We start from the raw sequence: 255,165 nt of genomic DNA, 5'->3' as shown, positions 1-255,165 counted from the left end.
GCCTGGACAGGCGTGACCACGGCCGCAGCCACAAGGCGCACAACTTCATGCTCATCACCGAGGCGGTGGAGATCTGCAAGGTAAGACGGCTACAAGGTCTCTCCTGCTTGGAGCTCGATCCAAGATAGCAAAGCTCAGCAAGTATGTATGTGATTGGACTGCGATTCTGTAGTGCAGTGGTCATCGCGAAAGATCCCCGGTTCGAAACAAGGCGAAACCACTCCGGAGCTCTAGGGCGGGAGCGGCTAGGGAAACGGTTTACAGTTAGATCGGAGTTCAGTTCTGTGAACAATTTGTACGTTGCCTCAATGACCGTGTGGGATTGGTCCTGGTGCTCCAGCTTCTAGTCTCCACGTTCCAAAGACGTACCGGTTACGGTGAATGAGTTGTGTTGGCGCCGGAAGCGTGGCGACCCCTGCGAGACCGATAGGGACTGTGTTGGTGGTTGTCGCGAAAAGGCGCGTTTCACTGCATGTTTTGGTATAGATCTGACCAATAAAGTTCATCCGTAATCTTTATGATGGAGAAAGACAGACAGAAACGGGGAGAGAGAGAGAGAGAGAGAGAGAGAGAGAGAGAGAGAGAGAGAGAGAGAGAGAGAGAGAGAGAGAGAGAGAGAGAGAGAGAGAGAGAGAGAGAGAGAGAGAGAGAGAGAGAGAGAGAGAGAGAGAAAGAGAGACAATATAGAGTGAGAGAGGAAGATAAAGAGAGCGCGAGTGAGAGAGAGACCGGAGGGATGAATGGGTATAATTAAAGATAGAAAGATATAGAGAGAAAATGAGCAGGGGCGGGTGCAGACTGACATGGTCTTCTGAAACAGCGTAATAGGGGAGGTCATAACCGTAGCGCGGCCAGACTACGACCTTGACTATTGAATGCTAACGTTAACGTTAGTCTCCTGGCCTCACATTCCCCATTCCCCGGCTTCACTTTCAGCGACACAATCCCACGTAACAGGGATCGGTCAAACAGGGTTCGCGATGACCCTTCTCCCAGTTCCCAGAGAACGGCGTCGCAGGAACCAAAGGCATTGACGCTCAACGCGGACTCTCCCATTCCAGACCCTGAACCGTCCCGGAGCAGAACTCACACCGGCATTGCAGCGGTAACCCAGCACATCTGCGGGGCAGCGAACTCCATGGTTCACCAGAACACTAATAAGTCTTCCAGCCAGAACTCTGCGGGACATCCCGTGTCAAAGATCACAGGACATTACAGTCACAGAACAGGGCCTTCTATCCACCATGCTGTGCACTCTGAGAACAATCTAACTTCCTTACACATTTTCTTTCATCCCTGTATCTATTTCTAAAAAGTCTTAATTAGAGACATTTTAAGAATTTCTTAAATGGCCCTAATGTATTTTCCTCTACCACCGCCCTTGGCAGCGTGTTTCACCCACAACCCTGCGTAACATCATCCCTGGACTTCTCTCCAATCACTTTAAAATTATGAACCCCTCCTATTAGCCATTTCCGCCCTCGGCAAAAGTCGCTGGTTGTCCCAACGGCTGGGCCTCTTAACATTCTGTACACCTCTATCAAGCCACTTCTCATCCTCCTTCACCCCAGAGAGAAAAGCCCGCGCTCGCTCAACCGTTCCTCATAAGACATGCTCTCTAATCCAGACAGCGTCCTGATAAACCTCCTCTGCACCCTCTCTTCCATCCTGTTTCCATGCAAGGGGTCAGTGTGGACATGGTGGAGGATTACAGATACCTGGGGATACGAATTGACAATAAACTGGACTGGTCAAAGAACACTGAGGCTGTCTACAAGAAGGGTCAGAGCCGTCTCTACTTCCTCAGGAGACTGAGGTCCTTTAACATCTGCCGGACGATGCTGAGAATGTTCTACGAGGCTGTGATGGCCAGTGCTATCATGTTTGCTGTTGTATGCTGGGGCAGCAGGCTGAGGGTAGCAGACACCAACAGAATCAACAAACTCATTCGTAAGGACAGTGATGTTGTGGGGGTGGAACTGGACTCTCTGACGGTGGTGTCTGAAAAGAGGATGCTGTCTAAGTTGCATGCCATCTTGGAAAATGACTCCCATCCATCCATAATGTACTGGTTAGGCACAGGAGTACATTCAGCCAGAGACTCATTCCACCGAGATGTAACACTGAGCGTCATAGGAAGTCATTCCTGCCTGTGGCCATCAAACTTTACAACTCCTCCCTCGGAGTGTCAGACACCCTGAGCCAATAGGCTGGTCCTGGACTTATTTCCACTTGGCATGATTAACTTATTATTATTTAATTATTTATGGTTTTATATTGCTATATTTCTACACAATTCTTGGTCGGTGCGGCTGTAACGAAACCCAATTTCCCTCGGGATCAATAAAGTATGTCTGTCTGTCTGTCTGTCTTAAGCTTCCACATCCCTCCTATAACGAGACGACCAGAGCTGAACTATATTCCAAGTGTGGTCTAACCAGGGTTTTATAGAGCTGCAACATCACCTCATGGCTCTGGAACTCAATCCCCTCACTAACGAAGGTCAACGCATTGTACGGAGTCTTAGCCGCGGAGTCTTTGGTGGATCTGTAGACGTGGGCCCCAAGATCCTCCTGTTCCTCCACACCGCCAAGAATCCTGAGATTAACCCTTACTCTGTCTTCATGTTTAAAGTGAATCACTTCATTTTTTTCTGAATTGAACGCCATCTGCCAGCTCTGCATCCTATCACAATAGAAACCAAAGCCATCCATCACTATGTCGTCTTCACTTCAACCTGTAATTTTCCTGTTCATATTGTTTGCTCTGAACTAATGGAATTACTGACGATATTTCAGCTCATATCTATCCGACAGTGCAGAACCCTACACCTAACGGGAGGGCGGCATGATAGGGTAGTGGTTAGTGCGGCTCTCTGCAGAGCCAGCTGTAAGCGTGGGTACCAGTTCCCGCTGCTGTCTGTAGGCGGTTTGTATCTTCTCCCTGTGACCACGTGGTTCTCCTCCAGAGGCTCCGGTCTCCTCCCAATTCCGAAGCTTTGAAGGTTAGCGTTAGTGAGTTATGGCATGTTTTGTTGATGCTGGAAACGTGACTACACTGGCTGGTGGCCCAGCGCAATCAATCCTCGCTGATGCAAATGACGCATTGCACTGCATATTTTGTTGCACACGGGGCAAATAAAGCTCATCTTTATTTCTTCTTAACATTTTTGAGAACAAGCATCAGATTCGAAACTGGGTTTAGCTGTGTCTACCCCAGGATAGGACGTATTGAAACTAGAATGAAGTTTGCAGAAAAGGGTGCATAACACCACTAACTGGCAGTATATAACTTTAAAAGCATACCCAGCTCTGATTTTCAAAGCAAACAGCCCAGTGTAGACAGTGTGCTGAACAATTAAAGCTGTATGGGTGCCATCTATCTGACATGTGACAAGATAAAGCTTGCACTTTTTAAAACTCGGATTTGACTTCATGCGTTGATACCTCGATTTGGGATTTCCAGCATCTGCAGTTTTCGCTTGCTTGTGACTGAATAAACTTGGGAGTTTGGCTCCCCTTGAAAAATCAGAAGTAACAAGCCTGGGTGTTATCCTTTATTCACATTTGAATTTTAAATTCCACATGACCAGAGCAGCGTTACTACACTGAAGAAACATTTCAAAGGTACGTTTGTTTCTGTCTCATACTAATGCTGAAAACTAATTCACACCTTTACACAGAATAGATCAGATTACTGCAATGGACTTTTCCCTGACCTGTCAAAGCGATCTATCGACAAACATCAACTCATTCAGAATGCCACTGCTAGACTTTTAACCGAAACCAGAACGAGGGAACATATCACTCCCATCCTAACTACTCTGCTTTAGCTTCCTGTAAATTGTAGAATTGATTTTAAAGTTCTTTTACTCTCAATGATCTGGGACTGGGGTACATCACATCACTATCGTTTTATAATCCTGCTCGATTTCTCAGGTCTTAAATTTAAAACACTCTCCCTCAAAGTTTAATTGGTCGGTTAACTTTTTTAAACTATGCTCCTAAACAGTGGAATTCAACACCTGAAACAATAAGGGATGCAGACTCAGCTGACGCTTCTAAACGCCAGCCCAAAACCTGTATGTTTAAACTTACTTTTAACAAACCTGGCACGTATCCTTGTAAGTCGAACAAGTGCTACACCTGCCCCTAAACCTCCTTCCTCACTACCATTGAGGGCCCCAAAGTGTCCTTCCAGGTGAGGCGACACTTTACCTACGAGTCTGTTGGGTCATATAGGGGTGCTCCTGGTGTGGTCTCTTGTATATCGGTGAGACCTGACGTGGATTAGGAGACGGCTTCGCTGAGCATCTACACTCCGTCTGCCAGAACAAGTGGGATCTCCTAGGGGCCACCCATTTTAATTCCACTTCCCAGCGCCATTCCAATATATCTATCTCTCTTTCTTCATCAATCTTCTTATCACATATACAAGCGAGCGGAGAATTATCTCACATATATCAATAACAATACAAGCAGAAAGTGAAATAAACATTATCAAAATCATGCATAGTATTAATCTGATATAGAATGTATAATAAAGAAAAAGATAATTAATTCTCCTATTATCAATTCACAAAAAGAAAAAAAAAGACTTTTTGAGATTTTTATATGAAAATCCCCCACCGTTCTCTACAAACAAAAACGGAGATGTTTATCACCTTGAAAGTGAATTTCGATTCAGGCTGACACTCAGTGGCCACTTGACTATGTACAGGAGGTCTGTGGTTTTCTGATGCCCAACCACCTCAAGGTTTGACGTTTTGTGTGTACTGAGATGCGTTTCTGCACACCACTGTTGTAATGCGTGATTACTAGAGTTACTGTCGCCTTCCTGTCAGCTTGAACCAGTCTGGTCATTCTCCTCCAACCTCTCTCATTAACAGGGTGTTTTAACCACAGAACTGCCGCTCACTGGATGTTTTTTGTTTCTCTCACCTTTCTCTGTAATCTCCAGAGACTGTTATGTATGAAAATCCCCGAAAATCAGCAGATTGCGAGATATTCAAACCACCGCATCTGGCACCAACAATCATTCCACAGTCAAAGTCAGTTAGATCACATTTCTTCCCTACTCTGATGTTTGGTCTGAACAACAACTGAACCTCTTAACCATGTCTGCATGCTTTAATGCATTGAGTTGTGCCACATATTGGCTGATCATTAACGGGGGGGGGGGGGGGTATGTAATAGAGTGGCCGCTGAGCGTATTTATTACACGTCCATCAAAACACAATGAATTATGTCATTTGCACTGACAACACACGCAACCCGAGGATATACTGTGGGTTGAAAAAAGACCACTTCCACTGGCGGGAAGTCCAAGAACCCAGGGCCACAGATGGTGATTAACAAAAGACTGAGAAGTGAGCCAAGGGGGAAAGTTTGCAGAAAGTATTCATGTTGGAGGCTGAGAGGAAAACTGATGTGTTTTTTTAAAATTATGAAACATAGAAAGTGTAGGCAATCAGAATCTTCCTCCCAGGGTAAAAATGCCACACACCAGAGGGGCGAGTTCATTTTACACAGAGAGTGGTAGGTACCTGGAGTAAGTTAAAAAAAATTAGCTGATTTGTTGGTCACGTACACTGAAACTAACAGTGAAAAGTGTTGTTTGCGTCAATGACCAGACTGAGCTGGGGCAGCACACAAGTGTCGTCATGCCAAATTGCATGCCCAGAACTTATGTCCTTTGGAATATGGGAGGAAACCAGAGCACCCTGAGGAAACCCACACAGTCGAGGGGAAAATGTACAAACTCCGTACAGACAGCGACAGGAATTGAATCTCGGTTACTGGTGCTGTACAGTGATATGGTCACTGTGATGCCCAGGACTGGGGGGTGGGGGTAGTGGTGGAAGCAGTCAGTTTGATGGAGCTGAGAAGCATTAGACAGACTCCTAAATATGAAGGGAATGGAGGGATATGGATGACAGACAGGAGGAGATCATTCAGTGTAAATTGGCATCAGAAACAGCACAACTTCATGGGCCAAATGGCCTCTACCAAATAGCCTGTGCTCCCAATCCACATTAGCCAACTCCTCCCTCATCCCGTTGTAGTCTCCCTTGTTCAAGCAGAATACACTAGTTTTAGATCTAAATATTTCATCCTTCATCTGAATGTGAAAATCAATCATACAATGATCACTCTTTCCAAGAGGATCCCTGACTACAAGAGTTATTATCCCTGTCAACTCCATTCTCCTGTCTTGTCCCTGTAACCTTTGATACCCTGATGAATCAAGATCCTATCAACCTCTGGTTTAAATATACCCAATGACTTGGCCTCCACAACATCTGTGGCAATGACCTCCACAGATTCACCAGCCTCAGGTTAAAGAAATTCCTTCTCATCTCTGTTCTAAATGTACATCCCTCTATTCTGAGGCTGTGATCTCTGGGCCTAGTCTCACTATAGGAAACATCTTTTCTACATCCACTCTAACTATGCCTTTCAATATTTGATAGCTTTCAATGAACTCCTGTTCAGTCTCCTAAATTTCAGTGAGTACAGGCCCAGAGCCATTAAACGCTCCTCACATGTTAACCCTTTCATTCCTGGGATCATTCTCATGAACCTCCTCTCTGGACCCTCTCCAGTGCCAGCACATCATGTCTTAGACAAGGGGATTTGCCAGGTAATAGGAGAGGGCAGGAGCATGGGAACTAGCAGAATGTTGCTTTGCAGATTAAACAGGCCTAAAGCTCTGCTTTGTTGCCATGGTTGTGTGATTGTGAACTGTTAACCTGCCGCAGGAGAAGATGAGAGCCAACCTGCAGTCTCTGAACCAGAAGAAGACCTCAGTGCAGAACGTCCTCCTCAAGCAACAGCAGAGCATCTCAGATATCCAGGTAGGTCTATCTGGGGAGGGGGCCTGTTGGTGTCTGACTTTGGGAGGGTGAGTGTGCGCATGTTTGCGTGTGGTAGGTCTATCTGGGGAGGGGGCCTGTTGGTGTCTGACTTTGGGAGGGTGAGTGTGCGCATGTTTGTGTGTGGTAGGTCTATCTGGGGAGGGGGCCTGTTGGTGTCTGACTTTGGGAGGGTGAGTGTGCGCATGGTTGTGTGTGGGTAGGTCTATCTGGGGAGGGGGCCTGTTGGTGTCTGACTTTGGGAGGGTGAGTTCACGCACATTCACATGTGCGGGTAGGGGAGGGACGCTCCTGTGTGTAGGGCAGGAGGAGCGGATGGAGGAAGGTGGGAGGGCAAACAAGCCTGTGTTTCTGTGTGTATGTGTGGGTGTATGTGTGTGGGTCTGTGTGTGTATGTGTCTACATGTGTGTGTTTGTGTGTGTGTATGTGTGTGTGTGTCTGTCTGTCTATCCATTTTTGACTCTCGGATTAAATGAAATTACCATATAACCATATAACAATTACAGCACGGAAACAGGCCATCTTGGCCCTTCTAGTCCGTGCCGAACGCTTACTCTCACCTAGTCCCACTGGCCCGCACTCAGCCCATAATCCTCCATTCCTTTCCTGTCCATATACCTATCCAATTTTTTTTTAATATGACAAAATCGAACCTGCCTCTCCCACTTCTACTGGAAGCTCGTTCCACACAGCTACCACTCTCTGAGTAAAGAAGTTCCCCCTCATGTTACCCCTAAACTTTTGCCCCTTAACTAGCTGAATTACTAGCTGAACTGTCTCTCCCTGCCCTTCCGTTTCCATTCAGGAGCAGTCCAACAACCTACAGAAGCACATCACATCAGAATTTGCCAAACTGCGCACCATCCTGGACGAGAAGGAGCACGTGCTGGCCAAGGAACTGGCTGACCAGGAAGAGGACATCCTGAAGAAGATGGAAACCAACCTCCAGAACATCCAAGAGCACCTGAACGAGACGGAGGAGAAGTTGTCCAATGTCCAGTCGCAGCTGACCCAACAAGACCCCTTCATCCTGTTGAAGGTAAATTCAAGACTCATGAATATTGATTGCCACTCTTCAGTACACACAGGAGAACAAAGTAATTGTAACTCATGGAGAGAATCTGCAAATCGAGGTTTTGGAGGATGAGAAGTCAGAGTAAGAAGCCGGTGGGGAAGGGAGAGGAAATACAAGATAGCAGCTGATGGGTGAGACTGGGAGAGGGGGAAGAGGTGAAGTAAAGAGCTGGGAAACCGATTGGTGAAGGTGATACAGGGCTGGAGAAGGGGGAATCTGGTAGGAGAGGACAGAAAGGGAACAGGGAGAAGCACCAGAGGGAGGTGCTGGGCAGGTTCAGAGTTATGGTGAGACTAGGAAACAGGAATGGGGATTGGAGGTGGGGGGGGGGCAATTACCGTAAGTTCAAGAAATCGATGTTCGTGCCATCAGGTTGGAGGCTACCCAGACGGAATATATGGTGTTGCTCCTCCAGCCTGAGTGTGGCCTGGTCGCGGCAGTAGAGCAGGCCATGGACTGACATGTTGGAATGGGAATGGGAAGTAGAAGTGGAATGACTCTGGATCCGATTCAGCGATTAAAAAGTCACAATCAGCTTTGTCGTCAATCTGTTGGCGGTCGTCTGTCAGTCCGGGGCACGGTGTCTGGATGTTCCAGCTTGCGAGGCAGAGTTGGTGTCTTCCTAGTTTTAATCCTCCTGTGTCGTGCAGACTCACTGCTTGCTTGCCGAGGTGAACTCTGAGCCACATGCTCCCAGTGAGGCGGGACAGTACGTTACTGGCTGGGGGCTCCCTATCCAGTGAGGTGCAGTGATCCCTCCCACCATCAGAAGTGGCCCTTGGTGCTCGTTTCCTATGCCAGTCCGATGAACTTATAACCGGGAACAGCCACTTCACTTCCAGTGTTGTGCGGATACCATGCGATATCAATGGAGTGTCCTCTGCATTGTACCATGGGCCTGGGCGAGGGGATGTAGAGGTCGCAGGCTGCCCTGATGTCTAGACCCCCTCCCATTGATGATGGCAGAGTCCAACAGGAAGGAAGAACCAATATAGTTGGTGCCACCGCTGCTACAGGAGTTGCCTGAGGGTGAAGTAGTAAGCCATCGATCTTCCTCCATCCACTCCAGATGGAGAGATTTCTCTGGATTACTCCCTTAGCCTTTGCCTTTCCCAAGGCATAAAAACACAAGGAACAGAAATATAAACACAATCCTATAAATCCCTCACTGTTGGAGTGTGGCCATATGATTAGCTTACAGATGGATTGTACAGAAGTAAAGCGATTCTAGCTGCTTGGAGCATCTGAACATGAGATGACTCGACAGGAAATGATAAACTCACAAAGTGCCTCTTGGAAAGGGGAACTGTTTCAGGGTGAGTGATACCACAAACGTAGAGGGATGGAAGCCAACGATGATGGCCGGGGTATTCACGATGGAACGACATCAGGTCACATCCACAGAACCTCACTATCTTCCGATGAGAGATGATCCTTATCTGTCACAGGCACGTCAAAATGTACAGTGAAATGCGTCAGGACCAGCACAGTCTGAGGCAGCTCGCAAATGTCACCAACATAGCGTGCCATTACCGCTAACCTGTACGTCTTTGGGGAGTGAGACGAACCCGGGGGAGCAGCCAAACTCTACAGGTGGTGGCGGGAATTGAACTGTGGCTGCTGGCAGTACGATGGCGTTACGTAAACCGTCATGCTGACCCGATTATCAGGTACATTCTGCAAGGTGGAAGCTGTAAGACTATAAGACATAGGAACAGGATTAGGCCATTCAGCTCATTGGGTCTGCTCCATCGTGGCTGATCCCAGATCCCTCTCAACCCCACACACCTGCCATCTTGCCATATCCTTTGATGCCCTGACTGATCAGGAAACTATCAACTTCCGACTTAAATATACCCACGGACTTGACCCTCACCACAGTCTATGGCAGAGCATTCCACAGATTCATCACTCTCTGGCTAAAAAAATTCCTCTCTACCTCTGTTCTAAAATGTCGCCCCTAGTTCTGGATGCCCCCACCAGAGGAAACCTCCTCTCCACATCCACCCTATCTAGTCTAGCAATCTTCTAAATTCCATGTGCTAACCCCTTCATTCCTGGAATCATCCTCATGAACCTCCTCTGGACTCTCTCCGATGACAACACATCCTTTCTGAGACATGGAGCCCAAAACTGTTGATATTACTCCAAGTGCAGCCTGACTAGTGTCTTTTAATGCTTCAGCATTATCTCACAAAATGCTGGAGGAACTCAGCAGGCCAAGCAGCATCTATTGGAAAGAGTACTGTCGATGTTTTGGGCCGAGACGTTGACTGTTCTCTTTTCCACAGATGCTGCCTGGCCTGTTCAGTTCCTCCAACATTTAGTGTGTGTTGCTCGGATTTCCAGCATCTGAATTTGTCTTCATGTTTGCTCTCAGTATTACCTCCTTGTTTTTATATTCTATTCCCCCTGAAATAAATGCCAACATTGCATTTGCCTTCATTACCACAGACTCAATCTGTAAATTAACCTTCTGGGAGTCTTGCACAAGGACTCCCAAGTCCCTCCGTACATGTTTGTGCGTGGAAGGTCATGTTTGACAAATCTTATTGAATTTTTTGAAGAGGTTACGAGGAAAGTTGGCAAGGGTAAAGCAGTGGATATTGTCTATAAAGACTTCAGTAAGGCCTTTGACAAGGTTCCGCACGGGAGGTTAGTTAGGAAGGTTCAATCGTTAGGTATTAATATTGAAGTAGTAAAATGGATTCAACAGTGGCTGGATGGGAGATGCCAGAGTAGCTGTGTGGCACACAGACAAGTACAGAGAAGATTTACTAGAATGTTACCTGGGTTTCAGCACCTAAGTTACAGGGAAAGGTTGAACAAATTAGGTCTTTATTCTTTGGAGCATAGAAGGTTGAGGGGGGACTTGATAGAGGTATTTAAAATTATGAGGGAGACAGATAGAGTTGATGTGGATAGGCTTTTTCCATTGAGAGTAGTGGAGATTCAAACAAGAAGACATGAGTTGTGAGTTAGGGGTCAAAAGTTTAAGGGTAACATGAAGGCAATTTCTTTACTCAGAGAGTGGTAGCTGTGTGGAATGAGCTTCCAGAAGTGGTAGAGGCAGGTTCAGTATTGTCATTTAAAGTAAAATTGGATAGGTATATGGACAGGAAAGGAATGGAGGGTTATGGACTGAGTGCAGGTAGGTGGGACTAGGTGAGTGTAAGCGTTCGGCACGGACTAGAAGGGCTGAGATGGCCTGTTTCCGTGCTGTAATTGTTATATGGTTATATGTTTGAACCTTCTCCCAATTTAAATAATCATCTGCATTTTAGCAAAATGCATTATCATACATTTCCAAACTCTGTATTCCTCCTGCTTCTTTTTTGCCCATTCTTCCAATTCGTCTAAGTCCTGCTGCAATTGTATTGCTTCCTCTGAACTACCTGCCCCCCACCTATCTTCTGCAAACTTTGTCACAAAGCCATCAATTCCATTATCCAAATCAGTTGGAGCCCTGATTCAATACTCGCTCGATTACCAGACTCATAGTGCAAGGGACGGAGCTAAACTGAGAGCATAGTATTTGTTTCAAGCACCATCTCTGTGAAGGTGCTAGAACTGATGCAGTGGATCTGAGAATACTAATGGTTAACCCCATCCCTACCAGCAGCTCCTTCCAATTTACTTTGGCCAAACCCTCTGTCATACCACTGTAATGTCTCTTACTCCACTGAAATACTGCAACATCAGACTTTACTCTCTCCCTATCAGATTTCAAGTTGAACACAATTGTATTGTGATCACTTGTCCCTAAGGGTTCTTTTACCTTAAGCTCCCTAATCACCTTTGGATCATTACATAACACCCCTAGTAGGTTCAATGACAACCTACACTAAAACATAAGAACATAAGAAATAGGAGCAGGAGTTGGCCATCCGGCCCATCGAGCCTGCCCCACCATTCAATAAGATCATGGCTGATCTGTCTGTAAACTCAGCTCCATCTGCCTGCCTTTTCCCCCATAACCCTTAATTCCCCTACTATGTAAAAACCTATCAAACTGTATCTTAAATATATTTAGTGAAGAAGACTCAGCAGCTTCCCTGGGCAGAGAATTCCACAGATTAGCCATCTCGCAGGCATTCAACAAACTCACTCTCTTGAGATCCATTTCCAACCTCATTTTCCCAATCGACCAGCATGTTAAAATCTCCCATGACTATCATTAATTTGCCATTTGACTCGCCTTTTCTATCTCCTGTTGTAATCTGTGGTCCACCTCCCTGCAACTGTTGGGAGGCCTGTATATAACTGCCATCAGGGTCCTTTTACCCTTGCAGTTTCTTAACTCACCCCACAAGGATTCAACATCCTATGTCACATCCTTCTACTGATTTGATGCCATAGTTTACCAGAAGCAGCACACCACCCTCTCTGCCTATCTTCCTATCACTCCGATATAAGTGTAACCTTGGACATCCAGCTCCCAACTGCAACCGTCCTAGAGCCACGATTCAGTGATGGCCACAACATCCTACCTGACAATCTGTAATCGTGCAGCAAGAAGATCATCCACCTTACTCAGAGCAAGAAGGCTGCGAGTGAACTGCTGATTTTTCGGAGCGAATAGAGTCTTTTTTTACTACTCGGTTAAAGAGAGGCGAGACTGCGCAGGCGCGTGACGTCAGCCAGTAGAGCGTGAAAGGTTTAAAAAGGCAGCCACATCCAGCGGGCAGCATCAGAGTGGGGCAGCGGATTGAGAGGCAGCAGAGTGGTAGGGCTTGGCTCAACGGGCTTAGGTGGTAACGGGACGAGGCGGGGTAGGAAGCATCTGTGTGAGGCCAGCTTTCTGTGCTCAGTGTCAGCTGTGGGAAATCCTGGAGTCTCCCAGCCTCCCGGACGGCCACATCTGCACCAGGTGAGTCCAGCTGCAGCTCCTCAGGGACCGAGTTAGGGGACTGGAGATGCAGCTCGATGACCTTCACCTAGTCAAAGAGAGTGAGGAGGTGACAGAGAGGAGTTACAGGCAGGTGGTCACACCAGGGCCACAGGGGACAGACAAGTGGGTCACTGTCAGGAGAGGGAAGGGGAAGAGTCAGGTACTAGGGACTCCTAGTACTCACTAGACTCACTAGGGATGCCTCACGTCTTAATAAGCTGGTAAGGAAGGCGGGCTCTGTCGTGGGCAAAGTACTGGAGAGTTTAACATCGGTAGCTGAGCGAAGGGCGCTGAGTAGGCTACGGTCAATTATGGATAACTCTGAACATCCTCTACATAGCACCATCCAGAGACAGAGAAGCAGTTTCAGCGACAGGTTACTATCGATGCAATGCTCCTCAGACAGGATGAAGAGGTCAATACTCCCCAATGCCATTAGGCTTTACAATTCTACCGCCAGGACTTAAGAACTTTTTAAAAGCTATTATTAATGCTTTTTGAGATAGTGATTTAGATGCATATCATATTTTTTACTGAGTTAAGTATTGTATGTAATTAGTTTTGCTACAACAAGTGTATGGGACATTGGAAAAAAGTTGAATTTCCCCATGGGGATGAATAAAGTATCTATCTATCTATCTATCTATCTATCTATCTATCTATCTATCTATCTATCTATCTATCTATCTACCCCTGTGGCTGTACCCCTTGACAATAAGTACTCCTGTTTGAGTACTGTTGGGGTGGGGAAAGCCTACCTGGGGGAAGCGACAGTGGCCGTGCCTCTGGCACAGAGTCTGGCCCTGTGGCTCAGAAGGGTAGGGAAGGGAAGAGGAAGGCAGTAGTAATAGGGGACCTGATAGTTAAGGGGTCAGATAGGCGATTCTGTGGACGCAGTCAGGAGACCCAGATGGTAGCTTCCCTCCCTGGTGCCAGGGTTCGGGATGTTTCAGATCACGTCCAAGATATCCTGCAGTGGGAGGGAGAACAGCCAGAGGTCGTGGTACATATTGGTACCAATGACATAGGTAGGAAAAGGGAAGAGGTCCTGAAAAAAGACTACCGTGAGTTAGGAAGGAAGTTGAGAAGCAGGACCACAAAGTAGTGATCTCTGGATTACTGCCTGTGCCACACGATAGTGAGAATAGGAATAGGATGAGGTGGAGGATAAATGTGTGGCTGAGGGATTGGAGCAGGGGGCAGGGACTCAGATTTATGGATCATTGGGACCTCTTTTGGGGCAGGTGTGACCTTTATAAAAAGGATGAGTTGCACTTGAATCCCAGGGGGACCAATATTCTGGTGGGGAGTTTTGCTAAGGCTACTGGGGAGAGTTTAAACTAGAATTGTTGTGGGGTGGGAACAGAACTGAAAAGTCTGGGGAAGAGGAGGTTGGCTCACAAATAGAGGAAGCTTGTAGACAGTGCGAGAGGGAGGATAGGCAGGTGATAGAGAAGGGACGTACTCAGACCAAAGGTTTGAGATGTGTCTATTTTAACACAAGGAGTGTTGTGAACAAAGTGGATGAGCTTAGAGCGTGGATCAGTACTTAGAGATATGATGTGGTGGCCATTACAGAAACTAGGATGGCTCAGGGACAGGAATGGTTACTTCAAGTGCCGGGTTTTAGATGTTTCAGAAAAGACAGGGAGGGAGGCAAAAGAGGTGGGGGCGTTGATCAGAGACAGTGTCACAGCTGCAGAAAAGGTGGACACCATGGAGAGATTGTCTATGGAGTCTCTGTGGGTGGAGATTAGGAACAGGAAGGGGTCAATAACTTTACTGGGTGTTTTTTATAGGCTGCTCAATAGTAACAGGGATATCGAGGAGCAGATAGGGAAACAGATCCTGGAAAGGTGTAATAATAACAGAGTTGTCATGATGAGAGATTTTAATTTCCCAAATATCGATTGACATCTCCCTAGAACGAGTGTTTTAGATAGGGTGGAGTTTGTTAGGTGTGTTCAGGAAGGTTCCTTGACACAGTATGTAGATAAGCCTACAAGAGGAGAGACTGTACTTGATTTGGTATTGGGACATGAACCTGGTCAGGTGTCAGATCTCTCAGTGGGAGAGTATTTTGGAGATAGTAATCATAATTCTATTTCCTTCACTTTTCCAATATTTTCATTAGTTTCTACATAGAAGAATACAGAATACAAGAAAGTGTATATAAAAGGTCAGAAAAGATAAAAAGCTACCAGTTACATTATATCTGTTCATAATAACAATTACATTACCCCATATTCATATAAGTCAATCAATAGTTATATTAAACTATACTAATTTATTACAAAAGAAATAAGAGTCTAACCCCTACCAAGACCAAAGCTGATTACTAAGGAGAAAAGAAGGTAAATACCTTCTTATATAATAAAAATTAATAATAGCCAACATCTGAGTTTAAATAATAAATTGAAGGTTTTGAAAATACTTCAGAAAAGGTTCCTACAATGTTTGAAGTGTTGACAAGATTCAGAAATTGAACAACGAATCTTCTCTAAATCTAAACATAACATATTGTCGCATAACCATTGAGCATGAGTAGGAGGAAGAACATCTTTCCATTTAAACAAAAGCGCCCTCCTAGCTATAAGAGAGCTAAAGGCCAAAATATGTAAATCAGATGCCTTCAGCTTAATATCTTGTCCTGCAACAATACCGAATAGGGCCGTCAGAGGGTCAGGCTTAAAACTGACTTTAAAAAGTAAGGAAAAAGTTTGAAAAGCTTCCTTCCAATATTTTTCAAGATTCGGACAAGTCCAAAACATATGAATTAATGAGGCTTCTCCATTTTTACATCTGTCACAGTAGGGAGATATATCTGAATAAAAATGAGATAGCTTATCCTTAGTCATATGAACTCTACGTACCACCTTAAATTGTATGAGGGAATGACAAGCACATAGTGATGAAGTACTAACCAGTTTAAAAATTTCGTTCCAAGTTTCCTCAGATATTGATGTCTGTAAATCTTGTTCCCAGGGATTCTTAACGTTGTCTAAAGGAACATTCCTCGTCTCCAGTAACATACCATAAATCTTAGATGTTGAACCATTATGAAAAGGTGTCAGACTAAAAATTACTTCTAGTAAGTTCTTATCTGAGCTTATAGGGAATGTACATAATTGAAATCTTAAAAAGTCTCTAATTTGTAAATACCTAAAAAAGTGAGTTTTGGGTAAACTATATTTAGCCGACAATTGCTCAAATGAACAAAGGTTTCCTCCAACAAACAGATCCAAAAACATTTAATACCCAACCTGTCCCATTCCTTAAAAATTAAATCAGTCATGGAAGATTTAAAAAAATTAGAATAAATGGGGCTTGAAAGGGAAAATCTCAATAAACCAAAGCGTATTCTAAATTGTATCCAGATCCTCAGAGTATGTTTAACTATTAAATTATCAGTTAGTTTACTTACAGATAAAGGAAGTGAGGATCCAAGAAGAGAAATAATAGAAAATTTATTAACAGAGTTAGCTTCTAAAGAAACCCATACCAGACAATATACATGATTGAAATAATATAGCCAAAATGTAAGATATTGTATATTAACTTCCCAGTTATAAAACCTAAAATTAGGTAAGGCTAAACCTCCAGACATTTTAGATTTTTGAAGATGAACTTTATTTAAACAAGGACGTTTATTTTTCTATATATAAGAGGATAAAATAGAAGCAAGAGAGTCAAAAAAGGATTTAGGAATAAAAATGGGTAAAGCCTGAAAAAGATATATAAATTTAGGTAGAATATTCATTTTAATAGAATTAATTCATCCAATCAACGATATTGAAAGAGGTGACACATTTAAGGATATCCTTTTTACATGATTCAATTAAGTAAGGAAGTTTTCTTTAAACAAGTGTTTGTAATTCTTAGTAACTGTTACACCCAAATAAGTAAATGGATTCCTTACAACTTTAAAAGGGAGATTAGTATTAGTTGATACAAATTATTTAAAAAAAATAATTCACTCTCATGTAGATTCAATTTATATCCTGAAAACTGGCTAAAATGGGAGAGTAAAGAAAGTATGTAAGGTAACAAGATCTCAACATTAGAGATAAACAGCAATATATCATCTGTGTAAAGCAAAATTTTGTGAGTAATACCTCTGCTTAAAATACCACAGATATCATTAGATTCTCGAAAAGCAATGGCAAGAGGTTCTAAAGTTAGATCAAAGAGCAAAGGGCTCAATGGACAGCCTTGTTTATTTCCATGATAAAGTTTAAATAGTTTGGAATTTTGAAAATTAGTAACAACCTGGGCAGAAAGAGATAGCTAAAGTGATTTAATCCATTGAATAAAATTTGGTCCAAAATTAAATTTTTCTAAGATGTTAAATAAATAATTCCATTCAACCTGATCAAAGGCCTTCTCAGCATTTAAGGATATCACATATTCTGCTCTCCCTTGGGATGGGGAGTACATCACATTCAATACAGGCGTATATTAAAATGGGAGTGTTGGTTTTTAATAAAACCAGTCTGATCATCAGAAATAATAGAAGGTAGATTTTTTTTCAATCCTATGAGCCAGAGCTTTCAAAAGGATTTTAATATCAACATTGAGAAATGAAGTTGGCCTATATGAAGAGCATTCAGTTGGGTCCTTGTTCTTCTTTAGGATAAGTGAAATAGAGGCTTCACAGAAAGATTGAAGCAAGCTACCCAATTTTAAAGAATCCAAAAAGACTAAGTGTATCTGCAGTATGATTAATGAAGAAAAAACCTTATAAAATTCTCCAGAAAATCCATCTGGACCCGGAGCCTTCCCTGAGTATAATGAATGCATAGCCCTGGCAATTTCCTCATAAGAAATGGCTTGATCCATCTGTTTACAATTATCTGCTGAAAGTGCAGGGATGTTTAATTGATCTAGAAAATTATTCATTACAGTATTATCTTTAGGTGAATCAGAACTGTAAAATTTAGAATAGAATTCTCTAAAGGTGTCATTTATTTCAGAGTGATCAGTTTTCCTAACACCATTAGTTTTGCAAATGTCTTTAATTTATCATTTAGCTACAGAAGTTTTTAATTGGTTGGCCAATACTTTGCCCGATTTATGTCCACGAATGTAAAATTGAGTTTTATCTTTAAGAAGTTGAGTTTCAATTGGATGTACTAACAGAAGATCATATTTAGTTTTAACTTCAATACATCTTTAATATAAAACAGGATCTGGAGCTATAGCATATTTTGATCTAATTGTTTCAATTGATTAGCTAATTCAATTCTTTCTTTATTAGCTTTATTCTTAACACTTGCAGTATAAGAAATAATTTGTCCTCTAATATTGGCATTGAAAGTGTCCCATACAATAAGATTAGAAGTCTCGTCCTTTTTATTCTCTTCAAAAAATAAAATAATATGCCTCTCTAGAAATTTTAAAAATTCCTTATCAGATAACAAAGTTGTGTCAAAACATCAAATTCTGTTTGTTTGAGGAAAACCAGGGATATTTAAAAATAGAAATACAGGAGCATGATCTGAAACAGCAATCTCTTTACATTCACAGGATCAAACTGATGAAATCATTTGACTATCAATAAAAAATAATCAATCTTGGAATATGTTCTGCAAAATGTTCTGCAAAAATAAGTTAGATATGGCCTTTGTGGCTAAAGGGATCAGGGGGTATGGAGAGAAAGCAGGTACAGGGTTCTGAGTTGGATGATCAGCCATGATCATACTGAATGGCGGTGCAGGCTCGAAGGGCCGAATGGCCTACTCCTGCACCTATTTTCTATGTTTCTATGTGTGATGAACATGGGAAAAAAATGAATACTCCCAATCTAAAGGATGTAAGAAAAGCCAAATATCAACAATACCACATTTCAATAAAAAAGATTGAATAAACAAAGCTGATTTGTTAAGAGACGCTGGTTTAGAAGGTGATTTATCTAAGACTGGGTCTAACCAGCAGTTAAAATCTCCTCCCATCAAAAGAATAAAGGCTCAGATCTGATAGAAACGGAAAAAACACTCAAAGAATCCTGATCATCTACATTGGGGGCATGTACATTGGCAAATACTATTAATTTATTGCCTAGTTTTCCTGAAACTATAACAAAATGTTAGTATCAGACACTACTTTATATTGGACAAAGGAAAGTGTATTATCTATAAGATTCAAAACTCTATCTAGATTTGGCCTGAAAAGACGAATGAAAATAATGTTCATTCCAATGGCTAAAAAAAATATAGATTATCACATTTGTGTATGTGAGTTTCTTGTAAAAAAATAATAGGGACCTTAAATTTCCTAATAGAAGCAAAAATCTTATTATGTTTGACAGGGTGATTGAACCCTTTCATGTTAAAACTGAGAAAATTAATTGGTCCATTTTTAGAATAATTTAAAGGAAGGGTTAAAATGTAAGTTAAAGCCAATCCATAAACCTTGAGAAATGGTAACCAAGCAACAAATTGGCTCAAAACAATTCAAAAACAACTTCTGAGAAAAAAACCCATCCCTCTACCCACCTCCCAAAGAAAGAATATCGACCAATAGAAAGCTGATATCTCCAACTATGGGCAACCCCACAAAAAACCTGGTGATCGCTCCAATTAGTGTCAGGTTGTTTATATTCCAACCTAGACTAAATGATATCCAGACAAGAAATTCAATTCTCATATATCAAAAATACAGAATTAAAAAAATACAAAAGGAAATTGTTTACAAAGGTTTACCAAAAGTAAAAGTTACCATTATTCATACAGAAAGACACTAAACATTTAATCTTATATCTTCATGAAAAAAAACAAGATAAGCAGTTAGCTTTCAAATTTAAAAAAATCTTTATGTTTTAGCATTCCAACGAAACCGTTCGAAGGGTCCATCTTTAATGAGATTCTCAGTCAATCTAGGTAGCCAAGGGATGGCTTAACCCTTAATAAAAAAAACTTCAACAAAGCTTGTTTAAGCTTAGCACATTCCTACATAACCTCAAGCAAATAGTCTTCGAGAATCTTGATATTCCATCTTATAACGAATCGTGTCCTTCCGACAGGATTTGCGAATTAAAAGTTTCTCATTTAATCTTGTATTTCATGTAAGGACAGACTAAGCAGCTAGTCTTCGGATTTTAAAAACCTTTGTGCTTCAGCAACTGACCGAAACCATTCGAAAGAACCGTTTTTAAGTGTGATTCCGAGCTGAGCTGGATAATGAAGGGAGGGTTTCAAACCCATGTTAAAAAGCTTGGACGTAACTTCTTTGAACTTAGCACGTTCCTGCATAACCTCCGGTGGGCAGTCTTCCACAATTATAAACTTGCCGCCATGATAATCAATCAAGCCTCTTCGACGAGATTCACGTATTAACAAACCCTTTGTTTTAAATTCATGAAAGCAAATGATTACGGATCTTGGTTTATCTCTGTTAGGAGATCAAATCACCTGAACTGTGAACTTGATCAATCATAGGCAAAGACGCTAAAATTTCCGGAAATAATTCTTGCAGAAAGTTTGCAAAGAATTCCATAGGACCATTGCCTTTGATTAATTCTTCGAGACCCAGAATCCATAGGTTGTTCCTTCTACTTCTATTTTCTATGTTGATAATCTTCTGTCTTAACTTTTTGTTGGACTTCGAATGCTTTTCACAAAGTTTTTGAAGTTCATCCACTTCCGTTTCCAGAGATGACAACATTGCTTCATTATTTTTATGCATTTATTGTGTTCATTAAGTGTTTGCTGAATAGAATCCAATTTACCATCTATTTGTTTAAATTCAGAGTGGAATTGTTGAAACTTCCCAGAGGCTTCTTGTGTATGACTTTGCAGCAAATCCATAATAGATTCCAAAGAAGCAGGGGGATCATCCTTTTTAGTACCTCTGCCACCCCCTAATGTAGCCATAATGAAAAAATATCACACTTAAAATGGAGGTTGCAAGACAGGTTGGAAATAGTAAGATAATTAGAGTTGGAGCAACGGGAGATTGCTGCTACTCCATCAGCCACCACCAGGAAATCTCTATTTCCTTTACAATAGCATTGGAGAGAGATAGGAACAGACAAGTTAGAAAAACATTTAATTGGAGTAAGGGGAATTATGAGGCTATCAGGCAGGAAATTGGAGGCTTAAATTGGAAACAGATGTTCTCAGGGAAAAGTACAGAAGAAATGTGGCAAATATTCAGGGGATATTTCTGTGGAGTTCTGTATAGGCACGTTCCAATGAGACAGGGAAGTTATGGTAGGGTACAGGAACTGTGGTGTACAAAGGCTGTAATAAATCTAGTCAAGAAGAAAAGAAAAGCTTACAAAAGGTTCAGAGAACTAGGTAATGTTAGAGATCTAGAAGATAATAAGGCTACTAGGAAGGAGCTTTAGAAGGAAATTAGGAGAGCCAGAAGGAGCCATGAGAAGGCCTTGGCGGGCAGAATTAAGGAAAACCCCAAGGCATTCTACAAGTATGTGAAAAGCAAGAGGATAAGACATGAAAGAATAGGACTTATCAAATGTGACAGTGGGAAAGTGTGTATGGAACCGGAGGAAATAGCAGAGGTACTTAATGAATACTTTACTACAGTATTCACTATGGAAAAGGATCTTAGTGATTGTAGTGATGACTTGCAGCAGACTGAAAAGCTTGAGCATGTAGATATTAAGAAAGAGGATGTGCTGGAGCTTTTGGAAAGCATCAAGTTGGGTGAGTCACCAGGACCGAGTGAGATGTACCCCAGGCTACTGTGGGAGGTGAGGGAGGAGATTGCTGAGCTTCTGGAGATGATCTTTGCATCATCAATGGGGATGCGAGAGGTTCCCGAGGATTGGAATGTTGCAAATGTTGTTCCTTTATTCATGAAAGGAAGTAGAGATAGCCCAGGAAATTATAGACCAGTGAGTCTTACCAGTGGTTGTTAAGTTAATGGAGAATATCCTGAGAGGCAGGACTTATGAACATTTGGAGAGGTATAAAATGATTAGGAGCAGTCAGCATGGCTTTGTCAAAGGCAAGTCATGCCTTACGAGCCTGACTGAATTTTTTCAAGATGTGATTAAATGCATTGATGAAGGAAGAGCAGTAGATGTAGTGTACATGGATTTCAACAAGGCATTTGATAAGGTACCCCATGCAAGGCTTATTGAGAAAGTAAGGTGGTATGAGATCCAAGGGGGTATTGCTTTGTGGATTGAGAATTGGCTTGCCCACAAAAGGCAAAGAGTGGTTGTGGACGGGTCATATTCTGCAAATGGCAAGGCTCTTGGCAGTGTGGAGAGTCAGAGGGATCTTGGGGTCTGAGTCCATTTGACACTCAAAGCAGCTGCGCAGGTTGACTCTGTGGTTAAGAAGGTGTATGGTGTATTGGCCTTCATCAATCGTGGAAATGAATTTAGGAGCCGTGAGTTAATTTTGCAGCTATATAGGACCCTGGTCAGACCTCACCTGGAATACTGTGCTCAGTTCTGGTCACCTCACTACAGGAAGGATGTGGAAACTACAGTATAAAAAGGCAGTACAGGAGATTTACAAGGATGTTGCCTGGATTGGGGAGCATGACTTATGAGAATAGGTCGAGTGAACTCGGCCTTTTCTCCTTGGAGCGACGGAGGATGACAGGTGACCTGATAGAGGTGTACAAGATGATGAGAGGCATTGATCGTGTGGATAGTCAGAGGCTTTTTCCCAGGGCTGAAATGGTTGCCACAAGAGGACACAGGTTTAAGGTGCTGGGGAGTAGGTACAGAGGAGATGTCAGGGGTAAGTTTTTTACTCAGAGAGTGGTGAGTGCGTGGAATGGGCTGCTGGCAACGGTGGTGGAGGTGGATACGATAGGGTCTTTTAAGAGGCTTTTAGATAGGTACATGGAGCTTAGTAAAATAGAGGGCTATAGGTAAGCCTAGTAATTTCTAACGTAGGGAAATGTTTGGCACAACTTTGTGGGCCGAAGGGCCTGTATTGTGCTGTAGGTTTTCTGTTTCTATGAAGGGAACATTCACTGCGTGGCCACCCGCACAGTTTAGAGAGAACAGGGCCCAAATTGCTTGTCTGTCTGAGAGGAGTGTGGTTTTAATTTCATGTCTCAATATGAGTGCCCACAATGCTGTCATTTTCAGACACATCCTGCCTCCATTGAAAACCAACCCTCTGAAACTGTAACCTCGAAACTGCCCCCCTCCCACCTCCCACCTCACCTTGGTTCCCTTTGTCCTCACTTGGCTCAGCTCCATGCTCAGTGTATCCTCCCTCTCCAGCCCTCCCTCAACATGACTCTCCCTCAAACATGACACTCCCTCTCCAAACCCCCTCAACATGACACTCCCTCTCCGGCCCTCCCTCTGTGTGAGGCTCCCTCTCAGCCCCTCCCTCAGTGTGAGGCTTCCCCTCAGCCCCTCCCTCTGTGTGAGGCTCCCTCTCAGCCCCTCCCTCAGTGTGAGGCTCCCTCTCAGCCCCTCCCTCAGCGTGAGGCTCCCTCTCAGCCCCTCCTCTGCGTGAGGCTCCCTCTCAGCCCCTCCCTCAGTGTGATGCTCCCTCTCAGCCCCTCCCACAGCGAGGCTCCCCCTCAGCCCCTCTCTCAGCGTGAGGCTCCCTCTCAGCCCCTCCCTCAGTGTGATGCTCCCTCTCAGCCCCTCCCACAGTGTGAGGCTCCCTCTCAGCCCCTCCCACAGCGTGAGGTTCCCCCTCAGCCCCTCTCTCAGCCCCTCCCTCAGCCCCTCCCTCAGTGTGATGCTCCCTCTCAGCCCCTCCCACAGCGTGAGGCTCCCCCTCAGCCCCTCTCTCAGCGTGAGGCTCCCTCTCAGCCCCTCCCTCAGTGTGATGCTCCCTCTCAGCCCCTCCCACAGTGAGGCTCCCTCTCAGCCCCTCCCTCAGCGTGAGGCTCCCTCTCAGCCCCTCCCTCAGCGTGAGGCTCCCCCTCAGCCCCCCTCTCAGCGTGAGGCTCCCTCTCAGCCCCTCCCTCAGTGTGATGCTCCCTCTCAGCTCCTCCCTCAGTGTGATGCTCCCTCTCAGCCCCTCCCTCAGTGTGATGCTCCCTCTCAGCTCCTCCCACACTGTGATGCTCCCTCTCAGCCCCTCCCTCAGCGTGAGGCTCCTTCTCAGCCCCTCCCTCAGTGTGAGGCTCCCTCTCAGCCCCTCCCTCAGCCCCTCCCTCAGCGTGAGGCTCCCTCTCAGCCCCTCTCTCAGCCCCTCCCTCAGCCCCTCCCTCAGTGTGATGCTCCCCCTCAGCCCCTCTCTCAGCATGAGGCTCCCTCTCAGCCCCTCCCTCAGTGTGATGCTCCCTCTCAGCCCCCCTCTCAGCGTGAGGCTCCCTCTCAGCCCCTCAGTGTGATGCTCCCTCTCAGCCCCCCTCTCAGCGTGAGGCTCCCTCTCAGCCCCTCCCTCAGTGTGATGCTCCCTCTCAGCCCCCCTCTCAGCGTGAGGCTCCCTCTCAGCTCCTCCCACACTGTGATGCTCCCTCTCAGCCCCTCCCTCAGCGTGAGGCTCCTTCTCAGCCCCTCCCTCAGTGTGATGCTCCCACTCAGCCCCTCCCTTGGCATGACAGTCCCTCTAACACGCTCTCTGGTGTTCTGCCCAATGAGAGAGCTGGAGAGGGTCTGGAATATTTAACCCTCTAGGTGATGTGGGTATAAATCCAATTCCTAGTTTGGCAATTGGCCACAATGGAGCTTGTGAGTTTTGAACCCTTCTGTGCTAGGGGTGGAGGTGCTTCAGACAATCGCACTCACCCCACGCCATGCGTCCCCAGACTGCCCAACATTTCCCAACCGGCAGAAAAGAATCTGTCTTCGGAAATCCAACCTATTGTCTGTTCACTTTCAGGAAGACCCGGACAAAGGCAAGAGGTAGGCATCTCCACTCACCGAACTCTGCATGAATCTCTTATTCCACCCAAGTCCTCCAGTTCTAATGCATCGCATTTCCACCTTCAGTGACAGCAATTATCAGATGACAGTGGCCGAGGGCAAACTCCCTCTGGGGTCATTCAAAGGGCCGATCCAGTACAGAGTGTGGCGGGACATAATGGAGGTTATCAACCCAGGTAAGGCAATGTCTCCTTGCTCCAGGCCCAATAAACTCCAACACGGGACACTGCTGAGATGTCTACATCCATCCAGGGGTTAAAATCCAGCCAGGTGTTAAATTTATTGTGGGCATCATGGTAATGTAGTGATCAGTGCAACACTATTACACTTTGGGGTGTTCTGGGGTTTGGAGAAATGGTGGTGTAGTGATTAGCCTGACACTATCACAGCTCAGGATGTTTTGGGGTTAGGATTAATGGTAATGTAGTGATTAGCACAACACTATGACAACTCATGGTTTTCTGGGGTTTGGAGAAATGGTAACGTAGCACGACAGTATTACAGCTCAAGGTGTTCTCGGATTTGGAGTAACATAGTGATTACAGTAACACTATTACAGGTCAGGGTGTTCCCGGCTTTGGAGTAACGTAGTGATTACAGTAACACTATTACAGGTCAGGGTGTTCCCGGCTTTGGAGTAACGTAGTGATTACAGTAACACTATTACAGGTCAGGGTGTTCCCGGCTTTGGAGTACCATAGTGATTACAGTGACACGATTACAGCTCAGAGTGTTCCCAGCTTTGGAGTAACGTAGTGATTACAGTGACACTATTACTGCTCAGGGTATTCCTGGCTTTGGATTAATGTAGTGATTACAGTGACACGATTACAGCTCAGGGTGTTCCCAGCTTTGGAGTAATGTTGTGATTACAGTGACACTATTACAGGTCCAGGTGTTCCTGGCTTTGGATTAATGTAGTGATTACAGTGACACTATTACAGCTCAGGGTGTTTCTGGCTTTGGAGTAACGTAGTGATTACAGTGACATGATTACAGGTCAGGGTGTTCCCGACTTTGGACTAACGTAGTGATTACAGTGACACTATTGCAGCTCAGGGTATTCCTGGCTTTGGAGTAACGTAGTGATTACAGTGACATGATTACAGGTCAGGGTGTTCCCGACTTTGGACTAACGTAGTGATTACAGTGACACTATTGCAGCTCAGGGTATTCCTGGCTTTGGAGTAACGTAGTGATTACAGTGACATGATTACAGCTCAGGGTGTTCTGGGCTTTGGAGTGACGTAGTGATTACAGTGACACGATTACAGCTCAGGGTATTCCTGGCTTTGTAACGTAGTGATTACGGTAACACTATTACAGCTCAGGGTGTTCCCAGCTTTGGAGTAACATAGTGATTACAGTGACACGATTACAGCTCAGGGTGTTCCTGGCTTTGTAACGTATTGATTACAGTGACACTATTACAGGTCAGGGTGTTCCCGGCTTTGGAGTAACGTAGTGATTACAGTAACACTATTACAGGTCAGGGTGTTCCCGGCTTTGGAGTAACGTAGTGATTACAGTAACACTATTACAGGTCAGGGTGTTCCCGGCTTTGGAGTACCATAGTGATTACAGTGACACGATTACAGCTCAGAGTGTTCCCAGCTTTGGAGTAACGTAGTGATTACAGTGACACTATTACTGCTCAGGGTATTCCTGGCTTTGGATTAATGTAGTGATTACAGTGACACGATTACAGCTCAGGGTGTTCCCAGCTTTGGAGTAATGTTGTGATTACAGTGACACTATTACAGGTCCAGGTGTTCCTGGCTTTGGATTAATGTAGTGATTACAGTGACACTATTACAGCTCAGGGTGTTTCTGGCTTTGGAGTAACGTAGTGATTACAGTGACATGATTACAGGTCAGGGTGTTCCCGACTTTGGACTAACGTAGTGATTACAGTGACACTATTGCAGCTCAGGGTATTCCTGGCTTTGGAGTAACGTAGTGATTACAGTGACATGATTACAGCTCAGGGTGTTCTGGGCTTTGGAGTGACGTAGTGATTACAGTGACACGATTACAGCTCAGGGTATTCCTGGCTTTGTAACGTAGTGATTACGGTAACACTATTACAGCTCAGGGTGTTCCCAGCTTTGGAGTAACATAGTGATTACAGTGACACGATTACAGCTCAGGGTGTTCCTGGCTTTGTAACGTATTGATTACAGTGACACTATTACAGGTCAGGGTGTTCCCGGCTTTGGAGTAACGTAGTGATTACAGTAACACTATTACAGGTCAGGGTGTTCCCGGCTTTGGAGTAACGTAGTGATTACAGTAACACTATTACAGGTCAGGGTGTTCCCGGCTTTGGAGTACCATAGTGATTACAGTGACACGATTACAGCTCAGAGTGTTCCCAGCTTTGGAGTAACGTAGTGATTACAGTGACACTATTACTGCTCAGGGTATTCCTGGCTTTGGATTAATGTAGTGATTACAGTGACACGATTACAGCTCAGGGTGTTCCCAGCTTTGGAGTAATGTTGTGATTACAGTGACACTATTACAGGTCCAGGTGTTCCTGGCTTTGGATTAATGTAGTGATTACAGTGACACTATTACAGCTCAGGGTGTTTCTGGCTTTGGAGTAACGTAGTGATTACAGTGACATGATTACAGGTCAGGGTGTTCCCGACTTTGGACTAACGTAGTGATTACAGTGACACTATTGCAGCTCAGGGTATTCCTGGCTTTGGAGTAACGTAGTGATTACAGTGACATGATTACAGGTCAGGGTGTTCCCGACTTTGGACTAACGTAGTGATTACAGTGACACTATTGCAGCTCAGGGTATTCCTGGCTTTGGAGTAACGTAGTGATTACAGTGACATGATTACAGCTCAGGGTATTCCTGGCTTTGGAGTACCATAGTGATTACAGTGACACGATTACAGCTCAGGGTGTTCCCGGCTTTGGAGTACCATAGTGATTACAGTGACACGATTACAGCTCAGGGTGTTCTGGGCTTTGGAGTGACCTAGTGATTGCTTTGACTCTATTACAGCTCAGGGTGTTCCTGGCTTTGTAACGTATTGATTACAGTGACACAATTACAGGTCAGGGTGTTCCCGGCTTTGGAGTACCATAGTGATTACAGTGACACTATTACAGGTCAGGGTGTTCCCGGCTTTGGAGTACCATAGTGATTGCAGTGACACGATTACAGGTCAGGGTGTTCCCGGCTTTGGAGTAACGCAGTGATTATAGTGACACTATTACAGGTCAGGGTTACTGGGGTTTGGAATATCATTGCACCTCAGAGTGTTCTGGAGTTTGGAGTAATGGTAACATAGTGATTAGTGACACTATTAGTTTAGTGTGTTCCTGGGTTTGAAGTTAGCATGACATTATTACACTGAGGTTTTCCAGGATTTGGAGTAATGGTAACATAGTGAGTAGCAACACTATTACAGCTCAGGGTGTAATGAAGCTTAGAGTTCAAATCTGGCACCATCTGTAAGGAGTCTCTACATTCTCTCAGTAACCATGTGCATTTCCTCCTGTTATTCTGGTTTTCCCACACTGTCCAGAGACGTACCAGCCAGTCGGTCTTTCGTTATTATATGTTCTCCTGTGCTTAAGCTAGGTTTAAATCGGTACAGTGACCTGCTCCTCACTCTATTTCTAAAATAAACAGGAAGGATTAAATATCCCCAAATATTTCCAATTGCTTCATCAGTGTTACTTCCTCCATCTCAAAGCGTCTGCATATCCCCCAGTCACACACCTTTCTTCACCGCTGGGTCTACTTTCTGGACTTCCTTCCCCAACGGACTGGGTGGACCTCCATCAGAATGACTACAGAGTGTCAAGCCGGCATCTCGTTGCCAAGACACCAGAACCGCCAGCCAGATCCCGTAAGGCCATGAGATTTAGGAGTAGAATTGGGCCCTTTGGCCCATTGAGTCTGCTCCGCCAACATGGCTGATTTATTGTCCCCTCTCAAACCCCAATCTCCTGCCTTCTCCTTACGTTACATTTTCAAACTTGTATGCTTAATTTTATACAGGAAATTGAGGAACCATCATGCAAGTTTACCCTGTCAGTGGAACAGTGCGGGGCACAAGTTGAACTGCGACCATCTATTGTGCCCAGACCCAAGGGTTAACCGCATAAATACATAGTCAGTTGTGGTAAACACAAAGGTGACGGCACTGGAATTAGTGCATCGGGGGCACCTGGCTAGTGCACTCCTAATATATACTTCATGTAGAAGTGCATCTAAAGTTTTACAATGATACTGCAAAAGGCCGTTCGGTCCATTCTGTGTTGGCATTCTGATGGCACAGCCCCATTAATCCAGTTCACCCCACTCTGCCAGCGGCTCTGCTCCCTGTAGCTCTCAAAGTCCCCTCTGCACGCCGACAGATCAAACTCTGAAAACGAGGGTGCCTCCATTACTGGAGCTTTGTGATGTTGGATCGGGTGCCCCAGAGAGGCAATGGCCACAGGTGGGATTTCTCATACACAGTGATGCCGGTAATCTTCAGCCACACACACAGACACAAAATGCTGGAGGGACTCAGCAGGTCAGGCAGCAACTATGGAGGAGAACAAACAGTCAAGGTTTCTGGCTGAGACTCTTCATCAGGACAGGAAAGGCAGGCGTCCCATCCCATCTGGCAAAATAATCTGGGTAGTCTCCAGCCAGATGGTGTGAAGATCAAATGTTCTAACCTGTGGGGATTACTTCCCTCTGCCACCAGCCACCCACCTCCTTTCTGCCATTCTGGTGACCCTCTCATCCCTTCTCTTCTCCTTCCCATCCCTCATGACCCACCTAGCCTCTCCTTTCCTCCTCTAGGTCCACTCTTCTCCCCTATCAGATTTGGTCCTCTTCAGACATTTACCTTTTCTACCAGTCACCTTTCAGCATCTTACTTCGTCACCTCTTCCCCCCACACCTTCCCCCTCACCTGATCTCACCTATCACCTTATGCCCTCCCCCCACCTTCTTATCTGCCCCCTTCCTTTCCGGCCCTGGTGAAGTGTCTTAGCCCGAACCATCGACTGTTTATTAATTTCCTTAAATGTTGCCTGACTTGCCCAGGTCCATTATGCCGTTCTCCCTCATACTTTGTCAAAACAGATCATGATACTGAAGACCTTGATTAACATCCAGTTAATTTTCTTTTCTTTAAGGAACACCACTGCATCCTCTCCAGCCTCCCCATGTGACAGCTCCTTGATGTGAACCTCCCTTTCAGTTGTCTTGTTGTCACAGGGTCAACAGCGTAGTGATCAAACCTGGTGACTTGTGAAGGTTCAGCATTAGTTAGACCATCAGACGTAGGAGCAGAACTCAGACTTCTCACCATCAAGTCTGTCCACCAATCCATCGTAGCTGATTTATTACCCCCTCAACCCCACTTCTCCATGTAACCTTTGACACTGTAATCAAGAGCCTATCAACTTCCACTTTAAACATACCCTCCACGTGACTCGGCTTCCACAGTCGTCTGTGACAAGGAATTCCACAGATTCACAGCCTCCGGCTAAAGAAATTTCTCCTCGTCTCTGTTCTAAATTAACGTCCCTCTATTCTGAGGCTGTGGCCTCTGTTTATTGATAACAGAGTGTTATCAATAACACTAATCAACACTAATCAATAACAGCCTGTGTGTCTGATTAACGAGAAATTGAAGAGCACTCTGTGGACAGATAAAAGCTACTTTCTTCCCCCCTTTACAATACACACACAATGCTGCAAGCCAGGAAGATTCGATGGAGGGGACTGGACAGGTCCTGATGAAGGGTCTCAGCCTGAAATGTTTTCTCTTTATTCCCCTCCATAGATGCTGCCTGACCTGCTGAGTTCCTTCAGCATTTTGCATGTGTTGCTCTGGATTTCCAGAATGTGCAGCATCTCTTGTGTTTATTATTTTTTTCTTTGTTAAGTACATTAGGACATCCCGAACAGTGATTATATAAGTGCAAGCCTTTTTTGTTAAACCTTCCTGTCTCCGTTGGTGAAACTTTCCTGACAGGTCACACAAGGTGTATGTTCTTTGCAAAGTCCAAGCAAAACGGTTACCAGGTAAAGGAACTCTGGCAAAGGGTGAAACAAGCTGATCTTTAACGGGATCATCACAAAATGACTCTATAATCAGTTTGTTTTGAAGAAAGGCCAATTTTACAACCATCCCAATTCTCTTGCACTTTTTCTGGAGAATTAACTGTGGCAGAGAGAAGAGAAGGAGACTGGCAGAGTAGGGGGTGGCACCGGCTAAGAGAGCTGGCTAAGGTGGGTCCAGACGTGATGAAAATGGAATCGGTGTTGGCAATCTGATCAGACTTTTTCAAGGTCAGTACAGAATTGTTACAGCAATGATCTTGATGCACACTTCCCACTGTTTTGTGGTTCACTGCCCAGTCTGTGGAATAAAGGGAATTCCTTGAAAGTGTTTTCACAGATAGATAGGGTCGGAGAGACCTCTTCAAACATTGGCCTTCAAAATCAAAGTTTAGAGTACAAGATTAGAATGTTATGCTGAAGTTGTATAAGACATTGGTGAGGCCTATTTTGGAGTATTGTGTGCATTTCTGGTCAGGAAACTTATCAATAAGATTGAAAGAGTATAGAGAAAATTTACAAAGGTTTTGCTGGGACTTCAGGACCTGAATGATACGGAAAGGTTGAATAGGCTAGGACTTTATTCCATAGAGCGTAGGAGATTTGATAGAGGGTATAGATAGGGTGAATGTGAGCAGTTTTTTTACCACTGAGTTTGGGTGAGACTAGAACTAGAGGTCATAGGTTAAGAGTGAAAGGTGAAATATGGAAGGGGAACCTGGGGAGGAACTTTTCCACTCAGAGGGTGGTGTGAATGTAAAATGAGCTGCCAATGGAATTGGTGGATCTGTGTTCAATTAAAATAAGCTGGGATAAGTACACGGACTGGTGGGGTATGAAGGGCTAGATGGGACTGGGCAGAATACCAGTTCAGCATGGCCTGTTTCTGTGCTGTAACGTTCTAGGACCGTCTGTCTTCAGTCAGCAAGCACCCATGTACCAGTTACCATTGTCCAGGTCCAACTCACTGACAATCTTCTGCGTCTGATCCTTTCCCCAGCACCAGCCTCTCTGACTCTGGACCCGAGCACTGCCCACCCATTGCTCATCCTGTCCGACGACCGCACCAGCGTCAAGCTACTAGACAAGGCCCGCTCGACATCGGGTGGCTCGGAAGCACCCGACCGCGAGCTGAGCGTCCTGGGCGCCATGGGATTCTCGTCGGGGCGCCACTACTGGGAGGTGAACGTGGGCAACAAGACGGCGTGGGAACTGGGTGTGGTCAAAGAAGTTATTGGAAAGCGTCAGAGCAGGTCAGAGCAGGACACCGGATACTGGGTTCTGATCTTGAAGAATGGGAGTGAATATTGGCTTTCCACTGCAACGCCCACTCGCATTTCCGTCAACTCCAAACCCAAGAAGGTTGGGATATATCTGGACTATGAAGGTGGACAGTTGTCCTTCTACAACGCGAGCAACATGAATCCCCTCTTCACATTCGCTGACAATTTCACAGGCAAAGTGTATCCTTACTTCAGTCCTGGGACTAACGACGACAGGAAGAATTCCGATCCCCTAACTATCATTCAGTTCAAGAACCATTAACTGCCATTCACCAGGCACTGTTTAAATCATCGGCGTAGTTTTACCCGCTGGGGTTTCTGTGTGATAATCCCAAACCTAAAATCATTTAGTTTCTATGCTCTGGGCTCCAACACTTTTTTTTTTCTCCCCCAGCTCTCCCTTCTCCCTCCTGCCTCACGCTCGCTCTCTTGACACGAGAGGAGTCAGAAGTGTTTTGCTTGGCTCCCCTCCACCTGCAGTCATGCCTGCTGGTGAACCTGTGAGGCAGGGGTTCCTTCCCAACCTTTTTTGTGCCATGGAGCCCTAACTGAGGGGTCTGTGGACCACAGATTGGGAACCCTCTGCTCTGAGGGGTGGGAGTGTGGAGCCACGTGTAACCACTGTAAGTCCGGCCTCCAGTTCCCTTTAACCGGGGAGAGGTGGTGGCACGAACCCTGCCCACAGTGAAGCAGGTTCAGGGTGATCATGTGAAGGACTGCAGGTTGAGAGGCTCTTGTTTGAATGATAGAAGCACGATGGGCCGAATAGCCCACCTTGCAAGCACAGCAGAAATTTGAACTACAGACAAGAATAGCCTTTTCTGTGCTATAAATTGCTAATGTTGCTTAAACTCTGATCTGGTGACAAATCAGAATATAAATAAAATAATCAAAACATAGAAAGCCTACAGCACAATACAGGCCTTTCAGCCCACACAGCTGTGCCCAGCATGTCCATACCTTAGAAGTTACTGGGCTTACCCATAGCCTTCTATTTTTCTAAGCTCCATGTACCTATCCAAAAGTTTCTTAAAAGACCCTATTGTATCCGCCTTAAAAATCAACCTTGAAAAATCCCCCTATGTCTGGCAATAGGTTCAACTAAGACCTGGATTCCTTGAGCCTGTGTGAAATTTGAATCTCCACTTTTCCTGGTCTTTCATTTAAAAGTTAATGCACCATGACAGGTACTGGGTGAGATTCAGAACTCTACTCTCTAGTCATAAGACTGGAGACTCGATTGTGAGATGGAAAAAACAACTCACTCAGGTCTTCAAGAGAAGAGGGAAAACAGGGAGGACAAATCTGTGGCTTCCGACAGAGAACTAGTAGGAATGTTACTTGGAGAAGTTCAGTGGAAATGCTCCCTCTATAACCGTATAACCATATAACAATTACAGCACGGAAACAGGCCATCTCGGCCCTTCTAGTCCATGCCGACGCTTACTCTCACCTAGTCCCACTGACCCGCACTCAGCCCATAACCCTCCATTCCTTTCCTGTCCATATACCTATCCAATTTTTTTAAAATGACAATATCGAACCTGCCTCTACCACTTCTACTGGAAGCTCGTACCACACAGCTACCACTCTCTGAGTAAAGAAGTTCCCCCACGTGTCACCCCTAAACTTTTGCCCCTTAACTCTCAACTCATGTCCTCTTGTTTGAATCTCCCCTACTCTCAATGGAAAAAGCCTATCCACGTCAACTCTATCTATCCCCATCATAATTTTAAATACCTCTATCAAGTCCCCCCTCAACCTTCTACGCTCCAAAGAATAAAGACCTAATTTGTTCAACCTTTCTCTGTAACTTAGGTGCTGAAACCCAGGTAACATTCTAGTAAATCTCCTCTGTACTCTCTCTATTTTGTTGACATCTTTCCTATAATTCGGTGACCAGAACTATACACAATACTCCAAATACAGCCTTACCAATGCCTTGTACAATTTTAACATTAATCCCAACTCCTTTACTCAATGCTCTGATTTATAAAGGCCAGCATACCAAAAGCTTTCTTCACCACCCTATCCACATGAGATTCCACCTTCAGGGAACTATGCACCAGTTGTAACAAGACTAGACTTGTAACAAGTGTACAATTGCACAAATGGGTGACCCTGGGATGAAAAGCAGGAACAGGTTGAATACAGTGAGAAGACGTCACGGTAGTGCAGCAGTCAGCTCGAGATGTCAGAGTTCGGAGTTCAATTCCGGCATCCTCTGTAAGCAATCCTTCAGATCAGCCTCCTCCGGGTGGCCAGTTTTCTCCCACAGTCCGAAGATGTGCCTGTTGGTCGTTGTAGGTGACTAGGATGGGATAAAATGGGTGGGATGTTGGATGTGGCGGAAGTGCCTGTTCCACATTGTTTTGTTATGTGTCATGCGGTATCACCAAGGCGATCGAGGTCTTTCATGGCAGATTTTTAAACGGGTGTTTGTCATTGCCTTCTTCTGGGTGGGGTGTATTTCTAGTGTCACAGACTGAGAACAGGCCCTATAGCCCAGCTTCCATCAACACCGTTAGATCCCTGCGGCAGCTCGAAGCTCGAGGAAGATCTCTGTGGTCAGATCGAGGCGTGTCCAGTGGGTCATATTTGTTCTTACACATTCCATTATTCCATTTATTTGTTAGGACATAGAACATGGAACAGTACGGCACTGAAACAGGCCATTCAGCTAAGTTAGTAACCAAATGGACAACTAAACTAATCCTCTCTGCCGACACAATGTCCACAGCCTTCCATTTTCCTCACATTCATGTTCTTATCGAAACGTCTCCTTAAAAGCCTCTAATGTATCTGCCTCTGTCACCACCCCAGGCAGCACATTTCAGGTACCCACTACTCTCTTAAAAAAAACTTGCCCCTCACATCTCCTTTGAAATTACCCCCTCTCTCCGTCAATGCATGTCCTCTGGTATTTCAACCCTGGAAACAGAGAGTCCTGTCTACTTCATCTATATCTCTTATAATATTATAAACCTCTGTGAGATCTCCCCTCAGCCTTTGCGTTCTGTTATTCCAAACATCGTTGACCTTATATTCCACCCCCCCCCCCAACCCAATGCAACACCCACACTACCCGGACTGATCTCTGTTTGCCACTTGTGAGCCCAACCATCGATATTGGCTGTCCTCAGAGTGAACCACAGCTGAACCCCATTTCACCACTGTGGTGAACTACATATACCTGTCTGGACACACCCCTATCTTTTGCCTCCCGTCTCTGAGAGTTATTGATGGTGCACCAACCATGATGGTCTAAATTAAATCACTGTCCGGTGGTGTAGTGGCATCAGCACTGGACTTGGAAGCAATGGTCCCGAGTTCGAATCCGGCCGGCTCCTTGCAAACTTCCCATCCACGCTGGGTTGAGTGTCAAGCTAGCAACTCATCCTCATCTCGTAAAAGATAGCCAAAGGCTACGGAAATGGCACCAATGCCGATTCACCACAAGGCGCAAAAGGGAACAACAATTCTGAATTAAGGGAGCCTACACGTAACATTTAACAGTCCGTGTAAAGCACCGAGCCAGTGGAACCTCTCCCCTACACAGTTCATTCAGTCTGGCTTCGCATTTGCCACTTTCCTTTGGATCACAGGGACTCTTACTTTCTCACTTAATCTGTCCTAAATAAACATTCTTCATATGATTAAGCCAACTGGCCTCTCTGGCCATTCATTGTACATTTTCAAAAGATGCTAATGCAGTAAATAAGGATGCGTTCTTTAAAGTGAAGACATTTTCCCCATAAGCATCAATCTTCTAGTCCTCAGCACCATAGTTGGGACCAGAGAGATAATCGGAGTATCACTGTTGCAAGGTAACCATGGAGATCCTGAGCCAGGATTCCTAAGTGAACACTAAGGAGCCATTATCATCACTAGTGGATCTTCATCATCTCCACGAGACGATTATCATCACCAGTAGCTCTCCATCATCACCAATGGACATCTACCATCACCATCGGACATTTCTGATCACCAGTGGACCTTTATCATCACCAACAAACGTTTATCAACACCAATAGAACTTTATCATCACCAATGGACCTTCATCATCACGAGTGGACTTTCATCAGTGCTAATAGACATTTATCATCATCAACAGACCTTTATCATCACTAACAGACCTTTATCAACACCAATAGACATTTATCATCACCAATGGACCTTCATCATCACGAGTGGACTTTCATCAGCGCCAATAGACATTTATCATCATCAACAGACCTTTATCATCACCAACAGACATTTATCATCATCAATAGATATCTTATCATCACTAATGGACATTTATCATCGCCAGCCAACCTTTATCATCACCTGTGGACCCTTATCGTCACCAATGGACTCTTTTCTTTGTAATTTTCATGTCCTTCACAATGAAGTGAAAAATCTTTATTTTGTTGGCTTTCCCAAAATGTACTTTCTATTATTTATGACAATTGCCTCGTCCATTTTATGCAAAAATCCTCTGTCCACGGGGATTTATTGTGCATCTATCCTTTTTACCTCTCCCGTTGTGGTCATGACATCCAACTAGACTCCTAGCCCTTTTTATGCATGGAACAGTAACATTAAGCAAGGGGTCCATGGACCCCAGATTGGGAACCCCTTGGCAAGAGGGAGGGGAGAGTCTGGTGTGTGGAGGTTGGGGAGAAGGGGTTGTAGAGTCTAAATAAGTTTCTTAGGACTGTGACAACCCTGAACATTCATGAATGCTTGAAATTGAATGAATTTCCAAGTAGCTGCTTTGGTGGAATCTGAAATAGCCAGCCTTTAACTTAAAGGTATTTACTCCATCTAACTCTGCATTTTGAAGACCCTATCATGAAAATATCACTCCCCCCCGCAACTAACCATCCTGCCAAATGCCAGCTTCAGAAGTCAGAAACAGAGTCAGAATCAGGTTTAGTATCTCTGACAAATGTCATACAATTTGTTTACTGCATAAAATATACTAAGTTAAAATAGATACAGTATGTGAAATAAATAAGACGGAGAGCAAAATCATGATGTAGTGTTAATGGGTTCATTGTCCAATCAGAAATCAGATGGTGGAATGGAAGAAACTGCTCTTGAATCATTGACTGTGTCTTCAGGCTCCTGTACCTCCTCCTCCTTCATGGTTACAATGAGAAGAGGGCACGTTCTGGGTGGTGAGGGTTCTTAATGCTGGATGCCACGTTTTGGATGCTGTCTTTAGAGGATGTCCTCGATGGTGGGGAGGCTAGTGACCATGATAGAGCTGGCTGTTTAAAACCCTCCCACTGGCCATCTGCATGAACCCTCACACCACCTCAGCTGGCCTCTCCTGTCGGACTAACACCATCATCGTTGGCCATCTCAGGAAACATTTAAGGTAAATCCATTGGGAATCATACCTGATTAAGATATTGAATCTTATCCTTTGAAATAAAATCTATCTGTGGCTTCTGTCCATTGTCAATGAAGAGCTCCTACCTGTGATGTGGACGGCAATGAAGAGTACCCTACACAACTCAATAAAGGGGCCATTGTGGATAAGACATTATTTTTCATTGGGATAAAGAATATAACAGGGTGGATCCAGGAGCAATTTTAATCTATCTTGTTCTTTACACTGCTCTGTCCAAGCTGCGGGAGTGCGTGACCATGCAGCTACTGAAATGCTCCCGTGTACATAGCCTTTGTCGCTGCTTAGCTGGAATAAAGACAGATGAGAAAGAGTTTACGAAGCATGAAATATTTTCTTTCTGGTACTGTATTTCATTATACCCTTCAGTTAATAAATAAAATCAAAACTATTTGATGTTTCAGTTTTCATTCTGAATATTCATAGTATGCACTACTAAGGGAAAAAAAGTGCCGCACAGTTTTCATGCCGCGTAAAAATTTCCTGCTTAGTGCAATGGTTGGTCCGTGAAGCTGTAAAAGAAAGTTAGAGAGAATGTTGTTTGGGATACTGATAGGATGTCAAACTCCCTTGCGGCCATTGCTTCATTTTAAGAGGAAACCCATGCTCATTAAAAACGAATGCCTACACTTCGGGGTTCCAGAACAGAATATTTTGCCTAACAAACATGAGTATTCAAACATATTATCTTGGTATTTACGGTTAGAAAGATGGGTCTTTGCCGTAAGGATTAACATGGACATCAGGCGGATTTCCACAGGAAATACGTCTTCTGCACCCACGGGTTTATCTTATACTGAATAGCGAGGCACAGAACAAATTTAAAACGTAGAAATCTGGGATGTCATAACTAAAAAGATCGACATTATTAGCATGATGACAATAGTATGGCACTTAACAGTAATGGAATCATCTCTGTTTCTCACATTATATGACAAATGGATACTTTCATGGTCCAACTATCTGCTTGTGACTGTACTGAAAGCAATAAAAGATATTCTGCTGTAACATTATCAAATGTGATTAAACATTTGTCTGGAAGTTTTTCTTCCCTCTTTGTTTTCAGAAAAATCAAAGTCAATTCAGTAAGGTGGTGTCTGATTTAAAGTCACTTAAGTGTTTTCTGAGTCTGCGACTGAAAACAATACGTATTGAAATCTCCAGCAAACAAACAGAAAGTTAAGACCATAAGACAGGAACAGAATTAGGCCATTCAGCCCATTGAGTCTGCTCTGCCATTCATTCATGGCTGAAATACCATCCCCATCAAACCTATTCTTCTGCCTTCTGTCTGTAATATTTGATACCCTGACTAATCAAGAACCGATCAACCTCCACTTTAAATATACTGAAAGACTTGGTCTCCACAGCCGTCTGTGGCAATGACTTCCATACAATCACTACTTCTGCTAAAGAAATTCCTCCTCATCGCTATTCTCAATAGATGTCCCTCAATTCTGAGGCTGTGCTCTCCAGTCCTGGATTTCCCTACTATAGGAAACGTCCTCTCCAGATCCACTCTATCCAGGCCATTCAGTATTTGATAGTTTATACTAAGATTCTCCCTCATTCTTCTAAACCCCAACGAGTTCAGGCTAGAGCCTTAAGTGTTCCTCATATGTTAACCCTTCCAATCTCAGAATCATCAGAACCTTCTCTGGGCCCTCTCCAGAAAGAGCCACTAAGCCTCAACTGTCCAGAAAAGAATACCTTTAACATCACCACCAAATGAACAGAAGGTCTAGAATCATTAAACTGCAAAAGTCTTACGTACACTGAGTATTTAATGAGGTAAGGGATATCTATCTCAAGAACAAGAACAGTCAGGATGGGAAACAGTTTCTTTCCCAGGCCATTATGCTTCTAAACTCCAGCCACATCGGATTCAAGGTGTCACCAGATAACCAGTTCTGTACCTGACCATAGTTAATTTATGCACGTCACTTTGTTTCTTTATCCATAACTCATCTGTAGATTTTATCCTTGCTCTGCCAAGTTATTGTGTGTTATATCTATGTTATGTGTACTACTGATCTTTACACACTGGTCTGGAGAAACATTGTCTTGTTTGATGATATCCAGTACATGCATATAGTTAAATGACAATAAACTTGATATGACGACATCATTTCCTGCCAAAGTCACCTTATATACAGTTTATGAAGATACAGGAGCTCAAGACCCTGACCACCAAGTTCAGGAACAGTTATTACCCCTCATCCATCAGGCTCTTGAACTAAAGGAGAACCCCTGTGGTTATCCCCCTCAACAACAGGTATATCACTTCGGATACTGCAAAACGTACAACATGCTGGAGGAACTCAGCAGGTCGGGCAGCATCTATGGAAGCAAACAGTCAATGTTTCGGGCTGAGACCCTTCATCAGAACTGAAGAGGGAGGGGGCAGGGTCCCTATAAAGAAGGCGGGGGGAGGGTGGGAAGGAGAAGGCTGGTAGGTGCCAGGTGAAAAACCAATCAGAGGAAAGATCAAGGGGTGGGGGAGGAGAAGCAGGGAGGGGATAGGCAGGAAAGGTGAGGAAGGAATATAAGGGGAAAGCACTATAGGTAGTAGAAGGAGGCAGAACCATGAGAGAGGTGATAGGCAGCTGGAGGAGGAGGCAGAGTGAAACTGGGATGGGGGAAGGGAGAGGGAGGAAATTACAGGAAGTTGGAGAATTCGATGTTCATACCAAGGGGCTGGAGACTACCCAGACGGTATATGAGGTGTTTCTCCTCCAACCTGAGTTTGACCTCATCATGATGTATGAACATACCTAAATGGGAGTGTGAAGCAGAGTTGAAGTGGATGGCAACCGGGAGGTCCTGTCTGTTGTGGTGGATGGAGCGGAGGTGCTCGACGAAGTGGTCCCCCAATCTGCGTCGGGTCTCGTCAATGCAGAGGAGGCCACACAGGGAGCACCGGATGCAATAGATGAGCCCAACAGACTCACAAGTGAAGTGTTGCCTCACCTGGAAGGACTGTTTGGGGCCCTGAATGGTGGTAAGAGAGGAGGTGTAGGGATAGGTGTAGCACTTACGCTTGCAGGGATAAGTGCCAGGTGGGAGATCTGTGGGGAGGGACGTGTGGACCGGGCAGTCGCGGAGGGAACAATCCCTGCGAAAAGCAGAGAGGGGTAGAGAGGGAAAGATGTCCTTAGTGGTGGGGTCCTGTCGAAGGTGCAGAAGTTGTGGAGGATAATGTGCTGGATCTGGAGGCTGATGGGGTGGTAGGTGAGGATGAGGGGAACTCTGTCCCTGTTGTGGTGATGGGAGAATGGGGTAAGGGCTGAAGTGCGGGAAATGGAAGGGGAATGTGGGTGAGGGCATCATCGATGATGGCAGAAGGGAAACCATGATCCTTAAAGAAGGAGGACATTTGAGATGTCCTGGAATGGAAAGCCTCATCCTGGGAGCAGATACGGAGGAACTGGGAATAGAGAATAGCATTTATGCATTTGGTGGGGTGGGAAGAGGTATAGTCGAGGTAGTTATGAGAGTCAGTGGGTTTATAGAAGATGTCAGTGGACAGTCTGTCTCCAGAGATGGAGACTGAAAGATCTATTCAAAGCAATACCTACAACAAGCTGTAAGAACTCAGCAGGTTGGGGAGCATCCGTGAAAACAAGCAGTCAACATTTCGGGCTGAGGCCCTTCATCAGGACTGACCCCAGAATCTGCAGTGTACTTTGTGTTCACTTTGGATACTGTCCAGGGGGGTGGAGGTAACAGAAGAAAGTCAAACAACAACACACACAAAATGCTGGTGGAACACAGCAGGCCAGGCAGCATCTACAGGGAGAAGCACTGTCGACGATTCAGGCCGAGACCCTTCGTCAGGACTAGCCAAAAGGAAAAGCGGTTGGGTCTCTGGCACCGAGTCTGCCTCTGTGACTCAGAAGGGAAGAGGAGAGAAGAGGCACCATAGAACATTACAGCACAGTACAGGCCCTTCGGCCCTCCATGTTGTGCCGACCCATATAATCCTAAAAAAAAGTACTAAACCCACACTACCCCATAACCCTCCATTTCTCTTTCATCCATGTGCCTGTCCAAGAGGCTCTTAAATACCCCTAATGTTTTAGCCTCCACCACCATCCCTGGCAAGTCATTCCAGGCACTCACAACCCTCTGTGTAAAAAATTTACCCCTGATGTCTCCCCTAAACTTCCCTCCCTTAATTTTGTACATATGCCCTCTGGTGTTTGCTATTGGTGCTCTGGGAAACAGGTACTGACTATCCACCCTATCTATGCCTCTCATAATCTTGTAGACCTCTATCAAGTCCCCTCTCATTCTTCTACGCTCCAAAGAGAAAAGTCCCAGCTCTGCTAACCTTGCTTCATATGACTTGTTCTCCAATCCAGGCAACATCCTGGCAAATCTCCTCTGCACCCTCTCCATAGCTTCCACATCCTTACTATAATGAGGTGACCAGAATTGAACACAATACTCTAAGTGCAGTCTCACCAGAGATTTGTAGAGTTGCAACATGACCTCTCTACTCTTGAACTCAATCCCCCCGTTAATGAAGCCTAGCATCCCATAGGCCTTCTTAACTACCCTATCAACCTGCGCAGCGACCTTGACGGATGAACCCCAAGGTCCCTTTGTTCATCACACTCTTAAGTAACTGACCATTAATCCTGTACTCAGTCTTCTGGTTTGTCCTTCCAAAATGCATCACCTCAAACTCATCCGGATTGAAATCCATCTGCCATTTTTCTGCCCAACTCTGCAGCCTGTCTATATCCTCTTGTAACCTTCGACAACCTGCAGCTCCATCCACAACTCCTCCAATCTTCGTGTCTTCCATAAACTTACTCACCCATCCTTCCACCTCTACATCCAGGTCATTTATAAAAATCACAAATAGCAGGGGTCCCAGGACAGATCCCTGCAGCACTCCACTAGTCACTGACCTCCAGGGAGAATACTTTCCTTCCACAACTACCCTATGCTTTCTTCCTTTAAGCCAATTTTTTATCCAAACAGCCAAGGTTCCACTTATCCCATGCCTCATGACTTTCTGGATGAGTCTCATGAGGGACCTTGTCAAATGCTTTGCTAAAGTCCACGTAGACCACATCCACTGCCCTACCCTCATCAATTTCTTTTGTTACCTCTTCAAAAAACTCAATCAGGCTCGTGAGGCACGATCTTCCCTTCACAAAGCCATGTTGACTATCCATGAGTAGACTGTACTTTTCCAAATGCTCGTAGATCCTGTCCTTAAGAATCCTTTCCAGTAGTTTGCATACCACTGACGTAAGACTCACCAGTCTATAGTTCCCAGGTTTCTCCCTATTACCTTTTTTAAACAAGGGAACTACATTTGCCATTCTCCAATCCTCCGGCACTTCCCCTGTAGCCAAAGAGGATTCAAAGATCATAGCTAATGCTCCTGTGATCTCTTCTCTCAATTCCCACAACAACCTGGGGTATATCATATCCGGCCCTGGGGACTTATCAATCTTGACATTTTTAAGAAGATCCAGCTCTTCTTCTTCCATAATCTCCACATTGTCCAGCACACAGGCCTGCTCTACTTCGACCTCATCCTGATCAAGATCCTTTTCACTTATGAATACTGAAGCAAAATATTAATTTAGGACCTCCCCAACCTCTTCCGCCTCCAGGCATATGTTGCCCTCTTTATCTTTTAGCAGTCCCACCTTCGTTCTCGACATCCTCCTGTTCTTCACATATGCGTAGAACGCTTTGGGGTTCTCCTTAATCCTACTTGCCAAGGCCTTCTCATGTCCCCTTCGAGCCCTCCTAAGTCCTTTCTTTAGCTCCTTCCTGGCTACTCTATATTTCTCATGAGCCCCTCCTACTTCCTGCTTCTTATGTCTAACATATGCTTCCTTTTTCCTCTTGACGAGTTGCCTCACATGTTTCTCGTCAGCCACGGTTCCCTTTTCCTGCCATTTTTTCCTTGCCTCAGTGGGACAAACCTATCCTGAACCCAGCCCAAGTGGTCTCTAAACTTCTCCCACATTACTTCTGTACTTTCCCCTTTGAACATCTGTTTCCAATTTACTCTCGCTAGTTCCTGCCTCATCCCTTCAAAGTTAACCCTTCCCCAGTTAAGCACTTTACCATTTCGTCTGATTTTATCCCTTTCCGTAGCTCTGCTGAAGCTAAGGGAGTTGTGGTCACTCTCACCAAAATGCTCCCCCACCAAGAGGTCTGTCACCTGACCAGGTTCATTACCCAGATCTAGATCCAGTATAGCCTGTCCTCTCGTTGGCCGGCCCACATACTGTGTCAGGAATCCTTCTTGAACACACCTGACAAATTCAGCCCCATCTATCTCCCTTGCACTCAGGAGGTGTCAGTCAATATGAGGGAAGTTGAAATCACCCATAACTACTACCCTGTATTTCCTGCACCATTCTAAAATCTGCCTGCTTATCTGCTCCTCGGTGTCCCAAAGGCTAATTGGGGGCCTATAGACTACTCCCAGCATAGTAATTGATCCCTTCCTATTTCTGACTTCCACCCAGACTGACTCCGTGGACACTCCTTCTGCAGCATCCTCCCTTTCTATAGCCGTGGTACTGTCCCTGACCAGCAATGCCACTCCCCCCCCCCTTTTCTACCTCCCATCCTATTCCTTTTAAAACACCTGAACCCCAGGACCTGCATCATCCAATCCTGCCCTTCCTCCAACCAAGTTTCAGTAACGGCCACAACATTGTAGTTCCACATGCTAATCCATGCTCTTAAGTTCATCATCCTTGTTCCTAATACTCCTAGCATTGAAATAGACCTGCCTGCCAGGATATTGGTCCCCTGGGATTCAAGTGCAACCCATCCTTTTTTTACAGGTCATACCCACCCCAAAAGAGGTCCCAATGATCCACAAATCTGAATCCCTGCCGCCTGCTCCAATCCCTCAGCCAGACATTTATCCTCCACCTCATTCTATTCCTATTCTCACTGTCACGTGGCACAGGCAGTAATCCCGAGATTACTACCTTTGAGATCCTGCTTTTCAACTTCTAACTCCCTGTGGTCTTCTTTCAGGAAGACTCTTCCCTTTTCCTACCTATGTCATTGGTACCAATATGTACCATGACCTCCGGCTGTTCTCCCTCCCACCGCAGGATATCTTGGACGCAATCCGAAACATCCCAGATCCTGGCACCTGGGAGGCAAACAACCATCCGTTTCTTTCCTGCATCCACAGAATCGACTGTCTGACCCCCTACTATAGAGTCCCCTATCACTACTGCCTTCCTCTTCCTTTCCCTACCCTTCTGAGCCACAGGGCCAGACTCTGTGCCAGAGGCACGACCACTGTCGCTTCCCCCAGTTAGGCTGCCCCCCCCCAACAGTACTCAAACAGGAGTACTTATTGTCAAGGGGTAGAACCACTGGGGTACTCTCTAGTACCTGATTTTTCCACTTCCCTCTCCTGACTGTGACCCATTTCTCTGTTCCCCGTGGCCCCGGAGTGACCTCTTGTCTGTAACTCCTCTCTATCAACTCCTCACTCTCCCTGACCAGACGAAGGTCATCGAGCTGCAGCTCCAGTTCCCTAACACGGTCACTTAGGAGTTGCATCTCGATGCACCGGGTGCAGATGTGGCCATCCGGGATGCCGGGAGACTCCAGGGCCTCCCACATCCGACACCGACCACAGAAAACTGGCCTCACACACATACTACCTCCTTTTGCAATCAATAACTGCCTCACCTCGTCCCGTTACCACCGAAGCCCATTGAGCCAAAGCCCTTTCACTCCACTGCCCACTGGTTATGGCTGCCTTCCTTTTAAACTGCTCGCGCTCAATTGGCTGATGTCACGCGCCTGCGCAATCTGGCCTCTCTCTTCCTCTGGGAACTCAAAATGTCTTCTTGCTGGAAATCCTTAGGTGCTCTCCCGCTGCCTTCTTGTTCCGAATCAAAAACTGTGGCACACTGTGGTGATAGGGGATTCGCTAGTTAGGGGAACAGACAGGAGGTTCTGTGGAAGAGAATGAGATTCCTGGATGGAATGTTGCCTCCTGGGTGCCAGGGTCTGGGATGTCTTGCACTGCGTCCTCAGCATTTTCTAGTGGGAGGGCGAATCGCCAGAAGTCATGGTCCATATAGTTACCAATGACATGGGTAGGATGAATGACGAGGTTCTGCAAAAGGAATTCAGGGAGTTAGGTGCTAAATTAAAGGGCAGGACCACCAGGGTTGTGATCTCAGCATTGCTACCCATGCCACATGCTAGTGAGGTCAGAATTAGGAAGATTACACAGTTTAATACGTGACTAAGGAGTTGGTGTAGGAGGGAGGGCATAAGATTTTCAGATTGTTGGGTTCTCTTCCAGGGAAGGTGGGACAGTTTGCATGTGAACTGGAGGGGACCAGTATCCTGGCGGGAAGGTTTGTTGATGCTGCAGCATGGGGTTTAAACTAGAGTTGCAGAAGGATGGGAACCAGACTGCCAGAACAGTTAGTCAAGGGGTTGTGGAGGCAGATGCTGATAGGACCTCAGACAAAGTCAGGAATCAAAAGGTTGAGCATGGTGACTAGTGTCCTGAGTTGCACATATTTCAATGAAAAAAGTATCATAGGACTGGGACAGACATACTGCTGAGGGATTTGACAGGGGAGAGTTTGTGAGTGTGGTCTGGAATGGTTTCACAAGCAACGTGTAGATGCCCGACTAGAGAAGGGGTCACACTCGACCTCCTCTCAGGAAATGAGTCTGGGCAATTGTGTGATGTGTCAGTGTGGGGGGGGGGGGGGGTTGGGATTGGTGACCATCATTCTGTTAGATATAAAATAGTTAGGAATAGTTAGTCTTGGAAAGGTAGCTTCCATTATTAAAGACCCCCAGCACCCAGGGCATGCCCTTTTCTCATCAGGTAGGAGGTACAGAAGCCTGAAGGCACACACTCAGCAATTCAGGAACAGCTTCTTCCCCTCTGCCATCCGATTCCTAAGTGGACATTGAATCTTTGGACACTACCTCACTTTTTTAAAATATACAGTCTTTCTGTTTTGCACATTTTTAATAATCTATTCAATATATATAATTGATTTACTTGTTTATTTATTGTTGTTTTATTTTATTGTTTTTTCTCTCTCTGCTAGATTACGTACTGCATTGAACTGCTGCTGCTAAGTTAACAAATTTCACGTCCCATGCCGGTGATAATAAACCTGATTCTGATTCTGAAATACTTGTGGGCTCATCCTGAATTGGAGCAAGGGAAGATGTTAATAATAATAATGACTTATTTATAGATACTTTTCATACAGACGATGTAGTTCAAAGTGGTTTACAATGGGGTAAAAGTACAAACATGAAAATAAAAGACAAAGATGTTAGTTAAAAGCTAAGTTAAATAAATAGGTTTTGAGCTGGCGTTTATAACTGTCACTATCCGCATCCCTTATCGTTCTAGATATTGAATTCCACAGTTTAGGATCATTGTTCAGAGAAGTGCTGGGATAAAAGGCCAGAGTGGGGAAAAGAAGAGGAAAGGGGGAGGGAACATTATCGGAAAGAGAAATCAATGTTAAAGCCAACGAGTGGGAGGCTACCAGGACAGAATATGAGGTGTTGACCTCCATCCTGAGAGTGAATGAAGAGAAGGCCGTGGACCGACATGACAATGGGGATTGGAATTAAAATGGTCGGCCACCGGGACCCGGGCGCAGCTCGGCAGTATTATGAGCATGTCGCGAGCTACAGCAATACCCATATCCATTTTTTGTTGACAGCGCTTCTCTCTATAGATGCTGCCTGGCCTGCTGTGTTCCGCCAGCGCTTTGTGTGTGGCGCTTTGCTCCATTTGTTGTTGGGCCATGTTGCCCGTCAGGGACAATATTGTAGCCGTTGCCTGTTCAATCGCGTTCGTGTGTGTCTGTTTTGACCGAACTGCTTTCCTGAGCGCTTGCCAGGAAAGATCCTGCACTGCGGTTGACACAAGGACATCCGTTAAACAAAGTATTTCTTTATCTGTTCTCAGAATATTTAAACTTGAAAGAGCATTCCGATCCTTGCGAGGAGCTGTACAGAACGTTCACTCTCTTCACGGTGACGATGCAACTTTGTCGCCGCGTTGCCGGTACAGAGGAACTGGCCCTGAATTGTTACATTGTCAATTGAACCTTGAGGTTCGGAGCGTCGGGTTAAGAGGAAACAAAATATCTGTATGTATCCCGTCAGTAGATCTATTCTCAAAACAAAATGTCCTGTGCGCTCGGAACACACGCAACATTTCTCAATTCTTTGTCGCGGCTCCGTGTTCGCCTGCATCTACCGAAGGATGTGGTCACCGTGGAACTTCTGGTGACTTTACACTGGACGTCCGGACCCTCGGAGATACCCGTCATCTTCCAGACCCGGCCACTGTCGCGTCTCTCCCCCAACCCCAACGGAGATCGCCAGGGAGTCAGGTTCATAAACAAGTCAACCGTTCGGCCCCTCGAGTTCGTTGCATCTTTCATCGGGATGAGGACTGACTGACCCAAACCTCAGCCCCATCCTCCTACCCTCCAATCCAATGGACCCCGGGGGCAGACATCTGCAAAAGATTCTCCGTAACACCATAGAGGAGAATTAGCCCATTTGGACCTTCGAGCCTCCTCCGCCGTTCCAACATGTCTGATTTATCCACCCCCCCCCTCCCCACGTCATTCTCCTGCCTTCTGCCCGAAACCGTTCACAGCCTAACTAATCCAGAATAAATATAACCAATGACTTGGGCTCCGCTGACGTCTGTGGCAATGAATTCCACAGACTTACCAGGCGCTGGCTAAAGAAATCCTGCCTCATTTTTGTTCTAAATGTACGCCCTTCTATTCTGAGGCCGTGCACGGTCCCGATATAGGAAACATCTGCTCCACACCCACTCTATCTGGGCCTCTCAATATTTGATAAGTGCCAATGAGACGCCCCCCCCCCCCCCCCACACACACACACCTTATTCTTCCAAACGCCAGCGAGTACAGAACTGGAGCGATTAAGCGCGCCTCTTATATTAACACCCCCCCCCCCCAACACACAAATTCCACCCCATTCCATTTCAAAGGGACAACCCCCTTGTGGTGAAAATGTTCCTTCCCCCCCCCCCCACCCACACACCTTATCATAGATCCACACGTGGACAAGGAACCTCTCCATATTTACTCTGTCCATTTGCTGCCGTGAATCTCCCACAGGACAGTGGGGCTGTGGGGTAATAATTCAGCCATGAGGGACTTGATGGGCCGAATGATCTAATGTCACTGCTCTCTGTGTGAAAGAAAACCTAAATCTGACATCCCCCGATAATCTCCTCCAAGCACCAAGGCACGAGTGTTCAAGGCAGGGTACATTTTTGCAGGTATATCCGAAAATTGCAACGCAGAAACAGGCCCTTCGGCCCAACGATTTTGGTCTGACCATCAAATCACTCTGCAGTCTGCTCACCCCACCCAACCCCACCCACACTCTACGGACAATTCATAGCGGTCAATTAACGGGTCAGCCGCACGTCTTTGGGATGTGGGAGGAAACCAAGCTCGGGGATGAAATCCACAAGCGGGACCGTGCAAGTTCCACACGCTCTGGTGATCGGAACCCGAGATGCTGCTGCAACTCTACCAGGTGAATCGTTGTGCCAGCTCAGCTGGGCACCTTGCAACTCTTCCAGGTGAATCGTTGTGCCAGCTCAGCTGGGCACCTTGCAACTCTACCAGGTGAATCGTTGTGCCAGCTCAGCTGGGCACCTTGCAACTCTTCCAGGTGAATCGTTGTGCCAGCTCAGCTGGGCACCTTGCAACTCTACCAGGTGAATCATTATACCAGCTCAGCTGGGCACCTTGCAACTCTACCAGGTGAATCATTATACCAGCTCAGCTGGGCACCTTGCAACTCTACCAGGTGAATCATTATACCAGCTCAGCTGGGCACCTTGCAACTCTACCAGGTGAATCATTATACCAGCTCAGCTGGGCACCTTGCAACTCTACCAGGTGAATCATTATACCAGCTCAGCTGGGCACCTTGCAACTCTACCAGGTGAATCATTATACCAGCTCAGCTGGGCACCTTGCAACTCTACCAGGTGAATCATTATACCAGCTCAGCTGGGCACCTTGCAACTCTACCAGGTGAATCGTTGTGCCAGCTCAGCTGGGCACCTTGCAACTCTACCAGGTGAATCGTTGTGCCAGCTCAGCTGGGCACCTTGCAACTCTTCCAGGTGAATCGTTGTGCCAGCTCAGCTGGGCACCTTGCAACTCTACCAGGTGAATCATTATACCAGCTCAGCTGGGCACCTTGCAACTCTACCAGGTGAATCATTATACCAGTTTAGCAGGGCACCTTGCAACACTACCAGGTGAATCATTATACCAGTTTAGCAGGGCACCTTGCAACACTACCAGGTGAATCATTCTACCAGTTTAGCTGGGCACCTTGCAACTCTACCAGGTGAATCATTATACCAGTTTAGCAGGGCACCTTGCAACACTACCAGGTGAATCATTCTACCAGTTTAGCTGGGCACCTTGCAACTCTACCAGCTGAATCATTCTACCAGTTTAGCTGGGCACCTTGCAACTCTACCAGGTGAATCATTATACCAGTTTAGCTGGGCACCTTGCAAGTCTACCAGGTGAATCATTATACCAGTTTAGCAGGGCACCTTGCAACTCTACCAGGTGAATCATTATACCAGTTTAGCAGGGCACCTTGCAACACTACCAAGTGAATCATTATACCAGTTTAGCAGGGCACCTTGCAACACTACCAGGTGAATCATTATACCAGCTCAGCTGGGCACCTTGCAAGTCTACCAGGTGAATCATTATACCAGTTTAGCAGGGCACCTTGCAACACTACCAGGTGAATCATTCTACCAGTTTAGCTGGGCACCTTGCAACTCTACCAGGTGAATCATTATACCAGTTTAGCAGGGCACCTTGCAACACTACCAGGTGAATCATTCTACCAGTTTAGCTGGGCACCTTGCAACTCTACCAGCTGAATCATTCTACCAGTTTAGCTGGGCACCTTGCAACTCTACCAGGTGAATCATTATACCAGTTTAGCTGGGCACCTTGCAAGTCTACCAGGTGAATCATTAGACCAGTTTAGCTGGGCACCTTGCAACTCTACCAGGTGAATCATTATACCAGTTTAGCTGGGCACCTTGCAAGTCTACCAGGTGAATCATTATACCAGTTTAGCAGGGCACCTTGCAACACTACCAGCTGAATCGTTGTGCCAGCTCAGCTGGGCACCTTGCAACACTACCAGGTGAATCATTATACCAGTTTAGCTGGGCACCTTGCAACTCTACCAGGTGAATCATTATACCAGTTTAGCAGGGCACCTTGCAACACTACCAGCTGAATCGTTGTGCCAGCTCAGCTGGGCACCTTGCAACACTACCAAGTGAATCATTATACCAGTTTAGCAGGGCACCTTGCAACACTACCAGGTGAATCATTATACCAGCTCAGCTGGGCACCTTGCAACTCTACCAGGTGAATCATTATACCAGTTTAGCAGGGCACCTTGCAACACTACCAGGTGAATCATTATACCAGTTTAGCAGGGCACCTTGCAACACTACCAGGTGAATCATTCTACCAGTTTAGCTGGGCACCTTGCAAGTCTACCAGGTGAATCATTATACCAGTTTAGCAGGGCACCTTGCAACACTACCAGCTGAATCATTCTACCAGTTTAGCTGGGCACCTTGCAAGTCTACCAGGTGAATCATTATACCAGTTTAGCTGGGCACCTTGCAACTCTACCAGGTGAATCATTATACCAGTTTAGCTGGGCACCTTGCAAGTCTACCAGGTGAATCATTATACCAGTTTAGCAGGGCACCTTGCAACACTACCAGCTGAATCGTTGTGCCAGCTCAGCTGGGCACCTTGCAACACTACCAGGTGAATCATTATACCAGTTTAGCAGGGCACCTTGCAACACTACCAGGTGAATCATTATACCAGTTTAGCTGGGCACCTTGCAACTCTACCAGGTGAATCATTCTACCAGTTTAGCTGGGCACCTTGCAACTCTACCAGGTGAATCATTGTGCCAGTTTAGCTGGGCACCTTGCAACTCTACCAGGTGAATCATTCTACCAGTTTAGCTGGGCACCTTGCAACTCTACCAGGTGAATCATTATACCAGTTTAGCAGGGCACCTTCCAACTCTACCAGGTGAATCATTCTACCAGTTTAGCTGGGCACCTTGCAACTCTACCAGGTTTGTGCCAGCTCAGCTGGGCACCGTGCAACACTACCAGGTGAATCGTTGTGCCAGCTCAGCTGGGCACCGTGCAACACTACCAGGTGAATCATTATACCAGCTCAGCTGGGCACCTTGCAACTCTACCAGGTGAATCATTATACCAGTTTAGCAGGGCACCTTGCAACTCTACCAGGTTTGTGCCAGCTCAGCTGGGCACCGTGCAACACTACCAGGTGAATCGTTGTGCCAGCTCAGCTGGGCACCGTGCAACACTACCAGGTGAATCGTTGTGCCAGCTCAGCTGGGCACCGTGCAACTCTACCAGGTGAATCGTTGTGCCAGCTCAGCTGGGCACCTTGTAACTCTACCAGGTGAATCGTTGTGCCAGCTCAGCTGGGCACCTTGCAACTCTACCAGGTGAATCATTATACCAGTTTAGCTGGGCACCTTGCAACTCTACCAGGTGAATGGTTGTGCCTGCTCAGCTGGGCACCTTGCAACTCTACCAGGTGAATCATTATACCAGCTCAGCTGGGCACCTTGCAACTCTACCAGGTGAATCATAATACCAGTTTAGCTGGGCACCTTGCAACTCTACCAGGTGAATCATTATACCAGTTTAGCTGGGCACCTTGCAACTCTGCCAGGTGAATCATTATACCAGTTTAGCTGGGCACCTTGCAACTCTGCCAGGTGAATCATTATACCAGTTTAGCAGGGTACCTTGCAACTCTACCAGGTTTGTGCCAGCTCAGCTGGGCACCGTGCAACACTACCAGGTGAATCGTTGTGCCAGCTCAGCTGGGCACCTTGCAACTCTACCAGGTGAATCGTTGTGCCAGCTCAGCTGGGCACCTTGCAACTCTACCAGGTGAATCTTTGTGCCAGCTCAGCTGGGCACCTTGCAACTCTACCAGGTGAATCATAATACCAGTTTAGCTGGGCACCTTGCAACTCTACCAGGTGAATCATTATACCAGTTTAGCTGGGCACCTTGCAACTCTACCAGGTGAATCATTATACCAGTTTAGCTGGGCACCTTGCAACTCTACCAGGTTTGTGTCAGCTCAGCTGGGCACCTTGTAACTCTACCAGGTGAATCATTATACCAGTTTAGCTGGGCACCTTGCAGCTGGACAATACATCTGGCCTTGGTTGCATCACTCACACAAACCGTTAAGTAAATAATGGAAGCCTCCACGCCCCCCCCCCCATTACCTTTACAAGCAGAAACAAAATCAGTCTATAGCACCACACCACAGGAACAGAATTAGGCCATTCGGGTCATCGGGTCTGCTCTGCCATTCCAATATGGCTGATTGATTATCCCCACTCTCCTGCCTTCTCCCTTTGACACCCTGACTAATTAAGAAACTATCACACTCCACATTAAATACTCCCAATAACTTGACCTCCACAGCCGTCAGTGGCACTGAAATGCACAGATTCACAACACTATGGCTAAAGAAATTCCTCCTCACTAGACATTCCTCTGTTGTGAGGCTCTACCCCACCCTGTCCTAGACTCCCCCACTATAGGAAACATCCTCTCCACATCCACTCTATCTGTGTCCTCAAGTCCAAGACTCCCCCACTATAGGAAACATCCTCTCCACATCCACTCTATCTATGCCCTCTGGTCCTAGACTCCCCCACTATAGGAAACATCCTCTCCACATCCACTCTATCTGTGTCCTCTGGTCCTAGACCCCACCACAATAGGAAACATCCTCTCCACATCCACTCTATCTGTGTCCTCTGGTCCTAGACTCCCCCACTATAGGAAACATCCTCTCCACATCCACTCTGTGCAGACCTTCCAATATTTGATGGGTTTCCGTTAGATCCCCCCATTCTCCTAAATACCAGACACCGACATAGAACCATAGAACACTACAGCACAGTACAGGCCCTTCAGCCCTCCATGTTGTGCCGACCCATATAATCCTTAAAAAGTACTAAACCCACACTACCCCATAACCCTTTATTTTTCTTTCATCCATGTGCCTGTCCAAGAGGCTCTTAAATACCCCTAATGTTTTAGCCTCCACCACCATCCCTGGCAAGTCATTCCAGGCACTCACAACCCTCTGTGTAAAAAACTTACCCCTGATGTCTCCCCTAAATTTCCCTCCCTTAATTTTGTACATATATCGTAAAGTATGTTGTTTTGTAGCAGCAGTACAGCCCAGTGCATAAAGTAAGCTATAAATTATATTAAAATAAATATTTTAAAATTCAGTAAGTTATGCAAAAAGAGAGCAAAGTATGAGGAAGAGTTGTCCATTGATAAACCCGATGACAGAGGGGAAGAAGCTGTCCCTAAAACGTCGAGTGGGCATTTTTAGGTTTCTGCACATTGAGAAGAGGGCATGTCCTGGGTGACGGGGGCCTTAATGATGGATGCTGCCTTTCTGAGGCATTACCTTTTGAAGAAATGGAGCCTCGTGCCCATGATGGAGCTGGCTGAGTTCACCAGCCTCTGTGCCATTTTCCCACTCTGTGCAGTGGCCCCTCTGTCGACGATTATGATGGATAAGACCATTAGACATAGGTGCAGGTTTAGGCCATTCAGCCCATCGAGTCCTCTGCCATTCTATGATAGCTGATGCAACCAGTTAAAATGCTCTCCATTGTACATTTGGAGAAATTCGTAACAATGAAATACAGCCACTGTCATGTCCTCTTTGTAATTCCAATGTAACTGGCTTGATCTCCCACAACCAAGGTTTGAACCAATTCAATCCCCAGTTCTGAATGAAGCCAATGGCTTTGACAGTGAGCAGCCACCATGAGTGGTTGTTTTGCTCCAAGTTCCCGGTTGATATCTAGTCAGATATTAGAACTGTGCTGGTTGGTTTCTGGTGATCTTCATGCCACCCATCTGATGTTGCATCGAGGAGGCAATTATGCATCCTCTATAAGCAGTTTACTGTGAATCACTTCAGCATCAGGGTCCAACAGGCTGGGTGAATGTTGGGGAGGGGTGTGTGTGTGTGTGTGTGTGTGTGTGTGTGTGTGTGTGTGTGTGTGTGTGTGTGTGTGTGTGTGTGTGTGTGTGTGTGTGTGTGTGTGTGTGTGTGTGTGTGTGTGTGAGAGTGAGAGAGAGAGAGAGGACAGAGAGGCAGAGACAGAGTGGGAGATAGAAAAAGTAAGAGTGATAGAGATAGGGGGAGATATAGTGAAAGAGAGAGACTGAGACAGTGAGAGATCGATAGTAAGAGACAGAGAGAGGAGAGATACACAAATAGAGAGAGAGGTGTATGGAGGGATATGGTCCAGGTGCAGATCAGTGGAACTAGGCAGAAAAATGGTTCGGCACAGTCAAGAAGGGCCAAAGGGCCTGTTTCTTTGATGTAATGTTCTATGGTTCTATATAGAGATAGAGATAGATAGTGATAGAGAAATACAAAATAGAGAGAGCAATAGAGAGATAATGAGGGAAACAGAAAGAGAGTGATAAAGTGGTAGAGAGAGAGATACAGAGATCAAGGCAGACAGCTAAAGAGAGAGAGATAGAGATAGTAAGACATCATGATAGAGATAGATGGATAAATAGATTGATTGATTGATAAATGTAGTGACATAGACTAACCCTCTCATTGTCCCTTGCAACACTAAAATGCTGGAGGAATTCGATAGGTCTGACAGGGAAAGAGTAAACAGACAATGTTTTGGGCTGGGACCATTCAGCAGTCCTGGTTTCTAATTTTTAAAAAAAAAAATTTCTCCCCCTCTCTCGAAGTTTTCACATTTTATTGTTTTACAACATTGAATCAAAGAAGATTTAGTTTGGCTTTCTTGACACTGATCAACTGAAAAAAAACTCTTTCATGTCAAAGTGAAAGATCTCTACAAAGTGATCTAAATTAATTACAAACATAAAACACAAAATAATTGATTGCATAAGTATTCACCTCCTTTAATATGACACACCAAATCATCACCGGTGCAGCCAATTGGGTTTAGAATTCACATAATTAGTCAAATGGGGATCACCTGTGTGCAGTCAAGGTGTTTCAATTGATTGGAGTAAAAATACACCTGTATCTGGAAGCTCCAACTACTGGAGAGTCAATATCCTGGCAAAAACTACACCATGACAATAAAATAACACTCCAAGCAACTCCACAAAAAAAGGCACAAGTCAGGAGATGGATACAAGAAAATTTCCAAGTCACTGGATATTACCTGGAGTACAGTGAAGTCAATCATCAAGAAATGGAAAGAATATGGCACAGCTATAAATCTACCTAGAGCAGGCCGTCCTCAAAAACTGAGTGACCGTGCAAGAAGGGGTCTAGCGAGGGAGGATACCAAGAGACCTTTGACAACTCTGGAGGCTGAGATGGGAGAGACTGCACGTACAACAACTGTTGCCCGGGTGCTTCACCGGTCGCAGCTTTATGGGAGAGTGGCAAAGAGAAAGCCACTGTTGAAAACAACCCACACGAAATCTCAGCTCGAGTTTGCCAGAAGTCTGAATTCAGCTGGAAGAAGGTTCTCTGGTCTAATGGAACCAAAATTGAGTTTTGGCCATCAGACTAAACACCATGTTTGGTGTAAGCCAAATACCGCACATCATCAAAAACATCCCATCACTACCGTGAAGCATGGTGGTGGCTGCATCTTGCTGTGGGGACGCTTCACTGCAGCAGGCCCTGGAAGAGTTGTGAAGGTAGAGGGTAAAATGAATGCAGCAAAATACAGGGAGATCCTGGAGGAAAACCTGATGCAGTCTGCAAGAGAACTGTGACTTGGGAGGAGATTTGTTTTCCAGCAAGACAATGACCCTAAGCATAAAGCTAAAGCTACACAGGAATGGCTTAAAAACAAGAAAGTTAACGTCCTGGAGTGGCCAAGTCAGAGTCCAGACCTCTATCCAATTGCGAATTTGTGGCCGGACTTGAAAAGGCTGTTCATTCACAATCCCTATGCAATCTGACAGAGCTTGAGCAGTTCTGTGACGAAGAATGGGGAAAGATTGCAGTGTCCAGATGTGCAAAGCTGATAGAGACCTGTCCACACAGACTCAAGGCTGTAATTGCTGCAAAGGTGAATCTACTAAATATTAATTTGAAGGGGGTGAATACTCAGTAATCAATTATTATGTGTTTAATAATTGTAATTAATTTACACCAATTTGTACAAAAAAACCTTTCATATGAAGGAATGAAATGCTCCCACACACGTAGCCTTTGTTGTGGTGCAGCTGGAAGTTTCTTTTATATCATGTTTTATTAAAATGCCGTGTAAAGATACCCTGCTCAGAGCAAAGGCTGTGTTACTCTGGATTTCCAGCACCTGCAGAGTCTCTTGTGTTTTTAACTTTTCGCAATAATAAACCAATTCCGATTCCAAGTTCACTGAGATAAACAGGGAGCAAGTATTGTATGGCAGTAACGCCGATTTCGAAGCTGGTGAACACCCCGTCTGAATCTTTGGGGGAGCTCTGCCGCCTGGGCGGAGAGCGACGAGCGCGGAGTTTCCCAGTACCACCCGGAGTCCGTGGCAATAAAACACAACAACGCTAAGCAGAAATATGATACTTATAATGTTTCAATCGTAGCAATTTTATTTTATATAATGTTCCTTGATAAATTTTACACACTCCAGTCACAGGAGAAATATAAGGGGTTCCAAACGCCGACTGTTCACTAACAATCCAGCGCTCCCGCCCCCTCATCGTACTTTATCACTTCCTGTCACCTTATGTACAGACGCTCCTGTGCCTAGCGTCTCTTTATGGACATACAACTAGTCCGAGTACATAAGCGCTCTTGTGTGTTTATATTCATTGCGTTTTTTATTATTATTATTCTGTTCTTTATTTTGTGTGCCTTTTGTGCTGCCTCGGATCCGGAGTCACAACTATTGTGCTCTCATTTACGCTTGTGCACTAGAAATGACAGTATTAACCTTGGATTTTGAACGATGCCGCGGAAACATTTCAACAAACCAGCTGCTGCTGAATACACGATTTTCTCGAGCCAAACTTGCGCCATAAAACTGTAAATTAAGAAAATAAAACTTGACTTTGAACATTTTTGAGTGACTTCTCCCAATGGCTCGGGGATTACGGGTTTGGTTACCGAACTAAGCCGACTACACCAAAATAACGTGCGACTAGTCTAGGGCGGGTAGCCCAGAGCAACTCGCGATTGTTGGGCGGAGACCACTTGCACTGACGCCGCGCAATACCTATTGTGTATCAAACGTCTCAATGTGCATTCTTGTTTGTTTACAGCAGGGTTCCCAACCTTTTTTATGCCACTATTAATCGAGGGGGCCGAGAACCCCAGGTTGGGTTACAGATACAGCGCGGAAAGGCGCTTCCAACGAGCCGCACCACCCAGATATTTAACCCTGGCCTAATCACAGGAAAAATTACAATGACCAATTAACCCACTAACAGGTACGTCTTTGGACTGACCGAGGAAACGGGAGCGCCCGGAGGAAGCCTACACGTTCAGAGGGCACCGGAACTGAACTCCGGAACGCCCGCGCTGTGGTCGTTTCACGAGAACTGTTAAAGGGTGGCGTGTGTCGCCCTCAAGGCCAGCGTTTGTCACTTGTCCTTAAATGCCCTTCAACACGGTGACGGCCGGCTCCCTTGTTCACGCACTGACTCAGGCGCAGGTTTGCGACTTCGGCCCATGACGGCAGCACTTTTCCACAGGGAGCTGTGGTCTGAGAGCTGCCGAAATCAACTGATCGCAGTTACAGCTAGCTTCACACACAACAGTGCGGGTCTCTCTGCCAAAAATGTCGTGTCGGCATTTTAAACTACTCTAAATCCAAACTTACTCTTCCCTCCCACATTGCCCTCCATTCTTCTATCATCCATGTGTCTAAATGTTTTAAATGCCCCTAATGTATCTGCCTCTGCCGCCACCCCTACCCGCGAGTCCAACGCACTCAACAAAAGGCTCCTCTGACATCCCCCCCCCCCCCCCCCCCCCATAATCTCCTTAAAATTACGTCCTTTGAACTTGCAATTTCCGCCCCGGGAAAAAGGCTCTGGCTGTCCATTCGATTTATGCCATATCATCTTGTACATCTCCAACAAGCCACCTCGCCTCCTCCTTCACTCCAGAGAAAAGCTCGAGCTCGCTCAGACGTGTTCGCTAATCCACCATCATCCTATCCCAGGAGAGGGCAATTCATGAAGTCTTGGTTAAAAACGGCAACAGCCCCAGTAAGTTCTACACAACGCGGCTGGTGCCAGTGAAAGGGTCTCTGTCTGCACAATTACAAGATTGTCATTCACCTACACCAGGTTTATGGTTTGTAATAGAGCGCTGGATTGGAACTGAACAGATGTCCGACTCCGGCCAGCCCTTCAGCTTCTCTAGCGCGCACAATTACACTCATTTCCACACGTCGCACCTTCATCACGCGCTCCTGTACGTCGGCCCCACCCACTGACGCAAACACGCGTGTGCTCACACACACACACTAACATCTCACACATAACGGCAACTACAAAAGACAAATATCAGCAGCTGGTATAAAACACACCTCAGGTCGGGCAGCATCTGTGGAGAGAGACAGAGTTAACACGTAGGGTCGATGCACGTTTCCAACTGCCGAAGAGAGGTGGAGGTTACAGAGGAGAGGGTGGAGACTGAGAGAGAACGGGGGACAGAAACAGTTGTGAAGCCGGCCCAGAGGGGATGGGGGGGTGGTGGAGTCCCTGTGAAAGGTGGTGACTGGCTTCGTTTTATTCATCGTGACATTTGACTGGGAGGACTTTTAGCGGTTCCGAATTTTCCCCGTCGTCATTAATGCCCGGGCTGAAGTAAGGAACAAGCCTGTCAGAAAAGGTGTCGGTGAAGGTGTACAGGTGAGTCATATTGTCCACGTTGTAAAAGGACACCTGTCCGGCATCATAGTCCAGGTAGACGCCAATGGCCTTGGGTTTCACAGTTACATTCAGCCGTGATCTCGGCACCGTCGTCGCTTTGTATTCGCTACCGTTTCGGAGCCAGACAATCCAGTAGCCGGCGTCCGGCGTGGCCGTGGTGTGCCCTTTCCGGCCGATGGTTTCCTTGACCACTCCTACGTCCCACTCGGTCTTTCCGCCCACCTGCACCTCCCAGTAGTGCCTGCCGGCCGAGAAGGCCTCCGATCCCAGGACGCACACGCAGGTGTCGAACCTCTCGGGGTTGTCGAGAACGTCCTGCTTCACGTCGCTGTAAGACACGACCGTCAGATCATCGGACAGCAGGAGGCGAGGGTGCGCCGTGCGGGGGTTCAGCGTCAGATAGGCCGGCACTGACAGAGGGCAAAACAAAAGGCAAAAATCAGAGTGCTCTCCTTCCACCAGCCGCTTTGATTAACTTACCGACTGCTCTGTATAGCTACGTGTTCAGTTAACAAGTTTATTTTCATTTGACTCAGGGATACCGCACGGAACAGTCCCTTCCGGCCCAATGAGCCCTACCGCCCAGCGATTCCCCAGTGTAACCCTACCCAATCACAGGACAATTGTCAATGGTGCCGCTGGACTGTGGGAGGACGAACAAACTCCTCACAGGCAGCGGCGGCAATTGAACCCGAGTCACCTGTACTGTAAAGCGTTGTGCTAACCACTGTGCCCCCTATCCTAATAATAGGGCAATTCACAGTGACAAATTAACCCACTAACCAGTATGTCTTTGGACTGTGGGAGGAAACCCACACGCTGGCGTGAAGCACGGGTTAACTCTTAATGGAGATGGCCAGAATTCAGCTGTAAACTCTGCATGTATACCGCGACGTTACACGGATCCTCCCTATCTGTTCTTCTACATCAGACTGTATCAAAATGTAACTTATTACGTTTTATTTTATTTCCAAATCCTCGAGATAATAGAGTGGCCACGGTGGTTATTAATTTTGGGATCTACCTGTCAAGGGGCAAGTCCATCATTTAGCGCACTGTTCCCTCTCAGAAGCGCGGCAGGGCAGTGACTGAATCGCTTCCACACACATAACCTTTGATCCTGCACGGCTGGAGTTTCCTTTTGTAAGTTAATATAATTTTCAGATTATCCTTATATAATTTTGCGATCTATGTTAATGTGATTGTAAAATAGCCTGTGATTAATATCATCTATAAACTTTTTAAATGATAAATGGACAACCTTTCCTTTGAAACATTTTAAGTTTCAATGTATTTACATTGCCAGTGTTTCAGGTTACCAGACTGTTACAAATTGTAACAACAAACACAGAATGGAAGTTGGTAGCTCATTGTTACTAAACCGCCAACCGCTGAACGCCGACCCTGTCTACTGTTGTTGTTGTACCACTCCGTTGTGTTGACGTTGTTTTGAGTTGTGGTTTGTGTTTGTTTGATGTGCATATTGCTGAAATAAACATTTAAAGTGCTGTGCATTTTTCAGGCCATTAAAAAATTCCCCAATGGTTGGAACCTGCAGCTGTAAATAAAAATTAGAGGGACCAGTGATGAAGAGGTACACGTGTCACCTTTGGCCCTAGTAAACCCTGTATCCCCCTCCCACCCCCACCCTGTCCCCAGCACTCACTGTTCATAACTGGTGGAGCAGTCTGCTGGTCGCAGATGATGTGGGGCTGATGTAAATGAGAGGGAATGTTTGATAATGAGGCTCAAGGTACACGTCAACTTTTGTAGTGAACTCTGCACCCTCGGCTGGCACCTACTGCCCCTGCCAGGGGAGCCCTCTGCTGGGCACAGACCAGATAACGTGGGGGTGACAAGATTGTCCTGGGACCAGGCTGATCCCAGAGTGACTGCATTTTCATCAGAGGTGAAAACTCTACCCACCCAAACAAGGCAACTGGATGGGACTGAACCTTCTCCCACACTCTGCCTTCATACGTGAGAGGAGTGTTCAACTGACGATGATACAACGAGCCCCCTGTCTTACTCACAGGTAGAGAACTGGGTGAAATTATTACAGCACGAGGCTGACCCTTCTCACCCAGTGAGTCAGGGCAGGCAAGAGGCTTAACACCAAGTAATTCAAAACACCAGACGCAAGGAAGGAAGCTTCTGACGGTGACCTGGGGGTTGGCCCGTTAATTGATTACTGTGAATTGCCCATAGGGTGTGGGTGGGGTGGGATGGAGGTAGAATCTGGAAAGGGGAGGGGGAGAGGTGAGAAGATGCAGAGCATAAAAGTAAATATAGGACTGGGTGATTGGGTGGCCAGACCAGACTCATTGGGCCGAAAGGCCTGTTTCTGCATTGCAATTCTAGGATACTCCTGCAAAAGCGTACCCTGCCTTGAATTTGCTGACATGAGGGGGCATAACTTTAAGATCGGGGGGGGGGTACAGGGGGAATGTCAGAGGTAGGGTCTTTTATACAGAGAGTGGCAAGTACGTTGAATGTGCTGCCAAAGGCAGAGGCATTAGGGACATTTAAGAAACTCCTAGATAGGCACAAGGATGATTGGGAAATAGAGGGCTATATACCCACACCCGCACTACACACAAAACGCTGCAGGAACTCAGCAGGTCAGGCAACATCTATGGAAATGAATAAACTGCTGACATTTCAGGCCAAACTCCTTCAGGGCTGGAGAGGAAGGCGGGGTGCAATGCCAGAATAAAAAGGTGGGGGGAGGGGGCAGAGGACAAGCTAGAAGGTGATAGGTGAAGGGCTGGAATCAGAGCTCCTCAGTGGGAGGCAAGGGTTAGATGGAGCTTCGACAGTTAAATGGTTGGCACAACATTGTGGGCGGAAAGCCTATACTGTTCCGTTCTGTCCAATGTACACACTGAAGAGAGGGGGGTATCAATGTTTGCCTGGCCTTTGGTGGGGGTCTGTAGCCGAGTGCCAGTGCCCCCAACTCTGCCACCCAGAGCAGAGTTCCTTCAGTGCCTGGAAAGAAGAAGAGACGGGTTAAAGTCTTGGTTAGAGACAGGATATTTGAAGATAAATGAACGTCTCTGAGGATGAACAAAACCCAAATGAGATGCTTGGAGGCAGGGTTCACAGATCACGTGGCCGAGTGATGGCTGGGAAAATCCCAAGAGTAGCAAGGAGTAAACCCAACAGGAATGGAAAGCTGTGACGTGACGAGCTGCTGATTCGTTCAGAACCAGAATCAGGTTTAATATCACTGGCATATGGCAGCTCCCACTCCTGCCCTTCATTGGCTCCTGACACGTGACACTGTCCTGTCCAATCCCCACAGCAATTTGCAGAACTCTTCACCATTGACCATTGCTCTTTGGTCCTGGCTGAAAAGCTCTGTTACGGAGCTGGACACAGGTGGTGATGGTGGGAACGTGTTACGGAGCTGGACACAGGTGGTGATGGTGGGAACGTGTTACGGAGCTGGACACAGGTGGTGATGGTGGGAACGTGTTACGGAGCTGGACACAGGTGGTGATGGTGGGAACGTGGGGGTCGACACTGCATTCCACAACTCGCCTCCTCACGGTGCACTGTTTTCACCTTGGGAAAAAATCAAAAGCGGCATCTTTCTCCCCAACAGTATCCAAAGACCATAGGATACAGGAGCAGAAGTAGGCCATTTGGCCCATCGAGTCTGTTCTGCTATTCAATCATGGACTGATCCAATTCTTCCAGTCATCCCCACTCCCCTGCCTTCTCCCCATACCCTTTGATGCCCCCGTCTAATCAAGAACCTATCTATTTCTGCCTCAAATGCACCCAATGACTTGGCCTCCACAGCCACTCATGGCAACAAATTCCAGATTTACCACCCTCTGACTAAAGTAATTTCTCAGCATCTCTGTTCTAAATGGACGTCCTTCAATCTTGCCCTCTTGTCCTAGACTCCCCTACCATGGAAAATAACTGTGCCATATCTAATCTGTTCAGGTCTTTTAACATTTGGAATGTTTCTATGAGATCCCCCTCATTCTCCGGAACTCCAGGGAATACAGACGAAGAGTTGCCAGACGTTCCTCATACAGTAACCCTTTCATTTCTGGAATCACTCTCGTGAATCTTCTCTGAACCCTCTCCAATGTCAGTATAACCTTTTTAAAATAAGGAGCCCAAAAGTGCACAAGTGGTCTCACGAGTGCCTTATAGAGCTTCAACATCCCATCCCTGCTCTTACATTCTAGAAACGAATGCCAACATTGCATTCCCCTTCTTCACAACCGACTCAACCTGGAGGTTAACCTTTAGGGTATCCTGCACAAGGACTCCCAAGTCCCTCTGCATCTTTGCATTTTGAGTTCTCTCGCCATCTAAATAATAGTCTGTCCATTTATCTCTTCCACCAAAGTGCATGACCATACACTTTCCAACATTGTATTTCATTTGTCACTTCCTTGCCCATTCACCTAAACTAGCTAGGTCTCTCTGCAGGCTCTCTTTCCTCAACACTACCCACTCCTCCACCTTTCTTGGCATCATTGGCAAACTTAGCCACAAATCCTCTAATCCCATAGTCCAAATCATTGGCAGACATCGTAAAAAGCAACGGTCCTAACAGCAACCCCTGTGGAAATCCACTGGTAATGGGCAGCCAGCCAGAATAGGATCCCTTTATTCCCACACTCTGTTTTCTGCAGACCAGCCAATGCCCCACCCACTCTAGTAACTTCCCTGTAATTCAATGGGATCTTATCTTGCTAAGCAGCCTCATTTACGGCACCTTGTCAAAGGCCTTCTGAAAATCCAAATACACCATGTCTACTGCATCTCCTTTGTCTACCCTGCTTGTAATTTCCTCCAAGGAATTGCAGTAAGTTTGTCAGGTAGGATTTTCCTTTCAGGAAACCATGCTGGCTTTACATATCTTGTCATGTGCGTCCAGGCACTCCGTAATCTCATCCCTAACAATCAATTCCAACAACTTCCCAACCACTGATGTCAAGCTAACAGGTCTATAGTTTCCTTTCTGCTTCCTCCCACCCTTCTTAAATAGCGGAGTAAGATTTGCAATTTTCCAGAATCCATCAATCCTTGAAAGATCATCGTTAATGCCTCCGCAATCTCTCCAGCTACTTCCTGCAGAACTCAAAGCTGCATCCGATCAGGTCCAGGAGATTTATCCACCATCAGACAATTAAGCTTCCTGAGCACCTTCTCAGTTGTAACTTTCACTGCTCAAACTTCATTTCCCTGACACTCTTGAATGTCCGGTATACAGCAGATGTCTTCCACTGTGAAGACTGATGCAAAATACGCATTCAGTTCCTCTGCCATCTCTGTGTCTCTCATTACAATATCTCCAGCATCATTTTCTATTGGTCCTATATCATCCCTCGACTCTCTTTTACCCTTTATGTCCTTAAAAATGCTTTTAGTTTCTTCTTTGACATTTGTCACCAGCTTCCTTTCATAATTCATCTTTTCCTTCCGAGTGACCTTCCTAGTTTCCTTCTGGAAGTAGGAACAAACTGAACAAATTGAATTCCTCCGGGGCACTGCTCCAATTCCACCCACCCCCCAACCCCACTGCCCATGTAGACCTCTAGGCATTATCCCTCCTTGGAATGTTTTAATTTTAATTCCTGTCCTCATTCCTGTTCCGACATGTTGGTCCACATCCTTTTCTTCTACCACAATGAGGACACCTTCAGGGTTGAGGTGCGACGCTTTGTATTCTGTCTGGGTATCTCCAACCTGATGGCATGAGTACTGATTTCTCCTTTTACCCTCCACTTTCCCTCTTCTTCTATTGCCTCTTACCTCTTCTCACATGTCAAGCACCTCCCCCTAGTGCCCCTCCTCCTTCCCTTTCTCCTATAGTCCACTCTCTTCTCCTATCGGATTCCTTCCTCTCCAGCCCTTTACCTTTCTCACCCAGCTGGCTTCACCTATCACCTTCTAACTTGTACTCCTCCCCTCCCCCACCCATTTTTAAATTCTGGGATCTTCCCCTTTCCTTTCCAGTCCCAGTGAAGGTCTTGACCTGAAACATTGACTGTTAATTCATCTCCACAGATGATGCCTGACCTGCAGAGTTCCTCCAGCATTGTGTGTGTGTGTTGTCCTTGTCTATTGTCTCGTTCTTCGTGGATGTTACATCTTTGCTCGATTTCAACTTCCCAAAGCTCACAACTTCACAGGTAAAAAAACATATATATAGGTTATCACTTCCTTCATCTTTCTCCCCTTCCTATAACAGAACACTACGTGTTCTTAGAACGGTAGCAGAGAACGGGACAGTACAGATCCTTTGGAACACACTGGCGTGCCAACATGTTAAACTACTTTAAGATCAATCTAACCTTTTTCTCTTCCATTTTTCTATCATCCATGTGCCTGAAAGTCCCTACCTCTGATATCCCCTCTATACTTTCCTCCAGTCACTTAAAATTATTTCCCCTTGTATTAGCCATTTCCACTCTAGGATAAAAAGACTAACTGCCCACACAATCAATGCCTCTTACCATCTTGTACACCTCTATCATGTCATCTTTCATCCTCCTTCACTCCAAAGAGAAAAGCCCTGGCTCACCCAACCTTTCTTCATACGTCCACTTTCTCACCCCTTGCCCGTTCTGCAGTTTAAAACTATTTGTTTCCTTGGTTTCTTTGCTTCTCCAGCACTGTAGGTAAAGTTCATCTTAATTTGATGAATGGGTATCAAACTGAAAGGATAACTCTGTTTCCCGACCCAAGTGGTTCTGGCATCTCTGATTTATTTTTGGGAGTGGCATGATAACAGTGAGGTTAGTACAACGCTTTACAGTACCAGCAACTTGGGTGCAATTCCCGCCGCTGTCTGTAAGGCTGTTCTCCCCGTGACCACGTGGGTTTGCTCCCACATCCCATGGACGTACCGGTTAGTCGGTGAACTGGTCACTTTGGTCTACTTGGATGGAGCAGAGCTCACTAAGCCAGAAGGGCTGTTACCGTGCTGTATCTCTAAATTAAATACAACAAAAATATTTGAACTGACATAGTATCTAAACAGGCCCTTTGGCCCATCTACTCTGTGCTGGACTATTAAAACTACCTAGTCCCATTGACCTGCTTCCGGCCCACAGCCCTCCATACCCCTCCTGTCCATCTAATTTTTTCTTAAATGGTGAAATGGAACCCCCCGTCCACCACTTCCTCTGGCAGCTTGTTCCACACTCTCAGCACCCTCTGATCCCCTTAAGAAGTTTCCCCTCAGGATCCCTTAAGTGTTTCACTTTTTGTGTAGTTGTCATACCTCAGGGGAAAGAGCCTGCCTGCTGTTACCCTATCTATACCCTGAATTTTGTATCCCTTAATCAAATCTCCCCTCAATTTTCTATGTTCCAGGGAATAAAGCCCTAAACTGTTCAATATTTCCTTATAACTCAGGTCCTCAAGTCTTGGCAACATCCTTGTAAGTTTTCTCTGAACTCTTTCAATCTTTCTTGCATCTTTCCTGCAGGTAGTTGACTAAAATTTCACAATATGCTCCAGATTAGGACTCACCAGTGCCTTAACCATCCTCAAAATATTATTCCATCTTATACAACTTCAACATAAAATCATCTTCTAGAAGACATCATTTCTTCATCGCCACTGTGCCCAGATCCTGAACTCGCTCTCCTGTAACAACTTTCTGATCAGAAGAGCAGCAGCTCTCTGCCATCTCTCAAGGATGCGCGATAAACGCTGGCATTGGCACAGATGGCTCCCACCGTAAGTCATGAGAAGTCAAGTTTCCAGCTTCTCTTGAAGTTATGGTGCTGGTGGGTGGGCAGCATGGGCTGTTTGTCCCATTCCCGTCAGGGAGGAGGCTACGTAGCGTCCAGGACCACCAAACTCAAAAACAGTCACTTTCTCAAAGCAGTAAGGCTAATGAACACCCCCACCCAATAACCCATCTCTCCACACCCCCAAACACCACTACTTTATCATTTCCTGTCAGATTCGCCTCATGTACAGACGATCAATCAATGTGTACAATCTATCTTATGTATTTACATTCATTGTGTCTTTTTATTGTGTTCTTTATCTTATTGTGGATTTTCTGGTGTTGCACCATATTCGGAGTAACAATTATTTCATTCTTGTGTACCGGAACTGACATTGAACGATCTGGAATGTTGATTAGGCTAGGGTTAGAACAGGTGGGTTGCTGGACGGTGCAGCTTGTTAGGCCGAAGGGCTGTTCTGCACCGAGTCACAAAATAAATAAAATGGTTCCTGAGCACAATCCGTGTTGAAGACTTGCTGCACTGGTTAATCTAATGGATACAAAAACTTCCTTACCGGGATTAATAACATCTATAACTTGTTTCCAAACTCTATATTGCACAGGTCCTTGGAATAAACTGACGGGCAGGTTTTCTTCCATTACCGTTGGCTGGTAACTGTCTTCAGTACTGGTGTGAATACAAGATAGGTGAGATTAGCGGATGAAGTGCTCCCATCTGTCACTTAATTTTTGCCTGTCCAGTTTCAGCGGAGAAAATGCCATACCTTTCGACATCCAGAGGAGCCTCCTGGAGGGAAAATAAAACTGGGATTTAGTGGTGGTGAAGAAAGGCACAGCCTTTTATTTTTTTAATTGTTTATTTTATTACTTGTACAAGGCATTGGTAAGGCTGAATTTGGAGTATTGTGTACAGTTCTGGTCACCGAATTATAGGAAAGATATCAACAAAATAGAGAGAGTACAGAGGAGATTTACTAGAATGTTACCTGGGTTTCAGCACCTAAGTTACAGAGAAAGGTTGAACAAGTTAGGTCTTTATTCTTTGGAGCGTAGAAGGTTGAGGGGGGACTTGATAGAGGTATTTAAAATAATGAGGGGGATAGATCGAGTTGACGTGGATAGGCTTTTTCCATTGAGAGTAGGGGAGATTCAAACAAGAGGACATGATTTGAGAGTTAAGGGGTAAAAGTTTAGGGGTAACACGAGGGGGAACTTTCTTTACTCAGAGAGTGGTAACTGTGTGGAATGAACTTCCAGTAGAAGTGGTAGAGGCAGGTTGGGTATTGTCATTTAAAGTAAAATTGGATAGGTATATGGACAGGAAAGGAATGGAGGGTTATAGGCTGAGTGCAGGCCAGTGGGACTAGGTGAGTGTGAGCATCAGCACGGACTAGAAGGGCCGAGATGGCCCGTTTCCGTGCTGTAATTGTTATATGGTTATATGGTTTTGTAAAACCAAAAGACAAGGGAGCAGAATTAGGCCATTCAGCCCATCGGTCTGCTCCACCACTCTATCATGACTGATTTATTATCCCTCTCAACCCCATTCCCCCACCTTTGACTCTCTGACTAATCAAGAACCTACCAACCTCCACTTTAAATATACCCAATGACTTATCCTCCAAAACTGTCCGTGGCAGGGAATTCCACAGATCCACTACTGTCTGGCTGAAGAAATTCCTCATCTCTGTTCCAAATAGATGACCCTCTGTTCTGAGTCTGTGCCCTCTGGTCCTAGATTTCCCCATTATTGGAAACATCATATCTACAGCCACTCTATTCAAGTTTGTTTATGTCATTTCCAGTACACAAGTGTAACAGAGAACGAAATAGTTGTTATTCTGGATCCAACACAGCACAAGAAACACAATAAGATGAGGAAAATAATGAAAAAAAACATGTTAAGTATAAGTACATAAGTTAGCTTGATTGCATGTCCATAAAGTGACACGAGGCACAGGAGTGTCTGTGCAAAAGGTGACTAACAAGAAATGATATAGTAGTGGTGGTTGGGGGTGTGGAGGGGTGGGTTAGTGGGTGCAGGTGTTGATCAGCCTCACTGCTTGGGGAAAGCAAACGTGTTTGGGTCTGGTGGTCCTGGTGTGGATGTTACGTAGCCTCCTCCCTGATGGGAGTGGGACAAACAGTCCATGAGCAGGGTGGGTGGGATCCTTCATGATGTTACTGGCACCTTTCTCTATATCTGTCCTTGATGGTGGGTAGGCTGGTTCTGGTGATGCATTGGGCAATTTAGACTACCCATTGTCAAGCCCTCCTGTCTGCTGCAGTGCCATTTCCATTGATACAGTGATGCAGCTTGTCAGGGTGCTCTATACTGCACATCTGTAGAATGACCATAAGATATAAGGGCAGAATCAGGCCATTTGGCCCATCAAGTCTGCTCCACCATTTCATCATGGTCGATCAAATTTTCCTCTCAGTCCCAATCTCCCCATATCCTTTCATGTGCTGACCAGTCAAGAATCTACCGAGCTCTACCTTAAATATACATAAAGACTTGGTCTCCACATCCGCCTGGGGCAAAGAATTCCACAGATTCACCACTCTCTGGCTAAAGAAATTCCTCCTCATCTCCATTCTGAATAGACACCCCTCTATTCGGAGGCTGTGTCCTTTGGGCCCCCTTCTCCACATCCACTCTATCAAGACCTTTCACCGTTCGATAGTTTTCAATGAGGTTACCGCACTAGGCCCAGAGCCATCAAACGTTCTTCACATGACAGGCTATTCACTCCTGGATTGATTCTGGTGACACTGGTATAGATGTGTAAAGCTCAGCTCTCCTCGGAAAGTAGAGAGTCTCAAGATGGCGCTCATGGAGTAAACCGCATCTAGGCTTTGCTCCAAACCTTTTACGTTATTTTTAACCTACAAACACCCCTTAAACTTATTTTAAAGGGGTCTAAACATATAGAATTTTTCTTTTTAAACTATTTGAATTATTCTCAACTTGCTGAAATGTCTAAAGCAAAAGAACCGAAACAGACGAAAGAACCGTTAACTTTAGAAGTAGTTGTGAAGTTTATAGAAGCTAAATTTGAAGATCTGGAGAGAAAATTACTTGGAAGATTTTCACAGTATGATGAACGTTTGAAATCACTCGAAGAAAAGTTCCTGACCCTTTCACGGGAATCAAAAGAACAACAAGCAAGCATTTTGGTTCTTGAAGAAGCCGCTCGTAAGAAGGATCATATAATCGAAAAAATACAAGAAGAGCAAACTTCGACGATCCAACAGATGGATCGTTATAAAGTTAAAATTACTGATTTGGAAAATCGTTCTCGAAGACAAAATCTTCGGTTAATTGGGATCCCGGAAAAATTTGAAAGCGGTGATCTGACCGTTTTCTTCTCTAAATTTCTAGTGGATGTCCTGGGCGCAGAGGTCCTGAATAATCCCCTGATAATCGATCGGGCACATCGGGTGTCCAGATTTCAGGCAGATTCAAGTCTGAAACCGCGACACATAATTCTTAGAATCCATTATCCTCATATCAAAGAACGTCTGATTCGTGCAGCTCGTAAAAAAGGTATGATAACCTATCAAAACTTCAATTTTCGCATTCTGGAGGACTATAGCCCGGAGGTATTACGGGCTAGGCTGGCTTTTAGATCGGTTATGTCGAATTTTCACCAGAAAGGCTACAAGCAAGCGTTGCTGTTTCCAGCACACCTGAGAGTCACCCTTCAAGATGGATCTTTTCGGCTGTTTAAATCGCCAGCGGATGCTCAAGGTTTCCTGGAACAATGACATTTGATCGGGCTGACCAATGTAATTTAGCCTATAGATTTGGATCTGTTATAGATTGACGTTTGGGGTTTTTTTTTGATACGGTTCACATGTATTTCTTACATACGGTTAAAGCTCTCTTTTTTTTACTGGGCTTACTCTGATTTTATATTTTTTTATATTATTAATCTATTAGCGTTGAAAATGACCTATTAGGGTTATTTTTTTCTTTTTTGTTTTTCTTTTTTTTAAATCGATATACGCTCTTTTTTTACACTTTTAACATTTGAATATTAAGATTGGGAAAAAATAAAATGGCGTTTCTTCTTCCCGACAGACTCCAGTGTTTGCAGTGTTTGATGTGTTTGAAAGTTTTAAACTTTCATTTATTGTTTTAATTTTTTTAACCCTTTTGTTTATATACATTTATAACATTAATTTTATATTTTAACTTTTGCTATATCAACCCTTTTTTATAATGTGGGTTGTTTGTATTTTTTTAACTTTGTTACGTTTGAGTTGCCGTCTTGAGACAAGGGGGTAATTTTAGTATTAGATCGCTCGCTTGCCTCTGTTTGGCTTTTTTCCTGGGGTTTTGAGGGTGGTGGGAGGGGGATTTTTCTTTTTTTTGCTTGCTTTTTGCTTAGTTTTATTTCATGGGCTTATATGAAACTACAAAAATGGCTGCAGTGCTGTGACTTCCGGTTTCCCTTTGAACTTACTTCCCTCTTCCGGGTTCATGAGTTCACTTTTCTTTCAAACCTATATGTTAACTGTAATATATATTGTCAATATGGATAAGACTATTAACTTTGTTTCTTGGAATACTAATGGTTTAAATCATCCGATCAAACGGAAAAAAGTATTCAAAGTATTCCATAGAATGAATGCTAATGTTATTTTTGTACAAGAGACTCATGTAAGGAAGGTGGATAGTCAGCAGTTGTTTGGGTTTTGGAAGGGCCAACAGTATCACTCAAATTCGCAAGCCAAAGTGAGAGGTGTTTCTATTTTTATAGACTCATCAACTGCTTTTATACATCATGAAACAATTTCAGATCCGCAAGGTAGATTTTTGCTTATTACTGGTTTACTTTTTAATCAAAAAGTTGTTTTAGTTAATGTTTATGCTCCAAATACTGACTGTCCTGAATTTTTTAAATGCTTATTTACATCCTTTCCTAATCTGAATCAATATAGATTGATAATGGGCGGGGATTTTAATTGTTGTCTAAACCCTTTGATGGATAGATCCAAGCCCACTCAAACTTTTCCGAACAAATCGGCTTCTCTTATTAATTCTTTTATGATTGATTCAGCTATTTGTGAAATTTGGCGTTTTCTACACCCTAATGACAAAGAGTTCTCATACTTTTCCCATGTGCATCATAATTACTCAAGAATTGATTACTTTTTCATTGATCAGCATTTACTTATAGGTGTTATGGATTGTAAATATGACTCTATTGCTATATCTGATCATGCACCTTTGAAGTTATCTATTAAGGTGACGGATTCATATATTAGTTCTAAAGGTTGGAGGTTTAATCCTGTTTTTCTGCAGGACTCTGACTTTGTTAACTTTATTAAACAGCAAATTGATTTGTTTTTCTCAATAAATTCTACAGCAGACATCTCTAGTGGAATTTTGTGGGATACTTTTAAGGCATATATTCGTGGACAGATTATTTCATATTCTGCCGGAGTTAGGAAACGAACTAATTCTAAAATATTAACATTAGTTGATAAAATTAAGGCAATTGACAAGATCTACTCATTGACCCCTAGTAAAGAACTTTATAAAGAAAGGGTGGAACTTCAAATGGAGCATAGTTTATTATTAACCTCCTCGATTGAAAGTCAGTTAATTAAATCGAAAGCTCAATTTTATACATATGGAGATAAGTCTGGTAAACTACTAGCTAACCAATTGAAAATTGTTTCGGATAAGCGACAAATTACTAAGATTCGCAAACAAGATGGTACTTTGACGATTGATCATAAAGAGATAAATAAAGCCTTCCAAGATTTTTATAATTCTTTATATCAATCAGAATGTACTAAAGACTCTTCTATAATGAGTGAATTCTTAAGGAAATTGAATATTCCAAAAGTAACTGTTGAGGATAGTGTATTTTTGGACACACCTATTACGGAGTCTGAAATAGAAAAGGCTATTTTCTCAATGAACTCGGGTAAAGCTTCGGGTCCAGATGGTTTTTCTACAGAATTTTTAAAATCCTTTTCTTCTATACTTTCTCCTTGGCTTTGTAAAATTTTTAAAGATGCATTAAGTATAGGTAAACTACCACAATCTTTTTATAAAGCTTTTATTTCCTTAATTCTTAAAAAAGATAAAGACCCCACTGAATGTGCATCCTATCGGCCTATATCTTTGCTGAATACGGATTTTAAGATTTTTAGTAAAATTTTGGCTATTAGATTAGAAAATATATTGCTTTGGATTATTTCTGAGGATCAGACTGGATTTATTAAAAATCACTATTCATCTTTTAACATTAGAAAATTAATTAATATTGTTTATACCTCTTCATCTAAAATCCCAGAATGTGTCATTTCCTTAGATGCCGAAAAAGCATTTGATAGAGTCGAATGGTCATATTTATTTAATACTTTGCAACATTTTAATTTTAGTTCAAAATTTATATCATGGATTAAATTAATATATCAGAAACCTTTAGCTTCGGTCTTCACTAATAATCAAAGATCCCCTTTTTTTCAGTTATCTCGGGGCACAAGGCAAGGTTGTCCTTTAAGCCCTTTATTATTTGACATTGCTTTGGAACCCTTGGCTATAGCTATTCGTGAATCACCCAATATTTTAGGTATTACCCGTGGGGAGACGATGTATAAGGTATCATTATATGCGGATGATTTGTTATTATATATATCTGACCCTGAAAGATCTATTCCTGCTATTTCTTCTTTGCTTGCTCAATTTAGTAATTTTTCTGGATATAAATTGAATTTTAATAAGAGTGAACTTTTTCCATTAAATATGCATACTTCAATTTATAATCAGGTACCATATAGAATTGTTACAGACTATTTTACTTATTTAGGTATTAAAATTACTAAAAAACATAAAGATTTATTTAAAACTAATTTTTTGCCTTTAATAGATCAAATTAAGCAACTTGCTAATAGGTGGTCCCCACTATCTTTGTCTTTGGTAGGTAGAATTAATGCCATTAAGATGATGATACTACCTAAATTTCTATATCTATTTCAAACATTACCAATTTTTATTCCTAAATCTTTTTTTGATATAGTTGATTCTAAAATATCTTCGTATTTGTGGCAGAACAAAAATCCTAGGCTAGGTAAAAAATATTTACAGAAGCCTAAGAAGGAGGGCGGTTTGGCTCTACCAAACTTAAGATTTTACTATTGGGCAGTTAATATACGGTATTTGATATTTTGGACACAAGAATCGACCACAGTTGCTGGCCCACAATGGGTAAATTTGGAATGTAAATCTGTGCAAGATTGCTCATTGATCTCAATCTTAGGATCTTCACTTCCTTTTTCGTTATTCAAAATGAATAAACAGATAACTAATCCTATAGTCAAGTATACATTACGAATCTGGTTTCAATTTCGTAAATTTTTTGGTTTGAATAAGTTTATGCTGTCAAGTCCTATAATATCTAACTACTTTTTCCGACCGTCATCTATAGATCAAGCTTTTCTTTTATGGAAAACAAAAGGTATAACATGTTTTCGTGATCTGTTTTTGGATGATAACATTATGTCCTTTGAACAGTTATCTAATAAATATAATTTATCTAAAACCCATTTTTTTAGATATCTACAAGTTAGAAATTTTTTATATAATGAACTAAAGTCTTTTTCGAAAGAATGTCCATTGGACATTACAGAAAGAATTTTAGCTCTTAATCCTTGTCAAAAGGGCTTAGTAGCTATCATTTATAATATGATTATGAATGTACAACCAGATATATCAGAAAAAATTAAGAAGGAATGGCAGGAAGAATTGCATTGCCCTATATCTACTGAGCAATGGGAAAATTTTTTATCATTGGTAAACTCATCCTCTATCTGTGCTAAACATGCCCTAATACAATTTAAGGTTGTACATAGAGCTCACATGTCTAAAGATAAACTTGCTCGATTTTATTCTTATGTTAATCCAACCTGTGATAGATGTCATTCTGATATTGCTTCGTTGACTCATATGTTTTGGTCTTGTCCTTGTTTACAAAACTATTGGAAAGATATTTTTAATATTATTTCAAGAGTCTTAAATATTAATCTCCAACCACATCCTTTTACCGCAATTTTTGGTCTACCAATGATAGATAATAAGCGTTTATCCACTTCATCCCAACGAATGATTGCATTTGTTACACTAATGGCTAGAAGATCTATTTTACTGAATTGGAAAGAAATTAACCCTCCAACTGTATTTCAGTGGTTTTCTCAAACTATTTCCTGTTTGAGTTTAGAAAAAATTAGAAGTGTGGTTTTTGACTCTTCAGTTAAATTTGAGGAAACTTGGAGACCATTTATTCAACATTTTCATATGAATTAAATGGTCTGATCCTGAACCTTATTGTTACTATCCTGAATTGTGTGGATGGAGGTTGGGAGTCATTGGCACTGCTGTATGTATTTAACATTTTGCGATTGCCCATGTTGGTTAGTTTTTTTTTTAGTTTATTTTTAGTTGTTGTTTTTTTTTGGGGGGGGTTTCTTTTTTTTTCTTAATTCCTTTACATTATACTATGAGTTTGAGAGACTCTATGTATTGATTAATACATATTTGATTGTTAATTAATCTATTATGTACTCTCAAATGTTTTGTACTAATATTTTTCTTATGTTTTTCTTAAAAAATTAATAAAAAGATTTGAAAAGAAAGAAAGAAAGAAAGAAAAGAAAGGAAAGTAGAGGTGTTGTATCAAACAGCTGCGTTTGCGTTGAGCTGGTCACACACTTTACAAAGCGGGTTACGGGAGGTTAGAATGCAGACACAGTGTCACCGCACGGAACAACCCCAGCGAGCAGCACCGGCCAGCAACCCAGCCATTTAGTACTGGCCTAATCACAGGACAATTTACAATGACCAGTTAACCTACTGACCAGTATACCTTTGGCCTGTCGGAGGGAGGCCATGCAGTGTAAGAGGAGGACACCCGAATCGAACCCCGAACCCTGATACCCCAAGCTGTAAAAGGGTCATGCTAACTATTGTAGTTACCCTTAAGAAGCTACCGTGCCACTTGCGTTTTTATAGAGCCGTTCACACCATTGACAAAGTGACTGATGGGAAATGAGGGACCACACTGCTGGGATGCCATCGGCTTAAGGAGAGGAAACGCCACATCACCCAGCGTTAGTAACGTTGATTAAGCTATATATTTTGATCAGTGCCGACTGCCTGCCTCTCCATCTCAAAGTATCTTACAACAGCAACCGCTCGACAGGGAATCGCCGATGGTGTGGCATCCCCCTCCACACCCCCCGGCACTGCCCATCTGCAGCGCGGCGCCCCCTCGGCACCGCCTAGTGAACTTCAGCCTAGATCTTTTGCTTCTTGCAATACCCGCTCAGAGCTCTGCCACCCTGAAACATACGGACCCCAGAATTACTTTGTCTATTGAAATGTTAACCAAACATTTTTGACAACCAGACGTCCTAAGGAAGAGGCTACCATTGATTCAATCATTGAACGTTTCAACGCTGTACAAGCCGTACGGCCTACAATAATATGCTAACCTTTTAACCTACTCTAAAATTAATCTTCCCTGCTCTATTTTTCTATCATCCTATCTTAAGCGTCTCTTAAATGTCCCCAATGTATCTGCCTCTACCATTATCCCAGGCAGCGCGTTACAAGTACTCGCCACTCTCTGTGTATAGAGAGAATTGTGACACCCCGTACTCCAATCTATGCCTCAATCAAGTCACCTAATATCCTCCTCATCTCCAAAGAGAACAACCCGAGCTCACTCATCTTTCCTTCCTAAGACACGGTCTCTAACCCAGGCAGACTCCTGGTAATTGTTGGCGGCCGATTCTCCCCACACTGCGTACGTCATGTAAACGTCGGCATGTCTCGGCCCTCACTGTCCATTTGTAGAGCTGCCCACAAATTACTCTGCGAGCATACACCACCGGCGCGGCGAGAGGCTAACCTTCAGCATGCTGTAGACATCCTGGTGTTCCAGCCGCTTCTGTGTGCTCGTCAGCACCTGCTGTGTGCGGTTCAGGTGATCCCGGATCTTGTGGAGGTTCGCCTCCATCCTGGTGAGGATGTCACCCTCTTGCGCCGTGAGGTCGTTGAAGAGGTATTGCTGCTTCTCGTCCAGAGCGCTGCGCATTTTGGAAAACTCACTGGTGATGTTGCTGTGCAGTTTATTCGACAAGTCCTGTGGGGAGGGAAACAAGAGTCTGTGACCCACGCCAGAACACACGGGCTGCTGCAGACGCCAGGAATCCAGAGCCACACACAACATGCTGGAAGAATTCAGCAGGACAGGCAGCATCTATGGAAATTAATTAACGGTCTAATCTTCGGACCGAGACTTTTCATCAGAACTGGAAACGAGGGGGGTGGGGGGAAAGGTCAGAATAAGGTAAAAGGTGATAGGAGAGGCCGGGTGGGTGGAGGAGGGGTGAAGTAAGGAGCTGTGAAGTAATAAGGAAAGGGGGTGGAAAAGATAGGAGAGGAGAGTGGGCCATGGGAGAAAGGGAAGGAGAAGGAGATGAGCAGGCAAGGAGAAGAGGTAAGAGGCTAGAGTGGGGAAAAGACAACTGCAGATGAAGGGGGAAAAACTACCAGAAGTTAGAGAAATCGATATTCATACCATGAGGTTAGAGGCTGCCTACACAGAATATAATGCGTTCTCCGCCCACCCGAGAGAGGCGGCCGTGGAACGAAGGCCAGACCGGAGGACTCTACCTTGATCTCTGCGATCTTCTCTAGTTGCTTAACCTCAAACTCATGGTAGTAACTCCTCTTCTGCTGCAGGGAGTTGAGGCGCACCTTCAGTTTACCCTACAAGGACAGCAGAGAAATCACGGTGATGTGATCTGTGATTGGAACGCACCAGACACGTATCAGATTTCAGATCCAGTCACCAAACGACAGTGGAGGGGGCAGCCCGCAAACCTTTATTAGTCGCGACATTGAGTTGAAAAGTCGGGAAGTTACTTTGCAGTTTTACGAAGCTCTGGTGAGGCCACATCTGGGGTATTGCACACGGTTCTGGTCACCCCACAGAGGAAGGATGTTGGGGCTTTGGAGAGGGTGAAGAAGTTTTACCGGGATGCTGCCTGGTTTAGAGGGCGTGAGCTACAGCGAGAGGCTGGACAAACTTGGGTTGTTTTCTGTGGAGTGGCAGAGGCTGAAAGGGGGAGCTGATGGAGGTTTATAAGATCAGGGGAGACGCAGATAGACAGGATCTTTGTCCCAGGGTTGACATGTCTAAAACCTAGAGGGTGTGCATTTAAGGTGAGAGGTGGTATGTTCATACATAATGTGGGGAGCAAGTTACTGTTGTCTTTACTCACAGAGTGGTGGGTGCTTGCAATGCGTTGCCTAGGGTGGTGGGAGAAGCAGATACCTTACACACTTTGTAGGGATGTTTCGACAGGCACGTGAATGTGAGGGAAATGGAGCGATATGGGCATTGTGCAGTCAGGGGATTCGTTTAGTTGGCCATTTGATTTCTAATGTAGTGGTTCTGCACAACATCCCGGGTTATACTGTTCCATGTTCTATGTTCCAAGTGTCACCACACCCACCACCATAGCATGTCCACAAGGTTCAGCAGAACAACAAGCGACAGCAAAATAAAGTTCAAAGTAAATTTATTATCAATTCTGTCACCATACACAACAATGGGCTTCATTTTTCTTGTTGGACTACACAGTAACTCCAAGAAACACAATCGAAGCAATGGAAATCCACACCCAATGGGCCGGACAAACAACCAATGTGCAAGGACATATAATAATAATAATAATAATAATAAATATATCAACAATAAATATTGAGAACATGATGAAGGGTTCTTGATAGAGAGTCATGGGTGGTGAGAACAGTTCAGTGATGGGGGCAAGGGGTTCTCCCCTCTGGTTCAAAAGGCTGAGGGATAATAACTGTTCCTGAACCTGCTGCGGTGAGTCCTGAGGCTCCTGTACCTCCTGCCTGATGGTGGCAGCAGTGAGATGACAGCATGGCCTGGGTGGTGAGAGGTTCCTGATGATGGATGCTGCTTCCTGTGACAACACTCCAAGTAGATGTGTTCAATGGGGGTGAGGGCTTTACCTGTGATGGACTGGGTCGTATCCACGCCTTCTCCCACCCTTCCACTGCCAACACATACACAGGCCTCCAGCCCCAGGACAAGCTGTCTCTGGGCTTCCAACCTCCAGACCCCGGGTGGGTGAGACTGGGGATGCTGGCACCTTTTGTGAAAGAAGGTTGGGGGTCAACGAGAAGAAAGCAGGTTGAGTGGGATGAACTCAGTGGTGGGAGGAGTTGGCAGGACCAGGGACACAGATTTAAACTGAAGGATGAAAGTTTCGATCTGGAAAGGGAAGAAGTGAGAGTTGAGAAGAAACCTTTTTGCCTGGTCTGGGACACGCTCTAGGCAGGTGAGTCGGGAGGAGAGGAGTAGAGGAATTTAATTCCGCCAGGCTTTGCAGGACTGCCATTTTAAAAAAATATATAAAACTACAAACTTTTTTTTCCACTCACAAAATACAAATATCAAGGATTTACAAGACAGTGAACCATTTCAAATTAAAATATGATCACTACCGCCTATAAAACAATCAATTCCAGAGGGTGGGGTGTGGTGGAGGCTCTGTTTGCGCAGACCCCCCCCCCCACACTGTACCCATCATGATGTCTTCTCCAAGGACATTTGGGCACAAGTGTAACCCCAGAAGAGGGACAAGCATTTTGCTCAGACAGAACCCTCGACTACTCACTGTCTGGACCCACAAATGCTCATCTTGACCAGGCCCAACAGCACGCCCACCTGGTGGCCCGTTTCACCCCCTGCTCCCCAATTCCGTACTGGGTACAAGTACAACCAAAACTTGAGGAACAGCCCCTTCCGATATTCAAATAGGGGCTGAACCTCTCACACTTCATGTAAACGTGGTGCACTGACTCCTCCCGGCCACAGAACGGACAAGCGGACAGGGTACTTGTAGGACTGCCTGTCGTTAATGACACAGTTGGAAGCAATGAACACATACATCGTTTTTAATTTTATATAGTAGAAGAAGTGTATAAAATCTGGGAAAATTACAGCGTAGTAGGCCATTCAGCTCATCATGTGTGTTAATTTGTTGTAAACACAAACCTATCTTGTTCCCAGTCCATGGCTCACGGCCCTGCAGGCAAGTCAGAACATGATCCATCCTGGAACAATTTAACTGCCTCCACAGGTGAAATGGTTCAAGTTCAGCTGTAGGTCTCCATACCCCGGTCACTAGCCCTCCACTGTGGGAAGCCAATCCCCAAATTCTGAATTTACCACACCTCCACCTCATGGATTCCTGACAATGTGACAGGGTGGGTAACTGTGGGGAACATTTCCAGAGCAGCTGGGAAAGATGGAGAAGGGAGCAGACTGTTGGTTCTAGATGGCACGAAGAATGCACGGAACAGAGCCAATGGCCTCCTCGCTGTCTCTGTGTCTGCGCCTTGGAACATAGAACAGTACAGCACAGTACTGGCCCTTCAGCCCTCAATGTTGTGCCAGCCGTTTTTCTTACTCTCTGAGATATATTCTTCCATTATTTTTCATCCATGTATCTGCTGATGACAGCAAGAGGGAAGGTGCAGAAGTCATAGAGGAAGGATGTCAAAGCTTGCAGTAGGATCTGGACCAGCTGGAAAATGGGCTGAAAAATTTAATGCAGACAAGTACGAGGTGTCTTTGTTGCGACCAACTAGAGTAAGTCTTACCCTTGAAAGCGGCGTCACATGGAGATCGGGTTATAAAGAGAGCTTTTGGCACATTGGCCTTCATAAAGCAAAGTATGGAGTGCAGGAGTTGGGATGTTATGCTGAAGTTGTACAAGGCGTTGGTGAGGCCCAAGTTGGAGTAATGTGTGCAGTTTTGGTCACCTACCTACGGGGAAGATGTCAATAAGGTTGAAAGAGTACAGGGAAAGTTTACAAGGATTTTGCCAGGATTTGAGGACCAGAATAGGTTTGGACTGTATTTCCTAAAGAGAGGAGAATAAGGGAAGATTTGATGGAGGGGTACAGACAGAGTAAATGCAAGCAGACTCCTTCCACGGAGGTTGGGCGAGACTAGTATTAGAGGTCATAGGTTAAAGATGAAAGGTGAAATGTTGAGGTAAACGTCTTCACTCAGAGAGTAGTGAGAGTGTGGAACGAACTGCCAGTGAGATGTTGGTTCGATTTCAATATTTAAGAGAAATTTGGATAGGTGCACGGACAGGAGAGCTGTGGTCCAGATGGAGGTCAATGGGACGAGGCAGGATAACAGTACATGATGGAGGGAAGGTCCCGACTCCATGACTCTGCGTATTTTAGATGTCGCGAATACACGCATTTGCCTTTACCATCACTCTGGGCAGAGCGTTCCACGCACCTATTACTGTAAAAGAAAACTACTTCTGGCTCCCCTCCCCTTTACTATCCTCCAATCACCTTAGCATTATGCTCCTGTCCTAATAACCGTTTCCGTCCTGGGGGTAAAATCTGACTGTCCTCTCGATCTATGCCTCTTATCATCCTGTCCATCTCTATCAAGACGCATCTTGCTCCAAAGAGAAAAACAGTAGCTTGTTCACCCTGACCCTGTTCTCCAGTCCATGCAATATCTCCCATCTCAAGTTTCCGTGTCCTTCCTATAATGAGGAGGGCAGAACTGAACACAAGTTTCATAGAGTTGCAACATTACCTCGTGGCTCCCGTACTCCGCTTCCCAAGTTCAGAAACATCCCGTAATGGCTTCTGAACCTCCCCCGTCATCTTGCGGACCGGACCACAAGATCCACTTTGTTCTCCCACAGTGCTAACAATCCTGCCATTAACCCCGCATTTTCCTCCAGGTTCGGCCTTCCAAATGGTATCCCTTCACACGATCCCAGATGGAACTTCTCAACCCGGCTCTGTGTCCTGTCAATGTCCCGTCATAACCTTCGGCAAACTCTGCACTATCCACACCGGCAAACTTCGCGCCGTCTTACCTTGCAGATCTCCACCGCCTCGGTGATGAGCATGAAGTTGTGCGCCTTGTGGCTGCGGCCGTCGCGCCTGTCCAGGCACATCACGCAGATCAGCTTCTTGTCGGTCTCGCAGAACAGTTTGAGCTCCTCTTCGTGGTCAATGCAGTAAAGTCTGTTGCCCTTGACTTTCATACGGACGGAGACGCTCCGGCTCTTCTTCACCAGCTTATTCAGGGCTCGGTTGGGCTTGAGGGTCCTGTCCCGGAAGATCTGACTGCACTCGGGACATTGCACTCTCTGCTCCACCTCCCACTTCTTGCTGATGCACTCCCGGCAGAAGTCGTGCCCGCAGTCCAAGATCACGGGGTCGGAGTATAGCTGCCGGCACAGAGGGCAGTTCAGCTCATCCTCCAGACTGAGCGTCGTGTGGCCCGAAGCCATTCTGCCTACTTACGCCGCCGGCTGCATGGACTTCCCGAGCGCTCACTGCAGTTCGGGCGAACAGCAAACGGGGATTCCGCCCTGTCCCGCTCAGGCTTCTAGGCCACCAAATATGGACTGCAATGCGCACTGAGTCATCTTGAATCCCGAGGGAAAAGTCAGCCCCGTGCCAGGAGGAACCATGCCTGCAGTCCCTGGATGCTTATGGAACAGCGCTCACCCACACAGATCTGCTTTCCCCTAGACCCCGCCCTCCAGTAATCTTCAGCCAATAGATCATCGAGTGCAGTACTCTCAAGTAGGAAAATGGAGGTCTGTGTGGGAGGGAAGGGTTAGAGCAGGTTAAAAGGTCGGCACATCGTTGTGGGCCGAAGGGCCTGTATTTAAGACGGCCGCCTAATTATAGTGAGCGGAAACGCATGGATAGATCACAGGAGGAGCGCTTCTGAGAGATTCGCGCGGGCAGTTTGCAATGGGACGAGGACTGAACGATCTCCATGAGGTCCATCACTTCATCCCTCGGCCAATCCAGCTCCCGTGTGAAGGCCTCTGATTGGTCCAGACACACCCCTCCCACATTTCGCCACGCCTCTATCCTTCACAGCCAGCCACACAGCGTGAACCCCGGTAACCCCAGCCCACCCGGATCTCCCTTTGCTCCGTCTCTACTTTGTGAACGGTTCCACGGGGAGCTAGCTCGGACCGCCTGACATTTCCAACGTCTCAACTGCACCCACCGCCGGACAGAAGCTCCCTCTGCAACCCACCCTCCCCTTGTTTCGGGGCCCCATTCTTTGGGTCCAGCGGTCCCCAGCGCTATTTCTCATCTCGGTCATCCACCATTCCCTGTTAAGCGAACGGTTGGGCGTATGCTTGGGAGAGGGGCGGCTTTGATTGGCGTGGAGCTTGGATGTAGAGTTTACCTCTAATCGGGGCACCGGCCGCGGTGTCGCTGGCTACAGCCACCCAGGAGAGATTGGCGCGGCGTCCGTGCTGCTCCCCAGAGTTCGCTCCGTGAGGGACGAGCTGGATTGAGTTCTGTCGCAGATTGCTGCGGGCGTCTTGTCGACAGTATCTTTGGACTCAGGGGCTTGGGCTATGTTAGTTTTGTTTACCGCCTCGTACTGTGTGGGACTGTTGGTTCTGTGTTTTAGGCCCCGGACCAAACGCTGTTTCGTTTGGCTATATTCATGGTTAAATGACAATCAAACCAGACCTTGTGATGCGCTGTACCGAATGATCACATTCCCCCTTTTTAACCACCAAATCAATGTTTCGGAAAACTGGCGACTTTGAAGGCCACTCTGTCTCCTGGACAGTTAGAAACATTAGAGGAAATGTTCGGAACTCTCTGTGCGCATCGGGGAAGCGATTAGGAACCGGGTTAACCTCAGGGCCAGGATCCATGGTCGACCCCGGCCCTCCCTGTTGGCTGAATACGCACTCCAGCCGAGTCAATGGAAACATGATTTCCAGCCGGCCGGCGGGGGTCAGCTGTGTGTGTGCCGGTTCACCTCGCGCGTCCTTGTAAATGTTTTCCAAGTAACACTTCCGGAACATGGTGACGACTACAACGGCGAGAAGCGCATCCAGCGGCAGCTTCCAACAATCCGCGTGAAGGAGCTGGAGCTGGTTAAACTCCGGATCATTCGGCGGGCGGAGGGGGTGATAGCTCGGACATGGGGCCAGGTGGTTCCTGATGACAGTCCGGAAGCGGAAAGGGGTGAAGGAGCCAGTGCGGAGTTCCCCTGTGGCTCTCACTCTCAGCGACGGGTATATCTCTGTGGATACTGTCGGGGGGAGGGGGTGACCTATCAGAGGAAAGTCACAGCGGTCGAGTTTCTGGCTCTGACTCGGAAAGGAAGGTGGTGGAGAAGAGGCGCGCTGTGGTGACAGGGGATTCGTGACTTGGAGAACAGAGAGGAGGTTCTGAGGGCGAGAATGAGATTCCCGGATGGTATGTTGCCTCGCGGATGCTAGGGGTCCTGGACGTTTCGGATGGAGGCCTCGGCATTCTTAATTGGGAGGGAAAACAGCCGGAAATCGTGGTCCATATCAATACCAATGACATGGGTAGGGCCGAGTAACGAGGTTCTGCAGAGAGTTTGGTGCCAAGTTAAACGGCAGGACCTCCTTGGTTGTGAGTGTTAAAAGGCCTGAACAGGCAAAGTTATTTCCCATGGTAGGGGAGTCCAGGACAAGAGGGCAAGACTTCAGGCTTGAAGGACATCCATTTAGAACAGAGATGCGGAGGGTGGTAAACCTGTGGAATTTGTTGCCACGAGCAGCTATGGAGGCCAAGTCATTGGGTGTATTTAAGGCAGAGATAGGTTCTTGATTAGCCAGGGCATCAAAGGGTATGGGGAGAAGGCAGGGGAGTGGGGATGACTGGAAGAATTGGATCAGTCCATGATTGAATGGCAGACCTGACTCAATGGACTGAACGAATACTTCTGCTCCTAAGTCTTAAGGTGATCTCAAGATTGCTACCCGTGCCACATGCTAGTGACGTCGGTTTAATACGTGGCTCAGGATCTGGTGTAGGAGGGAGGGCATAAGATTTCTGGCTCATTGGGGCCTCTTCCAGGGAATGTGGGACCTGTACAGAAGGGATGGTTTGCACCTGAATGGAGGGGTACATATCCTAGCATGAAGGTTTGTGAAGAGACAATAGGTGCAGGAGTAAGCCATTCGGCCCTTCGAGCCAGCACCGCCATTCAATGTGATCATGGCTGATCATCCACAATCAGTACCCCATTCCTGCCTTCTCCCCATATCCCTTGACTCCACTTTCTTTAAGAGCTCTATCTAACTCTTTCTTGAATGCATCCAGAGACTTGGCCTCCACTGCCTTCCGAAGTAGAGCATTCCATAGATCCACAACTCTCTGGGTGAAAAGGTTTTTCCTCAACTCTGTTCTAAATGGCCTACCCCTTATTCTTAAACTGTGGCCTCTGGTTCTGGACTCCCCCAACATCAGGAGCATGTTTCCTACCTCTAGCGTGTCCAATCCCTTAATAATCTTATATGTTTCAATCAGATCCCCTCTCATCCTTCTAAATTCCAGTGTATACAAGCCCATTCGCTCCAATCTTTCAACATATGACAGTCCCGCCATCCCGGGAATCAACCTCGTGAACCTATGCTGCACTCCCTCAATAGCAAGAATGTCTTTCCTCAAATTTGGAGACCAAAACTGAACACAATACTACATGTGTGGTCTCACCAAGGCCCTGTACTACTGCAGAAGGACCTCTTTACTCCTATACTCAACTCCCCTTGTTATGAAGGCCAAAATGCCATTAGCTTTCTTCACTGCCTGCTGTACCTGTATGCTTACTTTCAGTGACTGATAAACAAGAACACCTAGATCTCGTTGTACTTCCCCTTTTCCTAACTTGACTCCATTTAGATAGTAATCTGCCTTCCTGTTCTTGTCACCAAACTGCATTAAACTGCATCTACCATGCATCTGCCCACTCACCCAAACTGTCCAAGTCACCCTGCATTCTCCTAACATCCTCCTCATATTTCACACTGCCACCCAGCTTTGTGTCATCTGCAAATTTGCTAATGTTGCTTTTAATTCTTTCATCTAAATCATTAACGTATATTGTAAATAGCTGCAGTCCCAGCACCGAGCCTTGCGGTACCCCACTAGTCACTGCCTGCCATTCTGAAAGGGACCTGTTAATTCCTACACTTTCCTGTCTGCCAATCCATGTCAATACTCTGCCCCCAATACCATGTGCCCTAATTTTGCCCACTAATCTCCTATGTGGGACCTTATCAAAGGCTTTCTGAAAGTCCAGGTACACTACATCCACTGGCTCTCCCTTGTCCATTTTCATACTTACATCCTCAAAAAATTCCAGAAGATTAGTCAAGCATGATTTCCCCTTCGTAAATCCATGCTGACTCAGCCAAACCTGTTACTGCTATCCAAATGTGTCATAATTTAATCTTTTATGATTGACTCCAGCATCTTCCCCACCACTGATGTCAGGCTAACTGGTCTATAATTCCCCCTTTTCTCTCTCTCCCTCCTTTCTTAAAAAGTGGGATAAGATTAGCTATCCTCCAATCCTCAGGAGCTGATCCTGAATCTATAGAACATTGGAAAATGATTAACAATGCATCAACAGTTTCTAGAACCACCTCCTTAAGTACCCTGGGACGCAGACCATCAGGCCCTGGGGATTTATCAGCCTTCAGTCCCATCAATCTACCCGACATCATTTTCTGCCTAATGTGAATTTCCTTCAGTCCCTCCGTTACCCTAGGTCCTCTGGCCACTATTACATCTGGAAGGTTGTCTGTGTCTTCCCTAGTAAAGACAGATCCAAAGTATCTGTTCAACTCGTCTGCCATTTCCTTGTTCCCCATAATAAATTCACCCGTTTCTGCCTTCAAGGGCCCAACTTTGGTCTTAACTAATCTTTTCCTCTTCACATACCTAAAGAAGCTTTTACTATCCTCCTTTATATTCTTGGCTAGCTTACCTTCATACCTCATCTTTTCCCCCCGTATTGCCTTTTTAGTAATCTTCTGTTGCTCTTTAAAAGTTTCCCAATCCTCTGGCTTCCTGCTCATCTTTGCCCTATGTTATACTTCTCTTTTATTTTTATACTGTCCTTTACTTCCCTTGTCAGCCACAGTCGCCCCCTACTCCCCTTAGAATCTTTCTTCCTCTTTGGAATGAACTGATCCTGCACCTTCTGTATTATTCCCAGAAATACCCGCCATTGTTGTTCCGCTGCCATTCCTGCTAGGGTATCCTTCCAGTCAACTTTGGCTAGTTCCTCCCTCATGGCTCCATAGTCCCCTTTGTTCAACCGTAATACTGACAATTCCAATTTTCCCTTCTCCCTCTGAAATTGTAGATGAAAACTTATCATATTATGGTCACTACGTCCTAATGGCTCCTTTACCTTGAGTTCCCTTATCAAATCCGGTTCATTACACAATACTAGATCCAGAATTGCCTTCTCCCTGGTAGGCTCCAGCGCAAGCTGCTCTAAGAATCCATCTCAGAGGCACTCCACAAACTCCCTTTTTTGGGGTCCAGTACCACCTGATTTTCCCAGTCAACCTGCATGTTGAAATCCCCCATTACAACCGTAGTATTACTTTTGCGACGTGCTAATTTTAGCTCTTGATTCAACTTGCACACTATATCCAGGCTACTGGGGGCCTGTAGATAACTCCCATTGGGTTCTTTTTGCCCTTACAATTTCTCAGTTCTATCCATACTTACTCTACATCTCCTGATTCTATGTCACCCCTCGCAAGGGACTGAATTTCATTCCTCACCAATAGAGCCACCCCACCCCCTCTGCCCACCTGTCTGCCCTTTTGATAAGACGATTACCCTTGAATATTCATTTCCCAGCCCTGGTCCTCTTGCAGCCATGTCTCTGTTATTCCCACAACATCATACTTGCCAATTTCCAACTGACCCTCAAGCTCATCCACTTTATTTCTTATACTTCGTGCATTCATATATAATACTTTTAATCCATTACTCCCCTTGCTTCTCACATCGATCCCCATTGCACTTGGCCATACTCTCTGATCCCTTCCTGAGCTTTCTGCCCTGTCAATTCTGTTGTCTTTCTTAACTCTTCTTATTCTCTCTTTCCCTTTAACTCCATCCTTATATTTCCAGTTCGTCTCCTCCCCCCCACTTATTAGTTTAAATACACCCGTGTAGCAGTGGCAAACCTGTCTGCCAGAATGCTGGTCTCCCGCCTGTTAAGGTGCAACCCGTCCCTTTTGTACAATTCATCCCTACCCCAAAACAGATCCCAGTGGTCTAAGAATCTAAAACCCTGCTTCCCGCACCAGCTTCTCAGCCACACATTGAGATCCCATCTCTCCCTGTTCCTGCCCTCACCAGCACGAGGAACTGGAAGAACACCATCTTTAAATCCCGCCTGTTGCTGCAGAAACCCCTTTTCTGTTCCTCTCACTATGGAGTCCCCTTCTACCACGGCCGTGCCTGTTGTCTGTCTCCTCAGCTTTGCTTCAGTGCCGATTTTTAACTTGCAGACCTGTCCGCCTCTCAGACTGGCAGTGTCTTCTGTCCCAACAGCTTCAAAGAGGGTGAACCTGTTTTCAAGTGGCACATCCCCCGGGGTCTCCTGTACTTTCAGCTCCCATCCCTTCCTCATTGTTGCCCCCGTTCTCTCCTCCGGTATCTTCGGAGTAACAATCTCACTGTAGGTCCTGTTCAGAAAACTCTCGGTTTCCCGGATGAACCTGAGGTCATCCACTTGCCTCTCCAGTGCCCCAACACGTTCCTTCAGGAGCTGAACCTGGACACACTTTTCACAGTTGTAGCAGCCGGAGGCTCCATCAGTGTCCCTGACCTCCCACATCAGGCAAGCATCACACTGAATCTGTCATTTCTTCACCACCTCTCACCCTCCCCACTGTGGCATAGTCTCCTCCCTCAGCCTCCTCGCCGAAGACTCTCGAGCCAAAGACTCGCACTTTCCTCACAAGGCCCTTCCCTCGACAGGGCCGCTCCCCGAGTCAAAGCCTCAAAGCTCCACTCCTTTACTGGCCCGCTCACTCGCTGGCATGGTGGGTGGTGGGGTTGCATGGCGGGGTTTAAATCGGAGTGCCAGAACAGTTAGTTAGTGGAGAGGATGTGGAGACAGATGTTGGTCAGACCTCAGACAAAGTTTGAGCATGGTGCTACTGGAGTTCTGAGCTGTACACATTTCAATGCAAGAAGCCTGGCAGGAAAGATGGGCCAGCTCGGGGCACGGATCAACACCTGGAATTATAACATCCAGGCACCATTAAGACTTGCTTGCTGGAGGGTCAGAACTGGCAGCTGATGGTTCAGTTGTTTTAGACGTGACACAGAGGGAGGGGGAAAAGGAGGGAGGGTGGCATTTCTAGGCAGTGCTCCATCATGTCAGACATGGGTGAACTGAGAAATAACCACGTCAAGGGTTATTACACGTCTAGTTATTACAGACCAGCCTAGAGAAGTACGGCACAGAAGCAGGCTGTTTGGCACATCTAGTCCATGCCAAAACCATTTAAACAGCCTACTCTCATTGACCTGCACCTGGTCCATAGCCCATCCATACTCCGACCATCGTTTAGATGTTGAAACTGAGCTTGCATGGACAATTTGTATTGTATCCACACTCTCAGTGTGAAATGAGTGAAGAAGTCTCCCCTCATGTTTCCCTTAAACTTTTCACCTTTCACCCTTAACCCCTGACCTCTGGTTGTAGTCCCACCCAACCTCAGTGGAAAAGCCTGCTTGCATTTACCTCTCACAGGCCTTCAGTCAGAACAGAAACCATCTCCTACCACTCCCTGGCTTCTCCCACAAAGCCAAAGTCTGACCCGATTTACTACCTCCTCCTGGATGCCGAGCGATTGAACCTGACCAGTCCTAGGGATTATATAAATGCATATTCTGCATAGTTGTATTCTATCTGGGTTTGTATGGGCAAGGGCTGGGCATCAGGACTCACGCTGTGAGTGTGACTGTACTGTGTTTTTAGCACCCTGACCCTGTAGTAACACTGTCTCATTTGGCTGTGTTCATGAGAACTCATGTATGATCAAATGAGAATTGAACTTGAATTGAATTTAGAGGAACAACTCTGTAGATTGCCTCAAGATTCGGAGGAGTAAACTTGGGATGGAGATGAGGAGGAACTGCTTTTCCCACGGAGTGGTGAATCTGTGGAATTCTCTGCCCAACGAAGCAGTGGATCTACCTTAGTCAAGATATTTAAGACCAAGTTGAACAGGTTTTTGCATGGTAGGGGAATTAAGGGTCATGGGGAAAAGGCAGGTAGGTGGAGATGAGTCCATGGCCAGATCAGCCATGATCTTATTGAATGGTGGAGCAGGCTCGATGGGCCGGATGGCCGACTCGTCCTATTCTTAAAGAGAGGGGGAGAGGGGTAAAGGGAGAGAGATAGGGGCAGTGGGAGAGGTGGGGAGGTGTGGAGAGGGGGAAAGGGGAGAAGGGTGGAGGGGGGAGAAGGGTGGAGGGGGGAGAAGTGGGAGAGGTGAAGAGGGGGGAGTGTGGGGGAAAGGTACAGAAGGGGAGAGTGGTGGGGAGTGAAGGGGAGAGTGGGAGAAGGGGGAAGAGGAAGAGAGGGGAAGGATGACAGTGAGAGAAATGGAGGGAGAGGGAGAGGGGAAAGGGCAGAGTCGGAGGGAAGGGGAGAGGGGAAAGGACAGAGTCGGAGGGAAGGGGGAGAGGGGAAAGGACAGAGTTGGAGGGAAGGGGAGTGGGGAAAGGGCAGAGTCAGAGGGAAGGGGGAGAGGGGAAAGGGCAGAGTCGGAGGGAAGGGGGAGAGGGGAAAGGGCAGAGTCAGAGGGAAGGGGGAGAGGGGAAAGGGCAGAGTCGGAGGGAAGGGGGAGAGGGGAAAGGGCAGAGTCAGAGGGAAGGGGGAGTGGGGAAAGGGCAGAGTCAGAGGGAAGGGGGAGAGGGGAAAGGGCAGAGTCAGAGGGAAGGGGGAGAGGGGAAAGGACAGAGTCGGAGGGAAGGGGAGTGGGGAAAGGGCAGAGTCAGAGGGAAGGGGGAGAGGGGAAAGGGCAGAGGGAAGGGGGAGAGGGGAAAGGGCAGAGTCGGAAGGAAGGGGGAGAGGGGAAAGGGCAGAGTCGGAGGGAAGGGGAGGGGGAAGGGCAGAGTTGGAGGGAAGGGGAGAGGGGAAAGGGCAGAGGGAAGGGGGAGAGGGGAAAGGGCAGAGTCGGAAGGAAGGGGGAGAGGGGAAAGGGCAGAGTCGGAGGGAAGGGGAGAGGTGGGTAGAGTGGAGCTAGGGGGCGAGATGGGGAGATGTGCATGTTAAAATCTCTCATGACTATCAAAACAGTGTCCTTTTGACATGCCTTTTCGATTTCCTGTATATAACTGTCGTCAGGGTCCTAATACCATTGCAGTTTCTTAACTCAACATCTTCCGTTGAGAGGGGGTGAGAGGGAACATGAGGGGGAGAAGGGGTGATGAGTGGAGAGAGTGGGTGAAAGGGGGATAGGTGTGGAAGAGGGCAGGAAGGGGGAGAGGGTGGGTGAGAGGTGAGAAGGGGAGAGTGAGGAGTGAGAGGTGGCGAGAGGGAAGAGCATGATGGAGAGAGGGGAAAGGGGAGGTGGAGAGGTGTGTAGAGAGGGCCACAGAAGCAAGAGAGAGGGGAGGGGAGTATGGGGAGAGAGGGAGAGGTGTGGAGAGTGCAGGCAGAGAAGTAAGAGGGAGAATGGGGAGGGGATAGTGTGGGGAAAAAGGGAGGCGGGTTGGAGTGGTAGAGAGGGGGAGAGAATGAGCGAGAGAGTGGAGGAGTGTGGGGAGAGTGGTGGGAAGAGTGGGGAAGAAGGGGAGAGGAAGTGAGAGGGGAAGGTGTGAGATGCAGAGGGGAGAGAGTGGAGGAGAGGGGGAGTGTGGGGGAGATGATCGGGGGTGAGAGGGAGCAGTGGGGGGTGAGGTATAGTGAGGGGGAGAATGTGTGAGAGAAGAGGAGAGTGTGAGGGGCAGAGGTGAGGAGGGCAGAGAGGTGGGGAGAGTTGAGAGTTGGGAGGGCAAGATGGGGAAAGGGGGAGAGTGTGGTGGGTGAGCGAGGGGGAGAAGGGGAGTGAGGCATGGAGAGGGTGGAGAGAATGGATAGAGCTGGAGAAGTGAGAGAGGAAGAGAGGGCGTGAAAGAGGAGGTGCAGAGGGGGAGGGAGAGAAAGGTCAGAGTTGGATAGTGAGGAGAAGAAAGGGGTGGAGGGTGGGAGAGGTGAGAAATTGGGGAGGAAAAAGGAGAGATGCTTAGCAAGGGGGTAGGGGGTCGTGAGGAGAGGGGTAGAGGGGTCATGGAGGGTGAGAGTTGTGGGGAGAGGGGGTAGAGGTGGTAGAGGGGTCGTGGAAGGTGAGAGGTGTGGGGAGAGGGGGTAGAGGGGTCGTGGAGGTGTAGGGAGAGGGGAAGAGAGAGTTGGGGAGCTGGTGGGGGAGTGGGGGTAAGAGTGGGAAAGAGGAGGGAAAAGGGTGATAGGTAGGGAGAGGGGCTGGTGGGGAGAAAGGGGGCGAGGGAGCAGGAGGGAGGGGAGGGGGAAAGGTGGTGAGAAATGGCAAGAGCAGTTGAGGGAGTGAGGTAAGAGGGGGGTATGAAGGGGTGTGCAGAAAGAGGGGATAGAGTAGGGAGACGGGTGAGTAGTGGGAGAGAGTAGGAGGAAGTGTACAGGGGAGAGGAGAAGAGGTGTGGAGAGAGGGTGAAATGAGTGTGAGGGGTAGAGAGGAAGAAGGGATGAGAGAGGGGGGTGAGTGGGGCAAAGGTGAGAGAAGGGGATGGGGAAAGAGGGAGGAGAGAGGGGGAGGAGTGAGAGGTTGGAAGAGCTGGGTGAGAGGGAAAGAGAGGTGAGGAGAGCGGGGAGAGGGCAAAGTGGCCAAGATGGGAATGTTACGTACTCGTGACACGTGACAGTGGTACCCTTGTCACGTGACTGGGGTTGAAGTTATACTGGACTTGAGGTAATGGTCTTGTGATGGTGGAGTGACGTCATTTTCCCGCCAGTAGAGGTCATGTGAGAGGTATTTTTTATAGGTTATAAAAGGAAGACCCCACCCTGTGAGGTGGGGCAGTTCATGGCTGGATTTGCCATGTTGACTTCATGCCACTGCATGATTTAATGTGATGACGCAGTTTAGTTGAAAGATGAAGTTTTATCTAATGCCTAAAGTTTAAAAGCTCATTGCCAGCAGTTTCTTTACAACACTGTTGGTTAAGAATCAGTGGAGAGTGAAGATCGGAGTTCGGGAGTTAAAGATCGAGGAGAATCGATTTTCGACGGTGAAACAGGTTCGGCCTTATTTGATCCTTATTCGGAAGGATTTCGTTGACTGTTCTCGTGTTAATCTCTGCGGGATAGCAGAAGATTGAGGACAGTGTGATAAAGGAAAGGTCAGTGCCTCTAAGCCGTTTTGTTTCGTAAATTCTTCGTGGGAAAAGTTCAATGCCGGGGATCGAAGAAAAACGATGTGAAAGAGAATTTAAATTGCCTTAAAAAGTCTCTCCTTTTAAATGGACTGTGAGCATTTTGAACTTTTGGCAATATCATTTTAAAGAACTGTTTTTGCAACATCGCTTTAAGAACTGTTTAAGCTGCCGCACAGCAGCTGATTTCCGGTTACGTTAGTGTTTGTTTACTTTTGGGGGGGTTTGTTTTCAGTGTTTAATAAACGTGTTATTTGTTATAAAAACCCTTGCCTAACTCACATATATTTATTGTTGCCTGAATACGTAACATAAATATGGGGGCTCGTCCGGGATTGGATCATTTGAGTTTAAATGCTTGTTAACTTTTGACTCGGTGTTTTGGAAATGGGGAATACTCGATTCTTTTGTTTGATTGGCTTGCGAGTGGTTTTCGGCAACGATGAATATTGATGAGTTTCTGGCTTCGCCAGGCGCGGAGTTGTTAGCGAAGGCGAAAAAGACTGAGGTGTCTGAGATAGCTAGTAGATTGCAATTAAAGGTATTTTGCAGACTACATCAAAGGCTGTTATACAAAGAAAAATCGCGTCTCACTATGTGAATTCGGGTGTTTTTGATGATTCGGTTTTAGAATCGTTTCCAATAAGTAATTTGGAGATGCAGTTGCAAATCGAACAAATGATGTTAGAGTGTTGTAAATTAGAGGCTGAACAAAAACAGAGGGAATTTGAATATGCAATGGAGGAATTAAGGTCTAGGAAACAGTCTTCTGGTTCTAAAAAACCGTCTGTTACTAGTCAAGAAATTAAATTGGTCCCTCCATTTAGTGAAACAGAAGTGGAAAGATATTTTCAACATTTTGAAGCTATTGCTCAGATGTCAGAGTGGCCGAGAGATAAATGGTCAGTGTTGTTACAGAGTGTAATTAAAGGCAAAGCACAACAAGTTTACACAGCTTTAACTGCTGCGCAAGCACTTGATTATGATATTGTGAAAATGCATATTCTCAAAGCGTACGAATTAGTCCCAGAAGATTATAGGGAAAGATTCAGAAGTTTGAAAAAGTCTGTGGAAAAGACTTACGTGGAATTTGCCTATGATAAAGCTATGTGTTTTGAGAGATGGGTTTCTTCTAAAAATGTAGATGGGGACTATGATACATTGAGAGAGCTGATTTTGATGGAGGAATTTAAAAAAAGCATTCCTGTTGAAGTAAGGACCTACTTAAATGAGAGAGATACTGATAAATTGCAACACTGTGCTAGATTAGCTGATGAGTATGTTTTAATCCATAAGAATAAATTTCCTCAGGGCAGAATTTTTAAGAGGAAAAATAACATGGAGACTCTAGGTAAATCAGAAATTAAATCAGAGGTTAATGAGAAAGGTAAGGAGGAAGGAAAACCTGTGAAGGAAAGACAGTTTGGTCTTATTTGTAACTATTGTAAGAAGCCTGGCCATGTAATAGCTAACTGTTTCAAATTGAAAAAGAAAGAGAAGGAAGCAGTTCCAGATGCTTGTGTGCAACATACTGAAGCACCTGTAAAGTTACAGGGTTTGGTAAAACACAAATGAGGCTTTGTTAGAGTCTGACCAAGTTAAAGAGGGATATGATCATTTTATAACTGAAGGGTTTGTATCCTTGAAAGAAGGATCTACTCTGGTGCCAATAAAAATCCTTAGGGATACTGGAGCTTCTCAATCACTGATGTTAGACAGTGTGTTGAAGGTTAATGAAGAGAGTGATACTGGTGAGGTAAATTACATAAGAGGTGTTGGGAGTGATTTTATGCCTGTACATTTACATAAAGTAAATTTAAAGTCAGGGTTAGTTACAGGATTTGTTAAAGTAGGATTACAGCATAGCTTACCTGTGAAGGGTATTTCTTTATTGTTAGGTAATGACTTGGCAGGTGGACAAGTTTTTCCTGAAGTGCATTTGACAATGGAATCAGAGGAACCAGAGATGAATTCTAACACAGATTCTTCCTGTGTTGTGACTAGAGCTATGGCTAAAAGGATTGATGTGCAGAATGAGGTTGTTACTTATGACTGTTCAACTCAGGATTCGAGTTTTGAGGATGTGTCAGAGACTTTCTTACCTTCGTTGTTTGAACAAGATTCTGGGAGTAAGTCTGACTATGAAGATTTATCTCTGTCTCGGAAGGAGATGATAGCAGAGCAGAATAGGGACCCTGAGATTATAAAATTAAGGGAACAAGCTTTACTAGATGGTGAAATTGAGAAGGTGTCAGCAGGATATTACTTGGAAAAAGGAGTGTTGATGAGGAAGTGGAGGTCGCCTACAATTCCTGCAAGTGAGGAATGGAATGTTGTTTACCAGTTAGTTGTTCCTAAAGTTTATCGAAATGAGATTTTAACTGTAGCTCATCGTGTGGACATCAAGGGGTAAGGAAAACTGTGGACAAGATTTAAAATTTTTTTTACTGGCCTGGTCTAAGAAAAGATGTGGCGATGTTTTGTAAAATGTGCCATACTTGTCAAATTGTGGGTAAACCAAATCAGGTTACACCAGTAGCTCCATTACAACCTATTCCAGCACTTGGTGAACCGTTTTCTAAAGTTATTGTAGATTGTGTTGGTCCATTACCAAAGACAAAAACTGGTTATCAGTATTTGTTGACTATCATGTGTACTTCGTCTAGATTTCCAGAGGCAGTACCACTTAGGAATATAAAAGCTAAAACTGTGACAAAGGCTCTTATAAAATTCTTTACTTATTTTGGATTACCTAAGGAAACACAAACTGATCAAGGCAGTAATTTTATGTCTGGATTGTTTCAACAGATAGTTTATAAATTGGGAGCTAAGCAAATCACTTCGTCTGCATATCATCCAGAATCGCAAGGTGCCTTGGAGAGGTTTCATTCTACCCTCAAGAATATGATTAGGACATATAGTGTGGAAAATGAAAGTGACTGGGATGAGGGTATAAACTTACTTTTATTTGCAGTAAGGGAATCGGTACAGGGATCTTTAGGTTTTAGTCCATTTGAACTTGTGTTTGGGCATAGAGTTAGAGGACCTTTAGCTTTATTGAAAGAACAGTGGATTAGTAAGGAAGTACACACTAATTTGTTGGACTATGTTTTGAAATTTAAGGACAGGTTACATAAAGCTTGTAGCTTAGCCAAGGAAAATTTAAAGTTGGCTCAGGAGAAAATGAAAACTTGGTATGATAAAGAAGCCAGGATGAGGATGTTTAAGCCTGGAGATAAGGTGTTGGTTCTTTTCCCAGTGCAGACAAATCCTTTACAAGCTAGATTTCATGGTCCTTATGAAATTGTGTCTAAAATCAATGATGTGAATTACGTGATAAAAACTCCAGATCGTAGAAGGTCAACACAACTTTGCCATATAAATATGATAAAACCATATTTTGGGAAACGATCTGGTACTGTGACTGTTGTGGTTAGTGAGAATGAGTTTGATTTAACTAGGAACAAGATAGATGATTCATCTGAGTTTCATTCTAAATCCAACATTGTTTCTGTTAGGTTACCAAATTCAACCATTCTGGAAAATATGGATGAGAAATTAGCACATTTACAGCTAGAGCAGAAACAACAGATGAAGGAATTAATTTTTAAATATAAGGATTTGTTTCCAGATGTTCCGAGGACTACTATAGCTTCACATGATGTAGATGTTGGAGATGCCAAACCTATTAAACAACATCCATATAGGATGAACATGGAAAAATGTGAACTTGCTGAGAAAGAAATTGAATATATGTTAGAGAATGATATTATTAGACATTCTAACTCGAATTGGAGTTCGCCATGTGTTATGGTGCCAAAACCAGATGGTAGTATTAAGTTTTGTACGGACTATAGGAAGGTGAATGCTGTAACGAAAACAGATGCATATCCAATTCCTAGAGTAGATGATTGTGTAGATAAAGTTGGAAAAGCAAAGTTCCTTACAAAGATTGATTTATTGAAAGGGTATTGGTGTGTTCCATTAACGGACAGAGGTAGAGAGATTTCTGCATTTGTAACTCCATCTGGGTTATATGAGTATAATGTTCTTCCATTTGGGATGAAGAATGCCCCAGGTACTTTCCAGAGGATGATTAACTCTGTGATTCAGGGTTTGAAAGATACTGATGCTTATATTGATGATTTAGTGACAGGAAATGATACTTGGGAAGCACACATTATTGTGGTGGAGAAATTGTTTGAAAGGCTTTCAAAAGCTAACTTAACTATTAATTTAGCTAAGAGTGAATTTGGACATGCCACTGTGACTTACCTTGGCTATGTTGTAGGTCAAGGTAAGGTAGCTCCTGTTCAGGCAAAAGTTCAGGCAATTTTAGAGATTCCCATTCCAACGGGGAAAAAAACTCTCAGAAGATTTTTGGGAATGGTAGGATATTATCGGAAATTTTGTAAGAATTTTACTAATGTTGCCCTTCCATTAACTAACCTTCTGCAGAAGAATGTGAAGTTTGTGTGGACAGTGCCTTGTCAAGAAGCATTTGAAAAATTGAAAATAATGATATGTCAACAACCTGTGCTTAAGGCACCTGACTTTGAAAAACCTTTTTCATTAGCTGTAGATGCTAGTGATGAGGCTGCAGGAGCAGTATTGATGCAAAGGAATGAGGGTGATGAAGTTGATCATCCAGTAGCTTACTTTTCTAAGAAATTTAATAAGCATCAAAGAAATTATTCAACAATAGAGAAAGAATTGTTATCTCTTGTTTTAGCTTTAGAATATTTTGAGGTATATGTTGGTACAACTCAAAAACCACTTATTGTTTACACTGATCATAATCCGTTAGTTTTTCTGAGTAAGATGAAAAACAAAAACAGAAGATTATTAAATTGGAGTTTGATGTTACAAGAGTACAATATTGTGATAACTCATATTAAAGGTAAAGATAATGTGGTTGCTGATTGTCTATCTCGATGTTGAATGTACAATGTAATTTTTTTTATGGAGTGGTTTTTTTTTCCAATTGTAACACTCCTACTGTATTGTGAGTTGTAAGCTGTTATATGATGGTATTGTATATTATGTATGTTAAAAAAATTTATACATTTGTTTTTCTTGTAAGTAATTGTTAAAATTTTTGTTCTTGTCAGACCAAAAATGTTTTTTTTTAGAGGGAGGTGTTACGTACCCTTGTCACGTGACTGGGGTTGAAGTTATACTGGACTTGAGGTAATGGTCTTGTGACGGTGGAGTGACGTCCTTTTCCTGCCAGTAGAGGTCATGTGACAGGTTTTTTTTACAGGGTATAAAAGGAAGACACCACCCTGTGAGGTGGGGCAGTTCATGGCTGGATTTGCCATGTTGACTTTATGCCACTGCGTGATTTAATGTGATGACGCAGTTTAGTTGAAAGATGAAGTTTTATCTAATGCCTAAAGTTTAAAAGCTCATTGCCAGCAGTTTCTTTACAACACTGTTGGTTAAGAATCAGTGGAGAGTGAAGATCGGAGTTCGGGAGTTAAAGATCGAAGAGAATCGATTTTCGACGGTGAAACAGGTTCGGCCTTATTTGATCCTTATTCGGAAGGATTTCGTTGACTGTTCTCGTGTTAATCTCTGCGGGATAGCAGAAGATTGAGGACAGTGTGATAAAGGAAAGGTCAGTGCCTCTAAGCCATTTTGTTTCGTAAATTCTTCATGGGAAAAGTTTGATGCCGGGGATCGAAGAAAAACGACATGAAAGAGAATTTAAATCGCCTTAAAAAGTCTCTCCTTTTAAATGGACTGTGAGCATTTTGAACTTTTGGCAATATCATTTTAAAGAACTGTTTTTGCAACATCGCTTTAAGAACTGTTTGAGCTGCATCACTTTAAGAACTGTTAAGCTGCCGCACAGCAGCTGATTTCCGGTTACGTTAGTGTTTGTTTACTTTTGGGGGGTTTGTTTTCAGTGTTTAATAAACATGTTATTTGTTATAAAAACCCTTGCCTAACTCACATATATTTATTGTTGCCTGAATACGTAACAGGAAGAGAAGGCATAGAAGGGAGAGTGTGGCGAGGAGAGGTGAGAAGATGGGGACAGAGGGGTGATATGGGTAAAGTGGCTGAGAGAATTGGAAAGGAGGGGAGGGAGGGAGTGGGGAATGGGGTGAGGTGGGTACAGAGGTCGAGAGAATGGGAAGGGGGGTAGACAGGGAGAATGTGGGAAAGGTGAGGGGTAGTTGACGGGGTAGGGGAGAGAGCGGGGAGGTGGGAAGAGAGAAATGGGACAGTGTAGGGGAGAGGGCGCGAGTGGGGGAGAGATGTGTTGAGGGATGGGACAGTGGTAGGTAGAGAGGGGCAGAAAGGGCGTGAAGGGGTGAGGGACAGTTTGGGGGGGGAGAGAGGGTGGGTAGAGAAGTGGAGAGAGTGGTGGGGGGCGGAAGGCAGAGGGTGTAGAGGAGGAGAGTGAGGGGAGAGAGGGGGTGAGGGAGGGACTGGCTTCTGGTTTAAGATGGTGCCTGTGAATTTCAGCGACAGCTGATTGATGACTAATGAAACTAGGAAAACAGCTAAACACTTTGCTAATCACTCTTTTTCTGGCAAATGATCATCGCAAACCGTAGTCTGTAACTTCCCTTTGGGCTTGCAGGCAATTTGTTGTGGCGGAACTGAGGCAAGGCGGGGCGAGGCCACGGGCCCATCGCCAAGAGCGATCGGTTCAAGTGCTGGCCGAATCGGGAAGATCCGGCACAGGCTGAATCGAGGCGACTGGCCCCAGGCCCCAGGCCCCAGGGCGTGTGGAAGCGATGATCCTGCTGTTTTGCGCTGTGCTGAATCGGTAAGATCGGGCACAGGCTGAATCGAGGCGAATGGCCCCAGGCCCCAGGGCGTGTGGAAGCGATGATCCTGCTGTTTTGCGCTGTGCTGAATCGGTAAGATCGGGCACAGGCTGAATCGAGGCGAATGGCCCCAGGCCCCAGGGCGTGTGGAAACGATGATCCTGCTGTTTTGCACTGTGCTGAATCGGTAAGATCGGGTACAGGCTGAATCGAGGCGACTGGCCCCAGGCCCCAGAGTGTATCTTGGCAACTGAACCCAATGTTTTGTCAACCATTTAAGCAGAAGACAAAATTGGAAAGGCACCATCTTGAGCTAAAGGTTGAGCAGGCTTCGAAGACAAGTATTCCTGAGTACCATCCCACTGGGGATGCCCAGTCAATAGATTTAATGATTAAAAATGTAAATAGTGTCATTTAATTTAAAATCCAGTACATCTATTATCACATTCATTTTTCTTTTATGAAATAACATCAGTTTAAAGGCACAAATCACGAAAAGTGCAATATTCCCCCCTCACCCACCACTCCCCGTCTATTCAGGGCTCATTGAGACCAGGCTGGGCTGAAGCAGGAAGGAAGGCTTCACAGACCCCTTCCCACATGGTCAATAAGGTGCAGCGGGGTGTCCCAAGGTAACCATTTTACTGGGCAGGGTAGGAGGTAAGATGGAAGTGCGTGGCCAATTTTGGAAATTCCTCAAACACTTCCTTCAGCTCCACCGTGGTTGGTCCCAAGCCCAGTTGAGAGAGGAGGACATAGGGCCAGCAACCCCATCCCTTAAAAACCAAGATACCCCAAAGACTTCATCCGTGGAAGAGGAAGGGAAGGGGTACTCTTCAACTTGGAAGACTAGCTCAGGACAGAGGACTCCGGCGAGCTGCTATCAACAGCCTTTGCCCCAATAGGGGTGATGGGGCAGTTTCATATTCTACAGACTGGATTGCAAACGAGAAATGGGTTTGCTTCATGTGTACAAAGTTACTCAGTCTCACCAGGTCAGTGTGCAACATGGACATGGGGTGGGGGGGGGGGGGAGAATTCTATCAGAAAACGTATCCATAAGTACCTCCTGCCCCTTTCTTCCCCCTCCCCCCGAAAGGCTGAGGCAGTCACCGGCAAATTACTCTGTGTGTAATTTCTTAAATGTGGGGGTGGTAAGAGGGTTGGGGGAGGGTTCCTGAGGGGGAGGGGTTATTTCTCCTCCTTCTTCGAGGCCTTGTTCTTCTTGTTCAAGATCTTCATCAGGGATTTGGACATGTAGTACGGTCTCTCTGGAGAGCCGTCGTTCCGCTCAAGGTCTTCCACTGTGGGCGAAGAGAGAAGCAGAGAGAGACGTCAGTGCTGAAGGGTCACCCCTCCTGGGAGAGAGAGACCAGGATGAATGTCCTACCCTGGTTTGTTCTCCCCAAGTGCAACACTTAAATTCCATCTCCCATCTACAGCCCTGCTCCAGATCTTTGCAAGCTTTCATAGACTGGATATCCAGGAGCGGGTGGGTGCAGGTGCGAAATTCCTAGCCAGGATTTGGGATTGAAACGCAGAGACACATTGCCATGCAATGGGGCAAGAGGGTTTGGGAATCCCTCCTCGCAAGCTGTGATCAATGTTGGCTCCAGTGCGACTGAGGGATGTGACATTACCTCTGCTCAATAAAAGAGAGGAAGGGAGTTGGTGTGAGGGCCCAATGTTATTGAAACCTGTCAAATATTGTAAGGCCTCAACAGAGTGGATGTTGAGAGGATGTTTCCTATAGAGGGGGGAGTCTGGGACCAGAGGACACAGATAGAGTGGATGTGGAAAGGATGTTTCCTATAGTGGGGGAGTCTAGGACCAGAGGACACAGATAGAGTGGATGTTGAGAGGATGTTTCCTATAGAGGGGGGAGTCTGGGACCAGAGGACACAGATAGAGTGGATGTGGAAAGGATGTTTCCTATAGTGGGGGAGTCTAGGACCAGAGGACACAGATAGAGTGAATGTTGAGAGGATGTTTCCTATAGAGGGGGGAGTCCAGGACCAGAGGAACCAGCCTCAGAATAGAGAGACGTCCATTTGGAACAGAAATGTGGAGGAATTCCTTTAGCCAGAGGGTGGTGAATGTGTGGAATTCATAGTCACAGACAGCTGAGGAGGCCAAGTCACTGGGTAGATTTATAGACAATAGACAATAGGTGCAGAAGTAGACCATTCGGCCCTTTGAGCCTGCACCGCCATTCTGAGATCATGGCTGATCATCTACTATCAATACCCGGTTCCTGCCTTGTCCCCATAGCCCTTGATTCCCCTATCCATAAGATACCTATCTAGCTCCTTCTTGAAAGCATCCAGAGAATTGGCCTCCACTGCTTTCCGAGGCAGTGCATTCCAGACCCCCACAACTCTCTGGGAGAAGTAGTTTTTCCTTAACTCTGTCCTAAATGACCTACCCCTTATTCTCAAACCATGCCCTCTGGTACTGGACTCTCCCAGCATCTGGAACATATTTCCTGCCTCTATCTTGTCCAATCCCTTAATAATCTTATATGCTGCAATCAGATCCCCTCTCAATCTCCTTAATTCTAGCGTGTACAAGCCCAGTCTCTCTAACCTCTCTGCGTAAGACAGTCCGGACATCCCAGGAATTAACCTCGTGAATCTACGCTGCACTTCCTCTATAGCCAGGATGTCCTTCCTTAACCCTGGAGACCAAAACTGTACACAATACTCCAGATGTGGTCTCACCAGGGCCCTGTACAAATGCAAAAGGATTTCCTTGCTCTTGTACTCAATTCCCTTTGTAATAAAGGCCAACATTCCAGTAGCCTTCTTCACTGCCTGCTGCACTTGCTCATTCACCTTCAGTGACTGATGAACAAGGACTCCTAGATCTCTTTGTATTTCTCCCTTACCCAACTCTACACCATTCAGGTAATAATCTGCCTTCCTGTTCTTACTCCCAAAGTGGATAACCTCACACTTATTCACATTAAACGTCATCTGCCAAGTATTTTTCCACTCACCCAGCCTATCCAAGTCACTCTGAATTCTCCTAACATCCTCATCACATGTCACACTGCCACCCAGCTTAGTATCATCAGCAAACTTGCTGATGTTATTCTCAATGCCTTCATCTAAATCGTTGATGTAAATCGTAAACAGCTGTGGTCCCAACACCGAGCCCTGTGGCACCCCACTAGTCACCACCTGCCATTCCGAGAAACACCCATTCACCGTTACCCTTTGCTTTCTATCTGCCAACCAGTTTTCTATCCATGTCAATATCTTCCCCCCAATGCCATGAGCTCTGATTTTACCCACCAATCTCCTATGTGGGACCTTATCAAATGCCTTCTGAAAATCGAGGTACACTACATCCACTGGATCTCCCTTGTCTAACTTCCTGGTTACATCCTCGAAAAACTCCAATAGATTAGTCAAGCATGATTTGCCCTTGATAAATCCATGCTGGCTCGGCCCAAATCCTATCACTGCTATCTAGATATGCCACTATTTCATCTTTAATAATGGACTCTAGCATCTTCCCCACTACTGATGTTAGGCTGACAGGACGATAGCTCTTTGTTTTCTCCCTCCCTCCTTTCTTAAAAAGTGGGATAACATTAGCCATTCTCCAATCCTCAGGAAATGATCCTGAATCTAAGGAACATTGGAAAATGTTTACCAATGCATCCGCAATTTCCAGGGCCACCTTCTTTAGTACCCTAGGATGCAGACCATCTGGACCTGGGGATTTGTCAGCCTTCAGTCCCATCAGTCTACTCATCACCGTTTCCTTCCTAATGTCAATCAGTTTCATTTCTTCTGTTACCCTATGTCCTTGGCCCATCCATACATCTGGGAGATTGTTTGTGTCTTCCCTAGTGAAGACAGATCTAAAGTACTTATTAAATTCTTCTGCCATTTCTCTGTTTCCCATAACAATTTCACCCAATTCATTCTTCAAGGGCCCAACATTGTTCTTAACTATCTTCTTACTCTTCACATACCTAAAAAAGCTTTTGCTATCCTCCTTTATATTCCTGGCTAGCTTGCGTTCGTACCTCATTTTTTCTCCCTGTATTGCCTTTTTAGTTAAGTTCTGTTGTTCCTTAAAAATTTCCCAATCATCTGTCCTCCCACTCACCTTAGCTCTGTCATACTTCCTTTTTTTTAATGCTATGCAATCTCTGACTTCCTTTGTCAACCACTGTGGCCCCTTTCCTCCCTTTGAATCCTTCCTTCTCCAGGGGATGAACTGATTTTGCACCTTGTGCATTATTCCCAAGAATACCTGCCATTGCTGTTCCACTGTCTTTTCTGCTAGGATATCCATCCAGTTGACTTTGGCCAGCTCCTCCCTCATGGCTCCATAGTTTCCCCTGTTCAACTGCAACACTGACACCTCCGAGCTGCCCTTATCCTTCTCAAATTGCAGATAAAAACTTATCATATTATGGTCACTACCTCCTAATGGCTCCTTTACTTCAAGATCGCTTATCAAATGCAGTTTAATACACAAGACTAAATCCAGAATAGCCTTGTCCCTGGTCGGCTCTCGTACAAGCTGTTCCAAGAATGCATCCCGTAGGCACTCTACAAACTCCCTATCCTGGGGTCCAGCACCAACCTGATTCTCCCAGTTCACCTGCATGTTGAAATCCCCCATAACTACTGCGACATTACCTTTGCCACATGCCAATGTTAACTCCCTATTCAACTTGCACCCAATATCCATGCTACTGTTTGGTGTCCTGTAGACAACACCCATTAGGGTCTTTTTGCCCTTACTGTTCCTCAGTTCTATCCACACAGACTCTACTTCTCCTGATCCTATGTCCCCCCTTGCAAAGGACTGAATCTCATTCCTCACCAACAGGGCCACCCCACCCCCTCTGCCCACATTTCTGTCCCTACGATAGCATGTATACCCTTGTACATTCATTTCCCAGGTCTGATCTCCCTGCAGCCATGTCTCTGTTATCCCAACAACATCATAGTTACCCATTCGCACCTGAGCTTCAAGCTCATCCGCCTTATTTCTGACACTTCGTGCATTCAGATATAAAATTTTTAGCCCATTTCTCCTCTCTCTGTTTAAATCGCTGCCTATTGTGCTTAACCCAGCTTCCCGAACTCCCTTTGGGCTATATGCCCCTTGAATTTTGTTGTCCTTCCTAAATTTACTTATTCTTTCAGCACATTTAACTCCATGTTCCATCAGACCATCCCTCTGTACATGTGTCCTCCTTATCACTTGTTCCGCCTCACCTTTCTCTACTACACACTTAATATTCCGGAACCGTGTAGTCCCCACCTGTCCTTTATTCTTCATCTCGCTATCCACTCTCACATTCTGGATCCCTGCCCCCTACAAATTTAGTTTAAACTCCCCCCCCCCAACGAGCAGCACTAGCAAACTTTCCTGCAAGAATGTTAGTACCGCTCCAGTTCAGGTGTAAACCGTCCCGTCGGAACAGATCCCACCTTCCCTGGAACATGGCCCAATTATCTAAAAACCTGAAGCCCTCCCTCCTTTACCATCCTCTCAGCCACGTATTAATCTGTATAATCTTTTTGTTCCTTGCCTCACTCGAACGTGGCACAGGTAGCAATCCTGAGATTGTTACCCTGGAGGTCCTGCCCTTCAGCTTCACACTTAACTCCCTGAACTCCCTACTCAGTGAGGTTGAGTTTAAAGTGGAGGTTGATAGGTTCTTGGTTAGTAAGGGCATCAAAGATTACAGGGAGAAGGCAGGAGAATGGAGTTGAGAGGGAAAATAAATCAGCCATGATGGACTAGAAGGGATGGGCAGAATGGCATAATTGTGCTTATGTCTTGTTGTCCAACAGCCTCCCACATTGGGACAGAGACAATGTTTTCACTGGAGAATGAGGTGTGTGTCAATTGGGATAAATTTCTTCCTCAGAGGATGGTTTATAAGATTAAAACTAATTTTATGCATCACAGGTACATCGAACATACAGTGAAATGCATTGTTAGTGTCAAATCAAATCAGGAAGAATTGTGCCAGGGGCACCACAAGTGTTGCCAGGCCTCCTGCACCCACCCGCCACTTCCGAACCTTGATCCGCACAGCTTCGGAATGTGGGAGGAAACTGAAGGACCCCAGGAGGTCGGGGGAAAACTTACAGGCAGGGGCACGATTGTGAAGCGATTGTGCTAACCTAATTGCAACACTACCGTGATGCCTCACATTCCCCTGGGTCCTGACCACACTGGGAATGGGACGGGGGGAGTTGTTGTTCACATTCCCCTGGGTCCTGGCCACATTGGGAACGGGACGGGAGGAGATGCTGTTCACATTCCCGTGGGTCCTGGCCACACTGGGAACGGGACGGGAGGAGTTGTTGTTCACATTCCCGTGGGTCCTGGCCACACTGGGAACGGGACGGGAGGAGTTGCTGTTCACATTCCCCTGGGTCCTGGCCACACTGGGAACGGGACGGGAGGAGTTGCTGTTCACATTCCCCTGGGTCCTGGCCACACTGGGAACGGGACGGGAGGAGTTGCTGTTCACATTCCCCTGGGTCCTGGCCACACTGGGAACGGGACGGGAGGAGTTGCTGTTCACATTCCCCTGGGTCCTGGCCACACTGGGAACAGGACAAGAGGAGTTGTTGTTCACATTCCCCTGGGTCCTGGCCACACTGGGAACGTGACGGGAGGAGTTGTTGTTCACATTCCCGTGGGTCCTGGCCACACTGGGAACGGGACGGGAGGAGATGCTGTTCACATTCCCGTGGGTCCTGGCCACACTGGGAACGGGACGGGAGGAGTTGCTGTTCACATTCCCCTGGGTCCTGGCCACACTGGGAACAGGACAAGAGGAGTTGTTGTTCACATTCCCCTGGGTCCTGGCCACACTGGGAATGGGACGGGGGGAGTTGTTGTTCACATTCCCGTGGGTCCTGGCCACACTGGGAACGGGACGGGGGGAGTTGTTGTTCACATTCCCGTGGGTCCTGGCCACACTGGGAACGGGACAAGTGGAGATGCCTCACATTCCCGTGGGTCCTGGCCACACTGGGAACGGGACGGGAGGAGTTGTTGTTCACATTCTCCTGGGTCCTGGCCACACTGGGAATGGGACGGGAGGAGATGCTGTTCACATTCCCGTGGGTCCTGGCCACACTGGGAACGGGACGGGGAGAGTTGTTGTTCACATTCCCGTGGGTCCTGGCCACACTGGGAACAGGACGGGAGGAGTTGTTGTTCACATTCCCGTGGGTCCTGGCCACACTGGGAATGGGACGGGAGGGGTTGTTGTTCACATTCCCGTGGGTCCTGGCCACACTGGGAACGGGACGGGAGGGGTTGTTGTTCACATTCCCGTGGGTCCTGGCCACACTGGGAACGGGACGGGAGGAGTTGTTGTTCACATTCCCGTGGGTCCTGGCCACACTGGGAACGGGACGGGAGGAGTTGTTGTTCACATTCCCGTGGGTCCTGGCCACACTGGGAACGGGATGGGAGGGGTTGCTGTTCACATTCCCCTGGGTCCTGGCCACACTGGGAACGGGATGGGAGGGGTTGCTGTTCACATTCCCCTGGGTCCTGGCCACACTGGGAATGGGACGGGAGGGGTTGTTGTTCACATTCCCGTGGGTCCTGGCCACACTGGGAACAGGACGGGAGGAGTTGCTGGATGAAAGTCATGGGAAGGGTCATGAGAGATGCAGAGGGTGAGGAACTGTCCTGAGCAGAGAGACCTTCTCTTCCCCCAAAACAGGTTGCACTGCAGTCTGGGTTTGGGGGTTGAGGAGTTCCAAATTGTGTACAAGGTGTTGCGATTGGCAAGTCACACCAGTGTACAGTGAGTGTTGTGGCCCTGGTGAGAGCTGTGGATAAGAGGGACATTGAGTACATGGGTCCTTGAGCATGTAGTCACAGGCTGACAGGATGAAGAAAGACCATCAGTCACGTCAGTGAGTATAGAAATTGGATGTTGTGGTCCTTCCTGTTGTTACTGGCCCTTTTCCAGCACCTTCCTCTGTATGCGCCCTTGATGGTGGCTAGGCTGGTGCTGGAGATGCGTTGGGTAGTTTTGTCCACCGTTGTAGAGCCTTCCTGTCTGCCACAGTGCAGAGTCCGTAGCAAGCAGTGATGCTCTCTACTGCACCTCTGTGGAACGATGTGTGTACAGTGCCACACACCTACATCCACCACGACCTTATCATTTCCTGTCAGTCACTTCATGTACAGACACTCCTGTGCCTCGTGTCAATCAGCTGTCTTACGTATTGATATTTATTGTGTCTTTTTGTACTGTTTCAGTTCCAGGGTAACAGTTATTTCATTCTCCTTCACACGCGTGTACTGGGAATGACATTGAACAATCTGGGATGTGCACAAGGTGTTAGTGAATTGCATCTGGAGGATAATTTTGGTCGGCAGCCATTCAGCTGGGAGGGGTGCAGAGAAGATTTGAGGATTCGAGGATGTGAGAATCTGAATTAGAGAGGGACGGTGGGCTGGAAGGGTGACCTTACAGAGGTGGATAAAATCCTGAGTGGGGTAGGTAGGTAACTGTACTGTCTCCTTCGCAGTAAAAGGGAATCGAAGATTGGAGGGTACAAAGAGGGCCTTTGGCACTCAGGCCTTCATAAATCAAAGTATCGAGTACTGGAGTTGGGATGTTATGTTGAAATTGTATAAATGGCTGCTGAGGCCTAATCTGAAGTATTTTGTGCAGTCCTGTCCACCTGCCTGCAGGAAATATATCAGTAAGATGGACAAAGTGAGGAGAACATTTACGAGAATGTTTCCAGGGTTATAGGGAACAGTTGAATAGATTAGGACTTTATACCCCAGAGAGAAGGAAAATGAGTGAGATTTAGTTGAGGGATACTGAAATTATGAGGAATGGGTATGAGTGCTGGGGTGGTGATACCAAAGGTACTCTGTCCCTCTGCTACCCTACAGGTCACCCTTCGGCAAGGTGTAACCCCTGCTTAACCCCTGAACAGGGTCATGTGAAGGAATGGGAGCAGGAGGTAGATGGTTGTATGAGCAGCCGGTGCATATCACGTCCAAGTTGTGCAACCACTGACACCAGGCAGACTGTCTCTGAAAGGTATTGATAATGGCTGGGGTTACCCGTCTTGTAAAGGCACTGCCCAGAAGAAGGCAATAGCAAGCCGCTTCTGAAGAACAATCATGTTCACGACACAGGATGGACCACGTCATACAATATAGGAGGATCATGAGGATTAGGGTAAATGCAAGCAGGATTTCCCACTGAGGGTGGGTGAAGCTAGAACTAAAGGTCATGTGTTAAGGGTGAAATATTAAAGCGGTACATGACAGGGAACTTCTTCACTCAGACGGTGGTGAGTGTGGAACGAGCTCTAGATGGAACTGGTGGATGCAAGATCGATTTCAACATTTCAGAGAAATTTGGATATGTACATGGATGGGAAAGATATGGAGGACTATGGTCTGTGCAGGCGGATAGGGCTAACAGACTGATAGTTTGGCTTGGACTCAATGGGCCAAAGATACATTTCTGTTCTATAGTGTTCTATGACACTATCTAGTTATGAAAAAGATGAAGTGATATTAATTAATTCATAGGTAAAAGATTTAAAACGACCAGAGGACAAATTCTACACCCAGACCATGCAATCTGGCACAAGATGTGATGGGTGCAGGTACATTAACAACATTATCGGGTATTGTGGAGGTACGTGGATATTCGAGGGTGTAGTACAACGTTATTGGGGAGGTACGTGGATAGTCGAGGGTGCAGGTACAATGTTATTGGGGAGGTATGTGGATAGTCGAGGGTGCAGGTACAATGTTATTGGGGATGTATGTGGATAGTCGAGGGTGTAGTACAATGTTATTGGGGAGGAACGTGGATAGTCCAGGGTGCAGGTACATGAACTATGTTATTGGGGAGGTACGTGGATAGTCCAGGGTGCAGGTACATGAACTATGTTATTGGGGAGGTACGTGGATAGTCGAGGGTGCAGGTACATGAACTATGTTATTGGGGAGGTACGTGGATAGTCGAGGGTGCAGGTACATGAACTATGTTATTGGGGAGGTACGTGGATAGTCGAGGGTGCAGGTACAATGTTATTGGGGAGGTACGTGGATAGTCGAGGGTGTAGTACAATGTTATTGAGGAGGTACGTGGATAGTTGAGGGTGTAGTACAATGTTATTGAGGAGGTACGTGGATAGTCGAGGGTGCAGGTACAATGTTATTGAGGAGGTACATGGATAGTCGAGGGTGTAGTACAATGTTATTGAGGAGGTACATGGATAGTCGAGGGTGCAGGTACATGAACTATGTTATTGGGGAGGTACGTGGATAGTCGAGGGTGTAGTACAATGTTATTGAGGAGGTACGTGGATAGTCGAGGGTGCAGGTACAATGTTATTGGGGAGGTACATGGATTGTCGAGGGTGTAGTACAATGTTATTGAGGAGGTACGTGGATAGTCGAGGGTGTAGTACAATGTTATTGAGGAGGTACGTGGATAGTCGAGGGTGCAGGTACAATGTTATTGGGGAGGTACGTGGATAGTCGAGGGTGTAGTACAATGTTATTGAGGAGGTACATGGATAGTCCAGGGTGCAGGTACATGAACTATGTTATTGGGGAGGTACGTGGATAGTCGAGGGTGCAGGTACATGAACTATGTTATTGGGGAGGTACGTGGATAGTCGAGGGTGCAGGTACAATGTTATTGAGGAGGTACGTGGATAGTCGAGGGTGTAGTACAATGTTATTGAGGAGGTACATGGATAGTCCAGGGTGCAGGTACATGAACTATGTTATTGGGGAGGTACGTGGATAGTCGAGGGTGCAGGTACATGAACTATGTTATTGGGGAGGTACGTGGATAGTCGAGGGTGCAGGTACAATGTTATTGAGGAGGTACGTGGATAGTCGAGGGTGTAGTACAATGTTATTGAGGAGGTACATGGATAGTCCAGGGTGCAGGTACATGAACTATGTTATTGGGGAGGTACGTGGATAGTCGAGGGTGTAGTACAATGTTATTGAGGAGGTACGTGGATAGTCGAGGGTGTAGTACAATGTTATTGAGGAGGTACATGGATAGTCGAGGGTACAGGTACATGAACTATGTTATTGAGGAGGTACGTGGATATTCGAGGGTACAGGTACATGAACTATATTATTGAGGAGGTACGTGGATATTCGAGGGTACAGGTACAATGTTATTGGGGAGGTACGTGGATAGTCGAGGGTGTAGTACAATGTTATTGAGGAGGTACATGGATAGTCGAGGGTGCAGGTACATGAACTATGTTATTGAGGAGGTACATGGATAGTCGAGGGTGCAGGTACATGAACTATGTTATTGGGGAGGTACGTGGATTGTCGAGGGTGTAGTACAATGTTATTGAGGAGGTACGTGGATATTCGAGGGTACAGGTACAATGTTATTGAGGAGGTACATGGATAGTCGAGGGTGTAGTACAATGTTATTGAGGAGGTACATGGATAGTCTTGGGTGCAGGTACATGAACTATGTTATTGGGGAGGTATGTGGATAGTTGAGGGTGCAGGTACATGAACTATGTTATTGGGGAGGTATGTGGATAGTTGAGGGTGCAGGTACATGAACTATGTTATTGGGGAGGTACGTGGATAGTCGAGGGTGTAGTACAATGTTATTGAGGAGGTACATGGATAGTCTTGGGTGCAGGTACATGAACTATGTTATTGGGGAGGTATGTGGGTAGTTGAAGTTCGAGGCATTTGCAGCATCACTGATTGGGGTTGAATTCCCACCGCTGTCTATAAGGAGTTTGTACATTCTCCACCTGACTGCATACGTTTCTTCCAGGTGCTCCAGAGGACATATGGGTTAGGGTTATCAAGTTGTGGACAAGCTACGTCTGTGCTGGTAATGTGGTGACCCTTGCTGGCTCCACTGTCCTCGGAATGTGTTGGTCGTTATAAAGCCAGTCTTTAGTTTCAATCTGTTGAAATGTTTACAGTCTACACCTTGCCTTGATAACCCCTGAAGGAAGTCCTCAATATCCAGAGATATTATCAATAATGTGAATTATAACATGGACACCAGGGTAGCGTTGTGGTTAGTTCGACACTATTACAGCTCGGGGAGTCGGAGTTCCGAGTTCAATTCCGGTAAGGAATCTGCCTGTCCTCCCTGTGGAGTGCGTGTGTGTGCTCCACAGTCCAAAGATGTACGATTAGTGGGGTGAGTTGGTCATTGTGAACTGTCCTGTGATTCGGCTCGGGTTACTGGGAAGCACGGCACAAAGGGCTGCTCGGGCCTGTTCACTGCTGTATTTCAGCCAATATTATAATTGTACTTTTTTGTGCTGCATTGGATTTTGATCTTTACTGGAAATGACGTTAGAAATCAATCCGTTCGAGGTTGTTTATGACTGCATGTTTTGATGTACGTGTGACAAAAAAGCTAATTTTTTACCTTTAATCACGGGCGGATGGGGCAAACTTTGGTGGGCAGAATGGTGGCCCTGGTTCTGAGGGCAGAAGGGCCTGTTCTCGTGTTGTATGTTTCAATGACTCTATGAATGGTGTTCTGGGGGTTCTGGAGGCCCCGACGGAGGGGAGGGAGTGCTGTGCTCTTGGCGGGGGAGGGAGGGAAGGGCCAGGAGGTACTTACAGAAGCAGAGGAAGAGGGTGTCCACACACATGTTGTATACACTGAAAAATCCCTGCGCGATCATATACGAGCCAACCACGAGAGTCTGCGGAACAAAACGAGCGTTAGTTCACCGTGCAGCCCCACAAGGGCTATATGCCAAAGACAGGATAAGACCACAAGGCCATAAGAACAGAATTAAGCCATTCAGCCCATCGAGTCTGATCTGCTATTAACGATTTATTAACCGTCTCAACCCGACTCTCCTTCCTTCTCCCCATAACCTTTGATACCCTGACCAGTCGACACAGTGCTGCCTGACCAATGCCTGTAAAACATCTGTGGAAAAGCGTACAGTCGACACAGTGCTGCCTGACCAATGCCTGTAAAACATCTGTGGAAAAGCGTACAGTCGACACAGTGCTGCCTGACCAATGCCTGTAAAGCATCTGTGGAAAAGCGTACAGTCGACACAGTGCTGCCTGACCAATGCCTGTAAAACATCTGTGGAAAAGCGTACAGTCGACACAGTGCTGCCTGACCAATGCCTGTAAAACATCTGTGGAAAAGCGTACAGTCGACACAGTGCTGCCTGACCAATGCCTGTAAAGCATCTGTGGAAAAGCGTACAGTCGACACAGTGCTGCCTGACCAATGCCTGTAAAACATCTGTGGAAAAGCGTACAGTCGACACAGTGCTGCCTGACCAATGCCTGTAAAACATCTGTGGAAAAGCGTACAGTCGACACAGTGCTGCCTGACCAATGCCTGTAAAACATCTGTGGAAAAGCGTACAGTCGACACAGTGCTGCCTGACCAATGCCTGTAAAGCATCTGTGGAAAAGCGTACAGTCGACACAGTGCTGCCTGACCAATGCCTGTAAAACATCTGTGGAAAAGCGTACAGTCGACACAGTGCTGCCTGACCAATGCCTGTAAAACATCTGTGGAAAAGCGTACAGTCGACACAGTGCTGCCTGACCAATGCCTGTAAAGCATCTGTGGAAAAGCGTACAGTCGACACAGTGCTGCCTGACCAATGCCTGTAAAACATCTGTGGAAAAGCGTACAGTCGACACAGTGCTGCCTGACCAATGCCTGTAAAACATCTGTGGAAAAGCGTACAGTCGACACAGTGCTGCCTGACCAATGCCTGTAAAACATCTGTGGAAAAGCGTACAGTCGACACAGTGCTGTCTGTAAAGCATCAACATTACATCCTTGCTCTTTCTTGAGCAACACCGTGATCAGTCAGGGTGTTAAAGAGGAGAATGGGTAGAAGAGGGATAATAAGTCAGCCATGATGGACCAATTGGTCTAATTCTATTCCTAATCTGGAGGGACTCAGCTGGGCAGGCAGGATCGGTGCAAATGAATAAACAGTCAATGTTTCGGGCTGAGACCCTTCATCAGGACTGGAAAGGAAAGAGTGTGGAAGCCAGAAGAAGGAGGGTGGAGGGGAAGGAGGACAAGCTGGTAGGTGATAGGTGAGATCAGATGTAGAAGGAGGTGGGGGAGGGGAGACAAAGGGGAGGTGAGAGATGGAAGAGGTAAAGGGTTGAAGAAGAAGGAATCTCATAGGAGAGGAGAGTGGACCACGGGAGAAAGTGAAGGAAGAGGGGCACCAGAGGGAGGTGAGGGGTAGGTGAAGAGAACAGAAGGGGAAAGAGGGAAACCAGAATGGAGAATCAAAAATGAGAGAAGAGGGACGCGATAAATTAGCGGAAGTTAGAGAAATCAATGTTCATGTCATCAAGTTGGAGGCCATCCGGGCAGAGTACAAGATGTTGCTCCTCCCCCCGAGAGAGGGCTCGTCGCGGCAGTAGAGGAGGCCACGGACTGACATGTCGGAATGGGAATGGAACTGGGAGTAAAATGGTTAGCCACCAGGAAAGTCTTTCTGCCGATGGAGCGCAGGGTTTTGACAAAGCAGTCCCCCAGCCTCTGTTGGGCCACACCAGTGCGAAGGTGTCCACGTTGGGAGCACTGGATACAGTAGACAACCTGAATGGGTTTGCCAGCCAGCTGTTGCCTCACATCACGACATATGCCCCCTGATAATCAACCTGGTTTTGATTCTGTGTCTGCGCCCTCCCCATCTCACTCTGTATGTTTCTGAATGGTTTTGTGTGTTTACTGAGGATCGGCCAGTGTCGCTCTCCACCTCTCGGCTGAAGGAAAATGACACAGTCTCAGGTCAGAGATAAACATGGTCGAGCACCTCCGCTCCTTTGCCACCTATCACCCCCCAGTTTCTTGCTTCACGAACCCCCTCCCCGACCCACCTGGTTTCACCTCTCACCTTTTAGTTTACACCCCTTCCCTTCCCCCCCATCCTTCTCCACCCCCCTCCAGCCCTGATGAAGGGTATTGGCCCGAAATGTCGACTGTTTATTCATTTCCATCGATGCTGTCTGACCTGCGGTGTTTGCTGTGGCGGCCTTGGCGTTTGTAGTTCTGTGGCAGCGGTACAGTAGCTGTAAATCTGAGAAAGAGTATACAGACGTTTGCCTACCAGAATCGGAAGCCAATAGTAGTTGAGTACGGGAACCTGGAACGTCGGATCTGAGATCTTAATCCGATTAGTGAAGAAGAAGAATGCCAGGATGCCTGGAAAAGAGGGAGAGGGTCACACACCACCTCAATCACTCAGCCGCTCTCTGACCAGTAGTAACAAGTATGGCAAGGACGATCCCAGGATTACCAGGTGATCGATGAGAACTAACGCTTTCACTAATGCCCCTTGGGGAGGTGAAACTGCCTTCCTTACCCAGTCTAGCTCAGCCCAGACTACCAGAGGTCTGCGGACCACGTCCACGAGTTATGCTGCTGCACTTAAGGCAGCAATGTAGGTCCTCCATCACCGACGGTCACGGTGCACAGGGTCTCCTCCATCATTCCGGTAGCTTCCTCTCGCTTCTCACGACTGTCAGCCACGCAAGTGCCAGGTGGAGGCTCAGGAATACCGTCACACTCAGACGTGGAAGCATTATTCATTCCCGTTACCCTAACGGTTTTGTTTTCCCAGTCAGGGTTGTTAACCCTGAGCTGAACCCCCAAACCCGGAGGGTCAGAGGACCGCTCTTAGTCTGGCCTCTGCCCTTTGACCTGGTTGGTATGGGTGACCCTACCAAGAGCCAAAGCCAGCATAGCTCTCCATGGTCCTCCTGGTGCCAGACAGGAGAGGTGAGAAAGCCAGGAGGGGCAGCAATAAGGGTCTTTTGCCCAGAGGAGGGGAATCTAAAACAAGAGGACATAGGCTACAGCCGAGAAGGGAAGGATGTGTAAATGATCTGACAGGCAATTTTCCCAGTTGGAAGGAGGTGAGTACACGGAGTGAGCTGTCAGTGGGAGTGGGAGAGACAGATACGATTACATTTTTAAAACATTTAGACCGCTACACAGATTAGAATGGTTTCAAAGTTCAAAGTAAATGTATTTCTTCAGAGGGTCATAGGCCAGGGTCTGAGGGACCCAAACCATGCTGGAATCAGACAGAAGGACTCAGATCGAGTGTCCCAGACCGAACCGGACTCGGATCCAGTGTCCCAGACCGAACCGGACTCGGATCCAGTGTCCCAGACTGAACCAGACTCGGATCCAGTGTCCCAGACCGAACCGGACTCGGATCCAGTGTCCCAGACCGAACCGGACTCGGATCCAGTGTCCCAGACCGAACCGGACTCGGATCCAGTGTCCCAGACCGAACCGGACGCGGATCCAGTGTCCCAGACCGAACCGGACTCGGATCCAGTGTCCCAGACCGAACCGGACGCGGATCCAGTGTCCCAGACCGAACCGGACGCGGATCCAGTTTCCCAGACCGAACCGGACGCGGATCCAGTTTCCCAGACCGAATCGGACTCGGATCGAGTGTCCCAGACTGAACCGGATTCGGTAACTCACCCACTCCACCGACAACCAACAGCTTCCCGAAGAACAGCAGCAGGTCAGTCATTTTATCAAGGACCACCACCCTGAGAGGGTCAGAAAACACGGAGCAGGTCACTCTCCTTCCACTGGGAACAGCGAATCCCACCTCCACAGTTCAGTGCAGGCATTCTCTCCATGGCAGGGAGGGAGGGGGAGGCCTAGCTTCACAATATTCCGGATACCTTTGGGAACTCCGGGTGGACCACATCTAAACAGCTGAGTCCATGCCAGAGCAAAAACCCCTCTCGTTCCCTCCTCTTCACCCTCTTTCCATAACCTGGTCTGTCTCTACCCATTCCCTTTCCTCTTGCCCTTTGCCCACTCTTGCCCTCCTCTTCCCCTTGTCCCTTTCTCCCCTTCCCTCACCCTCTTTCCCTCCATCCCCTTCTCTCCCCCAGCCTCCTGTCCCTTCTCTTTCCCTCCCTTCTCCTCCCTCCCCCTCACCCTCAAACTCCCTCCCCTCTCCCTTCCCTCTCTCTCCCCCTCTCACTCTCCCCTCCCTCTCTCTCTTTTTCCCCTTCCCCTCCCTCTGCATCCTTTGTACACTCTTCACACCCCTCACTCCCTCCCCCGTACCCCCTTTCATCCCTTCCCCCAATCCCAACCCATCATCACCGGTCAGTGACTTCTCTTCGGCTGATGATTACAGTACCCGTTCGACTGAGAGACCGGAACGCACGTCACTCCCGACAGAGGGTTAAACCCGTACAAGACTCTGGGGTCCAACTGCAGCCCGAGAATCAGACCCAGCCCCTCACCGGACAGGGAAATGAGTGGGGGGGGGGGTTTGCTGTGAGGGGTCTCACCTGACGATGTTCCTCATGAGCAGCTTGAAGGCGTTCTTGGCTGAAACACAGAAGTTTTTGCCGTACACTGCGATCTACAGAGAGAGGGGTTAAAGTAAAACGGTGCAGGAGCCCATCCACCCATCTGTCCGTGTCTGTTTCCACACCCCCCCCCCCACTGTTTACAGACTCCCCCTAAGGGAGTCCCGCCCATTTCCATTCCACAGAGGCCCAGAGCACTCCCACCCACCCCTATGTTGGGAATATTTCTCGTTTTCCCCTCCACCCTCCCCGCAGCTTGACCGTCAGACACAGGAGCAGAATCTGCTCCACCATTCCATCATGGCAGATTTATTTTCCCTCTCAGTCCCATTCCCCTCCCCTGTCACCTTACATGCTCACACTAACCAAAAACCTACCAACATCCATTTAAACGCACCCAATGACTTGACCTCCACAGCTGTCTGAGGCAATGAATTCCACAGATTCATAACCCTCTGGCTAAAGAAATTCCTTCTCATCTCTGTTCCAAATGGACGTTCCTCTATTCTGAAGCCGTACCCTCCGATCCCAGAATCTCCCACTATTGGAAACATCCTCTCCACGTCCACTCTATCTGTGTCCTCCGATCCCAGACTCTCCCACTATTGGAAACATCCTCTCCACGTCCACTCTATCTGTGCCCTCCGATCCCAGACTCCCCCACTATAGGAAACATCCTCTCCACATCCACTCTATCTGTGCCCTCCGATCCCAGACTCTCCCACTATTGGAAACATCCTCTCCACGTCCACTCTATCTGTGCCCTCTGGTCCTAGACTCTCCCACTATTGGAAACATCCTCTCCACATCCACTCTATCTGTGCCCTCTGGTCCTAGACTCCCCCACTATAGGAAACATCCTCTCCACATCCACTCTATCTGTGTCCTCTGGTCCTAGACTCCCCCACTATAGGAAACATCCTCTCCACATCCACTCTATCTGTGTCCTCTGGTCCTAGACTCCCCCACTATAGGAAACATCCTCTCCACATCCACTCTATCTGTGCCCTCTGGTCCTAGACTCCCCCACTATAGGAAACATCCTCTCCACATCCACTCTATCTGTGTCCTCTGGTCCTAGACTCCCCCACTATAGGAAACATCCTCTCCACATCCACTCTATCTGTGTCCTCTGGTCCTAGACTCCCCCACTATAGGAAACATCCTCTCCACATCCACTCTATCTGTGTCCTCTGGTCCTAGACTCCCCCACTATAGGAAACATCCTCTCCACATCCACTCTATCTGTGCCCTCTGGTCCTAGACTCCCCGACTATAGGAAACATCCTCTCCACATCCACTCTGTCTGTGTCCTCTGGTCCTAGACTCCCCCACTATAGGAAACATCCTCTCCACATCCACTCTATCTGTGTCCTCTGATCCCAGACTCTCCCACTATTGGAAACATCCTCTCCATGTCCACTCTATCTAGGCCTTTCAATGAGATTCCCCCTACCCCATTCTAAACCCCAGCGAGTACAGGCCCAGAGCCATCAAACACCCCTCTCACATTAACCCTTTCGTTTCGTTCCTGGGACTATTCTCATGAATGTCCTCTGGACCCTCTCAATACCCACACATCTTTTCTAAAGTGGAGTCCTAAGGCTGCTCACGATACTCCAGGAGCTGTCTGACCAATGACTCAGCATTACCACTCTGTGTTTGTACCCTACCCTCTCAAAATGGATGCTAACTTTGCATCTGCCTTCCTCACCACAATCTCCACCTGCAAATGAACCTTCAGGGAATCCTGCACAAGGACTACCAAATCCCTTTGCTGATCTACTACCCCCTCTCCTCCCCCCGCCCTCGCCTCCCCTCCCCTGATTCCCCCCGCCCCTCCCCACGTGCCTCACCATGATGTAGGCGTTGCGGTTCAGGAACTTAATGAACTTCTCCAGGCACCAGAAGCAACACTTGAGGCAGCACATCAGGAACCGGGTGACCGGGTTCTGTACATCTGCGGGGGGAGAGGTAAAGCATTGTCTCACCGCTCTGGGTATGTGTGCGAACGTGAGAGGACACAAGGGAGAGGGACAGAGAGAGAGAGCAAGAACAAGGCCCCTGTGGGAGGTAGAATCTTGCTTGAAGGATGCAGCTTAGGTGCTTGTCCAACGGAATTGTGCTGCGCACTGAAGAAGGCCATTTAGCCCATTGTGTCTATGCTAGTTCTGTTGAAGAGACTGATTGGTCCCACTATCTGTTCCTTTCCCACACCCCTGTCCAAATCTTAATCCAACTTTCCCTTCCCCATCCTGAAGAATGGTTTTGGCCTGAAATGTCGACTGTTTATTCATCTCCATAGACATTGCCTGACCTGTGAGTGTGTTGCTCTACATTTCTGACGTCTGCAGAATTTCTCGTGTTTACCAGTGTTTGAACTCTTTATTGACCCCAGCCCCTCATCTGCTACCCCACAGATCCACCCATGCCACTCCCCACCCCCTTCAGCGGGCGCTTACTTTTCAGCTTGTGGTCCAGGTACTCGAGGATGATGCGGATGAGCTGTATGATGGTCAGGATGAGGGCGCCAAAAGCCAGGGACCCAGTGTGATATCTAAAGGAAAGCGATACAACATTAAACTCTCGTGCAGTTTCTTCGTGTCTCCCTGGAACATGCACACACTCGCACACAGACACTTTAAATTACTCGAAAATGAATCTAACTCATCCCTCCTACATAACCCTCCATTTCCCATCATCCATGTGCCTATCTAAGAGTTTCTTCAGTGTTACTAATGTATCCGCCATGTTCTGCGTGAAAACGACTACCCCTGACATCTCCCCTATACGTTCCTCCAATCACCTTAAAATCATACCTCCCCATATGAGCTATCTTCATCCTGGAAAAAACACTCTGGCTGCCCGCTCAATCTGTGTCTTATCATCTTGTAAATCTCTGTCATCTCACCTCATTGCTCCAAAGAGAAAGCAGTCCTGATAAGACACCCTCTCTGATCCAGGCAGCATCCTGGTCAATCTCCTCTGCACCCTCTCCAATCCAGGCAGCATCCTGGTCAATCTCCTCTGCACCCTCTCTAATCCAGGCAGCATCCTGGTGAATCTACTCTGCACCCTCTCTAATCCAGGCAGCATCCTGGTAAATCCCCTCTGCACCCTCTCTAATCCAGGCAGCATCCTGGTGAATCTCCTCTGCACCCTCTCTAATCCAGGCAGCATCCTGGTGAATCTCCTCTGCACCCTCTCTAATCCAGGCAGCATCCTGGTAAATCCCCTCTGCACCCTCTCTAATCCAGGCAGCATCCTGGTGAATCTCCTCTGCACCCTCTCTAATCCAGGCAGCATCCTGGTAAATCTCCTCTGCACCCTCTCTAATCCAGGCAGCACCCTGGTAAATCTCCTCTGCACCCTCTCTAATCCAGGCAGCATCCTGGTAAATCTCCTCTGCACCCTCTCTAATCCAGGCAGCATCCTGGTAAATCTCCTCTGCACCCTCTCTAATCCAGGCAGCATCCTGGGAAATCTCCTCTGCACCCTCTCTAATCCAGGCAGCATCCTGGTAAATCTCCTCTGCACCCTCTCTAATCCAGGCGGCATCCTGGCGAATCTCCTCTGCACCCTCTCTAATCCAGGCAGCATCCTGGTAAATCTCCCCTGCACCCTCTCTAATCCAGGCAGCATCCTGGTAAATCTCCTCTGCACCCTCTCTAATCCAGGCAGCACCCTGGTGAATCTCCTCTTCACCCTCTCTAATCCAGGCAGCACCCTGGTAAATCTCCTCTGCACCCTCTCTAATCCAGGCAGCACCCTGGTAAATCTCCCCTGCCCCCTCTCTAATCCAGGCAGCACCCTGGTGAATCTCCTCTGCACCCTCTCTGATCCAGGCAGCATCCTGGTAAATCTCCTCTGCACCCTCTCTAATCCAGGCAGCATCCTGGTGAATCTCCTCTGCACCCTCTCTAATCCAGGCAGCATCCTGGTAAATCTCCTCTGCACCCTCTCTAATCCAGGCAGCACCCTGGTAAATCTCCTCTGCACCCTCTCTAATCCAGGCAGCATCCTGGTAAATCTCCCCTGCACCCTCTCTAATCCAGGCAGCACCCTGGTAAATCTCCTCTGCACCCTCTCTAATCCAGGCAGCATCCTGGTAAATCTCCTCTGCACCCTCTCTAATCCAGTCAGCATCCTGGTAAATCTCCTCTGCACCCTCTCTAATCCAGTCAGCACCCTGATGAATCTCCTCTGCACCCTCTCTAATCCAGGCAGCATCCTGGTAAATCTCCTCTGCACCCTCTCTAATCCAGGCAGCATCCTGGTAAATCTCCTCTGCACCCTCTCTAATCCAGGCAGCATCCTGGTAAATCTCCTCTGCACCCTCTCTAATCCAGGCAGCATCCTGGTAAATCTCCTCTGCACCCTCTCTAATCCAGGCAGTGTCCTGGTCAATCTCCTCTGCACCCTCTCTAATCCAGGCAGCATCCTGGTAAATCTCCTCTGCACCCTCTCTAATCCAGGCTGCGTCCTGGTGAATCTGCTCTGCACCCTCTCTAATCCAGGCAGCATCCTGGTAAATCTCCTCTGCACCCTCTCTAATCCAGGCAGTGTCCTGGTCAATCTCCTCTGCACCCTCTCTAATCCAGGCAGCATCCTGGTAAATCTCCTCTGCACCCTCTCTAATCCAGGCTGCGTCCTGGTGAATCTGCTCTGCACCCTCTCTAATCCAGGCAGTGTCCTGGTCAATCTCCTCTGCACCCTCTCTAATCCAGGTAGCCTCCTGGTGAATCTCCTCTGCACCCTCTCTAATCCAGGCAGCATCCTGGTAAACCTCCTCTGCACCCTCTCTAATCCAGGCAGCATCCTGGTAAATCTCCCCTGCACCCTCTCTAATCCAGGCAGCACCCTGGTAAATCTCCTCTGCACCCTCTCTAATCCAGGCAGCATCCTGGTGAATCTCCTCTACACCCTCTCTAATCCAGGCAGCATCCTGGTGAATCTCCTCTGCACCCTCTCTAATCCAGGCAGCATCCTGGTAAACCTCCTCTGCACCCTCTCTAATCCAGGCAGCACCCTGGTGAATCTCCTCTGCACCCTCTCTAATCCAGGCAGCATCCTGGTAAATCTCCTCTGCACCCTCTCTAATCCAGGCGGCATCCTGGTAAATCTCCCTCTGCACCCTCTCTAATCCAGGCGGCATCCTGGTAAATCTCCTCTGCACCCTCTCTAATCCAGGCGGCATCCTGGTAAATCTCCTCTGCACCCTCTCTAATCCAGGTGGCATCCTGGTAAATCTCCTCTGCACCCTCTCTAATCCAGGTGGCATCCTGGTAAATCTCCCTCTGCACCCTCTCCAATCCAGACAGCATCCTGGTCAATCTCCTCTGCACCCTCTCTAATCCAGGCAGCATCCTGGTAAATCTCCTCTGCATCCTCTCTAATCCAGGCAGCATTCTGGTGAATCTCCTCTGCACCCTCTCTAATCCAGGCAGCACCCTGGTAAATCTCCTCTGCACCCTCTCTAATCCAGGCAGCATCCTGGTAAATCTCCTCTGCACCCTCTCTAATCCAGGCAGCACCCTGGTAAATCTCTGCACCCTCTCTAATCCAGGCAGCACCCTGGTGAATCTCCTCTGCACCCTCTCTGATCCAGGCAGCATCCTGGTAAATCTCCTCTGCACCCTCTCTAATCCAGGCAGCATCCTGGTGAATCTCCTCTACACCCTCTCTAATCCAGGCAGCATCCTGGTAAATCTCCTCTGCACCCTCTCTAATCCAGGCAGCATCATGGTGAATCTCCTCTGCACCCTCTCTAATCCAGGCAGCACCCTGGTGAATCTCCTCTGCACACTCTCTAATCCAGGCAGCATCCTGGTGAATCTCCTCTGCACCCTCTCTAATCCAAGCAGCATCCTGGTAAGTCTCCTCTGCACCCTCTCTAATCCAGGCAGCATCCTGGTGAATCTCCTCTGCACCCTCTCTAATCCAGGCAGCATCCTGGTGAATCTCCTCTGCACCCTCTCTAATCCAAGCAGCATCCTGGTAAGTCTCCTCTGCACCCTCTCTAATCCAGGCAGCATCCTGGTAAACCTCCTCTGCACACTCTCTAATCCAGGCAGCATCCTGGTAAACCTCCTCTGCACACTCTCTAATCCAGGCAGCATCCTGGTAAACCTCCTCTGCACACTCTCTAATCCAGGCAGCATCCTGGTGAATCTCCTCTGCACCCTCTCTAATCCAGGCAGCATCCTGGTAAGTCTCCTCTGCACCCTCTCTAATCCAGGCAGCATCCTGGTAAATCTCCACTGCACCCTCTCTAATCCAGGCAGCACCCTGGTAAATCTCCTCTGCACCCTCTCTAATCCAGGCAGCATCCTGGTAAACCTCCTCTGCACCCTCTCTAATCCAGGCAGCACCCTGGTGAATCTCCTCTACACCCTCTCTAATCCAGGCAGCACCCTGGTAAATCTCCTCTGCACCCTCTCTAATCCAGGCAGCATCCTGGTAAGTCTCCTCTGCACCCTCTCTAATCCAGGCAGCATCCTGGTAAATCTCCCCTGCACCCTCTCTAATCCAGGCAGCATCCTGGTAAGTCTCCTCTGCACCCTCTCTAATCCAGGCAGCATCCTGGTAAATCTCCTCTGCACCCTCTCTAATCCAGGCAGCATCCTGGTAAATCTCCCCTGCACCTTCTCTAATCCAGGCAGCACCCTGGTAAACCTCCCCTGCACCTTCTCTAATCCAGGCAGCACCCTGGTAAACCTCCTCTGCACCCTCTCTAATCCAGGCAGCATCCTTGTGAATCTCCTCTACACCCTCTCTAATCCAGGCAGCATCCTGGTGAATCTCCTCTACACCCTCTCTAATCCAGGCAGCACCCTGGTAAATCTCCTCTGCACCCTCTCTAATCCAGGCAGCATCCTGGTAAATCTCCCCTGCACCCTCTCTAATCCAGGCAGCATCCTGGTAAATCTCCTCTGCACCCTCTCTAATCCAGGCAGCATCCTGGTAAATCTCCCCTGCACCCTCTCTAATCCAGGCAGCATCCTGGTGAATCTCCTCTGCACCCTCTCTAATCCTGACAGCTTCCTGGTAAATCTCCTCTGCACCCTCTCTAATCCAGGCAGCACCCTGGTAAACCTCCTCTGCACCCTCTCTAATCCAGGCAGCATCCTGGTGAATCTCCTCTGCACCCTCTCTAATCCAGGCAGCATCCTGGTAAATCTCCTCTGCACCCTCTCTAATCCAGGCAGCACCCTGGTAAATCTCCTCTGCACCCTCTCTAATCCAGGCAGCACCCTGGTAAACCTCCTCTGCACCCTCTCTAATCCAGGCAGCATCCTGGTGAATCTCCTCTGCACCCTCTCTAATCCAGGCAGCATCCTGGTGAATCTCCTCTGCACCCTCTCTAATCCAGGCAGCATCCTGGTAAACCTCCTCTGCACCCTCTCTAATCCAGGCAGCACCCTGATAAATCTCCTATGCACCCTCTCTAATCCAGGCAGCACCCTGGTAAATCTCCTCTGCACCCTCTCTAATCCAGGCAGCATCCTGGTAAGTCTCCTCTGCACCCTCTCTAATCCAGGCAGCATCCTGGTAAATCTCCTCTGCACCCTCTCTAATCCAGGCAGCATCCTGGTAAACCTCCTCTGCACCCTCTCTAATCCAGGCAGCACCCTGGTGAATCTCCTCTACACCCTCTCTAATCCAGGCAGCACCCTGGTAAATCTCCTCTGCACCCTCTCTAATCCAGGCAGCATCCTGGTAAGTCTCCTCTGCACCCTCTCTAATCCAGGCAGCATCCTGGTAAATCTCCCCTGCACCCTCTCTAATCCAGGCAGCATCATGGTAAGTCTCCTCTGCACCCTCTCTAATCCAGGCAGCATCCTGGTAAATCTCCTCTGCACCCTCTCTAATCCAGGCAGCACCCTGGTAAATCTCCTCTGCACCCTCTCTAATCCAGGCAGCACCCTGGTAAACCTCCTCTGCACCCTCTCTAATCCAGGCAGCACCCTGGTGAATCTCCTCTGCACCCTCTCTAATCCAGGCAGCATCCTGGTGAATCTCCTCTGCACCCTCTCTAATCCAGGCAGCATCCTGGTAAATCTCCCTCTGCACCCTCTCTAATCCAGGCGGCATCCTGGTAAATCTCCTCTGCACCCTCTCTAATCCAGGTGGCATCCTGGTAAATCTCCTCTGCACCCTCTCTAATCCAGGTGGCATCCTGGTAAATCTCCCTCTGCACCCTCTCTAATCCAGGCAGCATCCTGGTGAATCTCCTCTGCACCCTCTCTAATCCAGGCAGCACCCTGGTAAATCTCCTCTGCACCCTCTCTAATCCAGGCAGCATCCTGGTAAATCTCCTCTGCACCCTCTCTAATCCATGCAGCACCCTGGTAAATCTCTGCACCCTCTCTAATCCAGGCAGCGTCCTGGTAAATCTCCTCTGCACCCTCTCTAATCCAAACAGCATCCTGGTAAATCTCCTCTGTACCCTCTCTAATCCAGGCAGCATCCTGGTGAATCTCCTCTGCACCCTCTCTAATCCAGGCAGCATCCTGGTAAATCTCCCTCTGCACCCTCTCTAATCCAGGCAGCATCCTGGTAAATCTCCTCTGCACCGTCTCTAATCCAGGCAGCATCCTGGTAAATCTCCTCTGCACCCTCTCTAATCCAGGCAGCATCCTGGTCAATCTCCTCTGATATCTATCTCTCTAACTCACTCTCACACACACATCCGACCCCTCCTTGCAAAACAACCAGCCACCGCTGGCTAGTCTGAAACACTGGACCTACACCACACCCGAACACGAGATTTACCCCCCCCCCTCCCCACCCCAAACGAGTGGCAAGGCTCGGTGTGCCAGAGGGGCCAGTTCTGCTCTAAATAAATAAGTAACTCACTTGTGATTAGTGGCCCCGTTATCTGATACTTCTCTATCGAGTCACCTCTCATCCTCCTTTGCTTCAGAGAGTAATATCCTAGCTCGCTCAACCTATCCTCATAGGACGTGCTCTCTAATCCTGATAAATCTCCACTGCATGCTCTCTAAAGCTTCCACACCCTTCCTATAATGTTAAGACCAGAACTAAACACAATACTCCAAGTGTGGACTAACCAGGGACATTACCTCACAACTCTTGGACTCAGCCCCCTGACTAATGGAGGCTAACACACCGTACACCTTCTTAACCACCCTAGCGACTCGCAGAGCACTGAGAATCTATGAACTTTAAATTTAAAAGAAGAAGAGACTGTAGCTGTAAGAACCTGCCGTTCCAAACGACATGAGGTCGATGCTTTGACAGGCCGGGCCCTGGGGTTTGATTAGGAGTCAATGCCTTCAATAAATGATGCTCCAGAAGGCAGCAACCAGCTAGACGAAGAGTCCTGCCACAGTTAGCACAACGCTGTGCAGCGCCTGCAATCACCCATCCCTGTTCATTGCCCGTTGCTGCCCTCCCAGTGACCACGTGCTCTGGTTTCATAGAAACATAGAAAACCTACAGCAGAATACAGGCCCTTCAGCCCACAAAGCTGTGCTGAACATGTACTTACTTTAGAAATTACCTCCGGTTACCCAAAGCCCTTTATTTTTCTGAGCTCCGTGAACTTATCCAGGAGCCTCGTAAAAGACCCTGTCGTATCGGTCTCCACCACCGTCACCGGCAGCCCGTTCCATGCACTCACCCACCACTCCTTGCGTAAAAAAAACAACTTACCCCTGACATCTCCTCTGTACCAAGCACCTTAAAACTGTGCCCTCTCTGGCTAGTCATTTCAGCCCTGGGAAAAAGCCTCTGACTATCCACACGATCAATGCCTCACATCATCTTGTTCACCTCTATCAGGTCACCTCTCATCCTCCGTCGCTCCAAGGAGAAAAGGCCGAGTTCACTCAACCTATTCTCATACGGCATGCTCCCCAATCCAGGCAACATTCTTGTAAATCTACTCTGCACCCTTTCTATGGCTTCCACATCCTTCCTGTAGCGAAGTGACCAGAACTGAGCACAGTACTCCAAGTGGGGTCTGACCAGGGTCCTATATCGCTGCAACATTACCTCTCGGTATTTCCCCCCACATGTTAGGGAGTGTGGTCATGCTATGTTGGTGTTGGAAGTGTAAAAAGGCCCTCGCGGCCTTCGAGCTGTGCCACATATTAACCATAGCCTAATCATGGGATAATTTACAATAACCACTTTACCTACCAACCCGTAACATCTTTGGAATGTGGGAGGAAAGCGGAGAACCCCCGCTATCACGGGGAGAACGTACGAATGTATTACAGGCAGCAGTGAGAATTGAACCTGGGTTGCTGGTGCTAACTATGCAACTCTGCCACTCCATTTTCAGACGGCATTGGCCGTTGACACAAATGATGCATTTCAGTGGTGCTTTGATGTGACAAATAAAGGCAATCTTTCTCTTAAACTCAGCGAGCGCTGAGGGGGATATGTTCCTCACCTGAGGGTACGCATGAAGGAACCAGACACTGCGAAGTAGGGGATGTCCTGAGGCTTTTTGAAGGCCCAGTAGTAGGAGGCGAAGGCTCCGGCCAGGGTGCACTGCCCCAGGGCGATGACGAAGTTAATGCACCACAGGAAGCCGATGATGTTGTAGATCTGTAGCTGGAAGAGGTTACGTTGGAGGATGCCCTTGTCATTGTACTTGTAGAAGGCGCACTTCACTGTGTCACAGCTGTATGCCGATGCGTTGAAGTTCTGGGCGGGAGGGGGAAAGGGATGGAATGGTTAGTCTGTCCCGTCTTCCCAGGTTAACTCTGCCCAGCTACGAAATGGGACTCGGAACACAACCCCATCCCACAAAAACCCAGAGCTACAGAAACGCCGACCGAAGCTCCTGAGACCTCGTCCCTGGGAGAGGGAAGATCTTCCTCTGGATCCATGAAGTTATGCAGTGAAAGTCACAGGAACAATTGTTTGATTGGCCCAGGACAGAGCACTCTGGGGGGCTGATGCTGCCCCAACAGGGGCGATGGGCTTATGAAGAAAGAAGCCCCTTCCAGGTTGTCCTAGAGCCCTCCCATGGGCATGCCATTTGTCAGCTGACATATCACTGCTGACTGTCTTTCACTCCCTCCCTTTATTCCCCACCTCACCTACCCCCTCCTTACACCACCAGACATCACACTACAACTGAACTCCCCTCGGTCACCAGACTGGACTACCCTGGGAGCCCCCACAAAACCCTCATGGTACAGGACCTTTGATAAGTGATGTTGGGCCCATCTTTTAACCTACTCCAAGATCAGTCTCACTCTACCCTCCACATTGATGGAAGAAAAATGGAGGCTACAGAGGAGGGAAGGGTTAGGTTGAGGTAGATGAGAATGTTGGCCCAACACTGTAGGCGAAAGGACCTGCACCGTACTGAAGTGTTCCACATTCTGTACCCATGCACAGAGGGAGAGGAGACTTGGGGGAGTGGAGGATGAGGATGAGGTTCCACGTTGTCTGTTAACTGAATGGGTTTAAGGAACTGTTTACAGTAGTTAAGACTCAGGGAGGAATGGGTTTATAGAGACAGGGAGGAGTGGAGGATGAGGAATGGGTTTAAGGAACTGTTTACAGTAGTTAAGACTCAGGGAGGAATGGGTTTATAGAGACAGGGAGGAGTGGAGGATGAGGAATGGGTTTAAGGAACTGTTTACAGTAGTTAAGACTCAGGGAGGAATGGGTTTATAGAGACAGGGAGGAGTGGAGGATGAGGAATGGGTTTAAGGAACTGTTTACAGTAGTTAAGACTCAGGGAGGAATGGGTTTATAGAGACAGGGAGGAGTGGAGGATGAGGAATGGGTTTAAGGGGATTCAGAGAGGATTGGGGGATGAGGAATGAAGTTATGGAGACTTGGGGTGTGGGGGGAGGAATGGGTTTAAGGAAACTCATGGAGGACTGGTGGTTAAGGAATTGCTTATGGGATTTAAGGATTGTTAAATTGTTTTATTGGCAGTGCCTCTACCTCCTCAGAGTTTGCGAAGATTCGACATGACATCTAAAACTCCGACAAACTTCTGTCGATGTGTGGTTGAGAGTATATTGACTGGCTATATCACAGCCTGGTTTGCAAAGACAATGGCCTCGAATGGAAAATCCTGCTAAAAGTAGTGGATACAGCCCAGTCCTTCACAGGGAAAGCCTTCCCCAGGTTGAGCACATCTACGTGAAGTGCTGTCGCAGGAAAGCAGCATCCAAAATCAACACCCTCCACCCATGCCATGCTGCCATCGGCTCAGGAACAGTCACTACCCCTCAGCTGTCAGGCTCTGAACCAGAGGGGATAACTTCACCTGGCCCATCACGGAACTGTTCCCACAACCCACGGACTCCCTTTCAAGGACTTTCATCTCACGTTTATTTGTTTACTTAGTATTATTTTCCTTGTTCTCTCTTGTATTTCCGCACTGGTTGTTTGTGTATCCTGTTGGATACAGACTTTCATTGATTCCATTGTGTTTCTTGGAATTACTGAGTATGCCAACAAGAAAATCAATCTCAGTTTCACATGGTGACACATTTGTTCTTTGATAATGAATTTACTTTGAACTTTGATCACATACTGAGTGAGGGACACTGAAAATGTTTTCCATGTCATCCGTACAGACCAGCGCACCGAGGTCAAACAAGGGAAAACAATGACAGAACGCAGAAAAAGTGTTACAGTTCCGGAGGAGGTGCACAAGGACAACTGGTTGTGGGGCTCACAGTCTCAATGCCTGAGTACAAGGAGGAGGAGTTGGGCTGAGTGGGGGGGAGTCAGAACTCAATCATGTTGAGCTATGTACTTTGATTGTGATCTCCCAACACAAATCTTCCCTCCTTAATTGAAAGAGTGCAGCAAAAATTGACAAGGCTGGCAGTTGAGGACCTGAGTTACAGGGAAAGGGAGTAGGCTTGGACTTTATTTCCTAGAGCGAAGGAGAATGAGGGGAGATTTGATGGAGGTTTTCAGAAGTATGAGAGGTATCGACAGTGTGAGGGCAAATGGGCGCTTTCCACTGGGGTTGGGTGAGATGAGAACTAGAGGTCATAGGTTAAAGGTGAAAGGTGAAATGTTTCAGGGGAACCTGAGGGGGGACTTCTTCACTCAAACGCGGTTTTGATTTCAACATTTAAGAGAAGTTTCGATAAGTACATGGATGAGAGGGGTATGGTCCAGGTGCAGTCAATGGGACTAGGCAGATTAATAATCTGGCATGGATAGATGGGCCAAAGGGCCTGTTTCTGTGTTGTAGTGCTCTGGGACTCTTGGACCTTTGAGGGCCTGGAGGAAGTCAGTGAGGAGGGAGGGGGGACTCTGAAAATCGTGGCTGTGGAGATGGACCAGCCACCCACACAAACGTAGAAATGTTTGGATAGAGCGGGGAGTGGTGGAGCCTACGGGAAGATAGGTGGAGGGGCAGGTAGTGTTGTGCAGGCAGAGGGACTTGGACAATGAGGGGAATGGGCAAAGAAGTGGCAGAAGGAATACAGTGTACGCTCATGCTCTTCGTTGGAAGAAATAGAGGCGTAGACTGTTTTCCAAAAGGGCAGAAAATTCAAAAATCACATGTGCAAAGGGATTTGGGAGTCCTTATGCAGAATTCCTAAAGTCAACTTGCAGGTTGAGTCAGTGGTGAGGAAAGCAAATGCAATGTTAGTATTAACTTCAAAAGGACTAGAATATAAAGAGAAGGGTGTAACGTTGAGGCATTGGTTAGACAGCACTCGCAGTATTGTGAGCAGCTGTGGACCCCTTATCTCAGAAAAGATGCGCTAGCACTGGAGAGGGTCCAGACGAGGGTCATTAGAATGATCTCGGGTATAAAAGGGTTAATTTATGATGAGCATTTGATATTTCTGTGCCTGTATTTGCTGGAGTCTGGAAGAATGGGAGGTGGGGGGCGGGAGGAGGAGGTTTCATTGTAAACTATTGAATATTGAAAGTAGTTGCGGTGAAGATGTTTCTTATAGTGGGGGGAGTCTAGGACCAGAGGGCACAGCTTCAGAATAGAGGGACATCCCTTCAGAACAGAAATGAAGAGGAATTTCTTTAGCCAGAGGATGTGAGTGTGTGGAATTCATTGCCACAGGTGGCTGTGGAGGCCAACTCATTGGGCATATTTAAAGGGGAGGTTGATAGGTTCTTGATTAATCAGGGTGTCAGTGGTTACAGGGAGAAGGCAGGAGAATGGGGTTGAGAGGGATAATAAGTCAGCCATGATGGAATGGCGGAGCAGGCTCAATCTCTGCTCCTGTTTTATGGTCCCGTGGAAACACTGGAAGGCTCGAGACATTCATTGTTTCTCTCGACCTGCTCAGTGTTTCTGGTAATTTCAGCCCCCAGTGCCTGCAGTGTTTGTTTTCCTTTTTGCATTATCAGATCCAGAACCCTCCCTTTGCCCCTCCCCAAACCTGCTTTCATCCTCCTCCCTCATCAGGGAAACAAAATACTCCATTGGGTCCAACTTGTAAACCACCTCTCAGTGTTCCCCTGGTGCCTATCAGAGAGGACCTCTCCTCCCAGAGACGAAGGCCAGAGGTCAGTGCAGGCGGACAGGGCAGCACAGCAGCACAGCGGTCAGCAAAACGCTTTACACTGCCAGTGATCAGCGACCCAGGTTGAATTCCCGCCTCTGATTTCCTCCGAGTGCGCGGGTTTCCTCCCACATTTCAAACAAGTCTGGGTTGGGCTCAGTAAGTCGTGGGCATGCTACGTCGGCAATGGAAGTGTGCGACACTTGTGGGCTGCCAGCACACATTTGGTGGGGAAACAATGCACTGCACTGCAGGTTTTGACGTCATGTGACAAATAAAGCTAATTTAATCTTATCTAATTAAAACACACAAAATGTTGGAGCCTTGTTGAAGGGTCTCGGCCTGAAGACTCGGCTGTTTACCCTGTTCCATAGATGCCGAGTCCATTTTGCGTGTGATGCTCTGGATTTCCAGCATCGCCAGAATCTCCTGTTCCTACTCTAACCTGATCTAATGTAACCAGACCTCGGAACACTCACCATCGGGCTGCAGCTTTCGTTCCCCGGGATCGAGGCACATTCAGGTGTGTCAGAGCCCAAGCTGACGATCCGGTAGAGTGGCTGTCCGGAGGTAGCGAGGTATCTCATCATCGATGAGGTTAAGGAAACGCTCAGATTCAGGTTAATATCACTAACATGCTGCACGTCCTGAAATCTGTTTTGCGTCAGTAGTGCTGCGCAGTAATAGGAATTGTAAATTACAGAAAATATATATATATATATATATATATCAAAAGTTAAATAGTTCAAAAAGAGAAAGCAGTAGTAGGGAGGAAGTGTTCATGGGCTCAGTGTCCATTCAGATGGCGGAGGGGAAGAAGCTGTGCCTGAGTGTGTGTCTTCAGGCTCCTGTACCTCCTCCCTGAGGCTAGCAATGAGCAGAGGGCATGACCCAGGTGACAGGGTTCCTTAGTGACAGATGCTGCCTTTCTGAGACATCGCCATTTGAAGTTGTCCTGGACGCTGGGGAGGCCAGTGCCCCCGGTGGAGCCGGCTGAGTTTATAACTCTCTGCAGCTTTTTGCCATTCTTATGCACTGGCGGAGTTGGCAATGGTGGGTGGGGGAGTTGGTTGGAACCGGCCAATGTGGTCAAGGGCCAAGATAATGGACTCAAGTGAAGAACAAACTCCCATCGATAGCTCCAGGGCGGAGGCAGGTGCAGGAGACACGTGAAGAGGGAATTACTCACTCCACCGATCAGGACCTTTCTCCAGAGGGGACTAGTTACGGGGAATAGTTGTTGACATACAGTCAGCAGCCGACTCTGAAGGGAATAACGTGTTTTTCTGCTTGTGATTGGCCACTTCGGGGTGAATATTTCAAGTGTTCAGTTATGTAAGAATCACCTTCCAACCCAGTCCATCACAGGCAAAGTGCTCCCCCACCACTAAGCACATTCAGACAGTGTTATTGCAGGAAAGCAGCATCTGTCACAAGGTCTCCATGAACCAGGCCATGCTCTCGTCTCACTGCTGTCATCAGGCAGGAGGTACAGGAGCTTCAGGACTCACACCACCAGGTTCAGGGACAGTTACTACCCTTCAACCAGCAGGAACCCCTCACCACCCAGGCCATGCTCTCGTCTCACTGCTGCCACCATCAGGCAGGAGGTACAGGAGCCTCAGGACTCACACCACCAGGTTCAGAAACAGTTACTACCCTTCAACCAGCAGGAACCCCTCACCACCCAGGCCATGCTCTCGTCTCACTGCTGCCACCATCAGGCAGGAGGTACAGGAGCCTCAGGACTCACACCACCAGGTTCAGAAACAGTTACTACCCTTCAACCAGCAGGAACCATCACCCAGGCCATGCTCTCATCTCACTGCTGCCACCATCAGGCAGGAGGTACAGGAGCTTCAGGACTCACACCACCAGGTTCAGGGACAGTTACTACCCTTCAACCAGCAGGAACCCCTCACCACCCAGGCCATGCTCTCGTCTCACTGCTGCCACCATCAGGCAGGAGGTACAGGAGCCTCAGGACTCACACCACCAGGTTCAGAAACAGTTACTACCCTTCAACCAGCAGGAACCCCTCACCACCCAGGCCATGCTCTCGTCTCACTGCTGCCACCATCAGGCAGGAGGTACAGGAGCCTCAGGACTCACACCACCAGGTTCAGAAACAGTTACTACCCTTCAACCAGCAGGAACCATCACCCAGGCCATGCTCTCATCTCACTGCTGCCACCATCAGGCAGGAGGTACAGGAGCTTCAGGACTCACACCACCAGGTTCAGAAACAGTTACTACCCTTCAACCAGCAGGAACCCCTCACCACCCAGGCCATGCTCTCGTCTCACTGCTGCCACCATCAGGCAGGAGGTACAGGAGCTTCAGGACCCACACCACCAGGTTCAGAAACAGTTATTACCCCTCAGCATTAGGCTCCTGAACCAGGGAGAATAACTTCACTCACTCCATCACTGCACCGTTCCACAACCTATGGATTCACTTTTAAGGGCTCTTCATCTCATGCTCTTGATATGTATTGCTAATTTATTTATTATTTCTTTTCCTTTCTTTGTCTATTTGCACAGTTTGTTGTAGTTTGCACACTGGTTGTTTCTCCATCCTGTTGTGTGTGGTCTTCATCAATGCTGTTACGGGTCTTGAATTTACTGTGTATGCCTGTAAGAAATTGAATCTCAGGGTTTTATATGGAGACCTGTATGTACTTTGATAATAACCTTACCTTGCACTTACAGCATTTTTGAGTGTTTAGTTGTGTAAGAATGACCTTTCATCACGGGTGAAGCTTTCTCCATGTTGGCATGGAGTGCCACCACAAGAAAGCCCCTCACTGTTGAGGCTGTGCTCTCTTCTCCCAACGAGCATCATGGCCCCATCTGGCAATTCCCCATTACCTCCTTAACTGGGTCCTAACCCCCTTGCCTGATTTCCAATTGTTCCCAGTTCAACAAGTTACACACATCAGTAACTGCAGGTCAAAAACTCTGGAATCACAACCAGGAACTGCCAGCTCGTTGGTCAATGAGTAACCTCGTTTCATGGGTATTTAGGACCAGCAGTTCTGCATCATCTCCTGGATTCTCGACGTGAGCCTTGTCTCTGTTTGCAGTGGTGCTAACGACTCTGCCTCAGCGCCTGTGTCCTGCACCTGGGTTTGTCCCCATCCTCGTCCTTGCAACAGAAGGAGGTACAGGAACCTCAGAACCCACACTGCTTCAGGAAGTTGTTTCTCTCAAAGCATCAGGCTCTTGAACCAGACAGGATAACTTCACTCACCCCAACCCTGAACTCACTCCACAACTTGCAGATCTGCTTTCAAGGACTTTCTACAACTAATGTTCTCAGCATTTTTTATTTTTTGTACAATTTGTCTTTTATTTTAGAGAAACAGTGTGGAATGGCCCTTCCAGGCCCAACGAACCACATCACCTGCAGCTCAGCTATTTAACCTTAACCTAAACTGAAAGTTCACTTGCAGGTTGAGTCTGTGATGAGGAAGGCAAATGCGATGTTTGCATTCATTACGAGAGGACTAAAATATAAAAGCAAAGGTGTAATGCCAAGGCTTTATAAATCACTAGTGAGGCCTGACTTGGAGGGTTGAGTGTCTTTGACCACCACCTCCCCCGCCCACCATCTAATGAAGGATGTGCTGACATTGGAGAGAATTCAAAGGAGGCTCATAAAAATGATCCCTGAATTGAAAGTCTTGTCATATGAGAAGCGTTTGATGGCTCTGGGTCTGTACTCACTGGACTTCAGAAGAATGGGTGGTGTGAGGAGGGCCTTATTGAAACCTATCGAATATTGAAAAGTCTTGACAGAGTGGATGTAGAGAGGATGTTTCCTCTGGTGGGGGAGTCTGGGACCAGAGGACACAGATAGAGTGGATGTGGAGAGGATGTTTCCTCTGGTGGGGGAGTCTGGGACCAGAGGACACAAATAGAGTGGATGTGGAGAGGATGTTTCCTACAGTGGGGGAGTCTAGGTCCAGAGGACACAGATAGAGTGGATGTGGAGAGGATGTTTCCTATAGTGGGGGAGTCTAGGACCAGAGGGCACAGATAGAGTGGATGTGGAGAGGATGTTTCCTATAGTGGGGGAGTCTGGGACCAGAGGACACAGACAGAGTGGATGTGGAGAGGATGTTTCCTATAGTGGGGCTGTCTAGGACCAGAGGACACAGAGTGGATGTGGAGAGGATGTTTCCTATAGTGGGGGAGTCTGGGACCAGAGGACACAGATAGAGTGGATGTGGAGAGGATGTTTCCTATAGTGGGGGAGTCTAGGACCAGAGGACACAGATAGAGTGGATGTGGAGAGGATGTTTCCTATAGTGGGGGAGTCTAGGACCAGAGGACACAGATAGAGTGGATGTGGAGAGGATGTTTCCTATAGTGGGGGAGTCTAGGACCAGAGGACACAGATAGAGTGGATGTGGAGAGGATGTTTCCTATAGTGGGGGAGTCTGGGACCAGAGGACACAGACAGAGTGGATGTGGAGAGGATGTTTCCTATAGTGGGGCTGTCTAGGACCAGAGGACACAGACAGAGTGGATGTGGAGAGGATGTTTCCTATAGTGGGGGAGTCTGGGACCAGAGGACACAGATAGAGTGGATGTGGAGAGGATGTTTCCTATAGTGGGGGAGTCTAGGACCAGAGGACACAGATAGAGTGGATGTGGAGAGGATGTTTCCTATAGTGGGGGAGTCTAGGACCAGAGGACACAGATAGAGTGGATGTGGAGAGGATGTTTCCTATAGTGGGGGGAGTCTGGGACCAGAGGACACAGACAGAGTGGATGTGGAGAGGATGTTTCCTATAGTGGGGGAGTCTGGGACCAGAGGACACACATAGAGTGGATGTGGAGAGGATGTTTCCTATAGTGGGGGAGTCTGGGACCAGAGGACACAGATAGAGTGGATGTGGATAGGATGTTTCCTATAGTGGGGGAGTCTGGGACCAGAGGACACAGATAGAGTGGATGTGCAGAGGATGTTTCCTATAGTGGGGGAGTCTGGGACCAGAGGACACAGAGGATACAGGGACGTTCCTACAGAGCAGAGAGGAGGAATTCTTTCAGCCAATGGGTGGCGAAGAATTCGTCACTGTTGTGTATTTTATATTTCAGTAATATTGGCGAGATCTTGCAAATATATTGTTTGATTAAGCGTTCCTTGTTTTTTTTTACATAAAGCATTGTCGGTTATATGTAAAAGTACTGTCACGAAACCACCAGATGAAACACGTGCGCCTGGCTTCACACATTTCTGGCTCTGCATTTTTGCTCTCAGTAAGTTTCATGTTTTGACATTACTAAACATAACGGTCAGCTCGAGAGGCCATGTCATTGGTGTAGTTAAGGCAGAAATTGATGTGCTCTTGATTGCTCGGGGGAAGAGGGCTACTGGGAGAACAGAGCTGAAAATAAATCAGCTAGGATGGAATGGTGGAGAAGACTCAATGGGCTGAATGGCCTAATTCTGTCCCTATTCCTTATGATGATCATTGTTTGTCGCTAGTCGACCCCAGGATCTCTTAACAAGAACCCTTAACCACATGGGTATCAGCCTGAAACTTCAAACCTACGACTGGATTAATGTTCAGGAATTGAGTTCAAATCCCTATTTCTGAGTGCTTCTTCTTGCCGACAGCATCCATGCACTATCAATCTACACATCATGGTACTCAGGGAACATCAGTCTTTTTTGAGTATGTTTACTGTGTGTTATACGTGCCCTGTCCTGGCCTGACGGTGACTGTTGGATCTGTTTTCTGCAGCTTGGCTTCAGAGGAACAGTGTTTCTTTTGTCAGTGTCCATGTGTATTCATCACAATTAAACTTCAGCTTGGGTTTGAAATCCCATCACAGGGGCAGTGGAACTTGAGATACGATATTAACTAAAGCCGAATCAAATCCAGTCTCGGTCTGGTTCACTGGTGACTTCTGGGTGGGGGCTGGGTGACGGAGTCTCTTGTCGGGAGTACTTTAATCAAGCCTTGCCTGTTTGAGACTACAGATATAAAACTGTCAATCGTATGTCCGCCGAGGCTCTCAGGTACATTAAGGACAAGTGACATACATGCCATCCTGATGCCAATCTCTAACCATCTCCAGCTGTTTATTCCTGGTCCCTTCATCATAGGATACACTTTGCAAGATCGAACCTGAACGCAGAGTACAGAGGCAATAGCAGGAAGTTTTTTTTTTACCAGTGTGGAGGAACAGAGGGATCTTGGGTTCCACATCCTTCAATCCCTCTGAAGTTGCCATGCAAGTTGATAGGATGGTTAAGAAGGCAGACGGTGTGTTGGCCTTCACAAGTCGGGGGACCGAGTTCAAGAGCCACAAGGTAATGTTGCAGCTCTATAAAACCCTGGTTAGGCCACACTTGGATGTTTCTGTTCAGTTCTGCTTGTCTCATTATAGGAAGGATGTGGAAGCTTTAGAGAGGGTGCAGAGGAGATTTACCAGGATGCCACCTGGATTAGAGAGGGTGCAGAGGAGATTTACCAGGATGCTGCCTGGATTAGAGAGGGTGCAGAGGAGATTGACCAGGATGCTGCCTGGATTAGAGAGGGTGCAGAGGAGATTTACCAGGATGCTGCCTGGATTAGAGAGGGTGCAGAGGAGATTTACCAGGATGCTGCCTGGATTAGAGAGAGTGCAGAGGAGATTTACCAGGATGCTGCCTGGATTAGAGAGAGTGCAGTGGAGATTCACCAGGATGCTGCCTGGATTAGAGAGGGTGCAGAGGAGATTTACCAGGATGCTGCCTGGATTAGAGAGAGTGCAGAGGAGATTTACCAGGATGCCACCTGGATTAGAGAATATGGAGAGTGAGAGGTAACTGGATAAAAGTGTAAAATTGATCAAATAGATAATCAGAGACTTTTTCCCCAGGGCAGAAATGGCTAATACAAGGGGCCATAATTAAGGTGATTGGAGGAAAGTATGGGGAGGGGGATGTCAGATGTATAAAGTTTACACAGAGGGTTATAGGTGTGTAAAGGGGGGTTTCTTCTTTTTCTTTGTTACTGCGTATGTTAATCAAAATGGCTTCTGTTTGTTTAAAGTAGGAATGCTTCTTTGTTGCGAGAGAGTGTTGGAAGCTTGTTTGGGTTAAAATTTACTGATAACGAGAATTGTATTCCTATGTAAACCAACTGGGATTAATGTTGTTCTTTCTTCTGAGTCTGTAAGCTATTGTTGGCAGGCATTTTGGGGAGATCGGCGCGAGGGGGTGAGAGAGAGAGGACGCGATGCTGTAAACTGGGCGAAGAACGGACCCCAAGCGGGGGTCCGAGGCCAGGAGGTAACCCGAGGAGAGGAGACGAAGATAGATGTGCTTGGTTGACCACTTCGGGTGGTCCTAAGCTGCGAGTCGAGGAGTTCGGAGGGGATCGAATGGTGGCCAGAAGACTTCAGTAATTGAGCTCCAACGGTTGTGCATGAAGTGGTTTGGACTTTGATAAGTTTGGTGCCTTTTCTTTATTGTTTTTCCTTCATGTATACTGTATCGTTATTAATCAGTTATAGTAATCTTTATAAACTGTAATCATTTAATCGCATATGGTGTACTGTTTGTTCTTTGGCGAGGCGGGGACATCACACAGTATCCACACAAGCTGATTACCCAGTTTGGTGGGGCCGAAGGCTGCTCCCCTAGACGAGAACGAGCTGAGCGAGCCTGAGGTGACCCATGGGGTTACATTGTGGGGGCTCGTCCGGGATTGATTTATTGATTTCTGTGGAAGCTGTGTGATCGCCCTCTTTAAATTATGTCTGCGGCAAAGAGCTGGTGTGCCTTTGCGGGTGTGCGATTGCTGTTTATCTCTGCATGTGTGTTGGGTGGGGTGGCTGTTGTTGCCCCGGAGGGCGTTGTTCGAGTTCCGACTAGCGTTGACGAAAAGGTGGTGGGGCCATGGACTGTCCATGCTGTTAAGGGAGTGGGGAAGGACTGGTGGGTATGTTCCAGCTATGGTGGGCTCCGCCCGGTTGTTGGAATAATGTCCAGCCCTAAAGGGGTGGAGCGGACCTCTCAGTTGTTGGGTGAGTGGCAGTGCTTGGCTGAGGGAGAGCGACAGGGATTGGTTGAAAGCTTGAGTAGGCGGGCTGGTAGCGTTGTTAGAACTGTCTGGTGCAATTACCTCGAAGTGACAGCTGCCAGTTCTGGGAAAGTGTGGGAAAATGCGTTTGATTCGACTGGAAGTCAAATGCCGCAGCTGAGGGGGCTTTAGGGTATCCCTTTTGGTTAGGGGAGCAGATAAATTGCTTGCAGTGCCAGGGGGATCTGTCAAGGGGATCAACTCCTCCCTCAGTTGTTCAGTTGATCCGAGAGCTGTCGGGAAACTTAGAGGAGGCCCAGTGGGGGAACGGCTTGGGGTTTCTGGGGGAGCACGTTCCCAGCGATTGGCCTATGTAGCGCCTGAGGAACAGGGTGTGAGGTTTACTGTGTTGGGAGGAGATGTCACTGTTTGTGCTTGGGTTAGGGTGTGTTGGCAGGAAAGGTGGTGAGTTATTTAATAGTCATGAGGACATGACTTTTATTTGATGGGGGGAGAGTGTAAAGAGGGGTTTCTTCTTTTTCTTTGTTACTGCGTATGTTAATCAAAATGGCTTCTCTGTTTATTAAAAGTAGGAGGCGAGGCGGGGACATCACACAGCATCCACACAAGCTGATTACCCAGTTTGGCGGGGCCGAAGGCTGCTCCCCCTAGACGAGAACGAGCTGAGTGAGCCTGAGGCGACCCAGGGGGTTACAGGTGCATGGAACACCCTGCCAGTGATGGTGGTAGGAGAGGCTGACAATGAGAGACATTTAAGAAACGCTTGGGTGCATGGATGATAGAAAAATGGAGGGAAGGGTTCACTTGAAGGTCGAGAAGGTTAAAAAGATGACACTACACTGTGGGCCGAAGGGCCTGTACTGTTCTGTGTTAAGTAGGATTTAGTGACCTATCCTTGATATTCAATGGCATGACTGTCGCCAAACTCCCCCGTCAGTATCCCGGGCTTCACCGCTTATCAGAGACTCATCGGGACCAGCCACAGAAACACAGGCCAGAGGGTGGGGAGTGACACCCCACACACAAGATTCAAGATATCCACTGCTGGAGGCTCTTCACTAGAAGGACTGAAGAAGACAGCTCACTCGAAGCTGCGTTTCCAGTGACCTGACATCCTGTGAAGGGAAATGGTGACTTCCGGGCCCGTGTTTGTCCAGGGGAAACATGGGAGGCAGGACTTCTCTAGAAATGGATCTAATATTGAAAGGCCTAGATAGAGTGGATGTGGAGAGGATATTTGCAATAGTGGGGAGTCTAGGTCCAGAGGGCACAGCCTGAGAATAGAGGGACGTTCATCTAGAACAGAACTGAGGAGGAATTTCATTGCCACAGTTGGCTGTGGATGCCAAGTCATTGAGTATATTGAAAGCGGAGATTGATTTGTTCTTGATTAGAAAGGTTACCAAAGGATATGGAGAGAAAGCAGGAGAACGGAGTTGAGAGGGATAATAAATCAGCCATGATGAACAGAGCAGACCCAATGGGCTGAATGGCCTAATCTGCTCCGCACAAGGAAAAACTTGGCCTCATCGGCAATGCAGTGGAGCCAGGGCTGGTAAAGGATACAACGCAGTCATTCCCCAGTAGGCCACACATATCACCAGGAGGATGAACGTAACCAGGGGATAGGCCAGCGAAGACATGATGTGCCCCACCGCCCTGGAGAGAGAAACAGCCGGTCACAACCAACAGTGGCAAAGAAGCATGCAACGATCGTGGGGGGCAGTTCTGTAGGGACCTCAGGCAGCGTGGCCAGGGAAGTCCTTCCGTACGTGTCCACCTCTGGCACTGCAGGGTGAAAACCGCACAGGAAGATCATTCCAACCAAAGGCTGGAGCAGCTCAGGGAGAATCTATGGAGGGGAATAAATAGCTGATGTTTGGGCCAAGACCCTTCATCAGAACTGGAAGGGAAGGGCCAGGATCCAAAATAAAATGGGGAGTGGAAGGAGTACAAGCTGGCAGGTGATAGGTGAGACCAGGTGAGGGGGAAGGGAGTATAATTCTCCGTAACTTCCGCTGTGTCCAACAGGATCCCACTGCTCTTCTCTAACTTTCAGCTCTCTGCAGGGATTGCTCCCTACGTGACTCCCTTGTCCACTCAAAGGTCCTCACTGATCTCCCTCTTCGCACATCTTTGCAAGTAGAACAAGTGCTACACTCGCCCCTACACCTCCTCCCTCACTACCATTTAGGGCCCCAAGCAGTCCTTCCAGGTGAGGGACACTTCACCCGTGAATCTGTCAGGGTCCCGGTGCGACTTTCTCTACACCGCTGGGACCCGAGGTAGATTGAGGGACTGCTTCATTGTACACTTTGGCTCTGTCCAGCACTAAAGGTTGGATCTCCCAGTGGCCACCCATTGCAATTCTACTCCCCATTCCCATTCCCATTGTGACATGTCAGTCCTTCGCCTCCTCTACTGCTCCAATGAGACCACTCCCCTATTCCACCGGGCAGCCTCCAACCTGATGACATGAACATCAATCCGTCCAGCTTTCCGTAAATTCTCCTCCTCCCTTTTCTCTTATTGCATTTCTCATTCTGGTTCCCCCTCACCCCTTCCCTTCTCCTCAGCTGCCCATCGCCTTCCTCTTGTTCCCCTCCTCCTTCCCTTTCTCCTATGGTCCACTCTCTTCTCCCAATCAGATTCCTTCTTCTCTAGCCCTTTACCTCCCTCCACCTATCACCTCCCAGCTTCTTCCACCCTCTCTCCTTCCCCCTCAAACCACCTCACCTATCACCTGTCAGGCTCTCCCCCACAACCCACCTTCTTCTCTAGCCCTTTACCTCCCTCCACCTATCACCTCCCAGCTTCTTCCACCCTCTCTCCTTCCCCCTCACACCACCTCACCTATCACCTGTCAGGCTCTCCCCCACAACCCACCTTCTTCTTCTGGCAACTTCTCTCTTCCTTTCCAGTCTCAGCCCAACGTTGACTGTTTATTCCCCTCCACTGTTTCTGTCTGTTCCTAAGGTTGTCATAGCCGGGGTGATAGTGGGGATAAGCTCCTACCACCTATAAAAAGCTCCGAAAGGTGTGCGACTCTTAACAGCCTCTGACAAGCCCAACTCTTGGCCTTCATGTGCGGCCTAGCTACTAGGCCCGGCGGATCTGTTTCTACTGACAAGAGAAGGGGCAAAGGCGGACCACTGGTGCCTCAAAACCAGTTGCTTTGGGCGGGTGGGACTCATCAGCCTCGGACTGCAGCCGCCTAGGAGAATGAAAACTCTGATTTTAAACCTCCATCCGCTGCCTTGTGGCCATACCCACCCATGGGAAAGGCTTTGGGAGTAAACCCCGAGGAAGAAATCCGGAGCCGGGGTCCCTGAGGCAGTTTGATGTTGTTTACAACTTCACTCTGGCAACCCCTGTGACGACACTGGTGCCAAGCTGTATCGGTGCTTGCCCTTCCCTTGGACTACATCAGTGATGTGGAGAGGGGGAACCCGCTGCACGGGCAACAGCCAGTTCTTCAAATCCTTCCACCCAGGCTTGTCCCAGGAGAGGACACAGCGCACCAGAGGTGCAAACCCGTGGGATCGATGGCTGCCTACTACATAGTTTCTGTCTGACCTGCTGAGTTCCTCCAGTATTTTACACGTGTGTTGCTCTGGATTCCCAGCATCTGCAGAATCTCCGGAGATGGAAAATTTTGAGGTTGATTTAGTGGGGAATAGTGGTTGCCCCTCACCATCACAGTTTACTCGATACTCACTCTACACCCACCGGAAGAGGACTTGTGGTAGAGGCCAAGTCCGTGGGTATATTTAAGGCTAAAGTTGGTTTCCTGATCGGTCAGGGCATCAAAGGATATGGCGAGAAGGCGGGTGTGTGGGGTTGAGTCGGATCTGCGATCAGCCATGACGGAATGGCAGAGCAGGCGCGATGGGCTGAATGGCCTAATTCTGCTCCTATGCCTTGTGGTCTCACGGTCACGCCAGTCGGCGGGGTCTCCCGGAGCGTTCACGCGCAGCGCCGGCCGCTCCCACCCACCTGCTGGCCTCCTTGATGAGTGCGATTCCGATCAGGATGCGTTTCCTCAGGAAGATGAGCAACAGGATGATGATGGCCTCCAGGACGGCCAGGATGATCACTGCAACGGGAAGGTCCTGGCATCAGGAAGATCACTACCCCTCCCCTCCCCCGGTGGTCTGCTCCCCCAGGAGAACAGGTCCAGAGAAACCGTGGGGAGAGGGCGGCAGGGTTAAGCCAACACTAACGCTAACAACACTGGTTGTAAGGAGCTCATACACTCTGCTTGAGAGCACATGGGTTTCCTCCGAGTGATCCGGTTTCCTCCCACAGTCCAAAAGATATACGGGTTAGGGAGGGGTAGTACACTGTGGGACACGTGGAAGCTAAGCCTTTGCCGATATTTAAAGCAGAAGTCGATAGGTTCTTGATTAGTGAGAACATCAAAGCTGACAGGGAGAAGGCAGGAGAATGGGGTTGAGAGGGATAATGATGGAAGGGCAGAGCAGACTCGGTGGGCCGAAAGGTTTTGTAATATCCCGGGATCTCCAAGGAATCCCAGCACTCATCCCGCTGTTCCCCCCCCCCCCCCCCTCCTTCCCCGCCTCCCTGGCTCCCTGTTTGTCAGACACTCACAGACGGCCAGCCAGGTCTCTTTCACCTGCCCATACACAACGAAGTTGGTGGTGATGCCGACATCATGGATGCTGGCACCCCGTTTGTTGAGGGTGTCGTACTCCCAGTAGCAGTGCCAGATTCCTGGAGAAAGGAGAATGGATGGATGGATAGTGGTGAAGCTGCAACTCTCCCCCCTACCCTGTACCCGCTCATCCCAGCAGAAATCCCCCCTCTCCAACACCAACCGCAGCCTAGATCCACACTGACTCCCCCACGGAGCATCCTGGTGGAAGATGTCTCTTTTGTAAACACAAGAGATTCTGCAGATACCAGAAATCCAGAGCGACACACACAAAATGCTGGAGGGACTCAGCCAGCCAGGCAGTAGCTATGGAAAAGAGTACGGTCGACACTTCAGACCAAGACCCTTCGACAGGACTCGTTTTTGTTTTCTTTTCCTGTGGTTATTGGTGTTTGTGTTGTTCTGCTGAACATTGTAGATATGCTACGTTGGGGGCTGGGATGTGTGGTGACTCTTGTGGGTGCTCCCAGCACATTCTTCGGTTGTGATGATTGCTAATGCAAAAGATGCATTTCACTGTTTGGTTCGATGAATGTCAGAGTCTGGAATTATGCAACTGGCGACGATGTATTTCGGGGTTCAGACAGCACAGAAACAGGGCCTTTGGCCCATCCAGTCCATGCTAGCCTGGTCTTCAGCCTTGTCCCATCTACCTGCACCCAGCCCCTCCCACACACACCCGTCCAAATGTTACAACCGACCACTTCCGCTGCCGGTTCATTCCACACCTCTGACGTGCATCCAGAGACTTCTCCCCAGGGCAGCCATGACTAATGAGAGTGGGCTTAATTGTAAACTGATTGAAGGGAAGTGTGGGGAGGATGTCCGAGACAGAGAGAGGGGAGTGTGAATGTCCTCTGCAGAGGCAGAGACCTTACAGACATTTAAGAGACTCTTAAGACAGGGAGAAATAGAGGGCTATGTAGGAGGGAAGAATTTGATTGATCTGAAGTAGTTTAAAAGGTCAGTTAATATTGTGTGCCAAAGGGTCTCTACTGTGCTGAAACGTTCCGTATTGCAGAGAGACTCTGCAAAATAATAACATACAGCCTACAGGAATCAGTAAGAGAAAAACACCAGAAATAGGCTGAATGAAAAGAGGAAGTTGAAAGAGTATGGAACATTGACAGGGTATACATTATCCCGATTGTAATATCTACAGCTGATGCCGTCCCCAAGTCACTACACCATAGCAACAAACAATGAGAGCTACACAGCAATATCTGTCCCAGAACAGCACAATGCTAAACACCTCTCGAATTGTCCCAAAGCTGACAAATAAGTGTGCTTGGCTATGCCCGTAACCCAGATTTACCAGCTTGAGCTGAGAAAAAAGAAATGAAATAATAATATCTTATTTACAGAGCAGTTTTCATGCAGACAATGTAGTTCACACTGCTTTACAATGGGGTTAAAGTGCAAACATGCAAATAACCATATTTGCATATTTTTCATATATTTTTCAGCATGGAAAGAGGCCATCCCAGCTCTTCTAGACCGTGCCGAACGCTTACTCTCACCTAGTCCCACCGACCTGCACTCAGCCCATAACCCTCCATTCCTTTCCTGTCCATACACCTATCCGATTTTTCTTTTAAATGACAAAATCGAACCTGCCTCTACCACTTCTACTGGAAGCTCGTTCCACACAGCTACCACTCTCTGAGTAAAGAAGTTCCCCTTCGTGGTACCCCTAAACTTTTGCCCCTTAACTCTCAACTCAACAAAATAAAAATAAACGTAAAAATAAAAGACAAAAAAGATGTTAATTAAAAGCAAGGTTAGATAAACAGGTTTTGAGCTGGTGTTTATAAACGTCAACTGAGTCTGTATCCCTTATCGAATTTCACAGTTTAGGAGTGTAGACCATAAAAGCTGAGCTGCCACCTATCTGAGGGAGATTGTTTAAGTCGAGAGACCAGCGGAAGAAGACCTGAGAGCTCGAGCAGGATTTGAAATCGAAAAGGATTCTGTGACCTACTCCGTTCCCAGATCATGGAGAGCTTTAAAAGCAACATCTGCAGAATCTCTTGTGTTTACGGTGGACTCAGGCCGTTCAGCCCACGGTGTCCCTTTCCCACATCGAGAGAGCCCGGCAATTCGCCGCAGTTCCCTTCCCCACACAGAGAGCGGAGGGCAGCCAGCGGCACCGTCACACGCACCGTAGGCGATGACCCCGATCAGGCCGAAGATGAGGACCCAGATGAGAATGCCGGCGATGAACCTCAGGAGCAGCAGGAAAAGAAGACTGACGAGCATGGCAATGACCAGGCCTCTTCGGGAGGAGCGGGAGAGAAGGGGCAAAGTTAACGGCACAATGCATTGCAAAGCTTCCTCCACACCACCCCCCACCCCAGCCAGCTTCCAACACAGGTAATAGTGACTGGTTTGCCTCACAGCCTGGTACGGAAACACCAAAGCCCTAGAACAGAAATCTTACAAAAGGTAGTGGATTCGGCCCAGTACATCACAGCGAGAGCCCTCCCAACCACTGAGCACATCGACATGAAATGCTGCCGTAGGAAAGCAGCGTCCATCATCAGAGACCCTCACCACCCAGGCCGTGCTCTCTTCTCGCTGCTGTCATCAGTCAGGAGGTACAGGAGCCTCAGGAAACCCACCACCCAGGCCGTGCTCTCGTCTCACTGCTGTCATCAGGCAGGAGGTACAGGAGCCTCAGGAAACCCACCTCCAGATTAATTTATTATTTATTGGGATACAGGCTGGAAAAGGCCCTTCTGACCCTTCAAGCCACACCACCCAGTAAATGCCCAATCTGAGCCTAATCATGGGACAACTTACAATCTACTTATAGGCCGCCACCAGAATTCACCTTGGGTCACATTGTGCTAACCACCACACCACTGTGCCGCCCGGAGAACAGTTATTACCCTTCAACCATCGGGCTCTTGAGTCACAGGGGGTAACTTCACTAAATCCACCACTGAACCGTTCCTAGAACCTGTGGACTCACTTTCACGGACTCGCCATCTCACGTTCTTGATATTTATTCAGGATCAGGATTCATATTACTGGGGTATGTCGTGAAGAGCATGAACTTTGTGGCTGCGTATTCATTTATTTTTTATTTAGATAGTTCGTTGCCTTTTGCACATTGGTTTTCTGTCCTATTGGGTGTGGTCTTCATTGATTCTTTTGGACTGACTGACTGAATCTCAGGCTTGCATATCGGGATGAATATGTACTTTGGTAATAAATTTACAGAGTCCTTTTGTAGCTTGTTTTGTTTCATTGCTGTTGTGTCTGTGTTGCTCTGCTGAACATTGTTGCTCTGTTGGCATCAGAAGTGTGGCAACACTTGTGTGCTGTCCCCAGCACGGACCTAGGCTGTTAATGCAAATGATGCATTTCACTGCTGAACATCGTGGGCATGGTACGTTGGCAAATGATGCATTTCACTGCTGAACATCGTGGGCATGGTACGTTGGCAAATGATGCATTTCACTGCTGAACATCGTGGGCATGGTACGTTGGCAAATGATGCATTTCCCTGCTGAACATCGTGGGCATGGTACATTGGCAAATGATGCATTTCACTGCTGAACATCGTGGGCATGGTACATTGGCAAATGATGCATTTCCCTGCTGAACATCGTGGGCATGGTACGTTGGCAAATGATGCATTTCACTGCTGAACATCGTGGGCATGGTACATTGGCAAATGATGCATTTCACTGCTGAACATCGTGGGCATGGTACGTTGGCAAATGATGCATTTCACTGCTGAACATCGTGGGCATGGTACATTGGCAAATGATGCATTTCCCTGCTGAACATCGTGGGCATGGTACATTGGCAAATGATGCATTTCACTGCTGAACATCGTGGGCATGGTACGTTGGCAAATGATGCATTTCCCTGCTGAACATCGTGGGCATGGTACATTGGCAAATGAAGCATTTCCCTGCTGAACATCGTGGGCATGGTACGTTGGCAAATGATGCATTTCACTGCTGAACATCGTGGGCATGGTACATTGGCAAATGATGCATTTCCCTGCTGAACATCGTGGGCATGGTACATTGGCAAATGATGCATTTCACTGCTGAACATCGTGGGCATGGTACGTTGGCAAATGATGCATTTCCCTGCTGAACATCGTGGGCATGGTACATTGGCAAATGAAGCATTTCCCTGCTGAACATCGTGGGCATGGTACATTGGCAAATGATGCATTTCCCTGCTGAACATCGTGCGCGTGGTACATTGGCAAATGATGCATTTCCCTGCTGAACATCGTGGGCATGGTACATTGGCAAATGATGCATTTCACTGCTGAACATCGTGGGCATGGTACATTGGCAAATGATGCATTTCACTGCTGAACATCGTGGGCATGGTACATTGGCAAATGATGCATTTCACTGCTGAACATTGTGGGCATGGTACATTGGCAAATGATGCATTTCACTGCTGAACATCGTGGGCATGGTACATTGGCAAATGATGCATTTCCCTGCTGAACATCGTGGGCATGGTACATTGGCAAATGATGCATTTCACTGCTGAACATCGTGGGCATGGTACATTGGCAAATGATGCATTTCCCTGCTGAACATCGTGGGCATGGTACATTGGCAAATGATGCATTTCACTGCTGAACATCGTGGGCATGGTACGTTGGCAAATGATGCATTTCCCTGCTGAACATCGTGGGCATGGTACGTTGGCAAATGATGCATTTCACTGCTGAACATCGTGGGCATGGTACGTTGGCAAATGATGCATTTCCCTGCTGAACATCGTGGGCATGGTACGTTGGCAAATGATGCATTTCACTGCTGAACATCGTGGGCATGGTACGTTGGCAAATGATGCATTTCCCTGCTGAACATCGTGGGCATGGTACATTGGCAAATGATGCATTTCACTGCTGAACATCGTGGGCATGGTACATTGGCAAATGATGCATTTTCCTGCTCATTTCAATGTACAAGTGACAGAAAAACCTCAATCTGAGTGTGTGTCTAACACTGGAGGGTGCCGGTCTGCTCCAAGGGGGGTTGGGGAGCGTGGCAGCATGATAGCGTAGTGGTTACTATGGTACTGTGCCGGTCTGCTCCAAGGGGGGTTGGGGAGCGTGGCAGCACGATAGCGTAGTGGTTACTATGGTACTGTGCCGGTCTGCTCCAAGGGGGGTTGGGGAGCATGGCAGCATGATAGCGTAGTGGTTACTATGGTACTGTGCCGGTCTGCTCCAAGGGGGGTTGGGGAGCGTGGCAGCATGATAGCGTAGTGGTTACTATGGTACTGTGCCGGTCTGCTCCAAGGGGGGTTGGGGAGCGTGGCAGCACGATAGCGTAGTGGTTACTATGGTACTGTGCCGGTCTGCTCCAAGGGGGGTTGGGGAGCGTGGCAGCATGATAGCGTAGTGGTTACTATAGTACTTTTCAGCCCCTGCCATCGGGGTTCCTTTATCACCAGTCTCTGTAACGAATTTGTGTGTTCTCCCTGTGACTGTGTGGGTTTCCTCCGGGCGCTGTCATCTCCTCCCATGGCCTCTCCCATCAGGTTAGTGAGCAGTGGACGTGCCAGGTTGGTGCCAGCCATCCCCTGCACATCTTCGGGCAGAGTGTTGGGCACTGACTCAAACAAAGCATTTCACTCTGTGTTTCCAAGTCTCAATAAACGTGTGTATTCAGAGTGAGATTTAACAGCTGGAAAAGAGCCAGTATCACCGTGACCGATCCCACCCACCCTGCTCACGGACTGCTTGTCCCTCTCCCATCAGGGAGGAGGCTACGTAGCATCCACACCAGGACCACCAGACCCAAAACCAGTTACTTTCCAAAAGCATCGACACTCACCCACCCCTCCACTACTTTATCATTTCCTATCAATCACTTTATGCACTGACTCTCCTGTGCCCAGCATCACTTTGTGGACAAACAATCAATCGATGTGTATAATCTGGCTTATGTAGTGTTTCCTGCCACAGTCCACAGGGGTTAGGAGGTTAATTGGTCATTCCAAACTGTCCTGTGCTGAGGAAATGGTGCAGCTCGTTGGGACGGAAGGACCCGTTGCGTGCTGTTTCTTTGTTATTTATTCGTTTCTTTGGCTGTTTGTTTGTAAAATTTGTGGGTCAGGCAGGGCTGAAACCTCACCAACCAGGACAGTCTCCCAGAGATGGGGAAGTCTGACTGCTCCCCGTGTTTGTCTCCTCTGTGGTGGGAGAACACAGTAGGGTTACGGTGGGGGTCGCCCTGTCCCGGAGAACCGGGGTCCGTGTCACTAGTGCCCCCCTCCCACCGCTGACCGAGCCCGGAGTCAGACTGGGAACTTACATCAGAATCCAGTGCCAGGACTTTGTAAAATCCTCGAAAATCCGCATCCCAACCTGCTTGAAGTTGAATCCCTGAACGAGGTTCCTGAAACGGGAGTCAGTGGAAGATCAGATGAGGCAAAGGGACCCACGGCACCATCACTGGCCAATTTCTCCCGACCTGGGCAGGAGGTCGTGAGGAGAACCACAGTCAGGGAGGGAGGTGGTCACGGAGGGGTGTAGGGACAGAAGGGGAATGGAGGAGGGGCCAGAGGGGTCACAGAGATGGGGAAGGTTGCAGAGGCCAAATGGGGAAAGGAATAGGTGTCGGAGAGGGATCAGAGAGACAGAGAGGGGTGTAGAGGCCAGAGTAGGGGCCGGTAGGGATCACAGAGATGGGGAGAAGTGTAGGGGCCAGAGGTGGAGAAAGATCGCAGCCCTGCAAGGGAAATGCACTTGGCAAGCCCGGCCAGAGGCACAGAGCACGAGGAGTGCTTGTGGGAGCCTGACGATGGAACAGGAACAGAGGGCGTGTGGACTCACTCTGTTGCCTGCTTCACTGCATCCTCCGTGGCATTTCCGGGACTCATGCCTTCGATCGTGAAGTTTTTCGGGAAGACCGTCCCATCCAGATTTGGCACACATCTGCCCAGGACTGTGAGAGAGGGACAGTGAGTTAGTGGGCACAGCGTCATCCCAGAGCAGTGGCTTGTCTGTACAAAGTGGTCTCAGAACCCTGGCAGGGTTCAGTGGGATGGTCAGTGGCTCTGGGTTGCTGGGATACCAGCTCACACACCCCCCATGAGCAGAGTAGACGAAGGGTTAAGGAGACCCACCACCCATCCCGCAATCTCTCTCTGACCCACCACCCACCCCGCAATCTCTCTGACCCACCACCCACCCATCCCACAATCTCGGTGACCCACCGCCCATCCTGCAATCTCTCTGTGATCCACCGCCCATCCCGCAATCTCTCTCTGACCCACCGCCCAACCCTCAATGTCTCTCTGACCCACCGCCCATCCCTCAATCTCTCTCTGACCCACCGCCCATCCCTCAATCTCTCTCTGACCCACCGCCCATCCCGCAATCTCTCTCTGACCCACCGCCCATCCCGCAATCTCTCTGACCCACCGCCCATCCCGCAATCTCTCTCTGACCCACCGCCCATCCCGCAATCTCTCTGACCCACCGCCCATCCCGCAATCTCTCTGACCCACCGCCCATCCCGCAATCTCTCTGACCCACCGCCCACCCCGCAATCTCTCTGACCCACCGCCCATCCCGCAATCTCTCTCTGACCCACCGCCCATCCCGCAACCTCTCTGACCCACCGCCCATCCCGCAACCTCTCTGACCCACCGCCCATCCCGCAATCTCTCTGACCCACCGCCCATCCCGCAATCTCTCTGACCCACCGCCCATCCGGCAACCTCTCTGACCCACCGCCCACCCCGCAATCTCTCTGACCCACCGCCCATCCCGCAATCTCTCTGACCCACCGCCCATCCCGCAATCTCTCTGACCCACCGCCCATCCGGCAACCTCTCTGACCCACCGCCCATTCCGCAATCTCTCTGACCCACCGCCCATCCCGCAACCTCTCTGACCCACCACCCATCCCACAATCTCTCTCTGACCCACCACCCATCCCACAATCTCTCTGACCCACCGCCCACCCCACAATGTCTCTCTGACCCACCGCCCATCCCGCAATCTCTCTGACCCACCGCCCATCCGGCAACCTCTCTGACCCACCGCCCACCCCGCAATCTCTCTGACCCACCGCCCACCCCGCAATCTCTCTGACCCACCGCCCATCCCGCAATCTCTCTCTGACCCACCGCCCATTCCGCAATCTCTCTGACCCACCACCCATCCCGCAACCTCTCTGACCCACCACCCATCCCACAATCTCTCTCTGACCCACCACCCATCCCACAATCTCTCTGACCCACCACCCATCCCACAATCTCTCTCTCTGACCCACCACCCACCCCACAATCTGTCTCTCTGACCCACCACCCATCCCAGAATCTCTCTCTCTGACCCACCACCCACCCCACAATGTCTCTCTCTGACCCACCACCCATCCCAGAATCTCTCTCTCTGACCCACCACCCATCCCACAATCTCTCTCTCTGACCCACCACCCACCCCACAATCTCTCTCTCTGACCCACCACCCATCCCACAATCTCTCTCTCTGACCCACCACACACCCCACAATCTCTCTCTCTGACCCACCACCCATCCCGCAATCTCTCTGACCCTCCACCCACCCACAATCTCTCTGACCCACCACCCATCCCAACATCTCTCTCTGACCCACCACCCACCCCACAATCTCTCTCTCTGACCCACCACCCATCCCGCAATCTCTCTGACCCACCACCCACCCCACAATCTCGGTGACCAAACACCCATCCCACAATCTCCCTCTGACCCACCACCCATCCCACAATCTCTCTGACCCACCACCCATCCCACAATCTCTCTCTCTGACCCACCACCCACCCCACAATCTCTCTCTCTGACCCACCACCCATCCCACAATCTTTCTGACCCACCACCCATCCCACAATCTCTCTCTCTGACCCACCACCCACCCCACAATGTCTCTCTCTGACCCACCACCCATCCCACAATCTCTCTCTCTGACCCACCACACACCCCACAATCTCTCTCTCTGACCCACCACCCATCCCGCAATCTCTCTCTCTGACCCACCACCCACCCCACAATCTCTCTCTCTGACCCTCCACCCACCCCACAATGTCTCTCTCTGACCCACCACCCACCCCACAATCTCTCTCTCTGACCCACCACACACCCCACAATGTCTCTCTCTGACCCACCACCCATCCCACAATCTCTCTCTCTGACCCACCACCCACCCCACAATGTCTCTCTCTGACCCACCACCCATCCCACAATCTCTCTCTCTGACCCACCACCCACCCCAGAATCTCTCTCTCTGACCCACCACACACCCCACAATGTCTCTCTCTGACCCACCACCCATCCCACAATCTCTCTCTCTGACCCACCACCCACCCCACAATGTCTCTCTCTGACCCACCACCCATCCCACAATCTCTCTCTCTGACCCACCACCCACCCCACAATCTCTCTCTCTGACCCACCACCCACCCCACAATGTCTCTCTCTGACCCACCACCCATCCCACAATCTCTCTCTCTGACCCACCACACACCCCACAATCTCTCTGACCCTCCACCCATCCCACAATCTCTCTGACCCTCCACCCATCCCACAATCTCTCTCTCTGACCCACCACACACCCCGCAATCTCTCTGACCCACCACCCATCCCGCAATCTCTCTGACCCTCCACCCACCCACAATCTCTCTGACCCACCACCCATCCCAACATCTCTCTCTGACCCACCACACACCCCACAATCTCTCTGACCCTCCACCCACCCACAATCTCTCTGACCTACCACCCATCCCACCATCTCTCTCTGACCCACCACCCACCCCACAATCTCTCTGACCCACCACCCATCCCACAATCTCTCTCTCTGACCCACCACCCATCCCACAATCTCTCTCTCTGACCCACCACACACCCCACAATCTCTCTCTCTGACCCACCACCCATCCCGCAATCTCTCTGACCCACCACCCACCCCGCAATCTCTCTCTGACCCACCACCCACCCCACAATCTCGGTGACCAACCACCCATCACACAATCTCTCTCTGACCCACCACCCATCCCGCAATCTCTCTCTCTGACCCACCACCCACCCCACAATCTCTCTGACCCACCACCCATCCCGCAATCTCTCTGACCCACCACCCACCCCGCAATCTCTCTCTGACCCACCACCCACCCCGCAATCTCTCTGACCCACCACCCATCCCGCAATCTCTCTGACCCTCCACCCACCCACAATCTCTCTGACCCACCACCCATCCCAACATCTCTCTCTGACCCACCACACACCCCACAATCTCTCTGACCCTCCACCCACCCACAATCTCTCTGACCTACCACCCATCCCACCATCTCTCTCTGACCCACCACCCACCCCACAATCTCTCTGACCCACCACCCATCCCACAATCTCTCTCTCTGACCCACCACCCACCCCACAATCTCTCTCTCTGACCCACCACACACCCCACAATCTCTCTCTCTGACCCACCACCCATCCCACAATCTCTCTCTCTGACCCACCACCCACCCCACAATCTCTCTCTCTGACCCACCACACACCCCACAATCTCTCTCTCTGACCCACCACCCATCCCGCAATCTCTCTGACCCACCACCCACCCCGCAATCTCTCTCTGACCCACCACCCATCCCACAATCTCTCTCTGACCCACCACCCACCCCACAATCTCGGTGACCAACCACCCATCACACAATCTCTCTCTGACCCACCACCCATCCCGCAATCTCTCTCTCTGACCCACCACCCACCCCACAATCTCGGTGACCAAACACCCATCCCACAATCTCTCTCTGACCCACCACCCATCCCACAATCTCTCTCTCTGACCCACCACCCACCCCACAATCTCTCTCTCTGACCCACCACCCATCCCGCAATCTCTCTGACCCTCCACCCACCCACAATCTCTCTGACCCACCACCAAACCCAACATCTCTCTCTGACCCACCACACACCCCACAATCTCTCTGACCCACCACCCATCCCACAATCTCTCTCTCTGACCCACCACCCACCCCGCAATCTCTCTTTCTGACCCACCACCCACCCCACAATCTCTCTCTCTGACCCACCACCCACCCCACAATCTCTCTCTCTGACCCACCACCCATCCCACAATCTCTCTTTCTGACCCACCACCCACCCCACAATCTCTCTCTCTGACCCACCACCCACCCCACAATCTCTCTCTCTGACCCACCACCCATCCCACCATCTGTTTGACCCAGGAAGGAGGTACAGGAGCATCAGGACTAGGGCTTCCAGACTGGGTAACAGCGTCCTCCCCACCCCAGGCTGTGAGACTGACGAATACCCTGCCACCCCCGAACTCACATCACTAAGCCAGTGAGCTGCCGCTGTTTAGCTGTGCTCTGCACAACATGCATTTTGAATTAGTTTCTATTCCTGTATTTATGGTAATATTTTGCTTTCTGTTCTTTGTGGGTGCACCATGGTTCAGAGGAACATTGTTTCATTTGATTACTCGAAGTTGAACTCCCCGTCACCCACCACACGCCTTCCCTCTCCCGGACAAGGCGTCCGATACTCACAGGGGATACTCGGGATGGTGTACGGGGGACACAGCTCCTTGGCCACAATCTCCTGGGGTTTCTGAAAGAAAACCACTCCAAAGTTAGACACCGCACAGCAAGAGTCCCGAGGGAGGAGACTGCCAACAGAATGGGGAGCATCAGGCTAGTCAGGGTGAGGGGGAACATCAGGCTTGTAAGGGTGTGGGGGAACATCAGGCTTGTAAGGGTGTGGGGAGGATCAGGCTTGTAAGGGTGTGGGGAGCATCAGGCTTGTAAGGGAGTGGGGAGCATCAGGCTTGTAAGGGTGTGGGGAGCATCAGGCTTGTAAGGGTGTGGGGGAACAACAGGCTTGTAAGGGTGTGGGGGAACATCAGGCTTGTAAGGGTGTGGGGAACATCAGGCTTGTAAGGGTGTGGGGGAACATCAGGCTTGTAAGGGTGTGGGGAACATCAGGCTTGTAAGGGTGTGGGGGAACATCAGGCTTGTAAGGGTGTGGGGAACATCAGGCTTGTAAGGGTGTGGGGAACATCAGGCTTGTAAGGGTGTGGGGAGGATCAGGCTTGTAAGGGTGTGGGGGAGGATCAGGCTTGTAAGGGTGTGGGGAGGATCAGGCTTGTAAGGGTGTGGGGGAACATCAGGCTTGTAAGGGTGTGGGGGAGGATCAGGCTTGTAAGGGTGTGGGGGAACATCAGGCTTGTAAGGGTGTGGGGGAACATCAGGCTTGTAAGGGTGTGGGGGAGGATCAGGCTTGTAAGGGTGTGGGGGAACATCAGGCTTGTAAGGGTGTGGGGGAACATCAGGCTTGTAAGGGTTTGGGGGAGCATCAGACTTGTAAGGGTGTGGGGAACATCAGGCTTGTAAGGGTGTGGGGAACATCAGGCTTGTAAGGGTGTGGGGGAGGATCAGGCTTGTAAGGGTGTGGGGGAACATCAGGCTTGTAAGGGTGTGGGGGGGAACATCAGGCTTGTAAGGGTGTGGGGGAGGATCAGGCTTGTAAGGGTGTGGGGAACATCAGGCTTGTAAGGGTGTGGGGAACATCAGGCTTGTAAGGGTGTGGGGGAACATCAGGCTAGTCAGGGTGAGGGGGAACATCAGGCTTGTAAGGGTGTGGGGAACATCAGGCTTGTAAGGGTGTGGGGGAGGATCAGGCTTGTAAGGGTGTGGGGAGGATCAGGCTTGTAAGGGTGTGGGGAACATCAGGCTTGTAAGGGTGTGGGGAGGATCAGGCTTGTAAGGGTGTGGGGAGGATCAGGCTTGTAAGGTTGTGGGGAACATCAGGCTTGTAAGGGTGTGGGGGAGCATCAGGCTTGTAAGGGTGTGGGGGAGGATCAGGCTTGTAAGGGTGTGGGGAGGATCAGGCTTGTAAGGGTGTGGGGGAGCATCAGGCTTGTAAGGGTGTGGGGAACATCAGGCTTGTAAGGGTGTGGGGAACATCAGGCTTGTAAGGGTGTGGGGAGGATCAGGCTTGTAAGGGTGTGGGGGAGGATCAGGCTTGTAAGGGTGTGGGGAGGATCAGGCTTGTAAGGGTGTGGGGAGGATCAGGATTGTAAGGGTGTGGGGGAGGATCAGGCTTGTAAGGGTGTGGGGGAGGATCAGACTAGTCAGGGTGTGGGGAGGATCAGGCTTGTAAGGGTGTGGGGAGGATCAGGCTTGTAAGGGTGTGGGGGAACATCAGGATTGTAAGGGTGTGGGGGAACATCAGGATTGTAAGGGTGTGGGGGAGCATCAGACTAGTCAGGGTGAGGGGAGCATCAGGCTTGTAAGGGTGTGGGGAGGATCAGGCTTGTAAGGGTGTGGGGAACATCAGACTAGTCAGGGTGTGGGGGAACATCAGGCTTGTAAGGGAGTGGGGCAGCATCAGGCTTGTAAGGGTGTGGGGAGCATCAGGCTTGTAAGGGTGTGGGGAGCATCAGGCTTGTAAGGGCGTGGGGAACATCAGGCTTGAAAGGGTGTGGGGAGGATCAGGCTTGTAAGGGTGTGGGGGAACATCAGGCTTGTAAGGGTGTGGGGAGCATCAGACTAGTCAGGGTGTGGGGGAACATCAGGCTTGTAAGGGTGTGGGGAGCATCAGGCTTGTAAGGGTGTGGGGGAACATCAGGCTTGTAAGGGTGTGGGGAGGATCAGGCTTGTAAGGGTGTGGGGAACATCAGGCTTGTAAGGGTGTGGGGGAACATCAGGCTTGTAAGGGTGTGGGGAGGATCAGGCTTGTAAGGGTGTGGGGAACATCAGGCTTGTAAGGGAGTGGGGCAGCATCAGGCTTGTAAGGGTGTGGGGAGCATCAGGCTTGTAAGGGTGTGGGGGAACATCAGGCTTGTAAGGGTGTGGGGAGGATCAGGCTTGTAAGGGTGTGGGGAACATCAGGCTTGTAAGGGAGTGGGGCAGCATCAGGCTTGTAAGGGTGTGGGGAGCATCAGGCTTGTAAGGGTGTGGGGAACATCAGGCTTGAAAGGGTGTGGGGAACATCAGGCTTGTAAGGGTGTGGGGGAACATCAGGCTTGTAAGGGTGTGGGGAGCATCAGGCTTGTAAGGGTGTGGGGAGGATCAGGCTTGTAAGGGTGTGGGGAGGATCAGGCTTGTAAGGGTGTGGGGGAACATCAGGCTTGTAAGGGTGTGGGGAACATCAGGCTTGTAAGGGTGTGGGGAACATCAGGCTTGTAAGGGTGGGGGGGGAACATCAGGCTTGTAAGGGTGTGGGGGAGGATCAGGCTTGTAAGGGTGTGGGGAACATCAGGCTTGTAAGGGTGTGGGGAACATCAGGCTTGTAAGGGTGTGGGGGAGCATCAGGCTTGTAAGGGTGTGGGGGAACATCAGGCTTGTAAGGGTGTGGGGAGCATCAGGCTTGTAAGGGTGTGGGGAGGATCAGGCTTGTAAGGGTGTGGGGGAGGATCAGGCTTGTAAGGGTGTGGGGGAACATCAGGCTTGTAAGGGTGTGGGGAACATCAGGCTTGTAAGGGTGTGGGGGAGGATCAGGCTTGTAAGGGTGTGGGGGAGCATCAGGCTTGTAAGGGTGTGGGGAACATCAGGCTTGTAAGGGTGTGGGGGAGGATCAGGCTTGTAAGGGTGTGGGGGAGGATCAGGCTTGTAAGGGTGTGGGGAGGATCAGGCTTGTAAGGGTGTGGAGGAACATCAGGCTTGTAAGGGTGTGGGGAACATCAGGCTTGTAAGGGTGTGGGGAGGATCAGGCTTGTAAGGGTGTGGGGGAGGATCAGGCTTGTAAGGGTGTGGGGAGGATCAGGCTTGTAAGGGTGTGGGGAACATCAGGCTTGTAAGGGTGTGGGGAACATCAGGCTTGTAAGGGTGTGGGGGAGGATCAGGCTTGTAAGGGTGTGGGGAGGATCAGGCTTGTAAGGGTGGGGGGGAGGATCAGGCTTGTAAGGGTGTGGGGGAGGATCAGGCTTGTAAGGGTGTGGGGAGGATCAGGCTTGTAAGGGTGTGGGGAGGATCAGGCTTGTAAGGGTGTGGGGAACATCAGGCTTGTAAGGGTGTGGGGAGGATCAGGCTTGTAAGGGTGTGGTGAGGATCAGGCTTGTAAGGGTGTGGGGAGGATCAGGCTTGTAAGGGTGTGGAGAGGATCAGGCTTGTAAGGGTGTGGGGGAACATCAGGCTTGTAAGGGAGTGGGGAGGATCAGGCTTGTAAGGGAGTATGGTGCAGACGGGTGTGGGGTGCAGACGGGTGTGGGGTGCAGACGGGTGTGGGGTGCAGACGGGTGTGGGGTGCAGACGGGTGTGGGGTGCAGACAGGCAGAGGAAGAGGGCAGAACAAGTTGATTTGACAGAAAGGAAGGCAAATGCAATGTTAGTAATTGTGAGCAGATGTGCTGCTATTGGAGGGGATCCTGAGAATGAAAGGGTTAATGGCTGAGGAGTGTTTGATGGCTGTGGGCCTGTACTTGCTGGAGGGATGGGGGGGTGAGATCTCATTGAATCCTATTGAGTATTGAATGGCCTAGTTTTTACTCAGAGTGGTGAGTGTGTGGAATGGGCTGCCGGCAACGGTGGTGGAGGCGGATACGATAGGGTCTTTTAAGGGGCTTTTAGATAGGTACATGGAGCTTAGTAAAATAGAGGGCTATGGGTAAGCCTAGTAATTTCTAAGGTAGGGACATGATCGGTACAACTCTGTGGGCCGGAGGGCCTGTTCTGTGCTGTAGGTTTTCTATGTTTCTATCAAGCTCTGCCTGGCTTCACAGAGGTACTGCTGGTGCTGGTAGATTGGTGGATGTGGTAGTGACTTCAGTTATCAGTGACCAACCGACTCCATCAGCACTGACAACACCATTCACCCCTTCACACAGTGAGGGACTGTGCCAAAGCCTTTCAGGAGAAGGTGAGCCTGTAGAAAGTTATCAGTAAGATTGAAAGCATACAGGGATGTCACTGGGACTTGAGGACCTGAGTTATAGGGAAAGGTAACTAGATTTATTCCTTTGAGCACAGGAAATTGATAGAGGTATACAAAATTACAAGGGTTATTGATAAGGTAACTGCAAGCAAGCTTTTTCCACTGAGGTTGGGTGAGACTCGAACTAGAGTTCCTGGGTTAAGGGTGAAAGGTGAAAATTTTAAGGGGAAGCTGAGGGGACAGAGGTCGGTGGGAGTGTGGAAGAAGCTGCCAGTGGAAGTGGTTTCGACATTTTAGGAGAGTCTGGATAAGTACATGGATAGTAGGGGTATGGAGGGCGATGGTCCAGGTGCAGGTCAGTGGGACTAGGCAGACCAAAAGGCCTATTTCTGTGCGAAGTACTGTCTGACCCAATGATGGCCCTCACCAGTCCCCAACACCACTGAACCATGCTGGTTGTGCTGCCCCCGTGGCCGATCTACCTCATCGCGAGCTTCGCACAGTGCCTGCCCTGTGGCTGTTACACCACGTTCTGCACTCTGTGTCGTTCTATGACCTCGACGAACCCACAGAACGGACAGAACAATCTGTCTGCGTGACACAGGCTCTGCACTGAATTAACCCATTTCAGTTAGACTTCCCTCATCCCGACCTGTTGGTCCACGGCCTACTCTGCTGTTACGCCGAGGGCAAACTCTGGTGGGAGGAGAAACACCTGTGGAGGCTAACATACCAACATTTGGGTGGCCTCCGACCCGATAACATGAACACGGCTTTCTCCTACATCCAGTAATTCATCCCTCCTCTCCTTTTTGCCATTCTCCCTGCTGGTCTCCCTCTCACCCCTTCTCATCTCCTCACCTCCCTGTGGTCCCTCTCCTCCTTCCCTTTCTCCTCGTCCACTCTCTCCTATCTTCTCCAGCCCTTTACCTCTTCCATCAATCATCTTTCTTCATTTCACCCCCTCCCCTTCCTACCCACATTCCCCCTCACCTGGTCACACCTGTCACATGCCAGCTTGAACTCCTTCCCCTTCACCCACCCTCTAATTCTGGCCTCTGCCCACTTCCTTCCCAGCCCTGGCCCGAAACGTCGACTGTTTATTCCTCTCCGTGGACGCTGCCCGACCTGCCGAGTGTCGCTGACTGTAACTCGGTCCAACAGGCAATAACAAACCTACATTTGTCCCTCCTTCAGCACAGGAACAGGCTCTTCAGCCCACAATGCTGTGCCAGACCTATTAAATTAGTAATCAAATGACCAACTAAACTAATCCCCTCTCCTACGCAATGTCCATATCCTTCCACTTTCCTCACATTCAAGTGCTTATCTGAACTCTGAAGAGTCTCCAATGTTTCTGCCTCTGCCACCAGCCCAGCCAGTGAGTGCCAGGCACCCACCACTCTCTGTGTAACAAAAAAAATTACCCCTCACATTATCCTTAAACGCATGCCCTCTGGTATTGGGTATTTCAACCTGTCTGTCTACTCCATCTAAGCCCCCATCAGATCTGCTCTCCGCCTCCACCGCTCGAGATCAGCGTCAGGAACGGAGCATTGCACGGTGCTCGTGACTGCAGACGCACTCACCAGGCTGGTCGTGGACAGGTCCAGAATGGGGTTGCAGTACTGCTGCTGGAAGATGTTTGACGCCTTCATTCCTGGCACGAACGTCAACACTGGAAGCCAGAACTCACTGGGGCACTGCGACACACACACCTGGGTGAAACAGGAACAACACAGAGGTACAAAGCATGAGGCACACCTCCATAGCTCCAGCTACTACTCCCTGCCCTACCTGAGACGGTGCAGAAAGGGTTTCAACACTCACTGGCAACTCGGTTTCATTTCCGTGGGGTAGAGATTTGAGATCAATTTTTTTTCTCTCGCATGTACATCAGAACATTGCAACGTACAGTGAGATGCACCAAATCAAATCGGCACGGGCGTGTTGGCGACAGCACGCCAACAAAGCATGCCCACAACTTAGTAACCCTAACCCGTACATCTTTGGACAGTGGGAGGAAACTGGAGCACCCAGAGGAAACAGACGCCGAGTCGGGGAGAAGGTACCAACTCCTTACAGATAGCAGCAGGATCTGAACATGGGTCACCGGCACTGCAGTGGTGATACGCTAAGTCGTTCTGTACCCAAGGGTTTTGAGAACGTGAAATTTTAGGAGTAAGTTAACACAAATTTTTTTATACTGAGATACAGTACAGTAACAGGCCACTGAGCCTAAACCCATCTAACCAATTAACCTACTAACCCATACATCTTCAGAATGTGGCAGGCAACCGGAGCACCCAGGGCAAACCCACACGATCACGAGGAGAACATACAAGCTCTATGTGGACAGCAGCGGGAATTGAACCCTGGTTTCTTGCACTGTGATAGCAGAACGCTAACCACTCCACTACTGCGCTGCCTCCCTATATTCGCAAGAGAGATTCACCTCAAGGCTCCACTAACTCTTGGATCCAGCACAGCGGATCAGCTTCTGGGGGCTATTTGCAGATATTTATGAGAATGATTCCAGGAATGAAAGGGTTACTGGATGAGGAATGTCTGGCAGCTTCTGGGCTGTATTCTCTGGAGTTTAAGGAGAACAAAGGGGGAACTCGTGGAAACATTCCAAATGTTAAAAGGCCTGAACAAATTGGATATGGCAAAATTATTTCCCATGGTAGGGGAGTCTAGGACAAGTGGTCACGACTTCAGAATTGAAGGACGTCAGATTGGAATGGGATTTTTTATTTAAGATATTGGAAAAATATGAGTTTTATACAATGGATTAAAACCTTAAATACTAATCCTCAAGCTAAAGTAGTTACAAATGGTCAGATTTCAACACCATTTTGCTTAACGAGGTCAACTAGACAAGGCTGCCCATTATCACCTGCTTTATTTGTATTGGCAATAGAACCATTAGCTGAATTAATTAGAACAGATTCAGACATTGGGGGCTTTAGAGTTAATCAAGAAGAATATAAGATTAATTTATTTGCTGATGATGTTTTGATTTATTTAACAAACCCATTGCAATCTTTGCAAAGATTATCTTTTAGATTGGAAGAATATGGGAAAGTATCAGGGTATAAAGTAAATTGGGATAAAAGTGAAATTTTACCCCTTACCAAAGGAAATTATAATCAATGTCGATTAGTAACTCAATTTCGATGGTCAATAAACGGGATAAAATATTTAAGTATTAGAGTTGATAATGATGTAAAAAATTTATATAAACAAAATTATTTGCCATTATTAAAAAAAGAGGATCTTGATAAATGGATGATGTTACCAATAACATTAATAGGTAGAGTTAATGCTGTAAAAATGAATATATTTCCTAGATTGCAATATTTATTTCAAACTTTACCAATACAATTACCTCAGAAGTTTTTTGAAGAACTGAATAAATATTAAGGAAATTTCTTTGGAAAGGAAAGATGTCAAGAATATCATTGGAAAAATTGACACGTAAATTTGATTTAGGAGGGTTACAACTTCCAAATTTTAAGAATTATTATAAAGCAAATCAACTTCGATTTATTGCGTCTTTTTTTGATGAAGAAAAACTGGCATGGATTAGAATAGAATTAGATAAGATAGGAGAAAATATACCAGAAGATTTTATATATAAATGGAAATCTAAATGGATACGGGAAAAAAAAGAATCTCCTATATTAAGACACTTGATTGATTTATGGAATAAGGTAAATATGGACGATGAGATAAAGAAATCTTTATTAGCAAAAAGAACTTTAATTCAAAATAGGCTTATTCCTTTTACAATGGATAATAAACTTTTACATAATTGGTTCCAAAATATATAGGTGATCGTTTTGAAGGAGGTATATTGATGTCGTTTGATCAATTAAAAAAATAAATATAATACTCTTTTCTGTTATTTTCAATTAAAGGCTTATTTATGAGAAAAGCTGGGTCAAACAATGTTGATGCCAAAATCTAGTGAAATAGAAATATTAATTCGAAAAGGAAAAATTAAAAAATTTACATCTTGTATGTATAATTTGATTCAAAAACAGACAATTAAATCAGGAATTCATAAATCAAGACAAAAATGGGAATCTGATTTGAATGTTAAAATTGATGGAAAAAATTGGTCAAGATTATGTTCTGATAGTATGAGAAATGCAATAAATGTTCGACTTAGATTAATACAATATAATTTTTTACATCAATTATATATAACACCACAGAAAATAAATAGATTAAATTCAAATATGTTTGACCAATGTTTTCGATGTAATCAAGAAATTGGTACTTTCTTACATTTTACTTGGTCTTGTTTTAAAATTCAACCATTTTGGATAAATCTAAGACTTTTATTGAAACAAATTACTGGAGTACAACTCCCACATAGTCCAGTATTATTTTTATTAGGAGACATTAAAGGGACAATACCGAAACTTAAATTGAATAAGTATCAGAAAAAATTTATAAAAATTGCATTGACAGTAGCCAAAAAAGTTATCGCAGTTACTTGGAAATCTGATTTATATTTAACTATGGATCGTTGAAATAATGAAATACATAGTTGTATTCCACTTGAAAAAATTACATACAATCTAAGAAATGAATATGATATATTTTTGAAAATTTGGCTCCCATACCTACAAAAGATAGGATTAAATACATAGGTCCTTTGAAGATAAAATTATAAAGTAATTGGGGAAAGTAAAAATAAATATTAAAATTATTTTGAACTCCATGGAGCATGTGGGGATCCTCCGATATCCAGGCAATCTTTCTCTTTTTTTTTCTTTCTTTAGATAAGGGTTGGGAGGGGGGAGGGTTAATATTATTTTTCTCACTATTTATCATCACATTTATTCTTTGTAATTTTCTAAAATTTAATAAATAAATATATAAAAAAAGGATTGAAGGATGTCCATTTCAAACTAAGATGTGGAGAAACCTGTGGAGTTTGTTGCCACGAGCAGCTGTGGAGGCCAAGTCATTGGGTGTATTTAAGGCAGAGATAGATAGGTTCTTGATTAGCCAGGACATCAAAGGGTATGGGGAGAAGGCAGGGGAGTGGGGAAGAATTGGATCAGCCCATGTTTGAATGGCGGAGCAGACTCAATGGGCCAAATGGCCTACTTCTGCTCTATATCTTATGGTCTTATATTTTTAACCTCTCCCTGCTTCAATCCAGTTTTAAGAAAACTGCTATCATCCCATGACCCAAGAGTGAGATCTGGGATCAGCCATGATGAAATGGCAGAGCATACTCAATGGGCTGAATGGCCTAATTCTGCCCCTATGCCTTCTGGTCTAAAACAAGGTAATGTGCTTAGCAACTACTTCCCGGTGTCCCTGACATCGACCGTCGTGAGTGCTTAAAGAGGCTGGTCATGTATGCATTAACTCCAGCCTCCCAGACAACCTCTCCCCTGGTGGACACCATCTCCCTGGTCCTACACTCATCCCTGGAGCATCTGGGCAGTAAAGGCACCTACTTCAGACTATTATTTATTGACCACAGTTCTGCCTTTAATACTATCCATTTCAAGCAAACTCATCACTAAACTCCTGAGAGTTAACACCTCCTTCTACAACTGGATTGTTGACTTCCTGACTAACAGAACGTCATCAGTAAGGACAGGCAGCGCCACATCCACCATGACTTTTCTAAACAATGGAGTCCCACAAGGTTGTGCCCTCAACGCTCTCCCCTACTCCCCGTACACTCATGATTGCGAGGTCAAACTCTGCTCTAACCCCATCCACGGGCTTTCAGATGACACCACTGTAGAGGGTCACATCTTAAATAACGTTGCTGGAGTACAGGCAAGAGACAGAGAGACTGGCAACATGGTGTCATGACAACAACCTTTCCTTCAATGTCAACAAAACCAAAGAGATGGTCTTCGGCTTCGGGGGCGGGGGGGGGGCAGTGCACATCCTCCTCTCTACATCAGGGTTGCTGAGGTTGAGATGGTTGAGAGCTTCAAGCTCCCAGATGTGAACATTACCAATAGTTGGTCCTGGTCCAATCATGTTTATATCAGGACCAGGTAAGCTGACCAACACGTCTACTTCTCAGGAGGCCGAAGAAATTCCTCGTGACTCCTTTCCATGACAAGGATGATCGAGAAGTGGAGGGTTATGTGGGAGGGAGGGTTAGGTTGATATTGGCTGAAAGGTTGGCAGAATATTGGGCCTGTACTGTGCTGTAATGACCTATGTTGTAAAGAAGGGCAGCAGTCCGACCTGGAGAGGAATCTTCGTGTCACAGATGCTGTGCAGCCTGCTGAATGCTCCCTATGCCTCTGTCAGGATTTCACCATCTGCAGACTTGTTAAGCTTCACAAGGGGAGTTAGATCGGGGTTGGGAGTCATCGAGCTCTACAGACCCTTCGGCCCATTGGCAGCTGGGTCCAGCAGGAGGTAAATCCAACAGACGCCAGGGACCATCGGTGTGTTCCAACACTGGTCAGTCAGTCGCAGTGCTGGTTGTAGAAAATGCTCCTGGCTGCAAGAAGCACGAACTCTGCCACAGACGGTCTGAAGCCGGCACGGAGCAAGCAACCGCAGAAACACCAACGGAAGCTCCGGAGACCTCGTTCCTGGGAGAGGGGGGATCTTTGATGGGCTACACCTGAAAGGCTCTCTCCCCCAGGATGGGGGACTCTGGTGAGCTGCTTTTGGTGGCCTATTCCCCAGTAGGGGACATAAGTGAGCAGGAAGCCCAGAGATGATCACTCGAGGTTTGAAGGCACGAGTATCTCCTTAGCGAGCAGCAACACCACAGAGAGGAGATGTCAAACATTCATGACTGTCAGAACAACTTAGAGCCTTGTGGTCCCCCAGCAGCATTTGAGCACTGGGGAGGAAGCCCCCACCCCCCACCCACTCGAGTGGCCGTTACCTGTGTGGTTGGGCACTGCAGCCCGTTGAGAGCCGAGGTCAGGATACCTGTGGGCGAGACGCATTTCAGGATGTCGAAGTAGAGGACATAAGGCTTCGCCCTTTGGAAGAGAAGGTGTGTTAGAGTGGGAATTACCAGGCAGCGGGAGTCTCAGCACAGGAGGTGGACCACTCCACAGAACTGCCTGTCCCTCCCACACCACCGACTGCCCTTGGTGAACCCCGTCCGACTCGGAAGCACAGAAACAGAGAATGGGGGCGCAGAGATGCGGCAGATGCAGGAGCATAGAGCTTATGAGGAGAGGAACGTTGAAACACAGATACACGACACACAAAATGCTGGAGGAATTCAGCAGGTCAGGCCGCATCTATGGAAATGAATAAACTGTCAATATTTCAGGCTGAGACCCTTCTTCAGGACTGGAAAGGAAACAGGGAAAATGGCAGAATAAGAAAGTGGAGGGAGGGGATGAAGCTGGGAGGTGAGAGGTGAGAAAGGTAAAGGAAGGAATCTGATAGGAGAGGAGAGTGGATCGTGGGGAAAAGGGAAGGAGGAGAGGCACTGGGTGGAGGTGATAAGCAGGGGAGAAGAGATCAAGCTGGGACCAGAGTGGAGAATTGAAGAAGACAGAAAGGAGAGGGGAAAAAATAACCAGAAGCCCGCAAAATCGAAGTTCATGCCATCAGGTTGGAGGATATCCAAACATAATATGAATGACTGGCCTCATCATGCAATAAGCCATGGACAGACGTGTCACTTTTGGAATGGAGATCAGATATAAAACGTTTGGCCACTGGGAAATCCTGCGTTTTGCATATGGAGAAACGTTGCGCGATGAAGCAACCCCCCAGTCTATGTCAGGTCTCACCTGGGTAGAGGAGGCCCACCGCAGGAGCACCAGATACAGTAGACGACCCCAATGGGTTCATAGGTGAAGTGTTGCCTCACCTGGAAGGACTATTTACATGGCGGGAAGAAAGGTGTCTGCCTGTAATGTGTTACAGGGGTTGTGATGGAGTCAAATTCTAAAGGGTATTCAAGGGGCTCTTGGATAGGCACATGAATGTACACGAAATGCAAGAATATGGACATTGTCTTGTCAGGTGTTCCCAACACTTTTGATGCCATGATTAACCAAGGGGCCCATGAACCCCAGACTGGGAGCTCCAGGTCTAGGTGGAAGGGATTACTAATTTGAATGCCTAGACTTTTGATTAATAATTTAAACAATTCAGAACAACATTGTGGTGCGAAGGGCATTTTCCCATGCTCTATATTCTATTGTTGTTTAACAAATAGTGAAACATTAAACTGCATGCAACCCAGCCATCAAACCCACAAACCATCCATCGAGCACTCAACACATCCATCGAGCACGCAACACATCCATCGAGCACGCAACACATCCATCGAGCACGCAACACATCCATCGAGCACGCAACACATCCATCGAGCACGCAACACATCCATCGAGCACGCAACACATCCATCGAGCACTCAACACATCCATCGAGCACTCAACACATCCATCGAGCACTCAACACATCCATCGAGCACTCAACACATCCATCGAGCACTCAACACATCCATCGAGCACTCAACACATCCATCGAGCACTCAACACATCCATCGAGCACTCAACACATCCATCGAGCACTCAACACATCCATCGAGCACTCAACACATCCATCGAGCACTCAACACATCCATCAAGCCCACAACACTACCACTAAGCCCGCAACCCCACTATCAAACCCACAAACCAATGATTATACACACAAACCAACGATCAAATCCACAACACTACTATCAAGCCCACAACCCCACCATCAAACCTGTAAACCAACCAGAAAGCCCACAGCCCAGCCATCAAACTCTCAACGCATCCATCAAACCCTTAACGCATCCATCAAACCTCAACGCATCCATCAAACCTCAACGCATCCATCAAACCTCAACGCATCCATCAAACCTCAACGCATCCATCAAACCTCAACGCATCCATCAAACCTCAACGCATCCATCAAGCCCACAACACTACCACGAAGCCCACAACCCAGCCTTCAAACAAATCAGCTATCAAGCACACAACCCGGCCAGCAAGCCCACAACCTGGCCAGAAAGCCCACAACCCGGCCAGAAAGCCCAGAACCCGGCCAGAAAGCCCAGAACCCGGCCAGAAAGCCCACAACCCAACGATCATAGCCAAAACCCAATGATCAAACCCACAACACAACCATCATACCCACAACCCAATGATCATACACACAACACGACCTTCAATCCCACAACCCAACCACAAAGCTCACAAGCCAACCTTCAAACAGCCACACCAACCATCAAGCCCACAATCCAACCACCATGCCCACAACCCGGCCACCAAGCCCACAACCCGGCCACCAAGCCCACAACCCGGCCATCAAGCCCACAACCCGGCCATCAAGCCCATGACACTACCATCAAACCCACATCACTACCACCAAGCCTGCAACCCCACCATCAAACCCACAAACAACTACCAAGCAAAACCAACCAACAAACCTACAACTCAAAGATCATACCCACAACCCAACCATCAAACCCACAACCCAACCACCAAGCCCACAACCCAGCCTTCAAACAGACAACCCAACCATCATGCCCACAATCCAGCCATCAGACCCAAAATCCAACCATCAAACCCACAACTCAACCAAACTATCATATCCACAACCACCAGGCCCACAACCCAGCCATCAAACTCACAACACTACTACCAAGCTCACAACCCCACCATCAAACCCACAACACAACCATCAAACCCACAGCCCAGCCATCAAACCCACAGCCCAGCCATCAAACCCACAGCCCAGCCATCAAACCCACAGCCCAGCCATCAAGCCCACAACACATTCATCAAGCCCACAACCCAGCCATCAAGCCCACAACCCCACCATCATACCCACAACATAACCATCAAGCCCACAACACAATTATCAAACCCACAAACCAACCATCAAACCCACAAACCAACCAGAAAGCCCACAAACCAACCAGAAAGCCCACAAACCAACCAGAAAGCCCACAAACCAACCAGAAAGCCCACAAACCAACCAGAAAGCCCACAAACCAACCAGAAAGCCCACAAACCAACCAGAAAGCCCACAAACCAACCACCATGCCCACAACACAATTATCAAACCCACAAACCAACCATTATACCCACAACCCAATCATCATACGCACAATCCAAGAGGTTACAGGTAGAAGAGGGTTGAGAGGTTAATACCCCTCCGTAGAGATTCTCCCTCCTCTTGCCTCCCACCAGCTCTGGTGACCCACAACTCACTCGTTGTTGCCAACGCCACAGTACATGCCGGTGGAATTCCTCGGGTAAATCACCTCCCGTGGGTCGCCGTACAGCCATGCTGTGGAGAGAGAACACAAGGCCTCAGTCACCTCATGCACATTCGGGCTCTGCAAGACACTCCGCCTGGGAAAAGGACACACAGCATCGAAACACAAGCTCCCCAGGGCTGGGGCAAAGAGCAGAGCAGTAGGAACAGCTGGGAATGCTTATAGGCCAATCGGCCCGCCCTGTGCAGTCTCATTCCAGAGCATTTCAAACCCGCGACAGACGCCTGATTGACCAATAATCTGACTGGAGTGGCATGGTACTGAGGAGCGGGACAGTAGCGTAACAGTCAGTATAACACTTTACAGCACTAGTGACCTGGGTTCCACTCCCACCGCTGTGCCACGTGGATTTACTCCGGGTGCTCCGGTTTCCTCCCGTGGTCCAAACGAACGGGTTAGGGTTTATTAAGTTACAGCATAGTGGCTGGAGTACCCACTTCTTTTCACGCTAATGATCTGATGACAGAATTGATGGCTTTGTGGCCAAATTCACAGGCAATACGAAGGTAGGTGGAGGGGCAGGTATTCTTGAGGAAGCAGAGAGGCTGCAGAAGGACTTGGACATATTGGGAGAATGGACGAAGAAGTGGCTGATAGAATATAATGCGGGGAAGCGCATGGTCATGCACTTTGGTAGAAGGAATAAAGGCAGAGACTATTTTCTAAACAGGAAGGAAATTCAAAAATCTGAGTTCAAAAATTCAAAAAGTGCAGGATGCCCTAAAGGTTAACTTGCAGGTTGAGTTAGCAAATACAATCTTCACATTCGTTTTGAGAGGACTAGAATATGAAAGCAAGGATGTGATGCTGAGGCTTTACGAGGCACCGGTCAGACTGCACCGGGGGTATTGTGAGCAGTTTTGGGAACCTTACCTAAGAAATGATGTGCTACTATCGGATGATGATTTCATAAAATTTATTAAGGACCAGATAACCTTTTATTTTAACACTAATACATCACCTGAAGTGCCATCCCAGATTGTCTGGGATGCCATGAAAGCATATCTGAGGGGTCAAATAATCTCTTACACAGCAAATCTCAATAGAAGATCCCGTGCAGATCAAGCAGACCTCATTAACCAGATTAAAGATTTGGATCAAATATATGCCCAAACTAAGAACCCTGAATTATACAAGAAGCGCGTTGAACTCCAAACTAAATTTAACCTTCTGTCCACTCAACCTGTCGAACGCCAACTTCTCGAAAGCAAGAGCCACTTTTACATTCATGGGGATAAGTCTGGTAAATTCCTAGCCAATCAGCTGAGGCGTTCCAAAGCCAAACAACATATTACAAAGATCCGGAAGGAGAATGGAGACTTTACATCGGATCATTTAGAAATTAATGACGCATTTAAAAATGTTTACTCTCGGCTTTATTCCTCTGAATCCCTGAATGACAATATCTCTGTGGATCAATTTTTACAGAATCTGAATATCCCCTCACTTTCATCTGATTTCAAAGCCAAACTCAATGCGCCTATATCACCAGAAGAAATATCTTTTGCAATTTCTGCACTGTCCTCAGGGAAATCTCCTGGACCTGATGGGTTCCCTGTGGAATTTTATAAATCATTCTCCTCACTTCTTTCTCCTCAGTTACTTTCAGTATTATCTGACTCATTTAATTACAGCAAATTGCCACCCTCTTTCAATGAGGCATCTATTATTCTTCTTTTAAAAAAGGGCAAAGACCCAACAGAGTGTTCCTCGTACAGGCCGATCTCTCTGCTCAATGTTGATGTAAAGATCTTAGCTAAAGTGTTGGCTCATAGATTAGAAACCGTTATTCCCTCCATTATCTCTGATGACCAAACAGGCTTTATTAAAAACCGTCTCCTTTTTTTAACATTCGGCGTCTATTTAATATTTTATACTCAGTTCCAACTGGGACTCCTGAATGTGTTATATCCCTTGATGCGGAGAAAGCATTTGACCGTATAGAGTGGAACTACCTTTTTGCAGTCTTAGAAAAATTTGACCTCGGCCAAAGTTTCATCTCTTGGATCCAATTGCTGTACCTGTGTCCTACTGCTTCTGTTCTAACTAATTTTCAGAAATCCCAAGTATTTAATCTCAAACGTGGCACCCGTCAGGGATGCCCCTTAAGTCCCTTTCTCTTTGATTTGGCTATAGAACCTCTGGCGATAGCATTTCGAAATTGTTCTGAATTGACCGGGATTTGGAGAGGGGGTGTTGAGCATAAAGTCTCTCTCTATGCTGATGACTTATTACTCTTTCTGTCAAATCCGTCTACATCCTTACCTCTAATGTTTTCACTTCTTGACCAGTTTAGCCAGATTTCTGGCTATAAACTCAACTTACATAAGAGTGAACTTTTCCCAATTAATAAAGAAGCACAAGAACTAACATTTCGTGATCTCCCTTTTAAAGTAGACCATAATCAATTTACTTATCTTGGAATTACAGTCACAAGGAAGTTTAAAGATCTCTTTCGTGAAAACTTTGTCAATCTTTCATATGCTATAAAACAGAGTCTGGTACAATGGTCACCTCTATCTATGTCCTTGGTAGGTCGTATTAATGTTGTTAAAATGTATGTTCTTCCCAAATTTTTATACTTATTCCAATCTATCCCAATTTTTATTCCTAAATTTTTTGATTCCTTAGACTCTATTATTTTGTCATATCTGTGGCAGAATAAGCGCTCTAGAATTAATAAAATCCACCTCCAAAAATCTAAAAAAGAGGGTGGCATGGCTTTACCTAACTTTCGCTTATATTACTGGGCAGCTAATATACGTTGTGCTGCCTTCTGGTCTTTCTTCCACAGTCAACCCGAGTGCCCTAACTGGGTGGCAATGGAGTTGAGCTCCACTAAAGAATTATCTATATCTGCACTTCTTGGCTCTGCACTCCCTAGCAGTCTGCCCAGATCAATAGCTAATCCTCTGGTCAGACACACTTTGCATATATGGGCTCAGTTCAGGAAATGCTATGGTTTCCAGGGGTTTTCCGTTTCTAGCCCTGTCGCACATAATCACCTTTTTTTTACCTACTACGTACGATTCAGCATTCCATGTTTGGTACAGGAAGGGCATTAGACATTTTGAAGATCTCTTCATTAATAATCGCTTCGCTTCTTTTCAGCAGCTCTCCGTTAAGTTCAACCTGCTTAACGCTCACTTTTTCAGATATCTCCAAATCCGACACTTTACTGCTCCTTTAATTCCTAACTTTCCTGAAATGCCTGCGAAAAATGCTATGGACCTATTTCTTTCCATTAATCCACTAGGTAAAGGTTTAATTTCAATTATCCGAGATAAACTAGCAGCCTTACGACGGGCCCCTGTGGATAAAATTAAAATGGCCTGGGAGAGGGATTTAAATATCTCCTTATCCGAGGAGAGCTGGGACTCAGTTCTCAAATCGGTCAACTCAACCTCCCTTTGTGCTCGCCATTGCCTCTTACAGTTTAAGATTGTTCATAGAGCCCATATGTCTAAATCTAAACTATCTCGATCCTACCCTGGCATTAGTCCGCTTTGTGATAAATGCAAGAGGGGCGTGGCCTCTCTCATCCATATGTACTGGTTCTGTCCTAGCTTGGAGAAATTCTGGAAAGATGTCTTCACTACATTATCAGGTATTCTGAATCAGCACCGAGAACCTAACCCCTTAATTGCTCTGTTCGGTTTTTGGGGCGAGACAGACTTATGTCTGGGTCCGACCAAATGCCGAATACTATCCTTTGCCTCTCTCCTGGCGAGACGCTTGATCCTCCTCAGATGGAGAGATGTTGCCCCGCCCACTCATGCGCAATGGCTTAACGACATTATGGCCTGCTTGGACCTCGAAAAAATTCATTATTCAGTTCTTAATTCGGATCTAAAGTTCCATAAGGTCTGGGGACCTTTTATCGAGTACTTTCATAACCTTCCTCTTGACTAGGGTTTTTTTTTTTCTTTTTTTTTTCTTCTTTTCGGTCCCTTACTTTCAGCTCCCTTTTTCTTTTTTTTCTGGTAGTAGTCATTATTATCCTCTGTTACTAAGTGTATTCACAGTCTGGGAGTTTGACTGTCCTGACTTATACTCTCTATACTGTGTGGTGGTTGGTCTGGAGTTGTTGTTGTTTTTTTCTTGTGTTGTGGGGCTTGGGGAGGACACTAAGCTCACTTGTCTTTAATTCAGGTGCTTTTTTGTTAAATTCTCTTCGTTTGTAGCATATTGTTATTGTATGCTTAATCTTGCACTGTATTAATGCTCCCCACTGGGATTTGGGGTTTTTAATTTTGTAAAATGTTTTGAAAAACTAATAAAAAAAAAAATTTTTTTAAAAGAAAGAAATGATGTGCTGTCATTGGAGAGGGTCCAGAGGAGGCCCACAAGAGTGAACCTGGGAATGACAGGGTTAACGTATGAGGAACGTTTGATGCCTCTGGGTCTGTACTCACTGCAGTTAAGACAAGTGAGGAAGGATCTTATTGAAACCGATCAAATATTGAAAGGTCTAGATAGAGTGTATGCAGAGAGGATGTTTCCTATAGTGGGTGAGTCTAGGACCAGAGGACACAGATAGAGTGTACGCAGAGAGGATGTTTCCTACAGTGGGGGAGTCTAGGACCAGAGGACACAGATAGAGTGTACGCAGAGAGGATGTTTCCTATAGTGGGGGAGTCTAGGACCAGAGGACACAGATAGAGTGGATGTGGAGAGGATGTTTCCTATAGTGGGGGAGTCTAGGACCAGAGGACACAGATAGAGTGGATGTGGAGAGGATGTTTCCTATAGTGGGGGAGTCTAGGACCAGAGGACACAGATAGAGTGTACGCAGAGAGGATGTTTCCTATAGTGGGGGAGTCTAGGACCAGAGGACACAGATAGAGTGGATGTGGAGAGGATGTTTCCTATAGTGGGGGAGTCTAGGACCAGAGGACACAGATAGAGTGGATGTGGAGAGGCTGTTTCCTATAGTGGGGGAGTCTAGGACCAGAGGACACAGATAGAGTGGATGTGGAGAGGATGTTTCCTCTAGTGGGGGAGCCAAGGACCAGAGGACACAGATAGAGTGGATGTGGAGAGGATGTTTCCTATAGTGGGGGAGTCTAGGACCAGAGGACACAGATAGAGTGGATGTGGAGAGGATGTTTCCTATAGTGGGGGAGTCTAGGACCAGAGGACACAGATAGAGTGGATGTGGAGAGGATGTTTCCTATAGTGGGGGAGTCTAGGACCAGAGGACACAGATAGAGTGGATGTGGAGAGGATGTTTCCTATAGTGGCGGAGTCTAGGACCAGAGGACACAGATAGAGTGTACGCAGAGAGGATGTTTCCTACAGTGGGGGAGTCTAGGACCAGAGGACACAGATAGAGTGTACGCAGAGAGGATGTTTCCTATAGTGGGGGAGTCTAGGACCAGAGGACACAGATAGAGTGGATGTGGAGAGGATGTTTCCTATAGTGGGGGAGTCTAGGACCAGAGGACACAGATAGAGTGGATGTGGAGAGGATGTTTCCTGTAGTGTGGGAGTCTAGGACCAGAGGACACAGATAGAGTGGATGTGGAGAGGATGTTTCCTATAGTGGGGGAGTCTAGGACCAGAGGACACAGATAGAGTGGATGTGGAGAGGATGTTTCCTATAGTGGGGGAGTCTAGGACCAGAGGACACAGATAGAGTGGATGTGGAGAGGATGTTTCCTATAGTGGGGGAGTCTAGGACCAGAGGACACAGATAGAGTGTACGCAGAGAGGATGTTTCCTATAGTGGGGGAGTCTAGGACCAGAGGACACAGATAGAGTGGATGTGGAGAGGATGTTTCCTATAGTGGGGGAGTCTAGGACCAAAACAGAGGGATGTCCCTTTAGAACGGAGATGGGGAGGAATATTTTTAGCCAGAGGAAGGTAAATCTGTGTAATTCATGGTTACAGACAGCTGTGGAGGCCAAGTCATCGAGTATATTTAAAGCTGAGGTTGACAGGTTCTTGATTAGTCAGGGTGTCAAATGTTCTACGGAGACGGCAAGAGATTAGAGTTATGAGAGATCGGTGGAGCAGACGTGATGAGCTCCTGGTCGTGGTTCTGGGGTAGAGTGGAGTACTGCCCCCGGGTACCCCACCCCCCCGCAGACAGTATGCACCACTGACTGTTTCCCCAGTTGTTCGCCCACAAGCTGCCTCCTCTCCCTTGCCCCTGCAAGCTTCCTGCCTGAGGATAGAGTGAGGGATGAGGAGGGGCAGCGGGAGGGGTCACTTACCAACAATGCCTACCACCATGTATCCCAGGATGAAGACCATGAAGATGGCACAGCAGATTATGTCTGTGCAGCTCCTGTGGGGGTGGGGGGGGGGGGGAGAGAAAGAGACATGGAAACTATCAGTGTAAGAAGGTCCCACCCAACAAGCAAAAATAAAACCCAGACCTCGCTGTCAAGAGAGTAAATTAGGAGGAAGAGAAGGACAGAGACAAGAAAATAGTCCCAGACCCATCAACCAACCCACAGACTTCCCTGTCTGAGGTGTGGGGCAAGAGAGTAAATTAGGAGGAAAAGAGGGACAGAGACAAGAAAACAGTCCTAGACCCACAGACCTCTCTGATTGACATAGAGAGAGAGAGATGAGGGTGGGGGGTTAGAGAGGGAGTTGAGAATAAGGTAGAGGGGGTCAAGGGTGGGAAAGAGGGGAGGGATTGGGGGGCTGGTTTCACACTCCCCACACAAGCCAGAGCGATACCCCACATGCACACACCTCAAACCACTTCATTGCCCACCTCGTGCCCCCCTCGCCTCCAACACTCACCCTCACCCCTCCATTATAAGTACATCCCCTCAAAAGGTGAAGGAGCCCTCGACAATACTCACCTGTTCTCTATTGGCCCTTTGAACTTTGGGTCATAGGCAGAGGGTGCCCCTGTGGGTGAGGAAAAGAGGTCATACTCCCAGTATGAACTGAAGAATTGGAACCACTATCTCCACCTGCCATCCCACCAAACTCTGCCACCAGTGTGTCTGGACTCAACCTCACACACCTCATATCCCTCACACTGACCCTCACCCACACCACCACTAACCCGCAACCCAACCCCTACCGACACCACTGACATCACTCACCCTAAATCCTGCCATCAACCCTAATCCCAATCCTTACCACCCGTCTTGTCACCACCACTGACCTTCCTCCCAAAACCATACCCACCCCCAAACACTCACCCCATTCCCAACCCTCGGCCACTCCCATCCCAATCCCTCACGCACCCCCAAACACTCACCCCACTCCCAACCCTCGGCCACTCTCATCCCAATCCCTCACCAACCCCAACAATACTCAGCCCAATCCCAACCCTCCGCCCATCCCAATTCCTCACCAACCCCAACAATACTCAGCCCAATCCCAATCCTCAGCTACTCCACCACTGACCCTCACCCACCCCAACAGCACACCCCAATCCCAACCCAGCCTCTCCACCACTGACCCTCACCCACCCCAACAGCACACCCCAATCCCAACCCAGCCTCTCCACCACTGACCCTCACCCACCCCAACAGCACACCCCAATCCCAACCCAGCCTCTCCACCACTGACCCTCACCAACCCCAACAATACTCAGCCCAATCCCAATCCTCAGCTACTCCACCACTGACCCTCAACCACCCCAACAGCACACCCCAATCCCAACCCAGCCTCTCCACCACTGACCCTCACCCACCCCAACAGCACACCCCAATCCCAACCCAGCCTCTCCACCACTGACCCTCACCCACCCCAACAGCACACCCCAATCCCAACCCAGCCTCTCCACCACTGACCCTCACCCACCCCAACAGCACACCCCAATCCCAACCCAGCCTCTCCACCACTGACCCTCACCCACCCCAACAGCACACCCCAATCCCAACCCAGCCTCTCCACCACTGACCCTCACCCAAAGGCATGTGGACATTTGTTAGCCTTTCAGCCTTTTGGGGCTTTTCTCCATCTCTCAGTGATTATCCATCTTCCACCTCAACTTCACCAATCACTACAATCCATGGTTGGCCTACACGTGTGTTGGGAGCCCGTCTTCACCGCTCTCCAGGAGAAGAGGCCATGAAATGAAATCCTCCCCATTTCTGCTTTATGCAGATGACCCCCTTATTCTGAAACTGTGGTCCCCGGTCCCCGGTTCTCCCACCCGGAGAAGCCTGTGTGTTGTACTAAATTAGAATCTGAATCAGGTTTATTAACAAATCTCACAACACATGCCAGTGATAACCTAGCAGCAGGAGTTCAATGCAATGCAGACAGTACAGAAATAAAAAAATAAATAAGTAAATCAATTATAGTAAGTAAATATGTTTATTAAATAGTTAAATTAAAAATGGAGATTTTTAAAAAGTGAGGAGGTCTTCAAAGATTCAATGTCCATTTAGGAATCGGATGGCGGAGGGGAAGAAGTTGTTCCTGAATCGCTGAGTGCGTGCCTTCAGGCTTCTGTGCCTCTTTCCTGACAGTAACAATGAGAAGAGGTCATGGCCTGGGTGATGGGGGTCCTTAATAATGGACGCTGCCTCTCTGAAGCACCACTCCTAGAAGGTGTCTTGGATACAATGGAGGCTAGTACCCAAGATGGAGCCGACTACTTTTACAACTTTCTGTAGCTTCTTTCGATCCTGTGCAGTAGCAGCACACCGCCCCCATGCCGGGCAGTGATGCAGCCTGTTAGAATGCTCTCCACATTGAGTGTTTCATGTGACAAACCACATTTCCTCCAACTCCTAATGAAATATAGCCATTGGCTTGTCTCTGTTATAGTTGCATTGATATGTTGGGATCAAGTTAGACCCTCATAACTTGATCTCAGAAAATTTATCTTGGAGGTGATCAGCCTGTCTCCATTAGGGCAACCTGTCTCACCAGGAATCTGTGTGGGGAACATTTTCCCTCAAATTTCTCCTTGGTATAGAAACCAAGGCTCTAACTGTGGGATGAGACATCAGAACACAAGCCAGTCCTCATCGAGGGGCGAGGAGAAACTGCATCAAGTTCTTTGCACCTCTGCAGATCAATCCTGAGCCCAAAGTATTGGTGCAATCACGACAGAAACTGTATTTCATTACGAGTTAGAGTCATCAGAGATTAGCAAATTTCTACTGCTGCGGAGGGGCCACTGCACAAGATCAGGAAAAAACAGCAGAAAGCTGTAAATGCAGCCAGTTCCATCATGGGCACCAGCCTCCCCAGAATCGAGGACATCTCCAACAGACAAAGGCTCATAAAAGGTGGCATCTGTCATTAAGGACCCCACCATTCAGGCCACACCCTCTTCTCATTGTTACCATCAAGGGGGTACAGGAGCCTGAAGACACATTTCAGAATCAGCTTCTTCCCATCCGCCATCAGATTGCTGAATGGACAGTGAACCCATGAACACTACGTCACGATTTGCTCTCTTTCTGCACTACTTTAAAAATATATTTTCTTAATTGTAATTTATAGTAATTTGTATGTCTTTGCACCGTACTGGTGCTGGAAAACAACAGATGTCACGGCATATGTCGGTGTTAGTAAACCTGATTCTGACCTGTAAAGACATGTGCACACCAAACGATGACTGCCCATGACCAACAACAGCTCCCCTCCCAATCGCTCACGCTCCCTCGACTAAACAATGTCCCCACACCTCTGAGATCAGCTCCCCTCCCAATCGCTCACGCTCCCTCGACTAAACAATGTCCCCACACCTCTGAGATCAGCTCCCCTCCACATCATACACCCCCCATCAATGTCCCCACACCTCTGAGATCAGCTCCCCTCCACATCATACACCCCCCATCAATGTCCCCACACCTCTGACATCAGCTCCCCTCCACATCATACACCCCCCATCAATGTCCCCACACCTCTGAGATCAGCTCCACACCACATCATACACCCCCCATCAATGTCCCCACACCTCTGAGATCAGCTCCACACCACATCATACACCCCCCATCAATGTCCCCACACCTCTGAGATCAGCTCCCCTCCACATCATACACCCCCCATCAATGTCCCCACACCTCTGACATCAGCTCCCCTCCACATCATACACCCCCCATCAATGTCCCCACACCTCTGAGATCAGCTCCCCTCCACGTCATACACCCCCCATCAATGTCCCCACACCTCTGAGATCAGCTCCACACCACATCATACACCCCCCATCAATGTCCCCACACCTCTGAGATCAGCTCCCCTCCACATCATACACCCCCCATCAATGTCCCCACACCTCTGAGATCAGCTCCCCTCCACATCATACACCCCCCATCAATGTCCCCACACCTCTGAGATCAGCTCCACACCACATCATACACCCCCCATCAATGTCCCCACACCTCTGAGATCAGCTCCACACCACATCATACACCCCCCATCAATGTCCCCACACCTCTGAGATCAGCTCCACACCACATCATACACCCCCCATCAATGTCCCCACACCTCTGAGATCAGCTCCCCTCCACATCATACACCCCCCATCAATGTCCCCACACCTCTGAGATCAGCTCCACACCACATCATACACCCCCCATCAATGTCCCCACACCTCTGAGATCAGCTCCACACCACATCATACACCCCCCATCAATGTCCCCACACCTCTGAGATCAGCTCCACACCACATCATACACCCCCCATCAATGTCCCCACACCTCTGAGATCAGCTCCCCTCCACATGATACACCCCCCATCAATGTCCCCACACCTCTGAGATCAGCTCCACACCACATCATACACCCCCCATCAATGTCCCCACACCTCTGAGATCAGCTCCCCTCCACGTCATACACCCCCCATCAATGTCCCCACACCTCTGAGATCAGCTCCCCTCCACGTCATACACCCCCCATCAATGTCCCCACACCTCTGAGATCAGCTCCCCTCCACATCATACACCCCCCCATCAATGTCCCCACATCTCTGACATCAGCTCCACACCACATCATACACCCCCACATCAATGTCCCCACACCTCTGACATCAGCTCCCCTCCACATCATACACCCCCCATCAATGTCCCCACACCTCTGACATCAGCTCCCCTCCACATCATACACCCCCCCATCAATGTCCCCACATCTCTGACATCAGCTCCACACCACATCATACACCCCCCATCAATGTCCCCACATCTCTGACATCAGCTCCCCTCCACATCATATACCCCCCATCAATGTCCCCACACCTCTGAGATCAGCTCCCCTCCACATCATACACCCCCCATCAATGTCCCCACACCTCTGAGATCAGCTCCCCTCCACATCATACACCCCCCCATCAATGTCCCCACACCTCTGACATCAGCTCCCCTCCACATCATACACCCCCCCATCAATGTCCCCACACCTCTGAGATCAGCTCCCCTCCACATCATACACCCCCCATCAATGTCCCCACACCTCTGAGATCAGCTCCCCTCCACATCATACACCCCCCCATCAATGTCCCCACACCTCTGACATCAGCTCCCCTCCACATCATACACCCCCCATCAATGTCCCCACACCTCTGAGATCAGCTCCCCTCCACATCATACACCCCCCATCAATGTCCCCACACCTCTGAGATCAGCTCCCCTCCACATCATACACCCCCCCATCAATGTCCCCACATCTCTGACATCAGCTGCCCTCCACATCATACACCCCCCCATCAATGTCCCCACACCTCTGAGATCAGCTCCCCTCCACATCATACACCCCCCATCAATGTCCCCACACCTCTGAGATCAGCTCCCCTCCACATCATACACCCCCACATCAATGTCCCCACACCTCTGAGATCAGCTCCCCTCCACATCATACACCCCCCCATCAATGTCCCCACACCTCTGAGATCAGCTCCCCTCCACATCATACACCCCCCCATCAATGTCCCCACATCTCTGACATCAGCTCCACACCACATCATACACCCCCCATCAATGTCCCCACATCTCTGAGATCAGCTCCACACCACATCATACACCCCCCATCAATGTCCCCACACCTCTGACATCAGCTCCACACCACATCATACACCCCCCATCAATGTCCCCACACCTCTGACATCAGCTCCCCTCCACATCATACACCCCCACATCAATGTCCCCACACCTCTGAGATCAGCTCCCCTCCACATCATACACCCCCCATCAATGTCCCCACACCTCTGAGATCAGCTCCCCTCCACATCATACACCCCCCATCAATGTCCCCACACCTCTGAGATCAGCTCCCCTCCACATCATACACCCCCACATCAATGTCCCCACACCTCTGAGATCAGCTTCCCTCCACATCATACACCCCCCATCAATGTCCCCACACCTCTGAGATCAGCTCCACACCACATCATACACCCCCCATCAATGTCCCCACACCTCTGAGATCAGCTCCACACCACATCATACACCCCCCATCAATGTCCCCACACCTCTGACATCAGCTCCCCTCCACATCATACACCCCCCATCAATGTCCCCACACCTCTGAGATCAGCTCCCCTCAACATCATACACCCCCCATCAATGTCCCCACACCTCTGAGATCAGCTCCCCTCCACATCATACACCCCCACATCAATGTCCCCACACCTCTGAGATCAGCTCCCCTCCACATCATACACCCCCCATCAATGTCCCCACACCTCTGAGATCAGCTCCACACCACATCATACACCCCCCATCAATGTCCCCACACCTCTGAGATCAGCTCCACACCACATCATACACCCCCCATCAATGTCCCCACACCTCTGACATCAGCTCCCCTCCACATCATACACCCCCCATCAATGTCCCCACACCTCTGAGATCAGCTTCCCTCCACATCATACACCCCCCATCAATGTCCCCACACCTCTGAGATCAGCTTCCCTCCACATCATACACCCCCCATCAATGTCCCCACACCTCTGAGATCAGCTCCACACCACATCATACACCCCCCATCAATGTCCCCACACCTCTGAGATCAGCTCCCCTCCACGTCATACACCCCCCATCAATGTCCCCACACCTCTGAGATCAGCTTCCCTCCACATCATACACCCCCCATCAATGTCCCCACACCTCTGAGATCAGCTCCACACCACATCATACACCCCCCATCAATGTCCCCACACCTCTGAGATCAGCTCCACACCACATCATACACCCCCCATCAATGTCCCCACACCTCTGACATCAGCTCCCCTCCACATCATACACCCCCCATCAATGTCCCCACATCTCTGACATCAGCTCCCCTCCACATCATACACCCCCCATCAATGTCCCCACATCTCTGACATCAGCTCCCCTCCACATCATACACCCCCCATCAATGTCCCCACACCTCTGAGATCAGCTCCACACCACATCATACACCCCCCATCAATGTCCCCACACCTCTGAGATCAGCTCCCCTCCACATCATACACCCCCCATCAATGTCCCCACACTTCTGAGATCAGCTCCCCTCCACATCATACACCCCCCATCAATGTCCCCACATCTCTGACATCAGCTCCCCTCCACATCATACACCCCCCATCAATGTCCTCACACCTCTGAGATCAGCTCCACACCACATCATACACCCCCCATCAATGTCCCCACACCTCTGAGATCAGCTCCCCTCCACATCATACACCCCCCCATCAATGTCCCCACACCTCTGAGATCAGCTCCACACCACATCATACACCCCCCATCAATGTCCCCACACCTCTGAGATCAGCTCCCCTCCACATCAATGTCCCCACACCTCTGAGATCAGCTCCCCTCCACATCATACACCCCCCATCAATGTCCCCACACCTCTGAGATCAGCTCCCCTCCACATCATACACCCCCCATCAATGTCCCCACACCTCTGACATCAGCTCCCCTCCACATCATACACCCCCCATCAATGTCCCCACACCTCTGACATCAGCTCCCCTCCACATCATACACCCCCCATCAATGTCCCCACATCTCTGACATCAGCTCCCCTCCACATCATACACCCCCCATCAATGTCCCCACACCTCTGACATCAGCTCCCCTCCACATCATACACCCCCCATCAATGTCCCCACATCTCTGACATCAGCTCCCCTCCACATCATACACCCCCCATCAATGTCCCCACACCTCTGAGATCAGCTCCACACCACATCATACACCCCCCATCAATGTCCCCACACCTCTGAGATCAGCTCCCCTCCACATCATACACCCCCCATCAATGTCCCCACACCTGAGATCAGCTCCACACCACATCATACACCCCCCATCAATGTCCCCACATCTCTGACATCAGCTCCCCTCCACATCATACACCCCCCATCAATGTCCCCACACCTCTGAGATCAGCTCCACACCACATCATACACCCCCCATCAATGTCCCCACACCTCTGAGATCAGCTCCCCTCCACATCATACACCCCCCCATCAATGTCCCCACACCTCTGAGATCAGCTCCACACCACATCATACACCCCCCATCAATGTCCCCACACCTCTGAGATCAGCTCCCCTCCACATCATACACCCCCCATCAATGTCCCCACACCTCTGAGATTAGCTCCCCTCCACATCAATGTCCCCACACCTCTGAGATCAGCTCCCCTCCACATCATACACCCCCCATCAATGTCCCCACACCTCTGAGATCAGCTCCCCTCCACATCATACACCCCCCATCAATGTCCCCACACCTCTGACATCAGCTCCCCTCCACATCATACACCCCCCATCAATGTCCCCACACCTCTGACATCAGCTCCCCTCCACATCATACACCCCCCATCAATGTCCCCACATCTCTGACATCAGCTCCCCTCCACATCATACACCCCCCATCAATGTCCCCACACCTCTGAGATCAGCTCCACACCACATCATACACCCCCCATCAATGTCCCCACACCTCTGAGATCAGCTCCACACCACATCATACACCCCCCATCAATGTCCCCACACCTCTGAGATCAGCTCCCCTCCACATCATACACCCCCCATCAATGTCCCCACACCTCTGAGATCAGCTCCACACCACATCATACACCCCCCATCAATGTCCCCACACCTCTGAGATCAACTCCCCTCCACATCATACACCCCCACATCAATGTCCCCACATCTCTGACATCAGCTCCACACCACATCATACACCCCCCATCAATGTCCCCACACCTCTGAGATCAGCTCCACACCACATCATACACCCCCCATCAATGTCCCCACACCTCTGAGATCAGCTCCACACCACATCATACACCCCCCATCAATGTCCCCACACCTCTGAGATCAGCTCCCCTCCACATCATACACCCCCCATCAATGTCCCCACACCTCTGAGATCAGCTCCACACCACATCATACACCCCCCATCAATGTCCCCACACCTCTGAGATCAGCTCCACACCACATCATACACCCCCCATCAATGTCCCCACACCTCTGAGATCAGCTCCACACCACATCATACACCCCCCATCAATGTCCCCACACCTCTGAGATCAGCTCCCCTCCACATCATACACCCCCCATCAATGTCCCCACACCTCTGAGATCAGCTCCACACCACATCATACACCCCCCATCAATGTCCCCACACCTCTGAGATCAGCTCCCCTCCACGTCATACACCCCCCATCAATGTCCCCACACCTCTGAGATCAGCTCCCCTCCACGTCATACACCCCCCATCAATGTCCCCACACCTCTGAGATCAGCTCCCCTCCACATCATACACCCCCCCATCAATGTCCCCACATCTCTGACATCAGCTCCACACCACATCATACACCCCCACATCAATGTCCCCACACCTCTGACATCAGCTCCCCTCCACATCATACACCCCCCATCAATGTCCCCACACCTCTGACATCAGCTCCCCTCCACATCATACACCCCCCCATCAATGTCCCCACATCTCTGACATCAGCTCCACACCACATCATACACCCCCCATCAATGTCCCCACATCTCTGACATCAGCTCCCCTCCACATCATATACCCCCCATCAATGTCCCCACACCTCTGAGATCAGCTCCCCTCCACATCATACACCCCCCATCAATGTCCCCACACCTCTGAGATCAGCTCCCCTCCACATCATACACCCCCCCATCAATGTCCCCACACCTCTGACATCAGCTCCCCTCCACATCATACACCCCCCCATCAATGTCCCCACACCTCTGAGATCAGCTCCCCTCCACATCATACACCCCCCATCAATGTCCCCACACCTCTGAGATCAGCTCCCCTCCACATCATACACCCCCCCATCAATGTCCCCACACCTCTGACATCAGCTCCCCTCCACATCATACACCCCCCATCAATGTCCCCACACCTCTGAGATCAGCTCCCCTCCACATCATACACCCCCCATCAATGTCCCCACACCTCTGAGATCAGCTCCCCTCCACATCATACACCCCCCCATCAATGTCCCCACATCTCTGACATCAGCTGCCCTCCACATCATACACCCCCCCATCAATGTCCCCACACCTCTGAGATCAGCTCCCCTCCACATCATACACCCCCCATCAATGTCCCCACACCTCTGAGATCAGCTCCCCTCCACATCATACACCCCCCCATCAATGTCCCCACACCTCTGAGATCAGCTCCCCTCCACATCATACACCCCCCATCAATGTCCCCACACCTCTGAGATCAGCTCCCCTCCACATCATACACCCCCCCATCAATGTCCCCACACCTCTGAGATCAGCTCCCCTCCACATCATACACCCCCCCATCAATGTCCCCACATCTCTGACATCAGCTCCACACCACATCATACACCCCCCATCAATGTCCCCACATCTCTGAGATCAGCTCCACACCACATCATACACCCCCCATCAATGTCCCCACACCTCTGACATCAGCTCCACACCACATCATACACCCCCCATCAATGTCCCCACACCTCTGACATCAGCTCCCCTCCACATCATACACCCCCACATCAATGTCCCCACACCTCTGAGATCAGCTCCCCTCCACATCATACACCCCCCATCAATGTCCCCACACCTCTGAGATCAGCTCCCCTCCACATCATACACCCCCCATCAATGTCCCCACACCTCTGAGATCAGCTCCCCTCCACATCATACACCCCCACATCAATGTCCCCACACCTCTGAGATCAGCTTCCCTCCACATCATACACCCCCCATCAATGTCCCCACACCTCTGAGATCAGCTCCACACCACATCATACACCCCCCATCAATGTCCCCACACCTCTGAGATCAGCTCCACACCACATCATACACCCCCCATCAATGTCCCCACACCTCTGACATCAGCTCCCCTCCACATCATACACCCCCCATCAATGTCCCCACACCTCTGAGATCAGCTCCACACCACATCATACACCCCCCATCAATGTCCCCACACCTCTGAGATCAGCTCCACACCACATCATACACCCCCCATCAATGTCCCCACACCTCTGAGATCAGCTCCACACCACATCATACACCCCCCATCAATGTCCCCACACCTCTGAGATCAGCTCCCCTCCACATCATACACCCCCCATCAATGTCCCCACACCTCTGAGATCAGCTCCACACCACATCATACACCCCCCATCAATGTCCCCACACCTCTGAGATCAGCTCCCCTCCACGTCATACACCCCCCATCAATGTCCCCACACCTCTGAGATCAGCTCCCCTCCACGTCATACACCCCCCATCAATGTCCCCACACCTCTGAGATCAGCTCCCCTCCACATCATACACCCCCCCATCAATGTCCCCACATCTCTGACATCAGCTCCACACCACATCATACACCCCCACATCAATGTCCCCACACCTCTGACATCAGCTCCCCTCCACATCATACACCCCCCATCAATGTCCCCACACCTCTGACATCAGCTCCCCTCCACATCATACACCCCCCCATCAATGTCCCCACATCTCTGACATCAGCTCCACACCACATCATACACCCCCCATCAATGTCCCCACATCTCTGACATCAGCTCCCCTCCACATCATATACCCCCCATCAATGTCCCCACACCTCTGAGATCAGCTCCCCTCCACATCATACACCCCCCATCAATGTCCCCACACCTCTGAGATCAGCTCCCCTCCACATCATACACCCCCCCATCAATGTCCCCACACCTCTGACATCAGCTCCCCTCCACATCATACACCCCCCCATCAATGTCCCCACACCTCTGAGATCAGCTCCCCTCCACATCATACACCCCCCATCAATGTCCCCACACCTCTGAGATCAGCTCCCCTCCACATCATACACCCCCCCATCAATGTCCCCACACCTCTGACATCAGCTCCCCTCCACATCATACACCCCCCATCAATGTCCCCACACCTCTGAGATCAGCTCCCCTCCACATCATACACCCCCCATCAATGTCCCCACACCTCTGAGATCAGCTCCCCTCCACATCATACACCCCCCCATCAATGTCCCCACATCTCTGACATCAGCTGCCCTCCACATCATACACCCCCCCATCAATGTCCCCACACCTCTGAGATCAGCTCCCCTCCACATCATACACCCCCCATCAATGTCCCCACACCTCTGAGATCAGCTCCCCTCCACATCATACACCCCCCCATCAATGTCCCCACACCTCTGAGATCAGCTCCCCTCCACATCATACACCCCCCATCAATGTCCCCACACCTCTGAGATCAGCTCCCCTCCACATCATACACCCCCCCATCAATGTCCCCACACCTCTGAGATCAGCTCCCCTCCACATCATACACCCCCCCATCAATGTCCCCACATCTCTGACATCAGCTCCACACCACATCATACACCCCCCATCAATGTCCCCACATCTCTGAGATCAGCTCCACACCACATCATACACCCCCCATCAATGTCCCCACACCTCTGACATCAGCTCCACACCACATCATACACCCCCCATCAATGTCCCCACACCTCTGACATCAGCTCCCCTCCACATCATACACCCCCACATCAATGTCCCCACACCTCTGAGATCAGCTCCCCTCCACATCATACACCCCCCATCAATGTCCCCACACCTCTGAGATCAGCTCCCCTCCACATCATACACCCCCCATCAATGTCCCCACACCTCTGAGATCAGCTCCCCTCCACATCATACACCCCCACATCAATGTCCCCACACCTCTGAGATCAGCTTCCCTCCACATCATACACCCCCCATCAATGTCCCCACACCTCTGAGATCAGCTCCACACCACATCATACACCCCCCATCAATGTCCCCACACCTCTGAGATCAGCTCCACACCACATCATACACCCCCCATCAATGTCCCCACACCTCTGACATCAGCTCCCCTCCACATCATACACCCCCCATCAATGTCCCCACATCTCTGACATCAGCTCCCCTCCACATCATACACCCCCCATCAATGTCCCCACACCTCTGACATCAGCTCCCCTCCACATCATACACCCCCCATCAATGTCCCCACATCTCTGACATCAGCTCCCCTCCACATCATACACCCCCCATCAATGTCCCCACACCTCTGAGATCAGCTCCACACCACATCATACACCCCCCATCAATGTCCCCACACCTCTGAGATCAGCTCCCCTCCACATCATACACCCCCCATCAATGTCCCCACACCTGAGATCAGCTCCACACCACATCATACACCCCCCATCAATGTCCCCACATCTCTGACATCAGCTCCCCTCCACATCATACACCCCCCATCAATGTCCCCACACCTCTGAGATCAGCTCCACACCACATCATACACCCCCCATCAATGTCCCCACACCTCTGAGATCAGCTCCCCTCCACATCATACACCCCCCCATCAATGTCCCCACACCTCTGAGATCAGCTCCACACCACATCATACACCCCCCATCAATGTCCCCACACCTCTGAGATCAGCTCCCCTCCACATCATACACCCCCCATCAATGTCCCCACACCTCTGAGATTAGCTCCCCTCCACATCAATGTCCCCACACCTCTGAGATCAGCTCCCCTCCACATCATACACCCCCCATCAATGTCCCCACACCTCTGAGATCAGCTCCCCTCCACATCATACACCCCCCATCAATGTCCCCACACCTCTGACATCAGCTCCCCTCCACATCATACACCCCCCATCAATGTCCCCACACCTCTGACATCAGCTCCCCTCCACATCATACACCCCCCATCAATGTCCCCACATCTCTGACATCAGCTCCCCTCCACATCATACACCCCCCATCAATGTCCCCACACCTCTGAGATCAGCTCCACACCACATCATACACCCCCCATCAATGTCCCCACACCTCTGAGATCAGCTCCACACCACATCATACACCCCCCATCAATGTCCCCACACCTCTGAGATCAGCTCCCCTCCACATCATACACCCCCCATCAATGTCCCCACACCTCTGAGATCAGCTCCACACCACATCATACACCCCCCATCAATGTCCCCACACCTCTGAGATCAACTCCCCTCCACATCATACACCCCCACATCAATGTCCCCACATCTCTGACATCAGCTCCACACCACATCATACACCCCCCATCAATGTCCCCACACCTCTGAGATCAGCTCCACACCACATCATACACCCCCCATCAATGTCCCCACACCTCTGAGATCAGCTCCACACCACATCATACACCCCCCATCAATGTCCCCACACCTCTGAGATCAGCTCCCCTCCACATCATACACCCCCCATCAATGTCCCCACACCTCTGAGATCAGCTCCACACCACATCATACACCCCCCATCAATGTCCCCACACCTCTGAGATCAGCTCCACACCACATCATACACCCCCCATCAATGTCCCCACACCTCTGAGATCAGCTCCACACCACATCATACACCCCCCATCAATGTCCCCACACCTCTGAGATCAGCTCCCCTCCACATCATACACCCCCCATCAATGTCCCCACACCTCTGAGATCAGCTCCACACCACATCATACACCCCCCATCAATGTCCCCACACCTCTGAGATCAGCTCCCCTCCACGTCATACACCCCCCATCAATGTCCCCACACCTCTGAGATCAGCTCCCCTCCACGTCATACACCCCCCATCAATGTCCCCACACCTCTGAGATCAGCTCCCCTCCACATCATACACCCCCCCATCAATGTCCCCACATCTCTGACATCAGCTCCACACCACATCATACACCCCCACATCAATGTCCCCACACCTCTGACATCAGCTCCCCTCCACATCATACACCCCCCATCAATGTCCCCACACCTCTGACATCAGCTCCCCTCCACATCATACACCCCCCCATCAATGTCCCCACATCTCTGACATCAGCTCCACACCACATCATACACCCCCCATCAATGTCCCCACATCTCTGACATCAGCTCCCCTCCACATCATATACCCCCCATCAATGTCCCCACACCTCTGAGATCAGCTCCCCTCCACATCATACACCCCCCATCAATGTCCCCACACCTCTGAGATCAGCTCCCCTCCACATCATACACCCCCCCATCAATGTCCCCACACCTCTGACATCAGCTCCCCTCCACATCATACACCCCCCCATCAATGTCCCCACACCTCTGAGATCAGCTCCCCTCCACATCATACACCCCCCATCAATGTCCCCACACCTCTGAGATCAGCTCCCCTCCACATCATACACCCCCCCATCAATGTCCCCACACCTCTGACATCAGCTCCCCTCCACATCATACACCCCCCATCAATGTCCCCACACCTCTGAGATCAGCTCCCCTCCACATCATACACCCCCCATCAATGTCCCCACACCTCTGAGATCAGCTCCCCTCCACATCATACACCCCCCCATCAATGTCCCCACATCTCTGACATCAGCTGCCCTCCACATCATACACCCCCCCATCAATGTCCCCACACCTCTGAGATCAGCTCCCCTCCACATCATACACCCCCCATCAATGTCCCCACACCTCTGAGATCAGCTCCCCTCCACATCATACACCCCCCCATCAATGTCCCCACACCTCTGAGATCAGCTCCCCTCCACATCATACACCCCCCATCAATGTCCCCACACCTCTGAGATCAGCTCCCCTCCACATCATACACCCCCCCATCAATGTCCCCACACCTCTGAGATCAGCTCCCCTCCACATCATACACCCCCCCATCAATGTCCCCACATCTCTGACATCAGCTCCACACCACATCATACACCCCCCATCAATGTCCCCACATCTCTGAGATCAGCTCCACACCACATCATACACCCCCCATCAATGTCCCCACACCTCTGACATCAGCTCCACACCACATCATACACCCCCCATCAATGTCCCCACACCTCTGACATCAGCTCCCCTCCACATCATACACCCCCACATCAATGTCCCCACACCTCTGAGATCAGCTCCCCTCCACATCATACACCCCCCATCAATGTCCCCACACCTCTGAGATCAGCTCCACACCACATCATACACCCCCCATCAATGTCCCCACACCTCTGACATCAGCTCCCCTCCACATCATACACCCCCCATCAATGTCCCCACACCTCTGAGATCAGCTCCCCTCAACATCATACACCCCCCATCAATGTCCCCACACCTCTGAGATCAGCTCCCCTCCACATCATACACCCCCACATCAATGTCCCCACACCTCTGAGATCAGCTCCCCTCCACATCATACACCCCCCATCAATGTCCCCACACCTCTGAGATCAGCTCCACACCACATCATACACCCCCCATCAATGTCCCCACACCTCTGAGATCAGCTCCACACCACATCATACACCCCCCATCAATGTCCCCACACCTCTGACATCAGCTCCCCTCCACATCATACACCCCCCATCAATGTCCCCACACCTCTGAGATCAGCTTCCCTCCACATCATACACCCCCCATCAATGTCCCCACACCTCTGAGATCAGCTTCCCTCCACATCATACACCCCCCATCAATGTCCCCACACCTCTGAGATCAGCTCCACACCACATCATACACCCCCCATCAATGTCCCCACACCTCTGAGATCAGCTCCCCTCCACGTCATACACCCCCCATCAATGTCCCCACACCTCTGAGATCAGCTTCCCTCCACATCATACACCCCCCATCAATGTCCCCACACCTCTGAGATCAGCTCCACACCACATCATACAACCCCCATCAATGTCCCCACACCTCTGAGATCAGCTCCACACCACATCATACACCCCCCATCAATGTCCCCACACCTCTGACATCAGCTCCCCTCCACATCATACACCCCCCATCAATGTCCCCACATCTCTGACATCAGCTCCCCTCCACATCATACACCCCCCATCAATGTCCCCACATCTCTGACATCAGCTCCCCTCCACATCATACACCCCCCATCAATGTCCCCACACCTCTGAGATCAGCTCCACACCACATCATACACCCCCCATCAATGTCCCCACACCTCTGAGATCAGCTCCCCTCCACATCATACACCCCCCATCAATGTCCCCACACCTCTGAGATCAGCTCCCCTCCACATCATACACCCCCCCATCAATGTCCCCACACCTGAGATCAGCTCCACACCACATCATACACCCCCCATCAATGTCCCCACATCTCTGACATCAGCTCCCCTCCACATCATACACCCCCCATCAATGTCCTCACACCTCTGAGATCAGCTCCACACCACATCATACACCCCCCATCAATGTCCCCACACCTCTGAGATCAGCTCCCCTCCACATCATACACCCCCCCATCAATGTCCCCACACCTCTGAGATCAGCTCCACACCACATCATACACCCCCCATCAATGTCCCCACACCTCTGAGATCAGCTCCCCTCCACATCAATGTCCCCACACCTCTGAGATCAGCTCCCCTCCACATCATACACCCCCCATCAATGTCCCCACACCTCTGAGATCAGCTCCCCTCCACATCATACACCCCCCATCAATGTCCCCACACCTCTGACATCAGCTCCCCTCCACATCATACACCCCCCATCAATGTCCCCACACCTCTGACATCAGCTCCCCTCCACATCATACACCCCCCATCAATGTCCCCACATCTCTGACATCAGCTCCCCTCCACATCATACACCCCCCATCAATGTCCCCACACCTCTGACATCAGCTCCCCTCCACATCATACACCCCCCATCAATGTCCCCACATCTCTGACATCAGCTCCCCTCCACATCATACACCCCCCATCAATGTCCCCACACCTCTGAGATCAGCTCCACACCACATCATACACCCCCCATCAATGTCCCCACACCTCTGAGATCAGCTCCCCTCCACATCATACACCCCCCATCAATGTCCCCACACCTGAGATCAGCTCCACACCACATCATACACCCCCCATCAATGTCCCCACATCTCTGACATCAGCTCCCCTCCACATCATACACCCCCCATCAATGTCCCCACACCTCTGAGATCAGCTCCACACCACATCATACACCCCCCATCAATGTCCCCACACCTCTGAGATCAGCTCCCCTCCACATCATACACCCCCCCATCAATGTCCCCACACCTCTGAGATCAGCTCCACACCACATCATACACCCCCCATCAATGTCCCCACACCTCTGAGATCAGCTCCCCTCCACATCATACACCCCCCATCAATGTCCCCACACCTCTGAGATCAGCTCCCCTCCACATCAATGTCCCCACACCTCTGAGATCAGCTCCCCTCCACATCATACACCCCCCATCAATGTCCCCACACCTCTGAGATCAGCTCCCCTCCACATCATACACCCCCCATCAATGTCCCCACACCTCTGACATCAGCTCCCCTCCACATCATACACCCCCCATCAATGTCCCCACACCTCTGACATCAGCTCCCCTCCACATCATACACCCCCCATCAATGTCCCCACATCTCTGACATCAGCTCCCCTCCACATCATACACCCCCCATCAATGTCCCCACACCTCTGAGATCAGCTCCACACCACATCATACACCCCCCATCAATGTCCCCACACCTCTGAGATCAGCTCCACACCACATCATACACCCCCCATCAATGTCCCCACACCTCTGAGATCAGCTCCCCTCCACATCATACACCCCCCATCAATGTCCCCACACCTCTGAGATCAGCTCCACACCACATCATACACCCCCCATCAATGTCCCCACACCTCTGAGATCAACTCCCCTCCACATCATACACCCCCACATCAATGTCCCCACATCTCTGACATCAGCTCCACACCACATCATACACCCCCCATCAATGTCCCCACATCTCTGAGATCAGCTCCACACCACATCATACACCCCCCATCAATGTCCCCACACCTCTGAGATCAGCTCCACACCACCTCATACACCCCCCCATCAATGTCCCCACACCTCTGAGATCAGCTCCCCTCCACATCATATACCCCCCATCAATGTCCCCACACCTCTGAGATCAGCTCCCCTCCACATCATACACCCCCACATCAATGTCCCCACATCTCTGACATCAGCTCCACACCACATCATACACCCCCCATCAATGTCCCCACATCTCTGAGATCAGCTCCACACCACATCATACACCCCCCATCAATGTCCCCACACCTCTGAGATCAGCTCCACACCACCTCATACACCCCCCCATCAATGTCCCCACACCTCTGAGATCAGCTCCCCTCCACATCATATACCCCCCATCAATGTCCCCACACCTCTGACATCAGCTCCACACCACCTCATACACCCCCCATCAATGTCCCCACACCTCTGAAATCAGCTCCCCTCCACATCATACACCCCCCATCAATGTCCCCACACCTCTGAGATCAGCTCCCCTCCACATCATACACCCCCCATCAATGTCCCCACACCTCTGAGATCAGCTCCCCTCCACATCATACACCCCCCATCAATGTCCCCACACCTCTGACATCAGCTCCACACCACATCATACACCCCCCATCAATGTCCCCACACCTCTGAGATCAGCTCCCCTCCACATCATACACCCCCCATCAATGTCCCCACACCTCTGAGATCAGCTCCCCTCCACATCATAAACCCCCCATCAATGTCCCCACACCTCTGAGATCAGCTCCCCTCCACGTCATACACCCCCCATCAATGTCCCCACACCTCTGACATCAGCTCCACACCACCTCATACACCCCCCATCAATGTCCCCACACCTCTGAGATCAGCTCCCCTCCACATCATACACCCCCCATCAATGTCCCCACATCTCTGACATCAGCTCCCCTCCACATCATACACCCCCCATCAATGTCCCCACATCTCTGAGATCAGCTCCACACCACCTCATACACCCCCCATCAATGTCCCCACACCTCTGAGATCAGCTCCCCTCCACATCATACACCCCCCCATCAATGTCCCCACACCTCTGAGATCAGCTCCCCTCCACATCATAAACCCCCCATCAATGTCCCCACACCTCTGACATCAGCTCCCCTCCACATCATACACCCCCCATCAATGTCCCCACACCTCTGAGATCAGCTCCCCTCCACATCATAAACCCCCCATCAATGTCCCCACACCTCTGAGATCAGCTCCACACCACATCATACACCCCCCATCAATGTCCCCACATCTCTGAGATCAGCTCCACACCACATCATACACCCCCCATCAATGTCCCCACACCTCTGAGATCAGCTCCACACCACATCATACACCCCCCATCAATGTCCCCACACCTCTGAGATCAGCTCCCCTCCACATCATACACCCCCACATCAATGTCCCCACACCTCTGAGATCAGCTCCCCTCCACATCATTGTCCCCACACCTCTGAGATCAGCTCCCCTCCACATCATACACCCCCCATCAATGTCCCCACACCTCTGAGATCAGCTCCACACCACATCATACACCCCCCATCAATGTCCCCACACCTCTGACATCAGCTCCCCTCCACATCATACACCCCCCCATCAATGTCCCCACACCTCTGACATCAGCTCCCCTCCACATCATAAACCCCCCATCAATGTCCCCACACCTCTGACATCAGCTCCCCTCCACATCATACACCCCCCCATCAATGTCCCCACATCTCTGACATCAGCTCCACACCACATCATACACCCCCCATCAATGTTCCCTCACCTCTGACATCAGCTCCCCTCCACGTCATACACCCCCCATCAATGTCCCCACACCTCTGAGATCAGCTCCACACCACCTCATACACCCCCCATCAATGTCCCCACATCTCTGACATCAGCTCCACACCACATCATACACCCCCCATCAATGTCCCCACACCTCTGAGATCAGCTCCCCTCCACATCATACACCCCCACATCAATGTCCCCACACCTCTGAGATCAGCTCCACACCACCTCATACACCCCCCATCAATGTCCCCACATCTCTGAGATCAGCTCCACACCACATCATACACCCCCCATCAATGTCCCCACACCTCTGAGATCAGCTCCCCTCCACATCATACACCCCCCATCAATGTCCCCACACCTCTGAGATCAGCTCCACACCACATCATACACCCCCCATCAATGTCCCCACACCTCTGAGATCAGCTCCCCTCCACATCATACACCCCCCATCAATGTCCCCACACCTCTGAGATCAGCTCCCCTCCACATCATACACCCCCCATCAATGTCCCCACACCTCTGACATCAGCTCCCCTCCACATCATACACCCCCCATCAATGTCCCCACATCTCTGACATCAGCTCCACACCACATCATACACCCCCCCATCAATGTCCCCACACCTCTGAGATCAGCTGCACACCACATCATACACCCCCCATCAATGTCCCCACACCTCTGAGATCAGCTCCACACCACCTCATACACCGCCCATCAATGTCCCCACACCTCTGAGATCAGCTCCCCTCCACGTCATACACCCCCCATCAATGTCCCCACACCTCTGAGATCAGCTCCCCTCCACATCATACACCCCCCATCAATGTCCCCACACCTCTGAGATCAGCTTCCCTCCACATCATACACCCCCACATCAATGTCCCCACACCTCTGAGATCAGCTTCCCTCCACATCATACACCCCCCATCAATGTCCCCACACCTCTGAGATCAGCTCCACACCACATCATACACCCCCCATCAATGTCCCCACACCTCTGAGATCAGCTCCCCTCCACATCATACACCCCCACATCAATGTCCCCACACCTCTGAGATCAGCTCCACACCACATCATACACCCCCCATCAATGTCCCCACACCTCTGAGATCAGCTCCCCTCCACATCATACACCCCCCCATCAATGTCCCCACACCTCTGAGATCAGCTCCCCTCCACATCATACACCCCCCCATCAATGTCCCCACACCTCTGAGATCAGCTCCCCTCCACGTCATACACCCCCCATCAATGTCCCCACACCTCTGAGATCAGCTCCCCTCCACATCATACACCCCCCCATCAATGTCCCCACACCTCTGACATCAGCTCCACACCACATCATACACCCCCCCATCAATGTCCCCACACCTCTGAGATCAGCTCCACACCACATCATACACCCCCCATCAATGTCCCCACACCTCTGAGATCAGCTCCACACCACATCATACACCCCCCATCAATGTCCCCACACCTCTGAGATCAGCTCCCCTCCACGTCATACACCCCCCATCAATGTCCCCACACCTCTGAGATCAGCTCCCCTCCACATCATACACCCCCCATCAATGTCCCCACACCTCTGAGATCAGCTTCCCTCCACATCATACACCCCCCCATCAATGTCCCCACATCTCTGACATCAGCTCCCCTCCACATCATACACCCCCCATCAATGTCCCCACACCTCTGAGATCAGCTTCCCTCCACATAATACACCCCCCCATCAATGTCCCCACACCTCTGAGATCAGCTCCACACCACATCATACACCCCCACATCAATGTCCCCACACCTCTGAGATCAGCTCCCCTCCACATCATACACCCCCCATCAATGTCCCCACACCTCTGAGATCAGCTCCACACCACATCATACACCCCCCCATCAATGTCCCCACATCTCTGACATCAGCTCCCGTCCACATCATACACCCCCCATCAATGTCCCCACACCTCTGAGATCAGCTCCACACCACATCATACACCCCCCATCAATGTCCCCACACCTCTGAGATCAGCTCCACACCACATCATACACCCCCCATCAATGTCCCCACACCTCTGACATCAGCTCCCCTCCACATCATACACCCCCCATCAATGTCCCCACACCTCTGAGATCAGCTCCCCTCCACATCATACACCCCCCCATCAATGTCCCCACACCTCTGAGATCAGCTCCCCTCCACATCATACACCCCCCATCAATGTCCCCACATCTGACATCAGCTCCCCTCCACATCATACACCCCCCATCAATGTCCCCACACCTCTGAGATCAGCTCCCCTCCACGTCATACACCCCCCATCAATGTCCCCACACCTCTGAGATCAGCTCCCCTCCACATCATACACCCCCCCATCAATGTCCCCACACCTCTGAGATCAGCTCCACACCACATCATACACCCCCCATCAATGTCCCCACACCTCTGACATCAGCTCCCCTCCACATCATACACCCCCCATCAATGTCCCCACACCTCTGAGATCAGCTCCCCTCCACATCATATACCCACCCATCAATGTCCCCACACCTCTGACATCAGCTCCCCTCCACGTCATACACCCACCATCAATGTCCCCACACCTCTGAGATCAGCTCCCCTCCACATCATATACCCACCATCAATGTCCCCACACCTCTGAGATCAGCTCCCCTCCACATCATACACCCCCCCATCAATGTCCCCACACCTCTGAGATCAGCTCCCCTCCACATCATACACCCACCATCAATGTCCCCACACCTCTGAGATCAGCTCCACACCACATCATACACCCCCCATCAATGTCCCCACACCTCTGACATCAGTTCCCCTCCACATCATAAACCCCCCATCAATGTCCCACACCTCTGAGATCAGCTCCCCTCCACATCATACACCCCCCATCAATGTCCCCACATCTCTGACATCAGCTCCACACCCCATCATACACCCCCCCATCAATGTCCCCACACCTCTGAGATCAGCTCCCCTCCACATCATACACCCCCACATCAATGTCCCCACACCTCTGAGATCAGCTCCACACCACATCATACACCCCCCATCAATGTCCCCACATCTCTGACATCAGCTCCACACCACATCATACACCCCCCATCAATGTCCCCACACCTCTGAGATCAGCTCCACACCACATCATACACCCCCCATCAATGTCCCCACACCTCTGAGATCAGCTCCCCTCCACATCATACACCCCCACATCAATGTCCCCACACCTCTGAGATCAGCTCCCCTCCACATCAATGTCCCCACACCTCTGAGATCAGCTCCCCTCCACATCATACATCCCCCATCAATGTCCCCACACCTCTGAGATCAGCTCCACACCACATCATACACCCCCCATCAATGTCCCCACACCTCTGACATCAGCTCCCCTCCACATCATAAACCCCCCATCAATGTCCCCACACCTCTGACATCAGCTCCCCTCCACATCATACACCCCCCCATCAATGTCCCCACATCTCTGACATCAGCTCCACACCACATCATACACCCCCCATCAATGTTCCCTCACCTCTGACATCAGCTCCCCTCCACGTCATACACCCCCCATCAATGTCCCCACACCTCTGAGATCAGCTCCACACCACCTCATACACCCCCCATCAATGTCCCCACATCTCTGACATCAGCTCCACACCACATCATACACCCCCCATCAATGTCCCCACACCTCTGAGATCAGCTCCCCTCCACATCATACACCCCCACATCAATGTCCCCACACCTCTGAGATCAGCTCCACACCACCTCATACACCCCCCATCAATGTCCCCACATCTCTGAGATCAGCTCCACACCACATCATACACCCCCCATCAATGTCCCCACACCTCTGAGATCAGCTCCCCTCCACATCATACACCCCCCATCAATGTCCCCACACCTCTGAGATCAGCTCCACACCACATCATACACCCCCCATCAATGTCCCCACACCTCTGAGATCAGCTCCCCTCCACATCATACACCCCCCATCAATGTCCCCACACCTCTGAGATCAGCTCCCCTCCACATCATACACCCCCCATCAATGTCCCCACACCTCTGACATCAGCTCCCCTCCACATCATACACCCCCCATCAATGTCCCCACATCTCTGACATCAGCTCCACACCACATCATACACCCCCCCATCAATGTCCCCACACCTCTGAGATCAGCTGCACACCACATCATACACCCCCCATCAATGTCCCCACACCTCTGAGATCAGCTCCACACCACCTCATACACCCCCCATCAATGTCCCCACACCTCTGAGATCAGCTCCCCTCCACGTCATACACCCCCCATCAATGTCCCCACACCTCTGAGATCAGCTCCCCTCCACATCATACACCCCCCATCAATGTCCCCACACCTCTGAGATCAGCTTCCCTCCACATCATACACCCCCACATCAATGTCCCCACACCTCTGAGATCAGCTCCACACCACATCATACACCCCCCATCAATGTCCCCACACCTCTGAGATCAGCTCCCCTCCACATCATACACCCCCACATCAATGTCCCCACACCTCTGAGATCAGCTTCCCTCCACATCATACACCCCCCATCAATGTCCCCACACCTCTGAGATCAGCTCCACACCACATCATACACCCCCCATCAATGTCCCCACACCTCTGAGATCAGCTCCCCTCCACATCATACACCCCCACATCAATGTCCCCACACCTCTGAGATCAGCTCCACACCACATCATACACCCCCCATCAATGTCCCCACACCTCTGAGATCAGCTCCCCTCCACATCATACACCCCCCCATCAATGTCCCCACACCTCTGAGATCAGCTCCCCTCCACATCATACACCCCCCCATCAATGTCCCCACACCTCTGAGATCAGCTCCCCTCCACGTCATACACCCCCCATCAATGTCCCCACACCTCTGAGATCAGCTCCCCTCCACATCATACACCCCCCCATCAATGTCCCCACACCTCTGACATCAGCTCCACACCACATCATACACCCCCCCATCAATGTCCCCACACCTCTGAGATCAGCTCCACACCACATCATACACCCCCCATCAATGTCCCCACACCTCTGAGATCAGCTCCACACCACATCATACACCCCCCTTCAATGTCCCCACACCTCTGAGATCAGCTCCCCTCCACGTCATACACCCCCCATCAATGTCCCCACACCTCTGAGATCAGCTCCCCTCCACATCATACACCCCCCATCAATGTCCCCACACCTCTGAGATCAGCTTCCCTCCACATCATACACCCCCCCATCAATGTCCCCACATCTCTGACATCAGCTCCCCTCCACATCATACACCCCCCATCAATGTCCCCACACCTCTGAGATCAGCTTCCCTCCACATCATACACCCCCCCATCAATGTCCCCACACCTCTGAGATCAGCTCCACACCACATCATACACCCCCACATCAATGTCCCCACACCTCTGAGATCAGCTCCCCTCCACATCATACACCCCCCATCAATGTCCCCACACCTCTGAGATCAGCTCCACACCACATCATACACCCCCCCATCAATGTCCCCACATCTCTGACATCAGCTCCCGTCCACATCATACACCCCCCATCAATGTCCCCACACCTCTGAGATCAGCTCCACACCACATCATACACCCCCCATCAATGTCCCCACACCTCTGAGATCAGCTCCACACCACATCATACACCCCCCATCAATGTCCCCACACCTCTGACATCAGCTCCCCTCCACATCATACACCCCCCATCAATGTCCCCACACCTCTGAGATCAGCTCCCCTCCACATCATACACCCCCCCATCAATGTCCCCACACCTCTGAGATCAGCTCCCCTCCACATCATACACCCCCCATCAATGTCCCCACATCTGACATCAGCTCCCCTCCACATCATACACCCCCCATCAATGTCCCCACACCTCTGAGATCAGCTCCCCTCCACGTCATACACCCCCCATCAATGTCCCCACACCTCTGAGATCAGCTCCCCTCCACATCATACACCCCCCCATCAATGTCCCCACACCTCTGAGATCAGCTCCACACCACATCATACACCCCCCATCAATGTCCCCACACCTCTGACATCAGCTCCCCTCCACATCATACACCCCCCATCAATGTCCCCACACCTCTGAGATCAGCTCCCCTCCACATCATATACCCACCCATCAATGTCCCCACACCTCTGACATCAGCTCCCCTCCACGTCATACACCCACCATCAATGTCCCCACACCTCTGAGATCAGCTCCCCTCCACATCATATACCCACCATCAATGTCCCCACACCTCTGAGATCAGCTCCCCTCCACATCATACACCCCCCCATCAATGTCCCCACACCTCTGAGATCAGCTCCCCTCCACATCATACACCCACCATCAATGTCCCCACACCTCTGAGATCAGCTCCACACCACATCATACACCCCCCATCAATGTCCCCACACCTCTGACATCAGTTCCCCTCCACATCATAAACCCCCCATCAATGTCCCACACCTCTGAGATCAGCTCCCCTCCACATCATACACCCCCCATCAATGTCCCCACATCTCTGACATCAGCTCCACACCACATCATACACCCCCCCATCAATGTCCCCACACCTCTGAGATCAGCTCCCCTCCACATCATACACCCCCACATCAATGTCCCCACACCTCTGAGATCAGCTCCACACCACATCATACACCCCCCATCAATGTCCCCACATCTCTGACATCAGCTCCACACCACATCATACACCCCCCATCAATGTCCCCACACCTCTGAGATCAGCTCCCCTCCACATCATACACCCCCCCATCAATGTCCCCACACCTCTGACATCAGCTTCCCCCCCTTCCAGAGGTAACCATAGCAATAGTTTGGGGAGGTAGATAGAACAATGGTTTGGAAATAATTCAGGGTGAGATCCAGACAAAGACCCCTGTTATTAAGCTCTGGGGATAACGTCATCGAGTAGGTTAGGACGCTATCTGCAGGTAACATTGACACAGGACGCATTGCAAGAACTGGGAGGCATTAAGTCGATCATGAAAGATTCTCCACCATCCGGGCCACGCCATCTTCTCCCAGGTCCCGCCCGGACTGAAGTCCCACTGCACCAGGTTCAGGAACAACTGCTTCCCTTTGACGTTTCGGTTCTTCAACCGACTGGCACAACCCTAATCACCACAGTTTATCACTACGGTGGTTAGTACAACTCGGGGAATCAGAGTTCAATTCCCGCCACTCTCTGCAAGGAGATTGGACGTTCTCCCTGTGACCGTGTGGGTTTCCTCCGGGTGCTCCGGTTTCCTCCCACAGTCCGAGGACAGACCGGTTAGTCAGTTATTTGGCCATTATAAATCATCCTGTGCTTCGACTAGGGTTAAATAGGCGGGTTGCTGGGGGTGTGGCTTGTTGGGCCGGAATCTCTAAATAAATACATAAAATAAAATAAAAATGAGCACTTTGATCAAAAATGGAGTTTTGTGCCAATCGACACACAAAATGCTGGCAGACCAAAAGGTCGATTGTACTTTTTTTCCCCACAGCTGCTGCCTGGCCTGCTGAGATCCTCCAGCATTTTGTGTGTGTTGCTCAGATTTCCAGCATCTGCAGATTTTCTTGTTTCTGTTCCAATCGTGTTTACTTGTAAAAACTCTGTATTTGTTTTACGACTTTCTTGTGAATGATGTGTATATAAATGGACTCTTGGCCTCCCAATCTACCTCACTGTAACCTTGCATTTTATCGTTCACCTGCACTGCTCTTTTTCGGTAGCTTTGACACTTTATTCTGCATTGTTATTAAAACATAGAGCAGTACAGCACTGAACATGGCTTTCAGCTGGTACCAGATAACTCACCCTTCCCTCCATTTCACTTTCATCCATGTCCCCACTAAGAGTTTCTCATAGGCCCATAATGTATCAGCCTCCAACCATCACCAAATCTGTGTAAAGTCCTGTCCCTATACTTCCCTCCAAACACCTTGTTCTAGCTCAGTGCTCTGTGTAATGATCTGGTCTGTACGAACACTACCTCGGTACATGTGACAACGTTAAACCAATACCTGCAGAGTGGATTCCGGCTAATTGGGCCATTAGGGTACCCATTTATTTGGGACAACTCTTAAAGAACAAATACTATTTGAGAAAAAAGCTGGGATTCACTTTGTTTCTTTGGGACACAATGTCGCTCGTTTGGGGCAGGAGACTGCAGCTGAACAGTTATTGACCAGCATCAGTCATGCAAACGTGTGTGGCCGTCAGACTGAGCTTCAAGCAGGTTTTAAATAGCATCAGTTACGTGTGTCCGTGTTCAAAAAAGCAAAGTATTTTTATCACTGATAGTAATAAACTGTAAGACAATTCTGAACTGTTTTGCTCACGTTGGTTTCAAGCATTCGGGCTTCAAGATGTCAGATGTGGCGGGAGTGAAAACATAGTTAGAAATTATGAAAGTGTGGAAAATCAACTTGAATGTTACAATGAAAGTGAAGATTTGGAGGATGCGATCATCAAAAGCATTGTCTGAAGGCAGTCCATTATCTACAGGAGGTGTGCTCCGATTATATTCATTTACGGTCAATCGAAAGAACATGGCAGATGAATTCTTCCGTCAATAACTATCAGGAACTAATACAGTTTTATAGCACTGCAGTAGCATCATTGACAGTGCTCTAATTCATTCTGTATTTCATTTAAATACATCAATTGTTACTCAGTTGAACGATACTTTGTGTTTTTAATACTGAGAGTAAGCTTTTCATTGTGGCTACGCTTGTGCTGATGTCGATAAACGACGGAATTATCCCTTCCCCTGGGGAGGGAAGTGAATGTTCGGACACTCGGAGACGCCCCAACGAATGGACAGCTGAGAACCTCACTGATCAGTCCTGGTAACATGGAATCCACCTGCACTTTCCTCCGACAGCAGCGAGCAAGAGAGAGAGGAAGGTCAGTCAAACGCAAGCAGATGACACCCAACACTTGCCAACTGCTGTCGATGTTATGCTTGCTCGATGCCTCCGTTGGGGAGAAGTAATGGAGTCGATCACGGGCTCGCCCCCTCAATCGGAGAGAAGCAATGGAGTTGATCATGGGCTCCTTCCCTCAAATCCTCAGTCGAAGAGAAGCAATGGAGTCGATGACGGTTTTGTTCCCTCAACACCTCAGTCGAAGAGAAGCAATGGAGTTGATCTCGGGCTCGTTCCCTCAATGCCCTCCCCTCTCCCAGTAGTAACGGGTTTGCCACGCAGTCCCCTATTTCAACAGCAGCCATTGCCGGTAAACAATCATTCCTCAACACAAGTATTTCTCCTCAACAACAGACCCACCCAGGGGAGCTTGCACAGTCAGGAGGTATCCCAGGGGACAGGATGGCCCCCGTGGGGATTTCCTTCCCAAGCCTCACCCACGCCTAGGCAAGTGCGAGGTTTTACAATTCAGTAGGACCAGCGAGGGCGGGTGTTACACAATCAGCGATTGGGCACTGCAGAGTGTGGTAGAACAAAGGGACCTGGGAATATAGGTCCATAATTCATTGAAAGTGGCATCATAGGTAGATAGGGTTGTAAAGGAAGCTTTTGGCACACTGAGTACGGGATGTGGGATGCTAGGTTGAAGCTGTATAAGATGTAATTTGGAGTATTCTGTGCAGTTTTGGTCACCTACCTGCGGGAAAGATGTAAATAAGATTAAAAGAGTGCAGACGAAATTTACAAATATTGTCAGGTCTGAGTTGTAAAGCCTGAGTTGTAAGGAAAAGTTGAATAGGTTAGGCTTTTATTCCTTGGAACATGGAAGATTGAGAGGAGATTTGATAAAGAGTTGATTAAAAAAAATTGTGAGGGCAGATAGGACAAGTGCGATAGACAGGGCAAGTGCAAGCAGGGTTTTTTCCCCACTGAGGTTGGGTGGGACTACAACCAGAGTTCATAGGTTAAGGGTGAAAGGTTTATTGAGGAGCAACTCCTTCATTCCCAGCGTGACGAGAGTGAGAATGAGCTGTCAGCGCAAATGGTGCATACAAACTTGATTCCCACATTTAAGAGGAGTTTGGATAGGTACATGGATGGGAAGGATATGGGAGGGCTGTCATCCCAGTGCAGATCGATGGGAGCAGAAGCCAGTGTCTCACGGTCCCAGATCACATCTTACACAATGAGTCTAAGAGCCGAGAGGTAATGTTATATAGGACCCTGGTCAGACCCCACTTGGAATACTGTTCTCAGTTCTGGTCGCCTCACTACAGGAAGGATGTGGAAGCCATAGAAAGGGTGCAGAGGAGATTTACAAGGATGTTGCCTGGATTGGGGAACATGCCTTATGAGAATAGGTTGAGTGAACTCGGCCTTTTCTCCTTGGAGCGACGGAGGATGAGAGGTGACCTGATAGAGGTGTATAAGATGATGAGAGGCATTGATCGTGTGGATCGTCAGAGACTTTTCCCCAGGGCTGAAATGGCTAACATAAGAGGGTGCTTGGGAGTAGGTACAGAGGGGATGTCATCGGTAAGTTTTTCTTTTGTTTTTTTTTTAAAACGCAGAGTGGTGAGTGCATGGAATGGGCTGCTTTTAGTGGTGGAGGCGGATACGATAGGGTCTCTTAAGAGACTCCTGGATACACGGCGCTTAGAAAAATAGAGGGCTATGGGCAAGCCTAGGTAATTCTAAGGTGAGGACATGTTCGGCACAACTTTGCGGGCCGAAGGGCCTGTACTGTGCTGTAGGTTTTCTATGTTTCTAATCAGGAAAGACCACCAATGCCTGTATTTTTTAAGGAAGCTGAAGAGAGCTGGACTTTGCATGCCCATACTCAGGTCATCCTACAGACGTGCAGTGGAGACAAACTACATGGTGCAGAAACAAACCTGCAGCAGACAGGACGGCTCTACAACAGGTAGTGAAAACTGCCTGATGTCTTTGGAGCACCAGCTAACCTGCCATCAAAGACATACAGTATAGACAGAAAAGGGCCAGTAACATCATGAAGGACCCACCCACCCTGCTCACGGGCTGTTTGTCCCACTCGCATCAGGGAGAAGGTTACGTAGCTTCCACACCAGGACCACCAGACCCAAAAACAGTCACTTTCCCCAAGCAGTGAGGCTGATCAACACTTCCACCCACTAACCCACCACACTTTATAATTTTCCATCAGTCACCTTATCTGCAGCCTAGAGTTACTTCTCCTAATCGATCCATGAATAAAACCCATCTTATGTATTTATATTTATTGTGTGTTTTAAATAATATTATTATTGTGCTCTTTATATTTTGTACTGCATCAGATCTGGAGTTACAAGTTTATTTTTCATTTCACTTGTTCCCTTGTTTGCAGGAAATAACATGGAACAATGTTGAATCCTGTCAGAAGCTCTCTCTGCCCTGGTTTCGGAGAACCTGATCCTGTCAAACTTGTTTTGACAAGAATCGCAGTTAACAATTAATGGTGACAAACAGCAGCTTTGTGCTTCTTGGGAGCAAGACAGCCTCTGGCAGCTTTCCAACTGAGACTCAGTGAGAGCCAGCGAGTGTCGGGCGACAGCGTAGGGGGAGGCCGTGGTCAGAGTGCAGACCGTCTACGTCCCCAGACAAACTACCAACGGTCGGGGTCAACCAGGAATGCTGCGTCCCAGTGGACTGCATGATACGCAAGCCAGGGCAGTATGAATCGGAGGGAACGCTCCCCTCTCCACGCAGCTGATGGATCCAAAGGAACGTCACAGACCAATTCAGTTTGGTGCAGGAATTGCCAGTCAGCTTTAAGATCGATGTCGGACTGCCTTAGGGACTCCAGCCCCAGATTTGTTCCTTGGGGTTTACTCCCGAAGCCTTCCCCATGAGTGGGTGTAGCCACAAGGCAGCGGAGGTCTGACATCAGAGTTTTCCCTCTCCGAGATGAGCTGCCAACCACGGCTGATGAGCCCCGTCTGCTCAAAGCGACAGGTTTTAAGGTGCCAGTGACCTCCATGATTGGCAGAAGGAGCAGACATGTACACTCAGAGGTGACTACTGAGTCAAGGTAACATTCAGAGGACAATGTCTATCAGAGAAATAGATCAATACAGCATGATTACAAACCCTTCACCACCCCCCATACACCCGTCCAAGTGCAGAGGCCAATGTCTATTAGAGTCATACAGAAATACAGCATGGTTATAAACCCTTCACCACCCCCCATACACCCGTCCAAGTGCAGAGGCCAATGTCTATTAGAGTCATACAGAAATACAGCATGGTTATAAACCCTTCACCACCCCCCATACACCCGTCCAAGTGCAGAGGCCAATGTCTATTAGAGTCATACAGAAATACAGCATGGTTATAAACCCTTCACCACCCCCCATACACCCGTCCAAGTGCAGAGGCCAATGTCTATTAGAGTCATACAGAAATACAGCATGGTTATAAACCCTTCACCACCCCCCATACACCCGTCCAAGTGCAGAGGCCAATGTCTATTAGAGTCATACAGAAATACAGCATGGTTATAAACCCTTCACCACCCCCCATACACCCGTCAAGTGCAGAGGCCAATGTCTATTAGAGTCATACAGAAATACAGCATGGTTATAAACCCTTCACCACCCCCCATACACCCGTCCAAGTGCAGAGGGCAATGTCTATTAGAGTCATACAGAAATACAGCATGGTTATAAACCGTTCACCACCCCCCATACACCCGTCCAAGTGCAGAGGCCAATGTCTATTAGAGTCATACAGAAATACAGCATGGTTATAAACCCTTCACCACCCCCCATACACCCGTCCAAGTGCAGAGGGCAATGTCTATTAGAGTCATACAGAAATACAGCATGGTTATAAACCCTTCACCACCCCCCATACACCCGTCAAGTGCAGAGGCCAATGTCCATTAGAGTCATAACAGAAATACAGCATGGTTATACCAACACAGATGCCTTGTGCAGGAAGGCACAGAGTCGACTGTACTTCCTTAGAAGGTTGGCGTCATTCAATGTCTGCAGTGAGATGCTGATGATGTTCTATAGGTCAGTTGTTGAGAGCGCCCTCTTCTTTGTGGTGGCGTGTTGGGGAGGAAGCATTAAGAAGAAGGACGCCTCACGTCTTAATAAGATGATAAGGAAGGCGGGCTCTGTCGTGGGCAAAGTACTGGAGAGTTCAACATCGGTAGCTGAGCGAAGGGCGCTGAGTAGGCTACGGTCAATTATGGAAAACCCTGAACATCCTCTACATAGCACCATCCAGAAACAGAGAAGCAGTTTCAGCGACAGGTTACTGTCGATGCAATGCTCCTCAGACAGGATGAAGAGGTCAATACTCCCCAATGCCATTAGGCTTTACAATTCAACTGCCAGGACTTAAGAACTTTTTTTTTTTTTTTTTTTTTTAAAGCTATTATTAATGCTTTTTGAGTTAGTGATTTAGATGCATATCATATTATTACTGAGTTAAGTATTGTATGTAAGGAGATTTTGCTACAACAAGTGTATGGGACATTGGAAAAAATGTTGAATTTCCCCATGGGGATGAATAAAGTATCTATCTATCTATCTATCTATCTAACCCTTCACCAGCCCCCATACAACCGTCAAGTGCAGAGGCCAATGTCTATTAGAGTCATACAGAAATACAGCATGGTTATAAACCCTTCACCACCCACCATACACCCATCCAAGTGCAGAGGCCAATGTCTATTAGAGTCATACAGAAATACAGCATGGTTATAAACCCTTCACCACCCCCCATACACCCGTCCAAGTGCAGAGGCCAATGTCTATTAGAGTCATACAGAAATACAGCATGCTTATAAACCCTTCACCACCCCCCATACAACCGTCCAAGTGCAGAGGCCAATGTTTATTAGAGTCATTCAGAAATACAGCATGGTTATAAACCCTTCACCACCCCCCATACACCCGTCCAAGTGCAGAGGCCAATGTCCATTAGAGTCATACAGAAATACAGCATGGTTATAAACCCTTCACCACCCCCCATACACCCGTCCAAGTGCAGAGGCCAATGTCTATTAGAGTCATACAGAAATACAGCATGGTTATAAACCCTTCTCCACCCCCCATACACCCGTCCAAGTGCAGAGGCCAATGTCCATTAGAGTCATACAGAAATACAGCATGGTTATAAACCCTTCACCACCCCCCATACACCCGTCCAAGTGCAGAGGCCAATGTCTATTAGAGTCATACAGAAATACAGCATGGTTATAAACCCTTCACCACCCCCCATACACCCGTCTAAGTGCAGAGGCCAATGTCCATTAGAGTCATACAGAAATACAGCATGGTTACAAACCCTTCACCACCCCCATACACCCGTCCAAGTGCAGAGGCCAATGGCTATTAGAGTCATACAGAAATACAGCATGCTTATAAACCCTTCTCCACCCCCCATACACCTGTCCAAGTGCAGAGGCCAATGGCTATTAGAGTCATACAGAAATACAGCATGGTTATAAACCCTTCACCACCCCCCATACACCCCTCCAAGTGCAGAGGCCAATGTCCATTAGAGTCATACAGAAATACAGCATTGTTATAAACCCTTCACCACCCCCCATACACCCGTCCAAGTGCAGAGGCCAATATCCATTAGAGTCATACAGAAATACAGCATGGTTATAAACCCTTCACCTCCCCCCATACACCCGTCCAAGTGCAGAGGCCAATGTCTATTAGAGTCATACAGAAATACAGCATGCTTATAAACCCTTCACCTCCCCCCATACACCCGTCCAAGTGCAGAGGCCAATGTCTATTAGAGTCATACAGAAATACAGCATGCTTATAAACCCTTCACCTCCCCCCATACACCCGTCCAAGTGCAGAGGCCAATGTCTATTAGAGTCATACAGAAATACAGCATGGTTATAAACCCTTCACCACCCCCCATACACCCGTCCAAGTGCAGAGGCCAATGTCTATTAGAGTCATACAGAAATACAGCATGCTTATAAACCCTTCACCACCCCCCATACACCCGTCCAAGTGCAGAGGCCAATGTCCATTAGAGTCATACAGAAATACAGCATGGTTATAAACCCTTCACCACCCCCCATACGTCCGTCCAAGTGCAGAGGCCAATGTCTATTAGAGTCATACAGAAATACAGCATGCTTATAAACCCTTCACCACCCCCCATACGTCCGTCCAAGTGCAGAGGCCAATGTCTATTAGAGTCATACAGAAATACAGCATGCTTATAAACCCTTCACCACCCCCCATACAACCGTCCAAGTGCAGAGGCCAATGTTTATTAGAGTCATTCAGAAATACAGCATGGTTATAAACCCTTCACCACCCCCCATACACCCGTCCAAGTGCAGAGGCCAATGTCCATTAGAGTCATACAGAAATACAGCATGGTTATAACCCCTTCACCACCCCCCATACACCCGTCCAAGTGCAGAGGCCAATGTCCATTAGAGTCATACAGAAATACAGCATGGTTACAAACCCTTCACCACCCCCCATACACCCGTCCAAGTGCAGAGGCCAATGTCTATTAGAGTCATACAGAAATACAGCATGGTTATAAACCCTTCACCACCCCCCATACACCCGTCCAAGTGCAGAGGCCAATGTCCATTAGAGTCATACAGAAATACAGCATGGTTATAAACCCTTCACCACCCCCCATACACCCGTCTAAGTGCAGAGGCCAATGTCTATTAGAGTCATACAGAAATACAGCATGGTTACAAACCCTTCACCACCCCCCATACACCCGTCCAAGTGTAGAGGGCAATGTCTATTAGAGTCATACAGAAATACAGCATGGTTATAAACCCTTCACCACCCCCCATACACCCGTCTAAGTGCAGAGGCCAATGTCTATTAGAGTCATACAGAAATACAGCATGGTTACAAACCCTTCACCACCCCCCATACACCCGTCCAAGTGCAGAGGGCAATGTCTATTAGAGTCATACAGAAATACAGCATGGTTACAAACCCTTCACCACCCCCATACACCCGTCCAAGTGCAGAGGCCAATGTCTATTAGAGTCATTCAGAAATACAGCATGGTTATAAACCCTTCAACACCCCCCATACACCCGTCCAAGTGCAGAGGGCAACGTCTATTAGAGTCATACAGAAATACAGCATGGTTATAAACCCTTCAACACCCCCCATACACCCGTCCAAGTGCAGAGGGCAACGTCTATTAGAGTCATACAGAAATACAGCATGGTTATAAACCCTTCACCACCCCCCATACGTCCGTCCAAGTGCAGAGGCCAATGTCTATTAGAGTCATACAGAAATACAGCATGCTTATAAACCCTTCACCACCCCCCATACACCCGTCCAAGTGCAGAGGCCAATGTCCATTAGAGTCATACAGAAATACAGCATGGTTATAAACCCTTCACCACCCCCCATACGTCCGTCCAAGTGCAGAGGCCAATGTCTATTAGAGTCATACAGAAATACAGCATGCTTATAAACCCTTCACCACCCCCCATACACCCGTCCAAGTGCAGAGGCCAATGTCTATTAGAGTCATACAGAAATACAGCATGCTTATAAACCCTTCACCACCCCCCATACACCCGTCCAAGTGCAGAGGCCAATGTCCATTAGAGTCATACAGAAATACAGCATGGTTATAAACCCTTCACCACCCCCCATACACCCGTCTAAGTGCAGAGGCCAATGTCTATTAGAGTCATACAGAAATACAGCATGGTTACAAACCCTTCACCACCCCCATACACCCGTCCAAGTGCAGAGGCCAATGGCTATTAGAGTCATACAGAAATACAGCATGCTTATAAACCCTTCTCCACCCCCCATACACCTGTCCAAGTGCAGAGGCCAATGGCTATTAGAGTCATACAGAAATACAGCATGGTTATAAACCCTTCACCACCCCCCATACACCCCTCCAAGTGCAGAGGCGAATGTCTATTAGAGTCATACAGAAATACAGCATGGTTATAAACCCTTCACCACCCCCCATACACCCGTCCAAGTGCAGAGGCCAATGTCTATTAGAGTCATACAGAAATACAGCATGGTTATAAACCCTTCACCACCCCCCATACACCCGTCCAAGTGCAGAGGCCAATGTCTATTAGAGTCATACAGAAATACAGCATGGTTATAAACCCTTCACCACCCCCCATACACCCGTCCAAGTGCAGAGGCCAATGTCTATTAGAGTCATACAGAAATACAGCATGGTTATAAACCCTTCACCACCCCCCATACACCCGTCCAAGTGCAGAGGCCAATGTCTATTAGAGTCATACAGAAATACAGCATGGTTATAAACCCTTCACCACCCCCCATACACCCGTCCAAGTGCAGAGGCCAATGTCTATTAGAGTCATACAGAAATACAGCATGGTTATAAACCCTTCACCACCCCCCATACACCCGTCCAAGTGCAGAGGCCAATGTCTATTAGAGTCATACAGAAATACAGCATGGTTATAAACCCTTCACCACCCCCCATACACCCGTCCAAGTGCAGAGGCCAATGTCTATTAGAGTCATACAGAAATACAGCATGGTTATAAACCCTTCACCACCCCCCATACACCCGTCCAAGTGCAGAGGCCAATGTCTATTAGAGTCATACAGAAATACAGCATGGTTACAAACCCTTCACCACCCCCATACACCCGTCCAAGTGCAGAGGCCAATGTCTATTAGAGTCATACAGAAATACAGCATGGTTATAAACCCTTCACCACCCCCCATACACCCGTCCAAGTGCAGAGGCCAATGTCTATTAGAGTCATACAGAAATACAGCATGGTTATAAACCCTTCACCACCCCCCATACACCCGTCCAAGTGCAGAGGCCAAAGTCTATTAGAGTCATACAGAAATACAGCATGGTTATAAACCCTTCACCACCCCCCATACACCCGTCCAAGTGCAGAGGCCAATGTCTATTAGAGTCATACAGAAATACAGCATGGTTATAAACCCTTCACCACCCCCCATACACCCGTCCAAGTGCAGAGGCCAAAGTCTATTAGAGTCATACAGAAATACAGCATGGTTATAAACCCTTCACCACCCCCCATACACCCGTCCAAGTGCAGAGGCCAAAGTCTATTAGAGTCATACAGAAATACAGCATGGTTATAAACCCTTCACCACCCCCCATACACCCGTCCAAGTGCAGAGGCCAATGTCTATTAGAGTCATACAGAAATACAGCATGGTTATAAACCCTTCACCACCCCCCATACACCCGTCCAAGTGCAGAGGCCAAAGTCTATTAGAGTCATACAGAAATACAGCATGGTTATAAACCCTTCACCACCCCCCATACACCCGTCCAAGTGCAGAGGCCAAAGTCTATTAGAGTCATACAGAAATACAGCATGGTTATAAACCCTTCACCACCCCCCATACACCCGTCCAAGTGCAGAGGCCAATGTCTATTAGAGTCATACAGAAATACAGCATGGTTATAAACCCTTCACCACCCCCCATACACCCGTCCAAGTGCAGAGGCCAAAGTCTATTAGAGTCATACAGAAATACAGCATGGTTATAAACCCTTCACCACCCCCCATACACCCGTCCAAGTGCAGAGGCCAATGTCTATTAGAGTCATACAGAAATACAGCATGGTTATAAACCCTTCACCACCCCCCATACACCCGTCCAAGTGCAGAGGGCAATGTCTATTAGAGTCATACAGAAATACAGCATGGTTATAAACCCTTCACCACCCCCCATACACCCGTCCAAATGCAGAGGCCAATGTCTATTAGAGTCATACAGAAATACAGCATGGTTATAAACCCTTCACCACCCCCCATACACCCGTCCAAGTGCAGAGGGCAATGTCTATTAGAGTCATAAGAGAAATACAGCATGGTTATAAACCCTTCACCACCCCCCATACACCCGTCCAAGTGCAGAGGCCAATGTCTATTGGAGTCATACAGAAATACAGCATGGTTATAAACCCTTCACCACCCCCCATACACCCGTCCAAGTGCAGAGGCCAATGTCTATTAGAGTCATACAGAAATACAGCATGGTTATAAACCCTTCACCACCCCCCATACACCCGTCCAAGTGCAGAGGCCAATGGCTATTAGAGTCATACAGAAATACAGCATGGTTATCAACCCTTCACCACCCCCCATACGTCCGTCCAAGTGCAGAGGCCAATGGCTATTAGAGTCATACAGAAATACAGCATGCTTATAAACCCTTCACCACCCCCCATACGTCCGTCCAAGTGCAGAGGCCAATGTCTATTAGAGTCATACATAAATACAGCATGCTTATAAACCCTTCTCCACCCCCCATACACCCGTCTAAGTGCAGAGGCCAACGTCTATTAGAGTCATACAGAAATACAGCATGGTTATAAACCCTTCACCATCCCCCATACACCCGTCCAAGTGTAGAGGGCAATCTCTATTAGAGTCATAACAGAAATACAGCATGGTTATAAACCCTTCACCACCCCCCATACACCCGTCCAAGTGCAGATGCCAATGTCTATTAGAGTCATACAGAAATACAGCATGGTTATAAACCCTTCACCACCCCCCATACACCCGTCCAAGTGCAGATGCCAATGTCTATTAGAGTCATACAGAAATACAGCATGGTTATAAACCCTTCACCACCCCCCATACACCCGTCCAAGTGCAGAGGCCAATGTCTATTAGAGTCATTCAGAAATACAGCATGGTTATAAACCCTTCACCACCCCCCATACACCCGTCCAAGTGCAGAGGCCAATGTCTATTAGAGTCATACAGAAATACAGCATGGTTATAAACCCTTCACCACCCCCCATACACCCCTCCAAGTGCAGAGGCCAATGTCTATTAGAGTCATACAGAAATACAGCATGGTTATAAACCCTTCACCACCCCCCATACACCCGTCCAAGTGCAGAGGCCAATGTCTATTAGAGTCATACAGAAATACAGCATGGTTATAAACCCTTCACCACCCCCCATACACCCCTCCAAGTGCAGAGGCCAATGTCTATTAGAGTCATACAGAAATACAGCATGGTTATAAACCCTTCACCACCCCCCATACACCCGTCCAAGTGCAGAGGCCAATGGCTATTAGAGTCATACAGAAATACAGCATGGTTATAAACCCTTCACCACCCCCCATACACCCGTCCAAGTGCAGAGGCCAATGTCTATTAGAGTCATACAGAAATACAGCATGGTTATAAACCCTTCACCACCCCCATACACCCGTCCAAGTGCAGAGGCCAATGGCTATTAGAGTCATACAGAAATACAGCATGGTTATAAACCCTTCACCACCCCCATACACCCGTCCAAATGCAGAGGCCAATGGCTATTAGAGTCATACAGAAATACAGCATGGTTATAAACCCTTCACCACCCCCCATACACCCGTCTAAGTGCAGAGGCCAACGTCTATTAGAGTCATACAGAAATACAGCATGGTTATAAACCCTTCAACATCCCCCATACACCCGTCCAAGTGCAGAGGCCAATGTCTATTAGAGTCATACAGAAATACAGCATGGTTATAAACCCTTCACTACCCACCATACACCCGTCCAAGTGCAGTGGGCAATGTCTATTAGAGTCAAACAGAAATACAGCATGGTTATAAACCCTTCACCACCCCCCATACACCCGTCCAAGTGCAGAGGCCAATGTCTATTAGAGTCATACAGAAATACAGCATGCTTATAAACCCTTCTCCACCCCCCATACACCCGTCCAAGTGCAGAGGCCAATGTCCATTAGAGTCATACAGAAATACAGCATGGTTATAAACCCTTCACCACCCCCCATACACACGTCCAAGTGTAGAGGGCAATCTCTATTAGAGTCATAACAGAAATACAGCATGATTACAAACCCTTCACCACCCCCCATACACCCGTCCAATTGCAGAGGCCAATGTCTATTAGAGTCATACAGAAATACAGCATGATTATAAACCTTCACCACCCCCCATACACCCGTCCAAGTGCAGAGGCCAATGTCCATTAGAGTCATACAGAAATACAGCATGGTTATAAACCCTTCACCACCCCCCATACACCCGTCCAAGTGCAGAGGCCAATGTCTATTAGTGTCATACAGAAAAACAGCATGGTTATAAACCCTTCACCACCCCCCATACACCCGTCCAAGTGCAGAGGCCAATGTCTATTAGTGTCATACAGAAAAACAGCATGATTATAAACCTTCACCACCCCCCATACACCCGTCCAAGTGCAGAGGCCAATGTCCATTAGAGTCATACAGAAATACAGCATGGTTATAAACCCTTCACCACCCCCCATACACCCGTCCAAGTGCAGATGCCAATGTCTATTAGAGTCATACAGAAATACAGCATGGTTATAAACCCTTCACCACCCCCCATACACCCGTCCAAGTGCAGAGGCCAATGTCTATTAGAGTCATACAGAAATACAGCATGGTTATAAACCCTTCACCACCCCCCATACACCCGTCCAAGTGCAGAGGCCAATGTCTATTAGAGTCATACAGAAATACAGCATGGTTATAAACCCTTCACCACCCCCCATAAACCCGTCTAAGTGCAGAGGCCAATGTCTATTAGAGTCATACAGAAATACAGCATGGTTATAAACCCTTCACCACCCCCCATACACCCGTCCAAGTGCAGAGGCCAATGTCCATTAGAGTCATACAGAAATACAGCATGGTTATAAACCCTTCACCACCCCCCATACACCCGTCCAAGTGCAGAGGCCAATGTCCATTAGAGTCATACAGAAATACAGCATGGTTATAAACCCTTCACCACCCCCCATACACCCGTCCAAGTGCAGAGGCCAATGTCCATTAGAGTCATACAGAAATACAGCATGGTTATAAACCCTTCACCACCCCCCATACACCTGTCCAGGTGCAGAGGCCAATGTCCATTAGAGTCATACAGAAATACAGCATGGTTACAAACCTTTCACCACCCCCCATACACCCGTCCAAGTGCAGAGGCCAATGTCTATTAGAGTCATACAGAAATACAGCACGGTTATAAACCCTTCACCACCCCCCATACACCCGTCCAAGTGCAGAGGCCAATGTCTATTAGAGTCAAACAGAAATACAGCATGGTTACAAACCCTTCACCACCCCCCATACACCCGTCCAAGTGCAGAGGGCAATGTCTACTAGAGTCATACAGAAATACAGCATGGTTACAAACCCTTCACCACCCCCCATACACCCGTCCAAGTGCAGAGGGCAATGTCTACTAGAGTCATACAGAAATACAGCATGGTTATAAACCCTTCACCACCCCCCATAAACCCGTCTAAGTGCAGAGGCCAATGTCTATTAGAGTCATACAGAAATACAGCATGGTTATAAACCCTTCACCACCCCCCATACACCCGTCCAAGTGCAGAGGCCAATGTCCATTAGAGTCATACAGAAATACAGCATGGTTATAAACCCTTCACCACCCCCCATACACCCGTCCAAGTGCAGAGGCCAATGTCTATTAGAGTCATACAGAAATACAGCATGGTTACAAACCTTTCACCACCCCCCATACACCCGTCCAAGTGCAGAGGCCAATGTCTATTAGAGTCATACAGAAATACAGCACGGTTATAAACCCTTCACCACCCCCCATACACCCGTCCAAGTGCAGAGGCCAATGTCTATTAGAGTCAAACAGAAATACAGCATGGTTACAAACCCTTCACCACCCCCCATACACCCGTCCAAGTGCAGAGGGCAATGTCTACTAGAGTCATACAGAAATACAGCATGGTTATAAACCCTTCACCACCCCCCATACACCCGTCCAAGTGCAGAGGGCAATGTCTATTAGAGTCATACAGAAAAACAGCATGGTTATAAACCCTTCACCACCCCCCATACACCCGTCCAAGTGCAGAGGCCAATGTCTATTAGTGTCATACAGAAAAACAGCATGATTATAAACCTTGACCACCCCCCATACACCCGTCCAAGTGCAGAGGCCAATGTCCATTAGAGTCATACAGAAATACAGCATGGTTATAAACCCTTCACCACCCCCCATACACCCCTCCAAGTGCAGATGCCAATGTCTATTAGAGTCATACAGAAATACAGCATGGTTATAAACCCTTCACCACCCCCCATACACCCGTCCAAGTGCAGAGGCCAATGTCTATTAGAGTCATACAGAAATACAGCATGGTTATAAACCCTTCACCACCCCCCATACACCCGTCCAAGTGCAGAGGCCAATGTCTATTAGAGTCATACAGAAATACAGCATGGTTATAAACCCTTCACCACCCCCCATTCACCCGTCCAAGTGCAGAGGGCAATGTCTATTAGAGTCATACAGAAATACAGCATGGTTATAAACCCTTCACCACCCCCCATTCACCCGTCCAAGTGCAGAGGGCAATGTCTATTAGAGTCATACAGAAATACAGCATGGTTATAAACCCTTCACCACCCCCCATACACCCGTCCAAGTGCAGAGGCCAATGTCTATTAGAGTCATACAGAAATACAGCATGGTTATAAACCCTTCACCACCCCCCATACACCCGTCCAAGTGCAGAGGCCAATGTCTATTAGAGTCATACAGAAATACAGCATGGTTATAAACCCTTCACCACCCCCCATAAACCCGTCTAAGTGCAGAGGCCAATGTCTATTAGAGTCATACAGAAATACAGCACGGTTATAAACCCTTCACCACCCCCCATACACCCGTCCAAGTGCAGAGGCCAATGTCCATTAGAGTCATACAGAAATACAGCATGGTTATAAACCCTTCACCACCCCCCATACACCCGTCCAAGTGCAGAGGCCAATGTCCATTAGAGTCATACAGAAATACAGCATGGTTATAAACCCTTCACCACCCCCCATACACCCGTCCAAGTGCAGAGGGCAATGTCTATTAGAGTCATACAGAAATACAGCATGGTTATAAACCCTTCACCACCCCCCATACACCTGTCCAGGTGCAGAGGCCAATGTCCATTAGAGTCATACAGAAATACAGCATGGTTACAAACCTTTCACCACCCCCCATACACCCGTCCAAGTGCAGAGGCCAATGTCTATTAGAGTCATACAGAAATACAGCACGGTTATAAACCCTTCACCACCCCCCATACACCCGTCCAAGTGCAGAGGCCAATGTCTATTAGAGTCAAACAGAAATACAGCATGGTTACAAACCCTTCACCACCCCCCATACACTTGTCCAAGTGCAGAGGGCAATGTCTACTAGAGTCATACAGAAATACAGCATGGTTACAAACCCTTCACCACCCCCCATACACCCGTCCAAGTGCAGAGGGCAATGTCTACTAGAGTCATACAGAAATACAGCATGGTTATAAACCCTTCACCACCCCCCATAAACCCGTCTAAGTGCAGAGGCCAATGTCTATTAGAGTCATACAGAAATACAGCATGGTTATAAACCCTTCACCACCCCCCATACACCCGTCCAAGTGCAGAGGCCAATGTCCATTAGAGTCATACAGAAATACAGCATGGTTATAAACCCTTCACCACCCCCCATACACCCGTCCAAGTGCAGAGGCCAATGTCTATTAGAGTCATACAGAAATACAGCATGGTTACAAACCTTTCACCACCCCCCATACACCCGTCCAAGTGCAGAGGCCAATGTCTATTAGAGTCATACAGAAATACAGCACGGTTATAAACCCTTCACCACCCCCCATACACCCGTCCAAGTGCAGAGGCCAATGTCTATTAGAGTCATACAGAAATACAGCATGGTTATAAACCCTTCACCACCCCCCATACACCTGTCCAGGTGCAGAGGCCAATGTCCATTAGAGTCATACAGAAATACAGCACGGTTACAAACCCTTCCCACCCCCCATACACCCGTCCAAGTGCAGAGGCCAATGTCTATTAGAGTCATACAGAAATACAGCATGGTTATAAACCCTTCACCACCCCCCATACACCCGTCCAAGTGCAGAGGGCAATGTCTATTAGAGTCATACAGAAATACAGCATGGTTACAAACCCTTCACCACCCCCCATACACCCGTCCAAGTGCAGAGGGCAATGTCTACTAGAGTCATACAGAAATACAGCATGGTTATAAACCCTTCACCACCCCCCATACACCCGTCCAAGTGCAGAGGGCAATGTCTATTAGAGTCATACAGAAATACAGCATGGTCATAAACCCTTCACCACCCCCTATACACCCGTCCAAGTGCAGAGGGCAATGTCTATTAGAGTCATACAGAAATACAGCATGGTTATAAACCCTTCACCACACCCCATACACCCGTCCAAGTGCAGAGGCCAATGGCTATTAGAGTCATACAGAAATACAGCATGGTTATAAACCCTTCACCACCCCCCATACACCCGTCCAAGTGCAGAGGCCAACGTCTATTAGAGTCATAACAGAAATACAGCATGGTTATAAACCCTTCACCACCCCCCATACACCCGTCCAAGTGCAGAGGCCAATGTCCATTAGAGTCATACAGAAATACAGCATGGTTATAAACCCTTCACCACCCCCCATACACCCGTCCAAGTGCAGAGGCCAATGTCTATTAGAGTCATAACAGAAATACAGCATGGTTATAAACCCTTCACCACCCCCCATACACCTGTCCAGGTGCAGAGGCCAATGTCCATTAGAGTCATAACAGAAATACAGCATGGTTATAAACCCTTCACCACCCCCCATACACCCGTCCAAGTGCAGAGGCCAATGGCTATTAGAGTCATACAGAAATACAGCATGGTTATAAACCCTTCACCACCCCCCATACACCCGTCTAAGTGCAGAGGCCAATGTCTATTAGAGTCATACAGAAATACAGCACGGTTATAAACCCTTCACCACCCCCCATACACCCGTCCAAGTGCAGAGGGCAATGTCTATTAGAGTCATACAGAAATACAGCATGGTTATAAACCCTTCACCACCCCCCATACACCCGTCCAAGTGCAGAGGCCAATGTCCATTAGAGTCATACAGAAATACAGCATGGTTATAAACCCTTCACCACCCCCCATACACCCCTCCAAGTGCAGAGGCCAATGTCTATTAGAGTCATACAGAAATACAGCATGGTTATAAACCCTTCACCACCCCCAATACACCCGTCCAAGTGCAGAGGCCAATGTCTATTAGAGTCATACAGAAATACAGCATGGTTATAAACCCTTCACCACCCCCCATACACCCATCCAAGTGCAGAGGCCAATGTCCATTAGAGTCATACAGAAATACAGCATGGTTATAAACCCTTCACCACCCCCCATACAACCGTCCAAGTGCAGAGGCCAATGTCTATTAGAGTCATACAGAAATACAGCATGGTTATAAACCCTTCACCACCCCCCATACACCCGTCCAAGTGCAGAGGCCAACGTCTATTAGAGTCATAACAGAAATACAGCATGGTTATAAACCCTTCACCACCCGCCATACACCCGTCCAAGTGCAGAGGCCAACGTCTATTAGAGTCATACAGAAATACAGCATGGTTAGAAACCCTTCACCACCCCCCATACACCCGTCCAAGTGCAGAGGCCAATGTCTATTAGAGTCATACAGAAATACAGCATGGTTATAAACCCTTCACCACCCCCCATACACCCGTCCAAGTGCAGAGGCCAATGTCTATTAGAGTCATACAGAAATACAGCATGGTTACAAACCCTTCACCACCCCCCATACACCCGTCTAAGTGCAGAGGCCAACGTCTATTAGAGTCATACAGAAATACAGCATGGTTATAAACCCTTCACCACCCCCCATACACCCGTCTAAGTGCAGAGGCCAATGTCTATTAGAGTCATACAGAAATACAGCATGGTTATAAACCCTTCACCACCCCCCATACACCCGTCCAAGTGCAGAGGCCAACGTCTATTAGAGTCATACAGAAATACAGCATGGTTATAAACCCTTCACCACCCCCCATACACCCGTCTAAGTGCAGAGGCCAACGTCTATTAGAGTCAAACAGAAATACAGCATGGTTATAAACCCTTCACCACCCACCATACACCCGTCCAAGTGCAGTGGGCAATGTCTATTAGAGTCAAACAGAAATACAGCATGGTTATAAACCCTTCACCACCCCCCATACACCCGTCCAAGTGCAGAGGCCAATGTCTATTAGAGTCATACAGAAATACAGCATGGTTATAAACCCTTCACCACCCCCCATACACCCGTCCAAGTGCAGAGGGCAATGTCTATTAGAGTCATACAGAAATACAGCATGGTTATAAACCCTTCTCCACCCCCCATACACCCGTCCAAGTGCAGAGGGCAACGTCTATTAGAGTCATACAGAAATACAGCATGGTTATAAACCCTTCTCCACCCCCCATACACCCGTCCAAGTGCAGAGGCCAATGTCCATTAGAGTCATACAGAAATACAGCATGGTTATAAACCCTTCACCACCCCCCATACACCCGTCCAAGTGCAGAGGCCAATGTCTATTAGAGTCATACAGAAATACAGCATGGTTATAAACCCTTCACCACCCCCCATACACCCGTCCAAGTGCAGAGGGCAATCTTTATTAGAGTCATACAGAAATACAGCATGGTTACAAACCCTTCACCACCCCCCATACACCCGTCTAAGTGCAGAGGCCAACGTCTATTAGAGTCATACAGAAATACAGCATGGTTATAAACCCTTCACCACCCCCCATACACCCGTCCAAGTGCAGAGGCCAACGTCTATTAGAGTCATACAGAAATACAGCATGGTTATAAACCCTTCTCCACCCCCCATACACCCGTCCAAGTGCAGAGGCCAATGTCTATTAGAGTCATACAGAAATACAGCATGCTTATAAACCCTTCACCACCCCCCATACACCCGTCCAAGTGCAGAGGCCAATGTCTATTAGAGTCATACAGAAATACAGCATGGTTATAAACCCTTCACCACCCCCCATACACCCGTCTAAGTGCAGAGGCCAACGTCTATTAGAGTCATACAGAAATACAGCATGGTTATAAACCCTTCACCACCCCCCATACACCCGTCCAAGTGCAGAGGCCAATGTCTATTAGAGTCATACAGAAATACAGCATGGTTATAAACCCTTCACCACCCCCCATACACCCGTCTAAGTGCAGAGGCCAACGTCTATTAGAGTCAAACAGAAATACAGCATGGTTATAAACCCTTCACCACCCACCATACACCCGTCCAAGTGCAGTGGGCAATGTCTATTAGAGTCAAACAGAAATACAGCATGGTTATAAACCCTTCACCACCCCCCATACACCCGTCTAAGTGCAGAGGCCAACGTCTATTAGAGTCAAACAGAAATACAGCATGGTTATAAACCCTTCACCACCCCCCATACACCCGTCTAAGTGCAGAGGGCAATGTCTATTAGAGTCATACAGAAATACAGCATGGTTATAAACCCTTCACCACCCCCCATACACCCGTCCAAGTGCAGATGCCAATGTCTATTAGAGTCATACAGAAATTCATCATCGTTATAAACCCTTCACCACCCCCCATACGTCCGTCCAAGTGCAGAGGCCAATGGCTATTAGAGTCATACAGAAATTCATCATCGTTATAAACCCTTCACCACCCCCCATACGTCCGTCCAAGTGCAGAGGCCAATGTCTATTAGAGTCATACAGAAATTCATCATCATTATAAACCCTTCACCACCCCCCATACACCCGTCCAAGTGCAGAGGCCAATGTCTATTAGAGTCATACAGAAATACAGCATGGTTATAAACCCTTCACCACCCCCCATACACCCGTCCAAGTGCAGAGGCCAATGTCTATTAGAGTCATACAGAAATACAGCATGGTTATAAACCCTTCACCACCCCCCATACACCCGTCCAAGTGCAGTGGGCAATGTCTATTAGAGTCATACAGAAATACAGCATGGTTATAAACCCTTCACCACCCCCCATACACCCGTCCAAGTGCAGAGGCCAATGGCTATTAGAGTCATACAGAAATACAGCATGGTTATAAACCCTTCACCACCCCCCATACACCCGTCCAAGTGCAGAGGCCAATGGCTATTAGAGTCATACAGAAATACAGCATGGTTATAAACCCTTCACCACCCCCCATACACCCCTCCAAGTGCAGAGGCCAATGTCTATTAGAGTCATACAGAAATACAGCATGGTTATAAACCCTTCACCACCCCCCATACACCCGTCCAAGTGCAGAGGCCAATGTCCATTAGAGTCATACAGAAATACAGCATGGTTATAAACCCTTCACCACCCCCCATACAACCGTCCAAGTGCAGAGGCCAATGTTTATTAGAGTCATTCAGAAATACAGCATGGTTATAAACCCTTCACCACCCCCCATACACCCGTCCAAGTGCAGAGGCCAATGTCTATTAGAGTCATAACAGAAATACAGCATGGTTATAAACCCTTCACCACCCCCCATACACCTGTCCAGGTGCAGAGGCCAATGTCCATTAGAGTCATACAGAAATACAGCATGGTTATAAACCCTTCACCACCCCCCATACACCCGTCCAAGTGCAGAGGGCAATGTCTATTAGAGTCATACAGAAATACAGCATGGTTATAAACCCTTCACCACCCCCCATACACCCGTCTAAGTGCAGAGGCCAATGTCTATTAGAGTCATACAGAAATACAGCACGGTTATAAACCCTTCACCACCCCCCATACACCCGTCCAAGTGCAGAGGCCAATGTCTATTAGAGTCATAACAGAAATACAGCATGGTTATAAACCCTTCACCACCCCCCATACACCCGTCCAAGTGCAGAGGGCAACGTCTATTAGAGTCATACAGAAATACAGCATGGTTATAAACCCTTCACCACCCCCCATACACCCGTCCAAGTGCAGAGGGCAACGTCTATTAGAGTCATACAGAAATACAGCATGGTTATAAACCCTTCACCACCCCCCATACACCCGTCCAAGTGCAGAGGGCAATGTCTATTAGAGTCATACAGAAATACAGCATGGTTATAAACCCTTCACCACCCCCCATACACCCGTCCAAGTGCAGAGGCCAATGTCCATTAGAGTCATACAGAAATACAGCATGGTTATAAACCCTTCACCACCCCCCATACACCCCTCCAAGTGCAGAGGCCAATGTCTATTAGAGTCATACAGAAATACAGCATGGTTATAAACCCTTCACCACCCCCCATACACCCGTCCAAGTGCAGAGGCCAATGTCTATTAGAGTCATACAGAAATACAGCATGGTTATAAACCCTTCACCACCCCCCATACACCCGTCCAAGTGCAGAGGGCAATGTCTATTAGAGTCATACAGAAATACAGCATGGTTATAAACCCTTCACCACCCCCCATACACCCATCCAAGTGCAGAGGCCAATGTCCATTAGAGTCATACAGAAATACAGCATGGTTATAAACCCTTCACCACCCCCCATACAACCGTCCAAGTGCAGAGGCCAATGTCTATTAGAGTCATACAGAAATACAGCATGGTTATAAACCCTTCACCACCCCCCATACACCCGTCCAAGTGCAGAGGGCAACGTCTATTAGAGTCATAACAGAAATACAGCATGGTTATAAACCCTTCACCACCCCCCATACACCCGTCCAAGTGCAGAGGCCAACGTCTATTAGAGTCATACAGAAATACAGCATGGTTAGAAACCCTTCACCACCCCCCATACACCCGTCCAAGTGCAGAGGCCAATGTCTATTAGAGTCATACAGAAATACAGCATGGTTATAAACCCTTCACCACCCCCCATACACCCGTCCAAGTGCAGAGGCCAATGTCTATTAGAGTCATACAGAAATACAGCATGGTTATAAACCATTCAACACCCCCCATACACCCGTCCAAGTGCAGAGGCCAATGTCTATTAGAGTCAAACAGAAATACAGCATGGTTATAAACCCTTCACCACCCCCCATACACCCGTCCAAGTGCAGAGGCCAATGTCTATTAGAGTCATACAGAAATACAGCATGGTTATAAACCATTCAACACCCCCCATACACCCGTCCAAGTGCAGAGGCCAATGTCTATTAGAGTCAAACAGAAATACAGCATGGTTATAAACCCTTCACCACCCCCCATACACCCGTCCAAGTGCAGAGGCCAATGTCTATTAGAGTCATACAGAAATACAGCATGGTTATAAACCCTTCACCACCCCCCATACACCCGTCCAAGTGCAGAGGCCAATGTCTATTAGAGTCATACAGAAATACAGCATGGTTATAAACCATTCAACACCCCCCATACACCCGTCCAAGTGCAGAGGCCAATGTCTATTAGAGTCATACAGAAATACAGCATGGTTATAAACCCTTCACCACCCCCCATACACCCGTCCAAGTGCAGAGGCCAATGTCTATTAGAGTCATACAGAAATACAGCATGGTTATAAACCCTTCACCACCCCCCATACACCCGTCCAAGTGCAGAGGCCAACGTCTATTAGAGTCATACAGAAATACAGCATGGTCATAAACCCTTCACCACCCCCCATACACCCGTCTAAGTGCAGAGGCCAATGTCTATTAGAGTCATACAGAAATACAGCATGGTTATAAACCCTTCACCACCCCCCATACACCCGTCCAAGTGCAGAGGCCAACGTCTATTAGAGTCATACAGAAATACAGCATGGTTATAAACCCTTCACCACCCCCCATACACCCGTCTAAGTGCAGAGGCCAACGTCTATTAGAGTCAAACAGAAATACAGCATGGTTATAAACCCTTCACCACCCACCATACACCCGTCCAAGTGCAGTGGGCAATGTCTATTAGAGTCAAACAGAAATACAGCATGGTTATAAACCCTTCACCACCCCCCATACACCCGTCCAAGTGCAGAGGGCAATCTCTATTAGAGTCAAACAGAAATACAGCATGGTTATAAACCCTTCACCACCCCCCATACACCCGTCTAAGTGCAGAGGCCAACGTCTATTAGAGTCAAACAGAAATACAGCATGGTTATAAACCCTTCACCACCCACCATACACCCGTCCAAGTGCAGTGGGCAATGTCTATTAGAGTCAAACAGAAATACAGCATGGTTATAAACCCTTCACCACCCCCCATACACCCCTCCAAGTGCAGAGGGCAATGTCTATTAGAGTCATACAGAAATACAGCATGGTTATAAACCCTTCACCACCCCCCATACACCCGTCCAAGTGCAGATGCCAATGTCTATTAGAGTCATACAGAAATTCATCATCGTTATAAACCCTTCACCACCCCCCATACGTCCGTCCAAGTGCAGAGGCCAATGGCTATTAGAGTCATACAGAAATTCATCATCGTTATAAACCCTTCACCACCCCCCATACGTCCGTCCAAGTGCAGAGGCCAATGTCTATTAGAGTCATACAGAAATTCATCATCATTATAAACCCTTCACCACCCCCCATACACCCGTCCAAGTGCAGAGGCCAATGTCTATTAGAGTCATACAGAAATACAGCACGGTTATAAACCCTTCACCACCCCCCATACACCCGTCCAAGTGCAGAGGCCAACGTCTATTAGAGTCATACAGAAATACAGCATGGTTATAAACCCTTCACCACCCCCCATACACCCGTCCAAGTGCAGAGGCCAATGTCTATTAGAGTCATACAGAAATACAGCATGGTTATAAACCCTTCACCACCCCCCATACACCCGTCCAAGTGCAGAGGCCAATGTCTATTAGAGTCATACAGAAATACAGCATGGTTATAAACCCTTCACCACCCCCCATACACCCGTCCAAGTGCAGAGGCCAATGTCTATTAGAGTCATACAGAAATACAGCATGGTTATAAACCCTTCACCACCCCCCATACACCCGTCCAAGTGCAGAGGCCAATGTCTATTAGAGTCATACAGAAATACAGCATGGTTATAAACCCTTCACCACCCCCCATACACCCGTCCAAGTGCAGAGGCCAATGTCTATTAGAGTCATACAGAAATACAGCATGGTTATAAACCCTTCACCACCCCCCATACACCCGTCCAAGTGCAGAGGCCAATGTCTATTAGAGTCATACAGAAATACAGCATGGTTATAAACCCTTCACCACCCCCCATACACCCCTCCAAGTGCAGAGGCCAATGTCTATTAGAGTCATACAGAAATACAGCATGGTTATAAACCCTTCACCACCCCCCATACACCCCTCCAAGTGCAGAGGCCAATGTCTATTAGAGTCATACAGAAATACAGCATGGTTATAAACCCTTCACCACCCCCCATACACCCGTCCAAGTGCAGAGGCCAATGTCTATTAGAGTCATACAGAAATACAGCATGGTTATAAACCCTTCACCACCCCCCATACACCCGTCCAAGTGCAGAGGCCAATGTCTATTAGAGTCATACAGAAATACAGCATGGTTATAAACCCTTCACCACCCCCCATACACCCCTCCAAGTGCAGAGGCCAATGTCTATTAGAGTCATACAGAAATACAGCATGGTTATAAACCCTTCACCACCCCCCATACACCCGTCCAAGTGCAGAGGCCAATGTCTATTAGAGTCATACAGAAATACAGCATGGTTATAAACCCTTCACCACCCCCCATACACCCGTCCAAGTGCAGAGGCCAATGTCCATTAGAGTCATACAGAAATACAGCATGGTTATAAACCCTTCACCACCCACCATACACCCGTCCAAGTGCAGAGGCCAATGTCTATTAGAGTCATACAGAAATACAGCATGGTTATAAACCCTTCACCACCCCCCATACACCCGTCCAAGTGCAGAGGCCAATGTCTATTAGAGTCATACAGAAATACAGCATGGTTATAAACCCTTCACCACCCCCCATACACCCGTCCAAGTGCAGAGGCCAATGTCTATTAGAGTCATACAGAAATACAGCATGGTTATAAACCCTTCACCACCCCCCATACACCCGTCCAAGTGCAGAGGCCAATGTCTATTAGAGTCATACAGAAATACAGCATGGTTATAAACCCTTCACCACCCCCCATACACCCGTCCAAGTGCAGAGGCCAATGTCTATTAGAGTCATACAGAAATACAGCATGGTTACAAACCCTTCACCACCCCCCATACACCCGTCCAAGTGCAGAGGCCAATGTCTATTAGAGTCATACAGAAATACAGCATGGTTACAAACCCTTCACCACCCCCCATACACCCGTCCAAGTGCAGAGGCCAATGTCTATTAGAGTCATACAGAAATACAGCATGGTTACAAACCCTTCACCACCCCCCATACACCCGTCCAAGTGCAGAGGCCAATGTCTATTAGAGTCATACAGAAATACAGCATGGTTACAAACCCTTCACCACCCCCCATACACCCGTCCAAGTGCAGAGGGCAACGTCTATTAGAGTCATACAGAAATACAGCATGGTTATAAACCCTTCACCACCCCCCATACACCCGTCCAAGTGCAGAGGCCAATGTCTATTAGAGTCATACAGAAATACAGCATGGTTATAAACCCTTCACCACCCCCCATACACCCGTCCAAGTGCAGAGGCCAATGTCTATTAGAGTCATACAGAAATACAGCATGGTTACAAACCCTTCACCACCCCCCATACACCCGTCCAAGTGCAGAGGGCAACGTCTATTAGAGTCATACAGAAATACAGCATGGTTATAAACCCTTCACCACCCCCCATACACCCGTCCAAGTGCAGAGGCCAATGTCTATTAGAGTCATACAGAAATACAGCATGGTTATAAACCCTTCACCACCCCCCATACACCCGTCCAAGTGCAGAGGCCAATGGCTATTAGAGTCATACAGAAATACAGCATGGTTATAACCCCTTCACCACCCCCCATACACCTGTCCTAGTGCAGAGGCCAATGGCTATTAGAGTCATACAGAAATACAGCATGGTTACAAACCCTTCACCACCCCCCATACACCCGTCCAAGTGCAGAGGCCAATGTCTATTAGAGTCAAACAGAAATACAGCATGGTTATAAACCCTTCACCACCCCCCATACACCCGTCCAAGTGCAGTGGGCAATGTCTATTAGAGTCATACAGAAATACAGCATGGTTATAAACCCTTCACCACCCCCCATACACCCGTCCAAGTGCAGTGGGCAATGTCTATTAGAGTCATACAGAAATACAGCATGGTTATAAACCCTTCACCACCCCCCATACACCCGTCCAAGTGCAGAGGCCAATGTCTATTAGAGTCATACAGAAATACAGCATGGTTACAAACCCTTCACCACCCCCCATACACCCGTCCAAGTGCAGAGGGCAACGTCTATTAGAGTCATACAGAAATACAGCATGGTTATAAACCCTTCACCACCCCCCATACACCCGTCCAAGTGCAGAGGCCAATGTCTATTAGAGTCATACAGAAATACAGCATGGTTATAACCCCTTCACCACCCCCCATACACCTGTCCTAGTGCAGAGGCCAATGGCTATTAGAGTCATACAGAAATACAGCATGGTTACAAACCCTTCACCACCCCCCATACACCCGTCCAAGTGCAGAGGCCAATGTCTATTAGAGTCAAACAGAAATACAGCATGGTTATAAACCCTTCACCACCCCCCATACACCCGTCCAAGTGCAGAGGCCAATGTCTATTAGAGTCATACAGAAATACAGCATGGTTATAAACCCTTCACCACCCCCCATACACCTGTCCAAGTGCAGAGGCCAATGGCTATTAGAGTCATACAGAAATACAGCATGGTTATAAACCCTTCACCACCCCCCATACACCCGTCCAAGTGCAGAGGCCAATGGCTATTAGAGTCATACAGAAATACAGCATGGTTATAAACCCTTCACCACCCCCCATACACCCGTCCAAGTGCAGAGGGCAATGTCTATTAGAGTCAAACAGAAATACAGCATGGTTATAAACCCTTCACCACCCCCCATACACCCGTCCAAGTGCAGAGGCCAATGTCTATTAGAGTCATACAGAAATACAGCATGCTTATAAACCCTTCAACACCCCCCCATACACCCGTCCAAGTGCAGAGGCCAATGTCTATTAGAGTCATACAGAAATACAGCATGGTTATAAACCCTTCACCACCCCCCATACACCCGTCCAAGTGCAGAGGCCAATGTCTATTAGAGTCATACACAAATACAGCATGCTTATAAACCCTTCTCCACCCCCCATACAACCGTCCAAGTGCAGAGGCCAATGTTTATTAGAGTCATTCAGAAATACAGCATGGTTATAAACCCTTCACCACCCCCCATACACCCGTCCAAGTGCAGAGGGCAACGTCTATTAGAGTCATACAGAAATACAGCATGGTTATAAACCCTTCACCACCCCCCATACACCCGTCCAAGTGCAGAGGCCAATGTCTATTAGAGTCATACAGAAATACAGCATGCTTATAAACCCTTCTCCACCCCCCATACACCCCTCCAAGTGCTTCCTCAATGACTCTATTTAACTTGCTTCGACCACTGGGAGTTCTTTCCACACACTCACCATCGTCTGGGTGAAAAACCTCCTCCTCAGATCACTGTTAAATCTTTCCCTCTCACCCTAAAGTCAATGATTGGGTAGAAATGCCGATAGCGCAAAGAGTTAAATTGCACCGCAGAGGCAAAATTCAAAAGAGCGAACAATACAGGACGGGAGGTGCTGTATTTAAATATGCGTAGCATCCGGAATAATGTGGATAAACCAGTTAGAGATCGGTCGATATGACTTTGTGGGATCACTGAGTCGTGGCTGTAAGAAGGCCACAGTTGGAAGCTGAACATCAAAGGATGTACTTTGCATCGAAAGAACAGGCAGGAAGGCATAGGTAATGTTGTGGCTCTGTTGGTAAGAGATGGAATTTCACCTTTAGAGAGAATTGACAGAGGGTCATAGATTGTTGAATCTTTATGAGCGGAGTTAAGAATCTGCAAAGGTGAAAACACCATTTTGGGAATCATATACAGGCCTCCAAATGCTAACCATGAGACTGCAAAGGGGGCTGGAAAGGGCATGTGATAAGGGTAATGACACAATTGTAATGGGGGACTTCAATACGCAAGAGGATTGGGAAAATCAAGTTGGTATCAAATCGCAAGAGAGGGTATTTGTTGAATGCGTATGAGACAGCATTTTAGAGCAGCTTGTCCTTGAGCCTACTTGGGGAAAGGCTATTTTAGAGTGGATGTTATGTAATAACCTAGATCTTATTAGGGAGCTTAACGTAAAGGAATCCCTTAGGAGGCAGTGACCATAATATAGAACTCAAAAAGCTCTAAAGGATAACACAGAACATAGAAAAACTATATAAGAGCCTCTCGGCTCTTGAACTCAATCCCACAGTTGATGATGGCCAATACACCATATGCCTTCTTAACCACAGAGTCAACCTGTGCAGCAGCTTTGAGTGTCCTATGGACTCGGACACCAAGATCCCTCTGATCCTCCACACTGCCAAGAGTCTTACCATTAAAACTATATTCTGCCATCATATTTGACCTACCAAAATGAACCACTTCACACTAGTCTGGGTTGAACTCCATCTGCCACTTCTCAGCCCAGTTTTGCATCCTATCAAGCCCACTGTAACCTCTTACACCCCCAACCTTTGTGTTATCAGCAAATTTACTAACCCAACCCTCCATTTCCTTATCCAGGTCAATAATAAAAATCACAAAGTGTAGGGGTCCCAGAACAGGTCCCTGAGGCACACCACTGGTCACCAACCTCCATTCAGAATATGAACCATCTACAACCACTTTTTGCCTTCTGTGGGCAAGCCAGTTCTGGATCCACAAAACAAGGTCCCCTTGGAGCCCATGCCTCCTTACTTTCTCAATAAGCCTTGCATGGGGTACCTTATCAAATGCCTTGCTGAAATCCATATACACTACATCTACTGCTCTTCCTTCATCAATGTGTTTAATCACATCTTCAAAATATTCAGTCAGGCTCGTAAGGTATGACCTGCCTTTGACAAAGCCATGCTGACTATTCCTAATCATATTATGCCTCTCCAAATGTTCATAAATCCTGCTTCTCTGTAAGATTCACTGGTGTATAATTTCCTGGGCTATCTCTACTCCCTTTCTTGAATAAGGGAACAACATCCACAACCCTCCAAATCCTCCAGAACCTCTCCCGTCCCCATTGATGATGCAAAGATCATTGCCAGAGGCTCAGCAATCTCCTCTCTCGCCTCTCACAGTAGCCTATGGTAAGTCTCGTATGGTCCCAGTAACTTATCCAACTTGATGATTTCCAAAAGCTTTAGCACATCTTCTTTCTTAATGTCTATATGATCAAGCTTTTCAATCCGCTGTAAGTCATCTCTACAATCACCAAGGTCTTTTCCGTAGTGAATACTGAAGCAAAGTATTCAGTATTCAATATGATTAATTTCATACTGCATTTTGAGAGGGAGAAGAATGAGTCACATGCATCAGTATCACAATGGAATAAAGGGAATTACAGAGACACGAGAGAGGAGCTTGCCCAGGTGGATTGGAGGAGGATACTGGTGGGAATGATGGTGGAGCAGAGGTGAGCTGAAGCTTTTGGGAATAGTTCACAAGGTACAGGATAGATATGTCCCACAGAGGAAGTAGTTCTGAAATGGCAGGGGTACCAGCTGTGGCTGACAAAGGAAGTTAAGGACTGTATAAAAGCCAAGGAAAGGACACACAATGTAGCAAAAGTGAGTGGGAAGTTGGATGATTGGGAAGCTTTTAAAATCCAACAAAAGGAAACTAAAAAGCTATAAGAAGGGAAAAGATGAAATATGAGGGCAGACCAGCCGATAACAAAGCAGGATACCAAAAGTTTTATCAGCTATACAAGGAGTAAAAGGGAGGTGAGAATTGAACCACTGGAAAATTACGCTGATGAGGTAGTAATGGGGGGCAAAGAAATGGCAGATGAACTTAATGGGTACTTTGCATCTGTCTTTGCTGTGGAAGGCACTAGCAGTGTATCAGAGGTCCGTGAGTGTCAGGGAGCAGAAGTGAATGCCATTGCTATTACAAAGGAAAAAGGTCTTAAGGTGGGTAAGTTACCCGGACCAGATGGACGACACCCCAGAGTCCTGAGAGAGGTTACTGAAGAGATAATGGATGCATTGGTCATGATCTTTCAAGAATCACTTGATTCTGGCATGGTCCCGGACGACTGGAAGATTGCAAATGTTACTCCACTCTTTGGGAAGGCAGGAATACAAAAGAAAGGAAATTATAGGCCCGTTAGCCTCACCTGAGTGGTTGGGAAAGTGCTGGAGTCTATTATTAAGGAAGAGGTTTCAGGGAACTTGGAGATTAATAATAAAATAAGTCAAAGTCAGCATGGTTTCTGTAAAGGGAAATCTTGCCTGAGTTCTTGGAGGAAGTAACAACATGCTGACAAAGGAGAGGCAGTGGAGAAACAAGAGAAAATCTGCAGATGCTGAAAATCTGAGCAACACAGACAAAATGCTGGAGCAACTCAGCAGGCCAGGCAGCATCTATGAAAAAGAGTACAGTCAACGTTTCGGGCCAAAACCCTTCAGTCTGAAACATCGACTATACTTTTTTCCATAGATGCTGTCTGGCCTGCTGAGTTCCTCCAGTATTGTTTGTGGGAGAGGCAGTGGATGTCATTTACTTGGATTTTCAGAAGGCATTTGATAAGGTGCCACACATGAGGCTGCTTAACAAGATAAAATCCTATGGCATTACAGGAAAGATACTGGCATGGATAGAGGAACGGCTGACAGGCAGGAGGCAGCGAGTGGGAATAAAAGGGACCTTTTCTGATTGGCTGCCAGTGACCAATGGCATTCCTCAGGGGTCAGTATTGGGACCACTAATTTTCACATTGTTTGTCTATGATTTGGATAATGTAATTGATGGCTTTGTGGCAAAGTTTGCGGATGAAACGGAGATCAGTGGAGGGGTGGGTAGTGCTGAGGAAGCAATGTGATTGCAGCAGAACTTAGACAAATTGGAAGAATGGGCAAAAAAGTGGCAGGTGGAATACAGTGTTGGGAAATGTACAAAAATGAATTTTGGTAAAAGGAACAATAGTGCGGTCTATTATCTAAATGGGGAGAAAGTTTAGACATCAGAGGTGCAGAGAGTCGTCATGCAAAACTCCCAGAATGTTAATTTACAGGTTGAGTCTGTGGTAAAGAAGGCAAATGCAATGTTGGCATTTATTTCAAGGGGAATAGAATAAAAAAGCAAGGAGATAATGCTGAGGCTTTATAAGACTCTAGTCAGGCTGCACTTGGAGTATTGTCAACAGTTTTGGACCCCATATCTCAGAAAGGATGTGTTATCATCTATGGAGAAAGTCCAGAAGAGGTAGACAAGGGTGATTCTGGGAATGAAAGGGTTAACCTACGAGCAGCGTCTGGCATCTTTGGGGCCTGTACTCACTGGAATTTAGAAGAATGCGGGGGGGATCTCATTGAAACCTACCGAATGTTGAAAGGACTAGATAAGGTGGATGTGCAGAGGATGTTTCCTATGGTGGGTTTACCCAGAACAAGAGGGGACAGCCTTAAAGTTGAGGGGTGACCTTTTAGAACAGATGCAAGGAGGAATTTTTTTAGCCAAAGAGCAGTGAATCTGTGGAATAGTCTACCACAGACTGTGGTGGAGGGCAAGTCCATGGGTATATTTAAGGCGTAAGTTGATCATTTCCTGATTGGTCAGGGCATCAAAGGTTATGGTGAGAAGGCAGGTGTGTGGAGTTGAGTTTCAGCCATGATGAAACAGTGGGGCAGACTCAATGGGCTGAATGGCCTAATTCTGTTTATGGTCTAATGGTCTACATGTATGCCCTCGAGTTTTGGTCTCCCCTCCCCTGGAGAAAAGGCTGTTACCACTCACTTTATGTACGCCTCTCATAATTTCAAATATCCATGCTAGTATCTTTTCCATACCATGGTCTCCTATCTTGCTTAGTAGCATCAGGTGCACTTTGCCAAAGGCCTGCAGTCAGGTAGGAGACGGGCAGGACCAGGGTGGCAAAATTCCTCCCCTGAACACCGGGATAGGAATTGGTTTATTAGATACTGTGAAAAGCTCGTTTTGCATACTGTTTGTTCAGATAGACAATAGGTGCAGAAGTAGACCATTCGGCCCCTCAAGCCTGCACCGCCATTCTGAGATCATGGCTGATCGTCTACTATCAATACCCGGTCCCTGCCTTGTCCCCATATCCCTTGATTCCCTTATCCATAAGATACCTATCTAGCTCCTTCTTGAAAGCATCCAGAGAATTGGCCTCCACTGCCTTCCGAGGCAGTGCATTCCAGACCCCCACAAGTCTCTGGGAGAAGAAGTTTTTCAGTGCACAGTGATTTCAAGAATTTTTTTACATTTCAAGATACAGTGTATTGAGGAGGAATGAGGTACGTCTACAACAATGCGGAATAAATTAACAGCGAGCAGTGCCGGTAAAAGATAAAGGACAAGAGTGCATCTTATCGTACAAGTGATTTGATAACAAAGGCTGTCCTTGAGACTGGTGTTATGGGCTTTCCAGGTTTTAATATCTCCAGCCAACTGGGGGGGGGGGGGTATGAGAGAGGGAATCAGGTTGTTCTGGGCAGCAGGGAAGCTCAGAGGAGGTTGGAGGAACAAAGACATCTCTCTGTTTGGATGCGACTGGATAGGACTAGCCCAGGACGAGCTGCCGTCCGCGCCCTATGCCCCAGTAGGAGTGACGGGGTTAACTCCATCTACCTGCGTTTGACCATTCACCCTCTCTTCTCGCTACTGCTGTCGGGCAGGAACTGAGGGCGTCTTCGGTCCCACATCACCGGGTTTAGGAGCAGTTACTGCCCCGCAGCCGTTGGGCTCCTGGACCAGCTTCGCTCCCTCAGCACCGAACGAGCTTAGGGCCTCTGTGGTTAACAGTCCATAACTTCATCTTTTACTATTTCTGCGATTTGATCAAGGTGCTTCAGCGCTGAACTGACTCTGTAGGGGCGGCCTGCAACCTTCTGAGCTCCCCTCAGTGCTGAACTGGTTCCATCTCTGTGGCCTGCAGCCATTGGGCACCTGGACTGGCTACACTCCCCTCAGTGCTGAATTGGCTCCGTCTCTGTGGCCTGCAGCCATTGGGCTCCTGGAATGGCTACACTCCCCTCAGCGCTGAACTGGTTCAATCTCTGTGGCCTGCAGCCATTGGGCTCCTGGAATGGCTACACTCCCCTCAGCGCTGAACCGGTTCCATCTCTGTGGCCTGCAGCCATTGGGCACCTGGACGGGCTACACTCCCCTCAGCGCTGAACCGGTTCCATCTCTGTGGCCTGCAGCCATTGGGCACCTGGACGGGCTACACTCCCCTCAGCGCTGAACCGGTTCCATCTCTGTGGCCTGCAGCCATTGGGCTCCTGGACTGGCTTCACTCGCCTCAGTGCTGAACTGGTTCCATCTCTGTGGCCTGCAGCCATTGGGCACCTGGACAGGCTACACTCCCCTCAGCGCTGAACTGGTTCCGTGGCTGTGACCTGCAGCCATTGGGCTCCTGGAATGGCTTCAGTCCCCTCAGCGCTGAACCGGTTCCATCTCTGTGGCCTGCAGCCATTGGGCACCTGGACTGGCTACACTCCCCTCAGCGCTGAACTGGTTCCGTGGCTGTGACCTGCAGCCATTGGGCTCCTGGAATGGCTTCAGTCCCCTCAGCGCTGAACCGGTTCCATCTCTGTGGCCTGCAGCCATTGGGCACCTGGACTGGCTACACTCCCCTCAGCGCTGAACTGGCTCCGTGTCTGTGGCCTGCAGCCATTGGGCTCCTGGACTGGCTTCAGTCCTGAGCTGGCTCTATGCCTGTGGACTTACTTTCAGAGACTCTGTTGTTCATGTTCTGTGAGTTTTTTGGTTTTTTTTGCCAGAGGGCATTTGACAGCCTTTCTGTGGGAGTTGTGGGGGTGGTTAACGGGTTTCCTTGTTTTGTGGCTGCCTGCAAGGAGTCGGAACTCTGTACACTGATAATAAATAATGTACTTTGAACTTTGAAGTAAGTAAGTGCAACTGAAACAGCTCGTGGGGAAAGTGAATTGGTTTAATGTGGCACATGAACGATTTACAAGGGAAATCTTGACTTGTACATCGTTCCCACAGATTACACAGTGCGTTACCATAGAACAAGGTAAAACAATAACAGAATGCAGAATAAAGTGTAGCAGCTCCAGAGAAGGGGAAGCGCAGTTCAGTTAAACAATGACTTACAAGGACACAGTGAGATCGACTGCAAGGTCCTGTAACAACTGGCAGTGCTGGGTCACTGTAAATGCTCACAGCTCCAACTACATCATTTATTATCAAGTGTGTAGACATTATACAGATTTAGTTTCGTCTCCCTGCAGGCAGCCGCCAAACAAGGAAACGCAATAAAAACCCATGAACCCAGTGACCCAGCACTGCCAGTGTAGTTTACCCCCTTTGGTTCAAGAGCCTGCTGGTTGAGTGACAATAATTATTCCTGAACCCGGTGGTGTGAGTCCTGAAGCTCCTGTACCTCCTGCCTGCAGACAGCAGAAAGAAGAGAGCATGTTCTGGGGTTTGGGGTCCCTGATGCTGATTGCTGCTTTCCTGCGACAATGCTCCGTGTAGACGGTCTCAGTGTTGGGGGTGGGGGGTCTACCAGTGATGGACTGGGCCGTATCCATTACTGTTTGTGGGAGTTTCCATGTAGACGGTCTCAGTGTTGGGGGTGGGGGCTCTACCAGTGATGGACTGGGCCGTATCCATTACTGTTTGTGGGAGTTTCCATGTAGACGGTCTCAGTGTTGGGGGTGGGGGCTCTACCAGTGATGGACTGGGCCGTATCCATTACTGTTTGTGGGAGTTTCCATGTAGACGGTCTCAGTGTTGGGGGTGGGGGCTCTACCAGTGATGGACTGGGCCGTATCCATTACTGTTTGTGGGAGTTTCCATGTAGACGGTCTCAGTGTTGGGGGTGGGGGCTCTACCAGTGATGGACTGGGCCGTATCCATTACTGTTTGTGGGAGTTTTCATGTAGACGGTCTCAGTGTTGGGGGTGGGGGCTCTACCAGTGATGGACTGGGCCGTATCCATTACTGTTTGTGGGAGTTTTCATGTAGACGGTCTCAGTGTTGGGGGGTGGGGGCTCTACCAGTGATGGACTGGGCCGTATCCATTACTGTTTGTGGGAGTTTCCATGTAGACGGTCTCAGTGTTGGGGGTGGGGGCTCTACCAGTGATGGACTGGGCCGTATCCATTACTGTTTGTGGGAGTTTCCATGTAGACGGTCTCAGTGTTGGGGGTGGGGGCTCTACCAGTGATGGACTGGGCCGTATCCATTACTGTTTGTGGGAGTTTCCATGTAGACGGTCTCAGTGTTGGGGGTGGGGGCTCTACCAGTGATGGACTGGGCCGTATCCTTTACTGTTTGTGGGAGTTTTCATGTAGACGGTCTCAGTGTTGGGGGTGGGGGGGCTCTACCAGTGATGGACTGGGCCGTATCCATTACTGTTTGTGGGAGTTTCCATGTAGACGGTCTCAGTGTTGGGGGTGGGGGGGCTCTACCAGTGATGGACTGGGCCGTATCCTTTACTGTTTGTGGGATCTTCCATTCAAGGCATTCGGTGTTTCCTTATCAGGCTGTGATGCAGCCAGTGAATATACTCTCCACCATACATCTATAGAAGCTTTACACGTTATGCCGAATCTCCTCAAACTGAAGGAAATCGAGCTGCTGTCATGCTTTCTTTGTAATTGCACTTACACAGAGGGATTGGAATTGCCTGACCCTCTGAAATGATAGCACTAAGGAATTTAATGCTGCTGACCCTCTCCACCTCCGATCCCCCAATCAGGACTGGCTCGTGAACTTCCGGTTTCCTGTCAATAATCAGCTCCTTTGTCTTGCTGAAGTTGAGTGAGAGATTGTTGTGACACCACTCAGCCGGATTCTCACTCTCCGAAATGCTGATTCGACGCTACCTTTCATTCAGCCTATGACTGTGGTGTCATCAGCAAACTTAAAAATGGCATTGGCGCTGTGCTTAGCCACACAGTCGTAAGTGTAAAGCGAATGTATAGAAGTTTGTCAACGTTTTGGACACCACGCTCAGCTTCTCTCTTCAAAGTTACATGCTGCTGTACAGGACCCAGGCCCACCAGGTTGAGGACCAGGGACTTGATGGACAGGAACCTGCATGTGGTGCACTTGGATTATCAGAAGGTCTTCCCAAAGTGCCTAGTGCTCAAGACATCATACAGGAGTGCACTGACTTGAGACAGATGTTTAAGATGATAAGAGGTAGAGATCTAGTGGACAGCTGAAGGCTTTTTCCCCCCAGGGTGGAAATGATTAATACAAGGGGGTATAATTTTAAGGTGATTGGAAGGAAGTATAGGGGAGATGTCATGGTGGCGGGGCAGGCTTGATGGGCCAGATGTCTCACTCCTGCTCCTATTTCTTATGATCTAGTATGCGACCAGGGGTGGTGGTTATATTTGGGATATGTAAGATTGGCGCATGTATAATAGAAAAATGAAGGGCAATGTGGGAGGGAAGGGCTAGGTTGGTTTTGGAATAGGTTAAAGATCTGGAACAACACTGTGTGCCAAAGAGCCTCACTGTGCTACAATATCCAATTTTGGACAGGATATCACAACAAAACGCAAGTCAGAACAAGCACCAGGCTCAAAGACAGCTTTTCCTCCACTGGTATAAAACGACTGAACAATAAAATGGACCCTTGACCTCACAGTCTACCTTGAAATGACCTTGCACTTACTGTCTGCCTGGAACAATAACACTTTATCCTGCACTCTGCTATTGTTTCCCATGTACTACCTCGATGTCCTGGACAGGGATGGGCTCTGCCAGGTTTCAGATGTCCAAGACACGATGATCAATCACCAAGAAGATTGGTGCTAAAAGCTTGTCATGACGGCACCCCGACGACTCCACCAGGAGTTAAGGGGGCACGCGCACGCACACACACATACACACACACACCTCGATGTACTGTCACGATGAAATGATCTGTAGGGGTGGCAAGCAAAACAGTGTTTCACTGTATCAGTGGCAGTAATATACCCATTGGCAATTTTGTTAGATTGGAAAGATACAACTAGTTCACTACCCAAAGTGGTCAATTATTTATCGTCTATACTCATAAATGGTAGGAGGAAACAGAGAGCAACATACCCAAGTTCACTGATGATATAATAATAGATGGGAGAATTACATGAAAACCATCTCTACTATGGGATATACGATGAAATCTGCAGATGCTGGAAATTCAAGCAACACACACAAAATGCTGGTGGAACACAGCAGGCCAGGCAACATCTATAGGGAGAAGCACTGTCGACGTTTCGGGCCGAAACCCTTCGTCAGGACTTTGGGATGATAGGTCTACACAAGAACTACCTCTGCGTGGGATGTGGGATTCTACTCAAAAACAAAATCCACTGTGGGATGGAAGGTCTACACGAGAACAATCTCCATTGTGGGATGGGAGGTCTACACGAGAACAATCTCCATTGTGGGATGGGAGGTCTACACAGGTATAGTCTCCATTGTGGGATGGGAGATCTACACGAGAACATCTCCATTGTGGGATGGGAGATCTACACGAGAACAGTCTCCATTGTGGGATGGGAGATCTACACGAGAACAATCTCCATTGTGAGATGGGAGATCTACACGAGAACAATCTCCATTGTGAGATGGGAGATCTACACGAGAACAATCTCTATTGTGGGTTGGGAGGTCTACACAGGTATAGTCTCCATTGTGAGATGGGAGATCCACAAGAGAACAACCTCCATTGTGAGATGGGAGATCTACACAGGTATAGTCTCCATTGTGAGATGGGAGATCCACAAGAGAACAATCTCTATTGTGGGTTGGGAGGTCTACACGAGGACAATCTCCATTGTGGGATGGGAGGTCTACACGAGAACAGTCTCCGCCGTGGGATGGGAGGTCTACACGAGAACAGTCTCCGCCGTGGGATGGGAGGTCTACACGAGGACAATCTCCATTGTGAGATGGGAGATCCACAAGAGAACAATCTCTATTGTGGGTTGGAAGGTCTACACGAGGACAATCTCCATTGTGAGATGGGAGGTCTACACAGGTATAGTCTCCATTGTGAGATGGGAGATCCACAAGAGAACAATCTCTATTGTGGGTTGGGAGGTCTACACGAGGACAATCTCCATTGTGGGATGGGAGGTCTACACGAGAACAGTCTCCGCCGTGGGATGGGAGGTCTACACGAGGACAATCTCCATTGTGAGATGGGAGATCCACAAGAGAACAATCTCTATTGTGGGTTGGAAGGTCTACACGAGGACAATCTCCATTGTGAGATGGGAGGTCTACACAGGTATAGTCTCCATTGTGAGATGGGAGATCCACAAGAGAACAATCTCTATTGTAGGTTGGGAGGTCTACACGAGGACAATCTCCATTGTGGGATGGGAGGTCTACACGAGGACAATCTCCATTGTGGGATGGGAGGTCTACACAAGAACAGTCTCCGCCGTGGGATGGGAGGTCTACACAGGTATAGTCTCCATTGTGAGATGGGAGATCCACAAGAGAACAACCTCCATTGTGAGATGGGAGGTCTACACGAGAACAATCTCCATTGTGAGATGGGAGGTCTACACGAGAACAGTCTCCGCCGTGGGATGGGAGGTCTACACGAGGACAATCTCCATTGTGAGATGGGAGATCCACAAGAGAACAATCTCTATTGTGGGTTGGGAGGTCTACACGAGGACAATCTCCATTGTGGGATGGGAGGTCTACACGAGGACAATCTCCATTGTGAGATGGGAGGTCTACACAGGTATAGTCTCCATTGTGAGATGGGAGATCCACAAGAGAACAACCTCCATTGTGAGATGGGAGGTCTACACAGGTATAGTCTCCATTGTGAGATGGGAGATCCACAAGAGAACAATCTCCATTGTGGGATGGGAGGTCTACACAGGAATGAACTCCACTGTGGGACAGGAAGTCTACATCAGAACAATATCTGCTGTAGGATGGGAGATCCACACGAGAATGATCTCCATTGTGGGATGTGGGGGTCTGGACAGGATCGGTCTCCATTGTGAGATGTGGGGGTCTGGACAGGATCGATCTCCACTGTGAGATGTGGGGGTGTACACAGGATCGATCTCCATTGTGGGACACAAACAGCCCACACTTCCTGGTCGAGACCTCTGGCTCTCTGGATTCCGCCGCTCACGCCCCAACCTCCTGCCTGGCCGGCGGGAACCTGTGCGGCCTTCGTCTCAGTCATCCTGGGGACACCCGCACCGCTGCTGTGGGGGTTAATCTTCCCATCCGAGACCACGCAGGCTCCCCTCCGCAAGGCTCCACCTCACTTCAGGATTCAGCGCGTCAGCTCAGCCGCAAGTTCCATTTGAAACCTGCTCACAGACGTAAGCAGGAAAAAGCAGCACCCATCATTAGAGACCCCCGTCACCCAGGACATGCCCTCTTCTCGTTGCTACCATCAGGGAGGAGGTACAGGTGCCGGTAGGCACACACTCAACGCTTCGGAACCCGTTTTTTCCCCTCTACCATCAGATTTCTGAATGAACCCATGAACAGTTCATCAGTATTGCTCCTCTTTTTCGCACTGCTTCTGATCTAAACCGCTGGGAGCTTACCCCCACTACCTCCGCCGGCTGTGTCAACCTTGGTCTGAGGGGATTTACGGTCTCTGCTATGTGCTGTTGCCGCCGCAGAACACGTTTCACGGCCTCGGTCGGTGATATTAAACCTGACCGATTCCGTCCCTCTCCACAGCCGGCAGAATGGAACCAGCCGCGCAGACACACTGCAGCCCCAACCAAGAAGTTGATAACATCCCTCTGTGTCGGCGCCCGTCCAAAACGACCCTCAATCTGAGGCCTCGGGTAAATATTAACATTTGTCAGTTACTGGCGGTCCAAACTTTTATCAGATTTCTATGTGGAGAAAAGTTTCATCACAGAACCATAGCGAGCTTCTCGTTTCAGGATCAAGGTGTAAGCACTGGGACACCATTCGGACCCGATCACAACTCTTCCGCCCTAAGGTCGGCCGACCGCGGGACGAGGGAGGAAGAGGGAAGAAGGGAGGGGGAAGGGGAAAGTGGGGAAGGGGTAAGAGGAAGAGGAGAGATGTGGAGGGGAGGGAGGGGAGGAGGTGGAGGGGGAGGGTAAGTGGGGTGGGGGGAGGGGATGGGGGAGGGTAAGTGGGGTGGGGGGAGGGGATGGGGGAGGGTGGAGGAGGGGAGGGAGGAGTAGGGGAGGGGGAGCAATGGATGGGGGAGTAGGATTGAGGGAAGAAATGGTGAGAGGTGGTGTGAGAGCTGGTATGGAGGATAGGAGAGGGGAGGAAGAGGGTGGATTGGGAGAATACAGTGGGGAGAGGGGATTGTAGGGGGTTGAATGGGGTCGTAGCAGGGTGAATGGGAACGTCGGGGGAGAGAGGGAGATCGTAGGCGGAGTGGGGACTTGTAAGGGGGAGAAGTGGAGAGGCTGGATGGTAGGGGGGAATGGTGGGTGGTAGGCGAAGGTGATCGTAGGGAGAGAGTGAGGGGATCTTGTGGTGGTGGAAGGCAACAGTGGGATTGTAGGGGGAAAGGGCCGGGGATTGTAAGGGGGGCGGAGAGTGGACTGGTCAAATGAAGACACCTGAGAGGACACCACTAATCTCTTCGATAGTCCCTGGGGCGAGTTTGTTGTTGACACTCTAATCTGAACCACAAACATCTCGCTGCCGCACACCCAGTACAGAGTGAGACATACCCAACCCCTTCCTCCATTCCCTCCTCCTCCGCTGCCCCCTTACCATAGGGCTCCGACTCCTTCCCTTCCGCTTTCTTCTTCTTGCCCATCTCGGGGCTACTGTCGCTGGCGCCGCTCTCCCCGGACCCTCGCCTGTGGAAGCCGCGCTGCGTCACCACACCTGTTCCCCTTGGCTCCGGCTCGCCACGCCCCCTGTCAGGTGAGCCAGGGCTGGTCACGCCCCCCGCGATTAATGAATCTGGTCTGGCCTCGCCTACACCTGCTGGCCCACGTCACTGAATCATGACTTCCTCCTTGTTGACCTCACCTATTACCTGTTGGCCCCGCCCATTACCTGCTGATCCCAGCCTCCATGTGATAAATAAATCAAGGTCAGCCCATTCTCCATATCACCCAGACACTGATTATGCCCGGCTGCACTAAGAACTTACCCGCAGTGGCTTCACAGGCACACATTTGCATTCAGAAGGAAGACATATATTTTAAAAAAAATCCATACAATTTTACAAGAAAGCAGGCAATTTGAAAACAAAACAATTTGAGTGCAGAGCAATCATAATGTCAACCTGTAATGATTAGGGTTTCCACAGGCGCTGTCCGACCTGCTGAGTTCCTCCAGCATTTTATGTGTGTTGCTCTGGATTTCCTGCATCTGCGGAATCTCTCGTGTTTACGATTAAGTTTGCTGGTTGGTCTAAGAATCAAATGGTTGTAGGGATTCTGATTTCCCTCAACCTGGTGGTGGGCAATGTCAGTCTTTCTCACCTTCGCCTGCTGGCAGCTGTGAGAACGTGGCATGACCTGGATGGTGGGCATCTCCATGGTGCAGGTTTTGCCTTCTTGATGCAGCACCTCCTGTGCGGATACTGCCAATGATGGGGAGGTATGCATTGGGCAGAGTCACTGTATTCCATCTGCCACTTTTTTGCCCATTCTTCCAATTTGTCTGCCCTTCTGTAATTGGATCGCTTCCTCAGCACTACCTAGCACTCCACCTAACCTTGTATCATTCGCAAACTTTGCCACAAAACTTATACTTCCCTACTATCACTTCCACAGGTATGTCCTCCTGTAATAGCTATTGGGGGAAGGGGTCTGATTGGGCTTCTTATCATGTTGTACACCTCATCCCTTGTACTCTTCCACAGCAAAGAGAAAAGCCCCAACTCACTCAGGAAGATGTGCTCTCCAATCCAGGTAGCATCCTACCAAATCTCTTCTACATACTCTCTAAAGCTTTCATATCCTTCTTGTAATGAGGTGACCAGAAATGAACACACTATTCCAAGCGTAGAATAAGCAGAGTTTTATAGAGCTGCAACATTACCTTGCAGGTCTTAAACTCAATCCCCCCAGCCAATGAAAACCAACACACCATATGCCTTTGTAAATTTGCATCCATGTGCTGAGCACAGACAGTACTGAAGGTCTAGAGTGAGTGAGTGAGTGAGTGTGTGTGTGTGTGTGTGTGTAAGGAAAGGGGCATTGCTGTCATTGTCTTATTTTGTTGTGAACATAGAAACATTGAAATCTACAGCACATTACAAGCCCTTCGGCCCACAATATTGTGCTGACCATGTAACCTAATTTAGAAGCTGCCCAGAATTTCCCTACCGCACAGCTCTCTATTTTTCTAAGCTCCATGTACCTTTCTAAGAGTCTCTTAAAAGCCCCTATCACATCCGCCTCTACCACTGTCACTGGCAGTGCATTCCATGCACCCACCACTCTCTGTGTGAAAAACTTATATCTGACATTCCCCTTGCACCTACTTCCCAGCACCTTAAAACTGTGCCCCTCGTGTAAGCCATTTCAGCCCTGAGAAAAAGCCTCTGGCTATGCACACAATCGATACCTCTCATCTTATAAGACCATAAGATATAGGAGCAGAATTAGGCCATTTGGCCCATCGAATCTGCCCCGCCACTCCGCCAATCATGGCTGATCCTTTTTCTATCTCCTCCTCAACCCCAGTTCCCGGCCTTTTTCCCGTAACCTTTGATGCCATGTCCAATCAAGAACCTATCAATCTCTGCCTTAAATACACCCAACGACCTGGCCTCCACAGCTGCATGTGGCAACAAATTCCACAAATTCACCACCCTTTGAATATAGGAATTTTTCCACATCTCTGTTTTGAAAGGGCGCCCTTCTATCCTGAGGCTGTGCCCTCTTGTCCTGGACTCTCCCACCATGGGAAACATCCTTTCCACATCAAGTCTGTCTATGTCTTTCAACATTCAAAAGGTTTCAGTGAGATCCCCCTCATCCTTCTGAACTCCAGTGGGTACAGACCCAGAGCCATCACATGTTCCTCGTATGATAACCTTTAATTCCTAGAATTATGCTTGTGAACCTCCTCTGGACCCTCTCCAATGCCAGCACATCTTTTCTAAGATGAGGAACCCAAAACTGTTCACAAAACTCAAGGTGAGACCTCACCAGTGCCTTATAAAGCCTCAGCATCACCTCCCTGCTCTTGTATTCTGGACCTCTTGAAATTCCTCACCACCAACTCACCAACTTACACACTTCCATCAGGTCACCTCTCGTCCTTCGTCGCTCCAAGGAGAAAAGGCCAAGTTCACTCAACTTATTCTCATAAGGCATGCTCCCCAATCCAGGCAACATCCTTGTCAATAATTGTCTTAATAAGCTGGTAAGGAAGGCGGGCTCTGTCGTGGGCAAAGTACTGGAGAGTTTAACATCGGTAGCTGAGCGAAGGGCGCTGAGTAGGCTACGGTCAATTATGGATAACTCTGAACATCCTCTACATAGCACCATCCAGAGACAGAGAAGCAGTTTCAGCGACAGGTTACTATCGATGCAATGCTCCTCAGACAGGATGAAGAGGTCAATACTCCCCAATGTCATTAGGCTTTACAATTCTACCGCCAGGACTTAAGAACTTTTTAAAAGCTATTATTAATGCTTTTTGAGATAGTGATTTAGATGCATATCATATTTTTTACTGAGTTAAGTATTGTATGTAATTAGTTTTGCTACAACAAGTGTATGGGACATTGGAAAAAAGTTGAATTTCCCCATGGGGATGAATAAAATATCTATCTATCTATCTCCTCTGCACCCTTTCTCTATAGTATCTTCATCCTACCAGTAGTGAGGTGACCAGAACTGAACACAGTACACCAAGTGGGGTCTGACCAAGGTCTTATATAGCTGTATCATTATCTCATGGCGCTAGAATTCAATCCCACAGCTGATGAACACCATACGCCTTCTTAACAACACTGTCAACCTGTGCAGCAGCTTTGAGTGTCCAATCAACACGGACTCCAAGATCTCTCTGATCCTCCACGCTGCCAAGAATCTGACTTATATTTTGTCTTCAAATGATCTACCAAAATGAACCACTTCACTTACCTGGGTTGAACTCTATCTGGCACTTTTCAGCCCAGTTCTGCATCCTATCAAAGTCCCGCTGTAACCTCCGACAACCCTTCAGACTATTCACAACACCTCCAACTTTTGTGTCATTAGCACACTTACCAACCCACCCTTCTACTTCCTCATTCAGGTCAATGTTGTTGTTGTTGCTTGTGTTGTTCTGCTGAACATGGTGGACATGTTATGTTGGCACTTGCGGGCTGCCCCCAGCACATCCTGAGGTTATGATGGTTGTTAATGCAAACAGTGCATTTCACTGTATGTTGCCATGTACATGTGATAAATAAAACTTAATCTGAATCCAGCCAGGAACTTAAAGCTACAGACCCTCTCCACGACCATTTTCCTGCTGTAAACTGGCTCATTTACAACCTTGAAGTCGACAGTCAGCTGTTTAGCTTTGCTGATGTTGGTTGTTTTTTGCGACACCACTCGACCAGGTATCCCAGCTTGCTCAGTGATGGATAAGCTGCTGCGGGAAAGACAGTTGCTTCAGGCCAGGGAGTCAGGGTAACTCTACAATTAGAATCTTGCTGTGTAGTTTAATTTGTCCAACAGAGAAAAGAATTAATGTTTCAGATTGATGACTCAACAAAAAGTTCCAATGCAAAGGTGTTAATTCTGCTTTCCCGGCATAGATGCTGCTTGACTGCACTCTCTGGGATTCAGGTTCCGGCAAAGGGGTTTGGGAGTCCTCATGCAGGATTCCATAAAGGTTAACTTACAGGTTGTGTCAGTGGTAAGGAATGCAAATGCAATGTTATTTTGGGAAAATAAATACTGAGGGTTTATGAAGCATCGGTCAGACTCCACTTGGACATTGTGAGCAGTTTTGGGCTCTTCATCTAAGAAAGATATGCCAGCGTTGGAGAGGCTCCGGAGGTTCACGAGAATAATGCTGGCAATGAAAGGCTTAACATATGAGGCATATTTGCTGGAGTTTAGAACAAAGGGGGGATTTTATTGAAACCTATTGAATATTTAAAGGCCTAGATAGAGTGAATGTGGAGAGGATGTTTCCTATAGCAGGGGAGACGAGGATCAGAGGGCACAGACGGGACATCAGATTAGAGCTGAGATGAGCAGGAATTTCTTGAGCCAGATCGCTGTAAAGGCCAAATCATTGGGCTCATTTAGAGCAGAGGTCTTGGAAGGCTGAATGGCCCAATTCTGTTCCTATTTCTCATACTGGTGTGTGAGAGAGGCTTGTTTTGCTGATGTCTTTTAGTGTTGTTGCTTGTGTGGTCCTCCTGAACATTGTATACACACTGTGTTGTCTCCAGATGCATGGTGACACTTATGGGCTGCCCCCAGCACCTCCTTAGGATGTGTTAGTCATTGGCACCCATGAGAATCTGAATCTTGAGGGTGGGTGGATCCAGGTGAAGGGGTAATGGGTGATCCAGGTGAAGGGGTGATTGGTGATCCAGGTGAAGGGGTGTTAGGTGATTCCAGTGAAGATGTGCTGGGTGAGTCCAGGTGAAGGGGTAATGGGTGATTCAGGTGAAGGGGTGAAAAGTGATCCAGGAGGGGTAGCTGGAGTGGGGAGGTAAATAGCTGAATTTCCAAAGCAGAGGTATCTTTTTGTTAAGTAAGTCAATACATCACCTGTGTCAAGGTGATGAGGGACCCACAGTAACCTGCAGGGGTGTGGGTAGTGTATTAGCCACTGCTGTCATTGCCACTGTTAGTACTGGTGAACTGTTTCTTTTTAAAGCAATGCTGCCTTTAAAGCTGCAACATCACAAACACAAGTAATTCTGCAAATGCTGAAGATCTAGAGCGACACACACACAAAATGCAGAGGAACTTACCAGGTCAGGCAACACATAGGGAGGGGAGTTGGTGGTTTGCACTTTCATCAGGACTGGAAAGGTGGTAGGAGACAGGTGTCAGAATATATTCCGTCTGTGTAGTTGCCAACCTGACGGCGTGGTAATTTCTCCAAGTTCTGGTAACCACTCCCCTCTGTTCAATACCCCCCCCCCCCCCCACACACACATATCCTTTTGTTTTCCTGCATTCTGATGCCCTCTCACCTCTTCTTTCCTCCTCTGTATCAGTGAGACCTGACAGAGATTGGGGGCTGCTTCAAGAACCTTTGCTCCGTCTGTCACATAAGGCATGATCTTCCAGTGGCCACCCATTTCAATTTGACTTCCAATTTCCATTTCAATATGTCTCCTCTCCTGTCATGATAAAGCTAAACTCTGGTTGGCTTTTGGCTTCTTCTCTCTTCCCTTGCCAACCTAATGCTGGGTCTATTCCCTCCATAGATGCTGTCTGACCTGTTGAGTTCCTCCAGCATTTTGTGTGACAGCTGTAATAGTGCTAAACGATATCCATCTCCACAGTTTCCTTTGGACCTTCCACTTGCCAAAATAATTTCTAAGGCAAGACACACAAAATGCTGGAGGAACTCAGCAGGCCAGGTAGCATCGATGGAAAAGAGCAAACGGTCCATGTTTTGGCCGAGACCCTCCATCAGGGCTGGAAAGGAAGGGGAGGTCAGAGTAAGAATGTGGGGGGGAGGGGAGAAAGAAGTACAAGGTGGCAGGTGAAACCGGGAAGGGGTGAAGCAAAGAGCTGAGAAGTTGATTTGTGAAAGAGATAAAGGGCTGGAGAAGGGGGAATCTGATGGGAGAGGACAGAAGACTACAGAAGAAAGGGAAGGGGAGGAGCACCAAACAGAGGTGATGTCCAGATAAGGAGATAATGTGAGAGGGAAACACTGATGACCCCTTCACCTGACTTCAACCTTCTTCCTCTTCTTGGACCCCACTCTGGGTCTTTTTATTGCTAATTGCCGATGAGACATCAACCATCTCGACTTTAGTACTCCTCTCCCCAAACCTAACCTCACTCCTCCTGAACATACTGTTCTCCACACTAATCCCAACTTCACCATCAAACCCTCAGATAAGGAGAATGTTGCAGTAGCCAAGCAGACTGGTCTCTACCTTGCTGAGGCCAGGCAACAACTACCAGACACTCCTCTTACTTTAAAATTTCCAGTATATGCAGATTCTCTTGTGAAGTAATTTCTAAGTCTGGTTCCTTGAATCTGCTTCCAGCTGCCTGGGACCTGGCCTCCTCCCACCTTCCTCACAGCCTTTATCTAAAACACTCCTTAAAAACATCTTTCTCTGGCCAGTCACCTCACTGTGCACTTGGCAACACCCTTTCAAATACAATCCACCGCATCAAGGAAGTGCAGCAAAGGAATAATTGTTGCTTAAAGATTAAAATTCTTTGCTTCCTGGTGCAGTAAATGGAAATTTCCTTGTAATGCAACATCATGCACTCACAGGTTGATGTCTCATCAGCTTACATTCCTGGCAATAAACTTTTGAACTAAAGTCCAGATTTGATAATAGGCTAGTGCCTTCTGTTCAAAGGTTTAGTTTCAGACTCTATGCCGATGGACTATATGCCCAGCATATCCTGCTAATGCATAATAGAGCCTTGGTCTCCATGGTACTGCAATATAAAGTATTTGTTTTAGCAACAGGAACAATGAAAGGCTTGAGAAAAATGTGAGAAGTTACTAATCTCTGAGCAACACACAAAATGCCACAGGAACTCACAGTCGAAGTTCTGGGCCAAGACCCTTCATCAGGATTGGGAATTAAGGGGGAAGAAGCCTGAATCAGTGGGAGGAGGGGAAGGAGTACAAGCTAGGTGATAGGTGATGCTGGGTGGCTGGGAGAGGGTGAAGTAAGAAGCTGAGAGGTGATGGTGGAAAAGGAACCTAA

At 48.2% G+C, this 255,165-nt stretch overlaps 3 protein-coding genes across 3 annotated transcripts in view; 1 reads left to right on the top strand and 2 right to left on the bottom strand.

The window, feature by feature from the left end:
* Positions 1 to 32,298, top strand: part of LOC140719360 (zinc-binding protein A33-like) — a 33,295-nt gene extending 997 nt beyond the window's left edge. Inside the window, exons 2-6 of the mRNA XM_073033956.1 lie at positions 6,761 to 6,856; positions 7,681 to 7,914; positions 24,619 to 24,641; positions 24,729 to 24,838; positions 31,754 to 32,298. Of these exons, the coding sequence (XP_072890057.1) occupies positions 6,761 to 6,856; positions 7,681 to 7,914; positions 24,619 to 24,641; positions 24,729 to 24,838; positions 31,754 to 32,298 (1,008 nt within the window). The remainder of the gene's footprint in view (positions 1 to 6,760; positions 6,857 to 7,680; positions 7,915 to 24,618; positions 24,642 to 24,728; positions 24,839 to 31,753) is intronic.
* A 27,047-nt stretch (positions 32,299 to 59,345) lies between these two features.
* Positions 59,346 to 82,649, bottom strand: LOC140719340 (zinc-binding protein A33-like). Its single transcript, XM_073033915.1, has 5 exons — positions 82,230 to 82,649; positions 77,947 to 78,042; positions 77,160 to 77,413; positions 67,802 to 67,914; positions 59,346 to 59,919 (listed from the first exon to the last, which is right to left on the bottom strand). The coding sequence occupies exons 1-5, from the start codon at positions 82,647 to 82,649 to the stop codon at positions 59,366 to 59,368; spliced, it is 1,437 nt and encodes a 478-aa protein (XP_072890016.1). The 3' UTR covers positions 59,346 to 59,365.
* Positions 82,650 to 100,774: 18,125 nt separating this feature from the next.
* On the bottom strand, positions 100,775 to 248,210 carry slc44a4 (solute carrier family 44 member 4). The gene is made up of 22 exons (XM_073033819.1): positions 248,046 to 248,210; positions 177,959 to 178,007; positions 177,356 to 177,429; positions 171,069 to 171,147; positions 167,741 to 167,840; positions 162,432 to 162,560; positions 156,519 to 156,579; positions 151,802 to 151,913; positions 151,281 to 151,364; positions 147,135 to 147,247; positions 144,909 to 145,031; positions 144,294 to 144,393; positions 141,864 to 141,956; positions 132,730 to 132,832; positions 128,179 to 128,435; positions 120,218 to 120,312; positions 119,612 to 119,715; positions 117,735 to 117,808; positions 116,902 to 116,972; positions 115,511 to 115,605; positions 113,017 to 113,101; positions 100,775 to 101,686 (listed from the first exon to the last, which is right to left on the bottom strand). Exons 1-22 carry the CDS (start codon positions 248,089 to 248,091, stop codon positions 101,574 to 101,576), a joined length of 2,160 nt encoding a protein of 719 aa, XP_072889920.1. The 5' UTR covers positions 248,092 to 248,210; the 3' UTR covers positions 100,775 to 101,573.
* Positions 248,211 to 255,165: the final 6,955 nt, after the last annotated feature.

The sequence above is a fragment of the Hemitrygon akajei genome, chromosome 2 (genome assembly GCF_048418815.1).
Source record: "Hemitrygon akajei chromosome 2, sHemAka1.3, whole genome shotgun sequence".
NCBI classification, from domain to species: domain Eukaryota; kingdom Metazoa; phylum Chordata; class Chondrichthyes; order Myliobatiformes; family Dasyatidae; genus Hemitrygon; species Hemitrygon akajei.
This window is presented reverse-complemented; position numbering and strand designations above follow the sequence as displayed.

Coding starts and splice junctions, on each gene's coding strand:
- slc44a4 (XM_073033819.1), bottom strand. CDS start 248,091: ATGGGCAAGAAGAAGAAAGCGGAAGGGAAGGAGTCGGAGCCCTATG. Junction 119,716..120,217: donor CCTGGACCACAAGCTGAAAA/GTAAGCGCCCGC, acceptor CTCCCCCCGCAG/ATGTACAGAACCCGGTCACC. Junction 117,809..119,611: donor ACCGCAACGCCTACATCATG/GTGAGGCACGTG, acceptor CTCTCTCTGTAG/ATCGCAGTGTACGGCAAAAA.
- LOC140719340 (XM_073033915.1), bottom strand. CDS start 82,649: ATGGCTTCGGGCCACACGACGCTCAGTCTGGAGGATGAGCTGAACTGC. Junction 78,043..82,229: donor AGGCGGTGGAGATCTGCAAG/GTAAGACGGCGC, acceptor CTGTCCTTGTAG/GGTAAACTGAAGGTGCGCCT. Junction 67,915..77,159: donor GTTAGCCTCTCGCCGCGCCG/GTGGTGTATGCT, acceptor TATTCACACCAG/TACTGAAGACAGTTACCAGC.